At 51.0% G+C, this 272,806-nt stretch overlaps 19 protein-coding genes across 33 annotated transcripts in view; 10 read left to right on the forward strand and 9 right to left on the reverse strand.

Moving 5' to 3' along the window:
- The first annotated feature begins 1,199 nt into the window (after positions 1–1,199).
- Positions 1,200–5,887, forward strand: THY1 (Thy-1 cell surface antigen). The gene is made up of 4 exons (XM_088066930.1): positions 1,200–1,373; positions 3,534–3,615; positions 3,727–4,062; positions 4,595–5,887. The coding sequence occupies exons 2-4, from the start codon at positions 3,579–3,581 to the stop codon at positions 4,705–4,707; spliced, it is 486 nt and encodes a 161-aa protein (XP_087923056.1). The 5' UTR covers positions 1,200–1,373; positions 3,534–3,578; the 3' UTR covers positions 4,708–5,887.
- Positions 5,888–7,800: 1,913 nt separating this feature from the next.
- On the forward strand, positions 7,801–21,519 carry USP2 (ubiquitin specific peptidase 2). Of its 2 annotated transcripts, XM_005531049.3 has the most exons (13): positions 7,801–8,051; positions 11,560–12,305; positions 19,024–19,074; positions 19,252–19,375; positions 19,603–19,714; positions 19,794–19,904; positions 20,055–20,119; positions 20,211–20,314; positions 20,394–20,474; positions 20,580–20,658; positions 20,768–20,875; positions 21,080–21,200; positions 21,291–21,519. In XM_005531049.3, the coding sequence occupies exons 2-13, from the start codon at positions 11,601–11,603 to the stop codon at positions 21,376–21,378; spliced, it is 1,749 nt and encodes a 582-aa protein (XP_005531106.2). In that variant the 5' UTR covers positions 7,801–8,051; positions 11,560–11,600; the 3' UTR covers positions 21,379–21,519. The 2 variants fall into 2 exon arrangements, with proteins under 2 accessions (XP_005531106.2, XP_005531107.2); XM_005531050.3 differs by lacking the exons at positions 7,801–8,051; positions 11,560–12,305 and adding an exon at positions 16,355–16,510.
- A 1,807-nt stretch (positions 21,520–23,326) lies between these two features.
- Positions 23,327–27,433, forward strand: MFRP (membrane frizzled-related protein). Of its 2 annotated transcripts, none has more exons than XM_014259815.2 (13): positions 23,327–23,562; positions 23,634–23,745; positions 23,932–24,060; positions 24,384–24,545; positions 24,623–24,866; positions 24,949–25,079; positions 25,195–25,320; positions 25,451–25,527; positions 25,662–25,810; positions 25,975–26,105; positions 26,500–26,634; positions 26,731–26,858; positions 26,938–27,433. In XM_014259815.2, the coding sequence occupies exons 1-13, from the start codon at positions 23,509–23,511 to the stop codon at positions 27,160–27,162; spliced, it is 1,803 nt and encodes a 600-aa protein (XP_014115290.2). In that variant the 5' UTR covers positions 23,327–23,508; the 3' UTR covers positions 27,163–27,433. The 2 variants fall into 2 exon arrangements, with proteins under 2 accessions (XP_014115290.2, XP_087922967.1); XM_088066841.1 differs by having other exon boundaries at positions 23,661–23,745.
- A 1,717-nt stretch (positions 27,434–29,150) lies between these two features.
- Positions 29,151–31,352, forward strand: C1QTNF5 (C1q and TNF related 5). 2 transcript variants are annotated; one of them, XM_005531052.3, is made up of 3 exons: positions 29,151–29,218; positions 29,977–30,205; positions 30,696–31,352. In XM_005531052.3, exons 2-3 carry the CDS (start codon positions 29,992–29,994, stop codon positions 31,211–31,213), a joined length of 732 nt encoding a protein of 243 aa, XP_005531109.1. In that variant the 5' UTR covers positions 29,151–29,218; positions 29,977–29,991; the 3' UTR covers positions 31,214–31,352. The 2 variants fall into 2 exon arrangements, with proteins under 2 accessions (XP_005531109.1, XP_087922958.1); XM_088066832.1 differs by lacking the exon at positions 29,151–29,218 and adding an exon at positions 29,474–29,857.
- A 3,944-nt stretch (positions 31,353–35,296) lies between these two features.
- RNF26 (ring finger protein 26) lies at positions 35,297–38,834 on the reverse strand. The gene has a single exon (XM_014259783.2). The coding sequence runs from the start codon at positions 38,770–38,772 to the stop codon at positions 37,462–37,464; it is 1,311 nt and encodes a 436-aa protein (XP_014115258.2). The 5' UTR covers positions 38,773–38,834; the 3' UTR covers positions 35,297–37,461.
- An 8,208-nt stretch (positions 38,835–47,042) lies between these two features.
- Positions 47,043–56,619, forward strand: MCAM (melanoma cell adhesion molecule). 2 transcript variants are annotated; one of them, XM_014259784.2, is made up of 15 exons: positions 47,045–47,233; positions 50,947–51,074; positions 51,181–51,394; positions 51,486–51,556; positions 51,638–51,725; positions 51,817–51,996; positions 52,075–52,202; positions 52,325–52,484; positions 52,584–52,705; positions 52,939–53,077; positions 53,164–53,285; positions 53,365–53,500; positions 54,132–54,276; positions 54,666–54,783; positions 55,408–56,619. In XM_014259784.2, exons 1-15 carry the CDS (start codon positions 47,167–47,169, stop codon positions 55,435–55,437), a joined length of 1,848 nt encoding a protein of 615 aa, XP_014115259.2. In that variant the 5' UTR covers positions 47,045–47,166; the 3' UTR covers positions 55,438–56,619. The 2 variants fall into 2 exon arrangements, with proteins under 2 accessions (XP_087922992.1, XP_014115259.2); XM_088066866.1 differs by lacking the exon at positions 54,666–54,783 and having other exon boundaries at positions 47,043–47,233.
- Positions 56,620–58,398: 1,779 nt separating this feature from the next.
- Positions 58,399–92,446, reverse strand: CBL (Cbl proto-oncogene). Its single transcript, XM_005531053.3, has 16 exons — positions 92,219–92,446; positions 85,856–86,103; positions 75,491–75,637; positions 74,086–74,242; positions 72,483–72,604; positions 71,896–72,033; positions 71,387–71,474; positions 70,863–70,994; positions 70,286–70,489; positions 68,794–68,925; positions 67,761–68,138; positions 66,800–66,894; positions 66,216–66,371; positions 65,611–65,714; positions 65,095–65,277; positions 58,399–62,600 (listed from the first exon to the last, which is right to left on the reverse strand). The coding sequence occupies exons 1-16, from the start codon at positions 92,363–92,365 to the stop codon at positions 62,320–62,322; spliced, it is 2,712 nt and encodes a 903-aa protein (XP_005531110.1). The 5' UTR covers positions 92,366–92,446; the 3' UTR covers positions 58,399–62,319.
- Positions 92,447–94,955: 2,509 nt separating this feature from the next.
- Positions 94,956–98,633, reverse strand: NHERF4 (NHERF family PDZ scaffold protein 4). Its single transcript, XM_088066864.1, has 10 exons — positions 98,414–98,633; positions 97,787–97,814; positions 97,522–97,586; positions 97,097–97,308; positions 96,779–96,965; positions 96,560–96,696; positions 96,282–96,486; positions 95,927–96,123; positions 95,637–95,807; positions 94,956–95,465 (listed from the first exon to the last, which is right to left on the reverse strand). The coding sequence occupies exons 1-10, from the start codon at positions 98,427–98,429 to the stop codon at positions 95,421–95,423; spliced, it is 1,263 nt and encodes a 420-aa protein (XP_087922990.1). The 5' UTR covers positions 98,430–98,633; the 3' UTR covers positions 94,956–95,420.
- Positions 98,634–98,812: 179 nt separating this feature from the next.
- Positions 98,813–105,247, reverse strand: NLRX1 (NLR family member X1). Of its 4 annotated transcripts, none has more exons than XM_088066861.1 (10): positions 105,124–105,247; positions 104,267–104,393; positions 104,042–104,169; positions 103,810–103,873; positions 103,350–103,447; positions 102,543–103,159; positions 100,743–102,157; positions 99,859–99,945; positions 99,523–99,774; positions 98,813–99,413 (listed from the first exon to the last, which is right to left on the reverse strand). In XM_088066861.1, exons 3-10 carry the CDS (start codon positions 104,160–104,162, stop codon positions 99,095–99,097), a joined length of 2,973 nt encoding a protein of 990 aa, XP_087922987.1. In that variant the 5' UTR covers positions 104,163–104,169; positions 104,267–104,393; positions 105,124–105,247; the 3' UTR covers positions 98,813–99,094. The 4 variants fall into 4 exon arrangements, with proteins under 4 accessions (XP_087922987.1, XP_087922989.1, XP_014115343.2 ...); XM_088066863.1 differs by lacking the exon at positions 105,124–105,247 and adding an exon at positions 104,822–104,940 and having other exon boundaries at positions 103,810–103,870; XM_014259868.2 differs by lacking the exon at positions 105,124–105,247 and adding an exon at positions 104,822–104,940.
- A 4,075-nt stretch (positions 105,248–109,322) lies between these two features.
- On the reverse strand, positions 109,323–117,810 carry ABCG4 (ATP binding cassette subfamily G member 4). 2 transcript variants are annotated; one of them, XM_088066880.1, is made up of 15 exons: positions 117,521–117,810; positions 115,828–116,065; positions 113,630–113,747; positions 113,424–113,556; positions 113,182–113,232; positions 112,900–113,045; positions 112,517–112,640; positions 112,197–112,311; positions 111,902–112,038; positions 111,722–111,820; positions 111,407–111,575; positions 110,688–110,788; positions 110,362–110,520; positions 110,126–110,244; positions 109,323–110,043 (listed from the first exon to the last, which is right to left on the reverse strand). In XM_088066880.1, the coding sequence occupies exons 2-15, from the start codon at positions 116,054–116,056 to the stop codon at positions 109,818–109,820; spliced, it is 1,926 nt and encodes a 641-aa protein (XP_087923006.1). In that variant the 5' UTR covers positions 116,057–116,065; positions 117,521–117,810; the 3' UTR covers positions 109,323–109,817. The 2 variants fall into 2 exon arrangements, with proteins under 2 accessions (XP_087923006.1, XP_014115280.1); XM_014259805.2 differs by lacking the exon at positions 117,521–117,810 and adding an exon at positions 117,321–117,462.
- A 2,277-nt stretch (positions 117,811–120,087) lies between these two features.
- On the reverse strand, positions 120,088–121,473 carry LOC148182595 (complement receptor type 2-like). The gene is made up of 5 exons (XM_088066877.1): positions 121,372–121,473; positions 120,976–121,110; positions 120,650–120,817; positions 120,333–120,536; positions 120,088–120,217 (listed from the first exon to the last, which is right to left on the reverse strand). Exons 1-5 carry the CDS (start codon positions 121,433–121,435, stop codon positions 120,204–120,206), a joined length of 585 nt encoding a protein of 194 aa, XP_087923003.1. The 5' UTR covers positions 121,436–121,473; the 3' UTR covers positions 120,088–120,203.
- A 971-nt stretch (positions 121,474–122,444) lies between these two features.
- Positions 122,445–127,359, reverse strand: HINFP (histone H4 transcription factor). Its single transcript, XM_005531055.3, has 9 exons — positions 127,096–127,359; positions 126,313–126,539; positions 126,045–126,156; positions 125,475–125,627; positions 124,903–124,980; positions 124,691–124,811; positions 124,427–124,565; positions 124,187–124,311; positions 122,445–123,627 (listed from the first exon to the last, which is right to left on the reverse strand). The coding sequence occupies exons 1-9, from the start codon at positions 127,256–127,258 to the stop codon at positions 123,114–123,116; spliced, it is 1,632 nt and encodes a 543-aa protein (XP_005531112.1). The 5' UTR covers positions 127,259–127,359; the 3' UTR covers positions 122,445–123,113.
- A 2,844-nt stretch (positions 127,360–130,203) lies between these two features.
- Positions 130,204–137,976, forward strand: POU2AF2 (POU class 2 homeobox associating factor 2). Its single transcript, XM_014259785.2, has 5 exons — positions 130,204–130,322; positions 132,221–132,330; positions 135,937–135,979; positions 136,638–136,936; positions 137,578–137,976. The coding sequence occupies exons 1-5, from the start codon at positions 130,313–130,315 to the stop codon at positions 137,974–137,976; spliced, it is 861 nt and encodes a 286-aa protein (XP_014115260.1). The 5' UTR covers positions 130,204–130,312.
- A 2,374-nt stretch (positions 137,977–140,350) lies between these two features.
- On the forward strand, positions 140,351–146,719 carry POU2AF3 (POU class 2 homeobox associating factor 3). Its single transcript, XM_088066852.1, has 5 exons — positions 140,351–140,518; positions 142,478–142,572; positions 144,139–144,199; positions 145,570–145,793; positions 146,212–146,719. Exons 1-5 carry the CDS (start codon positions 140,512–140,514, stop codon positions 146,542–146,544), a joined length of 720 nt encoding a protein of 239 aa, XP_087922978.1. The 5' UTR covers positions 140,351–140,511; the 3' UTR covers positions 146,545–146,719.
- A 4,199-nt stretch (positions 146,720–150,918) lies between these two features.
- On the reverse strand, positions 150,919–172,362 carry POU2AF1 (POU class 2 homeobox associating factor 1). Of its 2 annotated transcripts, XM_088066931.1 has the most exons (12): positions 172,267–172,362; positions 164,733–164,860; positions 164,057–164,099; positions 163,706–163,977; positions 162,486–162,757; positions 159,355–159,460; positions 158,137–158,283; positions 156,087–156,138; positions 155,407–155,573; positions 154,954–155,070; positions 152,246–152,410; positions 150,919–152,044 (listed from the first exon to the last, which is right to left on the reverse strand). In XM_088066931.1, the coding sequence occupies exons 1-12, from the start codon at positions 172,280–172,282 to the stop codon at positions 151,973–151,975; spliced, it is 1,557 nt and encodes a 518-aa protein (XP_087923057.1). In that variant the 5' UTR covers positions 172,283–172,362; the 3' UTR covers positions 150,919–151,972. The 2 variants fall into 2 exon arrangements, with proteins under 2 accessions (XP_087923057.1, XP_005531113.1); XM_005531056.3 differs by lacking the exons at positions 150,919–152,044; positions 152,246–152,410; positions 154,954–155,070; ... (2 more) ...; positions 158,137–158,283; positions 159,355–159,460 and having other exon boundaries at positions 160,598–162,757.
- Positions 172,363–194,654: 22,292 nt separating this feature from the next.
- Positions 194,655–203,692, forward strand: LOC148182596 (uncharacterized). Its single transcript, XM_088066848.1, has 13 exons — positions 194,655–195,024; positions 196,986–197,107; positions 197,637–197,685; positions 197,951–197,994; positions 198,134–198,527; positions 198,858–199,128; positions 200,910–201,015; positions 201,270–201,416; positions 201,594–201,654; positions 201,787–201,953; positions 202,033–202,143; positions 202,471–202,582; positions 202,925–203,692. Exons 1-13 carry the CDS (start codon positions 194,781–194,783, stop codon positions 202,933–202,935), a joined length of 1,839 nt encoding a protein of 612 aa, XP_087922974.1. The 5' UTR covers positions 194,655–194,780; the 3' UTR covers positions 202,936–203,692.
- Positions 203,693–228,325: 24,633 nt separating this feature from the next.
- BTG4 (BTG anti-proliferation factor 4) lies at positions 228,326–231,521 on the reverse strand. 2 transcript variants are annotated; one of them, XM_088066831.1, is made up of 5 exons: positions 231,382–231,521; positions 230,832–231,033; positions 230,174–230,311; positions 229,848–230,043; positions 228,326–229,242 (listed from the first exon to the last, which is right to left on the reverse strand). In XM_088066831.1, exons 2-5 carry the CDS (start codon positions 231,002–231,004, stop codon positions 229,066–229,068), a joined length of 684 nt encoding a protein of 227 aa, XP_087922957.1. In that variant the 5' UTR covers positions 231,005–231,033; positions 231,382–231,521; the 3' UTR covers positions 228,326–229,065. The 2 variants fall into 2 exon arrangements, with proteins under 2 accessions (XP_087922957.1, XP_087922956.1); XM_088066830.1 differs by having other exon boundaries at positions 230,832–231,036.
- A 9,681-nt stretch (positions 231,522–241,202) lies between these two features.
- Positions 241,203–248,288, forward strand: LAYN (layilin). 2 transcript variants are annotated; one of them, XM_088066915.1, is made up of 8 exons: positions 241,203–241,400; positions 241,992–242,015; positions 243,344–243,641; positions 245,481–245,638; positions 245,935–245,973; positions 246,308–246,391; positions 246,711–246,813; positions 247,477–248,288. In XM_088066915.1, the coding sequence occupies exons 1-8, from the start codon at positions 241,334–241,336 to the stop codon at positions 247,814–247,816; spliced, it is 1,113 nt and encodes a 370-aa protein (XP_087923041.1). In that variant the 5' UTR covers positions 241,203–241,333; the 3' UTR covers positions 247,817–248,288. The 2 variants fall into 2 exon arrangements, with proteins under 2 accessions (XP_087923041.1, XP_005531169.1); XM_005531112.3 differs by lacking the exon at positions 241,992–242,015 and having other exon boundaries at positions 241,206–241,400.
- Positions 248,289–251,402: 3,114 nt separating this feature from the next.
- Positions 251,403–272,806, forward strand: part of SIK2 (salt inducible kinase 2) — a 31,548-nt gene continuing 10,144 nt past the window's right edge. For 3 of the 4 annotated variants that reach the window (XM_005531113.3, XM_014259859.2, XM_014259860.2), the window contains exons 1-8: positions 251,403–251,585; positions 257,643–257,759; positions 258,540–258,603; positions 261,152–261,313; positions 267,595–267,719; positions 269,463–269,586; positions 269,816–270,036; positions 271,108–271,260. In XM_005531113.3, the coding sequence (XP_005531170.2) occupies positions 251,436–251,585; positions 257,643–257,759; positions 258,540–258,603; positions 261,152–261,313; positions 267,595–267,719; positions 269,463–269,586; positions 269,816–270,036; positions 271,108–271,260 (1,116 nt within the window). In that variant the 5' untranslated portion in view covers positions 251,403–251,435. Of the gene's footprint in view, positions 251,586–255,439; positions 255,593–257,642; positions 257,760–258,539; positions 258,604–261,151; positions 261,314–267,594; positions 267,720–269,462; positions 269,587–269,815; positions 270,037–271,107; positions 271,261–272,806 lie in introns of those variants that run through there. The other variant, XM_014259861.2, reaches the window with a different exon arrangement.

Below are 272,806 nucleotides of genomic sequence, written 5' to 3' on the forward strand. Positions count from 1 at the left end.
CTCCCTGTTTTGCTGTGCCTCTGTTCCCATCCACAGCCAGCCATGCCAGCCTGAGCCAGCGGTGTGGTGTGTCATTGTGCTGCCACAAGGGTCAGGCCTTTGCCCTCCTCATGGCAGCACACTGGCTGCACACCCAGGGCACCACAGGCCCCCTGGCCAGCTTGGGGGGCTGTCCCCATTTGGGCCAGCACACCTGCAGCCAGAGCCAAGCTTCTGTAGAATTAGCAAAACCCCCTGCACAGCCAGCTTGCAAAACCTCAGCACTCGAGTGTCACCTGGTTTCGAGTTCTGCTGGAGCAGAACATGACTTTTATATCAACTTTCCCAGCGTCAGCCCTTTCAGCAGAGCCCAGCCAGGGGTGTGGGAGGAGGTGTGGGCAGGGCAGGCATCCTTTGTGTCTCTGTGCCTTCCTGGGATACCTCTGGACCCAAACTCCCAGGGAAAATAGCACCCTAATGCTGGCCTCCCTCTGCTGTCATGACCTTGCCAAAGAGCAGGGAAGAGGTCTTGTCCCAGGCTGTTTTCTGGATCCAAAGCTATTTTGCCTGTGCAGAAGTAGTTCTGCTTCTCTCCTTCCCAAAGGTGCTGATAGGAGCCTGTGTGGAGCAAAACCTTGGTTTGTCCTCACTGTCACCAGACCTGGGCCTCAAACTGAAGGTCTGTGTCCAGTGACATCACGGACAGAGCCTGGAGATGTGACACTTAGGGCCACGGCTTAGTGGTGGATTTGGCAGTGCTAGGTTAGCAGTTGGGCTCGATGGTCTTAAAGGTCTTTCCTAAATAAAGTGATTGTGTGGTTCTTTGATTCAGCTGAATGTCCTGCCATTCCCACAATGATTTCCCACACATGTCACACAGGCCTTTGGTGACTTGGTGCAGAGTGGCCTCTTCGAGCACCCGAGCTGAACTCATTTGGTGGCAGGGGATGATAGCTGCCCCCATCCTCAGCAAAGCCCACGCCAAGCTCCTTTTCCCCTTCCCAACCATCCTCCTTTCCCAGCAAAACACCTCCCACGCTGCTGGGGAGGATGAGGGCTGGCAGCTCTTCCGCAAAATGATGTTCCCATGGCAATGGGGATGTGTCGCCCTTCCTGGGGAACATAAGGGAGGCGAACGGCACCTTCCGCATCTGTGCGCGCCCCTTGTCCGGGGCGGGGGCGTCCGAGTCCCGCAGAGGCAGGGCCCCCCCGCACCGCCCCCCGCCGCAGGGCCGGGGGCCGAGCCTCAGTGACGCCTCCCGGTCCCCATTCGCTGGGTCCGCCCGCCCAGCCCTGCCCAGACTGCGGGAGCGCCGCGCCCACAGCCCGCCGGGCAGCCCCGGACAGCGCCGGCAGCCCCGCAGGCAGCGGGCAGCACCGGACAGCGCCCGCAGGTAGGCACCGAGCGCCCCGCACGCTGCCGGGCCGGGAGCAGCCGCCGGGCTCGGGGCACCGCGCGGGGCTGCGGGGAGGGTCCGCGGCGGTGGCACCGGGGGCATCTCGCTCCTCGCCCGGGGGATGCTCGGCCGGCCGGAGCGCGCTGGAGGAGGGGACGGGCTCAGCTTCACCCGGTGTCGATGCCCCCCACCCTCGGCTCGGGACTGCGGCATTCCCGGGGGCGCGCACGCCCGCACCGCAGCCGCGCTCCCGCTCCGCGTTGCCGCAGGGGGGGAGCTCGCCCACCCCGAGCCCTCCTGCCCCTCTCGAGGGTCGCCCCGTCGCTGTTCCCTGCGCGTCCCCCTGCACCCCCTTTGCTTGCAGCCACCCCCCGACACAGCCAGGCTCCTGCGGCTCTGCGTTTCCCTCAGCCCACCAGCCTGGCTCTGCACGCCCCCGTCCCCGCAGTTCGTTTGTCACCCTGAGCCTGTCACGCTGGTGGGCACAGGGGGTAGGTACCGCCGTGGGGTGACCCCGAGCAGGCGGGGAACGCACCAGGAACTCTGCCCTGTAAGAGCTGGAGCCCCTCGAATGCCGCCGTCCTCCTGAGCCCTGTCCCTACGCCAAACCCCTGGGATCATGCGGGAGTTACCTGGCTTGCTCTGCTCCCAGCATCGCTGCCAGGAAAAGAGGGGTCCAAGGGCTAACAAGCCAGAGCCTAGAAAATCAGAGAGTTTGGGCACATAGATGGGAGGAAGACCCCCTCTCTGGGAGCTTTTTTGCACTGATTTTCTGGAGGAAAGCCAGGCTATGACCTAGATAGCGTCCCAGGACATTCGAAAAGGAGCAGGTTGGACAAATGACAAAGGAAGGCACAGGGGGACAGTTTCTAGGAATCCAGAGGTTCAAGCATTTACCCCATTTGCAACCTCTTGTTTGTCAAGATCAAACAGAAATGATTTTTTTCCCCCTGGCCAAGGATTAGGGTTCTGGATAAAGATTTTTCAGAGCTTCAGGGTGAGCAAATGGGTTTGGCATTTCCTCTTAGAATATTATATGAAAAACCAAAAAATTGCTGAAGAGAAAAATGCAGCTGGCTGTGGTACAGGCAATTCCTTGCTCTTCCCTGGATGCTTTACCAAGCTCAGAGGGAGCAAACTGAGGGTCTCTTGTCCCCTCTGCCAGCCTGGAGTCACGAAGGGCTGGTTTATCAGCTCCCCCTCTTGGACCTGGCCCCACAAGGCCAGCCTGGAGGGCTGACTGCAGGTTTGGTGTGTCCTTCAGCCGGGCGGTTGCCTCGCTGCTCCCCCACCCTCCATTCCGCATGTCTGTGGCTGGATTCCCCACGAGGCTGCTTGGCCAGGCTGCAAACCCTTAATTGATTCCTTGTGGCTGCTTTGGGCCGATGGGAATCAGCAGCCCTGGTGTTTGGATGGCACATCACGGGCCCCTTACCCACACACACAGCCTGGAGAGAGACAGGCACCGGGCAGGGACCCAGAAAGTGGATGCTGCCACCCAAACCCCTTCCACCCCGTGGCCAGGCAGGCTGAGCTCAGCTCCTGGAGGCTTCATGCCATCCTTTGGCGGTCTTGGCTCCCTGTCCAGCTGCTGTGTCCCTCTTCCTCGCTGCTCTTGGCCCCTTTCCCTCACTGCATCGCAATGACTCATCCTTGCTGAGCTCACCCGCTGGAGCTGCGGGAGGACTGGCAGGGCGGGCGCCCACCGGCCCCAAACGAGGGTCCCTCACCTGGCAGCCCCCTCACTGTGAGGCACAGACCTCTGGTCAAGGTGTGCAGGCACTGGGGGGCAGCCTGGCTTCACCTGTCCGAACCTTGGCTGGCCATGGGGAAAAAGGGGGAGGAGGCAGGATGTGCAGATCTTGCTGCAGGTCTGGCCACGCTCATTTAATGTCTGCTGGGGGGATCTGCACCGGGAAAACCAAGTGTGGATGGGGCATTGCCTGGGGATGTGCAAAGGTGATGCTGGGCAGACACACAGTGCCTGATTCCCCAGCTGGGTGCAGTGCCAGCCAGGCTCTGTGCAGTGAATCAGACCCTGGTGAGCAGGAGCAGACTCTAGAGCATCATTTGTGCAAGAAGGGCAGCCTGCACCACCGAGTGCCCACATCCATGGGGCAGTGGCCCGGCTAACTGCCTCTCTCTCCCCCTGCCCAGGTTCCCCTCTCAGAGACAGCCCCCACCGGGCACCTCAGCAGCGAGATGAACCCCACCGTGGGCATCGCTGTCATCCTGACAGGTACAACCCTCCCTGCTCCCTGCTCCCTGCTGGGCCCAGAGCAGCCTGGAGGCTGCACGGGCATCCCCAGAGCTCGCTGTTCCCTGTCCAACCCCCTCCTGCCTCTCCCAGTCCTCCAGGCCGCCCACTGCCAGATGATCAAGGACCTGAGTGCCTGCTTGCTGGGCCAGAACCTGCGCGTGGACTGTCGCTATGAGAACAAAACCGACAACCCCCTGACCTACGAGTTCAGCATCACCAAGGACAACAGGAAGCACGTCATCCACAGCACCATCAGCGTCTCCGAGAACATCTACCGGAGCCGAGCCAACGTCACCATGCACAAGAACCTGGTGTGCCTCCACCTGCAGAGCTTCACCACCAGCGATGAGGGCATCTACATGTGCGAGCTGAAGGCCACCAACGACTACACCGGCAACCAGATAAAGAACATCACTGTTATCAAAGGTGAGACCTGGCCTCAGCCCTTCCCACCTGCTCCTTGGCTTGGCAGGGCCAGCAGAGAACACCACAACTCTCTGGTGTCCCCAGATCCTCCCTGATCTCCATAAATGTGTTCCAAGCCTTACACACCCTTCAGGTGGGCTTCATCCCCCAGATGGGCTCATTCTACCCCATCTCACACTGCTTCTTCTGCCTCTCTTGGGTCCCACCTCAGGCACATTGCCTAGATATCCTCCCATAGAGAGGACAGTGGGCATTCTCCACACCTACATCCCACAGGAGCCCTTTGTCTCACCTGGTGTCACCACTTGTCACTTCAGTCAGGCACAGGCAGGGTTATGCTGCTCAAGAGTCCTAAAAAATCTTTGCTACTACACGTTGGGAGGGAAGCAGGCCAGGATGGGATGTGCTGCACTTCTTTGACAGAGGAAAAGCAAGAAACTGTGCGCCAGTACCATTAGGACACCCAGCCTGAGCCCCGTTCCCGAGGGATTTCATTGCCTCTTCTCTCCCTCCCCATTCCTTCTCTTCACAGACAAACTGGAGAAATGCGCTGGCTTCAGCCTCTTGATCCAGAACACCTCGTGGCTCCTGCTGCTGCTCCTTTCCCTGCCTCTCCTGCAAGCCGTGGACTTCGTGTCCCTGTGAAAGGCGAAACACACACACAGCGCTCGCACACACTCGCACGCACACACCGAGCACCCCGGCCACCCCGCCTTCCTTGCAGCCCATGGAAAGAGAAGCTGAAGCGTCTGGAAGCCGTGAAACCTCTCTGTGTTATCTCTATTTAGCCGTATATCTAACGCTAACCACCGTCCCGTGCCGAGGCCCACCATCCCACGCACACACGCCCCGCTCCGAAGCATGGTGGCTCTGCTAGGCAGCGTTGTTGCTTCTCCCATCGCGCCTCCCCGCTCCGTAGGCTGGCTGGTTTGCTTGTGCTGGGAGCACTGGAGGCCTCAGCCTCGCTTGTCCCATCCCTTTAACTCTTGGGGTTTGCCTGTTCTCAGCTGGGGAAAGACAGCTGGATTGGCAGGTAAGAGAGAGGGGTGATGTGAGAGGGTGCCCGTGGTGGGCGCTGTGCAGACAGGGCTCTGCCACCCAGGTGACTGATTCCTCACCCTGCTCCTCTCACCCTGAGCTGCCACGGCTGGGAGAGGGCACAAAATGACTCCTGGCTCAGTGAACAAGGGAGCCATGGGATGCTGCTGGGCCTGGCAGGCTGGGAGGAGAGAGGGCAGCAGGTTTAGGAGACACCGTGAACACCCCCTGCCTCCTTAGGGCTCCTCTGGGGCTCTGGGATCGGGCTCAGTGCAAACATGCTTCGGCAACAAGTTTTTCCTAATCTGTTTCTTACAGCTGAGCTGGAAGTGAGACCTCCTCCAGACACCATCTGGTACCTTTGGGCTGCCCGAGCCAGAGACGCCACTCGCTGTCCCCGGGGACCAGCCCTTAGCTGTGACGAGAGAATTGCTGCCAGCACCAGTGGAGGCAAGCAGAGCCTCTCTGAGCTAGCCACAGCCCCCCTACCCTCCCCAGGGCCCTCAGAGCTGCACCCGGGCTGGCTGGTGAGGAGGGGGTTCCCCTCTGGGAGTGTGACCCCAGGGTCTCCGCAGGGACTCCTCTGCACCGGCACCTTGTCTTCCCTAAGGGAACATCTGGGGACACCAGTCCTTCCTTGTGGAGAGGCAAAGCAGTTTTCCTTAAATCCCACCCTGCTCCTGGGAGGAGCCCGTGTGCCCTCTCCCCTCTCCCTCCTCCCTTTCAGCATTTCCCTCTCTCCCTTTAAGAGCAGCAAAGGATCTAAGGGCAGCCCATGACCTCAGTAAGGCCAGGATGGTGCCAGGGGTTGGTGAGAGCAGGGACAGGGATGGCCAGCACAGCTCAGATCTGCCAGCCCAGGGCTGCCCGCAGGACCCTGAGGAGCCTCACCCAGGGGAGGGCACAGGAGAAGGAAGAGGCAGGTAGGAGCACCCAGGTGCATGGGGTGAACCCCAGCTGTGCTACCCGTGCAGCCCGGGCTGTGCCACCACGGCAGAGAGCAATACACAGCAGCTGCTCCCCACTCCTTGCTCTTCTCCAGAGCTGCTTCCTACCCCCGTGCCCGTCCCCTGCCCATCCCTGCCTGCTTGCTTGCTGTCTAGTGCTGCTGAGGCCGTGCCCAGCTGAGGCCTGGCTGTGCCCAGCTCCCTGGGCGTGCTGGTGAGCGCCGGGGCAGGCGCAGAGCCCAGCGGCAGAGCGCGGACGCGGCTCGAGTCTCATTTTTTTGTGAACATTTGTAGTTGTTTCCACAGCTTGTCGTCAAAGAAATTCTGTTAAGGGAAAAGGAAAAAAAATGGGAAGAAAAAAACCCCTATGAAAAGCAACAACAACAACAACAAAAAAAAACAAACCCAAACAATCTTATCATCCAGGAGTGTTCCTCTGTCTGCACAATAAAACCCTACCTAGGTTGTGTGTTGGAGCCATGGGCGCCCGTGTGTGCGGTGGTGGGGACAGGGGCTGTGTGGGGACAGCGGCTCCTGCTGAGGGGTACATCCCCCCTGCACCCCCAGCACCCCAATGCCTGTGAGACAGAAGGAGGCAGAGGGACAACACTTGACTTTCCTGGGCAGGGCCACCCCCTCCTGCCCACCTGGAGCGTGGCCCCCTGCATGGGGACCCTTTGTCTCCATCCCTGTCCCTAAAGCCCCGCTCCATCCCAGAGGACACCCATTGCCCTCGGTGGTGGCAGGGAGGCAGAGCAGGGGACCAGGTCTGGTCCTGGCCTATCCATCCTCTGGGGAGGGAGTTGCCAGGGATGGAAGTGGCCATGGGAGCGGGGCTGGGTGTGCCCGTGTCCCAGAGCTCCTGTGCCTGGCACACCAGGCTCCTGCTGGAGCCCCTGTGCCCACACGCCGGGGTCTGCCAGGGGTTCCCGTGTGCTCCGGAGCAGCCATACCCAGGGTTAAGGTGCCACCCCGGCACCAGGAGCCACCAGCGGGACCCTGCCACCACCCCCTTACACCTTTGGTGACCCTGCGCCACCTCCCTGAGCGACGCCCCGACGCGTCCCTCCCTGTTTAAGGGCTGGAGCCAGGCGGGAGGGAGGGAGGAAGATGCCACCCTAATTACATCCCTCCTCATTATCCTCGGCAGATGCTCGCTGAGTCACGGCCACGCAGGTGCCGTACCCCGGGCGGGTCAGGCGTCCCGGAGCCCGGTGTCCCCATGGATCCACCCGGGGTGGCCACGCCACGCCAGCTGCCCCATGCCCACCTTTGCTGAAGGTTTAGGGGGGGCTCTTCTCCGTACAGCTCACTCCAAGGGGGGCAAAACCCAGTCCAACTCCCCTCACCATGAAGCTCTACTCCAGACCTTGCTGGCAACCACGACCACCCCTTTTTTGTGCCTTCCTGCCCCCCACACATCAATTTGTGTCTCCCCCCCCCCGCCGCTCCCTCCCTTAACCCTTCCTCTATTCTTTCCGTCCTGGACCTCGACTTCCCTCCCCAAATCTCTCCCTTCTTTACGGTCACCCTCAGTTCTCCTTCTCCATTCCCACAGCCCCCGCTGTCCCCGCAGCCTCCCCTCCCGGCACCCCCTTGCCGTGGGCCACCAGCCCCCCCGGCTTCACGTCCCCTTTAAGCCTCCCCAGGCTGGAATGCGAGAGGAGCATTTCAGCGCCCTGTGAGGTCAGATAGAGACACTATATTTATCTGGCTGGTAACCTGAGCCCTGAATTTCTGCGGTGGTGTTTTTACGTGGCCCCACAACCCCCGGGCTCGGCCCCCTCCGGCCACAGCGCTCCGTCCCGGGGTGGAGGGGCTGAGCCGGGGGTGTCCTGTCCCCTGCAAAGGGCTCGGCTGCTGCCCATCTCCACATCGCCCATCTCCGGTGCCAGGGGAAGCTCCCCACGGAGGCAGGATCAGCCCCGAGGGCATCCCCAAATGCCTGGCTGGTGGTCCCTCGCCGTGCCCTGAGCAGCCATCGGCCACCCGCGCCACATGCAGGTGAGTGCCGTGGGGACACCGCCCCGGGGAGGGGGACACGGGCACAGACAACGCTGCCCCTCCCTTCCTTCAGCTGGATAAGGGGGAGAGGTTTCTCTCCAGAGTTCAAGCACAAAATTCTGGCTTTGAGCCGCCCTCCCCAGCACCCTCCTCGTCCCCCGGCGCGGGCAGAGCCGCCTGCCCGAGGGTCCCTTCTTTTTTTGGCCACCCACAGACCTCAGAGCAGTAACTCATGCCCTGGCTCTTACGTCAGGGTCCCCCGTGGGTTTGGGGGTTGCTGCCTGGGGGCAGCAGGGTGGGGATGTGTCAGCAGCACGCAGCGAGGCCGGGGCGATGACTCCCGGCCATGTGCTGTGGGCTTGGAGGGTTCTCAGCCCCAGGGCTGGCAGGGGAAGGGCTGGTCCCGGCTGGATGAGTGACCTTGGGCATGGCCTGGCACTTTGGGGGGTGGGAGTGGTGGGGGGCTGTGGCAGAGGCACTGCAGTCCCCATCTGTCGACAAGGGTGACTCCAGTCCCTTCCAGGGAACAAACGTTTTGTGGCACATTCCCCCCGGGGCTGCTTGGGGTCACCCTTCCCGGAGGGAAATGGATACCTGGAGGGATTCTGTGCCTTGTTTCCCTTGGGGAATGGAGGGCAGGAGGCTGTCCCACCCTGCTGGCACGCTCAGCCGGACACAGAGCCCCTCAGCCCCAAACCACTCGTACTCTGGAGCATGCAAAGTGCCTCCCACAGGGTCCCCTCTCTGCCTCCGCCACTGCAGAGTCCTGAGAGCTCCCACGTAACCTCCAGGCTGGGACATTGTGTCTCAGGGGACAGGGGACACAGCTCCGAGCCTGCGTAAGCGAGAAGCAGCTGTGCTGTGACACCTTGGATGGAGCCAGCGCTGTGTAAGCTGAGCTGAGCCCGCTCTGGGGCTCCGTGGCCACCGAGGGGGACAGCTGCCACCGGGCACGGGCAGGACAGAGGGGACACCTGCCACTGGACACGGGCAGGACAACAGCTGGGGACAGAGCAGGGGCTCTGCTTCTCTGCCTCCAGAGTGAGGGTTCTGCCTCCTCACTTTGAGCTGAGCTTCCCACTGGGGAGGCTGCCGGTGCTGGAGGCCAGGGCAGGACTCCCCAGCACCCTGAGCAGCTCCAAAGTGTCCCTCTCCCATGTCGTGGCACTGCTCCTGCCTGGCCGCGTGAACTCAGACCGGACATTCCTGTGCCTCAGCTTCCCCTGACACCCCGCGAGGATGATGAGGGTGCAGGAGGCCCTGACTCAGCCGTGCTGGCCCCAAGGCTTTGCCAGGCAGGAGGAAAGCTCAGCACAATGACGGGTAGGGAGGGGCCAGGCAGCCCAGGAAGCGCTGGGAGGAACCGGGGTTTTCTCACACCCCCTCAGCTCCTCTGGCTCCTGCCACGCTCCGCTCTCCCGCCGCCCTGGGGTCTGCTCGGATGTGACATGGGGACTTGGAAGCACAGGCAAGCCTGGCAGATGTGACATTCCTGCATGGTAAGGCCTCTCTTCCCAAGGAATGGGGTAGCTCCCGTGTCCGGGGCCAGTGTCTGCTCCTGACCCTGCATCCCTCCATCGGCTCCTCCGCATCCCCAGGGCAGGTGCTGCCCTGTGGAGACCTGTCCTGCTGCCAGGAGCACCTGCTGCCCTCCTGTTCCCGAGCTGCTGCTCTCCTGCTGCTGCTGGTGCCAGGACAAACCGTGGGCACCTGGCAGGGGATGATGGCGTGGGACTGTCCTGGCACTGTCCCAAGCCAAGATCATCTCTGCTGGCAAGGTGGGGAGCAGGGGCAGTCCGTGTGCCAGGCTGCCCCGTGCCCCAGCAGGGCAGGCAGCCAGGCATGTGCTCCCTGGGAGCCCAGGGGCTCTGTCATTCTCATCCTGGCACTCGAGTGCCAGTCCCTTGGCTGGGGTCCCACTCCCTCTGAGCGAAATTCCCCACTGCCTATGTCAAATCCTGACTGGCAGAGCCACGCTCCTGGTGAGGGCAGCCACAGCCAGGCTGGGAAGAGCCGGCTGTTTTGTGGAGCCCTTGCCTGGGAGCAGATTATTCACCCTTCAGCCTCCGTCCCCAAACAGGTCTGTGCGCTCCACCTCGCTGCTGCTTGTAAATATTTCCCTCTCTGCTGTGGGATGCTGCTCCCTGGGCAAGAACAGCAGAGCCAGGCTGCCAGGCAGGAGCCCACGGGGACTGGCTGCTGTCTCTCCTCACCCTCTCCTAAAGCATTCCCGGGTGTTTGCACGCTAACCCTGAGGGGCTCTGAGCAGGAGGAGGTGTCCCCCCAGGGCCAGGCAGGGAGTGACTCCCGGGGTCTCCTCTTGCCGGGATCCAGCTCCCGTCCCCAAGCCCGGCTGTGCCCTTGGTGCCGCTGGGGCCGTGCAAGGGACGGGGCAGGAGCAGGCTCCGGCACCTCCTGGCTTGGAGCCGGGCCAGAGCCCGCCCTGGCTGGGCTGGGAAAAGCCTTTGAATCAGGGTCATCTCCCGGGTGACTGGAGACTCTCAGAGCCACATGAGCCACTGTCCTGCCAGGGACGGGACACCAGTCACCCTGGGAGCTGAGCACCAGCAGCCAGGGCAGAGGAGCTCGGCTGGGGTCCTGCCTGCCCCAGAGCCACCCACATCCCAGGACAGGTAGGGATCCAGCCAGTGTGGGTGCTGAGGGTAAACTCTCCTCCAGCTCCTGGACAGTCTGTGTCTGGGGACTGCCGGCTGCCACGCTGCCCTGTCCCTGCTCTGGGTTGGCTCTGTGTGTGCTCTGGGGGCCTCCGTCCCTGTCTCTGTGTGTTCCTCTCCTGCCCTGTGCGGGAGCCACCAGCTCTCTGTGGGGACCGAGGGCTGGCTCTGCCCGGCTGGCAGGGGCATGGCTGCCACCTCACCAGGACGACTCTCGGCTTGAATTACTGATGGAGGCTCGTGGGGCACAGCCATGGCAGGGAGACAGAAAAGCTGCTCAGATGCTGACCTTGCCTCAGTTTCCCTCTCACTGAAATGTCAGCCTCATTGCCAAGCCCCAGCGCTCCCTGTTAGTAACCAGGGGAAAGTGCTGGGCTGGCTGGATCAGTCCATCCCACCTGCCTGTCTCAGCCAGAGCTGGGCCTGAGCACCATCCTGTGACCAGGCCTCCTGGAGGAGGCACTGGAGAGTGCCTCACTCCAGCCCCAAGAGTGGGACAGCCACGGGATGGTGTAGCAGGGATGCCAGGGCTGGGGCAGAGGTGACTGCTGCAGTTCCTTGGTGTCTGTGGAGATGTTGGGTGCATCTGGCTGTGCCCTGGGGCTCCCTTCTGTGGTATGAGGTGTCTGGGAGCATGGGGTGGCAGTGCCAGCCGGGTCCTGCTGTCCCAGGCTCTCCAGGAAGGCTGGTAGGTGGCAGGAGCCATGGCCACACTGTGACCAACAGCCCCTGGATCCCCTTCTGTCTCCCAGGATCGCCAGGCGAGGCAGGAGCTGCTGGGTGGGAGCTGGTGGGTGCCCTGCTGTGCTGATCCCTAGGCTCTTCCCTTGCAGCCAATGCCTCCAGGACACCCTGCTGACCCCCAGCCTCCAGCATGTCCCAGCTCTCCTCCACGCTGAAGCGATACGTGGACTCCTCCCGCTACGCCGAGACCACCTACAGCAAAGTGCCCAGCGGCTACAGCTCCTACAGCTCCTATGGATCCACCCTGTCCCCCACCTACGCAGACAGCGACAAAATCGGCTTCAAAGCCAGCTACCTGCCGTCCCCCCGCTACCACCACGCTGGGGGGCTGTCCCCCACCGGCGGCTATGACAGCAGCCGGCTGTACCCCGACCCCGGCATCCGCCTGAGCCCCTCGTACATCCGCACGCAGCCGCGGCCGCCCGGCGCCGGGCTCAGCGGTGGTGCCTGCTACACCTTCAGCAGCAGCCCCACGGGCTACCTGCCCTCCACAGCGCCCCTGAGCCGCCACAAATCCATCAGCCACTCGGACCTGGCGCGGGAGTTCTCGGGGCTGCACACCTCAGACAGTGCCTACCTGCCCGCGGCCGGCGCGCTCAGCACCCGCGGCCGGCCGGAGCTCGGCAACCTGCAGGGTCTCTACCAGGCTGCCACTCACTCTGACTACGTGCGTGGCTACCTGGAGAGCTACGGGAGGAAAAGCCACCACGGCAGCCTCTCCACCGGCCACCTCAGCCCCTCTCAGGCCACCCTGCCACCCTCGGGCACCCGCTGCGCCAGCCAGCCCTGCGAGAGGAGCGATGAGCACTGCGACGTGTCCGCCCAGGACCCCACGGTACGCGGGGCTGGCTGGGGGTGGGGGTCGGAGCTGTGCTGGGGAGGGGATGTGGGCCGTGCTTGTGGTGAGCTGAGGAGCCTGAGGCACCCGCGCTCTGCCTGGGAACCTGAGTGTGCTGCTCCGTGCCTCAGTTTCTGCGTGTGACCCTCCGAGATGCCCTTGCTGGCGCAGCAGTCCCGGCTGGAGCTGCTGAGGCAGCCGTGTGCGGGCGGGTGTCCTCCGAGGGGCTGTGCTCGCAGGGGACGCTCCCCAAGGAGGCAGGAGCAGCCTGTGCCCAGGATTGTGCCCGCTGCACTTTCTGCATGCATGTGACAGCAGGTGATGGCTCTGGCCCCATGTGGGGCTGACGAGGATTTCCTGCTGCCTCATCCCAGACAGGGAAGGTGACATGAGCAGGCTGGGCACTCATCGTGCTGGGACAGCTGGTTTGTCTGGTGCTGGCTCTGCCACAGTGACTCGATGCCCAGCGATGCCAGCTCCCTGGCACCATGCACTGCTGGCACTTTGGGGCCCTGTGCCCCAGCCTGTGCCCAGAGCAGGGGGTTCCCCATGGCAGCACTGCTCTGGGCAGCACCACATGTGTTGGCAGGTACTCGGTACCTCACGTCCCCATCGGTGCTGCAGCGTCCCCAGAGCCCCAGCCCGGGCCGGGAGCAGACACCGCACACGCAGCCCGTGCAGGGGAGCAGCCTGGTAATTTTCCACTCAGGTTTCCTTCCAAGATCTGGCCAGGCTCTGCCTGCATTGTCTCCCGCTGTCTTTCCAGTCACCCTCCATTCACCCATGGTCTGACCTGCCCTTTGCTTCCCTGCGTCTCTGTCCCACCGCTATCTGCCAAACCACGAGGAGAAGTCCTGTCCTGCTCATAGGAAAGCAGAAAAATATCCCCCAGCAATGTTTCCCTTTGAAGCCAGTGCCCCCACATCCCTCCCTGTGCCTTCCCCAGGACCTTCCCCCACAGAACCACCTTCAGCAGTGCCCTGCCATGGTGTGGGACCCACTGCCTCATGCCTGGCCCCAGTCCTGGGATGAGGGAACGGGCTGGGGAGTCAGGGCAGTGGAGGATCAGTGCTGTGGAAGGGAATTCCTGCCTCCCCCTCCCACACCAGGCCCTGGTGGGGGGGACCAAGGGGGGACCCAGCAGCTGCTGGAGCCTCTGGCTCTCACAGAAGCCCACACTGCCACTGCAGGGTCCCCACCCCATGTGCCCACACACTGTGGTGGGGTGCCAGGCTGCTCCTGTGGGATGTCTGGGGGCAGCAGGGGCTGTGCAAGTCCCGAACCACAGCGCTGTGGTCTGCACGTGAACAAGCCTGGGCTGATAGGTGGCAAAGGTGGCTCAGGGCGCTGGGACAGACACCCATGCCAGGACAGGCAGGGTCAGTGACACTGGCTTAGGTTTCCTTGGTGCTTTGATGGGCACACCTGCTATTTTCCACTGCTGTGCTTTATTCCCTCCCTTTCCCAAGCCGGGAAGCAAATGTCCCGATCGTAAACCAGACTTGGGTGCCTGCGGCCGTGCCAGGTGCCGGAAACAAGCGCAGGCTGCAGCCCCGGAGCTGCCATCGGTTCTGCCCCATTGCCCAGCCCCGAGGGCAGTGTCAGCAGCACCCGCTCCTGACGCAGCCAGGCGACAGCGGGGCTGGCCCCTGCCTCCTCCCATCCCGTTTTCCACCTCTACCTCCTGCCTCTGTGCCACAGAAACCGCCGTCCCCAGGGGTTCGCAGCCAGGAGTGAGGGTGTCTCTGTGTGTCCTTACCCTCACCATCACTTCGTGCCTCAGTTTACCACCCCGTGGGCAAAGGGAGGTGTGTGAAGGTGTGGTTTCAGCGAGAGGCTGTGCCTGCGGAGCTGCAGGGCGGTGCTGGCTCCCGGGAAGGGCAGTCTGGCAGGGGGCAGGACTGGAGCTGTGCCGGCCCATTAACCACCCCGGGTGTACATAGGGTCAGAAGGCCAGGGCCACCCACGGAACCGCCGGCAGCTCTCCGCAGTCCCATCCTGAGCAGCTGACATCGCTGGCCCGCAGCCAGGGCTGGCTGGCCCTGCCTGTCACCGCGGTGCCAACCGGGCCCGTGGCAACCTCTGCCCGCGGCAGAAGGTCACCGCTGCAGAGGGGCCAGCTGAGGGCAAGGGCCTGGCTCTGCGTGATGCCATCCCACCGGGTGTCCCCTTCTCTCTCCCGCTCCAGCCTCGCCCTCAGAGCCTGCACGCCGCTCTCCGGCTGGAGGAGAATTCGGTCTGGGGCGCTTGGCGTCACCGGGGCACGAGGTTCAACACGGGATGTGGCTGAACCGCCCTCCTGCCATGGAACCGGCTGGGCCAGCACCGTGCATCCCCGCAGGGAGAGCTGCCCCAGCTCCCTGCACAGCGCTCGGGGCTGGCTGTGCACCGGTGCCCATCCTGCAGGGTGGCAGGAGCCCTGGATTTTGGGGAGCTGTGCCCCAGGCCGTGCCCCTGGGCATGGCAGGGCAGGCTGACAGGCTGCAGGAGGGCAGTGGGGTGTGTGCCCCGGCGTGCACACCGTGTCCCCGTGTGTGTGTACGCCATACACAGCGCGGGGTGTGTACATGTACACACGTGTGAGCGCAGGCCCCGATTACGACAGGCCTCCTGTTGTGATGCAAAAGAGCCCTGGCCCTGCAGATGAATAACGCTGCAAGATGCCTCCTCAGATATTTTTGCTGGTGCCAAAAATAGTCTCCCTCCTTTCCTCCTTCCTCCCCCCCCGTCCCCAGCCAGCCCCTCGGCTGGCTGTGCCCAGCTCCGCTCAACAGGGAGGCTGCATCTGCAGCCATCAGGATTCAGCAGCCCCTGCCTCTGGATTGGGGGTGTTTTGGGGGCTCCAGAGGAGGAAAGGAGGCTCTTCTTAGAGCCCTCTCGGTGAGGTTGGAGGCTGTGGCTCTGTCAGAGCAGCCCACCCGCACTCCCTGCCCTGCTTGCCCATGGAAATTTCCCTGAGCAGGCAGAGGAACACCTGGGCACGCACAGTCGGCGCAGGGCTCCGGCGCTCGTCCTGCCGCGGTCAGAGGGGTGAAGCAGCGGGAGACGCAGGACGAGGACGCAGGACACCCGGGCTCCCTGCCAGTCTCCGCATCTGCCCTTGCTGCAGAAGAAGAGCTGGAGCCCTGCCCGTGCCGTGCCTCAGTTTACCGACGCGAGACACCAGGTGGGGTCTTTGCTCCACGTAGGAAGTGCGGGGAGTTTTCCCCAGCGCAGGGCGCTGAAATATCCTCTGAGCTCAGCGCCAATGCATCCCCCAAAGAGGGGGGTTCCCCCAAAATATCACTGTCTGGGAACCTGGCATTGGCACTGCAGGAAAGGCACATGCCCGGGAGCCCCACAACCCTGTCAGGCAGCCCGCAGCCCCTCTCTGAGCACAGGCAACCCTTGCACCCACATGCTGTGGGACCGTCCCACTTTTACCACGGCAATTTTGGCGAGTAACCCCCAGCTGGGGAGCCCCTCTCCGTGCCCAGCGCCTGCCCGGAGCACAGCGTTCCCGGGGCCGGACAGCCGGTGCCACCGGCCCTGGGCACGCCGGGCTGGGAGCACGGGGGGAGCGCTGGGGGGGCAGGCGCTCCTCCGGCTGCCGCCCCGCTCCCCGCTGCCCCCACGGTGCCGGTGTTGGGGTACGGGAGCCGTTCTGAGAGAGATGCCGAGGGGGCACCGCGGCCCCCCGCAGCCCCCCGGAGCCGGGGCGGTGTCGCCGCCCCGTTCCGGAGCGTGTCCCCGGGGCAGAGCCGCCCCTCGCGGGCCCCCCTGGCTCCCGGCGCGCTGTACCACGCGGTGCGCGGGGGCTGGCCGTCACCGAGCCGTCACCGAGCCGTCACCGAGCCCGGCTGCCGCCTCTCCACCCATTTGATGTCAGAGCCGCTCAGGTGCCGTCAGCCCCGCAGCCGGCACCGGCTCCGGCCCCGCACGCCCAGCACGGGGGGCTCCGCGCCCGGCCCCGCGCCCCCGGCTGCAGCCGGCCCTGGGCGAGGGCGGCCCGGCCGGTGGTCCCTGGCACCCCGCTGCCCGCGGCTGCTCCCCGCCGTCCTGCGGTGCCCGCCGGGGCCACCATGAGGGACTCCTACACCGTGACGCTGCCCGAGGAGCCCCCCGCGCTCCCCGACCTTCACAAGGACCTGCGGCCCCGCACCTCCATGCCAGGGTCCCTGCTGGTCTCCACCTTCGTTGGGCTCGTCCTCAACAAGACCAAGGTACGAGATGCCCGCAGCCCCCCGTCCCCCGGCTTGGGGGCGGAGAAGGGGACACCCCCTGCCCTCCCTGGGGAGCTCGGGGTGCCCTGTGCCATGCCCCGTGCCCGAGGATGGGTGCCTGGGACTGGGTGTCCTCCCAGTTGCCCGTGGGGACGGCGTGTCCCGGTGTCCCAGGGTGGCAGGGAGCAGGTGAACTGCACGTGTCAGGACACCTGGGTTCCTCTCCCAGCCCTGTCCTTGCGGTGACCTTGGCCAGGTCCCCGTGTCCCACCGTAAGGTAGGGTCTGCTGGCCACACTGAGCCCCTTGGCAGTGTCATCGGAGTGAACTCGGCTGTCCCCAGAGCCACAGTGCCGGGACAGATCTCTCCTGCAGCGATGGCAGAGCAAGGGGCAAGGAGGGCAGGGGCTGGGCACTTATGTAAGTCTGGCTGCTCTGCTTGTCTTGCTGCCCCAACAGGCTCCTGGCATGCGGACCTGGATGGGGCAGGACGGTCAGGATCTTGTCCCTTGTCCCCATCGCCTGTCCCTTGTCCCCGTCCTGCGGTGCAGCCTCGGGGAGTCCCCAGCCGCGCCGCGTGAGCCAGCTCTCCTTCACTGCCTCTGAGCATGTCATGTCCTAGATAAAGCCCTGTACGGGAGAGGGGGATTAGCTGGAGTTGAGTCACCCAGGGGAGGGAAATCCAGGGGGGGAAATAACACCTCGGTGCACACAGGGTTTGTGCCACGCTAGGGGAGCACCTGACACCCCCTCCTCAGGTCCAGCCTTCCCCTGGGGTTGTTCCAGGCTCTGTGAGGACAGCTGGGACCTGGCTGTGGGGGAATGCAGGATCTGTGGGGAGGTTTGCACCCACAGGGGCAGGACTGGCCGGTCCCTCCTGGCACACGGTGGGAGCTGCCCAACCAGGGCAACTGGACCAGCATGTCCTGGTGGGGATGGCTGGGGCACACTGGGGCAGCTCCCGGGGGTTGCTGCTCACCCCTGGCACCGTGACCTTCCCTGGGGTCGGTGTGGGGACACGAGCAGGGCCTTGGGGTTCAGATCCTCCGAGGGATGGATGTAGGTTGTTGGGACACAGGCCCTCCTCTCCTGTGGCCATCTGCTCAGAGACCAGAGCCAGGCCAGCTCCTCCAGCCGTGGTGTGGCACTGACCTGTCACATCCTGCTGGCACCCTGTGCCCAGCTGAACCTGCCCCAAGCCCAGGAAGGCACCGGGAAGCTGCGTGGCACTTTTGGACAGCAACCCCCTGGCACTGACGGCCATGAGCAGCCACATCTGGGGACACCCCTGCGCTCTGGGCACTGCAGGGGCACTCGATGGCGCAGAGGGCAGCCGGTCAGTCCGGCAGAGCCGTGTGTGCCCACACAGGGCAGCCAGGTCCCCGCTGGTGCCGGTCCCTGCCGCGGTGGGTGATGCCTGCGCCGTCGCTAAGGAGCACGTGTAACTGGATCTGGGTTATTTTGGGCTGCTGTCAGGGCTGGGTGCTCAGCACCTCCCACACACACACCAGCTGCTGCTATTTCGGAGCTGCTGGGCCCCCTCCCCTCCTCTTGCCTCCTCTCCTCCTCCTCAAGCCTGAGGTGGGCAGCTGGGCCGTTTGCCTAAGGATCCTTAAATCCTGGGCATCTGGGGGAGCACCATCAGCAGTGTGACCCCGCGGGCCCTGTCAGACCCCCACCCTGCTCCAGGGAGGTTCATCCTGCTTCCTATGCAGGGCTGGGAGCAGGACCCCTGGCCTCCCACCAGTGCCCCCCAGCAGCATCCTTGTCCTGCATGCTGGCACCCCTAGAACCCTCTGTGCTCTCGTCTCTCCAGCAAAGAGTGATGATGCTTCCTAGCCGCAGCGTCCAGCTGCCCATGCCCATCTTTTCCCAGCTCAGGGAGCATCTGGAGCACCTGGAATTGCCAGCCCACGGCACAGGTGCAGCACAGCCAGGGCTGTGCACAGCAAGTGGCTGGGAAGGCACCGCTGGGCACGCAGCCCTGTTCTCTGGGCTGGCTGTCACAAGGGCTGGGCTTGCACTTTCCCAGGTGGACTTTATCCTGCAAAAACGGCTGTGTCAAAATCTGGGCTGCGCTTGTGCGGGGTGTCCTGGAGGGGATGGACGGCTGGCATGGACCAGACAGGCAGTGACAGGGCACTGTGCTCCTCCTGCAGCGAGGGGCAGGCCCAGGGCACTGCCATGAGCCAGTGTCCCCAGGGGAGGCAGCCTGGGCTGCCAGCCTGACCTGCAATCCTGGGCATGGGGCAAAAATGTTGCCAGTCAGGGAGAACTTTGAGCCCTGTGCGTTGTCCTGGGCCAGCAGGACAGGGCAGGGCAGCCATGGTTTGTGACCAGGCCCTTGGCCCCGAGAGCGGCTCGGTGCTGCCCATGATGTCACAGCGGGATGGGGCCTCCGCTGGCACCTGAGGGTCCGCTCCACGGGCAGCTCTGTGGCACCATGGCCTCGCTGGGCTGCCCACAGGCATGGCCAGCCCGCCACCCTTCCAGCCCTGTTCCCTCTCTCTGCAGAGCTCCAAGGCCGTGCAGGGGCTGACCGGCCTGCGGAACCTCGGCAACACGGTGAGTGTGTCCCCAGGCCTCCTGCTCACACTGGGAACATCTGTGGGGCAGGGGGAGCTTCCCCTGCTCCGCATGGCTTCATCCCTGTCCTGTGCCCACCCGCCCCAGCTGTCCCCCTGCCATGGCCTGCCTCCCTCTGCTCCCCGTTGCCATGGTTTTCTCTTCTGCCTCCCCCAGTGCTTCATGAACTCCATCCTGCAGTGCCTGAGCAACACCAAGGAGCTGCGGGATTACTGCCTGCAGAACCAGTACCTGCGGGACCTCAACAACAACAGCCGCATGCGCACGGCGCTCATGTCAGGTAACTGCCCATCCCCGGCCCCTGGTGGCTGCGGGGGCTTCCCTGCAGCAATTCCTGCAGCACATCCCTGCAGCACATCCCTGGGACACCCCACAGCCTGCGGGACCCCCACTCAGAGCTTGACGCTCCTCCTTGGGCTGCCTGGCCCTGGCGGATCAGGGCCCTGAGCTGTCCCTTTGCGGCCATGGCCGTGCCACCCTGCTGCTGACCTGCCTCTCTACCTGCAGAGTTTGCAAAGCTGATTCAGCTGCTCTGGACCTCGTCCCCCAACGAGAGCGTGAGCCCCTCCGAGTTCAAGACGCAGATCCAGAGATACGCCCCACGCTTTGTCGGCTACAAGTGAGGGGGGTGGGTGCAGGGTGGTGGGGGGAGCCGAGCCCCCCACAGCCTCTCACTGGCCATGCCCCCTGTCTTGCAGCCAGCAGGATGCACAGGAATTCCTGCGGTTCCTGCTGGACGGGCTGCACAGCGAGGTGAACCGTGTGCTGGTGCGGCCCCGGGCCAGCACCGACACCCTGGATCACCTCCCGTAAGTGCTGGCACTGCACAGCCCCGCAAGAGTTCACTTGCCCGCAAGGCCAGCCCAGGGACAGTGAGCACACGGGTCCCTCCGGGCTGGGTGGCGGGGCTGGTGTCCCTCAGGCCATGCTCAGTGCCCTGCTTGTCCCCATCCTTGCAGTGACGATGAGAAGAGCCGGCAGATGTGGAGGAGGTACCAGGAGAGGGAGGACAGCCGCATCAGCGGTGAGCAGGGCTGGGGGAAGGGAGGACAGGGCTGGGCTGGGAGCAGGGTGGGGAACCAGGGGTCTCACCCTGCTCTGTCCCACCCCACCAGACCTCTTCGTTGGGCAGCTGAAGAGTTCTCTGACCTGCAGTGAGTGCGGCTATTGCTCCACAGCCTTCGACCCCTTCTGGGACTTGTCCCTGCCCATCCCCAAGGTGAAGGAGCCCCAGGGATCCCTGTCCCATGCTCCCTGTCCCACACTCCCTGTCCCTAACCATCACTGTACTGCCACAGAAAGGCTACGGGGAGGTGACGCTCATGGATTGCCTCCGGCTCTTCACCAAAGAGGACGTGCTGGATGGGGACGAGAAACCGGTACGGGGCAGGGGGGCTCCCTGGGGCCCCTTCCCCTCTGTGCTTGTGTTGCCAGGATGTGGGCAGTGCCCTCACCCTCCTGCTTGTGCTGCTTGCCTCCCACAGACATGTTGTCGCTGCAAAGCCAGGACAAGGTGCACCAAAAAATTCAGCATCCAGAAGTTCCCCAAGATCCTGGTACTTCGTATCCTTCAGGCAGAGGGACGGGGACAGGGGCTGTTTGGGGCGGAGGGGAGAGATGGATTATTGCAGGTTCCCCTTTGTCCCTTTGGCTCCTTGACGTGACCCTCCAGACCTGAAACGCTTCTCTGAGGCCAGGATACGAAGCAGCAAACTCACCACCTTCGTCAACTTCCCACTGAAGGACCTGGACCTCCGGGAATTCGCCTCGCAGAGCTGCAGTGAGTCCCAGCCCCTCCATGCCCCTAATCCCAGCCCTGAGCTCCTGGTGACTCCTGGGCTCCTGGTGTCCCCAGCTGGCGGGGGGCAGAGGCGTGAGGGGTGGGAGGAACAGAACCCACTGCGGGAGCTGCTGGCAGTGTGGGGGGCTCAGCGCTGGCACTTTGTGGGGCAGCAGGGCTGAGCAGCCCCCCTGCTCCCCACAGACCACGCCGTTTACAACCTCTACGCCGTCTCCAACCACTCGGGCACCACCATGGGGGGACACTACACAGCCTACTGCAAGAGCCCTGTGTCCAGCGAGTGGCACAGCTACAACGACTCCCGGTGAGCCAGGGGTGGGACAGCGAGCAGGGACCCCCTGCTCAGGGCATCCCGTCCCCGCTGCTCACAGCTCTCCTCTCCCCCTCTCTGCAGCGTCACCCCCATGTCCTCGAGCCACGTGCGCAGCAGCGATGCCTACCTGCTCTTCTACGAGCTGGCCAGCCCGTCCTCCCGCATGTAGCCAGCCCTGCCTCCCTGGAGACCCCCCGTGCCACCCCTCAGAGCCGGCTCCGCCAGAGCAAGAGGGAGGCAAAGAGGAGACAGCCCCGAGGCGGCTGCAGAGGGAGGCTGGGGACAGCCAGGATCAGAGCCCGGGCAAGGACATCCCAGCTGAGGAGGGACTCGTGACAGGACAGGACTCAGGCAGCTCAGGCGCCTTCTGATTGCTGGCATTTGGTTTTTAACTCGGGGTTTTAGTTTCTTTTTTTTTCTTTTTTTTTTCCTTTTTTCTTTTTTCTTTCTTTTTTCTTTTATTTTTTTCTTTTTTTTTCTTTTTTTTTTTTTTTTTTTTTTTTTGTGTGTGTAATAAAAATCCTGAGCAACGGACTCTACAAGAATGGGGCCACCCGTCCCATTGACTCAACCAGGACCTCTGCTCCCCTGGGACAGCACCCAGAGCTGGGGACCCAGGAGAGCCTCACACATCCCTCGTGGCCTCTTGCCACTCCTGTATCTGCTTGGCCATCCCAGAGGATTCATGAACTGGTCCCGACCTTCTCCTGGCACTTCCAAACCTCCTGGCAAAGGACTCCAGCCCTCCGGCGGCCTCCGTCCCGTCTCAGGCAGCACATCCCCTGCAGCTGCCCCACACACACTCCTCAAAGCAGCCTGAGCCCAGGCCCAGACTCACGGACAGGAGCAGGAAAACATTTTGTGGAATTTATATGTATTTATAGTGGACTTCGCTTCAGCCTGGAGCCCCCCGCCGCTTCCTGCCTCTCCAGGGACTTGTGCCGGGGGCTGCTCCGGGTAGGTTTTTACCTGCCTCCTCATACGACGGTGCCTTAAACCATTTAGGGGAGCGGGGGCCGTGGGGGTCGCACAGGAACCTGTGCGGGAGAGGGAGGGGAGGACGGTGGCTTTCCGGGACCATCTGCAATCGGGGCTTTTTTTCTCCCTGTGATCAGGAGCCCCCCTGGGTACCCGGGGATCCGCCCTGCTGCTCTGTCCTCCAGCTAGCAAATGCCAGTGGCCTTTTTAGCCTTTAATTTATTCTCCTCCCCGTCCTGCCCTGCCTGAGGTGCAGCGGGAGGAGACACGGGCACCATCCCAGCCCTCGAGGCAGCTCCATCCAACCCACACCCGGCCGGCTTCGCCCTCGCTGCCCTGCGGGCACGGGCTGAGCGCTTCCACCAGCATCCTGCCCAGCCTGGGGCATCCCAGCGGGGTTCAGGGGGGGCAGGATGGGAAAGGGGGGCTGCCCGCGGCAGTAGCTGGGCTGGGGCAGCGATGCTGCTTGGCAGGTGGCTTGTTTACTGTGTAAGCAAGGTGGGTGGGAAGTGTCTCATACAAGGGAGACTCGTGCAGGAATAAATTTGAGCTTGAACAGGGCGTTGAGTGCGTGTGTTTTGTCTCTGGGAAGACACCGGTGGTGACCCAGGAGTGCCCACGGACCGGGAACAGTCGGGGCTCGCCTGGAGCGAGGGAGATGCGGGTGCAGGTGGCAGTGCTTGGAGGGAGAAGGAGCCTTTCCAGCCCCACGGAGCTCCCCGGTGCCCACGCTCTTCCCTCAAAACCCCTGAACAATGGCCCCTTTCTCCCCTGCTTAGGGACGGAGACGGGCATTAAGGGGCAGCGGGAATGCAGGTGGCAGGGCCCAGGCACCCAGCGAGGGCAGGAGGGACACGCTTTGCCCAAGGTCCCCAACACAGCCCCGTCAGCGCTGCCCTGAGCAGTGAGGAGCCTGGAGGCAGCTCCAAAACCCAGGTCCCTTGTGGGGACCCCACCAGAAGGGTCCCTTGGGGACGGGCTCCCAGCGGGATGGGCGCGAGAACTCATTCCCCTTTAAGACGCCGGTTCTCTGTGCCAGAGCCTGACCTCGGCATCCTCAGCTGAGCTGGATTAACGGGGCGAGGGGGAAGGGGCCTGCACAGGGGACTGGGGCTGCAGCGTCCCGGGGCTCCCCGCACTCCCGGCACGGCGGGCATGGCTCTTGGGTGCGCTCCGGGCTGCCACGTGTAGAGCTGGCACTGCCACCACCCCCGGCCCCGGGGCCCATGGGGGCAGCTGGGGAGGAGCGGGCGGTGGGGCTGGGGGGCACAGAGCACCGGGCACGATTCTAGCCAGGCTGCGCCGGGAACCGCTTGATGCCATGAAGGACTTCACCGAAATCACGCTTTGCCCCGAGGCTCTGGACGGCAGCAAGGTAGGGCAGGGGGTGTGGGGACTGCTGACCCACGGGTCCCCAGGGTGCCACCCGCGCACGCTGTCCTACAGACCGAGTTCTGCAACCCCGTGTTTGAGGGCGAGGAGCCACGGGCGGAACCGAGTGTGGAGCACCCGCCGGACAAGGATGGGACCGGCCCCGCACCACGCCGGGACGGCCTCGGTACCAACCTGGGGGTTTGTACACACACCAGGAGCGGGGTGGTGGGCTCTGGGGCTGCTTGGGGACACATTAGCACCACGGGGACAAGCGGTGGGCACGTGCCCAGCGAGGGCTGAGCCAGCCGTGCAGGGAGGTGCGGGTACGGCTCAGCAGCACCCCGGCTCTGCCCGCTGTCCTCGCATCCAGGCCAGCAGCTCTGGGCACAGGTGGGCTGGAGGTACCGCGCCGACTGCAAGTTCACTTGGCTCTGCGTGGCTCTGATGAGCACTATCCTGCTCTTCCTCATCGCCCTCCTGCTCGGCATCGTCATCCACCGTGAGTGCCGAGCCGGGGGCTGCTGTGGCCGGGTGGGGGACACAGAACCGGCTCAGAGTGGGAGAGGGGCAGCAGAGGACATCACGGGGTCTGCCCGCTGTGGAGAGAGGGTGACACAGGGGAGCAAGGGGGATTTCCATGTCCGTGGGATGTGGCAGTATCACCGTCCCTGGGAGAGCCGTGTGGGATCCCCTAGGAGCTGCACACCTGTGGGTAGGGTGGGAGCACAGGGCTGGCTGGGTGGGCTTCCTGAGCCCCTTCCCTGCTCCACAGCCATCCCTCCCCGCTGGGGCTGAGCAATCCCTGCTCTTCCCTGGGCACAGAGCTGACATCCCCACATCCCCCCGGCGCTCCGGCCACTGCCCTACCTGCCCGTGGCACTGTCACCACCACCACAACGCCCATCCGAAGGGACCCCCCGGTCCCCAAAACAGCCGCCACCCCAACCGAGAGCTGGCTGCCCACGGCCCGCACAGCAGCACCGGGTAAGTCCCGAGTGGGGCAGTGTTTTGGGATGGGGGTGCCCCTCTCCAGCTCATGCCCACGCTGTTGCCTCGTTCAGCCTGCGGAGGGACCCTCCGGGGCCCCGAAGGCTCCTTCAGCTCCCCCAACTACCCCGGTCCCTACCCCCCAAACGCCCTCTGCATCTGGCGCATCGAGGTGGGCGCCGGCCTCGCCATCCAGCTGAGGATGGAGACCTTCAGCGTGGAGGGCACGGCCTCCTGCCTCTTCGACCGCCTGGAGCTCTTCGAAGAGCTTGGCACCGGCGGCACAGCCCCCGCCCCAGCTCGGGGGAGCCCGACCAGGTAGGGCTCCTCACACCTGGGGAGCGTGGCGGTGCAGCGGGGCGGGGGCAGCGAGCGGTGCCAGCCCTCGCTGTGCCCCCAGGTTTTGTGGCAACGTGCCCCCCCCGACCTTCAACACCGACTCCAATCGCCTGCGGGTCACCTTCGTGTCCGACAGCAGCGTGGGCGCCCAGGGCTTCAGCGCCCGCTACCGCGCCGTGGCCCCCGCCGAGAGTGAGTCCCCGGCGCAGGGCACTGCCAGGGCCCCTCGCTATGGGGAGAGCCCGCGGGGAGGGCGGGGTGCCCGGCGGAACCCCCCACCAGCCTGGCTCTCTGTGGCTGCGTGCAGAGAGCTGCGCCTGGGACGAGCACCTGTGTGACCAGGGGCTCTGCCTCCAGCTGGGCTTCGTGTGCGACGGCTTCCACGACTGCACGGACAGGAGCGATGAGGCCAACTGCAGCCTGAAACACAAAGGTGGGCGGGAGAGAGCCCCACCTGCAGCGGGAGAGATCGCCACGGGCACCCCGGGATGGGCGGGGAGAGGGGACAGGGAGGGCAGGGAGAGGGGCAGGGTAAATCTGCCTGTGTTCGTGTGTCCCTCCAGAATGCGGGGGGCCGCTGACCGCCTTGGAGGGGCACTTGTCCACCCCGAACCACCCCCAGCCATACCCACACCAGCAGGTGAGAGAAGGGGTCCCGTGGGAGCGCGGTGAGGATGAGGGCGGGCGGGGAGGAAGGCAACCCCTGTCCCGGGGAGAGCTGGGGGTGCCCCTGCCCAGCTTCACGGGTGTCGCCGGCTGCCCCCCGCCCCGCAGCTGTGCCTCTGGCAGATCTCCGTGCCCCTGGGCCACGTCATCGACCTGCACTTCCACAACTTCAGCCTGGAGTCACACGAGGACTGCAGCTTCGACTTCGTGGAGGTGCACGACAGCGCGGGCACGGGGACCGCCAGCCTCATGGGCAGGTACCCGACACCCTGCTGCGCCACCCTGGTGCCACAGGGGCCGTGGCTCACCTGGGGAAACTGAGGCACGGGGCTGGCTGATGGGGAGGAGCCACCAGAAGGCAGGGTTTGGGGAGGTGCTGCTCAGCACCCTGACTCCATCCCTCGACCCATGACCTCGGCAGGTTCTGTGGCCACCAGCTGCCACCCACCCTGACCTCCTCACGGCATGTCATGACCATCCTCTTCGTGGCAGACGAGGGAGTTGCAGATGATGGGTTCTTTGCCACCTACCAAGCCCGCAATGCCACAGAGAGTAGGTAGCCAAGCGGAGGAACAGGCTGCCCAGGGTGGGTTGTGCCACCTCCATCCTTGGGGGGCTTCAAGGTCAGGCTGGATAAAAACTTGGGAAAAACAACTTTTGTTCCACAACTGACCCTGCTTGGAGCAAGAGACCCCCAGGACCCCTTCTCACCTGATTTACCCTATAAATTTATAGCCATGGGGATGTGACCTGGAAGGGCTCACCGGCACAGAGGCATGATCCATGATCTGAGGGCTGCCCCCAAATAACACAAAATAAGGGAATTTGGGATGTCCCAAAGCTGGATCTGCCAGATCCCCTGGCTAGTGACCCAGAAGAGTAGCCAGGGGTGGTCAGCATGGCAACATGATGACTCCTAGCCATGCCCTGCCCTCTCCCCTTCCAGAGACCTGCAGCCCCGCGGAGTTTTCCTGTGGGAATGGCGAGTGCCGGGCGCTGGAGTCTGTGTGTGACGGCTGGCACGACTGCCCTGACGGCACCGACGAGCTGAACTGCACCGGGGTGTCCTACCCTGCCTTTGGTGAGTGCCACCCCGGGTGTCCCCCTGGGCACAGGCTGGCACAGCCGGTGGGCAGTGCTGCCGCTGGCACAAGTGAATCCCCTCTCCCTGTGGCAGGGTCTGTCTGCGAGCCCGTGGAAGTGGAGATGTGCCTGGGGCTGGGCTACAACGCCACCTCCTTCCCCAACATCTGGCTGGCCATCCCGGACCAGGAGGGAGCTGCAGAGGTGCTGCAGGACTACCAGGTGAGCTGCCTGGGGCTGCCCGTGGGGCTGCCCTCAGCACACCCCGCTGGCTCACGCCGCTGTCCCCGCTGTCCCGCAGACGCTGATGGAGCTGGCGTGTTACCAGCACCTCCGCCTGCTCATCTGCAGCCTCTTCGTGCCCAAATGCACCCCGGACGGGGGGGTGCTGCAGCCCTGCCGGGCTGTGTGCCTGGCGGCGGAGCTGCGCTGCCAGCAGTCCCTCGGCCTCCTCGGCATCCTCTGGCCCATCAACTGCAACATCCTGCCCGATTCCAATGACCCCGTAGAGTGCTTCCAGCCCTGAGCCAGCCAGAGGAGAGGAGCAGGGGCTGAAGCCACCCTCCCCACCCCAAATGTCCCTCCCGTGCTCTCCCTGTTGTAACTACCCTGCTGTTGGGGTGCCCCTTGCCTGCCCTGGGGTCAGCCCCTGTGCCCAGGCTTGGTGCCTGGATACCATGGGCTTGCCCACAGCTCCATTTCCCTAGAGAGCAGGTGACATATCCCACAGGGAAAGGTTTGTGGTGGAAGGGCTGCGCTGGGGCACGAGGGAAAGGGCTGATGCTCCCCAAACGGAGCCAGGCTGGGCAGAGGTGAGCCAGGCTGCAGGCATGAGAGCCCAGGGCTGCCCTGTTCCACAGCCCCAAAGCCAGCAGAATAAACAGTGTGAGCAGCTGACAAACCCAATGGAGCAGGTGACTCATCTGGGGTCTGTGTGGGGGTGCTGCTAGGGGAAACTGAGGAATGGGTGGAGGGAGGGAAGCCAGGGATGGGGTGGAGGATCTGAGCAGGGATGGACAGTGGCACAGGAGGAATCCTGCTCCGTTTGTAATTTTCACAGGCAGAAGCCCACTCCTGGCCATGGGCCCTTGGACACAAACAGTGGTCATTTTCCATGGGAAACAAAATTCACCCCCCCAGGTTCCTGATGTCACTTTGTCAGAGGCATTTGGCACTCCAAGGGCAGCCCGAGTTCTAGGTGGGGACAGCTTGAGTCCAGGGGAAGATTGCAGGGGATAATGGGGAGCTGGCTGTGCCCTCACTGGGCTGAGGGCTTGCAGGGTCCCAGGGAGATGGATGGGTCTCAGAGGGGGTCCAGTTGGTGGCCCCATGGTGCAGGGAAGGGATCCTGCCCCACCAAGAGCAGTGGCCCTGCTGGCTGAGCTGGCTGTGCTGGCTGAAGGCCACACTGGTAGCCACAGGCCTGGCAACACCCATGGCCACAAACCAGGGTCCAGCTGGCCAAAAACAACAGTCCCTTCACACCTTGGGAGAGAGGAGACAGGCGGCTTCCTGCCACCACCCAGCCTGGCTGTGGGTATCCAGGTCTGGAAGGAACATTTGGCAATGTCACCGGCTCCACTGCAGGCTCTGGCACGGGGAGGAGAGAGCCAGCAGTGCCATCGTGTTTCCCACTGCCCTGAGCGTGTAGAGAAATCCCCGGTCTGGCTGGGGTCACTGGGATCAGGACCCACTCGTGCCAGCACCGCTCTGTCCCTGTACCCAGCGTGGCACTGCCACTCCCAGCCGGCTCAGGGGCTTTGAGCCCACCCAGCTCCTTCTCTCCCTGCTCGTCCCAGCTGCTGCCGGGCACGGGGACACCCCCCAGCCACAGGCCCGCCCGCTGGCCAGCGTGTGACCGTGTCCCTTGGACGCACTCGGCTCTGGAACAAGTTGAAGGCAAGCTGGGAGCGCCTCGAAAGCTTCGCCGCGTGCTCCGCGGTCCCTGGGGCCAGCGCTGCCTCCTGGCACGGGCACAGCGCTGCTCTGCCTGCGCTTCCACCTGCCCTGCACGCTCAGCCCAACGTGCTGGGACCGCCCAGATGGATCCTGCGGCTTCCCCTGGATGCTCCCAGGGCTGGCACTGCCAGGCAGTGTGTGTTCTGCCATCCCCTTTGCCTCAGCTCTGCTGCCAGTGAGAGCTCCCACTTCTTCCTGCCTCTCTATCTCTTTCTGTCTTGCTGGATTTCTCCCCCTCCGCCTCTATCTTGTTTCCTTTCCTTCTGCTGCCTGTTTTCCCTGCCTTTCTCCCCTCCATCCTGCTGCCTGGGTGCCCAGCTGTGCCCAGCTGAGGTGGTTCACAGCCTGCACCTCTTCTCGGCTGTTTGCAGCGCTCTCCCTTCCCCCTGCTTACAGCACTTCCGACATCATGAGATTATTTTTCTTTTTCCCCTTGTCTTGTAGCTTTTGGCTCCCAAGGCCCTTGATTTCCTTTGGAGTTTGGGAGGAGAGACGTGGGGAGGAGGGGGGGTGGAGAGGCTGCCTCTCTTAGGGCCTTCGTCAGAGCCAAGGGGCCAGGAAGAGCCTCAGCCCTTGCAGAGCGGCGAGCAGCGAACTCCCGGGACGGGAACGGTGGGATCGCAGTGAGTGGGGATACCCAGCCGGGGGCAGCTGGGACTCCCTGGCTTCCTGCCTCCGGCGCCTGGGCGGAGGAGAGACACTTTTCTCCTCCTTTTCCTCTTTGTTGCCGTCGTGGAGGGGGAAGAGAGCAGCTTTGCTGGGTCAAGGCCAGGGGGAGGGGGCCAGCGCTGGCCCTGGGGCTCAGCCCCCGCTGCGCTGCTGTGGGAAGGGCCGGGGGCAGCCTGGGCGGGGCGGTGGTCCCGGCAGAGGGGTGGTCCGGCACGGCCGGGGATGCTGCAGCCGCGGGCAGCCGTGCCCAGGGGAGCCGGCCGGGGCGGAGCGGAGCCAGGATGCTGCCAAGGGCAGGGCCAGCGCGCAGCCCCGCGTTCTCCGAGCTGCCGCCCAACCACGCACCCCCCAGAGGCAACAATCCCACCCCAGGCACGCTCACAGCTCACCAGCTGACAGCCCTAAATCCCCCTGCCCGTTCCCCCATAACTGGGCACGATGGGGCAGTGCCCACCCCAAAGAAGACCGAGCCCCTGGCCCTGTATCCACACCCATCCTGAGCTGTCCCGGGGTTGGTGTGATGGCGCACAGACCATGGGGATGCTGTGGCAGGTGCAGGCAGCACCAGGGAGCTGAGGGGAGCAGCCCAAAAGGTAAAGGGAAAATAAGTGGGGGAAATGTCCCCTGCTGACCCCCCACGCTCCCTGCTGAGCACCCCCGACCCTCTTCACTGTGATCCCCAGAGCTGTGATCCTTCTCTTCCTCCTTCCAGCCTCTCTAGGACAAGATGAAGCAGCTTTTTCTTCTCTTCCTCCTCGGGCTCATCACCAGGTCCTTGCAGATCGAAGACAACAAGATCCCTGGGCTGTGCTCGGGGCAGCCGGGCATCCCGGGGACCCCGGGCCTGCACGGGGGCCAGGGTTTGCCAGGCAGAGATGGACGAGATGGCCGGGATGGAGCCAGGGGGATGCCAGGGGAGAAGGGCGAGATGGGCCCTCCTGGTAAGAAAGGAGAGATCCCAGCTGGGGAGGGGGATTTGCCACTCGCTGCATGTGGGGAACACCCTCACGGCAGGGGGCGAGTCCTGCATGCTGGCACAAGATGCCAAACGGAGAATGAATCCTGCAGAAGCGCCCCTCCCATGCCACCCCTGCCTGTGTCCCTGCAAAAGGCAGCAACTCCCTGTCACTGGTAAAGCTGCGTTTGTCCCCATCCCCGATGCCACACCTCTCTCTTCCAGCCCTGCTTTAGGAGGGACCACCAGGAATTGCATCATCCCTGCCCTGGCTCCTGGGCTGGGCTTTCTCCCAGCCTGTAAGGGTTTCTCCAGCGATTTCTTGATGCTGTGCTAAATTACACACCCAGCCCTCCCCACTAGTGCTGCTTCCCCACGCGGTGCCCTGGCTGTGGCAGGGAATCCCCGGTGGAACCGGGCAGGAGGAGCAGTGTTGGTGACTCAGAGGTGACCCTGTCCCCTCCTGCCTGCCCCAGGAGTGCCCGGTCCCCGCGGCGAGGTGGGCAGCCCCGGCGTGGACGGGCTGCACGGTGAGAAGGGAGCTCAGGGCGAGTGCGCCGTGGCTCCTCGCTCAGCCTTCAGCGCCAAGCGCTCCGAGTCCCGCAGCCCTCCCCTGGCCGACCAGCCCATCCTCTTCGACGTGGTGCTCATCAACGAGCAGGGCCACTACGACCCTGCCACGGGCAAGTTCACCTGCGAGGTGCCCGGCCTGTACTACTTCGCCGTGCACGCCACCGTGTACCGCACCAGCCTGCAGTTCGACATCATGAAGAACGGCCACTCCATCGCCTCCTTCTTCCAGTACTACGGCAACTGGCCCAAGCCCACCTCGCTCTCGGGGGGCTCCCTGGTCCGCCTGGAGCCCGAGGATGAGGTGTGGGTGCAGGTGGGCGTGGGGGACTACATCGGCTTCTACGCCAGCGTCAAGACGGACAGCACCTTCACCGGCTTCCTCGTCTACTCCTACTGGCAAAACTCCGCCGTGTTCGCCTGAGCCCGCCCTGAGCTGTGGCTGGGGCCGGGCAGGTGCCCCATCCCAGCCAGCAGCGTGGTGGGAGCCGGGACAGCGGGACCCCTGCCCGGCCCAGGGCAGAGAAACGTGCCCGGTGCCGTGGCGGGGCAGGGCAAACCGGGCCGGGGGGCAGCAGCCCGTGCCGCGGGTCCTGTCCCATCCCTCCTCTCAATAAAGGGCTGCTCAGCTACGCGTGTGCCGCCTGCCTCCGCGCCCCTGCCCGAGCCGTGCGAGCCCGGGGCTGCGGGACCCCCGACGGCGGAGCCCTGCCTGGGGGTTCCGGGCCGGGCCCGCCGTGTCGGGATGTCCCCGCAGGGCCGGCGAGAGCCACTAGATGGTGGCATCGGCGTCCTTGAGCCATGAGCGCAGCGCTGCGCCAGCCCCCGGCACCTCCCCGAGGCTCGGGAGCACCCCCGGGGTCCCCCCGAGGACCGAGTGTCGCCGGATGGGAGGGTCCCGATGTTGCCAGGGCCACCCCGGAGGGAGCGGATTGCCCGGGGCGAGCAGAGCCAGGGGTGCGGGGGGTGGCCCGTCAGTCCCCGAACGGGGCTTGCGGAGCCCCCCGCGCCCGCCCCCGCCCCAGTGTGAAAGCGGTGGCCCGCCGCTGGGAAAGGTCGCTATTTTTAGCAGGGGAATGAAGAGCTTCCTCATTCCTTGCCCAAAATAGGTCCCTGAGGGGACCAGCAGGGGAGGGGGCTCTTGGCCAGCGGCCGAATCCCTTAATGAGCTTGGGACGCTGCCCTGCCCGGCTGTAGGGTGCCAGCGGGACCTTGCAGCGCTCCCCAGCCCAGGAACCCCGTACACAGCCGGACAGCCACCCCTGCCCTGCCCCGGACCCCCCTCTGCCCCCCGTGTGTGCCGGATGGACCCCCAGGAATACAGCTGTGCCCGTGGGAATGAGCAAAGCCCGTGTCCCTGCCCAGCAGCCGTGGGGACACCCGTGTGCCCCTGTACAGTGCCACCCCCAAGGGGAGCCCCCACTCGGGGCCTGAGGACCATGGGCACATCGCTGCAACCTGCACCGGCCATCCGCAGCCCGTGGGGACCTGTGGAGGTGCTGGGAGCAGGGGTGACACCTCGTGCCCCTTTGGGGACCAGGGGGTTCTGCTGGAGCCGCTCCGCAGCTCCCTCAGCCAGCGCCGGGATCGGGTTGCAGCAGGAGCCTCTGTTTGGGTTGGAGATGGCTTCTTCTGTAAGCAGAACTGCTCAGGGGGCAAACAACGCCGCAGAGCAGATCGATGGCTATTCTGGGAGGAGGAAAGGGAATTTTCTGGACGAGGTGTGTGGGGGCTGGGAGCATTCCCTGGTCCCTGTCACGATTTGGGGAAGCACGGTCAGCACAGGCAGCCACAGTGCGTGGCACAGCAGTTTCTGGGCTCTGCTTCCTTTGGGATGCTCTTGGTTGTGTGGACCCCCTGTGGGAACGTGAGGGCGTCTGCTGCTGCCTGGGGAGGATGAGGAAGAGGGCAAGGAAAGGAAAAGGGAAAGAGAGACAAGTTCCTAGTAAGCTCCAGCTGCTTTTCATGAGCTCTGCCAGCTTCCCCCTGAGTTAGGAGAGCTTGGAGACCCTGTTCCAGCTGAGCCCAGGTTAGGGAGGGTTAGCATCCCTCAGCCAGAAGCCATATAAGAGCCAGGCTGAGCCCACAGGTGCTGCAGTACAGCTGACAGAGGCAGCAGTCGGGTTGCTTTGTTGTTTCTTTTGAGTTTTTTGTGGTTGCTTTGTGGGTTTTTAGAAACAAAAATAAACGTCAGCACCGCTTTTCAGAGAGCAGCACTCGTGTCCTTGGCACTCCAAGGTCACCTGAGGAGGTCGGCAGGCACCAAAGATTAAAGAGATCAACTGGGTCGTCTCTGAGACCCTACAGCTGCACAGTGCTTATGGTGTCCGAGCGTGGAAATGCCCCCGGTGGTGAAGGGTGGCCTGGTGACTCCTGGCAGCAGCAGGATGGCTCCTGCTCCACCCAAAAGTTTGGTTATGGCCCAGGGTCAGAGGCCTCATCGCTGACGAGGTGCAGGGAACACTCCCAGCCATCTTCAGGACTGGTAAGGAGACCTTTAATCTGGGAATGGCAGGGGAGGGGACAGTCCTTGCTCACGTGAGGGTGGGGTGGGCAAGAAAGGGACCACAAGCCTGGATTTTAGGAAATCAGACACTGGCTCCTTCAGGGATATCCTGGGGAGGATCCCATGTCCTGGAGAGGTGTCCAAGAGGACGAAGGATCATTTCCTCCCGACGAGCAGGGATGAGAGGTGTCAGCATCTCTGTGCTGACCAAAGCCTGGCATGGGCTGCTCCGAGGGGCAGCAGAGTCTCCCCTCATGGAGATATTGGCAACCCCACTGTCCCCAGAACCCTGCAAGCTGCTCTAGGCTGGGTGACCTCCATGTCCCTGCCATCCTCAGCCCCTCCGTGTCCCTGAGGCTGCGAGGCAGTGGGATCGCTGCTGTGTCCGTGGGGTCAGTGAGGCTCCCTGTGCTGGCTCACTAATGAGAGCCAAGCTGGTGCCGGCAGCAGCCCAAAGGCCCCCCGTGGTTCAGCTGCTGATCCTCACCTGCTCCCTCCCTCCGGCCGGGTATCGTTCCTCGCTCCTGCTGTGCCACATCTGCGCTCCCGGCTGGCAGGCAGACCGTGTCTCTTGTCCCCAGGCTGTGACGAGCAGCTCATTAGGGAGGGGAATTGCAGCTGGGCTGACAAAGGGATTTTTCCCAGCGCCTGGGGGCTCCTGCTTTCGTCCGGCTGCCAGAGCCGACCACCCCAGCTCTCCTAAATTGGGGTCACCCGGCAGCATCACGCTCCTCCCTCCTCGGGGAAGGGTCTTGGCACTTTGATGAGCTGAGCAGCCCGCTTGGCTCATGTGGGAGCCTCCCAAACACGTTCTGGAGCAGGGAATACCCCGAGGATTCCGAATCTTCTGCCCTGGAGTGCTCTGTGAGCGTTGCCGCTTCCCAGGCTGTGCAGCCCTGCACCAAAAACCAAAGTGCCAGGGCAGGCAGGGCTCACGGAGCTTGTCCATTAGCAGGGAGGTGGTTGCATTTTCCTCCTGCAATTGCTGGCTGCTTGAGCAGAGATTGAGCTAAGTGTGTGCAGGATGGCTCCCGGGGGAGGGCTGTGTCCTGCACATCCTGTCCTCTCTGGGAAAGCTCGGCTGCACTGGCCTGAGGTGGCCGAACACCCTCCCCCATCCCCTGCTGGGGGTGCTGGGCTGGGAGCATCCTGCCTGTGCAGGGCATGGCAGACATTCCCCTGCCCATCCCACCCTCCTGCCCTCTCTGCAGCCTCCCCAAGTGCCCAGCCAGCCTCGGGTCACACTCTGGGAGCAAGAGAAGTGCCTCAGTTTTCCCAGTTATCACCCACCTGCCAGCACTGCCCTCCTCCCTGCGCCTGAGCAGGTATCTGCCTCTTTCTGGCCTCCCAGCAGCTCCCATCTCCCCTCTCTTGGTTTTTCATCCTGATTAAAATGAGCCACTTGGCTGGCATGGCCCTGTCAGGAGCCAGAACTCCTGGAGTCTCTGTCCATCACAGTCCTGAGCCATTTTTCCAAATAATTTATGAGGATGCCCTGAGCCTGCCACAGCCTTTCTGCAAGGCAGGACCCGGCCCTGTGCTGCCTCCATCCCAGGGACAGTGTGGCACAGGACGTTGAGGCATCAGATATGTGCAGGACCAGCAATGAACACGTCCCAGCATGTTCCTGCCAGCCTGGAACACGCTGGGAAACCCCAGCCCCTCCTCCCTGTGCCCTGGTGTGGTATATCCACAGCCATCTCCTCTTGCCGTGGGTTGGCAAAGCAGGAGTTTGGGGGCTGCCAGCTCTGAAAAGCCCACCCAGAGTGAGTTTGGGTGTAAATTCATCTCCTGGGTGCTGGATTTCCCCTGTGCAGCAGCCTGGCTCCAGGGCATCCCACAGCACTGCTTTTCTGGGGGAAAACATCCCTGAGCCTGCAGGTGATGTTGACCCTTTGTGGGGAGTGATGGGTTTTCCCTGGTGTCCAGGGGTGGATAAAGGAGACACAAACACACGTTCCCCCCCAAGAAAACCTTCTCAAGAATGAGGCAGCACCCAGCTTTTGGTAAAGACTTTAATCTGCTCAGTATCTAGTCCATAGTGCAAAGAGTTAAACTTAAGGCAAAGCCTTCTTTTACAAACAGCAAACAGGCCCTAAACAAACAAGCGCGACTACTATAATAATAATAATAATAAAAATAAAAAAAAGGGGTTAAGGGAACAAACTGCAGTTTTAGGGAGGTGTCCTTTCCCCCCCCACCCTGTAACTCATGTAGGGAATGTTGCATCCCCTGATCCATGAGCTGGTCCCAAGGGAATGCTGCTGCCTGTGGTCAGCAGGGCCACAATCCCACACCTGAGTGACTCCAGCTGCAGCTCCCTGACTCTTCTGCAAGTGCCTGGGACAAGCCAGAGCCTGGACTTAGTTCTCTGGTGAGGGTTTGGCTGCTCCCAAGTGTTGGTGGCTGGAGAGAGCCAACATCAACAAGGGAGGTGTGTGGGGAGGCACAGGGACAAAAGTTTGAGCAATGGGGAGCTTTGCATCTCTTTGAAGCAGCTGAGAGCCCTTCTAACACCCTTAAGTGCTCAGGAGCCTGGCTTGGCCCAGGGAATCCTTCCAGCTCCCAAGAAATGTGGGAGCAACCAGCCCTGGCAGTGCTTTTCCAAGCAAAGCCACTCAACAATAAGACAGTTCCCTTGCTAGAGCTCAGCTTTACAGCTCAAAGGTATCTCCCAGCACAGCCTGGCCTCTCCACTGCCTCTGTTTTGGCTTAAATTGCTAATCAAGAAGGAAAATAGAAGGAAAACCATGCCAGCTGTCCTCAGGCTCTTGGCTTGCAGTCCAGAGTCAAGACTCTCTCCGCTCTGCTCCAGCCAAAATTGTGTGTGGTGTGTGGCTGACCCCAGGCAAGCAGCTGGAAAAGGAAAAGCTTTTTAGTGCAAGGTCCTCTCGCAGCCCAGCAACTTCTCGGAATGGTGCTGGTTGCCCAAGCTGGGATGAGCCATCCCAGGGTGGGATCCCTTCGTTGGACTTCAGGGGACACTTCTGAAGGGAAGTAGCTACATTGGTGACAGACAACAGGACAAAACAACAGTACAGCCCTGCCCTAATCCAAGATATCCGTGGTCCTGTGCTCCGTGCGCACAACTGCAGATCCACAGCACGGATGTGCAGAAACTGCGCCCTGGAGCCGGAATGTCTGTGAGCTCCCAGGAACTTTGGGGTGCTCCCTCTCCTCCCAAAGAGTTCCTCCCTAAGCCAGCCCAGCTTGGGAAGGAGCCAGCAAGCTCTGGAGTGACCCTCCCTGTTCCATGGCACTCTTAGCCTGCAAATGTGCGGGTTTTGGAGAGGATTCTCCAGCCTTGGCTCAAATCTGGACTGCTGCTGCTGCCAGGGCTGGGAGCACTGGCTGGGGGACCACTCCTCAGGCTCCCCAAGCAGCACCACCAGCCTGCAGAAGGAGTGACTCCCTCCAGCCCCCCAGTGCAGGTAACCTGCCTTGTGCTCGCTAGTCTTGCATAGGTGATGCGTGGAAGCAGCAGCAACACTGAGCTCTGCAGGGAGCCTGAGTAAATCACAGCTCCATGCTGTTCTGGCAAGTGAGATCCCTCAAAAAAGCATCACTGGGGTGATGAAGTGCCCTAGAAACCCTGTTCTCCAGCTGAGAGCCAGGTTCAGCAAACACTGAAAAACTCAAGTGTGCTCCTTTCACTCCCTGGGCCTTGCAAACAGGGCACTCTTCCCTTTTCCCACGGAGCTCCTCAACTTTGATGGTGGGAGGAGGAACAGGCCTGGACGCACCCTGCCAGGTAATTTCTGGTGAGACCCTGGGAAAAAAACCTCCCTTGCCTTGCACCAGCCCCTGTGATTGCCAGGAGGGCACAGCCTTTAACCTTTCCTTCAGCTTTGGCTAGGAGGGACCAGAGCATTTTTCTGTGCTCTGCTTTGGATCTCAGGCTGCAGACTAGAGGCAGCAGGCCCTGAAACAGCAAAAGTTGTCAACAAAAAACCAGGTAACTCTTCCAGCCCGCTGCAGAGATCAGTATTGTGCTTGCTAGCAAGAGCTACAACCTAGTTAGGCAGCAAATGTGACCAGCAGACACCTCACAGCGTTCTGCCCTTCCAGCACCATCCACAGTTCTTTGGAAGCTGCTCAAGGCAGCCGTGGGAAGTGCACACAGGGGTGTCCTCGACCTCCTGGGAAAACGAGCCCATGCCACGGGCTCACAGGTACACGTTGAGAGTCTGCAGGATCACCTGGCGGCACAGGGGACAGTTGCGCTGGTAGATGTCCTGCTGTAGGAGCACCTCTGTGCACTCCTGGCACAGGCACAGGTGCCTGCAGGGCAGCAGCAGGACTGTCTTGGTCTGGTCCTGGCAGATGACGCATTTCTTACGCTCCTCTTGCTCTTTCAGCAGCACCCAGGGGTCGTCGTCGGGGGTTCCCTCAGCATTCCCGGCTGTCGCGTTCAGCTGCCGCTTCCTCGGGGCTTTCCACCAGGATGTGCCTGGCTCCTCCCTGGATGTCTGGGGACGCTGCCCTGCCCCAGCACGGCTCAGAGCAGGACGTGGCTGTGGCCCCTGCTCTGCATCCAGCTGCTCCTCCAGCTCGGCCAGCAACTGGCCCAGGGTCACCCTGCCGGTGGCCGGGGCTCTGGGGCCAGCCACAGGCCGTCGCTGGTCACTGCCCTGGTTCACCATCCTCCCTCCCTGGCTCCAGTTGGTCACCTGCAGGATCCAGTCCATCAGCCTGCGCCAGGGCTGGGAGGTCATGGCCACTCCCAGGGTCAGCACGGCCACCTGGTGGAGCCGCCACACGTCCTGCTGCAGGCGGCGGAAGGAGGGCAGCGTGTGGAAGTAGCCCAGCAGGTATCCCGTCAGCGTCCACAGCAGCCCGGGGTTGAACACGAAGGCGCTGACCACCACGATGAGCAGGAGCAAGACCAGGCCGTAAACGTTGACGAAGAAGACGCTGATGAAGAGGTCGGTGGCGGAGAAGAGCAGCTCGAAGGCCATCTGGCAGGGCGACCACAGCAGGATGGACACGGCGATGGCACCGCTGGACACGTGCGCCAGGAACGCGGCCAGCAGCTCAGCCACCCTAATGACGGGTCCGGCCAGCGAGTCCCAGAGGGCGGCGAGCAGCGTGAAGAGGTTCTGGGTGCCGATGAGACACACGTTGACCAGGCTGTTGACCAGGTACATCAGCAGGCTGGTGCCGATGGCCAGCGCCTCGCACAGCTGCCGGCCCAGCGCCTGCCCGCAGCCCAGCACGGCTCCCAGCCCTCGCTGGACCAGCTCCCGGCCCCGCAGCGCCAGGTGAGACACCTCCATGGCCCCGCGCACCAGCACCAGCGCATCCCAGCACGCCACCACCGCCGCGGCCGCGGCCGCGGGCAGGCTGGAGGCCGCGGCCAGCAGCCACAGCAGCGCGGAGACCAGCGAGGACACCAGGAAGAAGTTGAGGTCGAGCACCAGCAGCAGCAGGTCGAACAGCAGGCGCAGCCCGCGGAGCAGAGCGAACAGCACGTCCATGGCCCCCGCGGGGCCCGTACGGCAGCTCAGCCGCGGGGCCCCTCCGCCATGGGCGCAGCCATCTTGGCACCCGCCGCCGTGCGGCGCGCAGCCAATCAGCGGCGGGGGCTCCGGCTGGCCTCGCCTCCCATTGGTCAGTTCGCAGGATGCGGTAGGGGCGCGGTGGGGGCGCGGCGGGGGCGCGGCTTCCAGCAGAGGCACGCGCTTGGCCACGCCCACTTCCGTTCATTTTAAAGGGCCAGTAGCGCCCCTTAGCCCGGACCGTTCTCTTCGCCACGCGAGACGTCGGTTTTTGCAGTTTTTTAATTGCGGAATGAAGGCTATGGAAGTAATTCTATATCTCTTTGTGGAAGTGGATCTGCCTGAACACTACGGTAAGAGGAAAAGCTCATGGTGGAGGGACACCTTCCAATATCCCAAGTGGTTCCAAGCCACATCCGGCCTGGCCTTGGACAAATTCGAGGGATGGGGCAGTCACAGCTTCTCTGGGGACCCTGTGCCGGGGCCTCCCCACTCTCACAGGCAGGAATTTCTTCCCAATATCCCATCTAACCCTGCCCCCATTAGTGGGAAGCCATTGCCCCCAGTCCCACCACTCCCAGAGAAGGGCACAGGGATGCTCAGGGGATGCAGCAGCTCTTCTCTGGACACAGGCTGAGAGAGCTGGGGGTGTCCAGCTTGGAGAAGAGAAGGAGGAGGAGACCTTGGAGCCCCTTCCAGTGCCTCCAGGAGAGCTGCAGAGGAACTTGGGACATGGGATGGAGTGATGGGATGGCGTTCAGGAGCCAGGACAGAGCAGGCACAGTGCACGGGATGCACAGGGCTTGATATCCATCCCCCTCAGCCTGGTTCCAAGCAGCACAGGGGGATCCCAGCACCTGCAGTGTCCATGCATGAGATGAGTTTGTACCAGCCTCAGCCCTGGCACAGGGAGGGTGTGCACTTGCCAGCGGGATCCCCTGGGCCGGTTTGGGACAGTCAGCCCAGGGTTACCCGGCCAAGCAGTTTCCTGCAGGAGGTTTGAACATAAAGCCATGGCCATGGCCCAAACCAAGGTTACAGCCCTGGAGCAGGTCCTGCCCTCCCTGCTGGATCCCAGCCAAAAAAGCCTCTGCTCTGCGGTGCCCCAGGGGATGGTCCAGCCCTGCTGCCTTGAAGGTGATGACAAGTTCAGGAAAATCCAGCCTTGAAGGCTTTTTAAGGAAGGAGAGGGCGAGTGCAGTGCACGATGACCCATGGGAAAGCCATGTGCAGCCCAGGAGGCTCCGGCCAGTGTGGGGCCAAGGAGGGAAGCACCACACCCTGGGCAGCGAGGCACGAGCCCCGAAGGGAGCTGGGGTCACCTTCCTGCAGGTGCCTCCCTGAGCAGGCAGGGCTGGGGCCCAGGGTGGCACATCTGTGTCTGTCTGTCCCCGCCTGGGCTCTGTCCTGCTGTCTGGCTGCCGCCAGCCCTGTCCCTGTGGCTCTGAGGCAGCGGGCGCCTGGATCCCCAGGGAGCGCACGCCAGTGACGGAGTCAGGATGCTTTCAGCATTTATGGTAATGTTTGGATTTCTCATCGCTTTCCCAAACAGGAGAAGGGAAAAGAGAGCCGAGCCAAGGGCTGGGTGTGCTCCGCTCATTCCCTGCCTCCGGCTCTGCACCTGCCTCACCCTCCCTGCTCCTGGTGCCTGCCCATCCCCTGCCGTGCCCGGTGCACCCTGGTGGGCTCCCCACTGCTGGGCCGGGGGTGCGGCGGCTGCAGCGTTCAGAGGTCGTGGCTCCACAGCAGGGCTTCTCCGTGCTCCGTGGGATGGAGGGGAACTCTGTCACTCACATTCTGGTAGGATGTCCAGCTCCAGGGCGTCCAGACCTGCAGGAGAGAAGCACAGGGGCGAGGAGGGGTGCAGGGGGCTGGGAACACCTGGTAGCAGTTGAGGTTGGGACAGTGATTTGGTTGGAGTAGAGTGGGGCTTTGGATGGAAACCCCTCCCGGGGCTCTGCAGGGACACAGAGCTTCCCACAAAGGTGCCTGGCAGCCAGGCTGTGCGTGGGACCCCTCCTTGCAAGGACAGTCCCTCCAGCTGTTCATGCACTTGCTGGAGGTCTGGCTTGATGCCACTGCAGTCCCAGCTGTGCCCGTGGCAGCTGCTGGCAGCAGGACAAGGTGTGCCATGCTTGTGAGCCCCCTCCCCTCATCAGCCTCACTGAACACAGGGCAGACAGAGCTCTGCTGCTCTCTGGGACCACCAGAGCTGACCCTGAGAGTGCAGAGCCTGGCACGTGGGTGACTCCTGCAGCCCTGCCCTGCCTGGACACCCAGGGCTGTGCAGCACCGACCGTGCTGGCACCGAGCCTGGCCACGGGGCTGCTGCATCACTCTGAAGGCTCCGAGCTGCCTTCCCGCTGCTGAGCTCACCCCTCATTCCAGAAAAACAGCGGGCAGAGGATGCCAGCTCCAGGGAGTGCCTCAGCCATCGCTGACGCTGAGTCCTTCTGGATTTATCTGGAAGCAGAGGAAGACAGGGAACAGCTCCAGGGCTCAGTGTGCCAGTGCCTGGGGGGATTGCCCAGCCCCAGCATCTTGCCCTGCCTCCCTTGTTCCTTGGGCACATCCTGCGGGAATTTCTGGAGTGTGGGTCCTGCTGGCATCACTCCAGCGCTCCCAGTGCGCTCCCAGCTGCCCGAGCAGTGGGGACCATCCCCAGGGTACCCTCCCCTGCAGCTGCAGGGCATGTGGCAGCCCCGACAGCCAGGCCAAGGCAGGCAGCACAGTCCTCCTGGGTCCTGCCAGCAGCCTCACCTCGGGTCCCCTCAGGACACCCCTGCCCAGCCCTGGGCAGCCAGAGGCGGGTGCCTGCAGCCTTGTGCTCTCAGCCCAGGCAGGAACAATGGCTCATTTCGCTGCATCCGCTCCGGAAAATCCCCCGGCCCCAGTCGGGCTCCGCTCCAGGACGCTGTGGCTCACTCTTCCTCTGGCCTTGGAGGGGCAGGTGATGGAGTCCCCCACAGCATGCACCCTGCGGGCAGGGAACAGCCTCAGGCTGCTGGGGAGAGCCCTCAGGAAGGATCTGGAGCTGCAGGGAGCCCAGCCCTGTGTCCCCAGCAGCCACAAGCTTCCCTGCCTTGGCTCACCCTGCAGCCCTGTGCAAGAGCAGGAGCATGAGGGCTGCTTGCCGTGTTTGTGGAGGGCTCTGTGTCTCTCCATGATGGGAGCTGGGATATCTATCTCCTCCTGGAGCCTGGCCAGACAGCCCTGGGAAAGGCAAGTTCTCTTCCATGGGAAAGTCCTGCAAGAAGAAATTCCTGCAGCCCCACCGTTCCCCAGGGCCCTGGCGCTCCATTGTGTCCCCAGTGCTGTGGGGATGTGACAAAAGGACTGTGTCCTGCTTGCTGCCTTATCCCAGTCAGTCCTTGGCTGTCCCCACCCCTCTCCACAAGGGACCTTCCCCGAGGACATCCAAAGGGATCCCCTGCAAGAGGGGCTCCCCCAAAACTTGGCCTGCTCTGGGCTAATCTCTCATTAGGCTTTCTCACAGATGATCCTAGTGAGCCGTCCTGGGGGAGCCCTGCAGACAAAGCCGGGAAGAAGAGATCCCTGCAGGCAAGCCCAGGGAGTGATGCTGTGTCCCCATCCTGGCTTCTCCTCCCTTCCTTGGCAGCAGAGCGCCGGAAAAGCCAGGTGCCAGGGAGCGCAGGGCAGGGCCGTTCCTCCTGCCCACTCCTCTGGACAGCTGTGGCGTTGGCAAGTGCTGGATGAGCGTGGCCAGGACCTCTCACTGTCCTCTGGGCAGCCCAAGCCCACAGCCAGACCCATCGTCTGCCCCATTGTGTGGGCGAGTGTCCGGCCCTGTCCCGGCTGGCGCCAGCACAATGGGGCCTTTTTCCGGCTGGCGCTGGGGGAGATGGACTCGGAAGTGCTCCCAAGGAAAAGGATGGTTTATAAATAGCTCCTGGCTTCCCCTGGCCACCCCATCAGCGCCCATCCCCAAATCCTGCCCCTTGCTCCGTGCCCACAGTGCTCCCAGGCTAGGAGAGGAGCTTGGGGCACGGACGTCACCAGCCCTGCTGAACGTGTGTGAGCGAGGGCACGACGTGGCTGTCACACCCTGTCCCAGGGCTGCACCTGCTCCGGCCCGTGGGGCTCCTGTAACCCCAGGATGTCGAGTGGCAGCCCCGAGCAGAGGGCTCCTTGTCCCCGTGCCTTGGCAGTGGCTCTCAGCTGGATAAGGTTCTCCCAGGCATGCTCCAGCTGTCCTTGTCCATCCGCCCCGCACGCAGCTCCCGAGGCAGGGAGCAAGGGAAGGGCTGCACGGCTCCACAACCTTCCCTGCCACCCCTGCTCACCACAAACCAGCCCTCAAAGCCAGTCCTGGAGCCCTGGGGAGCAGCTTCTGTCCTCTGCCAGCAGCACCATCACTAGGGCAGGATGCTGAGCTCTCAACGTTGGGCTGGGTGACCCTTGCCAGCTCAGCTCCTTTTTGGGGCTTTGCCACCGCTCTGCATCCGCTGAGCCCCAGCCATCCCCACACAGCTGCTCCAAAAATCGCAGTCCTCCGTGACAGAGATCCAGATGTCACCTTCCTTTCCCCCCCCACCTTCCTTCCCCCGTTCCGCTCCTGTCCTTCCTTCCTCCACCCTCGCGGTTCCTCGCGGCCCCTCCTGAACAAAGGCCCCGTAGCCATGGTTAATAATCCCCACAGAAAGGCCCTGCACGAGGAGAGGAAGGAGAGGGGAGACACAAAGGAGCCACTGGGAGCCAAGCCGAGGAAGGGGGTTGGAAGGAGGCGTTTTCCTGAGCTGGAAGACACAGGCTTCGAAGAGGGCTCCCAGAGGCGAACCCAGATGGAGCATGGGTACCCCACAGTGACCTCGTGGCACCCAGACAACAGAAAGCCAAAGGCTGCGCAGGGTTCCTGTACTTACCCGGAGTGCAAAGCCTTATGTGAGCCCTAGAGCCCCCAAAATGCAGCAGCAGGGAGCGGCAGAAGGTGAGGGTGAGGGGAGCAGTGGCAGTGGAGCAGCCGGCGGTGTGGGAAAGCTCGGTGCTGGCCCACATCCCGTCCCTTCCCCGGGGAGCGGGGCCCCTCTCGGCCCTGACGGTGTTGTGTGAAGAGGTGCAGGCCCGGGTGGACACAGCCAGAGGTTCTGCCCAGCACGGCTGCACTCCATCCACCCCGGAGAGCTGCAGGGAGCCCAGCCAGCCCCCAGCCCATTGCGGGGTTCAGTGGCACTGAGTACCCCAAGCACCCCCCAGAGCCCACCCCAGCTCCTCTGGGCTTGTTGCAGAGCTTGGGGAAGGCACAGGGCCCCCCGGCCCACCTGGGATGTGTGTCAGGACAGGCACAGGCACAGCCCACGCTGGGCCAGCTCCCTCTGGCAGCATCCCAAGGTCCCCAGATGAGCAGGGATCTGTCTGGGAGTGCAGGAAAAGGTGGAAGGGGCTGCGGTGTGTGCTGGGACGCACAGTGCCAGGCCTGGCTCCGTGCTGGCCATCGCTCCCCTCTGGCTGCAGGGAGCCAGGCCCAGCAGGAGCCAGAGGAGGGAGGCAAATGCAATTACACACTTCCAGATCATTCCTGCAACCTGTGATGCTCAGATAAAGCTGGGAAATCAGCCCTGCCCTGGGCAGGGTCCTGTGGATCCAGCAGCTGTGCCAGGGACTGAAAGCCCCAGCACTGCCAGGGGCAGAACTGCCTGCCCGGGCACAGCCTCATCCAAGAGGTGGCAGGAGGGATGGAGAAGGAGAGTGCTGGGAGCTGTGGGGGCCCAGGCACTGATGTTCCCTCCACTGCCAGGGAGTGAGCGCTGTGGGAGCTGCTCTGTGCCTCAGGTGGAGCCAGAGCTCTGCTCCCTGGCTTTCCCAGCCCAGCTGTGTGCGTGGGACTGCGACACAGGAGCCTCATCCACAGTTTGTGTGCATCGCTGTGAGTGGGGACTGCAGCCAAATCCATTAAGCAAGCAGATAAACAAGAAGGCGTGAGATCAGGCAGCAGGGAGGGAAGATGAAGGTGGCCAGCCCGCCACGCTCCCCACGCAGAGTCCCCGAGCCCGCCGGGTGCCACACACAGCGCAGCGGGGTGATTTCATGCCTTCTGTTCATGCCTTGCTTTCAAATCCTGCCCCTCTTCCCCAGAACCATTTTTTGTTGCGGGGGGAAAAAGCACGAGTTTTCTTCCAAGTTAAGCAGGCTGAAGCCCGACCAACTGGAGCCATGCAGTGAGAGCAGGGGGCTGTCTGAGGGTGGCATGCTCCCCAGCCTGTTTTCCCCAGGGAGTGGCACTGCCCTTTCCAACTGCTGGGAATTTGCTGCAGAGGTTTTCTTAGCAACATACTGCTTTATTTTTAACGTGGAATAAAAGTTATCCCCAGAACAAAATGCTCCAGGGGCGTGTCAGCCGAGTTCTCCTGCTTTGTTTGTTTGACTTTGGTGGATGCTTTCCCGTGGGCCTCCTTCCCTCTTGGGGTGGCATTTGTGGGGTGTTTTGTGCCAAGTGGAACATCCTTTTCCCTGCTCCAAGGAAAGCAGAGCCTGAGGCTCCTCCGGTGCTGTATCCTGCCCTTTGGAGGGAGGGGAAGAGTGAGAACATTGTCAGGGAGTCTCTGAGCCCGGGCACCCACTCAGGGTGAATTTTCCCACCTCAGAAAGGGAGTTCCTGCCATGAGGTGTGAGAGCATCCCAAAACTGCGGCTGTGAGGCCAGAGAGCAGCTCCTGAGCATCCTGTGGATGACAGCACAGCTCCCTTGCACTTGTTCTTCCCAGCAAAGGGAGGAGGCCTCCCCTGCCCAGCGGCAGCACGAGGGCTCTGAGCCTTATCGCTGCCCAGCATTGCCATTTTAAGCAACTGATCTCCTGGGGAAAAAACTTAATCATTTCCGATGAATCACTGAGTGTGTTTGGCTGGGAAAGTCTTGTGTGTGGGGGGGTGCTGGTCAGGCATGCAGAGGAGGAGGAGGAGGAGGAGGAGGAGGAGGGCATGGGAAGGGCCGCTGCATGGCACCAGCCGGGGAGCAGCGCTGGGGCCGGGGGCCAGCACAGGGGGCTGTCGGTGGGAGAGGTGCTTGGGCATTCCCAGGAGGAATGCTGTGGCTCAGGGAAACCCAGCCCAGCCCTTGAGTGGCTCAGGGAGGGTCCGAGGGATGCAGCCCCTGCTGCCGGGGGACAGGAATGCTACAGGGAAATCGAGAGGTTGTGTAAAACTTCGGAGCCTTTGGGCTGAGAGCAGGAGGAGGGCACTGTCACAGCTTCTGGGAGTTTGGGCAGCCCCTGGGTCTGTACTCATGTGCTGAACCTGAATCAGTGAGGTTTGGGTGTCCTGTGAATGGGGAAGCAAAACGCCTTTGAAGGGGAAGAAAACCTTTGTCCTCCAACAGCCCTTCTGGCTCTGATTGACGCGGGGGAAACTGAGGCACGGAGCAGGGACACTGTGACAGGGCAGGGACACTGGGGCCGGCTGTGGGCAACTCGCAGCACCTGGAGGGGTTTGTTGTGCTCCTGCCGGCTCTGCCCCGGGCTGCCGGAGGGGCCGGGCCGTGTTGGGCTGGGTGATTACCCCTGGATAATGGGAGCCTTGTGCAGCCCCGCGAGCCCCCCCGCCCCCGGCCGGGTTGCTGCCCCGGCCACCGCAGGGAGCAGCTTCCCACAGCCGCTCCATTCAACAACAGCTGCGCGGGGGCTCCTCACTGTGATGCCCCGGGGCTCTCCTCGGGGACAGGACGGGGCTCCCAGCGGGGCTGGGGGGACAGCGAGGCTCAGCGGGGCTGGGGTGCCGGCCTGCACACCCCGGTGGCCGGCCTGGGACACTGCCCTGCTCCAGCCCGCAGGTGTTTGTCGGAGCCCAGACAATGACAAACAGCGTTTCGCCTCCCTGTTTTGAGTTTGTCCTTGTTTGGCGCGGGTTCAGAGGTGACCCGGCAGCTGTGGCTGGGCTTTAGGGCGGTGTGAGGCTGGGGCTGAGCAGGGCAGCAGGTCACTTCTGATTATCACCACTGCTACCTGCACGTTGGACTCTCAGGGGAGTGACTGTCGCCCCCAACACTCTGAAAAACACATCCCACGCTGCTCTGGGGCTCTGAGGGATTCCACCTCCCGCGCCCGGCAGTCTGCCTGCCACAGCCCGTGCACGCCCGGACAGGCAGGAGCTGGCAGGTCCGCAGCCCCTCCGGCGCAGCTGGGAACGGCGGGGGCCGTGCTGGGGGCCGGCCCGAGCGCTGCCCGCTGCCGTGCGGGACCGGACACGGCGCTGCGGGGCTGGGCGGGGACGGCGCCCGCCCGGCTGCTGCTGGGGGGGTGATAAGCGGCTGCGGGCGGTGGGCAGGCACCGCGCCTTCTTCCTCCTCCTCCTCCTCCTCCTCTCCTCCTCCGCCTGACGTCAGCCCGCGGCCCCGCTCAGTCTCGGGCGGCCGGCGGCGGGCATGGGTGGGGGGCGGCGGCCGGCGGGGCTCGCCCTGGGCTGGGGCTGCTGCCTCCTGCTCTGCTGCGGTGAGTGGCTGCGGGAAGGGCCGGGCGGTGCGGGACCGGGACCGGGACCGGGAAGGGCCGGGCGGTGCGGGACGGGAGGACGCGCGCACCTGCGGAGCGCCCCGGGGCGCGGCGCGGGGTCCCGCCGAGCCCTGGCAGGGATGTCCTTCGTCCGGGGGGACACCGGGCTGCAGCGGGGCTGGGCTTTGCCCCTGTGCAGCTCCCCGAGGTGGCAGCCGCAGGGAGGGGTGTCCCCGCAGAGCCGCGGCGGGGCCAGCGCGGGCAGCCGGGAGCGCTGCGCCCCTCGGGCGGTGCCTGGCGCGGCGCCGGGAATGCTCGGATCGCGGGGTCGGGGCAGCCCAGGTGGGACCGGCCCTTCCCAGCGTGCGTCCCCGCCCGGATGGCCCCGCGATCCAGGGTGGGTCTGGGTGCCCCGTCCGGCTCTCGGGGCCCCTCCGCAGTCCCCCCAGCGCCGGGCAGGTTGAGGGGTGACCCACGTGCGTTCAGCGCGCACCGGGGTGAGCTGGTTGTTGTTAGGAAGCATCCACCCCTTTCCTTCTAAGGAGTTTTCCCCTGAGCGCTGTGTTTCTCTTGGCTTTTTTTCGCTCTTTCTTTTTTTATCCACTTTCCAGTCCATTATCACCCTCGGGGGGTGGCTGCGCTTCCTGCCCTGCCCCGCTCCCCGCATCCCGCCCTCCCCTCGGCGGGGGCCCGGGAGCGGTCCCGGTGCGCTGGCTGCTCCCTGCTCCGCTGAGCTGCGGAGGTGGCCCCGGCGCTGGGAACCTGCCCAGGCCGAGGTGTTGGAGCCAAAGTCAGGCGCAGACCGGAGTCTAGAGCAGGCTGCTCCCCCCCACGTCCCGTGCCGGGATCCCCTTCCCACAGCACATGTGTCGAGCCAGGAGTCTCTCAATGGTTGGCGGCGTCGGTGTATTTGGAAGCCCAGCCGCGTGAAAGTCTTGATGCTTCCCAGAAGCACAAGGAGCCACGGCCAAGACATTCCCAGGCCAGCCACAGCTGCTGGAACGGGGGCCTGAGCCCACCCCGGGGCTGCCTGAGCCTCCCCATCCCTTTGTGCACCGCGGTCTGGCTGTCACAGAGGTGTCGGGATGTTGCCACCGAGCTGCGGGGTGGGGTTGAGAGCTTTGCCTCTCCAGGTGCACATGACCGGGTCCTGACAGGGTGGTGGAGTTGGTTTGGGGTGCAAAGTGTTGATCCCCGCTGCAGCAGAGCCCTGGCTTCGTCCCTATGCCCGGCAGGGCGCGGGCTGGGTGGAGGTGTTTGGTGTGCAGAGGTGTTGGGCGCTGCTGGTGGTGCTGCTTCTTGCGAGGCTGGGGCTCTGCACCCTCTTTCTTCCCTCTGTGAAGAAGCCAGGGCGCGGGTGATGCTGTTCCGAGCGAGCTGGGGCACCCCGGCTCGGGGAGCTGCTGCTTTCCTAGGGAACAGGAGGGTAGCATGTGTGGCTGTGCCGGGAGCAGGCGGGATCTGGCCGCAGCTGGTTTCCCTGAGAGGGGAACACAACCCCACAACCTCAGGCGTCCCACGTGCGGCTCCAGACCCCTGTGGTGCCCCTCGTCTCGCTCCGGGCCGGGGGCTCGGCGCCGGGGGCTCCGTGCCGCCAACACAGCCGCACTTCTCGCGTCTCCCCGCACACCTCGGCTCTGCAGGAGACTGGCGAGGGACTGTGCTGCTCCCCACCCCCTTCCCCAGCGCTAAAAGCAAATCTTTGTTCTTGTGGAGCTCTGGCTGCCGGCCGGCTGTCCGCCAGCCAGATGGAAAAGGCACGGGGGCTCTCCTTCCTTCCCTGCTCGCTCCCTGCAGACGCCCTCTCCAGATCTCGAGGTCTCCGGCTGGAGCTGTGCCAGGCACTTGGGGCGGATGGAGCTCGGTGCTGCAGCTGGGCTGCTCCACGCGTGGCTGACGGATGTCCCCAGGTTCCATCACCAAACCTGCAGCTGCGCTGGGCACAGGGGAGGATCGCCAAGTCCCTGGAGCCTGCTGTGCCAGGCTGGCTGTGCCCAGTGCCTCTTTAGCCTGCCCACGCACATAGCAAAAGGTCTTGGAGCTGTAGAAGTGAGCCTTGTGTCCCCAGCCTTGTGGGGGATCTTGTGAGTGTCCCCTTGTGTCCCTCTTCCAGCGTGTCCCGGAGGAGTTGGGGAGCAGTGGGCCCTTGTTCCAGGCAGGGAGGGGGCTGCAGCGACCGTGTCAGCCTCCTCAAGGGCAGTGGATGGCTGGGAGATCGCAGTTCTCATGCCAGCCCCGGATGCCAGCCATTCTCCAGCTCTGAGCTCACGGTTTCGGTTGCTCTGCTGCCTGGTTGAGGGCTCTCATGCCGAGCGGGTCAGGGGGAGGGCCAGCTGCTCTCCCAGAGGCTGGCTCTGCCTGGGGCCCTTGCCAAAGGTCTGAAAATGATGGAGAGGGAAAGTCTGGCCTGGCTGCCTGCAATCCAGAGTGCCAGGGATCAGTGGAGGCTTGGTGGGATCAGCAGGGACACACACCAGCCCAAGGCTTGCCCAGTTGTGCAGGTGCCCTCCTGTACCAGGCAGCCAAGTCGTGGCCATGCAGGAGCTGCCTCCTGTGCAAAGTTATCTTTTCCTTTCTATTCTCAGCCAGTTTCCTGTCCCTGCTGCGTGCTTATCTCTGTGACTTTCACCTGTTTTTCCAGCACCTTCTTTGCTGTGCCGTGATTTGCTCATCCCTCTTTGCCTAGTGCCAACTGTAACACGCTGATGGGATGGGCGAGGGCCAAAACCTGTGTGGTGATGAGTTCTGAGGTGGCTGGTCCTGCGTGTCGGGGCCTTTGCTGTGGCAGGAGGGCCCCTGGCTGTGTTTTGGCTTTGTGCCACCGCATGCCCACTGCAAACAAAGAGCATTTTGTGGGCACAGCGCTGCCCTTTGAAGTTGCCTCGGTGGTGGCTGTTGGAGCGGGCGCTATCAAGGGAGATGTTGACACAGCTGCTTCCTCCAAGCCTCTTGTCCCCAGCTCCCATACCTGGCCTGGCTCTGTTGCTTGGGGACAGGCTGTTGTCCCCTCTGCAGGGCTGTGTGCCAGCCCAGGGCTTGCAGAGCCCCCTTTGCTTTGTCAGGGATGGTGGCAGTGACACTCCCATCCTTGCTGTGATGCCAGCCTTGTCTCTGCTCTGCCCGGCTGGGGTTGCTCTGCTCCCAGTCCCTTGGGAAGCTGCTCCGTGCCCTGTCCTGGATCAATAGCCATTACCTTGCCATCCTCTCTGGAGCAGGGCCAGCAGCTCCATTACTGCTGCTGGCTGGGCTGGGAGGGAATGTGGGGTGCAGGGATGGGCCAGCTCCACTCACCGGGGTGCTGTGGTTGGGCAGAGCTGGGCTGGGAGCAGAGCAGCAGCGAGGGGAAGCCTTGGGAATGCTGCAGGGATGGATGCTTTGAGTGCCAGGTTCCTGCTGGGGCGACAGGGTCAGAGCTTGTGGAGGGACCTGTGAGTCCCCTGGTGGTTGGGGACATGCTGCTTCCCAACGGTGTCCTGGGGACACAGCTGGGGGGGACACGACATGCCAGGTCCCCTGGCCTGAGCCCATGGGCTCTGTGGGTGCTGCAGGCAGCGAGTGTGGCTGTCACTGCTGCTGGGCTGGGACACGGTGTGTAGAGCACAAGACACGCTCTGCCCCACAGCTCCTGGGGGATAGAGATGGGGACAGGCTGTGCTTGGGCAGCCCATTGTTCCCTGTTCTTCCTGCCCCTAACAGCGAATTCTGTCCCACAGCTGCAGCCAGCAAGCTGGAGATCTCCATGCCGGACGTGGTGGAAGTGGAAATCGGGGGCACAGCTAGGATTGAGTGCAACTTCTACATCCCTGAAAATGCTTCCTACACCTACATCGACTGGTTCTACGTGAGTGCTGGCCTGGGAGAGCAGCTCTGGCTGGAGGGCTGGGGTGGCAACCAGCCCAGGGCTTCCTGCCGGGCTCCCCAGCCCAGCCTCGCCCTTCTCCTTGCAGGTGGACCGCAGCAACAAGCAGGTGAGGCTGTACCACATCACGGCCAGCGGCATCCTGGAGGATGACACTGACTACAAGAAGCGGCTGTCACTGGATGGGGACAGGGCCCTGTCCATCAGCGCGGTGACAGCGCAGGATGCCAGGACCTTCGTGTGCCAGGTCGGGGCTGGCAGCTACGGCGTGGGCGAGAACAGCACCGAGCTCAGCGTCTACAGTGAGTGATGCAGGAGGGCAGCACAGTCAGGCAGCCGCTCTGCCAGGGATCCCATCCCTCCTAATTCACGGGGGGTGGCTTCTCTTTCCAGAGGTCCCCAACACCCCTAAGATTGAGCCCACCTCAGCAGGCATCTCTGTGCACAGCAGTGAAGTTCCAGAGGTGAGGAGAGGCTGCACACAGGGGAGGGGGAGGCTCCCTGCTAACCCTAACCTGTGCTGATGGCTGTCTCTGCCACCACAGATTGCCAAGTGCACGAGCAAGAACAGCTTCCCACCTCCCAACATCACGTGGCACAAGAACGGGGAGCAGCTGCACGCCCAGGAGAACCGTGAGTTGGGCGGGGATGGGCAACCAGCTGGGGAGAGGAGGGGCTGGGGGCTGGCACCCCAGGAACACCTGCGTGGCCGTGTCCCCCGCAGAGGTGACGATCCAGTCGACGCTGACGCGCGAGTCGAGCGGGCTGTACACGGTGAGCAGCACGCTGTACGCGCCCGTCACGCGCGAGGACCGCCACTCCCGCTACCGCTGCACCGTGCACTACTGGCTGAGGGGACAGAGGCGTGCCCTGGAGTCTCGGGAGGTCCAGGTCAACGTCTTCTGTGAGTCTGGGGCCAGGGGGGCTGCACTGGTGCCCTGCAGTGGGGTTGGGCACTGACTCTGCCCGTCCCTGCTCCCAGACCCCGCCGAGCACTTGAAGCTGCAGGTGGTGTCGTCCTCGGCGCTGGTGAAGGAAGGGGACAATGTGACGCTGGTCTGCGAGGCTGATGGGAACCCACAGCCTGTCTTCAGCTTCTTTAAGAAAAACGTGAGGCTGGAGGGGAGCGGGGCACCTCTCCCTTGGCAAACATCTCCTGATTGCTCCTTGTCCCAGTGGCTGGGTGGGAGGGGGCCTGCGTGAGGCTGAGGACTTTGTGCCACTGTCTGCAGCTGAACGAGTGGCAGGATCTGACGTCGCTGGCAGAGCCCGACAGCGGGGTCCTGAAGCTGCACGAGGTGGACAAGAGCAGCAATGGAACGTACAAGTGCCAGTCCCTGGACCTGGATGATATGTCACAGATAGAGGAGGATGTGGATCTTGTTGTGAACTGTAAGAGAATGGAGACTGGACCCTGTGGACCTCATGGTGGGTGAGGTCCCTCCTTTGTCCCTCCTGCTCACCCTGCCCTGGTCTCCATCCCTCTCCTAGATATTGAAGGGGTCCGTGTGAAGATGGAGCCATCCTCAACCCTTCGTGAAGGGGACAGCGTGACACTGAGCTGTGATGCCTTCAGCCCCGTGGGCCTGAAATACCAGTGGAGGGATGAGAAGGTGAGTACCTGAGCTTTGCAGCAAATTAGGCAGTCAGGACCTTGCTCCATCTCTCCTGAGAAACTGGGGAAAAGATACCCTCTTTCATGGGCCTGCATTGTCCACCCCCATATTGTCACCTCCTGCCACTACTGCAGAGAGCTGCTGTGCTTGCAGGCTCCCTCCTCGTGCTTGGAACCCCCCTGGGACATGGGCACAGAGGGCTCATTGCTGGGGACTTTCCTTCCCAACAGGGCAAGAAGCTGGTGGATGGGAACCAGCTCTACCTGAGCAACCTCACCTTTGAAACCTCCAACACCTTCAGCTGCAGGGTGATGGCCCCGAGCGTGCCAGGGCTAGAGCAGAGCAAGAAGGTGTCCGTGGCTGTAGAGGGTAAGACCTGGCATGGGTGCAGAGACCCCTGCCCGCCCAGCACCCGTTCCCCAGGAGCTGTGGGTGTTGATGTCCCCTGCCCACAGGGAAGCCGCGGATCGTGGCCATCAGCTCCCCGCTGTACGTGCGCCAGGACGAGGTGATCAACCTGACCTGCAAAGCCATCGCCTTCCCCCGGCCCACCGTCCAGTGGAGCATCAACGGCACGGTGAGAGCTGGCAGGGGCCAGGCTGGGGTGTCCGAGGGGCTGCCCAGGCGCTGAATCCTGCTCTGCCTGCCCTGCCCAGACTCACGAGTACATGGACAACCAGCACATCGCCAGCAACCTGACGGTGCGGGTGAGCCACGACCTGCTGCAGGCAGGAGCCATGTGCCGTGTGTCCAACAGGCTGGGTGTCAGTGAGAAGCACATCCAGCTGGTGGGTGAGTGTCAGGCACTGCTTTCTGTCCCAGGAGCCCCCAGCAGTGTCAGTCCCCCTGGCTCGGGCGCCGGCTGGGCGGTGCTGCCGTGGGGTGGCTGAGCTCGGTGTCTTTCCTCCCTTCCTGCTCTTCCAGATGGTTCCATCAGGAAAGGTCAGTCTGCTGATGGTGTCAGGACACCAGTTCTGCTCACCTCTAGCCTGGGGAGGGAGCTTGGCTGCTGGCTCTGCGCTGCTTCTCTTGCAGCCTCTCCCTGCCAAGCCAGCAGGGAGGCAGAGGCTCTGTCCCCAGCGGTGGGAAAGCTGCCTGCTCATCCTCAGCGAGGCCAAGTGCAGCTTCTTGCAGCCCAAACCTGCTGGGCAAGGAAGCAGAGGCATGGCCTGGAATGGCCTGCAGGAATTCCTGTTATCCACCCTCCTGTGGCAGGTGGAGCTTGGCAGCCCAGAGCAGAATTTCTGTGTTCCTACAGAAACTGCCCCAAGGAGCATTTCTGCACTGAAATCTGCATCCTGCTGGCAGCTGGGGAAGCACTGGAGTTTTTTGGGAGAAGGGGCCCTTTCCTAGCACAGAAGTGAAGCTGGAGGGGGTCACAGTGAGACAGGCATTAATTTTTTTCTCTCTCCGCTGTGTTTAGATCAAAAGTCAACAGCAGAGAGCCAAGGGGTGATCATCGTGGCCATCATCGTGGCCATCCTCGTGGTGGCCGTGCTGGGCGCTGTCATCTACTTCCTGCACAAGAAAGGCAAGATCCCGTGTGGCCGTGCCGGGAAGCAGGACATGTAAGCACTGCCACCTGTCCCCCAGGGACCCGTGGGGCTGGGGGTGCTTGATATCACTCATGCTTCCCATCCCATCCCACCCCACCCCATCCCACCTCATGCCACCCCACCGCTCCAGCTGCTCCCTGCCCGGCGCAGAGCGGGAGCACGGCCTCGGGTCACCGCGGCTTTTCCAGCTTCCCACAGGGCACTGCCATGCAGGGAGGAGACAGCAGAGTGGTAGAGCAGCCAAGGGCCCCCTCCCTGGGCAATCCAAAGCTTTCTGTGAGCTGGAGTTTCTCTGGCCCCAGTGCTCTGAGCCCCTGGTCCCAAGCCCCAGGGCTCAGCCGGCCACGTGCCCTGCCGGGTATCGCAAACGTGTCTCAAAAATTGTCACCTCCCTCCCCTAGCACAAAGCCAGAGGCCCGTAAAGACAAGATTGTAGTTGAAGTTAAGTCAGATAAACTTTCCGAAGAGGCGGGGCTCCTGCAGGGCGCCAACGGCGAGAAGAGAGCCGCAGCTGACCAGGTAGGACAGAGCGACGGGCACCGCCCTGCCCGGGCCGCACCAGGTAATGCTCTGCTCCCCTCCTCCGGCACTGCCCACCCTGCACGGGCCTCCATCATCCATCTGCAGCGCTCGGGGGCGCCGTGCCAGGGAGGGCAGGGGACAATTCCGGGAGGGGACAAAGCTCTGCTCCGTGGCAGTGCCCACTGCCTGCTCTGCTTGGCTCTGACTCCTTCCGTGGAGCAGCTGCCAGCTTCCCCGGGGACTTTGGGACAAGGAACTGAAATAGAAAGGTCTCTGGCCAGAAGTCAGAGCAGAGGCTGCAGGAATGGATCCTCTGAGCCAGAGATCTTGGGCTGAGTCTTTTGGGACTTATGCTTTCCCCTCACCTGGGATGGAGCAGCTTTTCACTGTCTGTGCCAGCCACAGGCTGCAGCCCCTGAGCCCACTGTGGTTTTATTTGCCTTGGGCCAGGAGGGAGCCCCTGCCTGGCTCTGCACAACTCCCACTGCCCTCCCTTCAGGGTTTGTGCCTGTCCCCACCCCTGTGTGTGTGTCACCACCACACCTGCAGCAGAGGATTTGCTTGGTGCTCACCCCTAACCGAGTGTTTTCCCTCCCCCTTTCTCTTTTGGCGGAACTGAAGAGCGAGAAATACATCGATCTGAGAAACTAGAGAGGAAACCTACTAAGTGCTTTCTTCCTTCAAACCTTTCCTGCTCTTGGATTGCCTTCTCCCACCCCTGCTCCGGCCCCTGGGGAGCACGGCCAGAGCCCACCCGTGTGTCACCGTGCTGGGGACACCTGCCTGACTCGCCTGGCCATTACCTCAGCCCTGGGCTCGCAGGTGTTGCCTTAGCAGCAAAGCTGGACTCGCTTTACTACTCCAGAGAAGCCACAGCAATATTAGGAAGAATTATATCCCATTAATCCCTACCTGGTGGAAGGATTTGAGGCTCTTTCAGGTAATCTGTTCTGTACATGTTGTGGGAAGGTTTTGATGCATTCTTTGTACCCTGACCTTGCTCAGAGAGGCTGGTGAAATTTGGTTTTTGGGATGTCTGAGGCACCTTAGCTGTAGTGGGTGGAGGTTGGAGGAGAGAGGAGTGGAAGGGGGGGTGTGTTGGAGAGGTGTTTACAGCTTCTGAAAGGTTTTGAGTGCTTTGTTTTGTCTCTGAACCGCTCCTGGGTCAGTTTATCCCAGCGGTGCTGTGATCCCACAGGAGGAGAGGACCTGGCAGAGCAAGGAAGGGGTGCCAAGCTCCAGAAAGGCTTTAGGGTGTGTGGTTTGGAGCTGTGCTGGCCCAAGGGGCAGGGCTCCCCTCTCCCCTCTGAATCTGGTTTATTGTAGGGATGCTGCTCAGCTGCTGCAGCAGCAGGAGCCAGAGCTCCCACAGATTTAAATTCAATATTAGACAGGGCCAGTCAGTGACGTCTCAGGGTTTTTTTGTGCTCAGCCATTGCCAGCCCCAGGTCAAACTCCTCTCTGTGCTTCACTGGCACCTCTGGCCCCACGGTGAGGAGGGGAGATGGGCAAGAACCTGCCACGAGCTTCTGTCCCAGCCCCTCGTGCCTGTAAATCAGCTCCTCTGAGCTCTGCTGGCCACAAGCCTTCGTCCCCCGGCTGTCCCAGCCCTGACCAGAGGGGAGCTGCCCCCACCTGCTACACGTGGTGTCCGAGCAAAAGCTTTGGTTTATATATATATATATTTTTGTTGGATTGTGTGTACATTTCCAGGAGTTTTGTTTCGGGTTTTGTTGTTCTTTGTTTGGTTTTTATTTGGTTTTTTTTTTTGTCTGATAACTTGCAAGGTTTTTTTTTTATATATGTGAAAATAAAGTACGGATTCAAAGCTGAGTGGTGGAGTTTGTTCCCATAGACAGAAGGGGGGAAAGGACATTCCATAATCCCCTGGAGGTTCCAACAGGACCCATTTATGCCCCTGTGGCTGCTAATAATACACTAATCACTACCAATGCTAATAAATCTGTTTATTCTAATAAATAATCCTAGTTTTAGGCTGTAAGAGGTGATTATACCACTGGATCTTCAAAAAAAATAATACTGTAAATAGAATTTGACATTAGAATTTATTGATATTGTATTAGTAGCTAACACCAATACTCTAGATGCTGATGTGTACAGGAGATGATTAATAAACACTAATACACTACTAATTAATAAAAAATATTAATAAAGCTAATAACCAGCACCCTGAGAGGACAGAGGGTGAATGATGGGTGACCCCACAGGCCCCTGGAGCTTTGGGCTGCCCTGGACTGGCCTGGCAGTGTTTGGGCACAAAGTGTCCCTTGTCCTTTGGCCCCAGCTTGTAAGAATGAACTCCTGTGTCCTCATCTGACCCCTGATCAATTATTGGGGCCTGAACAGGACCTCAAATGACCCCAATGACCTGAAATAACCCCGAACAGGACCTCAAATGACCTCACACGACCTCAATGACCTGAAGTAACCCCGGTCAGGGCCTCAAATGACCTCACACAACCCCAATGACCTGAAGTAACCCCGGTCAGGGCCTCAAATGACCTCACACGACCCCAATGACCTGAAGTAACCCCGGTCAGGGCCTCAAATGACCTCGAATGACCCCGATGGGGGCTTCAAATGACCTAAAGTAACCCCGAGGAACTCGGATCAGAGACTCGAATGACCTCAAGTAACCCCTGTGACCTCAAATGACCCCAATGACCTGAAATAACCCCAAACAGGGTCTCAAATGACCTCTCACGACCCCAATGACCTGAAATAACCCCAAACAGGGTTTCAAATGCCCTCAAGTGACTCCCTGTGCCCATTTCACCCCAGAGGGGTTTCTCAGAGAGGATTTTTCCATGTTCAGCTGTCCCCAGGTGGCCTCAGGGACCCCCCCACAGGGTCTGTGGCTTCCCATTTGAGCCCTGGGACCTGAGGGTCTCCCTGTGTCCCCAAGTGGTGTCCCCTGGCCCTCAAATGTCCCAACCCTCCTGGCTCTGGGATGTTGGAGTGTGGCAGAAGCTGGATTTATTCTGTTTGCTATGTACAATATTCATATATTGATATATATGAATAGCTACCAATGACTATTCAATTACTATATTCAAATATATGTAATTGTTTTCCTATCTCTATTAACAATATATTCTAATTATTCTATCCTAGAATGGTGATAAATATAGATGTGATTCTAGAATTGTGTGAGATATTTATTTATTTATGTAATTTCTATGCAGTAACTTTAAATGGCTGCAGAATATTCCCATGGATTCCTCTGGATTCTCCTCCTGGGTGGTAAATTCGTGTCCTTCTTGGTCCTGATGGATTAGAGCCTTTTTTCATTGATTATCTCAGAATATGTTTAATTATTATAATCTTTATATAACTCTTTCCTGACCTCTCAGTGGCCAGGATAGAAATTTGAATTTAACAAATAATTGTGGTAATAATTATAAAATATAATTTATATATATATATATAAATATATAAATACTATAAATATATAATAAATATATATATATAAAAAATATAATTATAAAAATATAAAATAACTCCAAAGTCTGCAAAGGATCCAGGAGATTGAAATCCTAAAATATTCTTTTTCCAGCATTCACAGAAGCACCACAACACACACACACCATCTGCTACAACAAAGGAAATTTTATTTAAAAATAAAACTTTGTTTTGTTTTCTTTCTTACTGACACAGGTGAATGAAATCCCAAACAAAGAAGCTCTTAGTGGGCAGCATACAAGGATGGAAACAATTAATAAATAACATTAGTATAACCTCTAAACATTAACAATGCATCTGCAAACAAAATGAGGACTTTAAACCAAGTGAACCTTAAAGCTCAGCTACTCTCTGTAAGAATATTTACCTTCTGTTTTTCCTTATTCTTTACAGATCTGAAAGGATTAAATACTGCTATTATAATTTTATATTAATGACACTATTATACTTTTTTTTTTTAAAATATCTCGTGAAAATCTCAACATTTTTTTTAACACTGATATTTTACAAATTGGTATTTGTCATCCGTGAGAAAGAACAGTAACAGCAGTTCTTCCTCCACTGGGAATTTCCAACAAAAAAGATTTCTAGGAGGAACTTTAAAAATAAATGTCCTTATTCCCCACTAATCTTTAAAGTGGCACCTTTGAGAAGGTGCCCTGGGAGTTGCATTTTTTCTTGCTCAACTGAAAAAAAAAAAAACAACAACAAAAAACCAACCAGAAATGAACAAAAAACCCAACAAACCAATCAATCAAACCACATTTCCAGGCAGGAGCCCTCCTCAGGATTAGCTACAGTAACGTCCCCAGTCTGCAGGAGCCACATGCGGGGTCCTGAGCCTGCCTGGCCCCCGGGGAGGGCTGGGGCAAGGACATGCACAAAAAAAGGGAAAGATTTGGGATTCCTGCTCACCTCTGGATACAGGAAATCACCTGGATCCTGCTCAGGAGGGCACCTCCCGCTTCCCATAGCTCCTGCTCCTTTTGGGAGTGCTTCCCATTCCTTTTTGGGAGTGTTTCCTGCTCCTTTTGGGGACAGCTGGAGGCCAACTCCAGCATTTGTCACCCCAACCCCACAATCCTGACCTGCCCCGAGCTCGGCACAGCACCAGTCCAGACACGGAAGCTCCACGGCTGAAATGCTACAAAACACAGTGTCAGAGTCCAAACTGAGCATTGCCCACCTCTCCTGCTCCTCCTTCTCATCCCTTCCCAAAGCAGTTTCCTGCTGCTTGTCCAGCTCGTTTTCCCAGAGGGGCGGATTCCCGGATCCAGCCTGGCCACGCAGCATCCCCTTCAGAAAGGCACTAGACATTTGGGTTGTTTTTCCTTTTTAAAGTAGCATCAGAAAGTTAATTTTCTTAAGATTAAAGAAGAGGGAGGTGAAGGGAAAGAAGAGCAATCGATCTTGGGCTTAGAAAGAACAAGAAAAATCCACTGGGCAGTGCCTGGATTGAGCTGGCAGAGCACAGCCACAAGACATGGCCAGGACTCTGCTGCCCTCAGTGGAATCAGCAAAATTCTTAGCTTGTCTAAGGAAGAAAAGGCAAGACTTAAGTTTCTTAAATCAGTTTGAGACATAAACAAGTGCACAGAAAGGACACATGCAGAGAAATCAGTGATACATGCCACAAAGATCGCTCTCTAATCTCTAATACCTGAAACAACACCCACAGGAACATCTCTTGGCACATAGACTCCAAAGACAGGCCTGGAACAGCTCTGCCAAGCAGGATTTCATGGAAATTACAGCCAGCCTGCCCTGAGGGGCTTGCAGGGGACAGGGAATCACTGGTCTGGTCACACACACTGGGCAGGACAAGAGTTAAGGCTTTGGAGCTGCTGGGCTCAGCCCTCGCTCAGCCATGGCAGCAGTCACACACCAAACGCCCCCAGAACAGCCCAGAGCCCAGGGGGAGAGTGAAAAAGAGGGAAATAAACCCCTCACCAAAGGGTTTGCACCTGGTTCTCCAGGACAAGGGACTGTTTTTGGCTGCTCAGGCTCCCTCATGTGAAACAACAGCCACAGCTGTCCCCTGCTCCAGCCTCAGCAGCACCAGTGCTGGCCCTGCTCCTCCCGAGGCTCCCACATGCCCAGCACATCCCACAGGGAGCAGGGCTGGCACCCTGGCAGCTGCACTGGGGCACAGGAGCAAGAGCAGCTCTTCTTCCCCTTCTTCTTCCCCCAAGCACCGAGCCCTGTGCCCCACAGAGCACCCTGCCCACTGCCAGCCCTGACCCCAAAACAGCAAAGACACCCCTCAGCGTGGGGTCTCTGGGCAGGGCACATCTCCTCACGCTGTCTGAGAGCATTTTCCCCACTGCAGAAAGGAGGGGAGAGTAAAGAGAGACAGTTCAGCCTGCCTGGAAGCCACTGCAGCAATTCAGAAAGCTGTAGGTCTAGAGAAAAACCTCTAATTAAAAACCCACTTTCTGCTCTGCTAACACTCCTGAAGGCCTCTCTGCCAGCTGCAGCCATCTGGCCCAGCCTCTGGATTCCTCAAAAGGCCAAACTGCCCCCGGCTGCCAGAACCACTCCAGCAATATTGCAACCTGCAGCCCTTAGCCTGGTGACCTCTGCTGACTTCACGGAGATGCAAATAATGCTGGACATGCTCCAAAGGCCAAGAGCCTCTCAGGCTGTCAGGCTGTGATCTGTCTGTGCCTCCTGGATCTAAATCCTCTCCAAAGGAACCATCCACTCCTCCAGTATGAACAGAGTTAAGTAGCTGAGTAGGCAAGTCAGGTTTTTCCAACCCAACAGCCGAGTTCTGACCTTTAAAACCATGTGATCACTTCACAAATACACATTTTTTCCCTGGGTTTGTTTTATCACCAGACCTGGCAACACCTCAGAGAAATGGAAATGGAAAGGAGAGCTCCTATGTTGTTTGGACAGCCATGCAGAGAAACTGCTGCACTTCTGTGACTGCAAAGCAGGTGAGATTCCAACAAACACATCAGCTGCATCTACCAATTCCACAAAACACCCTGGCACGACGATGGCTCCTGCAAAAGCTCTCTGGAGGAATGTGTGTCTGCAACAGCCACCATGCAATGAAGATAGATAAAACATCCTATTTACCAGGTGCAACATTCCTAGGGAAGAGCAATGGGAGTGTCCAGTGACGGCTGCTCCAGCCCAGCAGGGCCACAAATCAAATTTGAGCACTGAAGCACAAAATGCTCAAGGCTAAGAGAGGAGAAACAGGAGCCCCAGTTCTTTGCTCTTGCTCAAATTCTTTGTCCCCTCTCCCACCCCTCAAAACCACGCCAAGCTCCTGCAGCTGCTGGAATCTGGTGCTGCCAGTTCAAGAGCACACACACACACCAGAGAGAAATCCAACTCCCAGCACTGCCAGGACCAAAATCCCTGACAGAAGCTCATCCTGCTATCAGAAAATAGCAGCTCATCCAGCTATCAAAACTCCAGACAGAAACTCATCCAGGCAGCAAGGGAGGACTGGAATCAGAAGCAATAACTGCTATTATTACAGGCAAGAGGGACACACCACGGCCAACAGGAAGCAATCAAACGATTCTTCCAAGGTCTCCTATAAATTCCCAGCAGAAAGTGACCTCCCAGCTTCTCTAAAAAGCCTGAGCCAGACACACAGCAGTGAACAGATCCAAACCTAGTACCATGAACCACAGGACACACCACACCGACCTCGAGACTTTGTTTCTCTGAGCATCCACTTAAAATTCACAGCACAAAACAATTCCCCCCAGCCTCCAGGGCATGGGCTCGGGGATCCCTTGTCACGACACCTTTGTCTACCAACACCCTGGAAATAAATCTGTTCTCTCAGACAAGAGGTAGGGGTAAAGGACTCCAAGACACACACTGTATAAAACACCGCTCCGTTTCATCCCACTGCTTTGAAATCTGGAACCACGAAAACCTGATAACTGATTCTCCTAAAGAGGCAGGACTGACCTCAGCACGAAGTCTCTAAAGGAACTCCCTTCCCCTTTGGTGCACAGCTGGGCAGCAGCTGCCCAGGCAGTTGGTCCACAGCAGCTCAGGTGTGGAGGTGCTCGTGTGCTATGTGGCCACGTGCGCCGGGGAGGAGATGGACACAAACTCCCGCAGAATATTCTTGGCCATCTCAATATTGTTATGTGCAATGACCAGAGCTTTCTGAATGTCCTGATATGAGTAGCCTTGGCTCATGAGGTTCTCGATCTCGCTGGAGAGGTGCAGGGAGGAGCTGGCCCCACTGCTGGCTCCTCCTGCTTGGCAGCTCCCGGCTTTCCGCTCGGAATTTATCCGCCGGGGCAGCGGCTTTGGCGGCCGTTCGGGGACTTGGGAGCCGTCCGAAAAACCTGCAAGGAGAAACAAGTGCATCACTTTAAGGAAAAGATGTGGAAATTTTGCTTGGAACAAAGCTGAGATGACATCAGGGGGGATAAATGGCACTTCAAAAAGCTATCACTGAGCTCTGCCATTTTCTCCAGCCCTTTTATCCTCATTCCCAACCTGCTCAGCTTCCCCTCATGGGTGCAAAAACAGCTGTGGAGGTTTTTCTTAATTAGCAGGGCTCATCAGGCACATTTATTAAGACAAAAACCATATAAAAAAACGACATAGGATCTATGTGTGTAAGCAGAGCTCAGATATCAGCCTTAGAATGAGAAAAAATGACTCAGTGAATATTCAATTCACCAGACACCCCGTTTCCTTCCAGAATCAGACAGAACCCCCCAGATTAACTGTCCAGAGGCTGCTCCCTCATCTCTGTGTGCACAAACTCAGTCCCAACTCAGCCACCACAATTACTTCAGCAACTGAATTATGCCTTCTGAAGGGTCAGCAACTGAATTATGTTCTCCTCTTCCTCTGCTGAAGCTCTCCCTGTCTAATGGCAGATCGATAAAGCTCAGCCTGTTCTGCTTTTCCCTGAGTCACTCTGATGTGAAACTGCCCTGCAGCCACATCATGCAGTGCTGGGAAGAGGAAATAACAGCCAATAAACCAAACAAGTCACCAAACTCTCCAAGGAAAAACCACATTGTTTAATGTGCTCATCCAGCATCTGACCATTTCTGAGTTTTAACCTCCTGTATCATTTTTTGCCAATCACAGGAAATTTTTCCGCATGGATATTTGACATCACCTTAAAGAAAGATTTATTTGTCTCCTGGAAAAAGTCCTCAGGGCACCCTACAGAGTTTTCTGGCAGCAGAACTGGAGTACAAGAGACAAATCATGTCCACACAATCCCTTTTTAAGAGTGGGCACTGCAGCCTGCTCTGAGAAGCAGCATTGCGGGGCCTTTCTGAAAAACTTGCACCAAAAGCCCTAAGACAGAGAAGGCTCTTCAGGAACCAGATTCCCTGAAGCTTCCTCACTGACCACAGCTCAGTCCAGCTCCCTCATCTTCAGAATTCAAGTTTCTCACACATAAAAAGCTTTTTGTACATGTGAGAAAAAGGTCTGCCCACTCCTCTGCCCCAAACTGCCTTCTGGAATAGCTGTTTCAGCTTGAGCTGGATCAAGTTTCAGAGACCACGGGTCAGTCTAAAAGGACAGCTACTAAGACAGTTATTTTGGTAAATCATTAATTAAAACTGCAGGGTCCAGCTCCTGAGAGAGCATAAATCTGCCAAGATGAATCCCACAGCAGTCAGGCTTGCCTGCACCAGTGCCTTGCTTCCCACAGCACTAACAATCAGCATTTTCCACATTTTCCATTTTCCTACCCCTAAAGCAGGACAACAGCAGTGTTATTTCAGGGCTGTAGAAACAAAGTGTCAATGATTAAGCTCACCACTTCATCTGGGAGAGGGGGGTGAGACTCACTCTGGTCCTTTTTTATCCCCTTCAGCCAAATTCTACAGACACAGGGACAGATTTAAAAAGTTAAACAGGGAGGTGGGGCAAAAATAATGAACTTTTCTGCACTAGGAAACTCTTCTCTGTGCTAAAGAAGGTCAGGGAAGTGGAATGGTGAAACAGGAAAAGAGAAGACTCATTGGGAGAAGGGGTTCTGGGTACAGGAGGTTCTGCGTCCAGAAGGAACAAGAAACTCATTCCTCCTCCTTGGCAAACCACCAGCACATTCAGACTGAAAACCCCCAACAGGAAGAGTTTCAGAGCTCCCTTAAGAGCTGCTGAGCAGGGAATAAGTCAATCATTATTCAGAAAGGCTCTTGGAGACACGAGGCTTTAGTTTTTCCCTCAGAGAATGTGCCTTGCAGCCAGAAGGACACGATGTCCTCTATTCCCCAGGGACAAAAAGCTGACCTTGCTGAGCCTGTCCCTGCTCAGAGGAGCTGAGAGCATCGTGCAGAGCACTTGTGCCATCTGCAGGCACTGGCAGAGCCACAACCCCTGCCAGGCCAGCCCTGCATCTTCCCTTGGAACAGGAGCACAATCCCTGAGTGGTTTGGGTTGGAAGGGACCTCAAAGCTCCTCCTTTTACCCCCCACCACCTTCCACTATCTCAGGGTGCTCCAACCCTAAATCCAACCTGGCCTTGGACATTTCCAGGGATGGAAAATCCTGTCTCACGTCCCGGTACACCCTGGTACAAAACATTCTATGTGCTGTAGGAAACAATGGTTTAAGGAATGTACTTTAAGCTGAAAAAAGCTTTTCGTAACTGTGATTTGCAAGCTCGGGGATTAAATGACCAAGACAGCACATTCCAAGCTATAAATCAAACAAAAGCTAAAATAAATCAAACAAAATACCTAAGAACCAGCGCAATTCTGCCTCATAAACCTGATTTTACACCTTGCATCCAAAACCTTTAGTGAGTGACACAAGTTTCAAAGATGCCACCAGCACCGAGGAGGGACACAAGAGCTCTCTGACCTGTGACAGGGTCGTTTTCCAAGGACATTCGGCTGAAGGCAGGAGTGGCATTGGAGATATCAGACAGTGTGCGACGAGCAATGGCAATGGGGAGTGGTGGCTTGGGGACATCGTAACCGTCTTCTTCATTCTCTGACTCCTCAGGGCCGTTGCTGGCAGTGGCTGCTGCCAGGTTCCCTTCATCTGGAAGAGGAGGCATGTGCTGAGCTCTGGGGCTGAGCTGTCTCTCAAGGCAGGCTCTGCCTCCCCATTTTCCAAACACTGACAGGACACAGAACTAAAGTTTTTCTGCTAAAACCTCACATTTAATGGCAGTTCTTTCCAGAAGGGAAAATAAGGTGAAAAATACTTGACAGATGCAGTGTGCATGCACAGACTCATATTTCCACATACATCCCAGCTATTTTAACAACAAAACCAAATGTTAATTCCTTTAATTCAGCCTAAAGTGCTGTTCCACTGGGAGCAGTTCATTGTACCCCAGCTCCTCAGCTGTTTTTTAGCACACCCACTCACCAGAAGTGTTGACAGCCTCGAAAGCAGAGGATGCTGCTTGGGAGTGAATGTTGTACATTGCTTCATACATGGAGCCCTCGGGCTGCTGGTCACAGTCCAAAACTCTGAGGGAGAGAACACATTCCCCTTCACACAGGTGACAGTGGCCACCACCTCCACTCTGTCTCTGTGACAGAGTTTGTGCACAGCTTCTTGTTCCAAGGTTAAATCACCCCTGCTGCGTGAAGTATTTGTTCTAGAAAATGCTCTGTTAATGTTTATTGCAGTACAGCATCTCAGCTTAAAAGAGTTAAAATGATACTACCAAAACCAATACCACCAAAAAATACATTTTAATAAGAGTTTTGAATTTCAGTTGTTTCTGCTCTCAGAAGGCTCTTGGCAGAGACAGTGGGAAGGAAGGGGATATCTGAGTCCTTTAATACTGTACAAGGACTCTGCACAAGAGCAGTGGTCACATTTCCTTTACTGCTATTTTAGTCAAGATCTGGTGAATATCACTGGGGGAATTCAGAAATCTGAGCGAGCAAAATTCCCACCCTGATGTCCCAAATGTGCTGCCCCAGAGCTGGGAGGAGGAAGTGCAAAACCAGCCAGAATCTCACCGTAAACTCTGAGTCATTTCCAAAGGCATTTTGAGCTCTGGTTTTTGCACAGCAGGACCTGGAGGCACCACAGGCAGAGAGGATGGTGACATGTATTCCGTGTCCTCATCGCTCTCAGACTGCTCCCCAGGAGGCAGTTTTGGTACAGGCAGCGGTCTGGAGGCAGGAGAAACAAGAGATAAAACATTTACACCAAATCTAATTAATACCAAGGTGCCCTTTAGAATCCACAGCCACCTCACAGCAAGCCTGTCTAAAGAAATAATTTGGTTTTTAGGATGCAGCCCACAAGGTGACACCAGCACAAGGTCATGATGAAAAAGGAAGTGACAATACCATGCACATTTACATCACACAAAGGCCCACTCAAAAGTGAATTTATTAAAGAGCTGATGGCAACTGGAGCCTGATTCCAGGGGAACTCCCACAAGCTCTTGGGGATGCTGATTTCAGCTGCTTTCTCTAAATTGTGTTTTGAATCTGTCAGAGTTTAAAACAAAGACTGAAAGAGTTGTGCCAGTTCTGTCCCTGGCACCAGCAGCCTGCAATTCCCACTCTGTAAGGTGTACAAAGTCCCAACAGACCTGGCAGCTAAGGAGTAGATGGCATTTGCAGACGAGGAGGGTTTGATTTTGGGGTGTTCACACTCTGAGGTTGCTGCTGGACCACTGGTGGAGCTCTGGAAGACAAAATCCAGAACCAGGAATCAGAAACAACGCATGTCCCATCGTAGCTGCAAAGCCACTCATTCAACAGCCTCTGTGGGAATGAAGCATCCTCATCTATCCCACAGGATTTACTGACACCTCAGAGATCTAGGAATTCTCTGATAGCTTTCCCTCAGCGAGGACTCTGCAGGGGTTTTCCTGCAGGAAGAACTTCACATGTTTTGAGATTCCAATGGCCTTGGCAAATTCAGCTGAAACAGGCCAAAATGGGAGCCAAGAGGAAAAGGATGCAGACAAGCACACACATTTGGAGGGAGGATAACAACTGTGCACGTGCCATTTTCTTAGAAAATCTGGCTAAAAATGTGCTTGCTTTCAATTTTAGAAAGCTGGAAGTGTTAGAAGAAAAAATTAGGGAAATGGAATCAAGGAAAGCAAAACTGTCTGCAATTTCTTTTGGAGAACAAAATGTTGGACTACTCAGTTCACTGGTAACAGAGTAGGGTGTTCATCTGCAGGTGAACAGACCCAAACTGAACTCAGATTTTACCCAAATTCCTCACAGCTAATGTGTGTAGGTTTCTCAGGGCTGAAAAGCCAGCAGAGTAAATCAGACTTTTTCAGATAACAACACAAAACATTCTCAGCTTTTCAAAAATGAAAGGTAAACAATGAAAGGTGAGCAATTAAAAGTGAACACCGAAAAACGTGAACAATGAGCAGGCAACTGTGGCTCACGACTGCTGAAACTGGGATTTCAACCTCGTTCCCAAGAGGAATGAAACCAGTTTCCTTCCATCTCTCCAATGACAAAATCCCACTCCTCAGTGTGAGATTTTTCTCTCAGATTACCTCCAGCCCCAGCAGACCTACTCACCCCCGGGTTGTCCAGGCTGAGCGTGCTGCCGAGCCGGAGGTTCTCAGCCCTGGACTCCACCTGGGAGGGCAGCGAGAAGGGCAGCGAGTGCCGGTTGGACAGCTCCCTCCCAGCCCAGGGCTCGGCGGCGCTCACAGCCACCGCCGGCGCTTTGGGGATGGGCCTGGCTGGCCACAGGTCGCCCTGGCGGTTGGAGGGCAGCGGGGGTGGCTTGTCCCTGGCGGGACAGTCCCCCGGGGTGCAGGGCAGGGGCCGTCGCTGCGGGCGGCTCTCGGTGCCCAGGGAGTGCGGCCGGTCCGGAGGCGGCGGCGGGGGCAGGTCCCGGAGCGTGGGTGGGATCGGCAGAGGTTTGTCCTTGTGCAGAGCACCGGGTGCGGCCTGCGAGGGCAAAACAGCGTTAACAGAGGCAACCCCGCCAGAAAAAGAGAAACAGGAGGGAGGTGGGGGCAGCAGGGAGAGTTTTAGGGTGGTTTTTATAAGGAATTCTCTCTGAGGATGTGGAGATACCGCCACACCTTCTGCACAGTCTTGAGGAGATAACACAGGAACTACATGCACTCCAGCCTGGCTCTGAACACCCCAGATTCCTCTTCTTGAGGGAAAACATGAGCTTACACCAGCCTTAGGTTGGATTCCAGACAGAGCCTCCCCATTACTTAAAAAAAATGATTCAATTGTGGGTCATTTGTACAAGTTAACATTCATCAATAAGTATTCACAGAAATAGGTATTTCCTCCTGCCTGAACTTTCCTAATTCCATTATTTCATCCAAACCAGATGAAGAACTGCTGCTGCATCTCAAGAACTATTAACTTAATGCCACCAAGATCATCCTACTGCCTTCTGCTGATCAATCAGAAAGCCAGTTCATTTCTCCCAGTCACACACATTGAATTCCTTCCTTCATTTTCTACCTAAAAAATGCTCGATGTTAAAAGGAAGTATTTGGGGATGTCAGAGAGGAAGATGTGAAGGTCACCAGAGTGTTCTGCCCCACCCAAACCACAGCTGAAGGGGAAAGAGGTGTCTGACCTTGGATGTGGTGCCAGGGCTGGAGGCCCCGGGGGGGTTGGCCACTCGCTGCTGCAGCAGGTCCAGGCGGGGTGGCACGGGAGGGAGAGCGGCCTGAGGAGCCACCGAGAAGGGCGAGGGAGGACGTTCCACCTGAGAGAGGAGAGTGGCAACATCAGCACACGGCTCAGCCCACACAAATCCTGTTCTCTGGAGAGCCACTCCAGCTCTACTGGTGACCAATTGCTCTGTGAGTAACAACTGTCCTCCAGGAATGAAACCAGTGCCCAGCCCTGCAGCACTTGGAGCAATCCAAGCTGGGAGACACCATTGGAATGCAATGGAAACACAAACGAAGCTCTTCTGCTGGCGTAACAAACCGGCCTCAGTGGGCCCTGAGCAGGGACAAGCTGCTTCTCAACACCAGAGGGCACGATCTGCTGCAAAACCTCCTGTCCCTGTGCAAACTGCTTTCACTACAGAGCACTGGTGTGCACCAAACCCTCCATTTTTGTCCCTTGAAAGCTGGTTTTCCACTTAACAAAGCAGCACAGTGCCTGTTATTCTCTTTATTTGCTCTTCTTTACAATCAAAGCTAGTGCTGTTTAATTTTGAAACGCTTCACGTATGTTTTGAGCTCACTAAAGCTAAGGAAATACCAACACTGACAGGATGTCACACTGTGAAAATTGCTTTGCTTCCCCAAAATATGTATAAAAAGCCCTCCAGGAATGGTGTTTATTGATTAGTACATTATTTCACAGGATGGAAGATAAAGGGAAATAAGACTCCAGGTAAAGCAGAGGTGAAGATTCTTTCCCTCCAGGAAATGCAGCTTATTTTAGTTGATTCAGCTATTAAAAATTAGCCAAATTCAAATCCACTTCCCTATGCAGTAAAAAAATGCAAGAGCAGCAATCAGATTTTGAAATGAGAAACGAAAAAGCCATGATCCACATAGAATGCCTGCACATAGGGATCCACATAGAATGCCTGCACACGTCTCCTGGAGGGAAGCAGCACTAGTGGCAGAGTTATCACACCTTTATTAGACAGATTTATCAGCCACCATATAAAAAGATGACAGCCAAATTGAGTTCCTCAGCAGAACAGCCTGCCCTCTATTCATCAGGACCTGGGGAAGGCTGTACCTGCCTGGCTGTATCCATCACTGGGGAAAAATTGATGGATTTCTGCTGATCTGGGTGAATTCTGGCTAGGAAATCAAAATCTAACACACAGAGGAGTGTTCCAGATCCAGATCTTCCATTCCAACAGGCCAGGCCAGCTTTTTCACCCTTCTGGGGATTCCTCCAAGACAACACACAGGAGATCAAAGGCTTCAAAGTGTGATCCCAAACTGACAGTGTGAAGTGAGCTCACAAAACTGGACCTAAATCCCTGTTTTCCATAGGGAGCAGGATCTTTACGGTTACACAGGCACAACTCACTAAGAGAACTGCTGGAGAAGAGGCACTGCCACCTTTATCAGCAGCCATTCCAGTGACCTTACTTTGGTACCAGCGAGTTCTTTCATCATGAAGAGGGAATCATCAGCTTTGTCATCGTCATCATCGTCATAATTGGGAGAGGGGGTTCCTTCTGCCCCTTGCCTGGACAATCCTCCTCCTCCTCTGGGATCAAATGGATCCACCACGATTGGCTCCGTGCCTTTGATCTCACAACGGCAGAAGGGACAACCTTGGCCTTCTGATTCCTGCAGGGGACAGAAGAGATCTGTCACAGCAGCCTTTGGGGTGCACAAATTAGCACCTGCTTCATAAACAACCAGCTTTTAACCTGCTTTTTGGCAGGGAGCTTTCAACTGAGAGGAAGACAAAAGCAAACTGGGTTAGAAATATGGAATATTTTCTCCTTGAAGTAGAAAAACAGCACTTTAGGAAGTTTTCATATTTTTTCCTTATTCCATATTAAGAGATCAGGCATCTAAACAGCTTCTGATGCAGTGACATTATGAGACAATGTTTCTGCTACCTTCTCTCCACACCTGAACAGTTCTGAGAAGAGAATATACCTGTAAAAGATGAAGCAGCTGCCATCAGAGAGAAAAAGAAGAGGCCAAGGCTCACCTGCCAGGCTGTGAGACAGGAGGTGCACATCAGGTGCCCACAAGGTTCAATCTTCACGTCCTTGTCGTTCTCAGCACAGATTTTACACAGCTGGAATGTGGAGCCCATCTCACAGTACAGCTCATATTGTTCCTGAGGGAAAGACAGCATAAATCACAGGGAGAACAGAAATCTGCAAAGATTTCACTATCATTTTATGTGCTGGGTGCATCTGTCAAGCTCTGAAAAAAGTGGAATTCAAATTATCTGATAATTTTCATTTAAGCATCCCAAGCAAAGCAGGGTTCAAGACATGCTGAATGGCACAAAAGCATCAATGTGGGCAGAACATTTTAAAAATAAACCCTTAAAATCTGTCTTTGCAATCTCATCTGCCCATCCTTATCATGCAAAGATTTCTGTAATTCCTGGAAAATACTGCAGCCCCACAAACAAATCTTGGGAATACCAAATATGAATGGCTAAGGAGGGTAGAAATCAGGGAGAAAGGCAGAGAGTTGGATGGAATGGAATATTTTACAAACCTGTGTAACTTTAATGTGGTCCTGAGGTGTGGGCTCACACAAGCCAGTCAAGTCAGGATTCTGATTCCGGCCGTCGGGAAATAAATAACTGGAAGAAGTTGGGGGGAAAAAAAATCTCTGTATGTGCCTGTACACACATGTATATACACACACACACATATCTAAGGTTTCTTTTGGAGGTGGGAAAAAAGAATGAAGGTGAGAAGAAGGGTGGGAATTCAAGGTATTCTGAATTCTAAAGTTTTGGAACAATTTGGATCAAAATTAGACACGTTATTCTTAAAAGTATTGCTTCAAATTAAGGGTTTGACCAAAAAAAAAGGGATTTATGAGAAGGGAAACACTGCTGCACATTTATCATCTGCTACTGCACAGCTCTCCAGTGCAAAGACAGCTGTCAGTAATTCCTGAGTGCCAAAATACTTCAGCAATGAGTTATTCCACTGGCAGCAATGGGACTATTCAAAATTTAACTGCTTTGTTGCCCTAATTTTTATCAAGTTACTTACAAGCCTTCCCTGAAGCCGTCAATCAGTGCTTGGAAAAGAGGTTTGTTGTGGGGGATTGTCTGGAGAATGTTCCCATCTGCAGTGACGTAGCCGATGGCCCACTGACCCAGGCGGGTACAGCTCAATCGGAAAATGTAACTAAAAACACACAAAGGAAGAGAAACTTCAGCTTGGAACAGACAGAAAAGATTAAATCACAAGTAGGCAGCCTTTGTCTGGCCATATCAAGACAGCAAATAAAACTAATAGGAACAACTTGATGATTTATAGCAGCTTTCCTCAAGTGACCCCCAGGCAGTTCAAAGGGGAACTTTGCAATATGATACAAAATGAGCAAAGAATCCAAGCACTGGCCTCCAGGTGAAATAAAGCCCAGAATCCAAAGCAAGATAAATTAACATCCTTAAAATCATTTGTTTCAAATCAACTTTCAAACAGCCAGCAAACAAACAGACTAGAGGAGGTTTCTGCCTAGAAGTAAGCACCCCACCTGCAGGAAGGAGCACAGATAATCTGTGTGCCCTGCTGCAGTTGGTGGTGACAGCCAGAGGCTCCCAGCAGGGCCCTGCTGGCTGAGCTCCTCTCACCTGCCAGGTTTGTGAATGAATTTCTGAAGCCGGGCCTTCACCTCGTCATAGGTGAGGAATGCCATATACCCAGGGTGAGTCACTGCCAGGCTGTTCCAGTTCCTCAGCAAAGATGACCAGGGCTGGGAAGAACCAAAGAAACAAATCAACCACACGCTTCTGCAAAGGGTCAATATTCCTGTATCCAGGGGTTCTTCAGTTAGAGAAACATGTTTCTGTTCCACCACAAACCCAACAGAGAAACCAAAATGTTCATTCCCATCCAGCGCTTGGCGTTTGAGTTTCTTGCTTGTTGGGGATAAAATTATCACCTGAGACAGACCTTAATCAAAACTCCTTTAATAAATATAAAAGGAGAAGTCACAGAGGTCACAGCTTAAGAAAAGCCATCAACTGTGCTGCTTCTGCAGAGAAAATGACTCATTCCCCAGACAGGGATAAAGGCAGAAGTTTAATGAGATTATGCACAAGCCCAGGAACCATGACTGGTTGCTCTCCAACACCGACTTCCTGCATGGCCTGGGGACAGTGACCTCCCCTCTGCGCCTCAGTTTCACTGGCTCTAACTTGTGACTATTCCTCACCAACCCAACCTCACTGGGGTGTGGCAAGGACTGTGGCTGGTCTCAGATCTGAGTAAAGAAACCAGCACACGCATCTCAAATATTGCTCAAAATGACGCCCCCAAAGTCATAACAACCATTTTAAATCTCTCGACCCTGAGAAGGGCTTGGGTGTGCAAATCTCACCTGATTTTTCCAAGTTTTTTTAACCCAGCTACAAGAAGGTATCAGCACTCCTTAAGAACTCTGCATCCTCTGGAATTTGCAGCAGCTCTTGACTTGTTCTTTATGTACAACACTTGGAAAAAGTGCTGAATGAGATCAGCTACATTGCAACACCAAACATGGGAATTTTTCATCTAGACATATCTTAATTACAACCCACCCCATCACATGGGAAAAGGCAAATCAGAGCCAAAGAAGTAAGTGATTGTACTTGTAAATACCCAATTGTGCCATCAGAAGCTGTGTTTTTGAATTTAGCACTATTAGAGACTGTGGGGAAGAATTTTTACCTACTATTAATATCCCTTCAGTGATACAGAGATTTCTCACACACACAGACACGTTCACAACATCCTGGCTGGGTCAGTTCAAAAGATAGGAAGCCCAAATTTCCATGCTTGAGCTCCATCCTGAACAACCCCCACTCCATGGAAAATAAATCTGACAATAAAGAAAGGGATGAGGGAAGACAGAGTGATACACTAAGCTTCACATTTCCTGGCTTGCAGAAGCTGTGTCAGAGCTTCAGTCTCAAAGTGACCTTTGAAAGAGAAAACCTGATTCATGGCAGGATGCTGAATGTGCCTGGGAGTTGCAGTGTATATTTAGGGATTTTTTTATTCTACAGCCAGAAATGTCACCCACTTTTACTGCAATATGAAGTCTTAAGTATTACCCTTTAAGGGATGGAGGGCAAGACAAGCAAATCCCAATAATGCGTGTAAAATATTCTGGATAAAAAAATATCTGGATAAAAAAGAATATAAGCCAAAGCACTGAGGCACTTTGAGAGATTCCCATTCCTCAGCTCTTACCTGGAAGAGTCGTGTGAAGATGTCAAACTCAAATACTGAAATGTAGTCATTGCACGTCAGGTCGATGGTCGATTTCAGGGCCATGGCCTCCAGCCCTGAGCTGATGGGATGCACCTCGTGCAGGGCCTGGCGGAAGCTTTTCCAAGGAACAATGGTCCTGGGGAAAAGCAGGGAATGGGAAATGGCTGAGGACCACCAGCACCACGTACACACCTACACATTATCTCTGTGAATATCCACGTCGTGGTAACAGAACAGAGAAAAATCCAAAACAGCCACAAGAGATTTATTCACGTCACACAAGCTCAGATTTCTCAGCACTGCAGGAAATCAGCAGCCAAATGAACTTTAGACAATTTTCTCTGCAAATGTAAAATTTTGGAATTGGGAGTCCCCCTCTGGTTTCTCTTTTCCCTCTTTATGCCCTACCACAGCATCACTTGATAACTATTGATAATAATTTCATGATGTTGCAGCTGGTTGAAGTTAAGTCTAGACGGTTAAAAAAGAAAGCTGCAAACAACTCTCTAAAGAAGGATTAACTGGAGAAGGAAGGGAATCAGAAGCCAAAACACAGGCTCCTGTTTAAAGGAATATTTTCCTTTTTTTAAGATACCAAGTGGCATAGAAACACAGAAAGAAAATGCCTCACTTCAGACAACTGTGCTATTCATGAGTAAATACATTATGGCTTTTTGTTCTGACAGCTACTAATTAAACTCTTTAGGTGAAGTACCTCAGCTCCCCCAGTTTGAAAGCAGTACCCAATCCATTAACTTTAATCCCCAAACATTGCTGTGAACACCTCCACGGTTCATTTAGCCAGTGTTTCACTAGATACTGAAATTAAACCTGACATTTCAGCAGTCTGCACACAAAGACTGTTGCATTTCCCTTTCTCCTTCACTCTCAACAAAGCCATTTTGCAAAAGAGAAATTCAGAGAAGAAGAGAGGTGAGTAAATGATTGCAAAGACTAATTGGGGGGAAGATGAAAAGAATATAATATTATGGCTTAGCTAAAGAACAACCCATGTTGTGGGGCATGGTAACCTTTGGAAGAAGAAAGGATTATTTTGCAAGGCTTGTAGAGCTTACTTGCAAGTTAAAGAATTAAATCAAGGAGAGGAAAATTTAAGCTGAATAATCAAGGGAAACTCTGTGACAATACAAGAGTCTCCTGGGGGAACTGGGAAAAGATTCATTTAAAACCAGACAGGATAAAAACTGGGAAATTTAATGTAGGAATAATTCCTTATCTCACCCCAGAGTTAGACCAAATGACCAGAAGGTCTCTCCCATCATTTATTTTAACCTGACAAAGCCCTTTCTGAAAAGAATTCTTAAAAAACACAGTGTGCAATTTGCTCCCACACCTCTATTTCTAAGCACAGTTAAAAACTTACTTTTCACCAAAAGCCTTTCTCCAAAATTCTGCAGCATCTGCCTTGGTGATCCGGAACGTGTCCCCCTGGAAGAGGCCACTGGGGAAAATCCCTTTGAGTTCTGCCAGCATGTGGCTGAATATCAGGGACAATTTGGTCAGGTTCCTCCTGCAAAGGACCACAAAAATTGTTTCTTTTAGAAAATAAAGACTTTAGCATTCTGAGCAAAGCAGAAGCAGCACTTACTGAAACTCAAGATTGATCCCAGCATGCAAAACTCTTACTTGGGGCTCTCTTTCAAGTGTTTCCCCAGCATACAGAACATCCAAACCATGGGAACTACCAGCAAGGTCTGTGTTTGTCAAGACATTTTCCACAATGACAAACTCTGTAAAATCTCTTTAAGGTGGGCAGGCAAAAGTCCTCCCATGGAAAAACACATTCACAGAAGATGTGCAAAACCAATATTCAGAAATCACCTACTGAAGTCAAAACCTTATCAGCCTTGTGTCTGAAAATTCCTTTTGAGAGCACATAAAACTACTCCTGCCCCAAACAATGGAAGCTGAATGTCTTCCCAGGTCTCCAGAGGCTCCCAACACAATAGGTCTGCTCAGGGAATGTCTAACTGATCATAACAGGTCCAAGCTCCCAAGGGAATGCAAAAACACCTGCAGGTTTTTCCTAAAACGGTAACAATTTACACACAAAAGCTGCATGGCCAGGGCTCTCAAACATACTGTGTTTAATTATCCAATTTGAATTACAGCTGGCACCTCAAGTCCCTGCTCTGCCTGATGACACTGAGATATCAGGAGTGCTCTATCCCATAGGACATGCCTTTTTTAAGCTGGAGTGGGAAATCTGAAGAAGATAATAGATATTTTCTGCTAGTCTATTCACCAGAGGCGCCTCTTTCACTCCTTTATCCAAGTAAAGGATGCCTCTCTTCACCTCCACTCCACTGCTAGGAAAACTTCCTGAAAAGAGAGGGATATTTCTAGGCCAGAGGGGCTTTTTTTCACCCCCACATCACGTGCCTGAAGGTAAAAAGGAACTGGCATCATGTGGGAAAGAACAACTTGTGAGCTGTTCTCAACACACCAGAGCTGGTCAGAAAACTGCATCAGCCACCCAGGCATGGCACAGACTCACCCACAGCACTGATTATTCAAATACTGAACCATAGAGGGAGGGAACATCCCCAGTCTCGTTGGATTTTCTTGTTTTGCCATCTCTCTCCCTGAGTTTGCTGCTGTTGCAGAAGATGCTTGTGTTTGGCAGCAAACTCCACTCCCCCAGGCTCCAGTCTTTCCCCAGTTCCTGGTATTCTGGTTGGATTGGTCCCTATTCACCTCATCTTGGATGTTTTACAGACACCACTCGCTCCAAACATGTTATTCCTACCTGAAGGACTTCTCCTGTTAATGTGCCTGACTGCAGAACTGACCTCCAGCCCCTCCACAAAACTTCCCTGGACATTTGGGACATTTCCCATATTTTCACAAGGTCTAGACTCAATTGAAGTGACCATATTGCTTGACATATATTCTGATATTTACTCAGCTCCTCATGAGCCCTTTCTCCATACCCTGAAAGTCTGGGTAGATCAGAAGGGCCCAAAACTCTAAATTTTCTCAGATATCAGTTCTCTCTTACCCTTCTTAATTCAGCTACATTTAAATTTGTGTGCAGCAATGAAAGCTGCTCAAAGTGTTTATGGAAGGCACCAGCTACACAAGGAATTCTGTTTTTTGTCATTTCATACATGTCCAACAACAGCAGGTGCTTGGGATTAACACAAGGAAAAACCTCCAGCTGCTCTTCCACGAGCTGTCCCATTCCCCAGCTGTCTCTGGATGTGTTACACACTCAGACTGGGTATTTTAAAGTAGTTCTACAGATTGGGTTTGACATGTTAAGTAATTTAAAGCTGTGTATTTCTCTTTCCATTTACAAGGGGAAGGCTCAGATTCAGAGCTTGTGGTACAGGGAAGATGATTTATTTGTAAATACACACCCCAGTTCCCTCCCTCATGGAGATTCCCACCATGTCCCTGCAATGCCTTTGTCTGATAAACACTAAAGAAATTGCAAATCAAAGCCCTCACTTCCATAAAACGCCAAAAAAAATTACAGTTTGTGGTAGTGCAAGAAGAAAACTCAAACACCAGGCTGTTATCAATCATTTAATCCATCTACAACCCCAGCAAAAAAATACAGAGTTTTTTTACTGAGTTTATAAAAATAGAGCTTTAATAAACCTGCTAATCATTTTATACTCTCCAATTACTGCCCAGCAGCATGTGGGGAAATTTGGGTATGACAGACAAGCACTTTGATGCATTTCTGACCCTGAACAAGTGCATGCTTTAAACAAAACATTGCAAGAAGCCAGGGAATATTCCTGTGTCCAGTTGTTTATCTCTTCTGCCTCAGCTGAGCTCCAGGAAGTGCTTGCACTTAGCTGAGCACATCAGTTAATGAGAGAAGTAAGAACTTCCTCAGGCTTAAGGATGGATAAACAAATAGTTTTACGCACACACATTGAAGAACTCGGCTTCCAAAACCATTTTGGATTGCTGAACATTTTAAATTCTCAAGGTTATCACATTTTTTTAATAAATATTCAGCTATATTGCAGGTAAATAACAGGAAAAACCACAGGAAATGAACATAAAGAGCAGTAAATTGCAAAATAGTTTGTGTTACTGGCTCTTACATACAACAGTTACCAATCCTGTGCTAAAAGGACAAACATGGTCTTTATTTTAACAATTTAAATATTTGTAAATTTATACAGACCAAATAAAAACTTGCAATTATAGAGAATATTTTTATTGGCATCAAAGCTTACTGATGATTGTGTTTTATTTTTAGTAACATCAGAACTCTCCTTATTGCTATTGCTTCAACTAAACAGATGTGAATGTACTCCCAGAAAAAGGGGCATATATTCAAAAAACATTTATGGGTCTTAGACTGGAGCTTTCCAAACAGTTTTGGCTACAGACCTCCAGCAATGTCCCATGATGGCCATTTTTCAAAATTTTACCTAAACACTGTAATCCACACCAAAATGTCACCAAGGGTTCCACCAGAAACAAATCCAATTTCCAAGTTCAAGAATTAAATCTTACAAGTTAAAATGAAACCTTACAAGAATTAATTAAAATCAAATCTTACAAGTTAAAGAATTAAACGCCAAGCAGAGTTTGGGAAGAGGTGACTGCAGCACCTAAATGCTGCTGCTGGGGAATTTAAACACCTGTCACCCAAGCACAGCTGGAAACGTTACCCAGGGACCTCAGGCCACATCAGTGAATTGTCCCTGGTGTGTGCAGGCAGCTGCAGGCACCACCTGGGCCAGCCTCAAAGAGCCACAGCCTGCTCTGTTCTGTGCTCACAGCAACAGCTGAGGTGGGATTTCACATCTAGGTGGCAAAGCTTTCAGTTTATTATGGTTAGAAATAGTGAATCAACAAGTGAAAATGTAAAAAGCTAAATATTTTTTTCTGCTGTATACAGTAACCAAGTGTTTCACTTGTGAGGAACACCTGCAGCATGGAGGAATGGGAGCCGAAAATTGTTTCTGTGACAAACCAGCCACAGCTCCAGAGCCTGCCCTGCTGCCAAACCCTCCCAAGACAATTTTGGGGAACCAAAACCAGCATGAAGCAAGAGTGTTTCTTCAGTTACCCCAGGCCCACGGACAGATTCCCCCCTCCTTCCTGCTCTGAGCCCCTCTGCTGCGGTTCTGCTCCTTCCTTCCTGCCCCAGGATGGGTTTGCTCCACACATTTCTGTGGAATTCAGGAGGCTGAGGAGAAATTTCCAGGTGCAGCCCCCCACGGCCAGCTCCAGCTGGGGGTTCTGGTGGTGCTGTCTCTCCCCAGACCCACAGCAGATTTTTCTCTCCCAGTTTCCTGGACAAAAGTGTTTTTCCAGTGTATGAGCTCCATCTTGGAAATCCATTAAAGGCAGAGGATGGTTTAATCAGGGATGTCTCTCTCAGCTACGATGACACAATTAGTTAAATTAATGTGCTTCGTGACTAAATGCCTTTTCCGCTCAAGGCAATGTTAACGTGGCACAACCATCTCTGCCACTGCCAGCTACGATTTTTTCATTTTCTCCCAGTATTTCTCACCTCCTTCAGAGCTACCCAGCTGACACAGGATGATTTAGCTCCTCACACGTAGCAAGGATCAGCTCCACAGGCTGATTTAGTCACAATATTGTGCTCACATGCCACAATTTGACATGCACACGCTGTCGTGTCTGTAAAGCTCGTTCTGCTGAAGGCATGTTACAAACACAGGAATTATGAGCTGTAGCACAAGAAACCAACCTCAAAATGCTTCACTTCTCTGTAATTATAGTCCTTATTTCTTATTCTTACACTCTTACCACCAGATTCTGTTTAGGTGACAGGGTTTGCAACCACTGGAGGTAAGTGCAAGCTCCACTACTTATGAAAACACAAACCACAAACCCACAGTTTTTTTCCTTTAACTACATATTACAATTTTATACTCAAAGAGCTAAAAAAAAAAATTAAAAAACCCCAAACAAATAAAAAACCCAAACAGATCTTTCAACGACTCCAACAAGTAAAATGCACCTTTCAGAAACCACAAAGATGTGAAGGTTCTCATGTCACAGAGGCTTTCAGATGCACCAAGCAGGAGCAATTTGATTTCAGCAAAAAGTTTGATGTGCCTGGCTTCAAAAAGGAGAATTGTCTTAGGCTGCGCTCCCACCCCAGCCAGGAGTTTTGTGTGTGTTCATGTTCACAGAAGCAGTGAGTGGGAATGCTCGAGGTGATCCCAAGCTGTTTTATGTAACCCTGAGGCAGCTCGATTTGGGTTAAAAATAGAAACAGCGGAACTACTTTCAACAAAACTTGCAACACAGGAAGTGAATGAAATTCCACTTAACTATTGCTGGCTCAACAGAAGGCACCTTACAGAGTCAGGCTCTGTAAGATTTACAGGACATCCTCAGAGTAACTAAAAGAACAGATTAACATTAAATTTATTGCTTGTTTTATAGAATTTTTCACCATCAGCTCCTCCTTTTTCAGTGCTTTAGGTATTACAGGGCAGTTTCCTGATGCTCTGCTGAACCCTGGCACTTTTCAGGTCATATAAATATATTTTAACACCTTGAGTTCTGTGAGCAGAGCCTGCCCATCACTTCAGAAGGTAACACAAAACACACTGTGGACCACAAACCACCCAAAAATGTTCAATATTCCATCAGTATGCAAATGGCTGTGACTGATGGGAAGCAGAAAGGACATCAGGCCACTGTGCTGACCACAAGGACCAAACCAACTGACCTTTAAAGGATCTGGACTTATTCTTTTAAGTGCAGGTGTTCGTGTTACAACTTTTTTCACTCTTAAGAAGCTAAAAATCCACTTTTAAAATTTAAATTTTGGAGAAAAGGCTTTAAAGAGAGGAATACATTTGATGTTATTAATGGTCTTTAAGGAGCTCAACAAATATTTAGAGGACTGACAAGGTAAGGGATAAAACTCTCACTTAGGTAACAGATTAATTTATTTTACCAGATTCAAGGGGATTACACAACAAATGTACTGCTCAGGACACTTCTCATTATACATCATTTTGGGCTCTCTGCAATGGGATAAAAATTTGTATTTCAGAGGCTATTTGCAATAGTTAAAGAGAAAAACATAGCACAAAAGCTCTGTCTCTAAATCAAGGAAGATTCCGTATTTTATGATTCATCTTCAGCCACCTCAAAACTGTCTTGGATACCAAGTGGGCATGACAAGGATGACAAGAATGACAGGTTCAGAGTAGATACTAAAAAGTTCTTTATTCTAAGGGTGGGCACAGCTGCCCAGAGAAGCTGGGGCTGCCCCATCCCTGGGAATGCCCAAGGCCAGGTGGGAACACCCTGGGATAGTGGGAGGTGTCCCTGCCCATGGCAGGGGTGGGATGGGCTAAAATCCAACCCCAGAAATCCCAAATGTGGCATCCCAGCCCTGAACACCCCAGCCAAGAGCCCAAGAGACACGAGACAGTTGCCAAGTAGCAGCGGCACATTTTTGCCAGCATGGAGAAATCCATCACATTTCCAATGATAATTACTACAAATGAACCAATGTGCTTGTAATTCCACCCACAAGAGCAAGTCCACAGCCTCCCATAAAACTCTACAATTTTATAGGCTCTGAGAGAAAAGAAGAATAAAAATGTTCCTTCCTTATTACGCAATCATCTGAAATATTGCATTTGTCCACAAATTGATTTTCAAGACATTGGTCCAATTTCAGACTGAAAGAAAACTATAATGAATGCAAGCTTAAGCCAATTATGCTAAGTGTTACTTAAGTTCCAAAACTATCACCTAAACAGCAATTTAAAACCAAATTAGAAAGAAATAATTCACATTCCTCCCCTCCAACAACATTTACATGATAATGAATTTCTTCTTGGGTAATAAGCAGTTAGTTAGTGTTCATATGCTGGAGCCTGGCAAGGAAACCTTTCTTGTGGGCAGCTTTGGAGCCTGTTCTTTTCTTTAAGATGTTCTAATTTAAATGCAGATGTAGACTTCACACTAGTGGGTTTTGTTTAAAAAAAAAAAAAAAAGTGCTGCTGTATTAGAAGGAAGTGACAGAAAGAGGACTCGCACGCACCATTCTGAGTTCCACATTTTGCACTATCTCGTTTTCACTGGGCAGGAATGTGTGCAAGAGGTCTCAAAGATGAGATTAGAGCACCAACCCCCCTCCTCCCAGAGGGTTTTCTGGTTCAGGGTTTAACACAAGTGTTTTCCAACTTTTTCCTCTTTAAATTCCAACCTTTTTCTTTTTTCTTTTTTTTTCTCCAAGTCATTCTTCATGCACTTCCTTCCCCTTCAGAGATATGCATGGTCATTTCCAGGAGACATTAAACACTGGTAGCTTTTTCCTGTGTAAATTAGGGAGTCTTAACATTGGAGCTGGAGAAGAATATGAAATCCTGCTGAGCCAGCATCCCCTAAGCTGTTGTCAGAAGAACAATTAAACACAGACCAGCTTCCCAAAGCTTTTTTTCACCTCCGTGCTCTATGGAAAAAGTTTATTATATTCCCTGCTTAACCCCATTTTCCTCTACAGATATATTTATTTTTAACTGGCTGTGTTAACAGCTTGTTTCCCATGGTTGAACTAGAAAAATAACTTGTGCTATTCCTTAAAACATCCAGCCCACATCCTGAAAAATTATTTCTCCTCACTCATCCTGCAGCTTCCATAGCTGTGTTCTAAAGTGGAAACATTTGCAGTGCTCTGATTTTATTTAGAAAATAACCTCTCTGAATTTTCCCTCGTTACAGACTGGTTTAACACAATTAGTAAATTTGATTCTTTGGTGAAAAATGGACTCTTCAGCCTACTTAATCCTTTCCCAAGGAACAGACAATTCCTCTACCTGTCTCCTGATCAACAAGCTATTTTTCACTTCTGCCACATCAAGTATAATCTATTTACACAACTGCAAAACCACTGCTGCAAGAAGCAATTTATGTAGTGTGGAAAGCTGACAAATTGCAGCTCCTCTGTGCAATTTGGAGGGCTGAGAAGTAAAAGCTTTCTGCAATGGAAACAGAAAAAAAATAGTCCAGCAAAACCACTGAGCCTCTAAATGAAACTGAAATCGAGACCTGAGGCAGGTTCAGCGTGTTCAGAGTAAGAACAGCACTGTCAAGCAATGGAACCATCACATTGCAGGGAAAAATATGTTTGTTTCATCTCTTTTTTGTTAAAAAGGAAACTCAAGAAGTTTACAATAGAGAAGTCACATATTTACCTCTGGATCTATAAAGAAAAGGAAGCAGCACCTCTGGAAATGTGCTCAGCCCCAAGAATTCCTAATTACTGCACACAGCCAACCAATCATTGGATGATTTGCCTTTAACTTATTAAAAGCATACAAGAAAATATCCAAAATTATTAACTCCAGAAATACTATTTGATTCCAAGCCTGCAGATGTTGCTTGTAGCTATCAAAACTCAGAGGAACAAAACAGTATCTCTAATAAAAACCCCAAAGTCACTAAGTTGCATATGGTCTACTCCCCAAAATTCAGTTTTAACCAGTACCCAGAAGTGACTCCTCCTACCTATCAGTCAGGAAGTGCACACAGAGCTTTAAAGGCATCCACAGCAGCATGAATTTTTAAACAGACATGGAACTGAGCTAAAGCAGAATTTAAATAGCATCTTGAAAGCTCTCCTAGCAAAACAAGTGAGCTCTCCTCACAAAAATCACAGTGTGAGTTTAACACAGGAGAGGTACAACCATGGTTAATTTATATATTTATAGTCTGAAGCCCTGGACACCAAAACCACAGATCAGGGCAGTTCTGACCCTACTTCAGCCATTTTTCATGACTGCTCTGCAGGAGCAAACTACAGCTTTCACACCGCTTATGCCAATGCCAAAATTGTGCCTTTTGCTCTATACCAGGAGCCATTTGGGGGAGAAAATAAGGTCATACACAACAGGAAGCAAAATGAATGTCAAGTCTGGAAGAGAGGAGGAACAAAGCTTCAAGAACAACAGGGAAAAATTGACAGAAAAGTCAAAACAACTCATTTATTAAATTTTTAAAGTCCTGTTCTCAAAGCACTGCAGACTAACAGCCACAAACCTGCATGAGATCAAGAACAAACTAGATTATGTATACATATATATATATATATGCACATATACACACGGCCACATTCCCAGTGAATATCAGATTCAGGTTCTATTTGTTTGTTTTACAGACTGCTGACCATCTTCCAGAAGGCTTCTCCCACACTTGGGAGTATTTTAATTAATTAATGTATTGATAAATTATTATGAATTATTATTAAATCGGAACTTATTAATTCTTACTAAAAAATATTTGTATTTTTCTTCATCTCCTAGCAAGGTGAGAAAATTTCAGTTTCTTCACCTTCGATTAGTGTCCATATTTTATATCTATAGGTGCATTTATAGCAGAAAATCATTTAATTTAATTACCAAATAGCACTGAAGTGATTGGGTTCCAAGAGTTCCCACAAACATGGGATGTGGCACTGCCAGTGCAGCATTTACCAGAATCTCCAAAACCAAAATCCTCATTCTTTGTGTAGGTATCTCTTGAACTGGTACACAAATCACATGCACTGACTGCTCTAATCTTGTCCTTTTTTGTGGCAAATTAAAGAATTGAGAATGTTGCCAAGCTCAGCACAAGGAAAAGGCTCTCTGGTGTTACCCCTTTAGGACCAAACTGCTGCTTCCTGGGCTGTGCAGGAGCAGAGGAAGATGCCATCCAGGATGTGATACTGTTTTAATGCTTGTGCTTAACACAAGTCTCCCCACAGTTCCTTCCCTGCTAAAGCTGTTTATTCATAAATGGGACAATTAGCAATTCCCCCAGGAATCCCATGCCTGCTGTGAGAGCAGCAGCCTCTGCTGCAGTCCTGCCATTCACATCTATCAATCTGGATTTCCCCCGCTCCCTCTAGTCAATTAGCTGGATTACAAACCAACTAGGATGATTAACTCTCTGGAATTACTCCTCTTTGCTCCTCTCTGAAAAAGCAAGGCACTGGAGGTGGGATTTTGGATTCATGACTGACACAGCTACCATTCACTCATCAGATGTTCCAGATTTATGACAGATCACAATACACACACAGTTAACAACACTCCAGAAGGAAACTTCCATTTCTTAGTCCATTCTCAACGCAGTCAGTAGCAATCCAAGCAGCACCAGCAATGCCTCCTGGAGCCACTGTCACAGCCTTTGGTTGGAGCTCAGTATAATGGAATATGCTACACAGAGTTCAGTATTAAACCAGAAACATGTGCCAGCACTTTAACCCCCCAAGCAATTCCAAGCTGCTGCCAGGCCGTTAACCACATTCTCCCCAGGGCAATTATGTTCAGCCACTGGGTGATTTTCACTTTTTTTCCCACTTTTTTTTTAAAAAAAATTCAACATCTATTTCAAAAACCTGCAATGAGTTTAGTGTTACAAACATATGCCTTGTACATCTCTGCCTGTTAGACCCTGCACAAATGTGTAAGATTTGTCTTTCCCACAGCTTTACTCTTAAACCACCTTGTCATTCCTTTTCTTAAAGCTGGATGAGGAAACACCTTCTCAGGTACATTAAATTCATACTATTTTGTTCAAGAGAGCCTTATATTCAGCAAGTGCAGTTTCTACTTCCACCTAGCCTTTTTTTAAGTGCTCTTCACTTTGAAGATGTCCCTTGACCTCAGCTAAAATGCAAGACGAGCTCACAACTGATCTACCTCAAATACAAAGCTTCCGACACATTCCATTCCTACAACAAACACTGGAAACCATTTCTTTCCGTTACCTAGGCTGGGAGTTCTCCTCATACATCCGTTCCTTCCCTTCCTTGAAGAGGCTGATGGTCTGCTTGGTTTTCTTCATCAGGTTCTCCATGAAGACGCGGAAATACTCGTTCTCGCCCAGGGTCTCCATCTTGCCCTCGTAGCGGGACAGGATGGTGCGCAGGTGCTGGTAGGTGTCAGGCAGCAGGTCCAGGATGTAGGGAGGGCTGTTCTTCAGGGCCAGTTTGGGGTTTTGACACAGACGCACCACCTGTGGGTAATGGAGAGAGCAGCTCTGTGAAAACTCAAGGAGAGGAGCGCAATCGGGGGCTCAACACAATTCACTGTCGCAAACGCGACGCTCTGAAATGTTTGCTCAACAAATCCCATTTGTTGGTCGAGTCCAGATGGAAACACAGAATCCCAGAGCCACGGAGGCAGGAAAAGACCTCTGAGATTGAGTCCAATGTGGTCCCCACCTTGCCAATCAGACCAGAGCACTGAGTGTCATGTCCAGGCATTCCTTGGACACCTCCACCACCTCCCTTGTCAGCCCCTTCCAAAGCCTGACCATCCTTTCCATGGAGAAATTCCTCCTGATGTCCCTCCAGAACCTTCCCTGGTGCAGCTTGAGGTCACTTCCTTTTGTCCTGTCACTGCTTGCCTGGGAGCAGAGCCCAACCCCCAGCTCACCATAACTTTCTTTCAGGGAGTTTTAGAGTGATAAGGCCTCCCCTGAGCCTCCTTTTCTCCAGGCTATTTTCTCCAGATAGTGAGCCCAGCCACCATAAAAGAATGCAATTTCTGGGCTGAAGTGCATGTGGACTGATGAAACTCATGATAATAAATTTATGTGACAAGGGAGGGGAAAGGAAGCCACTTCACCATCCGCCATAGCCAAATTTTTCCATTATCTAAACGGAGAGAATTAAAGGGAGAGCTGATGGCAAAACAGCCATGTGAAAAATTAGTAGTGAATTTTCAGTTATAGAAAGGGCTGGAATTAAAGAGTTGTGAGGTCAGTTTTGGATCAAGTTTACAAGGTAAGAAGCAGCAGTCTAACACTTCTATATTCTGTGATTTCCAGCAAGCCTGAGCACAAAATGTGGCTACACTTTCCTAAAATTCTTCCCTATAATGAATATTATCTGGGTGCTTGACACCCAGCATATAAATGAAATCTAAACTCACGACACTGCCAGGTATGAGGGAATTACAGATATTAAACAGTGCGGAATACAAAACTTCAGTAAAGTGGATAATAAAAAGCAAAAGAACAATTTAACATCCTTTTCCAGTACCTCATTTCCACAAAACCTTGTGAAACCTTCAAGAGGAATTGAGCAGTTCCCTACAGAGCACACTTAAATACCTACTTCCCTTAAACATGCATGGTAAACAGAGTTATTCCTTCTGAAACAGCACTTCAGCATTTCACTTGGCCAATTAGAGTATGTGCAAAAAGCAACCTTGTGAAGTGACACCTCCAATTTTATCTTAGAGCAGTGCCTGTACCAAGAGCTGACCTGAGAAAGGCTCGATTTCATCCAAGAGAAAGGCACACAGTGTATCAAAACTCAAACCAGAAAAATCAGACTGCCGCTAAAAAAAAATAAACACCTAAAAAAGCCTCTGCAAGAACACATGGGAAAAACAAACTACCAAAATTTTCCCTCCATTTTGAGGAGGCTGCCAAGGTCTTAAGATAAAGAGATGGATGGCCAGACAGCTGACTTAGTCAATTGATGCTGATGCCTCAACTGCTGCTTCCTTGGAGCCTGTGAACATTGTACAATGAACCGTATCAACAAATTGAGTCAACACATTTCTCCCCTGAAAAAAAAAATAGTTTCACTATGAGCATGAATAGGTTCTTAAATATGCTCCTCAGACCCAGCTGAGCTATGCTCTGGGCAGCAAAACCTTTTCTCCAGCAGAAATTGTTTATTATACAGTGGGTTTAAAACCTTAACAAACACAGTCAGCTCTGAGGAGGAAGCCACATTAAGCAAGCAGAGCCTGCACTTCCCTCAGCCATCTGGAAATAGAGAACAATTTTTGGCTGTTACTCTTTGAAAATACCCAGCTATGGGAGCAGCAGACCTGCTGCATTTTAGACTTTGGTATCAATTAGAACAATTCCCTCACAGCAGCAGAGTTCTGCAAACTGCTCATTCTCAGAGCCCCTGTAAAATGCTTCCCAAGAAGAAGATACCTCAAACAGTTAACAGAAAGGTCAAAACTGCTGGTATTTTACTATCAAATCAGCTTCTTTATTTACCAAGCAGACCAAAATTAGCTAAGATGAGCAGTTAAGCAACTGTGCATAACTAGGAACTGCTGCCTCCTGAGCAAACTTGATGCTTTTATAACACAGCAGTGACAAAAGCGGTGGCATTTTCCTTGTTTCTCTAACGTGTGCACATGCAGCATCATGGCAGCATCATGACAACATCCAAAGGAATGTTCCCAGCCCTGGGAACAGCTGTCCCTCAGCAGCTTTCCACAGGGACCAGCAACGTGGAAGGAAACTGAGCAAAAAGGAGGAAAATATTTTTTTTTTTTGTTTAGGTGTGATGGCAACAAATAGAAGGGACCCTTGGTTTTAAATTAACATCCAAAAGTTTGTCTGGTTTATGATGTGTTCTCTGAGGAACAAACCTTTTAGGGAGATATTTTTGGGTTTTTAGACACACCAATAAAGCTTAGCATGAAGAGAGGTGAGCCTGTGAAGAATCTGAACATTGACTTCACTCATTTCCATTTTCCAAGTACAAGAGGAAAAAAATAATCAAAGAACAGTTTCCCCAACCGAGTTGTAAAGAAAGAATCTGTTATCTACTCATTCTAGGAAAAATAATCTCATCTAGATCTTCGAGGCCTGGAATTGAATCTTTCCCCTCAACAATCTGCAGCTTGCCTTGACTGATTTCTGGATTTAAGAGTCCCGGGCCTGACGAGCATCCAGGGGCTACTCCCAAGTAAGATTTTCCCTTCCAGGGCAGTTCTGAAAACTCATTTTTCCTTCCTTTAGCAGCTGAAGAGCCAACTCTCCTGACATCACACCTCATTCCAGCGTAAGCAAACAGCAAAACAAAACCTACTCAAACATCTCTTATCTCTTGCTAAATTTGTGTTTGGCCTTTCTTCTACTCACAATGAAGGTGACCTGCAGTGGCACTTCTCTATATCAGTTCTAGGAACTGAATGGTATCAGGAAAGTCTTCAGAGAAGCTTTATCTCAAAGCTCCTCTTCCTCCTCTGCCTTCCCACATTCATTCTACTCTGCTCCATCCCAAGCAGCTCATGACTAACCCACCTATCCCTCAAATACCACCCACAGCAGTGAACTCCAGGGGGCTGCATTTCATCTCTGTTCTGCAGAGAAATGCATAAATATCACCTCCTTCAGCTGAAGGGGAACATCCAACAGGGATGGAAAGGGCTATTTTATGTCCATGCTCTGTGTGACCACGTGTAGCTGTGGAAGGAATGGTACTGACAAAAAAATTAAGGCTTCAAATGAAAGAATCTGAAAGACATAAATATGTCAGGCAGCTTATGGAGAGCATTACAGGGAAAATATTTGGACAAGAATCAACGTGCATAGGAAATTCATCAGTCACATCCGAAAGCAGAGATGCACAAATGCTTTGACAACACCAGCTAATTATGCAGACTAACAAATGAGGTCGTGAGTGTAGTGTACCCACACAGACACAGCACGCAGCTCTGAGAGGCAAAAACATCATCTATTAAACATGCACACAAGCAGGTTTTTTATCTGCACCTGGAATTTCACGTTCTTGGCCCAGAAATCTAACCCATTCTCAACACCTTCCATTCATTTAGCCCTTCTCATGAGCCATGAGCTTCTCTGGGTTTTTGCTACACTAAAAAGATTTTAATTCAGATGTGTTCTCTTGAGTGTAAGTACAGCTGAAATCTAACAGGCTTTTCAGAGCCAGATCTCTCCTTTTGTACAAATCAGACTGAACAAGACTTCAAGCCTGAGAGCTTCTGGATGCTGCCTGTGAGTAAACCTGGAGTCAAAAGAGGTCGATGCAACTTGTGACAAATACAGCAGCAGCCTTGGCTTTTCTGTCAGTGGAGAGAGAACACATCCAACCTGCTATAAAGACATAAAGCTGTGAAATTTCCCCCCCAAAAAATCCCACTGCATTTTAAAATGCTGTTATAATTAGCTTTTTTCCAGGGTAGCGTTTTCCTTCGAACAGAGCAGGTTATGAGGTCCAACACAAGTTGCCATCTTGCTGTACATATTCTATACATGAAGATGTGCATTCTTACACTTATTTAGGGTCCTGTTTCCATGCCCAAACTGCCTTTCCTACATTAGCACTTGTGCTTGGCCCTCAGTGTCTGTAACAGAGCCAACAGCACTTCTCAAAAGGGTTTTTTCCTTTGCCCCAGTCTCGCTGTAGGTGATCAAAGCTCATCACAGGCACAGCAAGGCACAACTATAAACCGTGGCTTTTGTTGAGCCAGCCAACACAGAGTGATTTCTTGGCAGGAATATAATTTAATACGCCTTTAAAGAAGTCATTTACTCTGCCTGCTTTTAGCACTTACTGCAGGAGGTTCAGACACTGCATGGATAAACAATGCAGGGGAAAGAGAAGGAAAATGCATAAGCCTGAGGGGCAATTGGATGAGGGATGCCCAAAATCCCTGCCTGCTCTGCCCCCAGAGGAGAAGGAGGTGGCCAGGTGACAGTCCCCAAGGCCTGGGGGCAACTTGGGTGATGCTATTACTCTATACTACTTTTAGGGCCTTGAACTCAGTGTCATAAAATGCACTGCACATTTCAGACTGCAACATGTCAAGCCTAGCCTTGATTTCAGCGTTGAACAGTAATTATCAATGAAATCTCCACAAAAGTGTTAGATTTTTATTTTGTGCCTATTTCTGTGTGCCTGCGCTCACCCACTTGATCATTCCCTGACAACTCCCCAGGATTTCTGAAAACACTGGACTGACCAGCACACCTAGCCAGGCCAGTAAATCAAATATCCCATCACACCAACAGGCCAAAAGGTCTGGTGTCCTGCCCCCGGCAAGAGCCATTTCCTGGCATTTTTAAAAGGAGGAGGAGGAGGAGGAGCAGAGAGTCTTAATGACCCCAGAGAGCCGTGCCCCTCCTAAAGGTGTGGGACTGGAAGAAGGCCTTTCCAACTCCCACGCCACAAGTTTTTCTTGTTTTACATCAGTTGATACTTTATCTTTCTGTAGCTACATGTACTTATTGCAAAAGGGTTTATTCAGTTTTTCCTCAGCTCAGCTTTAAGGAAAAGGTTTTGTCCTGAGCGCAGTAACACATTCCTGTTCGTTCCAAAAGGAATAACCTGCCACAAAGCTTCACCATCCACTACCCACACACCAGGCTCTAGCACAGGCCAAGGCACACCTTCCAAGGGGCAAATCCTAAATTTCTCCCTTGTCCTGCTGCTGTCACCACCTGCAAGCTCCCCACCAGCCCCTACCCATTCCCAGCACCACCAGTGCCCACCCCAGCACCTACAGGATTGAAATTAGCTGTACATGAATACAGATACCACAGAATATCCTGGCTTGGAAGGGGCACACAAGGATCCTCCAGTGCAACTCCTGGCCTTGCACAGGACACCCCAACAATCCCACCCTGTGCCTGAGAGTGTGATCCAAATGCTGAGGTCTGGCAGCCTTAGGGCTGTGACCACTGCCTAGGGAAGCATCGCAGATCCTCTGAGGCAGTTCTAAATCCTCCATCCAAACTGTCCCCTCTTCCTGCACCTTGTTCGTGCAGAGTTGCTGATCTCCCTTCATACCTTCCCATGCTGGTATCCCATTGCTATCCTGCCTCTGGCCTCTTGTCCATCACACCAGATCCACGTGGAATCACAGAATGGTTGGGGATCTTAAAGTCCATTCTGTCCCAGTCCCTGGCAGGGACACCTCCCACTATCCCAGGTTGATCCAAACCCTCTCCAACCTGGCCTTGGACACTTCCAGGGATCCACAGATCCTCTAGGCACCCTGTGCCAGGGCCTCACCACCCTCCCAGGGGGAAGTTTCTTCCCCAGATCCCATCCAGCCCTGCCTCCCATCGGTGTGAAGCCATTCCCCCTTGTCCTGTCATTCTATGCTCACTACCTTCCCCCAAAGTGCTGCACCCCATTCTGTGCCCACACACCTCTCAGTCCCCCAAGGATTTCCCCCCGAGCCACAGAGCCCTCTCTCCCAGCCAACCCCACAGCTCCAGGCTCATCCCACATCCCCTGTGATCCCAGAGTCCCAACCTCCCCAGGCCAGCCCTATCCCACAGCCACCCCACCCCACGCCACCCCAGCCCCCCGCGGCCGCTTCCATCCCACCGCCCTCCTCACCTTATCCATGAGCTTCCAGCACTTCTCCACCATCTTCTTGTCCACGGCGCCGGGCTGGTGCGGCCCGAGGTGGTGGTGGTGCGGCTGGAACGCGTCCTTCATCAGCCCGATGAGCCCGCCGGGGCCCTTCTTCAGCGGCGCCGACATGGGGGCGCCCACACCCGGCCCGTGGGGCCCGTCCGGCACCGGGGCCGCGGCCCTGGAGGGGACCGGGCTGAGGGCGCTCCGGGCCGGGCCGGGCCGGGCAGGGCGGCGGCGGCGGCCGTGGGCGGTGGCGGCGGCGGCGGCGCCCGGTTCCAGGGAGGCCCCGCCCTCCTCGCCGGCGCTGGTTGGCCGCCCGCCCCCCCGCGCGCCCGGCCACGCCCCCTCCGCCGGGGAGGAGCCGGCGCTGATTGGTGAAAGTGCGAGGCGCATGCGCAGTACAGCGGAGTGAGGGCTGAGCGGCGGCCATGCTTGGTGCGGGCGGGGCGGGGCGGGGCGCGGTCGCCATGGGGACGGGGGGGCCGCGCTCGCCCCGCCGCCCCCGGGAGGGACCCGCGGCCTTCGCGGCCCTTCCCGTGCCCCTCGCCCAGTTTGCGAAACGGGATCGCTTCCCCTTTCCTGAAGATGCGTTCCCTTTTCTAAGAACGGCCCGGACGCGGGGAAGCGGCGCTGCACCCCACCCCTTCTCCCAGAGAGGCAGGAGCAGCACCGGCATCCCCACGGCAGGGAGGGAATGGGAACGGGAGAGCGTCCAGTGCACCTGGCAGGTACCTGAGGCATCTCCCCGCAAAGGCAGGGACAGGCAGAGCCCACCGGACCCGAGCCCCTGTTCCCGACATCTCCAACGGGAGAAGGAGCAGGAGCAGAGCAGCGAGAGAAAAGAGGACCCGTGGGAGAAAATGGGATCGGGCAGTGAAAAAGGGGGCCAGGAATTAAAAGGGACCAGAGAGTGAAAAGTTGATCGGGGAGAGAAAAGGAAGCAGGGGGAGAAAGGAGAACCAGGGAGTCAAAAGGAGACAAGGGAGAGAAAAGAGAAGCAGGGAGTGAAAAGGGACCAGGGAGAGAAAAGGGGACCAGGGAATCTAAAGGGAACCAAAGTGTGAGTTTGTCAGAGCTGACACCAGCAAACTTTCAAAAAATTAAAACATGTGCTTGAAAGTCAGTTAAGTTCTGTTTCTTTGCTGCCTTCAGATCCTCTTTTCATCTCCTCTCCCAGGCAGAAGGACACATCCTTTTGCAAAAGCCAGCTGTGGCTGGTACGCCACGGCAGTGACAGAAACCAGGCAAAGGAAAACTGTGGGTGCTGCACTTTGGCCACATCGGTCTGGGGAACATGAGCACCCCAAACTCAGGCCTGGAGGTTGGACAGCACAGCCTCAACCTCTGGATCCAACCTCCTCGAGGGAGCTTTGCTCCCCCTCTGGCACCCACTTGCTGAGGAGCCAGATGGACAGCTCAGCAGGAAGCAGCACTAAACAAAACAAGGGAGCCTGGCATGGATTGGTTATAAAACTCCTTGCTTTCATTTTATTGCCTTTGGTAAAGCTTGGTAAATATTTCTGGGACAGGCAACTCCTTGTCTGGCTTTAATTACCTGGGCAAATTTTCCTAAGGATTATATTGACCTCAAATATGTCAAGGTTTATTGAGGCCGTGTTCCTGAGGCTTTTCCCATTAGGTGCTAATGGATTCTGGCTAATAGTCAAGCCGGATTGACCACCAGCGGGTGCCCTGGCCAGCTCCACGCTACCACAAGTACCTGGGGAGAGAACTGAGGAGGGCAACACTGCCTTTGTGAGAGCCAAGTACAAAAATCACCATGGCTCTGATCCAAACAGATCAGGGAACACGCTTGAGTAATTGCATTCCTGACTATCTGCTTCTCTGGGCATTATTCACTCCAAGCTGGGGCTGTAGCTACATGTGAGACTTCAAGCAAAGGCTGATTTTGCTTGGGGCTGTTTTGACTGTCTCACTGGGGCCCCTTGGGAGGGTTTCGCTCGGGGCTATTGGGACAGATGCAGGGACCCCACACCTCAGAGCTGCTGGGGCTCCCAGCCAAGCTTTTCCCACCATTCAGCCCCAAACCAGCCTGCAGCTGGCCAGCCCTGCTCCCTCCCGAGCTGTCAGCTCCCAAAGGCTCCCAAAAGGGCTTCTTGCACTGCAGATGCCTGCACTGAGCTCAGGGGACACAGAGGCAGAGACTTCCCCACCTGACGGGGCACTGCTCCAGTGTCGCATTTCCGTTCGTGCTCGAGAAGGGGCTGAGGTAAAACCTCAGCCAGAGGTTTGCGGTTCTTGGCCCCGTGCAAAACTCTGCTCATTTTCACTCTCCCACGCTCAGCAGAGAGGTGAAACTTCCCCTGCTGGGACCCCCCCGTGCCCCGGAACCCCCCTGTGTCCCTCCCCCAGCATTGTCACAGCCTGGCAGGGCACGAACGGATGCTCCTGATGTGTCACCTGCAAGGGGAACCCTCAGGAACAACCCTTGCCATGGAGCACGAGGGATGCCTACAGGAGTTTGCCCTCAAATTCTTGGAGGTACAGAGGCTCTCAGGATGGCTTTCAGCCCCTACCCTCTCAGCAGCACACCTGGAGAGCTTCCTGCATCCACTGCCCAGCTCCAGGCTTGGGAAGAGAGGATGGATCTGGCCCCGGGATGTGCTGCCAAGACACAGTGCTGTCCATAGCATCACCCACACAAACAGCAGTGTGGATTTGTCCTTTAATCACACCCCAAAAGGGTGGTGCAGGAACAGGGTGGTGGGTGGTGGACACTCACTGCCCACAGCTTCAGGGAGAGGATGAGAGGAGAAGCACAGGAGAGATGTCCATGCATGTGCAGATCTGAGCCAACCCTCGAGTCCCCTGAGTCACGGTGCAGAGGGCAGTGCCTCAGCTCTCCTGGGAACTCCCAGAGCCTGGAGCTGGGCAAGGGCTTCAGTGCAATGTCCTGAGAAATCCCTGGAGGTAGCTGAGCAGGCAAAGACACAGGTTTGTGGTCAGGTTACAAGGAGCTGCCACTGTGGTTGATAAAAGCTCTGAGCCAGCCTCGGTGAGCAGAGACAAGTCCCTGGGAGGGTCATGCTGTGAGCCAGGCATGGAGACACAGGAGCTGCGTGTGCAGGGTCCATGCTGAGCAGTGCTGAGGCTCGAGGGGCTGGATGTGGCCTGGGTGGAGGTGCTGTGTGGGAGAGCCTGTCCAGAGGCTCCTGGGCTGTTAGAATGCCTGGCACAGCTTCGTCTGTTCCTCCTGGCGCTGGCTCTGCGGGGACACAGGTTGGAGGGGTCTTTCTGCCTGGCCCCTGTGGCCAGGGGAGCACACAGCTTCCTCCTGGCAGCACCACAGGTGCCAGGGAAATGTTAGGATGGGCAGAAAGGAGGGTGGCAGCACTCAGAGCACTGCCAGGCTGTGAGCGCTGCCCTGAGGAGTTACCTGTATGATCTCTATACTGTTGGCAGCAGCCATCAGCCAGGACACAGGTCCCTTGGGTCCCACCTCAACGTCACAGAGTGCAGGGGAGCCACTGCGGGAGGGCAGGGAGGGCGTGCAGGAGCCTGAGGCGGGGTCACTGTCCTCAAAGAACTGCAGGGGGGACAGCCCGATCTGGAAGAGCAGAAGAGGGATGGACGCACAGCCCCTGTGGAGGACACCCATCCCACCGTGCAGCCTCACAGCACCCCAGGGCTCCCCAGGCAGAGCAGGACCATGTCCCCAAAACCTACCGAGCGGTAGAACTCATCACCAGCGGGGTCGATGACCAGCAGCGTCACCTGGTCCTCCCGGGCGCGGATCCTGCGCACGGTCTGCTCGTGGTCCAGCCCCTCGATGCTCTCCCCGTTCACTGCCAGCACACGGTCCCCTTCCCTCATCCCTGCCTGCTCGGCCGGCAGCCCCACATCCACATCCCACAGGAACTGGCCTGCCACAGCGGGGAGAGGCTCGCAGAGGGGAACTGGCCCTGCTGACCCCCGTGTGCAGGTGGGGACAGGGTCCCGTTGCAGGCACAGAGCTGTCGGCTCTTCCCAACCCTCAGAAGTGCCTTGCTCAGGTACAAACTGCCCCTCTCAGCCTCCTCACCTACTCCCCCCGAGCTGCAGTCATCCTCCTTGAGCAGGAAGCCGTAGCCAGCGGGACCCTTCACCAGGTGCAGCTCCCGGACCTTGAAGGGGAGCCTGGAGGTGTCTGCCAAAGCAGCCGTGACCCGCAGGCCCCGCAGGCGATAAAACTCCTCCACGGAGCTGGATGCCACCAGCAGTGTCACCTTGTTGCCGCTCTGCTTAAGCTGGATGGGAAGCACGGGGCTCTCAGTGACATTCTCAGCCCCATCCCTCGCCCCCCATGCCAGGACCAGGCACCTTTTTGGTGAGCTGTGTGTGGGAGTAGCTCTTCACGCTGTCCCCGTTCAGCTCCAACAGCCAGGAGCCTGGTGGCACCCCTGCCCTGTCCGCTGGCCCGTCCTGCAGCACCGACAGCTGGAAAGTGCCCTTGGTGCCTGCAGGAGGAGCAGAAGGGGCACTTTGGGGTGAGTGAGGTGCTACAATGGGGTGGCTCATGGTGGCAGCATCCTGCTTTACCTTCTGGACACGACACACTGAAGCCAAAGCCGCTTTTGTCCCTCGTGACGTGGCAGAGGCGCGGGCGGATGTCATCCGGCAGCATCTGGGACAGGTCCCTGCCCAGGGATTTGGCTGCTTCGTAGGAGTCACCGTCCAGGACCGCCAGCAGGACCTGGTTCCCGCTGGCCTTGATCTTCTGCACCACCTGGAAGAACCCAGGCTGTGAACCCTCTGATGGGGAGGGATCAAGGTCCCTGGGGTCAGCAGGGGTCATGCATCCTCCGTTCCCCTGGCTGGGGAGGATCCAGGCGTTCCCATGGGATGCTCCCAGCTTACCCTGAGGTGGTCCATGTGGTCCACGAAGTGGCCATTGACCTGGAGCAGCCGGTCCCCGTCCTGCAGCCCCCTGCGCTGGGCCACCCCCCCCAGCTCAATCTGCCGGATGACGTGGCCCTGGCAGCCCAGCTCCTCGTGCAGGCAGAAGCCGAAGGTCTCCGTGCTGTCCTTGGTCAGGAGGTAGAAGCGGGGCTCCCCCATGCCCTCACCATCTGTGTGGGGGCACAGCCTGTGAGCAGGGCCCTGCAGGGATCCTCACACAAGTTCTCCACCCCATCCTGGGCTGGGGATCTGCTCATCCCTTCTGTGTTCACCTCCCACAGGTCCCCAGTGTGAGTGAGAGAGCTCAGGGCCCCAGCAGTGCCCAGGTGCCACAACCCCGTGCAGACACAAGGACACCCTGGGAGATGAGGGGGTGTATTTACCCGTGTCCTCAGTCAGTGTCAAGGCAGGGTTGTCGATCCCAACTTTGGGGTTAAACTCAAATTTTCTGAAATGACAAAGGGCAGGAGAGGCCATGTTAGTGCAGGATGGCCTTACCCCTGCCTCCCCCAGCCTTGGGGAGCTTGTTCCTCCCAGAAAGGGCCAGCTGGAGCCTGGGAAAGCCAGAGAGGATCTCTGTCTTGGACCATTCTCCACACTTCTCCTGAGCCCCAGAAAGCCCCTGGCCAAGGGGAGATCAGCACTTACATGATGGACATCTTGTCTCCCTCGAGCCCTGCAGAGGGAGAGGAGAGGTCAGCACAGGAGGTGGTGGGCTGGGAGCAGACCCCACGCTCTCGAGCACTCAGGGCTTGTCCACTCACAGGCTGAGCCTGCCATGCCAGGTGAGGGGGTTTGCCAAGCCCACACAGCCCCCAAGCCCCTCTGTCTCTCAGCACAGATTGTTCCTTGGCCCTGTCACCACTGTCCTGCATTCCCAACATCGGGACCTGCTGCTCAGGTCCCATGGGCATTCACTGCTGGGGCAAAGCAGGGCCAAGCAGATGGGGCACAGTCCTGGGGGCTTACAGGGCTCTTCAGTGAGGGATGAGAAGGTTCACCAGGACCTCAGAGAGCTGCTGGAGCCAGGAGAAAGGAATAGAGACTTTCCCTGGCACAAACCCCCCATAAAACCCCTCCACACCTCATTGGGAACAGGAAACCCCAAACCCAGGGAGAGGGGATTCCTCCCCAGCATCCCCATGACGAGACATTTTCCTGCATGCCTCTGGCTCCTTTCCACAGGCTGCCTGGGCTCTGACATTGTCTTGCTCCATCTGGCAGCAGGGTCTGTGTGTGTGGGGAAGGGTCTCCAGAGGATTCCCCAGCACATACCTTTTGTTTGCTTCATGGCTGCAGGGATTGCCAGAGGGAGCAAGGTACAGGGTGAAGTGGCAGGGAGGTGTCCCCGCCTCTTGCAAGACGCCCCAGGTTTAATGGTTAAACAGCCCCGAGTCTCCCCTGCCCTCCCAGCCCCAGGGCACTGCCAGTCGGAGCTGGGAGCAGGGCCAGCACCCCGGGACACCAAGCTTGGGGACAGCTCCTGGTGGCTTCCCGGGGGACACAGGGAGGGGAGAATGACTGGGTCAGCACTGGAGCAGAGGTGGGCTGCTCCATGCCAGCACTGTGAGGCGGGGAAAGGCAGAACCCTCCGCTCCAGCTGCTGGAGGGGCGGCTCCACATTCCTCCCCAGGAAGGGCCCGAAAAGGAGATCAAGTCTTGGTACTAGTGTGCTTCAGTGGAAAGAAAGAGGTGCACTTTAATGCTCCCAAAAGATTCACAGACAAGCCTGAATCCTGCTCCCTGCCACTGCTCTGGCCAGGGTGCAGGGGCTGGCTTTCCACAAGCCTAGAAGAACAAGTCCCATTTACTCCTGGCCTGGTTTCTGTCCTGTTCCCACACTTCAGCCTCGCCTGCAGATGAGGCTGAGCCCCACGCACCCAGCACCATCCACCCAGCATCTCCAGGTGGGCACACACTCCACTGCCCAGTCCTGGCTGGTGGATGGGCAGCAGGTTAGAGGCTCCCATCCTGCAGTTTCCCCAGCATTTTCTTGACCTCGCTCTCGACTCGCAGGAATTTGGCTTTCCTCCAGGGGTTGGCAGTCTGGCTGCGGCTGCTCTCCAGGTCCTGCAGGAGGAGGGCGAGGTGCTGCCGGACCCGCTCTCGGTCCCAGAAGGGCAGGTTCCTCTGCACCACGTTCAGGATGTGGGACCAGTAATCGGAAACGTCGGTGCCTGCCGTGAGGAAAACCAGAGCCCTGACGCCGTCCCGGTCCATGCGCAGGCTGTCGAGTGCCCTCTTGCCATCCTCACTGATGTCGTTGAAGTAGAGACTGGGAAAGCAGCAGGAGACACTGGTGAGGGCTGAGGGGAAGGACAGAGGCAGACAGGACAGGGGACACCGCGTGGGCAAAAGGCAGGGACGTGCCGGAGTGGACTCACTGCACTTTGTCCAGCGTCTCGTGCCTTTTGGCCACCTCCACCACGCGCAGGGCCGCCGTGTCCGTCAGGGAGTTGTAGCCCAGGTTGAGCTCCTGCAGATGCTGGTTCTGGGCCAGGTGCTGGGCGATGGCCTCGGCGCCGGGGTCCCCCAGTGAGGTGTGCAGCAGGGACAGCTGGGTCAGCGAGCGGTTGCCGGCCAGCGCCTCGGCCAGGTAGCGAGCGCCCTGCTCGCCCACGGGGTTATTGGCCAGCCTGTGGACACGGGAGCTCAGGGAGTGCCGGGGCACGTGGTGGGCAGCAGTGGCAGGGTCATGCAGGGGCGGGGGCCGTACTCACCGCAGGCTGCTCACCACACACTTGTCATGCAGGAGCAGGTCACGGATTTCCTTGCAGGCTTCGGAGCCCAGGCTGTTGAGCTGCAAACTGGTGCAAGAGCAAGACACGGGGGTGACAGGAACAAAATGGCTGTTACCTGAGAGCCTGGCAGCCCTGCCCGCTCCATTTTGCCCATCACCATCCTCCCTGGGCTCCCCAAACTAGGCCACTCCAGGTTTCCTCTCCCAAAGGGAGCATAGTGACAGTGCACCGGAGCATGAGCCAGCAGAGCCAGTGCCAGCAAGAGCACGGCAAGGGGAAGGGGATGGCGGAGTCTTCAGGGGGTGGGTGAAGGTCAGAGGAGGGATCAGGGCTCCATCAAGCCCTCCTGAGCATCTGGAGGAAGGAAGTGCGGCACAGCCCAGCTGCACAGCCCGATCCATCTGTGCTGAGCACGTCTCGCCACCACCTGGGCGGCAGGAAGACCTGCAGCTCCACAAACGTTCTGGAACGTTTGTGGGAACATCTGCACAGCCCAGACGCCCACCTTTGGGACAGCAAACTCCTCACAGAGCGAACGACACGGGGATGCCGGGTAACTTCCCGTAGGGACTCGGGTCTGCCAGGACAGCCCGCCCAGCCTGTACCAGCTACAGGGAACTTCCCAAAAATTCCTGCGAGAGGGTGAGCTGGGACTGCAAATCCCAGCATGCAGTGCCCTAGAAAGGCTGCTCCAGGAGCGTTGCATTTTGGAAGCTGTAGTCCTCTAGGTCTGCCCTGAGGATAAACATGCCCTTTCCTAAGTTTTCCATACCTGGCCTCCTAAAGCATCCCCGTGATGGGCAGAGGTGAGAAAGAACCCAATTTTTGAGTAGTGCCCAAGGGCAGGAGGAGGTGGTACTCACTGGAGAGCTTTGCATCGCAGCAGGACAGGGAAGAGGGTCCTCAAGCTGCCGCTGTCCAGGTTGCAGGAGGTCAGGTTCAGCTCCTCCACCTCGTGACACGTGGTGCTCATGACAGATGCCAGCACGGAGCACTTGAGAGGGGTCATCTTGACAGAGGAGAGGTTGACAGCACGGAGGGAGCGGACGGCCTCGGCTGCAAAGCGCTCGTTCTGGAACTCGTGCAGGAAGAACAGGTAGTCCATGAGCTCGGAGGGGGGCAGGCCCTTGCGGCCCTTCCTGATCACCGTCTTCTTCATGGCCTTGGCGATCTCAAAGGCTGCCAGATTCTTGATGGAGCAGCCCAGCTGCTCCAGGATGGCGCGGTTGCGGCGGGACAGGATTCCGCCCATGAAAATAGGGAAGAGCTCAAAGACCTCATCATCCGGGGCCTCGTCGGGGTGGCGCATGGGGCCTTCCACGCCCAGGATGCTGGAGTTGATCTGGTCCAAGACATCGTCGTTGTAGTAGTCCTCCTCTTTGAACAGCTCCTCTGCCATGGTGTGGGCAATGGCATCCTTGTCCTTGCCGCTCACCCGGGAGAAGTAGCGAGGGAAGATCTTGAGCAGGTTGAAGAGCACGGGGAGGAAACGCAGGGGCAGCACTTTGGAAATGATGTTCACAACCACAGCCACATCTTCGCTCACCTTCCCAATGACCTCTGACAGCTCCTTCCCCACTCTCTGGGCCAGGGTTTTCTTCTCGCCCAGCACCACGTACAGGGCTGCCAGGTACTCCTGCATGGCGGGGATGGTGAAGACAAAGGTGTGCTCCTTGCCCGGCTGCACGCACGGGCTGAGGAAGAAGCGGAAGACGTCGCTGCGGAAAACCTCCAGGAGGTTGAGCTCGCTCTCGGTCTTCATCTCCACCTCGAAGCACTGCCGCAGGTCCTCCTCTGAGAAGCAGGTCTTGCGGGACATCACCCCCTCGTAGGCCAGCTTGCCCACTGTCTTGGCCGCGTACTTCATCATGGAGATGTGGGTGGGGTCGGTGCTGTCCAGCACCTCCCCGCTGAAGTTGAGCCGCAGGAAGCTGGTGTAGATGCCAGTCAGGGTCTGGCTGGGAGGAACCGTCCTGGTGAAGTAGAGGAAGTGCAGGGTGGTGCACACCAGCCAGCAGTAGGAGGGCAAGAAGCAGGCAGCTGTTATTTGGTTGTGGCGCTCCAAGTTCCTCGACAACATCTCCACCAGGTTCTCCTGCTCCGCCGAGCTGCGGTGCTGGCTCTCCTCTCCGGAGCAGCCCGGCTGGCTGAGGCGCATCTGGAAGTAGAGCTTCTGCAGGTTGGTGTCGGAGAAGCCGCAGATCTCGGCGTAGCGGCCCACGTACTTGCCGGGGATGCGGCGCACGGCCGAAGGGCGCGTGGTGACGATGATGCTGGCCTGGCGACACAGGGATGAATGAGTTTGGGGCTGCTCAGCAGGGCATAACCCACTGAGAGGTGCACAAGGATCACCCCGTCCACAGGCTGGGGGTCACAAAACTGCTGCACAAAGGGTGCTGGATCAAACCTGGCCCAGGCAGAGGGGACAGAAGAACTTTCCCCATTCCCTCCTAGACATATATAAAGCCTGGAAGATCTCAGCCTTCATTACCTTACCAGGCCTCCCCAAAGAGCCCACCAGTGACATGAGTCCACCTTGGCAAGTCCCTCCAGGAACAGAGGTTGCCAGCCAAGCTGGACTGCAAATAATTATCACAACAGCCCTGTACTGCCTCAGGGCTCACCCCCAACCTTCTCCCAGCACAAAGGAGGGCACCACCGACCTCGGGCAGGAGGTATTTCCGCAGCAGGTTGACCACAATGGCAGAGGGTGGCACGGGCTCGTTGGGGTCACAGCACAGCTCCGTGCCAGCCAGGCGGAAGTCCAGGTTGAGGCGCTCCAGGCCGTTGAGGATGAAGAGCACCCTGAGGTTGGAAGCTTCCAGCACCGGCACCACGTCCCGGAGGTGCTGGTACTTCTTGGTGATGAGGCGCCGCAGGGACACGTGGGCGTGGCTGTGGGACAGGTCCTCGCAGGAGAAGGGGATGACCAGCTCAAAGTGGGGCAGGCGGCCGTGGCACCAGTCCACCACCATCTTCTTGATGAGGGTGCTCTTGCCCGTGCCCACCGTGCCATAGAGCACCACGTTCTTCACCTGCCGCCCACAGGCGTCCACGTCAAAGAGGTTGTGGAGGCTGATAACCTTTCTACAGGGCTGCTGGAGCTGGTTCTGGATGGTTAAATCAGGGGAGGGCTTCAGAATCTCCTCCAGGGAGCTCTCCCGGATCACTGGGTCCACGTGGACGGCATCCAGTGAGAAGGAAGGGCCAAACTGCCTCTCCTCATTGGGCTGGTGGCTGAACCATGCAGACAGGCTCTTCTGGTGCTTCCTAATGGCACCTGGAAGGAGGAAGGTGCTGGACATGACAAGGGCTGCTCACTGGCAGGGGACTGGGGAAGTTGCCTGCCCCAAGCCACTGCAGGGAAGGGACAGTACCCAGTTATGGGGAACCCTCACACTGCCCAGGACAACAGCTGCCCCCACCCCGCTGTGTAGGACCCTCCCTCCAGACCAGAGCTGCAAACTCACCAGAAGAGGCCACGTTCCTCAGCTGGGACTGACCATGGCGAGAGGAGCCGGGCTGAGCAGAGATCTCCCGGGAGTCTCCCTGGTAGCGAACGCAGCCCCTGCAGGAGGAGGGAGAGCATCACGGGGAGCAGCTCCAAACCCGTCCTGGGGCAGCGTGGGCAGATCACAAGCGAGGCTGTGGGAAGTGCTGAGAGGAGCCAGCTCACCCCTTCCTTCCCCCACAGCACGGGCTAGGGTAGGGGCATGGCTGGGAGGTGAAGGCAGGTCAGGAAGCCATGGGCTGTACATTCCCAGAAAACCCATGGCGAGGCAGAGGAGGTGGGCTGCAGTCACAGCAGGCAGGGAGGTGGGTCTGGCTGTTTTTCTAGGTGGAAGCAAAGCAGTGTCCCTGGTGCCAAGGCAGCCAGCTCAGCCACCCAGGTGCTGTGGCAGAGCCCCAGCCGTGTGACACTGACTGTACCTGGGGAGGGAGATGCTGCTTGTGCGAAGGATCTTCCTTAGGAAACACCTGCCTGCAGGACCTGCTGGGGAGGAAGAATGCACATGGTCAGGGACGGCTCTCTCCAGCCCAGCAGGGCTAACCCCACCCAGCCCATTGGCTTCACACCTCGCTGGTGTGCCCCACATCCCCGCACAGCTGGGGAGGGATGTCCAGGAGGGACAGGCTTCCCTGGGGACAGAACCCAGCTCACCTGGCACGGCAGCAGCACACACAGACACGCTGCGGGTCCCCCTGCTCCCTGCCAGGGACCGCGGCAGCTGTGCCCAGCTGCCCCAGGGCAGGCAGCTCTGGCACTGCATGGCCCGGGACATCCTGCTCCTGGAAGACAGGGGAGGGGGCTGAGGGGCTCCGGGGTGCTCAGCAGAGCACCGGGGGCTGTGGGGATGTGGTGCAGCAGAGCCCTGCCCAGCATTACCTGACCCAGCGTGGTCCAGTCCGGCAGAACCGGCTGTGCTGGTGCTGACTCAGGCTCCCAACCCGGCTCAGCAGGGTGATCCTTCAGGAGCCGGGGTGGTGCTCACAGCCCCCGACATCCTGGGAAACTGAGGCACATAGGGAGAAAGATAAAATCAAACCCTAGCAGAGAGGAAGGGACGAGCAGGGTGACAGCTCGCTCACTCACACCTCCCACGAGCCACGCTGTTTACAGTCCCTTTTTATCTGATCCAGATGGAGAAACTGAGGCACAGGGACGGAGTCAGAGGAGCTGACCTTGAATACGGGTGTCCCGACCTCGGTGCCTTGGCAGGAAAGGAACCCCCCTGTGTCCCATGCCCAGATTCCAGCCCGTTCCCAGCCGCGCTGCCGAGCCGAGGGCCCTGCGCTGCCCTCCTGCTGCAGAACCCTTTCAGGGACACCTCTCGGCACCCTGCTGGCACCCGTGGCAGTCGTGGCCTCGCTGCCCGTGCCCTCCCGGCTCCCCGCTCCACGGCGAGCCCGTGCCGGTGCCGCGACCGGAGCCCGGGGTTACCTCGTCCAGCAGTATTCCAGCCGGGAAAGCCGAGCTCCCATTGCCCGAGCTGCCGGGCTCACGGAGCACAGCCCGGAGCTGCCCATCCGCCTCCTGCCCGGCCTGTCCCGGGCACGGCTCCGCTGCGGAGGCGGCTGCTCCGCAGGCAGAACTTCCTGCAACGCCATCCTCCCCTGGCCCGCCCCACGGCCGGCGCTGCCAGCTCCCCGAGCAGGACTGGGAGAGCGGCTGGAGCCTGGAGAAGCACCCGCACCCTCGTGCCCTCCCAAACACGCACAGGACTGGGGGAGCCGCGCTCTTACCAGATGTGCTGCGAGGCGGCGATGTCCCCCGGACACATCTGGCGGCTCTGTATCGCCAGCTGCTGCCCGGCTGTGCAACTGGAGCCTGCAAGGATGAGTTCTGCTCCGGAGAGGATCCTTCCCCTGCGGGAGAAGGAGCTGTGCTGGCAGCGCCTGGGTGTGCCTGTTTAACACACAAACACGCACATCTGGACCTGCCCTCTCGCTGCTGCCTGGTCCGCCCTGGCCAGCCAGCAAGTACAGATGTGGCGCTGGGGACACACGCACTGTTCTCAGCCCCTGGGTGCTGTCCTGGGAAGTGCCAGCCCACCCAGGGCTGCTGGGACTGAGGGGTCACACCTGGGTAAGGCTGCCGGGCCAGATTTGCACCCCAAACTCAACGCCCCCCATCACACGTGTGCCCTCGAGGCTCTCAGGGAAGGGAGACAGCCAGGTAGTACACTATAAATATAAGTTTTATTGATGTGTGAAATCCAACAAGTACAGCTGGCATCTTGGAAACACCGACACAAACCAAACATCTCCTCCTGCCCAGCAGCTCCCGGCACCCTCTGGTGAGCATTGCTGGGCGCCAGCAGCAAGCTGGCACCTGGCACCCCGTCCCTGCGGGGCACTTACCTGCATGTGCAGCCCAGCCTGGAGAGCCCAGGGCCTCACCTCCACCCTGCCTGGTTCCTGCCAGGCTGCAGCTGTGGGCAGCAGTACCCTGGTCCCGCTTCACAGCCTCCTCCCAGCAAGGCAGAAAGACCTGGGCAAATGCCCCCCGGAGCAGCTGTCACAACAGAGCTGTGCCAGCAGACTCCCTCGGCCTTTGAGTTGTTACCTGCATCTTATTTTGGCAAGCTGTCCCAGGGAGAAAGCAGCTGATGCCTCTGGTCTTGTGGAAATGTGAGTTTCAATGCCTGCACTTCTCTGCCTGATGCCCCCCAGATCACACGTGCCCCCCACTGTCCAGCCTCCTCTGCACGTGTGGACACAGTGAAGGCTGGAAAACCACAGGGTCCAGCGTGGCAGGGACACACACAGAGATGCCAGGCAGCCACAGGCTGCCCGTGGCAGAGGGACAGGACAAATGGTGTCCACACACAGTGAGAAGGAAACACTGTTTTATTGCCTGATTTAGGAGAGGGGTGAAACCCTGGGAGAAGCCCCATCCCCTCCCTGTTCTCCCAGTCTCCCCTCCAGCAAACCCCAGCCAGGTGATGAAGCATTTGCTCTTCTTGTGCGTGTGACAAAGGTGGCCTGGACATGCATGGAGGTGAGTGGCCATCCCCCTGCCTGGCTGCCATCACCGCCCCCGTGAGAGGCAGAACCTGACACAGCCTTGGGCCAAAGGGGCTGAAGCAGTTTTTGGTGGGTTGAGGCTCAACCAGTGTTCCCAGGGAGCCAGAGCCACTGCTTGAACCCCACCCTCAAAGTGCATCACAAGGGAAGGGAGGGGCAGGAGAGGAGGTGTGGGGGAAGAAGCCTGCTCTCCTCCATCACACTCCTCGTGATTATCCAGACGCTCTCTCGTGGGATTCCTGCAGCCAGAAGCAACCACGGCTCCGCTTCCCTGCCCTGATAAAGTGCATCCTTGCTGCTTCCCTAAGGGCCCCCTGGAGCAGGATGGCTGCACCCTGTCCCTCTGCCATGCCTGGGCAGAGAAAACCCCTCTTGTCCTGCTCCTGCAGGGCAGGGATCACCCAGGCAATAAATCCCGGGGTGCTCAGCCCACTCAGTGCAAACCTGCTTCTTCTCCTTGCATTTCCCTGCACCTTCCACCACCTCTGGGACTGTCCTTGAAGCGAGGGAAAGCACGGTGGCACCGTGGCTCAGTTCCTCAGGCAGCACCGAGGGTGCCTTTGCCCTGTGCCACATCCCCCACTCCTCAGCCCCCTCCTACCAACACATTCACTTGTGTCCTGCTGCCCTGGGGATGGGTGGCCTGCCCCATCGCCCCCACTCCCCAGAGCCCTTGCCCAGCCATCCTGCAGCTCCAGGGTTTGTCCCGGCCCTCTGCCCCACAGTGGCCACATACCTGCTTGGCTGGGACACTGCAACTCAGGGGTGCAGGAGGCACAGGCTGTGCTGAGCCCTCCTGGACATCCCAGAGGTGCTGCCAGCTGCTCCATCCCAGGCAGGCTGGCACTGCCCTGGCAGTGTTGCTCTGAGCTGGGGAGCAACATTCCACAGGCTTTCTCTGCAAGCAGCAGAGCCTGTTCAACAAAGCCTTCCCTGTGTGTGGGGGACACGGGCAGTGGCAGTTGCTGGTGCCTGCTGGTAGCCCCTTTGCTCCACTCGCTAGTCCATCTTGTCCTGGTCCTCCTGGGAGCGGTGGTGGCCCTGGCTGTGCTGGCACAGGGTGTCCAGGTGTGCTGGGTGCAGGACACAGAGCTGGGGATGGCAGCACCTCCAGGGTGCAGAAAACAGGACCCACCATGAGTGCCCCAAATGCCAGGGAGGAAGCAGGAGCTGTGCAAAGCTGGCCCACTGACACCTCCTGCATCTCGGGATCCATCCAGGGGAAAGCCTCACCCCAACAGAGCACACTCTGTGCTGGGCCAGGCTTAACTAGTCCCAGCCCAAGAGTAGGACAGAAGCAGGACATCAGTCCTATCAGCTCCAGAGACAAGGGGATGGAGAAGGGTGACAGCCCACATGTTCCAGCTCTCTGCCCATCCATGCACCTCGTGACAGAGCAGGCACAGGGACTGTCCCCCGCTCCTCCTTGCCCCTGGGGCTGGCAGCACTGCAGCCCTCCAGCTGACACAGCTCCACTGTGGAAGATCCAGGAGCAGAGGGGAATTTTGTGAGGAATAGTGAAAAGTCAGACAACAGCCCCTGGGGACGACCTCAATGCTCAGCATGGAAAGGGCAGCAGGCTGTGTCCTGCTTCCAGACCCTGTGTGCAGGAGGGCCCCATGGCCAAACATTCCTCGATGCTCTCCAGGCAGGGGAAGCTCAGCTTTGCTGAGTGCTCAGCATCAGTGTCAGCCCAGCCAGACTCTGCTGTGCAGCCCCAACCCAAGCCAGCAAAACCAAAGATCAGTCTCCAGGATTCTGCTGGAATCTGGCACTTGCCCTGCAATCCCTGGCTGCTCAGAGTGCCAGGACAGGATTCCCCAGGCTGACCTGAACCAGGGCCAGCCTGCCAGGGTGGGGCAGGGCTGCCTCCCCCGTGTCCATGTTCGCCAAAAACCTGCGGGTTCCCATGTCTGTGGGTGACAAGTGCAGCCCGCTGCCAGCAGTGCCAGCACACCCACGGAGCCTGTGCAGGTAAGCAGGGTGCTGTGTTCCCAGCACAGCAGCATGTGCAGATGCCCCACCAGCTCTGGGCTCAGCTCAGTTCCTCTGGAGAGCCAGCACGGTGTGGAATTGCCTTCCCTCTGCAAGGTGTGTGACTTTGGAGCAGCCACCAGAGAAATGTGCCAAGAAGGGACCTTATCCTGGCACCAGTCACGACGTGCAAAGACCTTCCCAGCGTCCAAGTCACCCGCTGCAAACAAACCTCTCTGGGATCTCATCTGGTTTCCAGTCCAGGCACTGCTGGGACCCCTTTCTGCAGTGTCACCCTGGGGGGTTGGCACTGTGACACGCCAGGTGTCCTTGGCATCCCCTCCTTGCATGGTGCTGAGCGAGGCTCGTCCGCCCTGTCCTGCTGAGACAGCCCCAGTGGTGCCGGGGGAAGAGAGGTTGCAGGGGAAGGGCTCAGGGCCAGCTCTCCTCCTGCAGCAGAGGCTCCAGTGATGACACAGCTGAGCCCAGCCCTGTTTTTCAGCCTCCTGGCACTGGCAGGGTGTGGGAACCTAAATCCTCCTTGCTCCATGCAAGGGACCAGTCACTTCTCTCTGTGTTGGTTGATTTGGTTCAGACCCTCTTTTCTCAGACCCCAGAGACAACAGGGACTGAATGTGACAGTCCCTAGGGTCTGAGAACACTGTCCTGCTCCCACAGACCCTGGTGTGAAGGTCCTGGCTCTGAGGATGGTGTCCCAGCAGGAGTCTGAGACAGAGCCCCAAGTCCTTCTCTGCCTGCAGGCTCCCTTTCCCCTCCGTGAAGAATGGGATACAGTGGGGTTTGTGGGGAAAAAAACAAAACTAAACTCAAAAAAAGAAAAATAAAAAAGGAAAAAAAGGAGGAGGATTTGCACAGAAAGGAAAGGGGGTGCAGCAATCTCTGTGGCTACGGTGACAGGAAACAATAAAGCCTTGTGCAACTTCACCTATGGCATCTTTGGGCTCTTCTCAGCCCCGACTCACACACTGCTGGCCAGGATGAGGAACGGGGCCACGAGCTGCACTTCCAACTCTGCAGCTCCCTCCTCCCAGCCCAGCTCCAGCCCACTGCTCCCCCTACACTGAGCAGGCTCCTGCCAGGCGTGCTCGGCACAAACCACCTCGGCAGGACTGTCCCTGGTGTCCCCAGGGCAGCGCCAGGCAGAGATAACGAGAGGGGACCCAAGCTCCGTGGGGCTCATCAGTCCTGGGGGGGAAAGGTGGCACATGCCAGGGCTGTACAAAACGTTTTACAATGAAGAGTGTGTGGGAAGGTTAAAACAGTTCCGAGATGTCTCAAAACCCTTCTCGACTGAGCCAGGCCTGGCTGGCACCTCCCAGTGCCTCCGCCACGGTCTGGGACCTGCAGGAGCACCGTGTCCATCTGCAGAACATCTCTCACAGCAGGCCAGGCCCGGGAACGGCACCGGGGCCCCTTTATCTCTCAGATTTCACCTTGTACCTGAGGACCAGGTAAGCCAGGAGCCGCAGGATGACAAAGAAGATGCCCAGGATGAGGAAGTCCAGGTAGAGCTTGGCCTCCTCCACATCCAGCTCCTGCAGGATCTTGATGGGTTTTTGGAAAGGGCAGAAGTCCTCGAGGCACTCCAGGTCCTCGCGCTCCATGGCGTAGATGGTGAGGATGACCCCCTCGAAGCCATACCTAGGGCAGAGCACACCCCGAGGGTCACCAGGGGCCCAGGGGAGCCCAGCACAGGGAGCTCTGCCCAGAGCTGGGGGCCCACCTGACATAGGAGACGTAGGAGCTCCACTGCAGGTAGGTGGGGATGGTCTTGAAGCTGACGAAGAAGCCCGAGAACAGCAGCACAGGGATGGCAGTGACGGGTCCCACAAAGGTGGCCACCTGGGGGGCGGAGGCCACTGGGGGTCACATCTCTGCCCACCTGCGGGCAGCACTTCACCCCAAATTGTCTTGGGGGCCCTTGCAACTCTGCACAGAACAGGCAAAGCCCCGTCAGACCTGCAGGGAAGTGGAAGCAGCTCCGATGAGAAGCCCCAGGGACTGGGCCACCAGGGCCGTGGCGGTGGCCAGGGCGGAGAAGAGCAGGAAGCGCGTGGCCTCGGGGGGCTGGCCCGTCATCCAGTACACGATGCTGCAGTAGGCGATGGGGCAGATCACCTGCACGGGGACAGAGACATCACCCTGCTGGGCCATCCCCACCCCACAGAGCGTCCTGGGGGAGGAGGGACCCCTCCACGGCCAGCCCGGGGCACCGGGTAGGAATTGGCTGTGCCAAGGACGGCACATCAGCGTCAGGGTGGTGACTAAATCCACGGAAAACTCACCTGGAAGGGCACATCAGCCATGGTCTTTGCCAGGTAATAGGCTTTGAGGCTGTACCAGTAGTTCAAGTGCTCCCTCAGGAATACGGTCATCTCCTGGGGGACTGCAGGGAAACAGGGAGTGAGCAGCCAGCAATTCCCTGCCCTGGGGTGCTCCAGCCCCTCTCCCACCCACCCTGGTACAGGTAACCAGGTAACCTGCATGGTGACAGGGAGCTCAAACCTTCATTGGGGAAAAAAAAATAAAAATCAGTGACTGATGTGGGAAATTTCCACGTGGAAAAGTCAGCTTGGGTGGGGCGTTTTAAGCAAAGAAGGGAAGCAGAAAATACAGATTTATTACATTTTTTATGTTTTCTCAGATCAAAAAAATAAAAATATTAAAAATATACAATATAAAAAATAAAAATAAAAAATGTTAAAAATATGTATTTTTAGTTATAAATTAAAAATATATATAATTATAAAACATAAAATCTTAAAATTCCAGCATTCTTCTTTGAGCCAACAAGGGCCAAACAGCCAAACTAAAAGGGCAAAACTGCAATGCAGGCAAACAGAAGATTTTCTCCCATTCTTTAGATTTTTTTCTTTCCTCTCTTATTTTCCCCCTTTTGCCCAATCCCTCTGGGTCCCCAGCACAGCCACACTGCCATGTTGGGGTGCCATGCACCCCACCAGCTGGGAGCAGCGAGGGCATTTTGGGGCGAGGAGCTGCTTACAGGTGAGGATGGTGGGCATGAGGGCAGCGAACATGAGGAAGAGCATGGAGAAGAAGAGGAAGCCGGTGTTGTTGAAGACCTTGCCCGCGTCGTTGCCGATGTGCAGGTAGAGCAGCCCGATGAGCACCCCGATGCAGATGTGGGACATGAACCGCAGGTGGGTCAGCACCTGCAGGCACAGGGGGGCTCAGAAAGGTGGGGCTACAGCCCAAAAACATCTCAAGGGAGAGGCAGGCAGCCCATGTCACTCCTTGTTGCTGCCAGCCCCCAACAGAGCCCAACCCCGAGCCCTGGCCCAGCCTCCCTTGTCCTCACCGTGTCCCTTAGGATGCAGATGAAGGTTCTCTTGAAGAGGATGCAGAACTGAGTTGAGGTGCTGGTGGCAAATGTGTGGCTCTCGATGTGATCCACATCCTGCAAGACCACGGGGACAAGGGTTGGGTTCACAGCACGGGGGCCCTGCTGGCACAGGAGGCTCCCCTGGGCCCCACTCACCGTCCCACATGTTGGGCATGATGAATCTGCCTTGTCAGGGCTGCTCTTCTTCTCAGCCATGGTGCACATCCCGTTCTGGACGGCGCGGAACAGGACGGGGTTGAGGTCCCCGTACTCTCCTGAGGCCACCTCGATGACTGTGGAGGAGGACAGGACCCCTGAGAGGTGCTGAGCCAACAGCACCTAACGGGAAGGGCACAGGCATCTCCCTTGGGCAACCTGGGGGCAACCTGGGCAGCCCCCAGGGCTTGGGCACTGGGTTTGGACCTCGCCACCCTCTGCTGGGGACACTCACTGAAGTCAGCAGGGTTGTGGTATGTGGGACAGTGGAGGCCGAGGCCCTTCAGGTAGGGGATGAGGTTGGTCACGACGCCCTTGAAGATGCACTGGCCCTGGCTGAGGATGTAGAGCTGCAGGAGAAAGCCAGGATGTGGCAGGTGCAGGGCAGCCAGGGCATTGTCACCCTCTCCTGCCCACCTCCCCGTCACAGGGTGACACAGGCCACCCTTGCCAGACCCCGGCCACACAAGCCCCAGGTCAAATGCCTGCAGCCCACCCCTCCCATGGCTTCTCTCCTGGGTCTTGGGGCCAGAGGGATCCTGTCCCAGCCCAAACCTTGTCGAACATCTCAAAGAGCTTGGCGCTGGGCTGGTGGATGGTGCAGATGATGGTGCGCCCGCCCTGAGCCAGGGACCGCATCAGGGACACCACCTGGAAGCAGGAGGCACTGTCCAGGCCGCTGTGGCCACCCAGGATGGGGTGGAGGAGAAAGAGACAGCAGAGAGAGAAGGGGAGAGGTGAGAGAGGGAGAAGAACATCTTAAAGATGTCCCCACTTGCCTCCCCTTGTGGGCACCCTCCCCTCAGATCGAGGCAGAAGAGCATCAGCCCCAGGGGCACAGTCCCACCCCATGCTCAGGTGGGCACCAGAGGGTTCTGGCCACGCCAGCAGGGGCAGCCCAGCTGGGCAGGCAGTGCTGGGAGCCCCTGTGGCCTCACCTGGTGGGCTCATCGAAGAACATGACGGGTGGATTGTTGACCAGCTCCAGGGCGATGGCCAGGCGCTTGCGCTGGCCCCCCGACAGGGAGCTGGTGCGGGTGTACGAGCACTCCAGCAGCCCCAGGGCCGTCAGGATCTCATTCACCTGGGAACCAGCCAAGGGTTTTCATGGACTCTCATCCCATCCCTGCTACCTCCCTTCATCCTTGCCATCCCCTGCTCCCCTTGTCCCCATCCTCGGGAGACATGAGGGGTCTGGGCCCACCCTCCTCAGCACTTACCAGCTCCTTCTTCACCTCCTGCTTCTCGCTCAGCTTCAGGTTAGCAGAGACCTGCAGGGAGTGGATGGCCAGGGAGACACGACTGTCAGATGTGGGGACCAGAACTGGCTGCACCGTGGTTCCACCCCTGTGTGCTCAGGGTAAAGGGAGCACGGGCAGCAGGATTTTGTTCCCGTGTCCCAGAGCCCTTGGAAATGCCTGATGTCAGTGTGGTCTCAGTGCCCACGGGATGCAGAGCTCACCATCATGGCCTCGAGCACGGTGAGGTGTGGCAGGAGCATGTCATCCTGCATGATGTAGCAGGACATCTTGCGGAAGGTGCGCAGGTCCCGCGGCCGCCCGTTCACCAGGATCTGCCCCTTCATCCCAGTCTCCCTGCAGGAAGGAGGAGTGGGGGAATGCAGCACGGCCCTGCACCCCCAGCCCCCCTGGTGCCCCCCAGCCTCACCTGTAGCCAGCCAGGATGTTCATTAGGGTGGATTTCCCAGCTCCCGAGGGGCCCATGATCCCAATGAGCTCCCGTTGGCAGAACTTCCCTGACAGGCATTTGAGGAGAGTCTTGTACCCTGGAGGGAGAGAGCAGCAGGGGTTTGGCTTCCCAGGGCAGCGGTGCTACAGGGATTTCGACACCATCCCAGCACCTGGAGCACCTCAGGACCTCCATGTGCCGTGCCAGGGGCTGTGTGTGCCTGGAGGTGTCTCCATCAGCATCCCCAGGGCTGTCACCACAGCAGCTGTCAACTCCAGCATGATCCCTGCCCCTGGTCCTTGGCTGATCCCACTGATTCCCAGTGCTGAAGAAGCTCCTGACCTGGATCGCAGCAAAGACCAGGGAAATCCCCGGGTCAGGTCTCAGAGCCGCTAAGGAAGATTACCAGGCTGTGACACTTGTCCTGGGCATGTCTTCAGATGCTGATCCCCAAGGCCAGGGGGGAGGGACAGCGCCGAGCAGGGCAGCACGGGGCAGGCAGAATTCCCAATCCGGCTGCTGCCTTCATTGGCATTCACGCTGTGGCACCCGGCAGCAGCCACTCCTAATCAGACCTGGAATTATCTCTGCTTTAAACGCGGCTGATTAGCATTTTCTGGCAGAAGGAACATGATGTGTCGGGAGGAAGGAACAAGCACAGCCTCAGGCTGTCAGGAGCTGCCCCTGAAATGGAGCCCTGGCTGGACAGCAATGGGAGAGGGGGGTGATAACACCACGGACCATCCCCTCTGTGGGGATGTCCCCTCTGTGCCCCGCGGGGACAGCCGCTGTGGGGCAAGGACAACAAACCCCAGCTGGGACAACCCCAGGGACAGACCAGGGTGGCACCTCACCGGGGGCTCCCTGTGGTTTGTCCATCCCCTGGGAATGTCATCCACGAGTGCCCCGTTCCTCCTGTGCCCCTCTCGGGGTCAGGAGCCCCGCAGCAGGAGGGGGTCCCGCGGGCAGAGGGGCGGCCAGGGGAGGGCGGGGGGCTGCTCAGGGTGGCCAGGGGCGAGCAGGGCCGGCAGCCCCCCCCCCGGCAGCACGGCTCCGCTCCGCGCATGCTGCTCACGTCGGCGCCACTGCAGCTTGCGGTGCGGTTACTCACGTTCATTGACTGCCAGTAACCTCCTGCCTCGGCCCGGCGGGCCAGCCGGAGCTGGGGGCTGTGGCCAAAGCCACCGCCACCCCCCGCCAGCTCTGCCTGAACGGGGGGAGAAAAGCGTCCCTCCCACCGCCATCCCACGGACCCCGGGACCCCTCGGTTTGCTCCCATCTGGTCCAGCCGCCCGAGCTTTTCCCCCTCTCTCCCTGCAGGGCATTGGCCCGCTGGCAAGCAGCCGCGTCCCTCCGGGCTGCTCCGGCACGATCCAGCCCTGGCGAACCCGCGGTTGTGCCGTGGACCCTCCTGGGATGCTTCCTCAGCATCCCGGATAAACAGGGAGGCATCATCCCGGCAGATGCCAGGGCTGCTCCCAGCGTGTTTCAGCGCCTGCGTTCCCCGAGCTGCACAGCCTGGGGACAGCAGCAGAGCCCCATCCGCCACTCCTGGCTGGCAGGGCCCCTCACCGAGCAGCCCTGTGACCTCGGTCCCCTCCTGCCTTCGGCTTCTGCAGATCAGCTCACCCTCCATCTTATCGGGCTGCCTGATTGGCATCCCATTAACTGAGAGCGCTAATTAAAGCAGACTGCCACCCACCAGCCGCCATCTGCCTCCCCTCTCCCCTCCCCGAGCACTCGGCCAGAGTCGCACACAGGGAAGGGAGCCTCGGCCTCGGCTGCCCAGGGAGAGGAAATCCCCCACAAACCACACCTTCCCTCTGAGCTGGGGCACCCCTGGGGTCTCCCGCTGCATCCCACACAGCCATCAGCAGTGCCGGGGAAACCCATCCCACCCCTCCTGGCTGCCCCGGGATATCTGCCCTGGCCAGAGGTTTCCCTGGAATGCGCTCTGCCTTCTCCTGGCATTGCACAGCGCAGGCATGCAGCAACTGCTGCGGGACACGAGCCTTCCCTCCTCCTCCCACGGACACCCAGAACAAACAGCCAGCCACAGAGAGCCCCTGGCACTCGGACAGACCGGGGTGAGATCATGGCATGCAGAACGGGAACGGGCTGTGAGAGCCCTGCGGGTCCCATCCCCTCCCTGCCCTTCCCCACCTGCCGGCTCCTACCTCTCTTCCTCCACCAGGATCCCTCCCGCACGGAGTAGGACAGGTCGATGAACTCGATGTTGACAGCCGAGCGCTTCGGGAGGTGGGAAAACCTCTGGGCCTCTGTGATGTGGTTCTCCACCTTCTTCAAGTGGGTGGTGAGCAGCGGAGCATCCGGAGGGCCGGCGTGGCACACCGTGTCCTCCAGGGCGATGGAGACACAAGCGGGATCCATGCCCTTCTCCGCCATCCTTCCGCTCTGTGGGGAGTGCACAGGGATCGGCTCGCAGCGGGCTCCCTCTTCCAGGCACTGCAGGGACCAGCCCACAGCAAGTCCTGTCTCTCCTTCTCCTGCTGGCTCCAGGCCTCGCTGTCCCCTCCGCCCAGCTGCGGCCAGCACCCACATCTGGCTGGAAGGATGGACCCAGCCAGCGATGCCGAGCCTGCGCTGAGGGGCTCAGGGCGAGGAACAGCAGGATTTTGTTCAGCTCCACAGTCAATAATTCATGCACCTCCTGCAGCTTGGTCCAGCTCTGCTGCTGGAGCTGCTCAGCTCTCCCAGCCCCAATCCCATTTGTCCCGGTGGGTGCAGGATGGGAGGTGGCAGAGCTGATGTCCTGCCCTATGCCTGGATGTCCCCAGGGACCCACCAGGAACCAGTCCTGCCCCAGCCTTAGGGAACACAGGTATGAAATCCTAAACAAGCAGATTACTCCAGCTGGTTTATTGGACAAAGCACGCCATGCTCCTGGAGCAGAGCAGTCCTGGATACATCAGACCCTCAGACAGTGCTTGGGTTCCCCCTGAGCTTGCTGGGAGAGCCTTAACAGAACAGGGAGGGGGCTCTGCTGATGCCATTCCTTCTGTGCCTTACTCGGCTCATTATTTCACCTTCAGGCTCTCACAGCACAGCCCCAGAGGCCAGGCCGGCACTGAACTGGGGCCATGACGCTGATGCACCTGCCCCAGCCCTCTCCTGCCTGCAGCGCTCCACAGCCGGCTGCAGCACAGCCCAGCTCCGCTCGGCTCGGGGACTCTGCGGTGCTGGGAGGATGCTGAGCCAAGCAGGGTGGGGAGCACGCTTGTCCCGGCTCTCAGAGGCTGGGAGGGGGTCGGGGATCCCCCCGGCAGCAGGAAAAGGAGCTCGGGCTGTGCCTGAGAGGGCTGTGCCCTGCACCCATCTCGCCTCCCGGTCTGGGGTCCCACCGCCTCGCTAACCTACATTCAGCGGGGCTGCGGGCAGTGGCTCTGCGGCTGCAGCACACACACACGGCCCCTGCGAGGGGCGGCCGGCTGCCGGGAGCTGCGGGAAATGCCCCCAGCCCGCTCCCTGCTGCAGGCAGATCCCGCTCAGGGCTGGAAGGAAGCCAGCCCAGCCCCGGGGAAGGAGGGGTGGGAAGGAGGGGTGGGGGTTCCCAGCCCGCGGGTCCCCTCCCAGCATCCGCGGGGTGCAGGAACGGGGGGCTCGGGGGTGGCGGTGGGGGGCAGCGGGCTCGAAGCGCCCTCGGGCTCACCTTGACTCCTCCGGCTGGGCGTTCACGGAGCGCTAAATCCCGCAAGCGGCTCTCCGCGGCTTAGCCCAGCCCCGAGGCGCGGGGTGGGGACGGGAGGGCTTTGCCCGAGGATGCTCTTCCTTCATCCCTGCTCCCCGCCGGCCCCCTCCATCCCCAGCCCCCCCGGGCCCGACCAGGTCTCGGCTCTCCCGCAGGCTCACCTGGCAGGGTGCGGGGCGGCGGCTCCGCTCCCGCAGCGCCCCCGCCTCGCCTCCTCCGCAGACAAAGGGGCGATGCTCGGGGGGCCCGGCCGGGCGGGGCCCGGCTCCGTTCGGTTCGGTTCGGTTCGGTTCGGTTCGGCTGCGGCGCTCAGCGGAGGGAGCCGGGCTGGGCGCTGCCCCCGCGGGTGCCCGGCCCGGGTCCCCTCCCCATCCCTCCGCGGGGCTGGGTGGGCAGGGCGGGCGGGGGGCGCTCCGGCCCCAGCCCCGCAGTGGCTAGCAGGAGCCCCGCAGTGGCCAGCAGCCCCCCCGGGCCGGGCTGCTCGGGGGCGCCCCTCTCTGCCAGCCCCGCGGCCGGTGCTACCGGGCGGGGAGCAGGATGGGCGGCAGGATGGATGGATGGATGGGCTGCTCGGGCGGGCAGCGCTGCCAGGCAGCGAAAAATCCTCTTAAAGGGACCGTCCCTATTTCCTCTCGCTGCCTGCCAGCAGGCCCGGAGCATCCCCGAGCACACGCCGGGGCTTGGCCAGCCCTGCCTCTGCACCCCCCTGCACTCCAGTGCCGGCTCCCGTTCGCATCTGGGACACAGCCCACGCAGCTCCCCCCACTGCCCCCGCAGCCCAAACCCCCCTGAGTGAGCCCAACACACCCTAAACCCACTCCCATCCTGCACAGACACCCCAACACAGGCACGGGGTGCCACCCGGGCTGCAATGGCTTGGGACAGCCATTGACATGGGTGACAGCTGGTCACAAAGGGTCATGGCAGGGGGCTGGCCCTGCAGGGTTTTACTCCCAGCACACCCTCCCTGGTGCAGCTCATCCTGCAGGACCTGGATCCCCCTGCACCTCCCCAGCACCACGCCTGGCTCCCTCCTCGCTGTTACTCACACCTCTCACCCACCACAGCACTTAAACACGAAAGACATATGGAAATGAGTGGCACCAGCAAAAGTATTAATTAAAAAACCATCTGTTGAGCCAAGGAGAACTTTCCCCGCCCCTCGCCAGCTTAGGGCTGTGTTGCCGCTGAAGATGAATAGATCACACGGACACAGGTCGAGGTGTGGTGAAAAGAAGAGAGAGTTTATTTTTCCTCCTAGGATTTATAGGTTTTTGACCACGGCCAGGGATTGGATGGTCAGGATAACACTTTCTCACTGCACTGGCCATGAGAGATGTCCATCACAAGACATGTAACAGAAAGAATGCACACATATCTATGTTTACAGTTACTGTCCTGGGAAAGTCTTCAGAAAACCATGTTAGCAAGCTCAGAAGCTGAGTTTTCAGGGTGACATCGCTGGGCCAGATCCCAGGGCAGGATCCAGGCAGAAGAGACCAGGGAGCTGGGCCAGGGGAGGGCATCCATGGAGCCAAACTCCTTGTGGAGGTCTAAAGTCATCTTGTCATGGATCAAGAGGCACGTGGGACTCACCCAGTTCTCTCTGTACCCAGCAGAGATGTGGGTGCCTCCCATGCCTGGGGCAGTCCGCAGTAGCAGGTCCCAGCCCAGGCCTGCTCTGTGCGGTGCCAAACAGCCCTTCCTCCCTGCAGGGGGGCAGAAGGAGGGCCTGGGAATGACCTCACCGATGCCAAACCCCATTCTGCTCAGCTGGGCCCAAGCTGGTGGCCATGAAGTCATTTCAAGGTGGAAGGAAGCAGGGATGGAGCCTGGTGCCGTGGACACATTCACATCCCTCTAAACCCCAGCTGGGACCTTCCCAGCCATGTCCCTGTGGTGGCTCACTTGCTCAGGACAGTGACAGAGGGAGCCTGTCCTGGTTCTGTCATCTGTGTTCAGAGCTGCAGGGACAGAGCAGGCAGCAGAACCTCTTTGCATGACAGGAAAATCTGTGTGATTCCCTGCAAATATATTTTTAATGACCCATGGCTGGTCCTCCAGCATCCCCAGCAATGCCATCACGTGCTCCAGACCACCCTCTCCTTCCCTGGGGGAAAAAAGCTGCTTCCATGGCTGCTTCCTAAGGAGCCAGAGATGTCCTCAAGGGGCACAGAGGTGTTCCTGATTGGAGCCAAATCTCTCCCTTTGTGGCCCCAAGCTGCTCTGAGGAGAAGCCCCTTGGGAAAGGGGCTCTTAGGGCAGGACCACAGATCCCCTGGAAGGAGCAGGACCAGTGGATGGAGCAGCCCACAGGAAAGATTTTCCACCTGGGAGATGAGACCTTTCTCCACTCTGCACTCCCAGGGAGGCTGCCGGGAAGTTTGACCCACTGGATCCCTCAGCAGTGGGTGCTGCAGCCCTGGCCAGGCTGCTCTGTCTGTGGCATGGGGACAGGAGGCAGATGTCACACTCCTGCTGGCCTCAGCAAGCTCAGAGGGCAGCTCCACCTCTCAGCTGGAATTACCTGACACGGAGAAATCCCAGCCTGCAGCACTGAAGGACAGGTATTTTGTAACAGGCACAGGTGCTGCCTCACCCCTGAAAGGGATCTGAGGCTTCTGTGGGAAGCAGCCAGAAAAATGGGTGCTGCCACCACTGTCCCCAAACCCAGCTGCAGGAAGCACACACAGATCCCAGCACAGGCTGCTCCCAGAGCATCCCCTGCCCTGGAGAGTCCTGGGACGAGCCAGCCCTGCAAGAGCGAGTGCAGAACTTCTCTTCTTCTCTCGGATGACAGAGCACAGCGATGGAGACACGAGCACAGCCCCGGGTGGCCCAGCTCTACCTGGAGGAACCTGAGGAGAGCAAAGACAAGCAAATTTGGAGCCGTTCGCAGCTCCCACCTCCCAGTGCCAGCCTCCCCCACAGCCCAGCGAGCCTCAGCTGGGCAGTGCCACCTCCAGGACTCACCGCAGGGTACGTGGCAGTCGCACTCGCAGATGTCACAGCGCTGGAACCAGCGGGGCCAGCCCGAGAGTTTGGTGACACAGGCTGAGATCTTGATGCAGCCGCTGTTGAGGAAGGCTCCCAGGTGCTCCTGGCTGCCGCAGGACGAGGAGCACTTGCCGGCGATGTCCCGCTCGTTGATCTCGATGCGGCCGCGCAGGCAGATCCCTGCAGGGGCAGAGCCCATGGCGGGGGGCTCGCCTGGAACCCCGGGGCAAGGAGGGCTCGGGACGTGCCTGCAGCCGCTGGCAGAGGCTCAGCGCGACACCCGGGCTACTCACGGAGGCAGGAGGGCTTGGGGGTCCAGCGGCCATCGGACTGGCAGGCGCTGGCAGGGTCCCCCAGCAGCAGGAAGCCGGGCCGGCAGCTGTAGCGCACCACGGAGCCCACCCACCAGTCGTTCCCGTGCACCACCGAGTTAAAATCCGCCTCGGGCCGCCCGCAGTTCACTGCGGACAGGGATGGAACCGGGGCTGGCAGCCTGGGCAGCCTGCTGGCCACAGACAAAGCTGGGTGCCCCAGGCTGCTGGACACACGCACTCGTGAGTGTGGCACAAAGCTCAGCAGCGTCCGCAAGGGTCCCCCGTCCTTCTCCCTGGGGCTTTACCTCTGCAGAAGGACTTGTAGCCCAGCCAGCAGCAGCTGCCGTTCCCACACTGGCTCCTCTTCAGCTCCTTGTGCCGCCCCTTGCAGCCCCCCACGCAGATGGGCGCCGTGCCAGACCAGTAAGTGTCCAGGTCTCCTGGGGCCAGGGGGGCCAAGGCAGGGCTGAGCTGGGCTGGGGGGCGAGGACACCGTTCCCAGCAGCTCAGAGCCCCACAGGGAGGTGTGGGGCTCATCCCAGCCCACCCCAACCCTTGCTGTGGTGCGGAGTGCAGCCTCTCAGACCTCAGCTCCCATGTCCCCTCTGCCAAGCCTTGGTCTTGCTCCTCACTGGGCAGGACATGTGCCAGCAGCTCTGGGGCACCCCATAAACCCCCTCATCCCCCAAACCCCCTGTTACCTCCTGGGTCCTGGCAGGAGGCGAGCGTGGCCAGCACGGTGAGGAAGAGGAGGCCCAGTGCCATCCTCTGCCCTCCTCCCCTCGCCCCTCCAACCACAGACCCCTCTCTGCTCGCCCAGGAGAAAGTGAACCTGGTTTCCACACACATCCCAGGCCAGGGGATGCTGCAGGACATGGGGGAAGGGAGGAGACATTCCCTTTAATGCCAATCCTCTCCCCAGCAGATAATCTCTGGCAGATTACCCTGCCTGGACCCAGTGTTTAAAGGGACACTCCCAGCACCCAGCACCCGCACCCAAACCCGACAGAACGCAGGCACAGCCATGCTGGAAAGAGGGCCAGGCTGGAAGTGCTGCCAAAGCAAACCTGGCACGGGGCCCTTCTCTCGAAGGCATCCTCAGCCCAGCTCTGCCAAGGCCAGGGAGCAGGGGCCAGGCAGGGATGGGAAGGCTGGGCAAGGCCACACCGAGTGGGCAGGGATGCTCTGCCTGGAGGAAGGAGCATCCTCCAGCAGTGTGTGCTGTGAGCTTCTGCCTCTCCCCTGGAGGTCCTGGGTTTCCCCCAGCAGCTCAGAATTCCAACAGCTTTTGCTCAGCTGCTTGAGCAAGGAACAATGGGGAAAAGTCAGTGTCCAGCCAAGACCAGCAAGGTGCATCTCTGTGTCCCCCTGGGCACATCACCTCCACACACAGGGCAGGGAGGGCCTAAATGGCACTCCAGGGACCCCAAATTCACACTGTCCTTGTCCAATTGCTCAACAGAGGATGAGCTGGCTCTGTTCACAAGCCCAGGCTACTGGGCTGTATTCAAAAAAGGCCTGAGCAGGCAGCACACAGCCCTGGGGGAGGCAGCAAAACCCAGCCCCACAGCAGGAACACGAGTGCCAGAACTAAACCTGGCCTTCCACTGCCACCTCTGGGGAGCAGCACACTCCAGCGCCAGCTGCACAGTGCCAGGAGAGCCTGGCAGCTCCTCAGTGCCCACCTCCCACACTGCAGCTCTCCCAGTGCCCACCTCCCAGCACAGCACGGCTGGCAGGGAAAGGGCTGCACAGAAAACACACCACACACTGCTGGGCCTGGCAGCCCCACGTTTATTTCAATTGCCAAAAGACACTTTGCCCTAGCAGGAGCCCAAACCCCAATGTGGGGAGGACACCCAGGGGATGCCAAAAGCAGCAAGAAGCTCCCAGTGTCCCAGTGCTGCACTGGGACAGCACCTCCAGCACTGTCCTCCCTGAGACCAGTGCTGGCTGTGGGATCAGGGAGGCAAACACCAGCAGCAGCACCAGGTGAGACAGGACATGTGTGCAGGAAGTGCTGATGAAGGCATGATATCCCCTGGAGAAGGCATGGATGGGGCAGGACAGGCCTGCCAAGGGCCACACGTGTTCCCAGGGAAGAGGCTTCAGCACTAGTGTGTACTCCACACACCATCCTGCCTGGGGCACAGGCTCAGGAGGGCACAGCTGGTGACCACTCCACCCTGCCAGGCCTTGGCCAAACCTCCCAGAAGGGTGGGAGAAGCTTGATAGGCCCTAAATCCCAAAAGGAGAAGGCAGACAGCTCTTTCCAGCTCAGCTCACTTGATTCACACCTGGGAGATCTGTCCCTCCCCTATCCCCATGCTGACCAGCACCAGCAGCCAGCGAGGCTGGGCTGAAGACAAGCCCAGCCCTCTCCCCAAGCACTCCTCCTCCACCACCACCAAGGAGGTTTCAGCTCTCCTGCAGAGGCAGCCCCTCACACGATCTGGATTCCCAGCTCCTCAGCTGTTTTCTGCAGCCTGTCCATGACGTTCTCCTCCAGCTCCACAGCCAGGGGTGCCGTGCCCTGCTCCTCCGAGGCCGTGCTGGCCATCACGTAGTAGACAGTCTCGCTCTGGCCCTGCTCGTTGGTCCTGTTCACCACACGGATGATGGGGCTGCTTGTGGTGCCGGCTCCTTGCTCTGAGGAGGAGGAGGAGGCAGCTCCTGGCAAGGGGCTTGGCTGTGCTGGCTCAGGGCTGGGAGCAGAGCACAGGGCTGGGGGCACAGGCAGCTCAGAGATCCTGTTCTCTGCCAGGGCAGGGTTTGCTGGTGGCTCCAGAAGGATGCCCTGCAGGTTTCCCTCGCCCTCAGGCAGCACCACGCACTCGCTGGAGCCATCCAGAGCCTCCCCACGCTTCTCCCTGTCCTTGAGCAGCTGCTCTGTGAGCTCCACGCTCTCGTAGCGCACCAGCTGCAGCCTCATGTAGCCGTCCTCGTGCTCCCTGTACCTGGGCACAGACAGGAGGGGTCAGCCACGCACACTCCCCCTCCCAAGAGATGGGGAACAGCCAAGGAAAGGGCTCAACATCCAAGGTTTCAACCCCTGTGCTGCACAGATGGTATTCCAGCCCTTACTCCCACACCCCATGTGGCAGCTCCTGAGGTTTGTGCCAGGCTCAGTCACCTCCCAGCCCATCTCCCTCCACCACTGTTTCACTGGGAGCATTTCAAGTCCATCCTCTTCCCCTCCCAGCTTTCAGGCTCTGGAAACCCTTTGGAGTTTCCTAGAGAGGGTGCAGCAGAGGTTTCTGTCACAAGATTGATCTCTCTAGAGGGTGACACCTGGACCTGGCCCTTGCCAAGCTCAGAAGTGCCACCAGAGGCAGCAGCGATAGCACCACTGCCCTGGAGCTGCTCAGGTCCCACTGAGTGTTCACTGCCCAGTGCCTCCCAGCCTTGGGCAAAGGGTTTTGAACATATTTACAAACATCAGCACAGGGCAGGATGCAGCTCCAGCAGCGTCCTGCGCTGGAGAGGAGGTACTGAGGAGCTAAAGGTGAGCAGTACCTGAAGCGAGGATGTCCCGAGGGCCATTTGAACTGGTGCTTCTTCCTGAGGTGGACAGTGAGGTTGTTCCCCCGTGTGAAGCACTTGTCACACACGTGGCACTTGTACCGGGGCTCTGAGTCACCCTGAGGGACACAGAGACATCTCAGCACCCCACACGTGCAGGGAAGGAGACACAAAGTTCCCAGAGAAGATTCACATGGGCTATCATGAGCAATGCAAGCCCTGCTGCCTTCTCACCTCATGGACTTTCCTGTAGTGCAGTTTGATGGAGCAGAGGGACCGTGCAGAGAAGCTGCAGGCCTCGAACTCGCAGCGATACGCCGGCTCCTTGCTGTGTGTGTCCAGGTGCTTCCGCAGGTCAATGAGGTTCTTGCAGCTGGAAGCACAGAGTGAGGGGACAAAGCTGCAGCGCACACACACACACACACACACACACACACACACACACACACACAGAGGCCTCTGGGAGGTCTGGGGAGAGGGCCAGGCCCTGGCTCTCACCTGTAGTCACAGTAGTCACACTTGAAGGGGCGCTCCTCGCTGTGCCGGAAGCGGATGTGGTTGCGCAGCGAGGAGGGCAGCGGGCAGGTCATGTCACACAGGGGACACTTGTAGTGGTTCACTGTGCCAAGAACGGGGAGAAACGTCACCCCAGAGCAGGGCAGAGCACACAGCCCGCAGAGGCTGAGCTGGGAGCAGGGGCCTTCACTCACCGTGGTTCCTCATGTGGTCGCGGAGCAGCCTCTCCGTGGCAAACCTCTTGGAGCAGTGGGAGCACTGAAACCTCTGCTCTGCAGCAGCGGGGCAGGGAGGGGACAGGAGAGGTCAGGGCAGGGACAACAGCACAGAGAGAGCAGTGAGGAGGGGTGGCACAGGGGGCTGGAAACCCAGCTGTGCAGCCCTGGGGCCCCACAGGAGGGACAGCCTCTGATCCTGCCTCTGCAAGGAGACACCTCCTGGAGGACACGGCCTCAAGCTGGGCTGGGGGAGGCTCAGGTGGGACATCAGGAGGAATTTCGTCATGGAAAGGGTGACCAGATGCTGGAAGGGAGGTGGGAGAGCCCCGACCCCTGGTCAGCTGGCTGACAAGGTGAGGATCAATCACAGGCTGGACTCAATCCCAAAGGTCTTTTCCAATCTAAATTATTCTAAACACGGAATTCCGTGGCTCCCATCAGCCAGCAGAGAAGCCAGGCTGTTCCAAGCACACCCTGCCTTTGGCAGCTCCAGCAACTCAAATACCCAGCCCAGAACCCCCCAGCCCCTCCCTGCCCCCAGGGCTTACGGTCCAGGGCGCTCTGGCGGCGGATGTGGTCGAAGAACTTGGTGTTGTTGGCAAACATCCCCCCACAGGTGGGACAGGCCACCACCTTCTCCTGCGTGTGGCTGCGCAGGTGCTCCCGCAGCTTGCAGCGGCCCTTGAAACTGCAGTTGCAATCTGGGGAAGGACAGCAGAGCTGAGAGCCCTCCCACGGGACACAGAATAGCAGCTTCTTCGTCCTGTTTTGGCCAGCAAGGCTCCAAAATCGCCACAGAGCGGGGGAGATCTCCCCAGTGCAACCAGTGTGGTCCCCCCAAGCAGACAAGGTAATTAGACAAACACGGGAGAAATTAATTTAAAAAATCCAAATAAAAAATAAATCAGCTGTAGCCTTTTCTCCAAGGTACTGATTACATATAAATAGGAAGTTTTGTACTAAGCACTCAGCTGGATTCCCTGAAGGAAGTTTTGCGGGAATGTTTCACGGTTAAAACCACACACACCTATTTGTGAAGCTCAAGGGGCTCTCTGACTCCTGTTCCCTTGTACCACATTTGCCACCTCTCTGGAGAGGCCCTGCAGGCTCCCACAAACCTTTCCAGCCGCAGAGCACCACGTGGTTCTCCTTCCCTGCTGCCTTGTACTCGGAGCAGAAGCTGTGATCCTCCACGTGCCGGTAGAACCACTCGGGGTTGTCAAACGACCTCTGAGGGGAACAGGGACAGAGTGAAAGAGACCAAAACAAGCCCAGATGCTCCCACACAGCTCCAGGCAGAGCCAGCAGCGGTGCAGCTGTGCAGGAGTGCAGGAGATCTGCAGCACAGCAGCACCTCCTCTTTCCCACTGAGCACCCCGCTCTCACCTCACAGTACTCCCAGAGACACAGGAAGTTCTCCTGGATCTCAGGGATGATATTCCGGCTCTGGAAGTCCAGCTGGCAGTGGCTGACGTCTGCCTGGCTCTGCAGGGCCCTCAGCCCCCACTGCTTGAGCTTGGTGTGGTAGCAGTGGAAGTAGACGTGGCGCACCAGGCTGGCCGAGCTCTCCGGGGAGCAGAAGCCACAGTCCTGCCACAGGCACGTGAATTCCTCTGGAACACAAACAAAGCACTCCTCTGCAACACAGAAACACAGCTCCAAGGCTCTCTCAGGCAATTCTGCTCTCCAAGTCGCTTTACTCTCCAGGTAAAGCTCAAGTGTTGCAGGTGGACAAACACCAGGCGTGCTCTCCTGAGGTCCCAGCCCTGCAGCCCTGCTCTACTCAGGGAGAGGAGAAAAAAGGCCAGAAGCTGTCACTTGTCAGAAAAATCAGTGGTTTAGGTTGGAGAAACCCTCCAAGATCAGTGAGTCCCAGCTGTGCCTGATCCCCACCTTGTCCCCAGCCCAGAGCTCTGAGTGCCACCTCTTGGACTTCCTTGGGCACCTCCAGGGACGGGTACTCCAAACCTCCCTGGGCAGCCCCTGCCAAGGCCTGACCGCCCTTTCCATGAAGAAATGTCCAAGCTGAACGTCCCCCGGCACAACTTGACGATATTTTCCATGTCCTGCGTTGCTCCCTGGGAGCAGAGCCCGACCCTCCCGGGGCTGCCCCTCCTGTCAGGGACTTGTGCAGGGCCCCGCTGAGCCTCCTTTTCCCCAGCGCCTCACCCAGCGGGTCCACCTCGTCGCGGTGCTCGCCAGGGAGGTGCTCCTGCAGGTGCTGCGCCACGTGCCCGCAGAACTCCTCCATCCCCGAGGCCACGAAGGAGCACTGCTGCCACTCGCACTGCAGCACCACGGCTCCCTTACCGCCGGCACGGGCGGGCGGCATGGCCGGCGTTGCGCAGGGCCGCCCAGAGCTCCCGTCGCCGCCCGGAACCGGCCCCGAGCCCGGCGGGACCCGCGCGGTTCGGGGAGAGCGGGGCCGCGACCCCCGCCCCGCCGCCCCTCCGCCCGCCTCTGCCCCGCGGGGGACCCGGAACGCGGCGGACCGGGCCCGGCCGGCCGCCAATCACCGCGCAGGAAGCCGCTGGCTGCGCGCGCCGGCCGCGCCGCCCCGCCGGGAAGCAGCGCTGTGCCACACAGGTTCCCACGTTCTGTAGGGCCTCGGCATGAGTTCCAGATCGACTTCGGGAAAAGCCTCTCCCAGGAGCCGGGAGCGCTCTTCTCTGAAAAGAAGCCGTGGCTGCCCCATCCCTGGAAGTGTCCAAGGTGTTGGGCGGGGATTGGAGCAACCTGAGATAGTAGAAGGCGTCCCTGCCCATGGAGTGTGGAACAGGATGGGCTTTAACCTTCCAACCCAAACCATTCCATGGCTCCAAGTTGTTGGTGCTTCCAGAACAATTCCTTGCTTAACAAACAAGAGTCCTCACACTGAAAATCCATCCTGGCCAACACTGAACCCAGCTGTTCTGCAGCTCTTTGCTGGGAGATAATGCAACAAATTCTCTCTGCTCCTTCATCAGTGGACTCAATTAACACATGCTGACTGTCCCATCTGCTGTCCCAGGCTCTTTGGTACACAAAGCATAATCACAATTCCCAAAGTTTGCTTTGGCACAGATAAATGCCTTTTAAAAAGGGTTTTAAAGGCTTGAAACCCCTTTTTAAAAGGGGCTGTACAGAACGTGCCCAGAGCGTGTCGTGCCAGCACACAATGGCTTCTGCAAATCCCACCACACACTCCAGCTCTGCCCCGATGTGAATGGAAAACATGTGCCCAAATCCACCAAACTATCCAGAAAATCCGGGTGTGATCTGTGGGTTTGATGATTTCTGAAAAGAAAACACCAAGTAAGAGGTTTTCATCTCAAAGAAACCTGGCCGAGCTTTTGTTTTCTCTCTGTTTGGTCGTTTTCAATGTCATTGCTTTGCAGTCAGCACAGAAAACACCTGGATTGAGCAGACACGGAATGAGGCTGGGATTTAACCTGAATATCCTCACCAAAGTACAACAATATCCAGCCCAGGGTGCCAGGAGGCAGCTGGCAAACGCAGCCCAGTGCTGACAGAGCAAAACCAACTCCTTTTTGTGCCACTTTCCATCTGCCCCAGCCCACCTGGTGCTTCCTGCCCCTTCTGGCACCTGCCAGCCAAATCCCAGACACCTGGAAGGGCTGGAAAAGAATGGAAGGGCCAAAAAGAGAGATGTTTTTAGATAGAAATCCATCCACACATTGGGAAAGATTCTGCACACAGGGGTTTGAGTGTTCATGGTGCGGTGTCCTCCCTGTCCTGAGCAGGCAGAGAACCTGAGTGGTTCTCCAGGTTAAAAAAACTGGGAATTACTCGGGATGTTGTTCCAGATCTGCCTTGGCCAGCTGCTGCTGCTGCTCTTGGTACTTTATAGTTTCCTCAGAAGGGAATGAATAATTACACTTAAAAAATAATTACACTTTAAGAAAAAAACAACCCTTCCCCAGGAAGGCAGGCCATGTGAGAGGCCGAATTAATCTCCAGGCCAGCTCTGGGGAGAGCTCATGGAAGGAGCAGGAGGGCAGGATTTTACCTAATGGCCCCGCGAGCTGGCAGCAGACTCCACCAGGAGAGAGATTTAATTAGGAGCAGCATCCCGGCGCCAGGCTGCTCCTGCCCCTGCCAGACGAGCACAGCAACGCTGCACGAGGCCTGCTGCACAGCCCAGAGATCCTCTGTGCCTGCCATGCTGCAGGGAAAAGGCCAACAGCGAATCCAGCCTCAAAGCAGGATTTCAGTGGTTTTAAAGGCTTTAATTCCTTGGTTCAGATTGATGCCTTAGGATTTTAGCTTTTCTGTTTGTCATACATCTGTAATCCTGCCATTCCTCAGTGTGGAACTCCAAACTCCACACACACTGGGAGCTGCTGCTTCCCCACTTTGGGCAGACACAACAATTCCTCTCCAGGCCTGGCAATCAAGGACACCTCACTGCCTCAGGCCTGAGAGATGGAAACAAAAGGGAGTTGGGGGCAGCAAACTTGGGGGAAATTCCTTCATTCCCTGAAGCTGGAATTGGGAGATTAACCCCAATGTGCAAACAGACCAAACTTAGAAAAGTGTCAAAACTTGTGACATGTGGGGGCTTTGTCTGCCCTAAATGTACCTGATGGTCCTTCAATAAATAGATCTGCTTTTTATTCTCTGAATTTTGTCTGGATTCTTTGTTTAAGCATCAGGACATTGCACAATCACGTCTTGCTGCCCACAGAGGAGTGGCCATGGCAGTTCTGGCCACCAGAACCTTAAATCTGGGTCAGGAGCTCCTTTTCTGGCTGCTGTTCCCTCTCCTCAGTTGGTAACAGGGAGCCAAACCCAGGGATGCTCCTGCCCATCCCTCTCATGGATCTGGGACCCCCTCCCAGGTTCCCAAGCACAGTTTGAGTTGTGGAAAGCCCAGAGCAGCCTGTGGGGTCTCAGAAAGGCAGAATTCCTGCCCAAGTGAGGCCTTCAGCAGCTCGTGAGGATCTCACACTCCCACAGGAGAAGATGCTCATCCCAAGGCTTGTTTTTCCTGCCAGATTCCTCACCTGTGAGGAAATGGTTCCTCCCTGCAAGGCTTGCCAGCCTTGCACTTCACCCCGAGGTTTTTCTGTCCACAAACCTCTGGTTTTCATCCATGAAATGCCAGCTCAGACAGGAAGGAGGCTCCTGGGGAAGGACCCACACTGACCATGCAAAGTGGAGTGAAACACAGACCCAGGGATTTGCATTTAAGCAAATCCCAAGCGAGGTATGGTGCTAGAGACATCCCTAAACTCTAGAAAACCCATTTCCTCCAGGCTCAGCTGGAAGTTTCCCAGGGAATTATGAGCATAGGCTTCACTCTGCTCTGGGAAGCTCATGAGGGACAGATCTTCCCCAAATCCCTGCAGGATCCGGGAGCTGGGACTCATCAGCAGCACCAACAATGGAAACAGGTGAGTTCCAGCAGCTCAGATTTTCACAAGTTGAGACATATTCATGGCAATATCAGGGAAGGAACAAACTGTGATGTCCTTGGGCTCCTATTGAAAAAAAAAAAACACAGAAAAATTGTCTAAAATAGACATGTGACATCTTAAATGTCCCAAGAATTTAATAGTATCAATTAGCATGTTCTGCCTTCTCCAGACTGAATTTATATTCCTTCACAGTACAATTTTTTTAAATTTCTTTTTTTTTTTTTCTCAAAAGGCAGTTAGATCAAAGTGATGTGAAATTGGATTCAATTTGCTTGGAAATGATATAAACTCAGGCCTGAATTAGCATTTTCTTCCCCAGTGCTGCCAGTGGCAGAAGTTTTTAGTTGTTTTTTTGGTTTGTTTTTTTTTTTTTTTCTGAAGTTTTGACAGCTCTGCATCAGATGCCTCTGGATAATTCACTGGGAGCAGCAGGCTCAGTGGTGTGATAACTTCAGACCAGGGTTAGAGGGCTGAGAGTTGCTTAATTAAAGCAATTTTGGTGGAGGAATGACTGAGGATGTGAGTGAAGTGATTTCAAGAGCACAGAACAGAGTGTAAAAGCAGAGGGGCATGGAAGTGCTTTCCTAATGCCTTTAGACCACAGGAAAGGTGTCAGGAAAACACCTGCAGAGCATCAGACCTGCTGGAATTGCTCTGCCTGTGAGAGCTGATGTCCATTTCTGGCCACTTCTGTTGCTTTTTGCTACGAGACTCTCATCCTCACCTCATTTTTGGGAATCTCTCCCTTGCTTTGTGTTTGCTTTGTGCCTGGCCTTGGCTGGAGCTCTCTGGTCAGCACTCAAACACCAAAACAAAATTCCACTTGCCCAAATTTGCAGCTGCTATTACTCAAAAAAAAAAACCAAAACACCTATCTGGGGCAAGGCCAAGCCAGCAGTGTGTTGTTTAAACCTCTGTTGTTTAAACCTCTGTTGTTTAAACCCTCTCATCTCCCCTTGTGTGCGCACCTGGGGCCAAAATGCCACCAGAAACGGAGCCAAGGGACACATCCTGAAGAGGAGAAGAGCCAAAATGATAAATCCTAGAGATCAAACACATCATCTGTGCACTGGCAGTTTGTTCTCCCTCAGGAGAGCGTGGCTGTATGTTTTCCAAGGGATTAGCTTCAAAGTTAGGGAGATTTTTTTCCGGGATAATTCAATAAAAGCCCGTGTGGAAACTCCTCCCTGGCTCCACAGGTGCGAGCTCTGTGTTCAGGCCAGGATAAAAGAGTTGTCCCTGTCATTGTCCCTCAGCTCTCCATCTGTGCCAAAACCTCTGTGCTCAGCATCTCCCAGAATTCAGTCCAGGACAGGGAGAGGGCAGATGCCTCCCAGCTGTTTTCCAGGGCAAAAAAACAGGCCCAAACCCTCCAGGTGCCATGGCAGGGACACTTTGTGCCTTCCCAAAAACCGGGATGAAAACAGAGCCCCCAGGCACTTGCCTGTGTTTGCTATGAATTAAAAACAGGCTGAGCAGGCAGCTCCTTTCTCCTATGGAGGTTCAGAGGAGCCACTCCATCCATCCAAGGCATTTCCATGGGATCAGAGCTGTGCTGGGAGAGCCAGCAGCTCCACAAGGGCTGAACCCCTCTGCTGAAATCAGCAGTTAAACAGACATCTGCTGACCCAAAGGGGAAATGTGGGGTTCCCTTTGGAAAAACAAAAGCCCGAAACCACCAGGCAGGGAGGGATCTGCAGGGAAAGGATAGGACACATCAGCCTTTCCTCTGCTCTCACTGTCGGGCTCCTAAGGGATGATTTTCTATTAATAATTGCAGATTTCTATTTTTCCTCCCCGACTCGATGCACAGAGGTGATGAATTTGCTTCTTGCAGCTGCTCTGTGCTTTCCCTGAACTCTGCATTCCCTCAGCCCCTGCAGATTTTGGCAAACGGGTGTACCAAGGAGTGCGAGTGAAACACACGGTCAAGGATCTCCTGGCTGAAAAGCGATCCCGGCAGAGCAGCGGCTCCCGGTTCAGCGTGAGTCCCGTCCCCCCACCCCCTTTTTTAACCCCATCAAGTCACGACATCCCATTCTCTGCTTTAAAGAGCATTCGGGGCACTGCCACTGTTAACAGAACAGCAAAAACATTTGCAACACTAACGCTTGCCCCAAAACATCACTGATGGATCCTCGGTTTTTATATCTGTCAACCTTAAATGCCTCAAATTCCTTTTTAAATCATGGCAGTGATGTTAAATTCCTTTCTCCTTTCACATCCTACGTGTGACACCTTCCCAAGTCAACTTCCTTTTCCAAGCTGCACTTGGACAAGTCAGTGCCCTGAAAATAGCTGCTCTTCCCTGAATGCTGAGCTCCTTCCAGCTCCTCTCGCAGTGCCAGGGGAGCTGCAGGGATGTGATGGGCTGGAAAGAGGCCAAGCATCAGCTTGGAAGAGATGATTTCCTCTTAAAGTGGTTCTATGGCAACAGGAAACCCAAGTCCTACTACACTACATTGTTTTATTTCTCAATTGCCAGCCAGAAAAGCGAGGCTGTCCCCAGAAGGGGACATGATATTGTGATGCTGGGACGTGGTGGCATCCAGTGGCACAACAAATCCTTCCCTGGCTGCTCCTGGCACTCATCTTTGCTGGGCAGCAGCTCCTCCCTTCCAGGCTGGCTGGGAGCTCTGGGACACTGGCAGAGGAGGGGGAGCTGGAACTGTGTCCTGGAAGGAGAGAGAAGGAGCAGAGCCCCACATCACTGGCAGCAGGACACACAAATTGGGAGTTCTGATGCTTTTTTCCCCCAAAACTCATTTGCCTCCGGCTGAAGAGGCCTCACAGGGACTTACTTGCAAGTGTTTTTCTCGCTGTGACTTTCAGGCCCATTGACCCTGTGCAACAAAACAGGCAGGGAAAAAAAAACCAAACCAGGATTGGGAATCACCAAACCCAGCAAAATCCAGCCACAGATCCAACCCCACAGGCTCCAGCTGCTGCAGGAAGGCAGAAGCCCCATGAGCCATGGAGAGTCACTGTGGAGGACACACTCCCGGCAGGCAGACATTTAGGATGAGTTTTTTGGGGAGCAGCGGGAAGCAGCTGAGAAAACAGCTCCTGTTGATGATATCACCATTTACCTGCTCCCTCTCTGGAGGCGGCAGCTTCAACAGCCACAAAGGAAACCCACTGGAACTGTAAAATCCTCCTTGCTTTTATTGCCCTTGGCTTCGTGCTGCAGGGCCCAGCAGTTGTGCGTTTCTGTGTGACGCAAAACCAGCCCTGCTGCTCATTCCCTGCGAGAGACAAAAAATGATTGTGCAGGGCAAACATCCGTATTTGCTCGGACGTATCATGAAAAGAGCAGCTGGAAGCGCAGCTCTGTTTGTCTGGCAGAATATAACCCAGAATCAAAGCCAGGGGCAGATAACTGAACACCCCTCTGGCTGTTGATGATGCAGGGTAATTCAGCTGAATCTTTTGTTTGAGGGTGATCTTTGCTCCAGAAAAACAAAACAAAAAAATCCCTCGGCCCTGTTGTTGGTGCCAGGGGAGGCCTCTGGAGGAGGCCTGTGCTGAGCAGGGAAGGTCAGTGCTCAGCAGAGCAGAGCTTTGGGATGAGGTTTCAACAATTTCAACAATTTCCTGACAGCCAGGCCCTGCAGACATCGAGTGATGGGAAATCAGAGTGTGAGGAAACCCCCACAAAATCGGGCCCTCTGCCCTGGGCTTTAGGGAGGCTCTGGCTTTTCCTTTGCACAGGGATGAACCTGGAGCTGTTCTCTGCAGGGTGAAAGGGTTCCTGTCTTCTCTGAGGTGTGGAAGTGGACACCTGCACAGGTGAAGCACTGCAACGCTGTGGTTTAAAGAGAATCCATTGCTGAGTGAACAGCAGCACTCCCAGACCAGGGACACATTCAGCAGTGCCCAGCCCAGGCTCAGCTTCCCTGGAGAACTTTTATTCCTTCAGCTGCTCCACTACAGGCTGAGCCCAGAGAGGTGATGCCCTGAAGCCAAAGCACTGCCAAAGGGCAGGGCCAGGTCTTGAGCTGGATCCTTAAATTTAGGCAGATTTATAGGTGAATTAAGAGGCAGTGAAGCAGCAGAGCTCTCTGGAGAAATCCCAGCCAGGATCTGTGCCTGGCCATGGGCAGGGCAGGCTGAGGCCAAGCTTATCAACAGCTGGACACACTGTGGGCCCCAGGGAGGCTGAACAGACCTGCAGGAGATCCAGGCTGCCCGTTCCCATGGCAGGGAAAGGAAGGAAATGAACTAATGGGTCTCAATTAAAGCAAATAAGGAGCAAGGAAGGGAATGAACTGCAGGGCTCTGCTCTGATGAGGCCAAGGCTGGGCTGCAGCAGAGACTCCTGCACCCCAATTCGGGCAGGTAAAGCCCTGGCAGCTCCTGGCACCTCTGGGACTCTCCACCACAGGTGTGTACACACAGCCAGGCAGTTCCAGTGGCTGTTGAACAGACAGGATCAAAGATTAAATGCTCTGGTAATTGGAAATGATCCCTGCTGGAGGCTGCCAGCTGTGCCCAGGGACCTTCCAGTCCCTCCAGCAGAGCATCCCAGCTCCCATCACTGCAGCTCCTCGTCCTCTGGGCAGCATCTGGGACCTGGGTGCTGAGAGAGGACCTGGATTTGCATGTGATGGCTCTGACTGGGGACAGGTGCAAGCCCTGCCTGTGTGACACCAACGCTGTCCACAAGCCCAGGGGCTCCTTCCTGACACCTCCTGTCACCTCCTGTCACCTCTGCAGCCCCCGTGGCCTGGGCAGGCTCAGAGCTCATTTCCATGGTGGAGCTCGGAGCAGCTGCAACCCTTCCCTCAGCAGAAGGAAGTCCTCAGAGCTGGCAAATTTAATTCAAATCTAAACCTCTGAATTTGGTTGCCTGCTATGGCAGGAACCTCCTGTTTGCACTATGCAAACTGGACAGAGTGTGCCACCAGCAGTGGCCGGGGGACAGCAGAGCTGACAGCAACACAGCTGGGGGCTCTGCATTCCTGATCTGGGGGCTTGGAGCTCCCAAAACCAGGACTCAGTGGGATCCCAGAGGAGCAGATGCCTTTGCCAGGGTGCTTTGTAAGGAATTAAGCACTGGGAGCATCAGGGTCACTCCAGGGGTAATTCTCCTTTACCTGGGAACCAAGAGGAGAGGATGATGATTAATAACAATGTTATTATTATCATAACCATAGCTGTAGGATCCAAATAGGATCTAGGAACTCTCTTTCCACCCAGCTTGTGCTGCCAGGTAAAGCAGCTCTGGGGCAGCAGACCCAGCACAGCTGAGCTGGAACATGGGCTGGAATCTGCCCATTTTGGCCACTCAGGGGCTCAGATCTCACCTTGCCTGGTTTGTGCCAACACCAGAAGGACTCCTCAGCATCCTGCCTGCTTTGAGGGACCCTGTGGGACAGGAGGAAGAAGCCACTTATCTTGATACTCCTCCTCCTCTTATCAGCTCTGCACAAAACCTTCAAAATCTCTGCTTAGCCTACATCTGTTAATACCTCCGAGGAAATCATGGAGTTAAACCCTTCCCAGGCTCAAACAATGCACGTGAATTACACTCAGAGAGCTGCCTTGCTTTGGAAAGGCATTTTTTCAAACATCTCTTTATCTTTTGCAGGGCAGCACCAGCGCGGCGCAGTCACCCTTTGGCCAAATGCCAGGTGAGGTTTTCCCTCCGCTGATAAACACCTCCCATGTGGGTGGGAGGGCTGGCACAGCCCTGTCTGCTCTCCTGCACAGGATCTGAAACAAGCCCCGGAGCGGGGCCACCCCTCAGAGACAGCCCAGGAGGAAAGTAATTAAAAGAATCCAAAAAAGACATGAATAATTTCATATAAAATCCTCAAAGAGAGTAATTAAAGCAGTTCCCACCTCTTCTAGCAGAGGAGCCATACAGAATCCCTCCTTTTCCTCCTGCGTTTTCCCATTTTCCCTGGAGCTGGAGAGGGAAAGCACAAAATCAGGAGCTGACCTGTTTTATCCCTTGAGCTCTCGGGCAGGGAAAGCGGAGTGAGGCTGGAGCCTCCTCCCCAGGGGCTGTAGCAGAGCAAGGAAGAAGCACAGCCTAGCTGAGCTGACCTCGATCTCCCTGCCCTCCTATTTAAAGCTTCCCAAACACTTTTGGTTTGCTGCAGATGGAGCTCACCAGATGGAACCAAAGGCACCTCTGGGCTCACGCACCTGTGTCCAGGCAGGATGGATTCCTGGGTGATGCTGGAGAGAAAAGGACTCTGCTTTGCACCCCCAGAGGTGCCCATGGTTCTGTGGCAGCTGGTGGAATTTTCTTTACAGTTTCCCACCTTTTTTTCTGGCCCCCAGGCTCACCCACCCCGCCTGGTTTCTACGGCATCCGCAGATCCTTCCCAGCCGAGCTGGATTTCCACAGCACCAAGCAGTTTGTCAGTGATGTCTACTCCTCCCCTCTGGGCTCCAAGCCCTTCTCCTGTGACTCCTCTTCCCCCCAGGGCTACCCAGCACTCCTGGAGCCCTATCTCAGCGAGCAGTTCGGGGATCACCGTGCTCCTCCTCTCCCAGCTGGCACCAGCTCCTTCTTCAACCCTCCGGCTGTGCCTCCTCTCCTGCCATCGTTCCCCAGCGACACGGGGCCCTTCCTGCTCGTGAGTGGCTCATCGTTCTGTGCCCCAGGGCAAGGTCACCCCATTTAAATATGGGTTTCAGTCACGGGGGGAAGGATGTGGCTGTCACAGGAGCAGCCATGGCAGGTGGGCAAGGGCTCTGGGGGAAGATTTTTCTCTTTGGTTCCATCTGATTGTTCCCTCTTCCTGTTGGAGACATCCTTGGAGACAGCCCACTCTGCCCTGAGCTGGACCCTGCTCCCAGGCACAGGGTGGGATTGCTGGGGTGTCCTGTGCAGGGCCAGGATTTAATGATCCTGGTGGGTCCCTCCAACTCGGGTTACTTGTTCCATGATTTTATGAAACTCTCCCTCCCTGAGTTTCTAGAAACAGCCTTTGGTGACTGCAGGCTGTTGTCTGTCCCTATCCCAGGTGCCAGCTCCACTCACAGCCCCACCACAGAGCTCCTGGATCCCGCAGGATCAGGGCTGGTCAGCCCTACTGATGCAGGCCCTGCCCACTGCTGACAGGGTGGATGTTTCCTTGCACAGTTAGAACACCAAACACCGCTCCAGAGCCACAGAAACCCTTTGGGCGTTCCCAGGGGTGGATATTCCATTACCTCCAGGACAGCCTTTTGTTCCTAAGGGTTTTCCTTGCCTTCTCTCCCTGTTTCCCTGCAGAGAGAGCCCTGGGAGCAGACCTCACCCGAGAGCCTCAGCCAGTCTGACAGTGCCTGCTCCGACCCTCTGCAGGCGCTCCCTGCCAGCTCCAGCTGCCTGTCCCTGCCCGAATCCGGAGGTGTTTCCCCATTCCGAGGCTCAAGTTGGAGCCCAGCCATCCCTGGAGCCCAGCCCTACCCTCTGCACCCCCTTGAAGACGTCCACTACTCGCCCAGCTACGCTGCCAGCTCGCCCTACAGCTTGTCCCCGTTCATGGCCGTGGCCAACGAGCCCTCCAGGATGAGCCACCTGTGCCCGGAGCAGCCCTCGGAGCCACCACACCTTCCCGACCACTCTGCATGGGCTAAAGAGGATGGAAGTGCCCTCTGGGAGACTTATGAAGGCAGGAGAACTTATTGAGGAGAGAGAAGAGCTGGAGGAAAGATAAACAGACCATTATTGAAGCAGGTTTTGAATTACTGAATTATTGAAGCTCTTTCCTAAACTGCTCCTTCAAACGTGATGCTTTGTGCTCTGGTTAGAAATGCAATCATTGGACACGCCACAATTAGCTCAGAGTGGTGCCTTGTGAAAGGCATTTCCCCCTGTCCCACCGTGCCACAAGTAAAACACCCAGCCTGAAAAATGTCTGCGCACCGCAGGTTTTTCCTACCAACAAGGGTCCCTTCTCAGAGGGCTTTTTCCAGCCGTAATGGTTCGGAGGTTCTTTAGGGTGCGGGCACTGCCCTGGCTGCTGACCCGAGCCCGAGGTGGCCACCGCGGCCACCTGCAGAGCTCCCAAGCCCCCTCCCCTCCATCCCTTCTGTCCTGCAGGAGCGCGGAGCCCCCTCCCTGCCCGGAGTTCCAGCCCCGGGCACTCTCCGGGGCCCGTGGCCACTAGAGGTAGCTCTGCACACACGAACACACCGATCTGGGGGAGCCCTGACCGAGGCAGCACATCCCGGCTGCTTTGTCCCAGGGAGGAGCTCACCCCCTTTGCCCCAGCTCGCCCCCAAGCCTGGCACCCACAGCACCAGGAACAAGAGGCTCTGGAGCATTCCAGCCCCTGGCAGTGTGGAGGGATGAGACGCCTTAAATCCCTCCTTGCTTTTTCTCCCCAAATCCTGGGGCTGGTGGGGCCTTTGAAGCCTTCCCAGCACCTTCTGCTCCCACGAGTGGCAGGTTTGGAGCCTCCTGGGGTGGCCCCTGCCCATCCAGAGCTGTTCCCCGATCACTTCAGGGTGTGTGCAGCTTTCCCGGCCCCACAGCCAGCCCTGCCGCTCCCAAACCTGAGTCCAGCTCGGCTCCAGAGCTGGCAGCACGGCCAGGCTGAATCCCAGTGACCACCACAGCTATTCCTTCTGCCAGGGGCTGCTGTGAGCAGGGCCACCAGGCTGCTGTGGCTGTGCTGCCATCAGGCTCTCAGGGAGAAGCAGGAACAGGGTTTTGAGCTGCCTTGAAAGTGTTTGACCCACTCAGGCAGGGGTTTTTATCAGCCTGGAAATGCTGTGAAGCCCTGAGCACAGCCAGAACTCAGCTGTCTGGTGTTTCCCAAAGGCATCCAGCTCTTCCAGGGCTGGAGCTGGGCAGCCTGCAGGCTCTGCTCTCTGCTTTCCAGGCTAAACATCATCCCTGCAGCCTGCCCGGGCTGCAGCACCCACAGCAGCTCCAGGAGGGAGCAGCCCAAGTAGGGGCAAGGTCTCAGATCCCAAATTCCTTGGTGAGCCCCCTTTCCCCGCCCAGCACATTCCTTTGTGCTCCGGGCCAGGTGGGCTCCTCTCCTGCTGGGATGTGTCCCTATAAAGCTGTCCCAGACAAGGCTTGGCCTACCAGGAGCTGCAGGGGCACATTTCAGAGCCAGGAATGGCCTCACTCCCCGCAGAAATCAAGTGTTATTTGTTCAACTTAAAGGAAAAGAAAAGATTCGGCCGTGACAACAGCCAGCCTGAGCTGCTGGTAGATGATTAACAGCCTGGCCTGCTCTCTGTCTTGACTCCCTGCCCGTGGCAGAGGCTGTGGTCCCCAGGGAAAAGCTTAAAGGCAGCCTAAAAAACCAGTTACAGCAGTGCTGTGAAGGGATGGTCACCCCAAAAGTCTGAGCCACACACTGAACCCCATGCCTGCAGCTCCCAGGGCAGGCCAGCACTGAGGCTTGTGAGGAAAAGGCTGATTTGTGCAGCATAGACAAACAGCCTGAACTGGGGGAAAACACAAATAAACTCCAGTGTGAGCCCAGCATCCAGGCAGAGGGAGGGAATGCTGTGGGAAGAAGGGGGGTTCAGGTAACTTCAGCCATGTGGGTGCCCAGGGCAGCCTCTTTGTTAGGCCACACCTGCCCGCTGCCATTTTGGCCCCAAACCCTCAGAATTTAGCCTTAAAACGTGAAAAAATGTGCAAAAAGCAAAACAGACCCTTGCAGAGTGCTCAGTGCAGGTAGCAAATGAAATATGAGAGGGCTGGAGCCCAGCCTGTGCATCTGAGGGAAAAACACTGAGCTGGTTTGGAGGCATCTGCTTCATTCAGGGAAAGATGGATAAAACCCTGCAAATGTCCCAAAAGCAAAGGGTGGGGAGGGTGACCCCACCAAATCCTATTCCCCCAGACCCTCTGCTAGATGGGGATGTGCTCAGTTTCACAAAAAGATAGCCCATTTTGTGGAGCCTTTGAATATTCAAATTGAAAGTATCGCGCAATCATTGATTGTCAAATCATTGGTTTCTAGAGGTTTTAAATACTTGGCATTAGGAGAGAAAAACTCAAACTTATACCCGTAGGGATAAAACAATAATATTGTCGGGATCCACCTGCCATTGCCACCAGGCAGGCAGGTCCCTTCCGCCCCAAATTTCGAGCCTGACTCCTCTGGCCCCCTTGGGCAGCTTGTGGGGCCGGGGCCGGGGCCACCTCTGCTGCTGCTCCGGGCACCTGCGGAGGTGCTGCCCGCTCCGGCTCGGGATGTCCGGTAAGCCCCGCTCTGTCCCCCCGCCGGCCCCCGACACCCCGCTCCGGGGCGCTTTCGGGGTTCGCCGGGGACACCTCGCCAGCCGGGCGATCCCGCCTGCCAAGGCAGGAGGGAGCGGGGAGGGCGGGGAGGAGGGAGGGAGGAGGCAGGGAAGGATCGGCTGCTGCCCGGCTCGGCACGGGGCTCCGCGGGCACCGAGCGGCGCTCCCGCCGGGCTGGATGTGCTGCGACCCCCGCCCGGGGGGTGACAGGGGACCCCGCAGCTCCGGGTGCCCTCCCCGCACCTCTGGGTGCCCTCTCTGCATCTCTGGGTGCCCTTCCCACATCTCTGGGTGCCCTTCCCACATCTCTGGGTGCCCTCCCCGCACACTCTGCCCCCGGCCGTGCTGCTCCTGAATCCCAACCCCACTCCCCGACCCCGAGTCCACCCCCTGTCCCTGTCACCCTACTCCCAGCCCACCCTCAGCACCATCACTCTGCCCCTGGATCCCAGCACCCTGCCCTTGCCCCCCAGACCACCCTCACCACCCTGCGCCTTCCACCCCAACCCCAGCCCTGCCTGTCCTTGTCACCCTGCTCCTGATTGCCCACCTGCCCTGGTCACCTTGTGCCCACCCTTGCCAGCCCTGTCACCCTGAGCCCAGAGCCATCCCTGCTCCCTGCCCACCCTCACCATCCCATCCTTGACCCTGCTAGAAGAGGCTGCTACCTCAGAGCCCTCCCTGGCCGCAGGGTCTGGTAACCGGCATGTTCTCCTTAAATCCCACCCTTCCCTCCCCTCATTTTCCCCATCTTTAGTTTATGGAACAGAAACAAAACACCAAAACGTGAGATGAACTCACGTTCATGAGATTAGCTCAGCCCTGTCACCTCTCTGGAGGGACCTGTCACAGCTTGTCCCCACCCAGAGCACCACGGGGGCACAGGGAGGGCTGGCAGAGGTCACAGCAGAAGAGGACAGTGCCTGCAGTGCAGGATTCCCTGGCTGTGTGGGCAGAACCTGCAAAGCCAGTGTTGTTTTTGTGCCAGCATCTCCTGGCACTGTGCAGCCGCCTTGGAGAAGGTGTTCCGTGTCCAGAGGTGGCACTGGAAGGCCGGGTTTTGCTCTGGCACTGCTGTTCCCCTGCTGGGAGTTTATTTTTGGTGCCTCCTTCAGGGCTGTCTGCTCCCTGCTCTGGCACTTTTTGAGTGCAGAGGCCAGTCTGGGTGTGTTTCCTTTTATTGTGTGATTTGGATTAAAACACCAGCAGAAAGTTAGGACAGAAAAAACTGCCAGAGGATCTGAGTGTTTTACCATGAGTTCAACAAGTGAAAGTGGTTTTTCAGAAGAAGTAAATTCTTTATCATTTCCTGTCCTAAAAATCCCTCATCAGGTAGTGACTCATTGGTTTTGGCTAGATTAAACACACCCTAAATTCTTGTTTGAAATAAATAGGGCTTGTACACGAGTAGAATAAAGAGATAATGTAGGCTTTGCAAGAAAGCAGTCGTTTTATTGGTGTTTTGTTTAGTTCTCTGAATAACCACCCACATATTGCCATTGTTTTATTCTTGGGCTTCATCTGCCAGATGAAGCACTTCCCACATTTATTTTCAGGTCCTGAGAGAGGCAAATATGTCAGGAATTTAAATGAATCCAACAGCAGCACCAGATGGAGCTTGGTATTGGGCAGGCTGGAGCTTGGTATTGGGAAAGCTGGAAGGGGGGCAGGGGGAAGAAGGAGATAGAGAAGAATAAAACATGTGGTTATTAAATATTATCAACAGCAAGATTTTCATGAGTGTCTGCTTGTCCCAAGCTGGAATAGAAGGTGTTAAAGGGGGCTGTGGGTGTGATTGGAAACAGAGACCAATTAGTCATGTTAGGTCTAATTGTCCTCTAACTGAAAACCTGCTGGATTTGCTGTCTGCCCCGAGATTCTCCCTCCTTGCAAAGTGTTCTTCCACAAATTCTTCCAGGAAAGCCCAAGGTGTACCAAGGTGTGAGGGTGAAGATCACAGTCAAGGAGTTGCTGCAGCAGAGGAGAGCACGACAAGCAGCCACCAGTTCAGCAGTGAGTAAAAATATTGTGGTGTTTGCTTTGTACCTTCTCTTTTAATGTGTTTTTTTTTTTTTTTTTTTTGCCAAGACTGTAATCTCTGGGCCAAAATCTGAGTGTAACTGGCTGGTGAGGATGGGGGAAAAGAACATTCAGCCAGAGTAGCTGCAGCAGTGTCCTTAAGGAGTGAGAATCTGAGGAATGCAGGGAGAAAACAGAGCTGCTGCTCCAAAAAAGTCACTCCCTCTGGGATGGAAGGTTCACCTGGGCAGCCCCATCCCTTCTGGAGGAGGGGATGGAGCTCTGTGTGCACAAACACATGCACATTCCCCCTCATTCCCTCTTCCAGCCTTTGTAGGATTCCTCCAGCTCCAGCCACTCCAGGGATTTGCATAAAGAGCTTGGCAAATCATTATTTCTTCCTGGTTCATGACTTTGCAGCTCTTGAAGCCTTTCAGATTTCAGCCTCTGCACCTTGTTGCAGCTGATTGCACAAAAATCAGCCAGGGAGCCAGGGGCAGAGAGGTCTGGGTGAAGAGAATTGTCAGGTTTTGGAAACGCTGGGTCACTCCTCCCCACCAGCAGCAGCCTCTTCATCCCAGCCAGGTGTCCCAGGGCTGCGTGGAACCGGTTTTCACTTCCCACAATCACTTGACACAACCCCTGTGGTGCCCACAGAGGAAAAAGTGAAAAGTGGCAGTGAGGGAAGTCACCTCGGTGACCTGCACAAGGTATGGCCTGCCCCAAAACCCCCGAGGCTTCGGGCTGGCAGGATGGGCGCTGGGAAAAGCTCAGCCTGGCGACTCCATCTCTGTCTGCCTTGTCACATCTGCACCAGGGGAAAAAGGCACTCTCAGCCCAGAAGAGCCACTGTTTAAGGAATTAAATGCACGGGATGTGCTAGGAAGTTGTTGCCAGGGAAATGAGCTGCTCACTCGAGAGCATCTTGAATGAAGGAAGGGCTGTATGAACTAAAATGGGGGGAAAAAAATCCAACAGTATTTGTACTTGCAGAGTAAAATCCTGGCCCTCAAGCATCAAAACTCCTGTTGCTTTTGGGGTAGATTTCTCCCTTCCAGCAGGTCAGGTTCCTAGAAGTGGTTGATCTGTCTTGCTTCAGCTTCCAACATTCCTTAAAAAATGAAGCTGTCCCTTTCCAAGGAGCACTGCCAGAGCTGGCTCTCAAACGGCATAAATCCAGTCTGATGGGATACCTGCAGTGGTCTTTAGTTAATTACTCACTCTCAGTAATATCCATCCCTACGAATTCCTTGGGATTCCCTCCACTGTGGAATTCACGCTCCCGAAATTAACACGCATTCGTTTCAGCGTCAGCTCCGTAGAATCGGGAATGCAGCAAAAAGAGCCCCTCAGGTTCAGGGGCTTCACACCAGCTCAGTGCTCTGGTTCCCAGCGCTGTCACCTGGAAAAATGGTGTTACGCACATTAATCTCATGTTCTGTCAGTGCTGGGGAGGTTTCCCCAGCCACAGCTATGAGGGAAATAAGGTTTATTTCAAGAGTTTGTTCGACTCACCTTGCTCTGTGCCACAGCTCCTCTCTTTCCCTTCTCTTCGCTCAGGTTTCCTGGGGCAGCAGCAGCGGCATCCAGTTTGCAGAGTCCGTGTCTCCGCCTCACCCAGGTTGGTACAAATCCCATCCACACGACCCTTCCTGCCCCATTCCCAAATTTTCCCACAGCCCCGAGCCTTCCCAGCCCTTGTTTGAGGCTGGCACCACCCGTGGTGTGGCAAATCAGCACCGCAAGCAGCCCGTGGGATGCAGATGAGGAGCTCAGGAGCGCACTCCTTCCTAGAGGTTATTCTTCCCAAGGAATTGCATCCCCTTCGGGAAGGGGTGCTCATCCCTAGGGAATAACATCACCTTCCCCAGGCTGTGGGTGCCACTGAGGGTCAGAGTGCCCTGGAGCACCTGGCTGAGTTCTGTTCTCTTCCCCCTCTCCTGCCGGCACCCATAGGAGTGAGAGAAATACCAGATTTTCAACACCACCAAGAGTTTCCTCCTCCTGCCTGCGAATATCCAAGGAAAAGGGGGAAGGGGTGAGGGGAGGGGCACTTTGGGCTCACAGATCCTTCAATTATCCCCAGCCAAAGCACAGAGGAAAGGCTGGGCAGGTGTGAGAGCACACATTGCATGGACAAGGAAATTGTTAACTCATCGATAGCTGGGAATCCATTTGCTTATGTTAACAAAGAAACGTGAGACATGCCACAGCTGACATGCCAAAGCCTTTTCAGGCTGGAAAGTCTCCATCAGTTTATGTATTTTGGGTGTTTCTCACTCCCCACAGCCAGCTAAACACTGCCACCTTTGACCCTGCAATGTGCACTTCAGACCTGTGCCCTTCACGTGGACAGGGCTTAAACCATGTTTGAACTCAGTGTGAAAAGATAATAATTCTGAAAAGCCAGATCTGCTGTGAGCTTTCCAGGAACTCACCCTTTGGCCAGTAACAGGACGTGGTCACAGTGCCACATCATCCCTGGCTTGCTCCATTTGTTCTGCTCACAAGTTTGTCTCCTGCCTGGCTGTTTGCAGGAGAGAAAAAGCAAATTATCCTCCTGTTATGCCCTTTTTCCTGCAGGTGTAGCTGCCCTGGGTCTGGGGATGTGCAAAGGCACATCTGCCAGGCTGGGAAGCAGAAATCACTGCCTGGCATCTTCTGGGGCCAGCAGGTCAAGAGTCTGAGGGGAATTTCCAGCTGGATCCCTGTCCAAAATGCCTGGGGCCAGAAGGGTTTCCAGCATTTAAAGATCTTTATAGCTGAGGGGGGCTGGATTCCCTGAGTTATTCATGTGCTTTTGAGCATCTCCCTCCTGGCTTCTGCTTTCCTACAAAATTCACCTTGCCCTTGAAGGGCCTGTTTTAATGTCTAAATTCACAGGGTTACCGAGCACAGGAGAGCACTGAAACCTGGCCTGGGGCAGCACCTGCCCTCTGTGAAGACAGACACTGATTAATTTGCTGCTGGCTGCTTTCCTTTCTCTCCTAGAACCTGTTGAAGCAGAACCCATCCCTCCTGTGCCCAGCTGCTGCCCGTCCTGGCAGTTTTCCAGCTGCCTTTCCTGTGAGGAAAGCCCTGGGTACCTGGAGCAGCTGATAGATTCCTGCCTCCAGGAGCCACCCTCGGAGCCAGCCTTCAGTGCCCTGCAGCCCTCCTCACACTACACCCCAGACACCTTCCAGCCAGTCCAGCTCTGCTTCAGCCAGGGCCTGGTGAGCTTTGGGACCCAGGGGAGCAGCCACAGGTGTCCCCAAAGGGAAAGGGAGTCACATCCTGGGGCAGAACAGAGGCAGTGTGGGAATCTGGCTGCTTTTAGGAACCTGGGATGCTCATGGGCTCTGAATGCTTTCCCATGGGGAGCCCCAAATACACTGGGTGGGGCTGCAGGATGGGGAATGTCTCTTCTAGAGGTCCTGTAGATTTTCTGCAAATAGCAGCACAGTTCCTGCTAGGGATTTAGGGATTTCTGTAGGGATACCTTACAGAAACTGCCTTTGGGTTTAGACCTCCAAGATCTCCCTGGGCAGCCAGACCCCTCTGAGAACGGCTGAGAGATTCTGGCTGCTGGCCACATTTCCCTGAAATCTCATTTTTTTCCCTTTTTCTTTTCCCCTCTCTCTCAAACTCCAGGCTGCCAGCTCTCCCAGCTCAGCCGACCTGCCCAGCCCATGGAACTCCAGCTGCTCTCCCCCTCAGCTCTCCCCCCTGACCCCGCTGCCCCCCAGCCCGCCCTCAGCTCTGGACACCAAACCCCACAGCTGTCCCGTGGAGGAGTGGCCCTGCCACCCCCCCTGCCCCTTCCCCAGCCCAGCCTGCTGCTGCACAGCCTGCGGCCCCCAGACCATGGACAGCAGGGGCCAGCACTGCTTCCCCTGCCCCAGCACGGACTGCCTGGAACTCCTGCCAGCCCTGGCCGAGGACTTCCTCAGGAGGGACAGGAGCTGTGACATTTGCTACAGCTAATGGGACTGTGGTTTCACACATCCACTCTATCCAAAGCAGATTAAATTGCCCATGAACTATGCAAAGTTCTGCTGCCTAACAGAGTCCAGTTTATTCTTCACTACTTACACGTTTTTTTACACGATGCTGTCACTACATTAATCTCGGGTCAGGGGTGTTTTGTTGTTGTTGTGGTGGTTTGGTGGGGTTTTTTCCCTGGTTTTATTTTCGTTGTTGCTGTTTTTTAAATAAATCTGAAGCTGCCTTATCAAACACTTGTCATTAAACCAGCTCTTTTTGATACAAATAAATCACTTGGTGCAAATGCTGAAGCCTGGTCATTTTTCATGTGTTAAAGAGTGTTTTTCTCTCCTGCTGTTGATCCAGGCTGCTGCCCCTGCTCTCACAGAGGTGAGGATGAGATTTTGAGCAGCCTGTTCAAGAAAGGTCTCACTCACCCTTTCCAGCAGATACAAAGCCCATTTTTAATCTAGCTTTTCCCAGAGTGTGTGCACTCTGAACACCAGCTCTGAGCTGGATCTGCAGCTCCCCACCTCTGGCTGCCCTGGTGACATTTCCCAGTGGCTCTGGCAGAAAAGGAAAGCTGCTGTTTGCCACACCAGCCCAGGCTTTAGCCCACATCCCCTCAGAGGTAAAATCCAGAGCCAAACTTCTGTGGCTGCTGCTCAGCACCAGCTTAAATGTGGAGACAGAATTTCACCGAGAGGCTGATGTAGTTTGGCAGCCCTTGGTCGAGTTTGGGCTGTTGATAAAAGGTTTTCAGCATAATCAGCTGAACAGGAGCTAAATGATTTATTTTTTAAAAAAGTAGATAGTAGGGAAATTGTAATACCTGAGGATTTCCTGTTTCTTGCATAAACCCAGGCCTTCCTAAGATTTTGCCTTCTCTTGGTGAGGCAGACTCAGTTTCTCAGCTGAGCACCCAGACAAGAAAGAAAGAAAGAAAGAAAGAAAGAAAGAAAGAAAGAAAGAAAGAAAGGAAGAAAGAAAGAAAGAAAGAAAGAAAGAAAGAAAGAAAGAAAGAAAGAAAGAAAGAAAGAAAGAAAGAAAGAAAGAAAGAAAGAAAGAAAGAAAGAAAGAAAGAAAGAAAGAAAGAAAGAAAGAAAGAAAGAAAGAAAGAAAGAAAGAAAGAAAGAAAGAAAGAAAGAAAGAAAGAAAAAGAAAGAAAGAAAGAAAGAAAGAAAAGAAAGAAAGAAAGAAAGAAAGAAAGAAAGAAAGAAAGAAAGAAAGAAAGAAAGAAAGAAAGAAAGAAAGAAAGAAAGAAAGAAGGAAGAAAGAAAGAAAGAAGAAGAAAGAAAGAAGAAAGAAAGAAAGAAAGAGAAAGAAAGAAAGAAAGAAAGAAAGAAAGAAAGAAAGAAAGAAAGAAAGAAAGAAAGAAAGAAAGAAAGAAGCATCTCTCCATATTAAATTCCACAAAAAAAAAACCCCAAAAAAAAAACAAAAAAGAAAATAACTACACCTGTGGAGAGAAATATGAATTCTCTCCAGCTGTTTTCTCATCTCGTCCAGACACTTCCACACTGAAGTGAAAATCTTTCCAGTAAGGAAAGATAAAAAAATAATAAGAAAAGAAGAAAAGAAAATAATAAGAAAATAAGGTAAGAAAAATAAGGTAGTGAGTTTGGGGGTTTTTTCCAACACATGCTTTAAAAATATTTTGCCACCTTCAAATAACACCTCCCCTTCTCCCCTGATTAATCTCAGCATTGACCCAAGTGATAAATCCATGAGGTCACAGCAAAAAATATATATGTTATTATATAAATTATAAAGAGCTGTAACTTTGCAGCAGTTAAAGGTGTGCACCCCAGTGCAGGGACACCCCACCAAGTTTCATTTTAGTAGTGCTGGCAGCTGCTTCATCCCCTGAGTGAGATTTTTGAGGCACTGAAGGGCTGAAATTCTGCCCCAGAGCTCACCCAGTGCCAGCTGCTGCTGCCTGCACACCTCGAGGCACACGTCAAAGCCCCTTATCAGCAACCAGAAAGAGCCAGGACATAAGGCTGAGGCAAGAAATTTGAGGCTTCTAGAGGAAATGGGGTGCCCACATCCTCCCCATGGTCTGGCAGGGTTGGCCTGAGCTTAGCAGAGCCAGGGAGATGCTGACAGGGAGTAAAAGGGCACCATAAAATGGTAAATAAGGGTTTAAGAGCACTCATTAGCACGTCTTAATGTAGCAGCCTAAGCGTGCACAGCAAGGAGGGCGAGTGTTGGAGTCTGACAAGATATCTCTGACCTCCAGATGAGGCGGATGTGTAATTCTGATAGGTTATTGGCAGATTGCACACTTATCAATAGACTGTGGTGTGGTTCCTCCCCAGCACTGCTCTGTGCAAGGGCTGTGGTTGTGCCCATCCCTGATCCCACTGCTGGGCACAGCCACATAACAATGTCAGCACTGAAACCACCCCAAATCCCATCCTTGATGCCCTGATCCAGGCAAAAACAACCCTCCTCAGTGGAGGACACAAAGATATTTCCAGAAAAATGTTCCTACACTGCAAAATCTCCAGGTTTTATCAACTTCCATCACATAAGCAGCACCGTTTCCATCCCTTGCAGCCTCTTCCTCTTTCCCTGCTGCTCCTTCTCCAGTGGTTTTGCAATCCCCCCGTGCCAGACTGGAAACATGTTGGAGATGCTGTCCCCACCTCCCTGTCAACAGCCCCAAGGGACACACTCAGGACAAGTAAAAGCTTGCTGGATGTTGACACAAGGCCTTGTTGACACAAGAAAGGGAAAAAAAAAACACAACAGAGGAGCCATTCAAAGGTTGATTGTGTGTTTTCTGGCTGTGAGAAATGTATTATTTCCCTCCTTTATCCCTCCCAAAAATAAAAAGGAGTTAAAGGAAATACCTAAAAGAGAGCTGGCTCTACTGAAAGGCTGTCCCTGCCAGGTGAAGCCCTGACTGCCTTTATGAACACAAACCCGAGGATCATCTCGTGCTGACAAAGCCATGAATAACTCCAGAAGTCACCCACAGTTACAGAGAAAAGAAAAGGTTCTTATTTTCAGCTTTTCTTCCAGAGAATTTGATCTAAAAGTTTCCCTTGCCAACCGACTGACAGCTTTTTTATGGTGCCACTTCAGAACGTTTGTTTGGTGATAACGAGCCTTTGTTATTAGCAACTTATCCAAAGCCACAGGTAGGAAGAGATAAACTGTGCAAATAAAGGGATATCACACACAGCCAGCAATGCTGAGCTTAGAGAAGTTACATTGCCCCTGAAAGAGCAATAAAAAATTGAGGGGTGAGCTGTGAACTGCTTAAATCTGTGAAATTCACCCCAGCAGAGAAGACACTCAGGATAGGTTTGAGCTTTAAAAGTGATTTTCTTCACAGCCAGGCCAGGAATTGGGAAAGGGAAAAGGGAAATTGTTTTACACACAGGGGGAAGCAGCAGCTTCCAACAGTCTGGTGGCTCCAGTCCAAAGCCAACAGGAGCAGCTTGTGGATTGTGGCTGCTTTCAGAGCAGGCCTCTGCTGGCTGAGCTTTGGGAAGCTGAGCACAGACAGAAGGAATCCCGGGGCTGTCACGGGCTTTTCCCACTGCAAACCTCATCCATCAGCTCCCAGCAGCACCAGCTGCCAGCCTGAGGCTTTAATGGAGCCACATTCCTCCCCTAAAAGGATCTTTTCCCTGATAATCTGGAGATGGTGATGATTCCAGACTCCCACTGACACTGCTGTGTATGAAACACCCAACAGATGACATAATAAAGAGAAAAGCCACTCCAGGAAAGAAAGCTCCTGTATTTTTTTTTTCAAGTGCTGCCAAAGGACTTCAGTCACCTCACAGACATTTCTAGGTGGCGAAAAGCTTTTTACATTTTCACGTGCCACGTGCTGCTCACAGCATGACAGTTCTGCTGCTGGCAGGTTCCAGAAATAGATATTTTATCCATCATTTTGCCTGACACTCGGTACTAACTCACTGATACAGTTCTCACTCCATTCAGGCCTCCTTGTAACATCTTTCCAAGTGAGACAGCACAGCCTTTTACTGGCCTGTGCTCAGATGCATGAAAATTTATGCAAACACATGCAAATACACGTCTGCTTCTCTGTCAGCAGGACTGAGTGAGAGGCAATGGCCCAACAGCAGAGAGGAGGGCTGGAAAATCGAGATCTCTGCATTTCTTAAGAGTTTTTGTTCCTGTCAGTTGTTTAAACACTCCAGGCCTGTGAGTGCCTCAGGAAATCCCACTGAGTCAGCCAGTGGGTGCTCAAGGAAGTGGCTGCAGTGATTTAAGAGCTCTGCCCTCGATCTCTCTGCTCATCCTGCTGGAGAACAGCACCTGGGCACTCTGAGAAACCATCAAAATACATCTCAGAGTGAGCCCTGAGGACTGGAAAAACATGGCCTTGCATCCCTCCAGGCACCGACCTGCAGTCGCTGCCCTGGCAGAGTCACTGATTGCACAGCAATTCACAAATCATTTCACAGAAACGCTAAAAAGAACCTGTTAAACCCCTCTCAGGTGGGAATGGCAGTAGGAGAGCACTCAGCCCTTGCACCCTGACCACGCTGTGCAGACCAACGGGGCTTTGCTGCCCGAAAAGCTGTCGGAGCCCCAAAGGAATTCTCCGTCTGCCACACAGGTGAGGGCTCAGCTCCACACCTGAGGGGCTTCCAGAGCTGCTCTGTGCCACCAGAGCTGGAGACTCGGATTGGATTGGAGGTGTCCCCTCAGGAGCCACACAAACCTGTCCCATGTCCTTGTTCTTACAGCACCTGGTTCTTCTCTTGGGCTGGGGTGACAGCCTGGCCATGGGGAGCTGCTCCAGAGCCCTCCCAAAGTGCTGAGAATGGGCAGTTCCAGCTTGCAGGACCCTCCCGTGGGGCTCTTGGGTTTGGATGTCCATTCCCTCAGGTGAAATCCAGCCAGGACTGACTCAAGTTCTCCATCCAGGCTTCCCCTCAGGATCCTGCATTCCCAGGGCAGCAGGGTCAGTGGTTGCTGCACATCACAGAGGCTGCAGCATTTCCATCAGTCCCTCTGTACAGGCTCCAGCCAGAGGCACAGTTTGGGGATGCCTCAGAGCAGCATTTCTCAACCTTTTATAGCCAAACTGTCACCTTGTGCTCTGTCACCTCCAAGGGTTTCAGCTGCTACCAAATCAAAGCTCGGCTGTGCTTTGAACTTATTTGGAATATTTACTTATTTATGTAGCAGCCATTTGATTTGCTCACCTCCTTGCTGGAGGTTTATTCACATTCTCTGTTACCTAAATTGAGTTTTCAACCATTTGAAAGCTCATCTTCTGCTGTCTGGTGTGCTGCTCGTGGCCAGAGGTTGAGCAACGCTCTCACCCCAGCCTGGTTTAAGCCTGGAGGAGCAGGGATGTGCTGCAGAACCACCCTCACAGTTTTTATAGGAGGCAGAAGCTGGAGTTGAAGCCATTCCATGAATTGCAGTGAAGTCAGGATCTGGCATTTCTGCGGCAGGAGTTGAATGCAGGTGCGACTTTCCCTTTCTTCAGCAAATGCCTGGCCTGCCAAAAAATGTGGAATTTCAAGAGGCGCCATCTGAGCCACCCAAAAACACTCACAGACGCACACACACAACTATTTATGTGTCCACATGCAACTAAAATAAAAATCCAAATATATCAGGAATATTTTTATACCTGCAAGCATAGCACCCCTGGAGCGTGCAGGTGCGTTAGGGGAGAGCATCAGGGTGGGTCCCATACCTGTTCCCCAGCTTTTCCAGGACGGGCCATGTGGATTGGCTGGTCATTGTCCAAATTCCTGATGCTGGGGTCTGCCCCGTGCTCCAGGAGCAGCTGGATGATTTCCTTCTGGTTCTTGTCACCAGGCAAAGCAGCTGCCATGTGCAGGGCTGTGTTGCCATGGGCCTAAAGCAGGGGGAAGGGGAAAAAAAAGGAGTAAAAAACACAGATAAATCTCCTGGTGAGCTGTGTCATCTCCCCAGAATCATTCTAGAAATGGAGATGTGAAATGAGAGGAGAATCCTCATGGGATTTGTCATCAGGAGGTGAGGGAGGATCTCTGCTCTGTTTCTCCCAGGCAGAAGGTTTGTGGATTCAGATACTTTTTATTTGCTAGAGCACCCCAAACTGGGGGGGCTTTGATGCTTTGGGTGTAGGTGATAAATAGCCCTGAAGCAGAAACTTTCCCTGGTTTCTGAAATCCCCCCTAAATCATAGCCTGATGTAGGATTGCTCTGAAATCTCCCTTAAAACTGCTCTGAAATCACCCCCTAAATCACACCCCAGAGACCTGGGGAGCTACTTGGAAAAGAGAAGGCTGTAACAGCCATGGAAATATTTCACTGGGAAACATTAAACTGCATTTTAGGCACCAAACACATCATGCCCACCACACAAAGCTCCACACCACCAGACCCATTTGTGCTCCACACATCCTCACTGCCCCCTTTTCCAACACTTCCAAGAGCCAGGAAGATGCAGAAATTCCCGAGGTCAAGCATGGATTGGCTCCTGAGACAGGATTTGCACAGGAAGGGCAGAGCTGGCTGTGAAGCCAGGCACGGATGAAAGGTGCTGCAGAAGCTCTGGTGCCACCAGACCGTGTAGAAATCTGTGCCCTGTCTGGTCAGGTATGACTGGTAACGGTTGTAAATGAGAAAAAGCTGATAAACAAACGCACAAGGTGAGGTATTTTTAGTCTGCAAGAGGCTCATTGAGGCAGCTGCTTGTTTTTTTTCTCTCAGAAACAATCATGGGTTTCTCATGACATTGGAATGGTTGGACACAAATTGCAGCCTGTATTAATATTGCAGTTGTTAAAATGTTAAATGAAAAATGTGATTTTTGGGTCCTGTTAACCACTGAGACATCAGAGAGAGCTGAAGCAGAAAATAAAATGGCAGAATTTTAACGTTTTTTCTTAGACAAGACATGTTTTACAAACCCTGAACAAGCAGATCCTTGTCAAATTTATTATCCCAGAAAGTCAAGGGATGGTTACAACCCTTTACAGGATTTCTTGTTAAAATGCAAAGATCTGCACTTGAGAGCTTCCAAATCCAGACATGGGCTAAGATAATGAGGCAATCTGACAAGGCCTGACCTTGAAGCCTCAGGCTGACTTTAATGGGTCTTATTTGAGGCAAAGTGGGCTCCGGGAGGCAGATGAAAAACACCTCCAAGGCTTCAATGTTTTCCTCATTGTGAAAACGCCATGGAAACAGATTTGGATTGAGAGAAGCACAAGCAGTGGGTGAGCCAGGGAAACCTAAACATGGCTGTTTCCTTGTCCTCTTCACACTTCAGAGAGCTAAAAAGCCGGGACTTCTCCTGTCCCAGACAGCTCAGCAACAAGGCTGAAGACTCCAAGTGATCCTATCAAGGGAGGAAGCTCTCCCAGGATTGTGATCAAGAGACAACAGAGACTCCATGGACAGGCTCCCACCTGCCTGAAGGGTCTTTAAAGATACAGAAAGAATGCAGTGAAAAGCCCTTCACTGGGCAGAAAAACACCAGCTCAGCGCCATTACCCACACACACGACCCAAAATATGTTTTCTCCAGTCCAACAGAATTCTGGAGGGGTAAAAATGTGAAGCTTCCCTTTGTCTGTCTTGGTGAGCAACGGAGTTGTCAAATTCAGTTCCTTCCTGAGGGACACAAACTCTGGGGAGCACAAGAAAGGCTGAGGCTGCAGCTGCTGAAATGAAAACCGGGGCCCCTCAGCCTTGTTCCCTTCCTCAAAGAAGGACAGAGTGGGAAAGCACCCAGAATCACCCCCTTAGCCCTGCTGAGAGGGGCAGCCTGTCCAGAGCCAAAGCTCTGGCTGGGGGGACAGTGATGGCTCAGCTGAGGCTCCCAGAAAGTCAGGATTTGGGTTTGGGAGGAAGGGTGGAGCTGCTGCCTGTGTGAGATGATCACCGCTCGGGATCTGCTCCGAGGTGAGGTGTGGGGCAGCACTGGGGAGGTTCCCAGTTTGCTTTACCCAATCTAGGGATGGTTGTGCCAGAAAATCTGCAAATAACATTTAAGGCAGAAAGAATCCCCACGTCCCTTGACAGAAACAGGAACTTTGTCCTTCCTGTGATGCCACATTTGACAGCAGAGATGAATCGATACCTGGCTGCCCTAAAGTGCCACCTCTCAGTGTTATGCTGCTGTCAAACCTTGCATCACTGCAGGGCTGTTTTCCCAATCCTCAGCCTAATCTAAAGTTCATGTTCCTCCTCAAGCAACCACGTCCCATGTTCTCCCCCTTCTCCCTGCTTATCTCCTCATTCTGTCATCTCCTGCTGGGAGAGGGCCCTGCTTTTCATGACAGAGGTTAAGCCAGGTGTTGCTTTCCTGGTGAATTTACTGGAAAATGCAGTGTGAGGTTGAAAAGAAGTTCAGATTCACAACTTTTGCTTATTCTCTCTGTAAAAAAAAACTGTTGTTGACAAAAATTACCTTGTTGTTGACAAAATCCTTGGACTTGAAAGCGTTCAGCTCCAGGAAGTACCTGAGCAGGGAAATGTTCCCATCCTGTACTGTGTAATGAAGAACTGTCTTGTTGCTTTTCACATCCTATTTAAAAACAGAGAAAAAGAATATAAAAAAACCAAGCCAAATAACAAATGTTTTGCAGGACAAGCTGGAGATATCCCATAAACCCATCAGAGGAAACCCAGGCCAGATGTGCAGCTGATGGGGAGCATCTCCCTCCCTCCAGTGACCCTCCGAGTGTCCAGGGTCTGCTTCAGGGACTCCAAAACTGCCGCCTCACCCTGCCAGCAGCCCCTTGGAAGGAGAACAGGCTTGGCCCTTGTGCCAGCAGCTCATTCCTTCCCCAGTTCTGTGTTTTGAGCACCAAATGGGGGAGATTTCCCAGAGAAACCCAGGGATAACTGAGCCCATCCTCACCCGGCTGTAGATGGAGGCTCCGGTCTGCACCAGGAGATGGATGCAGGATTCCAGCTCCCTGCTCTGCTGCTGGAGCTCCCTGTGCTGCTCCTCTGTCAGTGCCTGGCTGCCCTGATCCCTCAGCAGGGTGTTGTGGGCCAGGACAGCGCAGTGGAGAGGGGTATGGCCTGGAAAAGAAATGTGGGATGGAGGTGAGGACAGCGCCAGGAAAATACTGATTTGCAGGGAGGAGGCAGGGCTGGCACAGAGAGCATTCATTCAGTCATTCATTCAATCAATCATTTATTCAATCACTTATTCAATCATTTATTCAATCATTTATTCAATCAGTCATTCAATAATTTATTCAATCGTTTATTCAATCAGTCATTCAATCATTTATTCAATCATTTATTCAATCTGGGCAGGTGTTGTTGAGGCACAAGCCTTTCTCAGGTTTCTTCTCTGGCTCTATGGATGCTTTTTGGGGCATTCCAGCATGTTTTTAGTTCCAACTGGATCCCCCCTGAGCCATCAGCACCTTTGAATTTTGTAGCATTTGAGTGCACAACACAACTCTCTCTCCCCCAGGTATTTTCTGAGCCTGCTCTGGCCTCCCAGCACACCCCCAAAAACCAATGAGCATCAGGCAATGAAATATCCAATACAAACTTTCACACCACTTCTGCTAGAGTATTTACCTTCAAAATCCTTCATTTCCAAATCCAGAGGGAAACCCAGGGACAAGATAACCTGGAGGCAACAGAGAAATGCAGAATTTTAGTTCATAAGAACACTGTGCAAGCCAAAAATCAGCCAAAACTAACAGAATGAAAAATGAAACAGCATCAGATAATGACAATTTAACTACAAATGAAGCCATTATTTGAAACTAGATTCCAGTGCTGTGAATGCTCCCAACAGGAACATTCAAGGTGATCACATTCCTAACTCCCATCTAATCATCCTTTGAGATTCTCAGTTCAGAACAGTAAAATTCAGTCACTGTCCCCAGCTCAGGAGTGCCAAACTCCTCACTTTCACCCTGGATTAGGCGAACACACCAGTAACCAGTAATAACCAGTACATGATTATTCTGAGTGATCCTTGACAAGGAGAAATTAAAATCTTTCCTTGACAGGCCTAAAAGTTTGCCAACACTGACAATTCTCAGGCTGGATTTATTTACTTTTTGTTTTCAGTGCACAGCTGTGTGTGAAGTTAAACCCTCAGCTTGTGGCAATGAGGGTACAGAAACACCAGGAATTGTGATCTGGAGATGAGAATTTCTTGGATTTAGCAGAGAATCAAAACTTTAAAACTCTTTAATACAAGAAAACTACAGATTTAACACAATGGAGTTAAGTAGCTCCTTGTCTATATTATTACAGGGAATTTATTTATTTTGATTGAATAAAGCAAGCTGTTCACATTAATGGCTGAGAATTTTTGCAGTGACTCATCTGTGTCAAGTCAGACAAGGCTCAGGACAGAATCCTCCCACTGAAAGATCACACGGAACGGTTAGGGCTTGACTTACCTTCTTATAAAAAAAATAAATTATGTACAGATTAAATATTGACAGCTAGCTTTGAGGTGCTTAATAGAGATTAGATAGTTAATCCATTAGAAAAAAAAAACCTAATAAAATAAATAAACAAACCATAAAGCCTTTCATGGCATTGACCACATCGAGGAGCGAGTCTCTGCCTGTTTTCCCTTTTTATGTCAAGGAAAAACAAAACAAAACAAAAAACTCACAAAAGAAAAAACCAAACAAAGGAACCCTGCAATCCAAACTACCACAAGGCACTCTGAGAGGCTTTGTTGGCATCATCTGGATTAAACCCCTTTTTATCCTACTTAAGGAAACACCTGTTTTCCAGAGAACTGGCTGTGTTACACATTAACTGCCTGCTCAGGGCTCAGCCCTGGGCACGTGTGGGCACAGCTAACGAATGCTGGACATGGTGCCAGCACCACAGGCACCCCTGGCACCTCAGCCCTGTCCCCAGGGAACTCAGCAGAGCCACCAAACTCTGCCTGTGCTCGGCCCTGACGTGGCTCAAGACGGGTTTTTTTATTAATTTCATTTTCTGGCCAATAGTGAAGCATTTAAGACTCACAGAGTGCTAATCCCTGCTGTGGAATCTCTTCCCAAAATTCCCACAGAGCCTGTTTGAAAGTGTTAATTTGCTGTTCAGGGCTGGCACAGAGCTTAGGTTCAGCCCCTGTCTGCAGAGAAATCCATGAAACAACAGGGAATCATAGATTTGCTCGTGTAAGCCAGGCTTTGAAGGAAAATCTGAAAAATGTGCTTCATTTTGAAGGCTGTCCCTGTCTGCAGGGTCACATCTGATCTCTCTTCTGCTGGCTTGAGTCTGAACACAATTTTTTGTGACAGTTACCTCAGGGAAGGGGTTTCACCCTGGTTTTGGAGCTCCCTCTCCTCACACCTCACGCCCTCCAATGCTGAACCACACTGGGGACTGCCACCAGAACATTTAGAGCTGTGATCTGCAGAAATAATTTCTTTCCCCCCACAGAGCCACTAAAGAATTTCCCTCTGTAACAGCAGGCTGCAAGTACAGTCCTAAAACAGGAATTAAACCCACCCTGGGAAGTCAATTCCTGAACCTTTGCTCAGTCTCCATCTCTCACTGAGATCTTGCCTTGATTTAGAGACACCACCATCAACACTTAATTGTGGTTTTATACTGGCAGCAATTAAAACCATAAAACTTCTCCTACCTGGAGCACTTGGGCATAGCCATAGGTGGCAGCAAGGTGTAAAGCTGACTGCCCTTTGTTGTCCACGGCGTTGACGTCTGCTCCTGCCTGGATCAGGTCGTGGACGATGGCAGCGTGCCTGGCAGTGACAGCCACCAGCAGGGGAGTCTGCAACAGCAGCACAGACAGCTGTGAGAGCCAGCTCAGACAAATCTCAGAGCCTAGGGATGCCCTGGAGCGGCTTCCTGCAACAGAGGCTACACAAGATTAAGAGAATAAAAATGGCTATTTATTAAAGGCCTTTAACAGATACACCTTGGGCAGTCAGAAGCCTCCCAGAGGGTTTTTCAGACAATTTTAAGTGTGGTCCATTTACATATCAGGGGTTAATCCTCCAATTACAGCTTCAGGTAATGAAGTAATTTACCTCCAGTTTGCTCCCCCCCTCACCAAGTCACTTTTGTTTATACTTTTCAGGGCCTGAGACTGTGAGGTGTCCTTCAATTTCAGGCCTGGAGAGAAATTGTTTTGTGTGAATAAAATGGGAGAACAGTAGCTGACAGGCCATGGAGCTTTAGAGTTATACACTAAAGAATTGCAGGATTATAAATATATATTTCTATTAGAAATACAGATTTATATTTTCATAAATATATGAATAATATAAAAGCTAAAATCCTAAGGCATCAGCAGCAGCTGCTGGTGTAAAACAATGAATGGGGAAAGTGCTGGCTGAAATCCCAAGGGCTGTGGTGCCAGGCACGAGCACAGCTCACAGGATGGTTTGGAATCCCACATGGCACCATGAGATGGGGACTTTTCCCAGCTCTTGCTGGACTCCTTCTGGTGTTTCTCAGCCCTTAATTTGGAGGGAAACCCAAACCCAGCATTTTTTAAACCCCGATTGCGTCAGGTACAGAACAAATCAGTTGGCCATAAAACCTTCAGCCTCGGAGACTGCTGCAAACACACAAATAATTTACCAGACCAGTGTTTTCTCACATCACTCCATGAATCATGGGCTGAAAAAAGAATGGCCTCATCCTCATCCCAGTTAATTTATGACCATGCCTCTGGATTTTACAGCCCTGCTCCCAAGTGAGGCCTATCAGTGCCAAACCTTCCTTGCAGGAGCAGAGGGGCAGAGTTGGATTTTTTAGGGTATCTTGCTGTCAGTCACACCAAGCCTGTTCCCATCCCAAACCCCACTGTCTGCAGGAGAAAATAGCCCCTTATTACCTTTCCTCTGTGTTCCTTGGCATCGAGTCTCCTCAGGGGTTTCATGCGCTCTGCAGCTGCCAGCGTGTGGGCCCTCAGGCCTTTAGCTGCATAAATATGCAGAATTCTAAGACAGTAAATAAAGACACCGGTCACTGATGGACCACGGGGCACGCTGGGAGCAAACAGTTTTACAGGGTAGCACTGCCACTTTTGGGGTTTTACACCCAGAGTTCCACAAATCCATGCCATGAGCCCCAAAAGCTCCCATTCCCACGGGAAGGGCTTCCTACCTCAAACAGCTGCAGTGTCCAAGCCCTCAGCACTCCTGAGCTTTGCCATGCTGCCTCCTTCCCACTTCTGCACCTTCTTGCAGCTGAGATTCGCCACTGGGAGGTGTCAAAGTCCTCCACAATTCCCAGTTTGGGGAATTGTATGTATAAATCGCTTTTTGGGGTGATACAGCTCTGGATATGTTAGTGACACCTCACCATCTGGGGTAACAACCATTCCCTAATTGATATATTTCTAATGTATCAACCTGTTAAACTCCCTAATTGATATATTTGTAATGTATCAACCTGTTAAACTCTAATTTTTATCAAAACTCCTGGTGAGTGAGACCCAGTCCTTATATTTTGCATAAGACAAAGAGTTGTCACAGCCCATGGAAGTGGCTGGTGGCCCTTAGAGATGGGGAAAACACTTCTCTGCTTCACTTCGGTCATCTGGCTCTGGCTGGAGCCACTTCCATTCCCCCAGGTCCTACTTGAAGGAAATTCCAACCCCCAAAACCAGGAGGAGACCACCCCACACACAGTCACACCAACCCCTGGCTTCATTCTGCTCCAGACAGAAATACTTGATTCTTTTCAGGCAGGAGGTGGTGGGCAGTTGTTCCTCTCCTCGGGTAGTTTTGTACCCCAGAGCCACCCCTCGCAATTTCAGGAAGTGGAAATACAATTTTCTGGCTAATCTGATTTTCAGTCAAGCTCAGCATTAGCTGTGGCTGCACACCCACACATCCCCAAGGGTGCCAGGAGAGGGTAACAATGATTGAAGCTGAACTGCAGGAGCAAGGACTGCTGCAGGAAATGCCTCCAAGCCACAGCTGGATCATGGAATTCCTTCTTAGTCTGCTTAACGTGTAAAATTAGCACAAAGTCTGACAGCTATCTCTGGTTCTAGCCTGTACATATATTATTGAACTGATTGATTGCTAAACCAACGCTTGTGGATAGGAAATAAAACACTCTAGGCATAGTAAAGTTACTGTAGATCTTTATTGAAAATAAAAAAGAATTTGTCTTTCTTTTTCTAACCAGAACAACCCAGAAAGAAATGATGAAACAGTTTCATCTTTGTTTTATGTTCACACACAGAATTTACATACATTGGAGTGAAAGGAATTGAAAAGCAATCAGAGCAACCACAAGCTTGATTCACAACTGCTTTATCCCAGTTTTACCTAGGGAATATCTCTGAACTTCATAAAACTGGAGGAAGCAGTGGTGAGTTAAGCTCCTTTGAATTAATTTCTTTGCTGGGTTTTTCTGCAAATACAAGCCACTAATTTCAATGCAAACCTCAACTACTGCTCTTTTCCAACAACTCTGTGATCACTTACATGATCTAGTGCTCGTGTCTTCCACATTTGTCAATATTCAATAAAAAAATACTCTTGGAAAGTCTTTAGGACTTTCAACCTGAGTTTTCAAACCTCACCCAAGCATGAACTGTAAGGCCACTTAAAATATTGCCTGGGTGGCAACTGAACTCCAGGTAATAGAGAGTACAATAAATTATTTTGCAGTTAGTCTTGCAAATAATAAAATCATCTAACAATCCTGGGCTTTAGAAAGCAGAAAAACCCAGAGAAATTGTGTTCACCAGCCAAGAGCCTCTTGTTTGTCAAGAAAACAATAAACAGGGTTTGAAGGGGATGTATCTCCTGAAATATATTTGCCTGTGGCATGGCATTCCTGAGCCTCAACCAAAACATTTACAGTTGCATTGGAGGGAAAAGTGAAGCTACTCATTCTCCAGGAAAGGAAATCAGAAAGCCTTAAAGGAATTGTGTGCACCTCTGGGCCAGGGGAACTTTCCAAGGACAGGTCACTAAAGTTCCCTGGCTCAGCACAGCAGCAGCTTCACACTCAAATGCTACAGAAAAGCAAAAATATTGCCAAGTAACAGTAATGCCATGGATTCCTTTTGGGCTGCATTCCAGATTCTGGAAAATCCCTGTCTTAATGATCTCCTGATACAGGGCCATGAATTGCAATCCTGACTAAGCCAAAACTCCCAGAGACTTCAGTGGGACAGGATCTGTCCACTGGCAGCATTACCAGCCAGCCACTAAATCAGCCCCACACCTCAAATTTGGATATTTCAGAGCCCAAACCCCTCTGCAGCTAAAAGCCCACGACCCCAGCCCACTGCTCCACACCTGCAGGGCTGGGCTCCAGGGGTAGACATGGTGAGAGCTCCCAGTTACACCTTGGTGTGAATTCTTGCTCTGCAAACAGGGATCTCTGACTGCTCTGGCATTTCGTTCAGCTTTATTTTCAGACTACTGCACCTACCTGCACCAGCACAGCAAAGCTACACTCGACGTTTTCCTGATTGCCAAAGTAGTAGTAAAATTTAGGGGAGAAAAATATCAGTTTAGGCCCTCAAATGTTTTCTAGTGGCCTAAATCTGGTGGGAGTTTCTCCAATGGACAGGTCACAGACACACAAACAAGGCATTTACACAAAAGCAGCCCTATTGAACTGGGTTTGCCAAAATTGAGAGGTAATTTTACCTTCACCAAATGCTACAGCTGGCCTTGGCTACACTGGGATCTGTCAATTTGAGGCCATGAGGGTGAAAATCCCCTTGTGCCGGTGCTGAGCACAAGTGTGCAGCATCCAAACCTGCCTGGGAGAGGCAGCAGGAGCTGGAACAGCAGAGGAATCTTGTGCTGGGCACCAGAACAAAGCAAATTTCACTCAACACACAAATCACGGCGTGCTAAAATTCCCACCCCACCCGCCTGCTTCTCCTCCCTCCTCAAAATCCAACGAGGTGCTGCGAGCAGCATTGAGCATTGAGGCCCCAGATGTGCAACCTAAAGCCCTTCGACAGAGAGAGCACGGCTTAACACGTACGTATCATTGTCTTCATCTTCCAGGAGCAGCTTCTCGATGGGCAGGGCGCCGATGGCTCTCCGGGCATCCTCCAGCTCCTGCGGGGCTGGCTCGGGGATGGAGATGGGCACAGGCACCAGCTGGGGCCCGGGCAGTGAGGAGGAGGCTGCAGGGTACTGCAGGGTGGAGGCTGGCAGGGCAGACAGGGGCTGTGCCCACGGGAAATATGTCAGGGGCGGCTGCTGCTCCGTCACCTCCAGCGGTGGCACCACGGCCGGGGTGGTGCTGCGGGGCTGGAGAGGGGGACAAAAATATAGCAAAGTGAGGCAATCGGCCAGGTGGGGCAGGGGGAGGATGCAGCACAGGCTGGGGATGCTCATCCCACTTCTAAGATCCTCATCCTTCCCCTCTGGGTGAAGCTCTGCGCTGAGGGTGACGCCTGTGCCCAGGTCACGCTCGCCTCAGGCTCCTTCCAGCTTTCTGTTCCCATTCCCACCCTCCCGTGACCCTGTCACACCCTGTGCTGGCAGTGCCCTCTGGACAGTGCCATCTTTGCTGCCACCAAGGCTGGAGGCAGCTCCTTGTGGCCTCTGGAACAGCCCAGGCAGAGCCACATCCCAAAGCCATCCCACGGCCCTTCCTCGGCACTGAAGGACACAGAAATTTGGGGGCTTTTGAGGGGCATTGCTGGGCCTGCCTGAGCAGCCAAACTGAACCAGGGAAAGGAAAATCAGCTGCCCCAGGTCCACTGGAACCTGAATTCTCTGCCCTTCCCCTCTAAAGGGAATCATCTTGTGTCAGCCAAGCATATTTTGTCTGGCCTGAAGCTAAATATTCTACTAGCTTTACATATTTTGACCTTGCTCTTTTATCCTTTAACAGCAGCTTCTGAGAAATTTATTGCCAAGTCATCCTTCCTGCCTCACCTGATCGATGTGCTTCCTGGAACCTCATTGACATTATTTTTTTTAAATTTTAAACGTGGAAATAAAGAGTGACAATCCCTGCTCAGTCTAAAAGAGTGAAGAGAGCTGGGGAAAAGGTTGTGAATTTTGCCTGATTCCAGTACAACCACAACTTTTTGCCCTGCTCAAACCATATAACTGTCCAGGAAATTACATGGCATGGTTGCAAAGACACACAACATGACAGTAATGAAATAAATTAGACTAACTACACCCCACTGCACTTGCTAGAAGGTGAGAATTAACATCATTCACAGCTTGGTGCCTTTGACTTACTGCAAAATTGGTGATGAGAGGCTGGGACGTGTAGGTGAGGACAGAGGAGGGTCCCACCAGGGTGTAGCTGGGACACACGGGCTGCACGTACATATCTGCTGTGTAGGGACAGCCACCAGCCTCGTGGGACACGTACTCAGGGTAAGGGCTCCACTGAGCCAGGGGCTGCAGGGAGCTGGGAGAGGGCTGGGGGATCCATCCGGAGGCCAGAGCTCCTTCCTCTGGGCCAGGCAGAGCAGGGCCAGCAGCGTCCATGTCAATGCAAGGCTGGCCTGGAATAACAGGACAGGATTAAAGCCCCTCTCAGCACAGTCCTCCCTGGAGAGTCACAGAGAGTCGGGGATACATTACCCATGGGTGAGTAGGAAGGGACTGGCTGATGGGGCAAAGCAACCTGCAAGAGAGAAGAAAAAATAAAAATCAGAGGTGGAGCCCATCATTAAATTCAATCACTTAGAGAGGCACAAAGCATAGCAGGCATTATCAGCTGATTATCAATGTCAGGATCTGAATTCTCCCACTCCACACAAGGGCCAGAAGAACTGAACCTGGCAACCAGGACACACCACCCCAAACACCCACAACGTCCCCTCAGCTCAAGGGAACCTTAAAGTGTGTTTAAATCTCCTGTAGCAGAGAGAATTCTCCTTCAGAGAGGAGCCAGCCAAGCTGCTGCCTGCTGGGAGGGCAAATGCAGGCTGAAAAAACCAGCCAGGGATGGCTCTGGGTGGTCTCTTTTAGACTCCTGAACAAGCTGCCTCCCTTCCAAGCCACTTTCAGTCCTGAGGAATCAGATCCTGCCAAGTGCAAAGCACTTTCCCCTTTCCATTAAGTGATGCAAGGTGCTCAGCACACTAAAAGCACCCCACCTGAAGAGATATTTTAATGGCATTGCCAGCATCAGGCTACAGGGCCTTCAAAACACTTTAGAGATGCAAAGGTTTCTTTCACTGGCACAGTATTGCTGGGGCTGGGCAATCACTGAGCTCCTGAGGGAGGATTTTCCCCATGTTTGTTTTTTCCCTACCGTTGTAGCTGCAGTTGCAGCAGAATTATGGATGTTCCCCCTTTTCCTCTTCAGCAACTCCTTCACTGGCTCCTTCACTCTGACACCTTGGTAGGGGCGAGGCTGTGGCTGCTGCTCTGAGGCAGAAGCTGAGAAAAAATAAAATAAAATTTTATTGCAACATTTATTTTCCTTCCAGGGACCCCAGATCCCCACAGCAGCCTGGTGGCTGTACCAGGAACACGTTCGTTTTATTCTTCCTTTTCTTTGTGTCCTTCAGTGCCACTGACCTGCAGGGCAGATTTACACATTCCCAAAAGGAAAACCAGACCAAATATACATAAAAAAGTAGAGATTAGATATTTAAAATAAATATATTCACTGTTTAGGCAGAAGGTATAAAAGCAACACAAATCAGGAAAACATCTTCACTTGGAAAACCATTTAAACATCATTAGTTGGACTTAAATATCTCATTTTGAGATCAGGCAGGTGCTGAAGTCCCAACCTAGACCAGAGCTGTATTTCAGTTCCGAACAGATTTTGCTCATAGCCTGGTCAGGAGGTTGATAAACAGCTGACGACACATCACAGATCTTCCACCCAAAAGCCTCCCAGCTCACACCCATAAATTCTGCTCCATTTTGAAGAATGAAGTTTACAGCCAGCTCCAGAAGCCTCTCCCAGGGCCATGTGAGCAGTGAAAGCAGGGGAAGCACAGTTCTGCCAGAGCCAGAATTAACAACTCATATTTTACAGGGAGTGTTTGGAGGGAATTGATAGCAGAAGGAAACCAGGGGATATCAAAGCCTGGTGTTTGTAAAGGCACCGATAGCCTGCCCCTTTCACTGCACTTTGATGTGTAAATACATCAATTGATAAGTTTTCCATTTTTAAATATTGCAACTGGCCTTTGGTTTTGAGGTACAGGTGGGTATCCAGCTCCAATTGCAGTTTTAAACTCTTATTCCACCCCAGGAGCATTTATTTTGATTCATATCCCACAAGAATGAATCATTTCACCTCAGATCATCTCTCCCAGTCGAATTTAATTCTGTGCACACTGAGATGTTTGTGTTGCACCTTCCTGGGAGGAGAAGAGTGGAGTTCTAAATACAGAGATCATAAATCCACATCAGAAATTACTTAACAGAATAAATGTTTCTGCTCTAATTTCTTTTAAAAAATACTTTTCTCCCTTCAGCTTGGCTCTTTTATTAACTCATTATAAATAATTTAATTATGAAATGTTGATTGGCCACTAGAAATCCTTTTAGGACCAGCCAGAACTCCATTTATGCTCTGAACTGTTGCCTTTGTTATGCACATCAAGGAAATACTTTACTTTTAAATGGTAGTTGAAACAAAGATGATTTTCCAGCCTTTGCCTGATCTACCTTTGCTTTCTGTGGACATCCTTTGTGGCTCTTTAAATCAGGTTTCTTGCATTCCCGTGAATCCTGTGGCTTTCCAAATGCAATTTTAAAAGAGAATAAAGGTTCTTTAAGTCTCCATACAAACATCCATAAGGGCTTTTAATACAATTCACATTTTGCTTTTTAAATTTAATGGGCATTAATTTATTTGAGTGCAAATAATAAAGAGTTCTGGCGCTCTTGGTGCTGCGTGAAAGCATCAACTCCACAAATCTGAGCTCTGCCAGAGCTGCCTCAGTGGCAGAAATGAACATTTTGGGGAGTATCTCATCCCCAACTCATCAAAGGGCCTCCCTGCAGAATTGGGGTGAGGAAGGATGGTGGTTTCTGGCTCCAGGTTTGGGGGGATGGGAAAGAAGAAATTTACTGTAAAAGCTGACAAATATACCTATTCAGAGTTTCCGGTGTAAGCAGAGTAACCCCCCCAAAAAAATAAAAAGAAAAAAAAAATTAAAAACCAAAGTCTGCAGATCATATTTCGGTTCCCCCAAGCTGACCTCCAGAAATAAAAATAATGTGAGCACAGCTGCTTTTCCACTGCTCAGGGGTGTGTGGGGTCTGAGAAGCACAGACAGACCACAGCAAAATGGCTTTGGGGCTTCAGGGTGCAATTCCTCATCGAGCTAAAGATACGTGGTCATTTATCAATATCAGCATTTGGAGGAATAATGACAATTAAAATACCTTGGTAAAGGAAGAGCCTGGATTTAGTCATCCTTATATAAAGGTTTTGACAAACTATGAAGCAGCCTTGGACCAAGATTCTGTTATATTTTGATTTTAGCCTTGAGAGCCCAAGTTCCATTCAATAAAATTAAAGGAATAGCAGCAGTGTCCTGGCTTGTCTCCTGCAATTCCAGCACCCCACATTCTGCTGCTCCTCAGTAGGCACGTTTTGATTTGCACCTACTCTGGGAAGCTGGGGCACTTTGAGACATCTCCAGTCAAGAAAGAAGAGAAGGACTCCAAATCCAAGCACTGGGAAGCTTTGCAGTGGATTCCACATTTTATTGGGGCTCATTTCGACGCCTGGGCCAGGCTGCCTCCCCAGCCCCCAGCTCCCTTCATCAATGTTATCACCTGATGTGTTTGCTGAAAGTCCACAAAAGCCTGGAAGGATTGTGAGCAATCTTTAAAAGAGTCTGCTGAACACCAGAGCTGCTGGAAAGGCACCAAAGGGCTCCGAACGTCGAGTGACAACAGCAAGAAGATTCCAGACCATGCCACAACTCAGCCTGGAAGCCCCCAAAGTGCACAAAAAAGGGATCAACTTATGCAGATACACACCCCTGATTCTCAAAAAACATTGATCTGAGTGCATCAGGCAGAGAAAGCTCGTCAAGACATCGCCAGAAATTCAAAGTCTTTGCTCCCCTCCTTTTTGGTTTAACCATTGCTGAAACCGGAGGGAAGAGAGTGGCAAAACAGCTGCTGGAAGGGTGCAGGCAGCGAAGCGTGGCGAGTTTCAGATCACTAAACTTCACCCCAGCAGCTCTGGCCTTCACACACACACGAGCTGCAGCTCGGTTTCAGCCTTCCAGACAAGGCAGGGCGATTTCCCAGCAGGCAGATTTCAGTTTGAAATACCCTGCCTGCAGCAAGTGTCACACGGGTCCCTCCTGCAGAAGATTTCTGTGCTCACAACTCGTGATAAGCTTATCAATTGATCAGTGTTAACACTGCAAATGGTTTTCCCTTTTTTATTTTTATTTTTTTTTCTCCTTTCACCCTCCACTGTAATAAATAATTGAAAAGAAACACAATGGTTTCTCCTGTTTGCAGTAGCACCAAAAAGCAATCGCTGACTGCAAATAGCAAGAAAAATTGTGATTTCAATTAGCAAACCCCTGAGTTAATGGCCTGGATATTGGAGACCAAATCATGTTTTTATCAGACACAGTGAACTTTGGCTAATTAAAAGAAGAAAGAGGTTTCATTTCATAGGCTTGTCTGCTTAGAGTCAAATCAAAACTTTTTTACTTCCATGCCAATTGCAAGGGTCAAAACATTGGTCATGATCCTGTCTTTATTACCTGGTTAATTACAGAGTTTCCCCTAAAAAACCCAAGGTGATCTTTCTCTGTGCTTTGTGGTCAGTCCAGGACAGGGGAGCAAAGCACTGAAATGCATTTAATTGCCCCAAATCCCAGCCAGTGACATGACACGGAGTGACTCAGAAATCTTCATTTCAACTCCATCCCTATCCCTCAGCAGCCTTCAGGGTATGTCCTGCTTTTAATTAATATTTTAATTGATCCAGCCTACAGTTAAAGGTGAAACACAGCCACGACCCACTTGCAGCTCCAACCCCTGGAAACAAAAATCCAGTTATTTCTGCCAAGATCTGTGTTGGTGGCCACAGGCTGGGGTGGCTGGTGAGCACCAGGTCCCTGGTACCTGATCTAAATTAATTAATACACACCTGACTGATAATTCTCTGGCTGGGCCTGAGAATAAATATCCTCATCAGAGCCAAATAAATCATGAAAACGGAGAAAATGTTTATCTGAGTTCCGTTTGGCCATTTCTTGCTTCATGATCTTTTCATTCCCAAAGGATACATCCCAAAATCCCAGGTTTGCACATCCAGGCCCATTTGAAGGGCTGGACTCGCAGCTTTTTTTCTGTGCTTTTGACACAACCCAAATTTCCCTTGAAGTTATAGAGAACACAAGGAAAATTGGGCTGGAGAGGATTATAATTTATCCTGTTCAACACACTGTGGGTGGATAACTCAATAAAGATTTTGCCAATGCAAAGCACCCACCAAACATCAGGGCAAAAAATCTGCTTTAAGACAAACCCAGCTGGGAGCAGGGGCAAAAAGGGCTGAGTGATGGTTCTCAGCACAAGGAAATGAACTCAGCAAGGTCCTGGGCATAATTCAACATCCTCAATATTTCACCTGCTTATCAACACCTCAGAATCATGTTTGGCTGGGTTTCCTACACTGCATTATAACCACCAAAGTCAGTGAAATATTAATTTGACAGAAGAATATTTTAGATTTATGCCCAAATATCTTCATTTTCAGGTGTTGGAAGATTTTCCAGGAATCAAACCAGCTTTGGATTCAGGCAAATCCATGTGCCTCATGCTGTTCTTGGGGAATGCTTTTGAGAACTGTCCTTTAAAAACTATTTCCTTCATGCCTAAAAGGATCTAAATGAGTGGAGAGCACTGTGCAGAGCCTACATTTTGCTCCCACACAAGGAAGGTATTGCAGATGAACAAATACAGAGCGGATTTTCAATTTTTCCACTTGGATAGAAACCAAAATCAAGAGGAGACACAAAATGCTGGCTAATCCCTGCTGCTCTGGTTATTTTAATAAAATAATATAAACGCTTTCAAGTGCCAAATGAGAGCTGGGAGCCTTGTAGTGGTGAGGGCCACTAAAAATTCTCTGTTTCAGAATAAGAGAAGCCCTGGTGCAAAGGGGAAGCTGAGATAGACAGAAAGTGTCTTTAAACACAAATCTCACCCTCAGGACCTAATTCCTCTCAGCCCATAATACTCTTTCCATTTTAGTAATGCAAGCTTTCCATTTAATTGCTGCTGTGGTCATTTGTAGAGTTTGACACCTGCTTTGCAAAGCATGGATGGGCTCAAACTTTCATGTTATCCCTCTTTCCCGGTGGGGTTTTACCAAAATTATCACTCACAAGGTGCAGAATGTTGCAGTTTCGCTCTCAGTCTCATTAGCTGATACTTTCAGAGTGCCTCTGTGCAGCCCCACATCTGTTGTGGGCAGAAAAGCTTTTCTCTTCACTTTAAAAGGGTTTGGGAAGGGATTTGCAGAGGTGTGAATTCACATCTCTCAGTGGCAAAGGGAATCTGAGCGGCTGAATCTCTGCAGGTGACAGCAACGGGAGCTGAGCACCCAAAAAACTTGGACACGGGCAAAACCAGCCCCTAAAGAGGAGATTCCTGCAGAATTAGCACGAACTAGGCTGGAAAAGACCTTTTTGATGATGAGATCATCAAACCCAAGCTGCTTCCACGCCTCTCAGAACACAAACCATTTGCATGGAAGGGTTATCTTAAAAAATTCACAAGGGAGGTAACAATAAAAACAAATGAGGAGGAAATAGCTGGTGCTGCCCATGAATTTCCCATCCCTGAGGGGCTGCTGGGGCTGCTCCTGTTCAGCAGAATCCTGGGGAGCCCCGACCAGTCACTTCTCGTGGGCCGTGGGAGGGGAGGCTTTCGGGCTGAGCCACCCTCGGGGTTTTGTGTGCAGAGGAGTCACTGTGCCGTGACCTGGGGAACATTCCCAGCCAGGCCAGGCTCCCCAAGCTACGGCAGCAAAGTGTCCCAGCTTTCCTGGTGTTCCTGCAGAAACGTCCCTGAAGGAGCAGGAAGGCAGCCACCCCTGAGAGGTGCCCTGAGAAATGCCCTCAGGTGAGGTCACGGCTGCCGCTCGAGGGAGTTCCTGTGTCACTTGTGGGTTTTCACAGAATATTCTGAGCTGGGAAGGCCCCACCAGGATCATCCACTCTGAAGCGAGTGGCCCGTACAAGGATCGAACCCAAAATCTTGGTGTCATCAGCACCAAATGAGTCAAATCTCAGGGTTTCACTTTGGAAAGTTCCCAGGTCACCTGAGCTGCCTCTGCATCAATTTCTGTTCCAGGGCAAGGCCGCGGGTCCCACGTGGAGCATCCGTGGGGTCACAGGTGGGGCAGGAACGTGAGGTCCCAGCCGCTCACACTGCCAGGAAACAGAGGTGACACCGACTGGGGACTCACTGAGCTGCTGGGAGCTCCAAATTCCCCTGAAACCCGCGGGATCCGGCACCTGGATACCTGCCCTGACCCCAGGGGTCACACAGGGGTCTCCAGGACAATCCCCCAGTCTGCCTTCAAAGCCAACATGGCTTGGAAAACAAGCAGCATTAATCAGATTTCCAACAGTTCCACGCTGGAAAAAGGAATTCTGACAAAAGGAGGGAGATTTGAGGATTAACAAGCTCAGGGGACACTGGCCAGGAGTTGTCTACAAATTATTATCAGCAAATGATTGACATAATTTGACTTGTCATTCCTGCAAAGGAAAATAGTAAAATAAAACCACCAGTTCAGTTCCCAATTTCCTCCTACCCAAAGCAATGTTGTTAGCATTGCTTTGTCAATGCAGGAATAAAAAACCCAACCCAAATAAACCATTCAGGGACTTCAGAGATGGAAGATTAGAATCAGGATTTGGATGTGATCATCCTGCAGTTTTTTCCATGTCTTCTCCTGAAAACTGCTCAAGGTGAAGGAGGAAATACAAATAAAACTTCCCAAATACACATTTGAGCTGCCAAAATGTTCAGCTGAAAAGAAATAAAGCAGGAAAAAACCAAAGGGAATGGATTTCAAAGCTCACAAAGGCACACATTTGGTTTACTACAGGTACTAAAACAAGCTACAAGTGTGATAAAAAGATGAGCAATGTCAGATAAGTCACTGGCAAGGGTTTAAGAAATTAATTTTTCCACTCAGGTGTGTTGTACCATTCTGTGTTAGTGGAACAGCAGGGTGAGAGGCAAAGGGTGGCCAAAATAAGCATCACCTACTGATGACAAATGAGATATGATGGTGATAAGAGTGAGAATGAAAACCTTGCAAGAAACAAACACCTACCTGGAGCAGGATCAGTAAACTACTCCAGCAAAGGTGGGCCCAAAGGAGTGAAATTATCTTGAAAACAAGAAAACTGATTTCCTGTAAAGTCATAACTGTATTGCCCTCAACTGCTTTGTTCCTTATCTTTTTTAATTAGCTGAAAGAAGTACATATAAAAAAAAAAAAAAAGGCACAGAAATAAGATTTCTCACAGGTTTCACTTTTCAAAAGGAAAATTTTCTGCTATGTAACCACGTAACCTTTGATATAATACCTGCATCCTGTTATTGTTTTTATGAATCATAGTCTTCCACTTGATTCATAGTGATGAAAGCCAACAAAGCAGCCCTGAGCTCATATCCCTGCTGGAAAATGAGCATCACACCTCAGCTCTGGCCTCTCTTGAGTCATTCCTGAGCATCCCCTCCGCTGCCACTCTCTGCTGACTTTTCCTTCCCAACCCTCAGCTGTCGCCAGAGGTAGGAAAAGCAAATCAGAGCTCACTTACATTTTTGCCAGTGCATTCTGTGGTGGGATGGAGCTTTTTTTCCCCCCTTCTTGGCTGAGGATAACTCGGCTCTGTGCGTGTGTGTGTGGCTCCTGGGTGGGGATGTGACAAGTGAGGGTCAGGATGTTTCTTTCGGCTTTTTAAAAGCGCCGTGTTCCCGCTGAGCCCGGTGACATCATCACCCCTCCAACCACAGCCACTTCTACATTTTCCCTTTGCTCTCTGCTTCTTCTTCTTCTCCTTCTCCTTCCCCATGCTCAGCAGCCCCTGGGAGATGTTCTGCACTTAAAGCTGTCACTGAGATGGGTTTGAGCAATCAAAGGTGGAACCTGCCTCTCCTGGGATTTTCACCTCAAGTTTGCAAAATCAGGGCACGAGGTTGGACAGCAGAAAAAAGTCTTTCAGGAAGATTTTGACCTCTTGTGGCACTAAGGATGATTTTTTTTCCTGACATTCTGCTGCTCTGGATGGCACAACCTTTGTCTTCCCACAGCCAAAGCAGCCCCCAGGCCATGCCTGCCTGGCCCTTTAAATGTGCAACCCTTCTAAAACCCAAAATTTGAGTGTTTGCTCCTGCCTTATGAGAATCTCAACTCCCTGGGGCCACTAAATTTGAACTTGTGAGGAAACACCTGTAAACACTTCAAGCCCCATTAAGCCAGGACGTCCTTCATTTAAAAAAGAAACCCCTTTTTTTTTTTTTTCTGTTTTGTTTTTATCAAAATACAACACTTCCTACCCAGGGAGAAGCTGCCCTTCCAAAAGAGCCTGCAAAGCTGAAGGAAGGTCACAGGAACCTGGAGAAGTTCCTGGCATTAATGACAGCACCAGTACCATCCACACAGTGAGCACAACCCTCTTCCCTCTAAAAATCAGACCTCTGGGATCAATTTTCACAATTAACACTGACTTTGGAGCCTCATTCCCAGAGAAATATTTGTTGGAGCTGCACAGTGAGGTCAAGATTTCATCATTCCCATGGTGCTGTTCAGATTTAATCATTGAACTGCCCCAAAAATTTGCTCTCTCAAATGTATCTTCCCATAAAAATGATCAAAGCATGGATCTGGTGAGGTTTTTGGCCAGAATTCTACTAAAGGAATTTTATGCTTTCAGGTGTTTCAGGCACCTCTTGGGAACAGATCCATTCTGTGAACCATTCCACGACACACCAAACAGCATTTGGTGGGAAAACACAGATTAATCAGATGAATACTTAATTGTACTCACTCTACTTCAAAGACTTGTCCAAAAACCAAAAAGGAAGCAAACCCCAGAGCAAGCAGAGTGGAAAGAATTAAGGGATGTGAGTGTCTGCCTTCCAAAATAGCCCCGACCTCCTCTGTTCTCAGGCACGAGGGCATTGTTCAGCCACATTTTGCATATCTGAATTACTGCTGAGTACCAGCCCCACGCTGGGACATCCTCCCTGCTGCTGAAGTGCTTCGTAACAGCTGATACTGCAAAACCAGACAGGTGGGCTGGGGTTGAACTCCCAGTGAGGCCAGGAAAAGCACTGAGGCTGGTTTCACTGGAATTTCAGCCACTCCAGGGCACAGAGGAACCCTGGACTCTCCTAGCTGTGAGATATCCGTGCTGGGCTTCTCCCTAAACTAATGAAACTCCATTTCAGAACCCCCTACATGTGTAGAATTAAGAAAATGTGCAGCAAATCTCTTCCTGAGAAATTCAACTGGAAAGCCAGAGCTTGAGCACACAGGGAACACTGGGAGAAGTTCTGGAGTTTGGTTGGAGCAAAAGCAGTGCCAGAAGAGGTTGGAAGTGTTCTCTGCTGAAATTTCCTTGTGGAAAGTCTGGATTCTGACAGCACAGAGCTCCTGGGGCAGAGCAAAGCCCAGGATGGAAACCTGGCCACAGATGCAAGAATATCTTTGTCCCTGTTTCCTTTTGCTTTCCTTGTTTCCCACTCCAGTGCTGCATTACACGTTTTTGGTGAAACCCTTTGTGCTTCACCGTCTCGCTTGTTGGAGAGGTTGTGTGGGGAGAAGAATCTCATTGCCATTGATTGCCAGCCTCGAGCTTTCTGTTCCTGGAATATTCACTGCTAGGCAGCCCAGTGAAATCATCATTTAGTAGGATCTGACCGAGTCTGACAAGACAGAGTTGATCATTCTCAGATAAGGGAATTTATTGCTTTTGCTGTTTACCAGATCACTTTATTTTCTTCCTAGCTAGCCAGAGCCTGAACTCAAGGGTTCAGGCAGACCCTGGGCTGTTTTTTCTCTCTGAGAAAACCCTCTGTGCACATTTGGGCTCTGCAGAGCAGCAGCAGCACAGGCTGAGATTTGTGTACAGCGGCTCTGGGTGCAGCTGAAGGCAGATTGTTTCACAGCCCAGAGTAAATATACAGCCCCATATTAAAAGAATCGATATGTGCTTATCACCCTGCCCTTAACTGTGCTTTAATTGAGCTCAGAAAACCTCTGGGTAACATTAAATAACTCAGGATTAAACCGGTTTTGAGGTCTTTACATCGATACTTTAAAAATACGAAGCCAGGCAGATAAGGTCTTATTGTAATAAACATTTAAAATGAGGAAGTTGCAGAAAAGGGGCACATTTTCCTCAGATAAAACTGTTTTGGTGGCTGATAATCTTCCATTTCCATATTTTACACGTGGTTTCTAGATTACCTTTTGATGTTTTTAACAAAGAATCACTCTCCAAAAGTAACTTCAATTGTACATTAAGATAGGAAGGGCCACATCACCCCACACCAAGCAAAATAAAAATATGAGTTTTTCCTCATTTAATGCATTTTATAAATGCAATTTAGTTAAGGACCATTTATTTATGAGGTGCAAATTAAGAGACAAAAGTAGAAAGAAAGATCAAAAACACCATATTTGCCTCTTCCTCTGAAAACTCTCATTCATTATTCAGGTTTATAAATGTGAACGTGAATGATCATAAACTTTAGGTCTATGAATAAGTCTGGAACCCCAAAATTGCTGCAGACCATCCATCCTTCCCTTTTTTTCCGGCAAATCCTTTCTCCATATCCCCCATCCCTCCTGCCACTGCTTCTCCTCAGCAGAGCAGTGCAGATGAGTAGGGTGAAGGCATGGGGAGAAAGCAGATTTTTGGTGATCTTGCAGCTAAGCTCTCTGCAAAAAACATGTTTGTACTCAAAGCTGATGCTGCTCTTAAGGGGAACTAAAACCAAGAGCTGGCCCTGCTCGGCCTGGTCTGGCCCTGCAAGAATTTTGAGTGGCAAATAGAAATATCCAAAGATTTTATATCAATCTGAACTTGAGTTTTGTTCACTCCCTCATCTCTTTGGTGTTGTTTTGCCAGCCCAGCTCCTGGGAATCAGTGATTTTCTCCCCAAAGTGGATTAATGCTGTTGACAGAGGTGCTGGCTGCTGGGTTTTGTTGTTGCTGTGGGGTTTATTTTCCTTTGTTTTTAAACAAGTCAATATTAGCATTTCAGTGCTGCCATACAGCACCAGAGGTAGCAGTATATAAGGAGCAGTTTGATATTTCAGAAAGCTTTGTGCTCTGAAAACACTAACTTTTACCTTTGAGAACACAAAACCTAAATTAATCAGTGGATCTTTGGATGAGTTTAGGAAGAGCCAAACTTAGAAAAGATTCTCATACTCCTTTCATAATCAACCAAGAGAAAGAATGGGTGAAATGAAAAGCTGAGTCTCATTTAAGGCAACAAAATCTGACACAAGACCGAGAAAGATTTGTTATTTCAGATCACAAATTCTAAAATCTGTGTCTTTACTTTGCAGCTTGATATTGAATATGAAAATATTGCAGGAAACCACCCAGAAGCAGAGCTCAGAGAGCCTGGATGAGTTCCAGCCAGCTGATGGGAATCCCATCCCCTGCTTTAGGAACATCACAGGGTGCCCTGGTGAACTCCCTGCGCACAGCCAGAGCTCTGGGCCACCCAAAGCCTCCACCCTCAGCTCCCCTGGAAGGACTCAGAGCAAGGAATTTGTTCTGGAATTGATGAGGTGATTCGACAGCAAAATTGCTTTGCTCCAAATCACATAAGACTAAGAGATAGGAAATTTTTTGTATTTTTTTTGGAGCAGAGGCCAAATTTTGGGGCCAGCCTTGTGGACAAGGTCCTGCTGATCCTGTGCTTCCCAAAAAGTGCATCACCCTTTTTTTTTCACTACCATAATTAACAGTGAAACGAGCGTGGTGCACCGAGCTCCGTTTTGTTGGGTTTTTTTCTTCTTCTTTCGTTTTTTAATACCCATGTCAGCCTCACACCTCCCACTGCACCCTCTGAAACGAGTTCTGATTCATTCCTCAGCTTTGATAAGGAACAAATGATGCAGCCCTGGTGTGTGCTCAGCACTGGAGACGAAGTCCTTGGGCAGAATAAAGCACCAGAGCCCTCTCAGGCAGCCAGGACCCGATCCTGGCACGTTGCTCCAGGGTCATTACGTGGATCTTTTGACACAATAAATTATCCCCTACATCAGGCACAAAGGAAAGTGGGAAACCCTTCAAAACTCTGCCCAAGTGAAGATATTTCTAAACACCCTCAAGAAAACTCGGAGTTCTGGAGTAAAGAGAAAATTAAAAAAAAAAAAAAAAATCCAACTCAACCATATTTGTCTGCACTTAGAGAGGTGAGAATTTCCCATCAGCAAGTACTTGTGGGTTTTTTAGCACAAACCAAGTACCAGGAGAGCTTTTTCCAAGATTTTTTATGCTTAGGAGATGACCTGGTCCATTCCTAAACTCCAAGATGCAACTGATTCACCCCCTTCAAAAAAACCCAGACCGACACAGAACAACTTCTTCAAGATTTATGAATATACAAATATTTAAGAATATATCAATATTTATGAACACTGTTTCTAGCGATCACCTCCCTCCTCTCAGCTCTGCCCTGCTCTCCTGCTGCTCACACAGCCCATGCCCAGCAGGGCCTCGGGGATTTATTTCAGTGAATTCTGTGATTCCCTGAGAGGCTCCTAAAGCCCCTGGGCTGAAAGGAGAAGGGGCAGCATCTCTGTAACATCCCCACCTACAGCAGCCCGGTGCTTTCCTGGCTTCCAGAGCCTGTGCTCACCAACCAACACGGGGCAAAGCACCCAGATCCACATGGATGTGTTGGGAAATCCGCAGAGCCGCCCCCAAAACAAACCCAGCGCTGACAGGAATAACAGGATTAAGGTATCAGCTGGCTCTGGGAGCTGCCAGGTGACACCTCAGGGGAGCCTGAGCAGCTGGGAAATAAATGCAGCACAAAGTTCCACCTTCCCTCCTGAGTCCAGGCTTTGCCCATCCTGCACGGAAGGATTTTTTGCCCCCCAAAAATTTTGCTCCCTCTCTGCCGAGTCTGCCGAAGCACAGCAGAAAAATCGAAGCAAAAAGCACTTTTTGAGGAGTATTTAATGGCCTCTTTCTGCTCCCAGGGGCAGGACTGCAGAGCAGGGAAGGTGTGTAACACGAGCTCAGAGCTGCTTCTCACGTCCTACATTCACCATTCGCAGAAGAGGCTTTCATTCCAAATTCCTGTTACTGCTGACACGAATTTAGGTTCTGAGAACGGCACTTTTGACTGGATGCACACTAAGGCAAGTCCTAGGAAGGCGTTTTGGAGCTCTGAGTGCTCTGTTCCCACCGTGGAACAAACCCATCTCAAAACTTTTTAGAAAAGCCACATTCAGCCCTGTGCCCAACTCAGCAGAGCAATCCAGGGGCTCCAACACCTCCTTTCACACTCAGATATTGGCCCAGGCTTGCCAAAACCTGACACCCAGCATTTCTTCAAGCCAAGGGTCCTTGATATTCTATTATCAGGTCAGAAAATCAGGCTGCTTCCACCTGATGGATTTAACACACAAACCTTGACTCTGAGGCTAAAGTTCAACCCCAAATCGAGTCACAAAGAAAGTCAAGTCCCTTTTGCCTGGAACCTTCTGGAAAACAGGTGGTGAGAGCACTCTCTGAGCACGTTTGGAGTTTGGAGGAGGAAGGAGATCCAGCAGCTTTGGCAGCATCTCCTGCCTGCCTTCCCCATAATCTGTGCCGAGGAGTGGGCAGAGAGTGCCGAGAACAATAGCGAGCTCTGAGTGTACACAGCAGCTCCCGTTGCTTCATTTACTTTTCTGTGGTCTCCTCCAAACCTCTGGGAAAGCCCCCTGAGGGTGCAGCTGCTTCTGAAAGCTCGGCACGTTTACTTTTCCCAGGACATGAGGAGTGTGAGGGCTTGGACAGCTCTGACCCCAGAGCTCGGCTCATCTCTGCCCTCAGATTAATTCTCTGCTCAGTCTGGGGGAAAAGGCTCCATGAAGAAGTTGGGGGAGAGGGGAGATAGGAAATGTTTTGTATTTTACTCACTCCAAGCGTGTTCCCTCCCATTTTTGCTGTTACTGTGGCAGTGTTTGATCAAAACAGCAAATTCTTGGCATCAAAAAGAAGCCACACCAAGTTCAGTCACTGATTTCTGTGCCCCGGAATAGGTAGAGGGAGAAGGGCTTCATGGCACGAAGGAAACTGGAACTTTGGTGTTGAAAACAGCTCCTGCTCTGAGGGGAGAAGGTCGCAGCTCCCTTTCAGGGCTCGGTGAAATGGGATCCAGGGCAGAGATTGCAGCTGAGCATCATCCGAAACACCCGCCTCGATTTTCTGCCACAAACCATCCCTGTCACACCAAACCCGCAAAGCAGAGCATCAGCAGTGACCCCACTCCCTCCTCCTGACCCCAAACCCAAATTAACAATAAAGCACAGGCAAAAAAACTTATTTACCCAAACCCCAAAGTTTTTCAGTCAGCGTTTATACAGAAATTTTAGTTTAACAGATGTGCATTCGTTGGGTGAAGCTGCCACCTGCTGGTCCCCGCCCTGCTGCTGCGAATTAAGCCGTAAAATCAGGGGAAATGCTCAAAAAAATAAATCAGAAACAATCTCGTTTCCCCTCATTCCATCCAGTAAATAGTGATTTTAAAAAGGGAGAGCGCAGTAGCGGGGAAAATGTGATGTAAGAGCGGCATCCTGGGGCAAACTGAGAATTCTGCTCTGATTTTTGTTCAGGCAGATTTATGACACATTATATAAAATACCCCCCATAAAGCAGAAATTCTGTTTGCAGACATGAATCTTCTGTTAGCCTGCAAACTTATTCTTTAACCCAGTTTTTTTTTTTTAAAGGGAGATACAAAATACAGCAGATGTTTAAAAGTTCCATCATCAAGGCAGTAACATCAGCAGCAAAGAATGTATTTGAGAAAAATGTTCAAAGCAGACATTCCCATTTAAAATTCTGATTGCTCCCTAACCATCTTTTCTACAGATTTTTGGATTATCTCCCTCCTCTCCTGCAGTGCAAAGAGAGATAAGGGTATTTTCTTGTATTCCAAATGCACCAAAAATGATAAAAATAAAGGGAAATAAATAAGGGCTTTCCCTCTGGAGGACTCAGCTGTGAAAATTCCCCACTCTCAGTGTCTGGAGCTCTCACTGGGTGACTTTTAATTGTGTTTAATCGAGGTAGAGAAACCAGCTAGAACTGAACTCGATGATTCTGGTGCAAGAACCAATGAAGGCATTTAATTTTCCATTTAATTCTCCCCTTTGTTCACCTGTCAGCAGCTCTGCACACTCTGCAGTTATTTATTTTCCACACAATTTCACCTCTGAAGGTGTTTTGAGCCAGGGAAAGACTGATGAGGGAGGTTTACCCTGCCAGGGAGTCTGGCCTCAGGAATCCTCACCTGCACCGTGAGCTGGGGCTGCCAGAATTCATTCAGCTCCTGATCTCCTCTGCATCTCCAGTCCTGCAACCCTGGGTGACCCAAATCTCCAAAAATTTGGATTAAATTCAATGATTGCGCTCAGTGGGAGGTACAGAAACCTCAAGGGTTGTGGCTAGCACAGTTAAATGCTCGTTTTCACTCTCAGGTGGATTTTTTGTTGGAATACACAAGTTCTGCAGGGAGAATTTGGGGGTTTCCCCTCACACAAAATGCTGAGTAAATAATAAACCAAATAAAACAAGACTGGGACAAACCTGGTTTAAATTATTTCTCTTTTTTCCCCCACTAGAAAACATCACTTCTAGCAATAAACCACAAATTGCAGGATGTCTCTTCTTCTGTCTTTCCATGCTCTACATCGTGTCAGATTTACAGGGGTACCAGAAAATGAGGGGAAATTACAATGCACGTGGGCAAAAATGGAAATAAATTCTGCAGGCATTAAAAATGAGGGGGATTTCCCTTGTAATTCCATCCTCTGGTGTCACTGAGAAGTATCAACATCCAATTAAAATCCCACTGGAATCCAGATTCTCTTTGGATGATGCTGTGACCTTTCCACTTTTACACCAGCGCTGGTTGAAACTGCAAATGCCACATTTTGGGAGACCTAAACCCAAATATTAAGACACATTCGTGGTTGTTTTTAGGAGTATTTTTGTTTTCCTATTGGACAAGGCCAGGAGACTTCCAAAAAAAGGATTTCAAATTGTTTTTTTCTTTACAGTAGGGCAGAATTTTCCTACAGGGTCAGAGCTCCCTGTGGTTTGGATCACACCTTAAACAATGTTAAAATCATTTATTCCCTCCCAATTGCAGGCAGTGAGTTCAAGTGCATCACAAGTGCAGGCAGGCCGTGGCCAGGTGAATAAATTCAGGGAAAAAAAATCAGTTTTTTGGGGAAGAATTTGCCAAGTATGGGAAACACTTGGCTGTAGAACACCAATTTTCCATGCCTGTCATCCCCTGCACTCCTGGGAAAAGCAGCAGCTCGTGCTCACCTGCAGAGAGGATGGAGCAGAGCAGCCTTTCCTCACATCCTGCCATGGAAAAGAGGAAAATTCCCTGAACCTTGACAGGCAGCAAAAGAAACTTTGCGTGTTTTCAGCAATAATGAATTTATCTGCAGCCTCTGGAAGGCAGGAGGTCAGGGCACAGATATCAGCGTTCTGCTGAAGGCTCTCCAAAATTTGCATGGACTTTTCTGTTCTGATAACATCAGAGGAAAAAAAAAAACACAACAAAAACCAACAACAAAAAAACCACCAAAACAAATCAGATTGTGCTGTCTCAACCATCAGTTGCTGCAAGCGAGGTAAACGTGGACTTTCCCAGCTAAAACTCTCGATATTGTAAAAATATTGTGACTCATTTATTCTGATGTTTCCTCTGGCTTTGTAACTTATAAATGAAACATTAGGAGTGAATACACAAATGAGCTGAGGTGCTGAATATTTTCATGTAAGGAAAAATGTTGTTTTCAGTTTCCCTTCCAAGCTTTGTCGATACTCGATGGATTTTCTCAGCAGCCGCAGCAAATGGAACATTTCAGCCTTTTCAGTGAGGCAAAAAGAGACAAAACACAGCAATAAATCCCATCCTGCCATTAAACCACTGAATACTCCCAAAATGAATGAGCTTTTTGATTTTTCTGTATGGAAAAAAAAAGACAAAAACAACAAAAAGCAACTCAAATAAACCAAATAAAGCCAACCAAAGCCAAATTCAAAGGTCAAGGTTCAGGGATGAAAGGTCCCTGCTGTTCCCACCCTTGGTGAAAAATGCTTTTTGTAATATTGCTAAATATGTGCACATTTTTAAAATTCCGTCATAGATTTTAACATCTCTCCAAAAATCTCAGGACTTGGGAAACAAAAATTCTGCTTTTTGTGAAAATCAGTCCCTTGGGAGATATCAGAAAATGGCACCAAGTGAAATGATTTACTCACATAACAACACTACCCAATAAAACACCTTCAGTTTTAAAATCAGTTTGTGACAGAGACAATTCCTTTCCATGCAGACCTCAATCAGATTTCTTTCTTTTGTGCATTTCAACCCAACAAATTCCATCTTTCAGCCCTTCAGGAGCTGGAAGAGCCAGTGCTGCAAACCCTGGCACAAAGCTCCTCCTTGTTTGCTAATTAAAATTAGCTCCAAAATCTTCAAAGTCCTGGTCCCCATTCTCTGTAACCAACAGAGATTTCTGGATGATGCCCTGCTTTTGCTGCTCTGGGAGAAAACTTAAAGGAATTCTATAAGATTTGGGAAAAGAGAGAGCCAAGCATGGCTGGACCCTAGGAATCTGTTCAGGAGGAAGTTAATTTATTAATTAAACTTCCTTTCAAAGCTCTGCCATGCTCCTCCTACCTGGAATTCCTTTCCAGCATCAGCTCCCAAATAAGAGGAGACTTTGACTCTTCCTGGTATTTTCTGAGGAAGAGCAGAGAGTTAAACCTCCAATAACATTAACACAGCTCCCAGAACCACACAAAATAATCCAATTTTAGAGCTTTTGCACAAGCATTGGCCCTGTTAACAGAAGAGAACCCTGCAGGTAATTAACTCAGCCTAACAAGGCTCAGCCAGGCAGGACACAACGTGTTTTATGGGGATTTTTCTGCCTGGGCCCTGTTTTATGGGGACCATTCCTTTTCTCTGACCCTTTGGATGTGGCTCGAGGCAGGAGCAGCTCCTGACTCACCCTAAAATCCACCACTCGTCCTGCAGGAAAAGTAGGATTTGCTCAATCCCTCAGGAGCAAATAAACAACTCTCTGAGAGAAGTGGGGGAAAAACTGAAATATCTCTGTGCTGCCAGGTCTGAGGTGCCAAGATTTTTCTATTTATTTTCATTTTTTTTTCTCCCTCCCTTTCCAACTGTTCTGGTTTATTTTCAAATTTTTGACATTTAACATTTCTCTTCAAGAAGCAGCACCTGCATTTGAGTGGGTGAGAGTATTTCTGTAATTAATGTTAAAAAAGGCAAATCCAGGGACTTCAGCTGCAGGGAAGGACTTGCAAACATGAGCTTGAGTGTGTTTGAGATTTAACAACAGACTACAAATATGAAAAACACTGAGGTTTATTTAATCCTGCTAATCTCAAGCCAATCCTTGAGGATCAGATTGGGGATTTTTAAATATTTAAGATAATGGTATGCAGAATAGCTGGGCACACTCCTAAAAATCAAAAATCACATGGATTCTTGTCATTAACAGGCTCTAGCTCTCCCTGGCTATTTCAGCTGGAATAATATCATTATCCTGACATCCAAAAAAAACCCGACCACCAAAAACCACCCCAAAACAAACCCAAAAACCCCAATCCTGTCCATTTCTAGCCCGTATAAACACAGGTAGTTCATGAGTTAATCCTCTGAGTTAAGGTGAATCCCCCAGGATTCCTCTTTTTTGAGTGTAAATGGAATTGTCTGACCTGAGAATTCTGCCTAAATGATATCTATTCTATGTACACAGGTTAAATTCAGCAATGGGGAGCACAGTGGTGATATCAGAGCTGTGAATCCCAGGGCAGGCAAACCCAGAGCAGGTTTTACACACAAGGAAAAACCTCCCTGTGTTCTGTGCCAGGCAGGACTGAGACTCCTCTGGCACCAAGCACCAGCTCTCATAGCAGGGAGGATTAATTGAGGATTAATTGCACATCCCCAGCCCTTCCCAAGCACCAGCAGAAAAATGGAAAACATCCATGGACATCATTCCTTGGCCAAGGGTAGAGCTCATTCAACACAAAATTTGAGCATCCACCGCTCACTGGAGCTCCCATTGAATACTGGAAAAAACCATTCGGTTTTGGCGGTTCTTGGGCATAAATCCCACATAAAACTTGATCTGTAGTCCCTGGACCAGGGAAAATTGGGGTGGGAAGGGATGGAAAGGGACTGGGAAGTGATTCCAGGGGTCACTGCCCTCCAGGTGGGCAAGTCCCTTCTCGCTTTGCACAGGTGGAAAAGCTTGTCCCAGGTATTTGCTCCTCCTTCAGCTCTGATTTTTTGTCCTGGAATCATAGGAATGATAACAAAGAACCTGCATATTTAATCTGGCAATCGGCATTTCTCTCACTGGGTAAATATTTAATTATTTTCCTTTTTTTTTTAATGTTTTTTAGCCAAGGTCCCCCTTGTGTGAGCCGTGTTTTCCATTAGCCTCTTAACCCTGGATAAAGAGGAGCAAATTCCAAGCAACACCTGTATTTTTGCATTTTTCTCATTTCCCCACCCAAACTCACCCTCAGCTGGTTGCATGTCCTAGGAAACTGCATCATCTTTCACCTTAGCTAAATGATAAATGTCATTTTTTGGGAACAAGATGCTGCTTCCTGCAGGAATTCAGCATTCCATGTATTCCAGGTATTGGCTCAGTTAGCAAAGCCCTGCTGGAATCAGTGATTCCTTAATTTTAACAGCTCAGTCTGTGGTTTGAAGTGAGAGTTATGAACCCTTTTTATGGGAATTAAACTTCTTTGTGGGAGTATTTCCATCCTCTGGAAATCTCAGGTTCTGGGGAGTGTGTTCCCATTTTTCTGTGCCTCAGGTAAAATAATTTTGCTAAGAAAATAAAAAAAGTTAAATTCTCTGATGTTAAATATTTCAGGGGCAGGAATTTTAGGGACAGCAGCTCCAGCAGAAGGAAGTGGTGCTGAATTTCCCCAGCAAGGAAGGATGAGGTGCAGGTTTGTAGCCATGGAGAAATTAGGTCAGACTCCAGAAGACACAAAATGATTTATGCTAATGAAATATTAACTCCCAACGAGGAGGGGGGGGGGGGAAGATGTTGGCACTTTCATGGGAACTGAGTGCTTGAGAATAATAACAAAAAAGAAAACAAACACGTGGCAAGAAACCAACCCAAACAATGCCCAGGTTGGACTGGTTTGGGCAGAGAGGCTGATCCTCAAAAGCTGACAGAGCAATCATTTATTTCTTCATGGTTCAAACAAATGCAAGCAAGAATAATCCCAAGGAAATCTCTCCTGGAGCAAATAAACACATTTCTGTGAGATACATCTATTTAAGAGCAGCAATCTGGCTTTGCTGAGATGTTTCTCCTTAAATTTTGTGCCTCAGCTCAATGAAACAAAGCCCTGGCTTCTAAAATTCTGCCACAGCTGAGCTGGGCACACACAACCCTTGGGGATTAATTTATCCCCCTACAAAGGAATTTAATGCCTCTGAATACATTTCTCAGCCTTGCTGATTAACAGGATGTACTTCCTTATTTTGAGGTAAATACCAGCTGTCACCAAGAAAACCAAAAAGGCAATAAAATACCCAACATTTAACAAATAAAATAGCTCAGCAAGCTCAGAAGTTTTACAGGGTTGTTTTGCAGGGTTCTGCTCTTATTCGGAGTTATAACGCAGAGTCCAGCAAAGATCAAATTTCAGAACTAAGAGTTAATTTTGGGTATCATTAATTTGAATATTGACCATAAAAGCAGGGATGTTTTAAAATTTTTTTTACTGCATCCTCTCAGACCAGCCAGAATCCCACTAAATTCAACTTCTACAGGTTTTTTTTAGGGGGGTTTGCTTTGTGTTTTTCTTGAAATCAAAATAATTTACCCATTCCAAACGACATCTCGAGATCTAGGATAAAGAATAACAATATTTTTACTCCTTTTTCAGGCAAAGTGAAATAATTCCCCCAGCACTGACAAAAATCCTGACCTTTCCCATCCCTGCAGGAGCAGATCTGGGGAACCCTCACCTGATTGACACAGATCTACAAATCCTTATTTTCTGTGGCTTTTTTCTGCCCCCACGTCCAAGCCCACACGAAATAAACAGCATTTTTATGCCTCAATAAAATAATTTCTCCCCATTTTTCTGCAGCCACGGTAGGGCTGAATTAAATGACCTCAGTGGGAGTCGTTTCCCTGATGCTGAAGGCATTTGGATGGAGGCCACTGGCAGTGAAATATAATCTGGGTGTATGGGAAAAGGGCTCCGAAACCTGACCCCAGATTAAACCCCATTGTTGTTTGTGACTTCCAGAGGAATAAAATGCATTTAAGGCCTTCATTTTCTTCTCCCCACTTGTGTATGGCTTTAATTATTAACCCCAAATAAGCAAATTTTCACGCTGCCCACCTGCAGTTGATACAGAGCAGTTGAAATTTGGCAAAAATCTTTATTCTGGTTTTATTCAGCTGCCCTGGCTGAACAACAGGCTCCAGACTCCCTGACATGCAGGGATTTAGGAACATTGCTTAGGTGGATTTTGGCTTTGGGATGGGAGGGTTTGGCTGTAGAAATATAAAATTTCTGGCAAATACCATCAGGGATTATTACAAGTGCTCCAAATCCCATTCAAAGAAGAAAGTCAGCACCAAGGGGCTGAATTATACAGAAATAAAATTGTGATTAATTGAAATATCTCCCTCACAGCCCACTGTGGAAATCCTGCTTTAATCCAGGCACCTTGGAGCTTATATAGAATCGAAATAATTTGCATTTCAGTGTTTTCTCCCCTCTCTGGGCAGAGATGATTTGGAGAATCTTGGAGATTCCTGGAAAATCACCAATTTTTTTTGTTCCTGCCAGAGCAGGGTCCCTGTTGAGTGCTCAGAATTTCAGGCACCACATCTCTCTGGAGAGCAAACTCGAAACCAGCTCGATTCCCAAGGAATTCCAGGGAATATTGGACTCCCAGGAACAAAAAGGTGTGAGGCCCCCAGCTCAGACTGCACAAGCTCCTGGTTAATGTCAGGCCAGCCCCGAAATTCCTGATTTAAGTGCTTCCCTGAATCCCTGCCAGGCCAGAGACAGCCAGGAGATAAAATCCAGCAGGGAGGAACCTTCTGTCCTGACGTGACATTCTCCACCTCATCACCAGCAGCTCTGGGCAGAAAATGAAAGAAAACAGATTTAAAAACGCTGTTCAACCACCTCAACCCAGGCAGGACACGAATGGAGGGGACTTGCACAAAAAAATAAATAAAATAAAGTTAAATTCAGGGGTTTGGGGCCCAAATTCCCCTTTTTGTCCACATGCAAAAAGTCACTTAAGAAAGAAAAACTCTTTGAGCCCCTGAAGAGAAGAGCAGATCCTGAGTGCTGGAGTCTGTCAGGGCAGGAATTCAAAGGTGAGGGAGACATTTATTGTGCAAGAGTTGGAAGGAGCCCGTGTTTGGCCTGGCTGCTGGCCACGTCATTGTATTTCAATAACAAAGCAGATAAATGATCCTTAAAAACACCCAACTGTAAATGCAGAAACTCAAGCACCCAGAATCCAAAAAATATGTGTTTTTGTGGCTCTGGCTCTTAAAACATTAACCCTGAGCATCCTAAAGCTGAGTTTATCCTCTGCTGAACCAGGAGTTGGCCTCAGCTTTGCTGAAACCTGATTTTGGTGTGGACAGATCTAAATGAAATTCACATTTAATTTAGATCCAGCGAGCTGCAGGGACACAAAAAGGGGGGCAGTTCTTGTGCCACGTGGGCCTGGTGTGTTCTACAATTGTCTCATTTAAATCCCACCTTCTGTGAGTCCTTTGAGACGAACAATTCCACCTGAGCTCTCACCTGAGCTTTGCTAAATCCAGCCCCATTTTCTGCCCTGTCCCTTCCACCCCTTCTTTTCCCCAGCTCCCAGCAGAGCCATCAGAAACACAAATGCTTGAGACATCAACTCTGCAAGGAGGGAAAAGCATTAAAAATGGTATTTCTGCCATCTTCTGCACATTTTAAACCACGGGGAAGTCCTCACACATCATCCTCACACATCAGATTTGTTCCAACCTTACATTTCCACACCCTCTCCTCTTATTTCCCTTTTTGCTGAGCTTGTTTGGAACCTGATGTGGGTTTTTTGCTGCTGAGGGTTCCCCTTGGTCTGATTCCCAGCACCATCTAGTGACACAACCTGGGATATAAAACCAGCATTTTATCTTCCTCTCGATTTTCCTGACCTGGTTTTCTCGTCGCTGGTCACAAATTAAAACTCAGTTTCATTTTTACAAAAATATTTTACAACGTGCCTCAAAAGCCAAACCTAATTATTGCCATTTCTCCCTGTGCTTCCTGCTCCAATCTCCTTCAACCCAAATAACAGCAAAGAAATTCCCAAAACACTCCAGGCAGCCTAAAAAAAAAAAATAAATCTGCATTTCAGAAGGAATGGAAAGTGCTGAGCTTGGAGATCCCTTCACCCCGATGCCCTGGAGCTGCAGTTGATGCTAGCACTCCCCAGCTGAAGGTTATTTGTTTGAAAGATGAACCATCAATGCCTTCCAGAGTTTGCAAATATAATATCAACATTTATTTCTTTTCAGTGCACACACAAATGGATGTGGCCAATTTTTCTGCACAAATGTCTGGTTTTCATCTCAAGAGAAAAACCCCCAGAAGCTCCATGGGTTTAATTCCCATTTTTTTTTCTGTCTTTCTCCATGCACCCAGTCCAGCCTGAGGGAAAATAACCATTGTTCCTCCATCACCACTCATTTCTGGACTCAGGAGCTGAATGCACTTTGTTCCTAGAGTCATCAGGATGAAAAATAATGCCAGGAACAAACATCCCCGAGCCCTGTTCTGGGGAGGTGAAACCCTGAGCACTCCCATTAAAATTTAACAGGCCCCAGGACTCGGCAGAATGAAACATCTTAAACCACTCTGTTCCCTCCCTTGGCTGCTAAAAATAATTGTCACTAAAAATAAAAATATTCAGATTTCCAAGGGGCAGTGAGGACACGTGTGGAGAGGCAGGCTCTGCAATTTCCAGCACGGGAGGAAGGGCAGTTTGATCATGGAATAATCATCCCTGTCCCTGCAGGAAGGAGGAAATCTCCCCCTCTACAGCCAGGGGAAGGATGAGGAGCTCAAGAAAAATGGGAGAGGATTCTGTGATCACTGAAAACACATCCAACCCAGCCATCCTCTGACGTGAGTCCACAACGCTGCGAATGCAGAGCCATTTCTGTAACTCACAACGTCACAAAGTGGAAATTATCCCTCGCAGAGCTCAGCAAACTCCTCACTGCAGCCACCAGCAGGCTGGACTTCATCAGCTGCATCCAACAGCAGCCTGGGATGGATTTTCCTCCCCATCTCACATTTTGGGTGCTCTGGGAGAACAGCCATGCTCTGCTAAGAGCCCAGCACTGATCAGATGAGGAACCACAGACAGGCTGCCTTTGAAACCACAGCAGGTGATTCCTAAATGTTTGCTTTGGCAAAGAAATCAGGAGAAAAGAAAACCCAAAACAAGGGAAACTTCTGACATTTTTTTTCTTGCCTGAATAAAAAATTTTCTTAGTGAAAAATGCATTAAAGTGAGGAGCACCCAAAGGAAGAGCCATCAAAATGCTCCACTAATAATAAGATTTATCCCTTTTATCTTTCCATGCCTATCAGGCCTCTAAACTTAAACTTTTATCTGGATATTTGTGCAGTACAGACCGGTGAAAAACTGTCAGAAAAGTGATGAATAAAAAGGTTGATCCTAAATTATTTGGAAAGCTGGGAAGTGTTGCTTGTTTTTTGGGATTGGGTGATGGGTTCGATTTGGGATTGGGTGATGGGTTCTATTTGGGATTGGGTGATCAATTCCATTTGGGATTGGGTGATCAGTTCCATTTGGGATTGGGTGATCAGTTCCATTTGGGATCTGTGGGTCAATGGAACGGGAACACCCAGCCCTGGCAGCTGCTCCTGCCCAGGGGAGGTCACTGTTGCTGCACAGAACGGCTCAGATGGAGCAGTTTTAGGTTTAAGGGCACGGTTTAAATGTGGAACACCAGCAAACCCCTCCTACAGCAGCTCAGGGTTCCTTTCCTTCCTCATCTTTCCAGAAATCCCCCCAAAAATCAAGCCCACAGCCGCATCATTCCGAGTGGAGACTGATAATTCTCAGGGCTGCACCAAGGGCAAACCAAATCCCATCCCCAGATGCCTCAAGGCATCAAAAACGGGCAGATTAAAATAATTTCTTGGCCTTTAATCACCCGCAGTTCAGGACCACACAGCTGAACAATTAACTGCGTCTGATCGCTGCATAAAAATTAGGAAATGATGTCCTGGGGGAGAAGAGCTTTGCTTGCCCTGGTCTGAAGGGGTGAAAACTCTGGGAAATGTCTTGATTCCCCTCTGAGGGGGTCAGAGCCAACCCAGCAGCCCCACACAAGAGGAATTTCCTCACACTGGAAGATTTCAGGGAGGTAAAAACAGTCTGAACATGCCACCCGTGCCCTGGCCAGGGAGCTCTGGATCCCAGGAAAACATTTGCAGGTAACCATGGAGCACCAGGAGGGATGAGTCAGGGACAGGTAATTTCCAGGCAATTCTTGGAAACGGAACAATGGGGATCAAGCAGGGAGGGACGGTGACATTGTCAGCATCACCTTTGGGGTGGAGGGGCTGGAGATGTCCTGGGGGAGCTGAGAAGGGGCTCAGCCTGGAGAAAAGGAGGCTCAGGCGGGACCTCCTGGCTCTGCACAGCTCCCTGCCAGGGGATTTGGGATCTTATCCCAGGGAACAGGGGCAGGAGGAGAGGGAGCAGCCCCGAATTGCACCAGGGAGGCTCAGGTGGGACACCAGGAGGAATTTCCCCATGGAAAGGGCGGCCAGGCGCTGGAAGGAGCTGCCCAGGGAGGTTTGGAGTGCCCATCCCTGGAGGTGTCCTGGGAAGGGCTGGAGGTGGCACTGGGCTGGGGACAAGGTGGGGACAGGGTTGGACTCGCTGATCTTGGAGCTTTTCCAGCCTCAGCGATCCTGGGGTTCATCACAGCCGTGCCCCACTGTGACCTCCTGCCTTCAGCAGGGATTTTCCGCTCCCCGGGGGAAGGTTTTGTTTCTTTGGGAAGCATCACCCGGCACAGGACACTGTCCCCAGCCACCCCAGGTGACCCCAGGCCAGTCCTGGCCCAGGTAATGAATCAGGTGGATGGTTACTCCGTGTGACAAACCCAGCGGCGATGTCACAACAGCGCCGGAATTGTCACATCTCAATTGCAGCGCTTCCCATGCAAATGGAGCCTCCACAGCCCTGCTCTGCCTCCCAGGGGAAAATCCACCCGTATCCCACTCTGGTTCTTAATTATAAATAACTTCATTATTCAGCCTTTTAAATGCTCCTCATCCATTCAGCTCAAGATATATTTACACAGGATTATGTTCACCTTTAGTTAGATACGGACAATTCTCCTTAAAGATGAGCTTTAAAATCTCTCCTGGTATCTTGTTTGTCACCTCAGCAGTGGCTGAAAAGCTTCCTCCTGGCTTTCTCCATCAGTGCAAATCAAACCCATCCCCTCCCAATATGCAAAAAGAGGATTTTAATAAAGGAAACCTTTTGCAACAAAGGGTTTTCAGTCAGGTGGGTTCAGAGCCGGCATCCAAAGGGAGAGACAGACAAACAGCTACCCCAGCAAACGCTGTTAAAGTGGGTGTGTGCTCGGGAGAGTGGAGGAACAAGGGAGGAGGGGAGAGAGACAGGATTCACCCTCCATCCATCCAAAGATAGAAAAGGAGCTCAACCCATGGGCAGCACAGCCTGATGGTTCACACCGAGGGAGGTTTTGCAGAGCTGCCCATCACAAATCAGTTCTTTGCAGGTTTTTTTTTTTCACTAAGAACTTCAGAGGGTGGTGGCTATTTCTGCTGAAAATAATACAGCAGGAATCAGAATTCCTGCATTGGGATATCAGGAATTAATCAGGATATCAGGAATTAATCGGGATATCAGGAATGCACAAAGCAGGAAAAAAAAAATAAAAATCGCCCGGCATGAAAGATCTGGCATGTGATTTTTCCTACAGTGCAAACCTGTCTTTCCTAAAAGCTCAGCTCTGTTTATGCCCAAACCTGGCTTGACCCTCACCCCTTGCCCCAGAAGATTGCCACTGAGACCCTCACCCAATCATATCCTCCTTTCTTGCTCCTTCAACGCTTGAAATGTTCTCCCTTTTATGAAATAGAAGCCCAGGGTGTGTTAAAAATGCAGAAATCTTCCATACTCTTGGGTAAAAAACTATTTTCCCCAGCTCAGGTTTCACTGGGTAACAAATTAAACAGTTCTGTCTGTAGGGAACTTCCAGTGGGAATCAGGAGGCAGTGACTGAAGCAGCATCTACAAATCCTAGAAAGTGATTTTTGGGATCTCCCTCTGCTTGCTGTGCAAGCTGGAACCTGCCCTGCCTCGGTGGATAAAAGAGGACTCGGTGCAGCATTATTATTAGAGGGTCCAAAGTGAAAATTGCTATTGAACAGGGATGGAGCTGGAGGTGGACAGCTCACAGCCAGCAGTGCCTGTTCACAGAACAAGACTCATGAGAGCTGTTTGAAATTAGAGCAACAAAGGATTCTTTTAAAATGCCAGCTACCTCTTGAGGTTGGAAGCAGAACCACAAAATTCCCAGTTAAACAAATACAAAGCCTTGGAGACCTTGTAGTGTCCACATTCCAAGGGGTTTTGCTGCTAGATTTGAAAATCCACTTCTTTTCTCGTGGCTGAAGATTGCATTTTGGTCCTTTCTGTGCCACAGCAAGGTCAATTCCTCACCAATACCTGTGCCAAACCCAGGCCAATTCCTGCTTTACTGTGAATGTAATCACAGGTTATAAAGAAGAAGATAAAACTGCCCAGCAATCAGGCTGGAGTTTGGAGGGGAATAGAGAGAGGAGCAATCTCTGATGTGATTTACTGCCCAATAAAGGCAGTGAGTCACTGCAGTAATTTCCTGTTTGCAGGAGGCCAAATTCTCCCACCTCGGTGAGCATGGAGGAGTTCCTGAACTGGTGCCTCGTGCTAGAGATTTGCAGAGGATATTTACAGGGTAACACAGACATTCAGGACACTGAGGGGCTGGATCCTGACTCCATGCAATCAGAGAGGGAAAGCAGGTGAAATGGAAGGAAAATATTTACCCAAAGGGAGCAGAGGGTGTCCTTAGAGGAAGCAGACACCCTTTGTGGCTGTCTCTGTGTCAGACAAGGCACAGTTTGAAAGTGAAAAGGTTGTCTAACAAATCCCTTCCCCTGAACAAACTGGGGAATAAACTGGGATGTTGGATCACTGTGGTTTTCATCCCTGACCTGCAGAGCCCTGGGATTTCCCAGGGACAAGAGAGGAAGGTGAAGCCTGGCTCCAGTCATCCTCCCTCATCCATTCATTAATCATCCAGCTCCATTAATTGGCAGCAATAATCTGTGGGGCAGGGAGCCAGGGAAGAGCCACTGCAATGCAGATCAGCTCCTGATTCCCTGCTTGTTCTACAAGCATCAAATCTCCTTTGATCAATACCTGAATAATCCTTTCAACATCCCTGAGCCTGGAGTTGTTGCTGCCAGTGCAGAGAAAGGAGGAGATGGGATTGCTCAGGTCAGGGAGGGGAGTCACTGCCCAGTTTAAATTATAACACAAATGTGATGTTGTTCTTTGAAATCTGCCCCAGAAAGTCTGGCTGTCCTCTGATGCCAAAGTTGATATTGCTCTGGATTAAATCTGGAGTGCTTTCCAGGACACAGCCAGGGAAGGAGATGCAGCTGATAACATCGTAATCCTTTTTTCAATCTAGGTACTTAAGAGAAATATCTTCTTGTTCAGTTGAAATGGCACAGCCCACAAGGTGAAATACATTTCCCAGGGACGTGGGAATGGAGTTTAGATCTGACACTGAGATCTGGTGACCAGGAAATAGATTTCCTATCAGAAGTGTCCCCATTTGTCATGGTTTAACCCCTGTGGCACCAAATACCCCACAGTCACCAGCTCACCCCCTCTCCCTGGCAGGATGGGGAGAGAGCTGTGAGAAGGTAGAAAAATCATGGATAAGAACAATTTAATAAATGAAATAATTGAATGAAATGAGAGTGGTGGGAGAGAAAGATAAATAAACCCCAATTAAACAACAAACACAAGGGGGTCTCCCACCAGCTGCTGCCCTGAAATTGGTGCCTCAATCCCCCAATTCCAATATTTAATTATTTAAATAACCAGACAAGACCTTCTGCAGTGTGGGCTGTGCCTTTGGCCATGGTCAGCTGTCCTGGCCGTGCTCCCTCATGGCTTCTTCTGCACCTCTTGCCTGGGAAAATTCCTTGATTTGGGGGAAGCACAGCTGAGCAAGAACTGCAGCATCAGTTTGGTACCCAAAGTATTCTCCTGCTAAATCCAAACCACAGCACTGCACCAGCTACTGGGAACAAAGCTCACCCTTATCCCAGCTGAGAATCACTTTGGAGAAAATTCCCAAAACATTTAATTAAGGATCTCCTACTACTTCACTCACTTGCACAGCCCTAAGTCAGAGGCTGCTTTTCCCTCCCCAGTAAATCAGAATTTAATTTTTTTTCTGTTTCACACAGAAGGGAAAAAAAATATTTTATTTTTTTTTTAAACTCGCAATTAAAGCTTTTTCTTGGGAAAATTCATTTCTTCATCAGCTGCTCAGGATTGTCAGGAAGGAGGGTGGAGCCTTCCCAGGCTGCCGTCCTCCAAAGCGTACCTGAGTATAAAGAGCAGAGCAGAACTGCAGCCAAGAAACTCTCAAAAGCTGCTTCCAGTGCCTGCTGGGACTCCAAGGCTGCTTTTATTCTTCCCCTGCTGGAACTTGCTGCTCCAAAGACGAGAGGGAAGCTGGACTCAGCTAATTACATCGGAGGATTAATTACATTGCCATGGTCTCCATGTGATACTGGATTGATTTTTAATTTTTTTTTTTCTTTTTGAAACACAACTGAACAGGGTTTTTTCCCTCCTCTCTCTCATCTTTTTCTGCACTCACACAGTGGAGATGTTGCAAACAGTCTGCATGAGTTCTGAGCTCCTGGTGAACCAAAACATGAGTGAAAGTGAAATCTGTGGCTACAGCCCAGGCCAGGGATCCCCACTGCCTGCAGAAACTGCCAGCCCCAAGAGCTGCTTCCAGCACAGCCCATCTCTGCCAGATTCTGGATTAACTGAGCTGAACGTTGCGAGTCCCAAGATCCACCACCCTCCTCCTCCATGCAAACCTCCAGGGATGCCTGCTCCTGCTGGTAAGAGAAAAATCTTTATTCCCATTTCCTATCTCGTGCTGATGAAGCCCAGTGACCCGGGGCTCTGAGCAGCACAAGCCAAGCTCAGAAATATCAGAGATGTTCAGCACATTCCCCTACTCAGGCTTGGCTGGATTTTGTTGTGTTCTGCTGCTGAGGTCAGAAATTGCTCCAGTTTCCAAAGGATGCCCAATATTCCATCATTTCTGTCTGTCTCCAGCGTTCTGCTGCTCGTTTGCATTCTGAATTGCAAGTTTGGTTCTGAACTAACAGCAAGGTGGTAGATGTGACCTTCTGAGTTATTAACATTTCAAAGTCACTGGAAAGTGTGTTTGGGGAATCATTGCCTTTGCAGAGTCCTTCAATTTCTAGGATATATCTGATCCATCACTGGAAACTCTTCCCAGATAACATTAGCAATCCTACTGGCTTGTTAAAAAGATTCTCAAAGAAACCTTTAAAATCTTCTACAAACAGTAAATAATTCATTGTCAAAACACCAATCTATGAGAAAAGGGAATCATTTCTAGAACAGCCTGAGAAACAAACTCTGCTTTTCGAGGTCTCAGTGTTTTGATTATTCAGTGATAGGTTAAACACTGAGAAGTGCCAGAAATCTCAGCACAAAACAACAACCCCATCTCCATTCCAAAGGCACCATTTGCTGCTCGGGATTCGCCTCCCTCCTGCTGGAGGGGTGTCAGCTCTCGTTGCCTGGAGCAGGGAAGGGAAACAAAATCACGCAACAAGAAACCACATCTTGTGGGGCTGGTTCCCCTGCCAGGATTGCCTCCTCTCAGACATCCCAGGAGCTGCACCATTCCCATCTGCCCAGCTCCCCTGGTTCCCCTCCACAGGCTCCAGACAGATCCCAGCAGAGCACACGCAGATTTTGGTCAGGAATATTGGTTCAGGTGCCTCATGTTTTATTTAACAGCACCAGGAGCTGCTGGTCCAATGCACATTTTTTCATTTCAGGCTGTTGTGTTGTTTAATCCTGAACTGTGTTTGATCACAAGAGCTGTTTTTATTGCTCTTGCCACGAGCTGCAGTGGGAACAGAAAGCTTCTCCCTGCTCCAGCATTGCTGCTGGATGACTCCCTGCTCTCAGGATCCCACGCTCTGGTTCCCAAATCCCGGGCTTTCCTTGGAGCTGGGCCTTTCTCTGTGGTGTATTTTATTGGGAAAACCCTGATTCATGAAATTCATAATTTTTGAGTGGTAATTTCTGTTGCTGAATGCATTTTAAATAAAGGTTATTCCAAGCAGGGGGACACACAAGGCAAGGATGTGAATGCCAGTGTTACATAAGAGGTATTTCAAAAGCCAATGGATTTAAGCTCCTAATCTGGGCAAGTCTTTCAAGTTTGGGGATGCAGGGCCCAGATGCAAGGAGACCTAACACAAACAATCACAGAGCAGCTTGTTTTGACAAAGAGAGAGCCTGTTTGGACAATGAGGTATATTCTCAAATAACTGTTTCATTTCGGTGCAGAAAATCATTGTTTGGCTTTGAATCACACAAAAACTTCCAAACACACTGAGAGCCGTGGGGGAAAGCCACTGGACAGAGCATCCCTATCTTAACTCTGAACAAATTCTGCTCCTTGTTGTTGCACTGATAACAATTTAACAAAGCACAGGACAGGAAACTGCAAAGGCAGACTTAACACAACACAGGAAAATCACAATGTGAGAGGGGCAGAGACCTAAACACTGCTGACACATTCCCCAAAAGCAAATCCACCCTCTGTGGCACGCAGGAAAACTGAGGAGGGATTCATTAAAGGAAAATTATTGAGCAGAGCCAAGGAACATGTAGGGAGATGTGGAAATTTCCCACAACTGGTGATGAACACCAGAATCAAGAGCCCGTTCCCCAGGCTGACCTCATCCTCCCACCCTTCTCCAACAGCTCAGACAATTGTGTTACTTTCAGCATCGTGTTGTGACTTTTCCAGACTCTGAACTTAGCTCTGATCCCCCTCAGAAGCGCTACATGGGTGTGAGAGTGAAGATGCCGGTGCGGGAATTGCTGAGGAAAATCCGACTTTCCAAAGGCTTGGACCCTGCTCCCGGCAAGGTGAGAAATGCTGGAGGTTGGGAAGGTTCCTCCCAGGGCTGCAGCATCCTGGTGCACACAGTCACACCCCACGGGGTGTTCTGCAGGGCTCACACCTGCAGCTGCTGCCTCCTCCAGCCACCAAATCAATGCTTTTGGTAAAAGTGGAGAATAAAGCAAATTTCAAACAGAATGAGGGCTGGGCTAGGAACAGTCCCAAGGCAGTGATGGCAGGAACCCATCCATGCCGTGGATGCTGCACATCAATTCCATCAAGGCAAAGATGGCCAAATCAACAGTAAAAATATTGCTCCACAACCTGCAAAATCAGCCCAAGGAGCTGAAAAACTCCCAGGCTGCAGTAAAGATCTTTATAAAGCTGCCATGAATTACCCACTCATGGAAATCTCCCCACCTGCAACCCCTGCTGAGCAAAACCCATAGCACAGGAGGCAATTTCACCCTGTTCATGTTACAATATTTGCCACTGTTTCATCTTCTCCTCCGTGTAAGCATCTCACATTGAAGCTGGGTGGTTTTGTCTCCTCAGGAAGCCTCATCAGTGAAGATGGTAACCAAAGGATCCTCAGGAAAAACAGGTTTGGAAACGCCTCACTTGGTAACAGAGCCTCCTTTTCTAGTAGGATCATCACTGTGAGGTACCCAAAGAGCCAGAGCACTCCTGTCCCATGGTCAGTGATCCCTGCTGGGTCCCTTCAGTTCCAGGAGGCCGGCCAGCTGTGCATCACCGCCCTGTCCGGGTTATCTGGCTCTTATCTGGGGCTGGACTGATGGGAATCTCTGCTCTGTCTGTGCCTCCCCGCAGCTCTGAACGCTTTCTTCCTTTTTTTTTTTTTCCAGCAGAGAAGAGGAGAGCTCACCCTTATACAGAGAAGCAGCTTAGACAGGTATGCAGAACACCCTGAACCCCGCAGTGCCAGGCTCCTGGGGCAGAATTCCTGTTCTAGCACCGAGGGAGAACAGGACACTTCATGTCTGCTTCCCTCCCCTTTCTTCCACCCTGCCCGGCTTCTGTTGCTGTTTCAGAGCAAGCAGAGCGCTGGGCAAACCCCCAAAGGCTTGGAGGACCTCGACATCCTGGTGGAGGTGCTGCAGGAGGATCTGAACGAGAGCCAGCTCAGGGAGGAGCCTCGGCAGCCCGTGCCAGACGGGTTTTGGCAGGGATTCTCCACGGATCTGCAGAGCTGCCGGTGGGAAAGCGTGGGGAGCGAGGAGGCAGCTGGTGACCCGCAGGGGAGGCAGCTTCACCCGGGGTCCTGCTCGGGAGATTTCCACCCCATCCTGCGGGGACAGGCAGAGCCTTCCTTCCACGGGGAGCAGGGAAGCACCCAAATGTCCGGCTCGCCGGGAATGACCTCCAGGACGGGCGAGAAAGGGAGCGGCTGGTGGATGCAGGATGCTCTCCCGAGCTCCCGGGAAGGTTTCCCGAGGAATTCTCCACTCCAGGAGGGTTTTCTGAGGAATTCTCCATCCCAGGAAGGTTTCCCGAGGAATTCTCCACCCCAGGAAGGTTTCCCGAGGAACTCTGCACCCCAGGAAGGTTTCCCGAGGAATTCTCCATCCCAGGAAGGTTTCCTGAGAAATTCTCCACCCCAGGAAGGTTTCCTGAGGAATTCTCCACCCCAGGAAGGTTTCCCGAGGAACTCTGCACCCCAGGAAGGTTTCCTGAGGAATTCTCCATCCCAGGAAGGTTTCCCGAGGAATTCTCCATCCCAGGAAGGTTTCCTGAGGAATTCTCCATCCCAGGAAGGTTTCCTGAGGAATTCTCCGTCCCAGGAAGGTTTCCCAAGGAATTCTCCATCCCAGGACACGCCTGCACTCCCCAGCCTGGCACAGATGTTGCTGGGAGCTCCCAGGGGCTCTCCAGATGTTCAGGGACATCTGAGGCCAACCCAAATTTCCTTCACCAGGCAGGACCTCTCTGCCCTCTCCTTCTTCCAGTTCCAGCTGCACAGGGAGGAAAATTTGCTGAGGAACATCCCAGAGGAAAAATTGCTGGCTCCTGATGAAAATGGCAACAGGTCAATTTTTCTGTTGAAATACATTGATTTCTGTTCCCTGGGGACATCACTTCGCTCTGACCTCTGATCAAAAGCTTCTCTGCTCCAGGGGAAGCTCCAACTTGAATCAATACACAGAATTTTAGGCAGACATTGAAAACAGAAATACTCCTTATTTGCAGTAATATCCTGGTATCAGGATAAATTCAGGGTGTTGAAATATTTCAGGTATGTGTAGGGATTCACAAGAAAATTAAAATCAAGCGAAGTAAGTGCTGGGGGAAAAAAACCCAACAAGATATGCAAAAAAGATCTTTTCCATGCTGCAGACACTCTCAGGGTAATTATTTGTATTATTATCTGCTAATAACAATGGATGGGAGGATTACCCAAAAACACAAACTGGAGCACAGATCCAAAGAACTGGGAGTGGCTGTTCTGCTGGGAATGAAAACAAAGCTTTTCCTGATCCCAGTAAAACCCAGTATCACCCTGGAATGGGGTTCTTGTGGAGAAAAAAGCTATTTATAAGAAAAAAATTAAAATGTCTGATTAGGTTCCATGCAGTTTAGGTAGATTGGGATAGCTGCTATCAAATCAGATTGACAGAAAACCTGGCATAATTTATGAATTATCTGAGTCTTGGGGAAAAAGAGATAAATTCCTGTCCCAAATTTAAAATACTGATAACCCCACACAGTGAAAACCAAGCACAGCTCTGGTCTCTTCCTTAAAGTACCATTCCATTCAGAATATTCCAGTATTCCATTCAGAACATTCCATTATTCCATTCAGAATAATGATTTCCAGTGCAACAATAAAACCAAACTTCACTTTTCAGCAATTATGTAACTCAGTAAACAATGATTGGGTCACCTATTTACATATGTCCTCCCATTTTAAAAATGATACACAAAAATTTCTCATGCATGAACGAAATTCATCACAATTAAGAAATGAGATCCCTACTGTTAATGAATAATTCACAAGCAAAAGTTTCCTCACTCCTAAACTCACTTTTATAAAGATTCTACACTCAAAAGGCAGGATTTCAAACTAAATAAGATCATTCTGAATTCTACTGAATGGTGAACAATAGGATCAAAAAATCCATTTAAAATAAACCCAAAACCAAACCAAACCAACAAAAAAACACCCCAAAAAACCCCAAACACAGCAAGAAGTGTCAGAGTTGTTCAGCTGTATTTAAGGATATTTTTCTACCAGATTGGGGAAGAACAAATAAATACACACAATCAACACCTGCATTAATTTTTCCTTCATGAGGAAAGGAAGACATGCCCAAATTTATGACAAAAAAAAAATAAAAATAGAAGAGTCTTTTTGAAATTCAGTAGAAGCTGAATTTTCCAAATGGCACTACATTTTTGAAAATAATTCAGTAGTTGAGACTGAACAGACAGAAAATTGAACTTTCCTCCTCCACAGGACTCAATTCCAGGTGGGAAATTTTTCTTTTAAGAGCGAGCCTTTCCCTTCTGTTGCTTTTCAGGGATCTTGCACCCTTTTCCCTGCACAAACAGGGATTGTGGGCAGCAAGGAATCGTGGCTTAGCTCCTGGAGAGGAAGCAAGAAATCCTGGCAGACAAAACCAGCAACTGCAATTTTATTGTAGAGAGTAATAAACCCTTGAATATCCCAAAATTTCAGTGTTTACAGCATTAGTATTTTATGCTTTAAAATTCACTCTGCCTGGTACTTCGAGGGGTTTTAACCACCTTTTTTGGGGGTTTTAACCACTCCTTTCTCTTCCAATTGTTCCCAACTGAGCTCTCTTCCAGGCTGCTGCACAAGGCTGTTGCCCAGGGAAGGAGGGCTCTGACTTTTGCTCTGGCCCAGAGATTTGCATCCCTCAACAAGATCGATGAGAAGAATGCAGAGAAAAGGGTAGGAGGCTGATTTACCAAGAAAAAAAGGTCATTTTTTATCACGTGCAACCCCTCCTGCAAACCCCAGCCAAGCATCAAGCATCCTTCTGCTGTCCTGGAAAAGAAGGGAAAATGGGAATGGAGAGGGGATGATGGAGCACAAGTGGGAACAGAGCCCCAAAATCCCATCTCCCCACTTCATTATCTAAAATATGTTGTTTTTAAACTAATTTTGCCTTTCACTGCAACTTTCTGCCCTTCTTCCCTTCTCAGACTGCTTTACATCTTGCTGCAGAAAAGAACCAGCACCTGATGGTGAGTGACCTGATCTCCCTGGGAGCCAACGTCAACCAGCAGGACAGCTCTGGGAAAACTCCCCTCCACCTGTGTGCAGAGAATGGATATCTGAGAGTTCTGGAGGTAAATTGGGTGTTTATGTTGGGCAAAAGCAGATTAAAAGCAACTCATGCACGTTCTGGTGTTTAAAGTAACCTGGGGCTTTCCATAGAGCTCTGTGGTTACAGAGGGATTTGGGGGAGGAAAGGGTATTTTGGCAGTGCCAAAGGTCAGGAACCACCTGGATATTCTTCATTTCAGGTCCTGAAAAACTGCAAGAACAACGGGGTGTGTGTGGAAGTGGATCTGCCTGACCACTGTGGTGAGAGGGAGGGTGAACTGCACAGGGGCTTGGCTTAGATCCCAAAGCGATAAATCCAGATAAATAAATCCAGATCGCCTCCAGGCAGGGGGCCAGGGGCTGGATTTGAGTTTTCCACGGTGTTCCCTGCAGGTTTAACACCCCTGCACTGTGCTGCTCTTGCCCACACCGTGCTGGTGACAGAATCCCACTGCACTGCCAGGGACCCCGGCTCGGGGAGGTTCCTCAGACTCCGCAGAGACCAAATCCTGGAGGGAATTCTCTGCCTGCTCCAGATGGGAGCAAAGCCCCAGCTGCAGGTGAGGATCGCAGCAGGATCTCTGCCTGGCTTAAGTGTTCCCATCCTTGTGCAACCACAGGATTTGCTGTCACCTGCAGGTGCTGAATTCATGTCAAACCTCCACCGCCTGCCTAAGACTCGAGGAGAACACAGAGCTCATGTGTTTGCTCCAGACCCAAAAACCCCAGGCACAGGATGTTCTTCAAGAGGTAACTATGGCTGCTCTACACAGGCAATGTCTAATTCCAGGGTTATTTTCCAGGATTAAACAAATATTCAGTGCTTTAAAAAAAAAAAAAAAAAAAAAGTTACAGCTTTTTTGTCTTTTTTGCCTCTGTCAGATAAAAGTTCCCACCAGAGTACATGGAATAAATGTAATAATATAACAAGATTTCAATTAGAAATACAGACTGGAGGCCCCATTGCACATCACTGAGGTTCTCCCAACAGGAGAGAAAACACAGCAGAAAAAAAAAAACAACATTTCAGTCCAGTTCAGCTGGAAACTGACTGTTCTGGTCTCTTCACCTGTACAGAGCTGCAGCCTGCTGGATGCTCCCAGAGGAATCCCCGCTCCCCCAGCGGCAGAAAACTTACCTGAACTCTGCCCCTTGTCATCCTCAGACCTCCTTGATGTCCTTCTCAAAGGTATTTTGTGGTGGGAAGTTGAGTTCAGGTAGTTGGAGTGGCTCAATCCAGTCCCTTCCCTGCTCTGCCACTCCACAGAACCATTTGGGGTGGAAAAAAAACCCCAAAATCACTGAGTTCAAACCTCCACAGCGTGGAGCTGATGGAAAAGATGCTCAGCACCTCACCCCAACCTCTGGATTTACACCCAGAATTCATTTTCCTTGCAAACCTCCTTCCTCACCTGAAGGCAGCCAGAAAATGGGGGAATAAATCCAGAAAATGGGGGAATAAATCCATGGCTTTAGCAGGAACACCCGGCCTGAGGACTGAGCTGAAATTTGCTGCTTTGTTTCCTTCCAGGGAAATGCTGAGAACTCTCATCACCTGCATCTGGTGGGTCACCTGCTGCCAGAGAATAACCACAGCACAGACAGCAAAATATAGAATGTATTATAATATATCTGCTGGAAAGGTCTCACCTGGAGCCAGAATTAAAGAGAAAACTGATAAATGAGGGAAATCCTCAGTGCAGCTTTCACCAGGAATTCAGTGTTAGGTGCTCCAGGAAGGATAAGATTTTAATTTTCTCACAAATTTGTGCTTCTCTGCTCAGGTCTGAGGTGGAGCTGCCCTGCAGTCTGAAGCTCTGATGAGGTGTTTAGTTCAAGAAAAACATTTTAACCATCCAGGGCCTAATATTGAGGATTTCAGTCTAAAATCAGTCTCTACACTCCAAATTCAACGTTCAGATTGACTGAAAATCTCATTTTAAACACAAGCCTTGGGGATTCAGAGCCTGATGGGTTATATATAATATTTTCTGCAGTCTGGCTCTGAATTTGGCCAAGGCTGGACACTTTAAGGCAGTTTCATGGTGAAGTTCCAAAATAAAAAATTGTGCTGAGCATGTTTTTTCAACAAAAATCAAGCTTTTTATTTATGCAATCAGAATTCTTCACCGATAGTGGATTGTAGATGAAGTCTGGGACAAAGTGTTTCGAGTCAGCTCCTTTCTAAAATATCTGTCAGAGGATTTTACCTTTATAAAATTCAAATATATAACAACAGCTTTTGAAAGATCATTTTTATGGGAGTATAACATGGAGCTGAAATGATCCTGCACTGCCAGAAAACCAAGTTATTGAGCAGAATTACTACAAACTAGATAATTTTTATTTTGAATTATTTCTTCCCAGACTTACTCTCATTTAATTTGAACTTCTGGTTGCGAGTTCGCTGGTTTCTATGAAACTTCCCTGTTTGCTACATAGGGAGCAATTCTATTTTTACAGAACCTAAACCCCATAAATGACTGATCCAGGAGCCCCTCACGTGTCTCCTGTTGAGGAAAATGGGAGATTTCCCACGTGAAGCCACTGCAGGACCCAGTGTTGAGTACTCAGCATTTTGGGGACTGTTTTTAATGGACCCTTTGCATTTGCTTCTTGTGAAAAAAAAAAAAAAAGGTTATTTTTGTGTTATGGGGTTTCCTCAAGTGTTAAGCTCCAAGAGCTACATTGCACAAGGTGAATGAACTTTGAGAAGTGACAGTGTTGAAGTGAATTCCAATGGGATTTGGATAATATCCTGTGATTCTGATGCCCTGAACAGCTAAAGAGTTCTCTTTTGTATCTGCTTTAGTCTGAGACATAATAATCTTTCAGTATTTCATTAAATATATATATATATATATATATAATATGTTATTCTCATGATGAGTTGCAAAACTCATCCACCTCCTTCCAAAGCTTTCCCTCATGTTTTAATAACCTTGAGTCTTTTATTTTTTCCCTTTTTGTCCCAGGTTTTCTTGATATTTTTCCTTTCTGGTTATTTCTCTCTGTCCCCCCATCACTTCTCATCCTTCTTTCTGTTTGCATTTTCACTCCCATCTGTTCTCACTCAGCTTTTGATTCATTTGAAGACAATTAAGGATAAATAATTCTGGGTTAGCTCAGCTTCCATTTGTGGGATCGAAGGGTCAGATCTAACTCCTTATTTTCATTAAAAACCGACCAAGAAATCCCACATCACGAGGATGAAGCAGAGGGTTGAACAAAGAACATCCATGAGCATTTGCAGGGGGAAAAAACCCCTGAATCTTCTCACAGGATTTCTTTAAAAAGCATAGAAAACTCTCATTTAATAATACAGCATTAACTTTTTAGTCATGGGAAGCATTCAGGTGAAAGGACAGGAGTATTAAACTATTCATATAGATAACATTTATTCAATATACTCAGAGATGAACTTGCTTCTACAGTATATTCTACCACAGTTATCCATTAATTGCATTGTTAGTAGGTCGCTTTATGTTGTTTCACTTCTCCTTCCTGTCAATAAATAGATTTATTTCATGCAGTAACTTGGTTTTTTCTGTACTTTTCTGTCCATACTAAGCTCAAAACAGACGGGGACATCATGGAAAAAGCAAATTAAGCAGTTTCAAAGCTGAGAAGTGTGTGAAGGTTTTGTTGTTGGTTTGGTTTTTAAGGTGGCAGAAATCCTCCAGCATCCCCCTTTTCCACCACTAATTCCAAAGGGGATTACAGGACCCAGATTCCTGGCAGAAGGGGCTGGAGGGATCCAGCTGCTTCCCAGCCTCACCCACAGCAGAAACCCAAGCCCTGCTTGGTTTTCAGCCTCCAAAATATTTCATGGAGACCCTGATTTGCTGCACAGTCACGATGATTGCACCAAAGACTCTCCCCCCCAAGGCTGCTGGATTTTGCTCAATTTCTCACCTCCCAGAGCCCAAAATCCTCAGCTGAGGAGCCCAGGGACTGCTGCCCACTAAAACAGATAATGCCAGGCAGAGAACAATGCCATGATTGTAACTAAACCACGGGCAGGCAAAGAAAATAAATTATATTTAAAAGCAAAATTAATTCCCTCTAGCAGACAAACAAAACAGATCCAGTCTTTTAAGATGAGGAGCCAAGAAAAGAGCCAGAAGTGGCGGGGGGGAGTTGGACACAGAAGAAAATAATCCACAACCCTTTTATACTTGGAGAGCACGGATCAACAGCTGCCCCTCAGGAGGAAATATTGCCATTTCCTCTGCTCTGCATTTCCCATCCCTCCACTCCTCTCCCCACGTGCTGACAGCCAGGCTGGAGAAGCCAAGTTCCCGAGCCAGGGAAGAGGGAGAGGCTGAGCCCTTGGCACACTCGGGTTCTTTCAGAGCAGTCTCGCCCATCGAGTTTCATTTTTCCTGCCTGCTTTGTGGCTGGGGGAAGTTGGAAGGAGAAGGATCCAGTTGAAAGGCAGGCGTGTTTCTGCAGCTGTGGGGAGGAGAGCTTTTGGAAGGGATTTGGGAGTCCCACGAACTGAAAACTGAATCTCAGGCACTTCCAAGAGGGAGAGCAGTGGGGAGAGGCAGGGAAAAGGAAAAGGAGGGCAGGACTGGGTCTCACTGGACATGGACAGCAGAGCTCTCATGGCACTGTGGAGCCTCATCCTCCTCGTTTCATCAATGTTTACCCCAAAATTTTGCTCATCCCAAGGACAAACATCCATTTGACCACCTGTGAGTTGCAGGATGTGCCAAAAAAAATTCCTTCTGTCTTGCCAACAAGAGGGCTGTCACTCCAGGCATCCCTACATATTTATATCCTCCTTGAGAGGCCCAGCTATGGGGCTCACTTGGCTCAGCAGCAAGATTTTAGTGGATAAAACATCACTTCCCAGGTTTAAAACCCCAAGAAAATGTTCCCCAGTTGGCATCAGGAGGGCCCCAGGCCCTGCTCTGCTCCGTGCTTGGTCGAAGAAGCTGCTACACCCATGAGAATCCTGTCTGGGTAGGTCCCAGCTCTTAATTATCTCTGTTTGTTATCTCTATCCATCAGCAGCCCCAGAAGTTTACAGAAGTCTTGTTTTATCTGAGCAGAAGGAGATCTTCCAGCACAGGCCCTGGGAGGTGTGAGGGGTGAGAAGCAGAGGCAGAAATCCCCACACCAGGCCTGCAGAACCCAGGATAAACAGCCAGGGTCTGATCTGGGTTCTCACCCAGCTCAGGGAATCACCCAGCAGGAGCTAACACAAAACCTAGCAGCAGGTTTAAAATTCTCCCTTTGGCCCGGGTTTCCTTTGTTTTAAATGAAAGCCCCTGGGTCCCTTTGCTGCTGCTGAGTTTGTGAATCCTCCACAATTATTTCTAGAAAGGCATTTGCAGCTAATTGGGTGCTAGAGGCAGAGGAACACACACCGACCTGCCTTCAAAGCTCTACTCTGAGGCCAAAAATATTTTCACCCTCACAAACCCCGAGACCTGAAGCATTTTAGAGCAGAGCCTGCTGCAAATCTCAGTTTTAACTTCCTTCAGCAGCTCTCCCTGCTCCTTACCCAGTAAGGGTTACTCTGCACCCTTACCCAGAGGTTCTGTAGGACTAAAAGTTGGGTTTTTCACAGCTCTGCCGAGGCTGTGGCAAAATCATTGAAATGATTTAATTAAGGGAATGAATCTCCCTGCTGGGGAGGCTGTAGGAAACACCAGTGAGCACAAACGAGGCTTTTAGTTTGGCCGGTCTCTGATCCCATCCCCGCTGCTCCCAGGTGTGCACGTTGTGACTCCCAGCCCACAGGACCTTTCCTTTTCTCTGGAATCTCTGCTCCCACAGCCAGGCAAGCCCTGCTCCGATAGCTGGGGCTGATAAACTTCCCCAGAACGCTCGAGTTCCTCGAGCTCGGAGCCAAGCGCTGTTTGCTGAGCTTCAGAGCTGTGAAAGCCCATCCTGGTGACATTTACACTGTGACACAGTTCCAGCAGTGCAGCTTATTTTCTTTCCTTGCAGCGTGCTATTTATCCCCCTCTCCTCTGTTAAAACCCAAAAAAACCTCAGCTGCATTCCCACACCGATTAAATAAACTTTGGGGTTTAACTTCTCGCATCTCCTCCTCCCCCAGAGTCAGGGCTGCAGAGATAAAATTTATGTTTTAATCCATCTATCTACAAAACATTCCCGCTGCAAAAATACAACTGCAAAGCCTAGGTGAAAATAAACCACTTCCAGTCTGTGGGATTTGAATAAATTCTGAGCTCTCTTTGGCCTCCATCCTCATTTGTTTAAATTTAAATTGAGATTCAGCTGGCTTTTCAGGATTATCTCAGAATAATTATCTTCAGGGCTGTTTTTTTTTTTAATTTTTAACACAGAAATCCAATCCCAAGTGCCAGAGGTGCTGTGCCAATTAAAAAACAATATTATGGTTGTGATTCCCCAAAAAGGATAAAAAAGAAGAGCAATAAACAGCGGTGAAAAAATAGAAATAAACCAAAGAAAGAGGCAGGAAAACAGAAAGAGAATCTGCCACTTTCACAGCCCCAGCTCATGGGTGGGTGCTGCTCTGGAGGTGCCAAATGACCCCAAAAAAAGCCACGGGTTGTGCTGGGTTTTATGTGGCAAGGTTCAAAATAAATTGCATTTTTCAAGGCCCTGAGTCCTCTGAGAGTTCATTGAGGGCAAAGTCCCTTGGCTTTGTCCCAAAAGCCACTGCCCAGCCTTTCCCCAGAACTCTTCAAAAATTACTTCAGCATTTATACAATTCCTCTTCAGGTGGTTGTAAACCGAGGGTTGGCTAAATAAACTCTCCTTCAGCAGAGCCAAAACCTGCTGGAAATAATAGCTGGAGACTAAAGTAGGGGGAAATAATAGCTTGGGAAAAGTAGATATTTGTCAAATATTTGCTTGTCAACATATTCCACTTGTGGCTCCTTTTGCTGAGAAATTTCCATGAAATTTTACAGAGAAATAAGGCCAATATTTGGTTTATCTGACTTGCTAACTGTGGGTTTTAGGGATAAATCAGTAGCTGCTTGTTCAGATGCCACGGAATTTAAATAAATCAGTTCAAAGCCCAATGATCAGGAAGAAAAATAGTTAAAAATAGCTAAAATTAGCTTTAAAACAGTTAAAATAGCTTGAAAGTAGCCAAAAAATAGATTAAAAACAACTAAAAATCACGTGAATCTTGTGGAATAGAGACTGAAAACACCTGTGATTCATTCAGCAAGGGGAAAAACAACAGAATTCCAAGCCAAAATAATTCTGTGAGTATAAAAATTCTCTGTGTGTGCATCAGGGATGATTTCACAGTCCCAGAGCTGGTTTTGTTTGCTCTTTTCAGGAGCTCAGTGTGAAATGCTCAATAATTTGGCGGATTTAGGTGCTATTAACCAATAGCTACTCATTTCCCCATTTTCTTTGAAAACTGGATTTTTTAAAAAAAAAATTTGAAAATTAAAAATTTGAAATTTAAGAATTAAAACCGGATTTTTATAAAGAAATAAATATCGGACTTTTAAAATTTAAAAATAAAAATAAAACCAGATTTTTTTTTTTTAGTCTTCCCCTTTTTTTTCCTGCCCCTTTGCCAGCCTGAAAAGTGAAGGTAGGCGATGATTGAAGTCAGCCAAGGCTGGGAGAGTGAGTCAGGCATTAATTCTTGGGTTTGATTATTCACCAAACCTTTTATGGGGCTGATAAATCCCCGTCCCTGCCAGGAAAATGCCAGCCTGGCACACGAGGATCAGTTCTGTGGAAAAGGGAAGCAAATGCTCATCAGAGCCAGAAATCACCAGCCCAGGACTCAGATTTTATCACAGGCTTTTATTTATTTATTCATTCACTGATTTGTGTGGCCAACAGCAGAATAAGGACTCTAAAATATTTCCTAGGGGAAGGAAAGCTGCTAATTGCATTTGGTATTCAATTCCTCAGGGAATCTCTGGGGTCATCATTCCCAAAAGCTGAGCTCTGCCAGGCCCAGGGTTGGGAGGTTTGTCCAAACTCTTCAGTGGATAAAAAAGAAAATTAAAAAAAAAAATTCAAAAATAATACTAAAAAATTAAAAAGAAATGAAAATAAAAATTAATAACAATATTAAAAATAATAACATATTAAAAATCATTATAATAATAACAATAATAAAAATAATAAAGATAATAAAAATAAAAATGGAAATAAAAATTAAAATTAAAATAAAGATAAAAATAAAGATAAAAATAAAAATTACAATTAAAATAAAATATTAAGAAATTCCAGCACCAGAACCTCTGGACAAGCTGTGGAATCCTCAGCAGCTGGGTGAAATCCAAATGGGCAGAATTCACCCTGAGGCAAAGCAGAGCCCTGCAGGGATGGGCGGGATCCTGCATTCCAGGCTGCTCCAGGATTCCTCCAAAGGAGGCAGTTCCAGGCACGCCCAGGGAATGCGGAGTTGGGCACCTCCAGCAGCCTCGGAGCGGGGATGCTTCGGCTGCAGCTTCCCACGGATGGAAGCAAATCCTGCTTTAAAACCCAAATTTTAGTGGATATTCTGCTGCACTCACTGTGACATCAGAGATTTGTCCGAGGAGCAATAATTTCTGGCAATTTCTGCACATTCCCGGTTAAATCACAGTCCTAACTTGGGCAAACACATAAATAAATATTTCTTCTCTTGAGAAACTCCTCTCCTCTGTTCTTCTCCCAGGCTGCCACTCAAAATCAATCAAAATATGCAAACCCCTCTATATATGAAATCTATAATATATAATATATAATATATCATTTATAATGTATAATGTATAACGAATATATCATATCATATTATACAATCACATTTATTATATATAGAATATATATAAAAATATATATAATATATAATATATAATATATAATATATAATAGATAATAGATAATATATAATAGATAATAGGTAATAGATAATAGATAATAGATAATAGATAGTATATATAATATACAATGTATCATTTATAATATATCATGTATCATTTATAATATATCATGTATAATGAATATATCATATAATCACATTTATTATATATATATATATAAGATTATATAAATATATATATATATTTATAAACTCCACCCAGCTGCAGGTCCTTGACCAAGCAGTTTTGTGAAGGAACTTTAAGGAAAAACGTTGCATTTGTTATGAGAAGATGGGAAAAGCCACCCAGAAATGCTCTGGAGTATTTGATTATAAATTTCTCCATGAGGAAACAGAAACCTCTGCTGGATGTGGAACATCTCCAGCATGGCACAGGCGGGGCTGGGATTTCTGCTCTGGATTACGAGGGTGAGGTCTCATCTAAAATATATAAAATATATTTTATATAAAATATAAACATATAAAATATTAAATGTGGCATCAATTCCCTCTTCCTCATCCTGCAGGGAGCCAGGCTGCCCTCTGCTGTGGGAATATCCCTGCAGGAGCCCTGCTGGGGTTTGGCACCTCCAAAAATCCCAGAAATCCTTCAGAACCAGGTCCCTGAATCGCTACTGAAAACCAGAGGGGACAACCCAGCTGGGGATGGTTAATTTTCATAGCAAAATCCCAAAATTCACCGATTTCCCAACAGCTTTTTGCTTTAGGCTGCACAGTTTATGTTGAGGATATCCCAGAACCGCAGCTGATCCCACATTAACTGATGATCCCTTGTGGAAAATGAGGATTTATGGACTTTCCAAAGCCAGGGATGCTGTAGGGACCTTTGAAACTTCATCTCGCCCAGGAGCAAACTCTAAAATGACAAATCAGCGCTTCCCTGGCCTCATTCCATGTGAATATTCCTTGGATTGGGCAGAGAACAGCTCTGCTCTGTGACCTACGGGGCTCAAATAACTCCCATAAATATTTCACACCAATCTTTTAACTCTCCCTGACCATGAAATATTCAGCAGGAAAGGAAAGCTCTCCTCACCCCTCTGTTACTCACCCACTTTTGGCTGTTCAAGCTGCTCAGGGCAACAAATCCATGGCCCTTTTCCTCTTCTTTTTCTCTCTTTTTCCAGCCTTGCCTGGCACCAGCGGGGAAATTCAAAAAGATGAGGAATGCCGGAGTGGGATTCACTGCAAAAGAAGAGAACAGAGCCTGCCACTTTGTCCAGCAGGTAATTGTGGATAATTCATCAGAGATTATTTGCTTCTCAGTCACATATTCCTCAATAAAAACGCAGTCAGGCCTGAATTTTGTTACAATTATTCTCAGATAATCGATTGGGCTTGCTGAAATTCACATTGCAGAAAATTATTCTTGGTAAGGAATTGACCTTAAGCAACAAGTAAAAAACAGTTAAAAAAGCTTAGAGAACAAATGCAGAGTGCTGCATTTTATTGGCATAACATTCACATCCCAGAAGAGTTCCTTTCTGCATCACGAAATGAAATAATATTGAAATTAGGGAATGTTTTGGGTGAAGCAGGATGCATTTAACAGATTCATGACCTAAAACACGCTGCAATATTTAAACTGGAAGCACAGCCATTCACCTGCACCACAAACCTCTTTGCAGAGGGAAAACTGACAGGGTTTTTTTTTGCTTTTCCAAGGGTTTTTCTGCCCTGGAGGGAACAGCTCGGTGCCGTGTCCACCGGGAACGTTCCGCTCGGATGGGGCAGCGCTGCCCTCCCACAGCTGCCTGCCCTGCCCTGTGGATTTCTTCAACCCCAGGCCTGGCCAAAAATCCTGTTTTCCCTGTGGCTCTGAGGCAGAGCAGCCTGCAGAAGGGCAGAGCACCTGTGTGTGCCTCGGGAAAGGGCAGGTGTTCCAGGTACGGGAGAAAATCCCATTGATCCGCCAGCAAAAAATTCACTTTTTGCTCATTCTCGCTTTTCCTTTCTCTCTTTATCCGCAGGGGAGGGAGTGGGGATAGCAGGTTTAGAAATATTCTGGATTCCTCAGGGTTACAGCAATCCTGGGAGGTTTGGACACCAAACAAAGCTGTGTTTGAATTCCCAGCCTCGTGATGCCCTCTGCACCTGCCCCCCCGGATTTAGGAGGTCTGGGATGGATGGAAAACTCTGCACCAGACAAAGGTACCCCGTGTGCCGGGAGCCAGCCTCCCGAAACCAGGAGGGACAGTGCCTGACCAAGAGAGGATGGGCTCGCTACTGCTCCCAGAAGGTATTTGTGCATTAATTAAATCCCAAATCCGGGCAGAAAACACCCCAAAAAGCAAAATTCCCCACGTCTTCCTTCACGGGGCACTCCCAGCATGGCACTGCAGGGTTATTTGTTGTTTGCACAGGAGGTTTTGTCTCTATTTCAGCTTTAGGAAGGCCTGGATGTTCCAGCACAGTTCTTCCCTCTCCTCCTGCAGGTCTGTGCTGTGCCCAGGGATTTCCAAGGCTATGACAAATTCCTTGGGCTCTGCATTTGTCACTCTGGCAGCCTGGAGGGGGTGTGTGACTCTCAGTGCAGGAGGCAACAAAAAACCACCCTGCAGCTCTCCTGTGCGGGGAAAACAGCTCAGCTTCTCATCACCCACACCAATGGCAGCAAGGTGAAATAAAACTCTTCATTTCCACCATCTCCCTGCTTCTCCCCTCATTCCTTTTGCTCAGAAAATTCTAGAATCCAACAACAACAGCAAATCCCCAAACCTTATTCTGTTACCCACATAAAGTACTTTTTAATTATATTTTGACCATGGGAAAAAAAAAAAGAATAAAATTAAGCTTAAAAAAGAAGAAAAATCTGAATTATTTTTCTCCTAGACTGCTGTTCTCTTGGAAGGCTTAAGGAAAGTTCTACCAAGACCAAATTTCTCTTTGGAAGATGTCTGTGCTGCAGGACAACAAACCCATCCTGCACACCTGGTGGAGATGAGCGGTGAGGAAAAGAAATTTTCGGGGTATTGAATGGGGTTGGCACACAAAAAGCCTTTCCATGGGGTTTAAAACATAAATAATGAGAAATCTTGATGTTTAATGCTGAGAAGGGCAATGTAAGTTTAGCACTCCACACCAAATTTATCCTGCTCAATCGCAGAATATTAATTTGAAATTTATTTTCCAAGGGAAATTTGAGTATTTCCAAAGGAAATCTGTGTATTTCCGAGGGAATTTTATGCATTTCCAAAGGAAATTTGTGTATTTCCAGTGGTACAGAAAAGGACAAGTATTCAGGGGTTTCCTTCCTAAATTACAGCAAACAGCTGGAATCCCTTCTCAGCTCCTTTACCTGCACAGATTTTTTTTCTTGGCATTGAGATTTTAATGTCAATTAAAATTGATAATGCTTTTTCCTAGCAAAATTCGAAAGAGCTGAAAAATTTCCCTTCAGAATTCCAGATCCAGGCTTAAAAGCAGAATTTGCACAGAAAATTTCATACAGACAATAGGAAAGAATTATTTGCCCCAGCACAGGTTCATTGACTTCAACCAAGTTCAAGCAGTTGCTGCATCAAAAAATCCCTAAAAGCTTTGGGCAAGGCCAAAATGTTTTTAAAAAGTGCCCCAGAATGAGCAGAATGTGCTAAAAATGATCCCATTTGGGTTTCGAGGTTGCAGGTGATGTCTGGGGGCTTTGCTGAGCAGATGTTCTACAAGGAAAAGCTAAATTCAGAGCAGAATTCATAGTGAGAAGCAGAAATGACCGAGTTTTGGGTTTTGTACCACTCCAGGGAAAGGATTTTTAGGGGTTTATAATCCTGACCCCCAACAATTTCACGACCTCGTGGTGCTGGATGAGGCTTCACCGCTTCACCGAACGAATTCTCCCTCAGCAGCAGCTGCAGGTGAGTTCTGCAGAGCTCCCGAATTTGTATTTCATTGAGATATTCTGAAAATTAATTGTGCTTTTGTCACGTGCACACAGCCCCTGCAGCACCCACACACAGGGAACACCTGTAATTCCCTCAGAAAATGCCAAAATATGCAGAATTCCAGGGATTCCTGCAGCTCCCCAGGCTCTGCCAGGGCTCCTTCTGTTCCCATTCCTCACTCTGGGCAGAGCTGGGATTCTTCTGGAATTCTCTGTTTCATTGTCTTGAAAATTGTCTAATTCTAGAAACTAAATCTACATATATAAATATATATATTTGTATCTATATATACTTATATTTTAATACCATCTACATATCTATATTCTATATTTATATATAATATATATCTCTAATTTTAATTTTTATATATTTATCTTTTTATTTCTAGATATTTATATAGTTTTAGACTCATAGATTTACTTTATTTTGTTTCTATTTATACTATATGTTTATATATATCTATATATATATATTTATACATTGATTTTTATTATTTATTTCTATTTATCTTATAAAAATATATTTATAGTATAAAGATAAATATATTTAAATATAAATATTTATAAATATATTTAAATATAAATATTATATGTATTTATACTATAACAAATATTAATAATATTATATATGAAATTAAATTAGAATAAGTAAAAAAATTCTAATGAATTAAATTAAATTGTATTATTAATGTTATATATGAAATTAAATTAAAATAAGTAAAAAATTCTAATGAATGATATTAAATTAAATTGTATTTAATTAAATAAAATGTTACATATACTCTATAAATATACAGTACATGTTATACATAATAATGAAATTATATTTTATTATCTATTTAAGCATCTATTTATGAATATAAAAAGGAATTTCCATTTCCTGAGGCTGTTTTGTGCTCTCACAGATCACCCTGGCCCCGAGGAGTGCAGGGATCCCCTGAGCCCCCCAAATTCCACATCCCAACCCAAATTCTTTGGCATCCTCAACCCCACCACCTGCATCAGTGGCAACGTGACCCTGCTGTTCCTCGTCTCCAGGGAGCATTTCCCGGTTTATGATGTGTAAGTACAACCAAGAACAGAAAAGAACACCTCTCAGACATTTTCACTTCAGCAAAGAGAAATTCTTCACCTTCTTTCCAACACAAAATTGAAAGAAGTGACAAGGAACGGTAAAATTCTCTTTATTAACCATAATTCAATGTATTTTTCACAGAGAGGGCTGTGCTGTAGGAAACAGTGTTTAAGTCATTAAGAAATTCAAGTTTACTTATTAAAATAGGCAAAATTAAATCTGTACTAACTTAAGTACAGATTAACTTAAGACTTAAGTTAACTTAAGACTTAACTAACTTAAGACTTGCTCTTCAAGTCTTGGCGATGCCATTCCTGACCTAGAAGGGCTCCCAGGAACTATTTTTGCACAGGTAAATAAAAATTCCTGTTCCTTGGGGTTAATTGCTGTATTTTGGGGGGAAAATGCTGGAGCTGTGGGGACATTTCCGTGCCTGAAATCCCCCTGATGCTCCTCAATTTCCTGCTGGGATCAACAACCCCCAATTCATAAACCTCCACCCTAGTTATGAGCCTAGAAATAAAAATAATTCAATTTAAAAAAGGGCAACCACAAGGAATTTTTATGTTTTCCCTCCTAGAAACAACCTGTACAACACAAACGCTGAATTTGACTGGGGAGATTTCCGGAGCCTCAGGGAGGAAATCAGGGAGATTTCCAGAAATTCCCAGAAATTCCTCCTGTTCCTTTTCCAGTTCCAGGCCCCCGGCACTTACGTGCTCCGGCTGAGCAGCAACAAGCACAAGAAAATGGTTTGTACCTAAAAAAAAACCCCTTTTTTATTTATCATTTCCCTCCTGGAAAAGCATTTTGTGCTGCAGGTGAAGGTTTGGAAGCCGCCAGAACCCGTGAGTGCCTTTTTGTAGCGCAGAAATAACCCGGGTTTGTTTCTGCCAGCGCGCGATTCCTGCTCAGTTCGTAAATGCGGGAAAAACGGATTTAACGCAATAAATTTGAGTTTGTGTTGTCGTGCAGTACCTCAGGGTGATGCCAGCGGGGGGACACTGCTATGAGGATGGTCCCTTCTTCCCCAGCATTCCCAGATTTGCTGTCCAGGTGGGAATTGCCGGGAGAAGGGAACTGCTGCTCAGCCCTGACTGGGCAGCGATCGCTGCAGGGAGCTCTGGGCTCCTCCTGCTGCTGGCGGCCTCCCTGGCGTTGGCAGTAAGTAAAATTAATCTGAATTTCTCACAGAATATGATGGGGGTTTACAAAATGAACCCACAATTCCTTGGTTTTTTGTTGGTTTTAGTCAATATTAGACGATTTTAAACAAGAACTCGTAATTTGGCTGCTCTCCCCAAGTTGAAAATCAGAATAAATTGTAACCCAAGCCCATTTTATGGTTTATAGATGGGGTAAAATTCATCCCCATGAACTGATCCCATCAAAACCCCAATATATATATATACACACACACACATATATATTTATATTATATATATTTTTATATTCTATATATTGTAATATATAACTTTATTATATTATATATAACATATTTATATATTATATAAATTTTATATATTACATACATTTTATATATTATATACATTATACATATTATGTATATTTTACATATTATGTATATTTTACATATTATATATATTTTACGTATTATGTATACTTTACATATTATGTATACTTTACATATTATATATTTATATTTTTAATATATATTTATATAATTATACATATTATATATTATTTTATCATTTATTATTAACCTATTAAGAATTGATTACTAATAATTTGGTTAATAATTAGATTGTTATGTTTACAATTAATAATTAGAAGTATTAATTAGAATATGCATAATATATATTATTACATATATGATAATATATAGAGTAATTAGAAATATTAATTTCTAATTGTTGATTATGGTTATTAATAATTAGAAATCCAGCTCTGGGGTAGGTGCTGGGTGAGGGTTGGTGAGTGAATCACATCAGTGGGAGGTGGAAGAAGAAGAAAAGAGGATAATTGAAGAAGAAAAGGGGATTATTTGGTGATTTTTGGTGAATTTTGGTGTTTTGCAGCTGCTGTGCCGGGGCCAGGGCTGGGCACAGAGGGGCAGCCCCAGCCCCCGGTTCCGCAGGCAGCAGCTGAAGCACAACCTGCAGGGATATTCCTCCAAAATTCCAGCTGTGTTTTCCATGGAAAAGCCTCACCCCTCGCTGCAGCCCCAGGCTGGGCACTCCCACAGCACTGCTGGCACAGGTCAGGCAACAAAAAAACCCAAAAAACTAAAAATCAGCGGGGTTCTGCACAGAATGGGAGCCAAATTCTGTGTTCGGGTTGCTGGGTTGAGCATTTGTGTGCAGAACCAACCTAAAAGTAATGAAATAAGAGTTAAAATTTATAAAAGAAAGAAAAGAAAAAATAAAAAAAAAATTAAAAATAAGTAAAAGAAAATAAAGAAATAAATGAAAAATAAAAAAAAAATGAAAAATTCATTAGAAAGATAAGTAAAAGAAAATAAAAAATAAATTGAAAATTGAATAAATAAAAGGAAATTTTAAAATAAATATAACCCCCCCAGCATTACTAAATGAAAATTCCTCTTTCCAGCCTGTTTCCTGAGGAGGGGGAATGCCTGGGAGCCTGAAGGACAAATAGACCTCGACTCTTTTAACACCAAAGTTTTCTTTGAGCTGCTGCTGAGGCAGTCCCAGTCTGTCACCACCACCCTGGGGCACTTCAAAGAAGAGGTAAAAATCAAGATTTGGGGCTGCTTTCCATGTGAAAAGCCCAAACCTGAATAAGTTTGTCTGTTCCCATTGTTTCATCAACCCTTGACCATGAGGTCGATGCTTTATTTCAACTTTCATCTCTTTAGGGCACAAGAAATAAATCAATCTGTCCTCATTTTATTTCCAAAAAGTGGGAAGAGCAATGGCCTTAAGGCAAAATATTTTGGTTTTCTTCGAATTCTTTTCTGTTCTGAACTGACAGTTTTTGGAAGGCAACTTCAGCTTCCAGCTTCAAGTTTTCATCTAGAAAATGAAAATAAATATGGATTTTCTACACTGGAGAGCTGCATGTCAAACTGAGGAGAGATGAATAAATGACTAGATGAGTGTGTAATTTGAATTTTATGGCAAATATATTAATTAAATCAATAGGAGAGCATTTCCCAGCCCAAATCTGACCCCACCTGTGGCACTCTGGTAACTCCAGGTGAGGTTTTTAAAGACAGCAGAGGGAGCTGGATCACAGCAAACATTTAACAGATAAATAAAAATCATCATTCCTCAAAAAATTGACCCAGCTCGGGGTTCAGTACATAAAGGGAAATTTCACCAGCTCCCTTCAGCTTTTTGTTTTATTTATTTCTTCATTTTTATTTATTTGCTTTTTATTTTGGACCTCAGGTAAAAGTTCTGTATCACAGGGTAATGAGTGAAATATCCTTGCTGAAAAACCTCTGGATAAAGGCTCTGAGCAGCCCAGGAAAGGAGGAGGATGAAGAGAGCACGGTGGCAAAACAGCAGGTAGAGCTCAGCTCTGCAAGAGTTAAAAATGGAATAAATTAAATTCAAACATGGAGTAACAAGCTGAATTTATACATGGAATTATAAATTTAAACGTGGAATAACAAGATGAATTTATACCTGGAATAACAAGTTGAATTTATATGTGGATTAACAAGTTAAAGTTATATGTGGATTAACAAATTGAATTCCCTTCTAGAAATTTTAGGCACAGTCATATAAAATGTCACTTTTAGTGCAGCAGACATTTAATATTTTACAGGCTGCAAAACAATTTGTGTATAAACAAGAGGTGACACCCCAAACCTGCAATAACAAAAAATTTACACGAGAAAAGCATTAAATATAAGTCAAAGTTCAAATTTGCAACATTTCTGTCAGGGTGGAGGATGTGAAAAGATCTGAGAGTTTGGGACAATAAACACTGGAAAAGGCTTTTAAGTTGTTGTAGCATTTATTGAGTTATTATAATTATCTGTTATTAATCTATCATTTAAGTGTCTATAATTATGTATATAAAATATATAAAATAAAAATATTACAATCATAATTTTATATAATATATATATTTTATATAATAGATAAAATGTATATAATTTAGTAAGGAAAGGCAGTGAATTCCAGGAGGTTTAATTTGATAAAGATGATATTTTTGACAAACAAACAGCCTCTGTCTGCTCTGTGCTGTTCCAGGTGCCTTTCTCGGGGTCACCACAGAGCTTGGAAAAGCCTCAGAGCAGCAGATTTTATGGTCTCAGTGGGATCTCCAGTAATCCAAGCGAGTTCATCCCAAAAAAACTGATCCCACTGCTCCAGTCTGTGGTTCAGGTGCTGGAGGAAAACAGAAAAAACAATTTATCACCAGGTAAGAGAGAAGAGAAAGGCACTGCCACTTCCCTTATTTTATTCTTGCATTATTTCAACTTTAAACCCAGAAGATTTTCCATCTGACAGCTGCAAATCAGATTTTGTTGAACAAATTAAATTAAATTGCTGCAAACTTGCCCCAGGGTGGGATGAGCCCTGAAATCACCTGTAAGACTCAGTTTACCTTAACTTTGGTGAGGGCTGGCAAGGAAAAGTTTGAAAAATAATTAATTTCTTGCAGGAAAACGTGTTTCCCTCTTGTTCCTTGTCCAGGCTACTCCTCGAGGAGCACTTTAAAAGCCTCTGCTGCTCACACAGAGACATTAAAAAGCAAAGAAAATCATGAAACCACTCCAGCTTCCATAACATCCCCTGCCCTGCTCCCCTCACCTGCAGAAAGGATCACCCACATGCAGCAAGAAATGCAGACAAGGTGAGAAACCCTTGGGATTCCCTCAGTTTTGGTGAGAAAAATACATTATTTGCAAGTTTTCCCCTCAGGGGAAAAACTCCTGGGGTGGTGTGTGGCTCCAAAGGAGATCCCCCATCTCCAGGTGTGTGTGGATGAGGCAATAATTTCGGAAAAGCAGATGTTTCCAGGCTGTTTGTGCACATCTGGCTGCAGGTTCCTCTGGGAGAAGCACAGCTGGGAGCGGGCACATCTGGAAATGGCCCTGCTGGCGCAGGAGATGGGCACTGTCTGCTCCTTCTACCAATCATCCAAGGAGTGTCACCAAGGAAATTGGGTAAGGTTGGAGCTGTGTCATCTCAGATGTCTCAGCTGACACACAGGAGAAGAGTTTTTCCCTTTCCCATCTCAATTCCTTTCAGTTTTCCCACATTGCTTTGAAAAATTGGAGCAAGGAGTCTTTTATTAAAAGACAACCCCAAACCTGCTTATGGCAAAGTAAAACGGAACCTATTTCAGTTTTCCTCTCAGTGTTAAGGCACAAGCAGTGGCCTCATTTTCAGTAACTCCTGGGTATTTAAGATAGAACTTAAACAAACCAGGATTTTTAAAATCCCACTGCTGGCGCTCAAATGAGCAAGGATTGTTAATTTCTGCCGGAGCATTTTACACCTCAGGCTCAATTCTCCTTCACCTGGCGCTCCTGACCGTGCAGGTGGGGTGTCCATAATTTCAGGGGCTGGAGAGCAGGGCTGGCATGCTGGATTCACTCCTGGAAGAGCTCTCAGAACACCACGGCCAGGCTGGACAAGCCCTGCTCCAGCGACACCTGGATGAATTCAAACACTGCAGCCTCAGCCCCGAGCTGGCAGTGCCCAAACAGCCCCAACATTTCCTGGAAGAGCTTCCCCATCAGTTGTCCTTTTGTCTGCTTGGTTTGCAGAGCCCAAGTTGTGAGTTCAGCGAGCAGCAGGTGAGTTTGAGGCATTTTCTGGGGGTTTTTGTCACCTGGCACAAACACACAGCCCCATTCCACAATTATCAAACCACCTTCAGCATTACCAGAAATTCCAGTGTTCCAGGTTTGCCTTGGGAATTGGACCTGCTCTGCTGCCCACAGAGCTCTTGGTTGGTGTGGAAAATCCCACTTTTTAAAAATCCTTTTAACAGAAACATCCCCGGGAAGTTGAGCCCTCCCCAGACTCTGTGGCCTGGAGGCTCCAGGTCTCAGGGATGAAGATTGTAAAGCTGGAAGCTCTGAGGCACAAGTGTCTGTACAGAGTCCTGGATCTCTACAGCCACCTCCAGGTAGAGGATTTTGTGATTTTCATGCCTCCCCACTGCCTGCTTGAGCCTCAAAGCATCTCAAAAACTCCAAATGGACAATCAAAAATCTACAGAAACCTCCTGTGCAGAATCCTGCTCTCCAAACCCACCATTACGCCCAGTGCTAGAAAAAACCAGGTTATTCCTATGAATAATAAAATATTTTCTCACTATGCTTACCTGCTCCAGGCCAGGGCTTGCCCAGAAGGTGTGAGCAGCATCCTGAGCAGGTTCAGCTGCCAAAATGCAGGTGAAGAAGTGGCCCGAGAGGTTGCTGAGAGCAGAGAGCAGCAGCAAGCAGCCAGAGCAGTGGATTTCCTCCAGGAGCACCATCGGGAGGGGAATTTGCTGAAGGGGTTAAACGCAGAGGCTGAGGCTGAGCTGAGGAAAATGCAGGCACAGTTCAGGCTGGAGCTTCAAAGCCAGACAGAGGAAAAGGTATCTCAGCTAAAACAGAGGGATTGGGGTTTCTGAATGGCCACACAGAGGTTGGGAGCTCAGTAAAAACCCCTGCCTTTGTTATTTTGGGAATATTTGATGGGATTCACAATTATTTCAATTGTGCTGTCCAGGGAAAAACTTTCAAAGTCTTTTTGGAAGCTGATTCCATTATTTTCATGGTGGTTTATTTTCATCCCCTCTGGATTTGTAACTTGTAAATTGATTTACCAATGTAAATTGTAACATTTCCACAATTCCTCAAGCCAGTAAATCTTTGTTTTCTCCCCAGCTAAAAGACAAAGAAACAAAAGTGATCCAGGAGACCAAAGGACAGAAATTTGGGGATCTTGTGGTTTATTCCCTCCTCTCACAGAGGCAGCTCAGGCAAAGGGTGACTTTGCTCCAGGATTGCCACAGGCTCAGGAGTGCTGCCCTGAAATCCCTAAAGGAGGGCACAGACCTGGAACACCTCGTGGTGGAAGTAAAATTCTCTTTTTATTTTGCTTTAAAATTCTCCAAGTTTGGTTTAGAGCCTGGAGTGTGCTGCTGCAAAGATTTACAAACTCTCAGGAATTGTGTCTGTTTAGAGAAATGTGTCTAGAAATGAAGCTAAGTTCAGAATTAAATTAAATTATTATGTATTATATATTATTATATTTGTATTATCATTTATAATATAATGAATAATAATTACACATTATACATTATATAATAATATTATCTATTATATTATATATTTTATCTATACTATATTAATATATATATTAATATATATTATACTATACTAATATATACTATAGTATACATTATATATAAAATATATAGATATATATTATCTGTATACCATATAGATATATAGTATATATATTATATATAATTATATATGATACATTATTATATATGATATTATATTTTCTATTATATATTATTTAATCTCATATATAATATTATGTAATAATTATAATTAATTTATATTATACATATTATATTAAATGATACTGCTTTTTAATGGCAAAAATTATTGAAACCATCCTGAGATTTTCTACTAAAAATCAGACACTTCACATCCACTTTCAACATAAGTTTATGTAAGGCTCCTACAAGAATCCTAAATTTATTGTCAGCAGTTGTGGGTTTGTTATTTGGGTGTTTATACACAACAAAAATAAAGAATTGCAAGATACTTTTACCAAATTTCCACTGCTTTTTAAAAAACTTTTGTATTTTCAAAACTCTGGGTTTTAAATCTGTCCTCAGCACATTGTGTAGAAATTGAATTAACCAAAGGAGATTTTGATATTCCAGGTGATAATTCAATTTACCTTTCAGGATTTATCAGTGGATGATGCCAGCAGGGACATTTTGCACCTCCTGGAGGACAACACCGAATATTTGTTTTTAGTGCTGGAATTTATACAAGCTGTAAGGTTATTACAGCTGAGAGAAACTCACTTTAAGGAAATAATCAGAAGTTTAAAAGGCTGTAACCAGAAGGTAAAACTCAAAACATATTATTTTGCTTTCCTATTCAGAAAATAATAAATAGTTGCTATTCTCACTGTGGAAAGGAATTTGTTCTCTGAGTATCAAAATTCCCAAAACAATACCAGGATCTTTTTTGGATTTTTTTTTCATTTACAGTTTGTGGATGATGCAAACATCATAACCAACGAAGTGAAAAAATTCAGAGAGCAGAAAACCAGCAAGCTGAAGGAACACCTGAAGCACTTCCTGGAAAAGAAAAAAACTGAGAATATTTTGAGTAGTTTTGATCCATTTCAGGTTAGAAAAGAGCAAATCCCAAATGTTTTTTTAATTGAATATACAGCATATGCATAGGACATGAAATTAATGGTATAATGTTAATAAGACCATGACTGCAGCTGTCCTGAATGATGAAATTCACAATTTAAATGTGAATATATATATAGGACTATTATATAGGACTATTATATTTCTTATATAAATTATATCTAATATTATGCTTCTAATGTATATATGACTATATAGGAAGATTATATTTCTAAGATATATAATATTATATATTGTATTTCTAATATAATAGAAATATTATATATATATACATACATACATATATATATACATACATACATATACATACATACATATACATACATATATATATATATGGATAAAAAAGGCTAAAAGCAGAGACCAGGAATGCAATACTTGAGGAAATTGGAAAGGCACAGCAGAAGAACATTCCTTAAAAAGGAGGTTATGCCCAAAATGGTGATTTTAGGGGGTTTTGAGGGGTTTTTTTACTGATTGTGAGCTCTGGACCTGCCTTATCTACCACAGAAACTCATCCTCAGAGAGCCTGAGAAATTCCCCAGCTTTTTCCAGGCACTTCATCCCTTCCTTTTCCTTGCAGAGTTTGATGAAGGATGGTGCTGAGAGAAAATCTTCCCTAGGAAAGGATTTCCAGCTGGATCGGCAGCAATTGAGATTGGGAGCTAAAAAAGGGAAAATGCAGCAGGACAGCAAATCCCCATCCCACAGCAGCCAGAATTCCCAGGCTCCAGGGACACATCCCAGGGCACAGGATCAGCTCCTCCTGTTCCTCACTAAGAGTAAGCCAAGGAATTTCTGTGAGCTGGGATGAGTTTTTGGTATTGATTACCTGGGGGTCCCTGATGGAAATGAGCAGGGGAGAGATTCCAACACATTTCTACGTTGTTAAACCTCTTCCAAAAATTAGATATTTAGTACAAAAATCACAGCTTTTAATCTTAACAGCTCGGTCTTAAACAAGGCCTGGATGCTGTGCAGGAGAGTCAAAACTGGATAATGGAAAAAGGAATTTTATAATATTATATACCATATATTTTATTCTATTCTACAGTCCATATACCATTCCCTATTCTATTTGCTATTCTAGTCCCAATTCCCTATTCCATTCCCCATTCCATTCTAATAAATCCCTCTGGAATTATGCCAGAAAACACCTGGAATTTTCTCTTCTCCCAGGTACCAAGGTGCTGAAGCAGGCAGAGCACCTGATGGCATCCAGGGTCACGCTGCTGAACCCCCAGCTCACAGCACCTCCCCTGCAGGGTAAAAAAAACCATAAAAATTGAAATAACTTTGACTTTTCCTTCTTTTTCCTGCCACTGTTCCCACCTTGCCTACAAAATTCCCCACGTTTGCTCAAAAACCACGGTGAGAAATGGATTGTTTAGGAAAACAACTTTGTTGTGTTCCTGTACCCAGGGCAGGAAATGAAGAGTGAAATCCCCTCTTTTCTCCTCGGCCTCCTGAAGGAGGTGAACGACGAGCTCCAAATTCATGTGCTGGCAGCTGGGCTGGGACAGAGCCAAAAGCTGGAGAAAAGTAAATTTTACCACTTTTCTTTCTCATAAAACAGCCAGAATTGGTTTAATTGGAAGATTTCTGCTTCATCCTTGAGGGAGCTGTTGATTTTGGTCACATTTTGCTACACAAACACCTCATTTATTCTCTCTACCAGTGAAAGAGAAAGACTCAGCATCCAAATCACCTGAATTTGGTGCTGACCAGCTCTAATTCCACTTTTCCATACCTTGATTATGAGGAGTTTCTCTAGGAAAAGTAAATTTCAGCCATTTCCTTCATTATCCGTATAATAATTCACAATGCATCAACAGGGATTCATTTTGCTTTGAAAAATATTAAAAGACGAGAAATGCAGTGTTTTATCCACTGGTATTGCAGTGTTACCTTTTGGACAAAAAAAAAAATGCAAATAGAGATGAATTAATCAAATTAATTCTGTTTTTGCAGCAGGAATTACTGCTCAGGAAGGAGAGCTGAGAGCAGTGGACCCTGCAGCCCTTTCTCCCAGGGAGTTTGTGGTGTTCCAGTACGGCCTCTCCATCCTACAGTTCCTCACATTTCACATTCAAGTAAGAAATGAGCTTAGATCTGGTTCATCCCTGATTTGCACCAAGTTCTTACAGGAGCGTTTTCCCTTCTCTCTGCAGGCTCCAGGAATCACCCTGGCTGTTGCCTCCAGCCTCCCCCAGAGCCATGCCCCAGGCAATGCCTTCAGGAATTCTTTCTTTTATCAGGTTTGTGCCCTCCACATCCGTGCAATTTTGTTCTATCCATCAAGTTCCAGCACTGGGAAGCAGAATGAAAAGCATTAAATATTTTCTTCAGTAGTTGGATGTTGGATACTTTCCTGCAGAAATAAAAATAAATATAAGAAATGATCAAATGTTAATGACCTCCAGATATATCTGAGCACAAACCTAAGACAGCAATGTTTAAATTCACGTTTAATGAGAGGGTCATACCCAAAACACATTTAATAAATAAGCTCTGGTTTTCCAGTTTCTCACATCCAAGTTTTACCACTTTTCATCTCTGCCAAATTCTTCCCAGGTCAGCTCCACAGGCATCAGTGGCCCAGCATTTTTCTTACCATATTTAAATTACAAACTGCTGTAATTAAATTATAAAATCTGGCTATTTGGTCTTACTTTTTCTAAGTTTTTTAAATACAAACCTTCCTGGAGAGGACAGGAATGCTTTAAATTCACAGATTATTGAACAAAGTCTTGTGCATGTGGACATTCCCCAGCACTGATTTGAATCCTCACACTCACCTAAAATTGAGACAAACCACTGGAAGATTTCCATCAGCTGAGCCAATTCCTGCTGTCCCAGCTGGGGATTTTCGTTTTTTTGCCAGAATTCCAAGAAGAAACTCTTCATCCTGAGGGATTGCCTGGGCTCTGGGGGAGGTTTCCTGCTGGTCCTGGTGCACTGCTTGGCTCACATCACTGCTGGGGACCTCGGCCACGACACCAACCCCCTCTTCCTGAACCTTTTCCACCAGGTACAGCAGGATTTTCTCAAGAGAAACACATTCAACTCATTTCTGTTAAAATTCCTTCTTTTAAAAGAGAAGGGTTAATGCTGGCCAGAACTGAGAAAATAAAAAGGCAACTCCACCCTAACCCCAGCTAGGCAGTAAAGCGGAAAACCCAAGAGAAAAGCACTTTTATCAGCACAGTTCTGGCTCAGAACGCAGAGAAATTCATTGGGAATTAAAGCAGGAATTGGAATTTTCCCCCCCAACCCCGTGATGTGATGCAGGTTCTCAAAACCTTTCATAAAGTTTTTTTTTTTGTTGTTGTTTATTTTTTGATTTCTCTAGGCTCTAAAGGCCTGTCTCAGTGAGATGTTCTCCCTCAGGCTGCAGCTCTCAGCAGCTCCCCAGGGGGATAAATCCCAGGGGATAAAGCAGATGCTGCTCAAGGAGGAGCCATTCTCCACAGAGGAAATAAACCTCATCTCCCAACTCTTTGAAGTGAGAGTGAAAAGCCAAACAGACATGGAAGCCTTTGAGAAGGTAACAAGAACAAAATAGAACGAGACCTGGCTGAAATTATCCACTATCCCTAATTTTTTTTAGTTTGGCAACTAAATAGTTTATGAAACCCAGCTGGTTCCAGATTACTCTGCTGAAGCAGGAAGGTTAAAATAAATTAAATTTCATGTAAACCATTAGGGTCAGCATAAACAGCAATATAATGAAAATATATTTTAAATATCTACAAAAAGGCTTTTATAATTAACATTTATCTGTTCTCTCCACTTCTGTGTTTACAAAGAACCTCTTGCTCCATGTGAAGTCTGAGGAATCGCTCAACAACAAGTGGCTGGAGAAGAAAAAAGAGAATTTCCTTCATCCCCTGAGCAGCAGTGGAAGGGACAGCCTCCAACAGAGGGCACAGTGAGCATTATCTTCTACTTACTACTTAAATTTATTATTTCACTACCTTGTACAGTGAACTTTTTCTGGTTTGCTCCTGTGAAGGTAAAATTTTAACTCTATTAAATGAAATGGCATTTCTTCTCTCTCAATTTCAACATTTCCCTCTTTTTAGCCTTGAAGGGGAAGCCGTCAATTCCTCGTTCCCTTCGGCACTGGAGGATAAAGTGGATGCATTAACTGAGGAGCTGCTGCAGATCATGGAGGATGAAGAGCAGTTTTTAAGCAGTAAAGGCAATGAAGATCTGCTCTCTTACTACCTTGAAATAACCAGTTTGGAGAAGGAGAGTTTGGTAAAACAAATAAATGCATTAGAAGAGGAAATAGCCCAGGGCACAAAGTTGTGATGCTCAGAACTTTGTGGTTTGGTTCCTGCCCCTCTGCTCTGGGCATTAGGCTTCAATCCAAAGTAAATCCTCTGTTTTTGCTTTAATTCCAGTGCATTTTTCCTCTCCATCCCAAAGGCTCATTAAATCAAGAGGGAAAGCAGTGAAGTAATTTAAGTGACAAGACTTTGGCTGGAGGAACTGACATTTCTGGCCACATCCAAGAGCTGAGAAGAAATATTGCTGCAAAAGCCCAGACTCAGTTTCCAGGAACTGAAACAGAATACAGAATCACTCAATTCCTAGTGTTAAATAAATTATTCTTTAAACCAATGCATCACTCCAGGAGGTGTTCTGAGGCCTCTGCAGCTGAGACTTGCAGTTTTATGATTTTATGACACAGCAAAAACTGCAGATACGGTTACTTGGGTTAATTATATCCGTGCAATTCCACTTAAAGTGCAAGAAATATTATTTTCCACCATTGAAGCAACTTCTAAATCACTTTATTTCAGCTCTGTGCTGCCACCCACCCAGGAATGCACTGTCCAAGACAATTCCTGCTCTTAAACCTGGGGAATCAGCCTCTCCTCCTCCCCAGTTCTAGAGCCAAAACATGAAATAGTCAATATTTCCCCATCAGTGAAACATCAGCCCAGCCTCCAGTGTAGATAAAAAGCAAGTGGAGGAAGAACAAAGTCACTCAAAACTCTTTTTTTTTCCCCCCCATCAGTACAAAACTCATGGGGGCACAGCACAATTTAAATATTTTTGTGAGTCACTAAATACTGCAGACATTTCTGCTGGTGATATTTAGGTCTTGGCTCTTTCCACCTTTGCCAGAAGGAAGCAAAGTGTCTTTCAAAGCAGCTTGGGGGGCGTTTTTATCTTCCTTTATGTGCCGATGTTCTCACTAAGAAGCTCCTGAACACCCTTCAAGGCATCACCAGCAGCTGGCTTTGATAAAAAAAATCATAGCATATTTATTGATTTATGCATTTCCTTTTTAACTTACAAGAAGAATCTCACAATACATCTTCAATCTTATGTTAACATCAATTAAAAACAATCTCAGCTAAACCCCCCCCCCCCCCCCAAAAATATCCATAAATAACAGTCAGAGACAGGGATTGGACAGGAAGTGCTGTGTTTATGAGGTTTTGTGGTGCCAGCCTTCACCCCATCACAAAATCGGGGCTCCAAGATCCTGGAGGAACCTTGGCTCTACCTCTTGTTGTTGACCCAGTGGTACCTGTCCACACGCGGGCCAGCGAAAGCGGCCGTGGGCCTGTAGGTCCTGGAGGCCCTGTGCTGGCCAAAATGGAATCCCTCGGCCACGTGGGGCCTCCTGTGCAGGTACAGCCACCAGGCCTGTGGGGCAGCCTTGTAGAAGTCACCAAACTGAGCAGCAAAAAGGGAAACAACGTTAAAATGTGCTGGGGAAAGAGGAGGGAGCGGCCAGGCCATCCCAGTCCTGCCACGTTCCTTCCTGTGGGAGCTGAGCTGCCGCTGCTCCCTCCTCCCAAAGCTCCATCCCAGCCACAGCATCGCTGAGGGTGGGGAAAAAGCTTTTAAGAACAAATCCAGCTGTTCCCTAAGCCTTGTCCCCAAGTGCCAATCTTTTAAACCCTCCTGGGACCGTGACTCTGTCAGGGGTGGTCACTGTGGAAACAATTGCTGGGGTCTTCAAATAGTTACTGGTGTTAAAACAAATGGAGTGGTATGGTGAGAATTAGGAAGAAATGGGTCCACAGGTTTTTAACTTTTGATTCACAGAACATGGGAAAGCTTGGTGTTTAAGAACAGGCTGTACACACTTCCATGGGACAGTGACACCACGTGCCAGGGCTGGAAAACTCTTCCAGGGAAGAGATCAAACCTGAACCTCCCCTGGAGCAGCTTGAGGCTGTTTCCTCTCCTCCTGTCACTGGGGGAACAGCCTGACCCCCACCTGCCAGAGCCTCTTTTGTGGGATTTTGGAGCGAGAAGAGCCCCCAGAGCCTCACCTGGTAGACGCTGTTGGGGTTGCTGACGGTGGGGATGGCTTTGGGCTGCTTGCTGAAGCTCTCCTCATCCGAGGAGCTGCCCGACTGATAGTCCAGGGCCGCCCTGCCCACGGCCAGGCTGATCTGCTGGGGCAGCTCAGGGTTCTCCTCCCCATCAAAGCGTGCCACGGTGAAGGGCCGGTTCCTCTCTCCGTACCTGCAACACCTGTGGGTGGGTGCTGCTGCTCTGGGCACCCCAAAAGCTGCCAAACCCAGGGTGTGAAGGCTGGCAGAAGGTTTAGACCGATAGAGCAGCCAGCAGCTGCTGTTGCAGGCTCTGAGCTCACCTGCAGCACACCTCGAAGGGATCCACCCACAGTGTCATCTCCTTGGGCAAGCCCAGCAGGCTGAAGTCCACGTCGCTCTCCACACAAGCCTGCTCCAGCAGGGGATCCCGTGCCTGTTGTTTGTTGATCCTGATACACCTGGGGGAGCAGCAAAGTGCAGCTGGAGTTGGGGTTTCACTGCAGCTTTGCAGGCTCTGCTCGTGCAGAGCACAGCCCAAATCTCTGCTCATTGCCCCAGCACTTTTAAGGTGCAGGTTCTCACTTAGAGCCCCCAGCAGCACCTCAGCCTCACGAGCTGATTTATCAGCTCAAACAGGACTCTGCTTTTAATCCTCATCAATAGCTGATGAAGCAAGTTACTGCTTTAAGTGTTTAAAGCAGAGCCATCCCAAAAGTCACTTTAAGACCACCTGAATTCTGCATCCTGGGAGTCAGAGGCTAATTGAGACACTCATCTTAAGACTTCCACCTCTCTAATAACACATTTACAGGTAAAAAAATTAAAAATTTACTTTTCACCAATTAATAATTCTTCCTTCAAGCTGAAGGGGTATCCTGATGGCTCCATTTGTATAATTTATTTCACTTTAAGGCCTCCAGGAGCTGCTTCTTGAATGTCAACCCAGGGCTCCACGTTCTTCTCCTGAGCCCCTCTCACCTGAAGGCTTGGCCTCGGGATGGATTGTCCAGGTACCAGTGATTTCTGTACTTTTCAAACAGGACCGTGGTCAGCTGTGCTGCAAACTTATCAATTTCATGCTTGCTCAGCTTTTCTTCCTTCTTCACCAACTTTGTGATGAAGAAAACCGTGGCAGCAATTTCATCTCTCATCTTAAATTGTAGCACAGGAGGTGCTTGAGCTGCTGAAGCAGAGATGGAACACCACACCAGAGAGATTTAATAACATTAAGGCATTATCAGGTTCCAAGAATTGATGCTACAAAACCTGCACAAGCCAGGACAGGCAGAGCCTGGATAACCCTGACTGCCAAAGAGCAAATCAGATTTAGTTTCTGGTATTAAAACCAGTTTAATGTATTACTAGAAGGCACCTGCACTAAGCAAGTTAAGAGAGAATATTAAAAAAAAGCAAGTTTAAAATATAATAGTTATTTATCACATGTATTACAAGCAGCAGACCTTGTATATATATAGCTATACATATATAATACATAGCTTTTTATGTAAAAAAAGACAAAAAATATCACCTTTTCACAGTAGAGACAGTAAAAACTTGAGATAAACTTCACAAACAGCTTAAAGAGCCACTAAAAAAAGCACATAAAATACTATAAGGCTCTGTATCATGTACACATTTACCCTGTATCATTTACCCCAACACCCAAAGGCTCCCTCCTGCTTTCCCTGGTGGAGTTTGGTCAGGCTTTTTATAGAACGGGAATGATGTGGCACTGAGGAATGTAAGAATATTCAGGTGTGCAGGAGCTGCAGGTGTGTGTTAGAATAATTAACCTATCCCAAAAATATTCCCTTGGCTTAATTCCAACATCAGCTCCTTCTTTTAGGGTGGTTTAATTGATTCCATTCTGAATTCTGTTGTGTCCATCAGTCTACCCCATAAATACCCATGGAAAATTTAATATTCACTACAAGCTAAACAGCACCAGGCTTATTAATTAATGATTAGAATTGTGCTGGACTTCTTCTAGAATGATTAACCTGATTATTTTCCATGTGAAACCTTCCCATTTGGCATTCCTTCATTAGAAAACTGCTTGATTCTGGATTTATCACATCACTGATCTTCCTCATTCACATTATCAGCATAGATTTATATAGGTTTTCAGGTGTTTAAAACTCAGAAAACGTCTCAGTTGCTCAAATGTTGTGCTCCTGGTTCAAAACCCCAAGCTGTAATTCTCAGAGCACAGAGAACAGCTGATTGTTTCCTTTTTTAGTTGGGTTTTTTTTCCCCTTTTGCTGCCTCTGGAGGTTGTGTCTGCAGTGTCAGGTCCCAGGAAGTGCCAAGCCAAGAGAACAAAAGGAGCTGAGTGTTCCAAACTGGTTTTACTGGGGTTGGGGATGGTGCAGCCCCACAGTTCCAGGGCTCACATCTCAGCCCGGGGTGATACCAGGCAGGGGATGAGAAATACACAGCCTGAAGGCACAAAATTTCTCCCTAAACCACAAATTTCTGCCTATTTCTGGATTTTGTTTCTCTCCACTCACACAGCTCCTTCCTTGCTCTTTAATTTCTTTCTGCATCAGAGAAAAAAAATAAAAAATAAAAAGGAATAGAAGACCGAGACTTTCAGTAGAAATTCTGCTTTTAAGGAATGAGAATAAACCACAAACCAGCCCCATTTTCCTTCTCTTCCCTTGTCTCACATATCAAAACACCTCCTCAGCAAGTGGGGACCTTTCCCTTTCCATGACCACTCAAAAGAAACAGAAATCAGAGTCTGAGACAGAGCAGGGAATCCTCAGAAAAACAAAAAAAGTTTTGTTTTTTTCCCTCTGACATGGAACCCCCAGTGCTGTGACCACAAGGGTTCCCTCACCACCCTGCTGGGATGACACACCAGGATTTTGTTCCCTGCAAAACCCTGAGTCATTCCTTCCTTTTTCACGGAGAAAAGGAGGCAGGGGCCGCCTGCTCTGGGAATTTTGGGGAATGCTGGAGGACAACAGGAAACCGCTGCTGGCAGGAATTTCCACCCAACATTTTCTGGCCTCTGTGCAGTCTGTGAAGATTCTGACTCTGTCTGAGTCCAGAATTAGCTCTGGAGCATTCCTGGACAGCCAAGCTGGCTCTTCATGCCTGAGGCCTGAGTTTTATTTTAGAGATTAAACTTCCTTTAAAAATGTCATTTTCTGAGCTGACTGGATTCCCTTGCAAACACTGCAGCCACATCAGTTTTTCTGTTTTTAAAATCTGTTCCATGATGACACGTCAAGAAAAAAAAACAAACCCAAAATAAAAGTTTTCCAGTGACTTTAAAGTTGTGATTGCATTGATGTTACTGCAGTGAGGATGAACTGCAGGAGAAGCCGGTGTTACCAAAAAACTCAGAGCAACCACCACAGATCTGTGGGCTTCTAACTGAGCTGGCAAAATTGGTGTCCAGGGAGATATCAAAGAGCAAGATTTGCCATTTAAAAACAATGGGTAATGCACATAATTATAATTTTTTAAGTTCTTCTCAGTAAATTTAGTCCACTCTGGGTTTCCTGGCTAATCCTAGACACACAGATTTGGATTCCTCTAGGGAAGATGTTGAATTCCTGACCAAAGTCTGGATATTAAGTCTGACTTCTTTGATTTCGTGTAATTTTTCCTCAATATCAGATTGTAACCTAATAAAAGACATGACCTCTTCCTCTCAACTTTGATTTCCTTTTATTTTTGAGCTCCCCAAGCTAAAGCAGAATTCCCACTGCAAAACAGCAGCAGGCACGGTGGGGACTCCATCCCCTGCCCTGGGCTGGGTAATTTGATCATCATTTCTGACCCTGCCACATTTCAGCCTCAGGAATTCTCCAGGGACCGTCCTGTCCCAAATTCCAGGGTGGTTTGGGTCAGACAGAGACACAGGACGGGGTTTTGAGGGATTTTTTTGCTTAATCCAGCAAGTCCAGGCAGGCCCTGGGAGTGGGGAAATTCCGTGACAAAGGAAGGAAGGGCTGGAATCCACAAGGGACATCAGAGGGAAGCGTGGATCCCTCTTCCACCTCCTTGTTGGGTTCCTTGTTCCCGTAGCTAACACAGAAACTGCAGGTGAGCAGCAAACAAAGCCCTCACCTGAGAAACCAGCCCTGCAGTGAGGTGATATTTCTTGCATGGTGAGAGGCAGAAGGTCAAATTCTACACATTTGCAACAGCAAACACGGGAAAATTTAGGCAAAGTTCTCAGCAATTCACCCATTTGGCTCTGATTATTCAAATTGTGGTTGATGCAGAAGTTCTGAGAACTTTTTAACTGGGTATTTTTAATGTCATGCAGGAGTTCAAGCATTTTTTCCGGTTAATGTGACAGAAAGCAGAACAGCAGAGGGTGATTCTGGCACCCCATTGCAGGGACATGAAAAACTGGCTCCTTTAATTAGGGAGATTCATCAAGCTTGAATCCTTCCCAGCGCTGTCAGTTGTCACTGACTGGAGGAAAACACAGCCCTGGGTGCCCTGTTTGGGGAATAACTGCTGAGGAGGAAAATGTCTGAACCAAAACTGGCACAGCCCATGCCAAGGAGAGAGAGATCCATTAAACAGCAGCCAACAAATTGTGCTCCCACTCATTCCCAGCTGCATCCAAACAGAAACTGTTTTCATCCCAGCAGATTTAGCAAAACCCAGGATGGACAGCCAAGTGTTCTGACTGAGAGGAGGCAGGAGATAAATGAGGAGGTATTTGTGCCTTTTGTAAAATGATGCTGTTTTAATCCTTATGAGGAACAGAAAAAAAAAGCTAAACCACTAAAAATCAGTGCCTGGATATCCATGGGACTGATCCAGAGCTCGCTGAAACCAGGGGAAATGTGTCCAAAGCCTTCAGTGGGACTGAAATCAGGCCCCCAGCTCGGCAGGAGCATTCTTAACCAGATTAAATGAGGTGTCCCCCGGGTCAGCAGGCAAGCCCAGGCTTGAGCCATGAAGGGACAGACTCAGGCACAGTTTCTGTAGAAACTGCAGCCCAAAGCAGGAGCAAACACAGCTCCCCAAACACACTCTGGCAGGAGCCACCCCTGCAGGACTTTCTTTGCAGTTGTGCTGTTTTGAAGGACTGAGCACATGGAAATAAAGAAACCGAGTGCAGCTTGCCAGTGGCAATCTCCCCTCTGCAATTTGATTTTTGTGGGTGATGGATGGCAGGCAGTTCCTCCAGGTAAGCAGCTGCAGTTCGTAGATATTGATATAAAAATCAGACAGCCTGGGTGATTTCCATATGGAAAAGCATCCTCAGTGACAATCTCCTGAGGGAAAAGCAGCCTGCATTTGTTTGGTCACTGTCCTGGTCACATTCAGCAGCACCAATTCCATTGTCCATTAAGTCAGAGGGCAGAAGAAACCTCATACCTGGAGGTTAGAAATTTAGACACCTGTACTTCAACAATGCAATCTCTGTAAAATTAATTATTTTGGACTGGAGTGAACCAGAAGCTGATTCTGGATCACCACCACAAAAATGTTAAGGGTTTGAGTACTCCACATTGCTAGAATTTAAGTTTTTGAGATTTAAGTAACAAAGTAAACTTAAAAAACCCAGTGGTGTTGATCCAGGATGTTCTAAAATGAAATGACAAAGGGAAGACTGCAAAGCTGCCTGGGTTTATCTTACAGAGTCTGAGAGCTGTTCCCATAACTCTTGATTTTCTGGGTTTTCTTCCTCTGTGTGCCATGACTTTCCGAGCTGAAGAGGTCAAGGGCAAGCAAAGAGAAATGGCTGGGCAGCCCCCCAAAAACCAGGGGGAGAGGAGCAGGAAGGTGAAGCTGGGCACAGCACAGGGCACTCATCCCTCCAAGCCATTCCTCTGGAGCATTCCTGGTGGGACACGAGCTGGGACAGCCACCAGCGCCACCCCAGCCCTCCCTGGAGCCATTGGGGTGGGAATTCCACGCTCGGGGTGTGTTTCCCATGTTGACTTTGCCCATGGAAACCTCCCATGGCTGTGCCCAGGTCCCCCTGGCAGGGTGGCCATGGTGACAGGGAGTACACAAAGCTCCCAGGCTGGCCTGGGGACACTCCGAGCCAGGAGCCCCAGGGGAAAAGATGGGAGCATCCCCAAAGGAATTCTGCTCCATGGACAACCTGGAAAAGGGAAGAGGGAAGAATCCACCCATTTTTTCCCATCCCAAGAAATCATTTTTGTCTAAATTTTGTCTTGGGATTACTCCAGGGTAAGCTGCTTGGGGGTAAGTCTTGAATTCTTTAATGGAGGGAAACTGGGAAAATTGTTTCATTTGCAGAAAAACTTCTCCTTGCAAGCTCACAGATTGTGTCTCATTCCTGTTTTAGCTTGATAATCTATATAAAACAGCTTTATCACGTTATTAATTGCGTGCACGTCTATCAGACACAAGACATAATTGATGAGAACTCCTGACACGCACTCAGAACAGATCTGTTCCGTTTTTTAGCTGCCTCAAATGAGTGTAAAAATTGGAGCATTCTGACACCTGACTGACAGCACGATCTGTGCTCCTGCATTTTTTTAGGGAGGAAAAAAAAAAAAGCTTTTTGAAATTCAGGGAAATGGTGAAATTCCACCATCTCTGCTGTGCTTCATTCTGGAAAACTCCACATGGAAATGGCACAAAATCCAGGGAGCCAAGCAGGGAACGGGGACAGGTGGGATGAGCACGAACCTGAGATGCTGCAAACCAGGCTTGACAATATTCCCATGGGATATTTTGTCTTGGCCAAAATTTGCCCAAAATTTGCAGCTCCCACCTCTGGATACAGCAAGGACTCCATGCCAAAGATTTCTTTATTTCCCTTTCCTGTTGTGGTGCTGCATAATAATTTATATTTTAGTGTTTAATTGCTTTACCTCTGCACTCTTGAAATGATCTTTGTGCTGTGTTCATTGCAGTTTTTGTTAGTAAGAACTCCTAAAATGTGGTGTAAAGGCTAAATAAAGATATAAATATTACAGACAAATATATTAAAAGTATATCAATATGAATATGAGCATAAATATAATCATATAGTTATAAATACATATAGATATAGATATAGATATAGATATAGATATAGATATAGATATAGATATAGATATAGATATAGATATAGATATAGACATAGATATAAGTATAAATATAAGTATAAGTATAAATATAATATAAATATAAATATAAATATAAATATAAATATAAATATAAATATAAATATAAATATAAATATAAATATAAATATAAATATAAACAAATTTTATAAATATTTTCCATTCTTGCCAATTCCTTATTATGTTAAGAGTGTTTGAGGAGATGGAGAATATGAATATAATTATTGGAAGTTCTTTCCTTCTTTCCAGGTTTGAATTCCATTACTCCAGGAGAAGTTCTTGGTTTGCAGGCAGTGTAGTTAGCTGATTGTATCCATAATTCCACAATCACTAACTTCACTGCCATCAAAACAAGGCACACCATTCCCTGCTCCAACCTCGGCCTGGAAACTCCCAAATTCCTTATTCCTACTGCAAAATCATTAATAGTGTGATTTATTTGCAGCTTTGTTTCCAGAATTTTACCTGCCCACAGCAGTGTGTGGTACCCATTGGGAATATGAAGTGAAATCTTGGATTTCTTGAAGCTGGTGCTAAAATCCTCAGGAATTTTCCTGGACCAAGAATCCTGTCTGTTATTTAAATGATTAATTTACTGTATACTTAATTTTTAACACACACAGACTGGACTGTGATTTTTTTTATGTTGCATCCTTCAGCTTATCTGCCAGATATCAATAATTGTCATTTGTTTATCATGTTTTATTAAGGAAGGTAAGTGAAGGGAGTTTTGAGTGATGATTAAATATTAAACTCACTGTAGGTATAAACTGTATTTTTTTTTTTCTCTGACCACTTAGCTTAACTAAGAATTTTAACTGGAGACAATAATGAATAATGCCAGGACTTGCTGTAGGAGAGGCTTTTTGAAAGGAAAAGTTGGGGTGAAAGGCTCTGCCATCAGCCTGGTTGCCAGGCAGTGTAGTTAGCTGATTGCCCAAAGCAACAATCACTAGCCACACAGCCAGGCAAAAAGGTCTGGAATACTGGGATCAGGAATTTGGAATCAGGAATTTGGAATCAGGAATCAGACCCACAGGAATTCTGAGGACACAAGACAGAAGCATCAACAGACAGGACAGTGAAATAAAACAAGTGCTGCACTCCTGCCAAGCCAATTTTCCTGGTGATCCTCCTCATTTCCATCTCATTTCCACTAAAAAACTCGAGGATAAAATGGATTTTTGGGTTTTAACTTCTCCAAATTTGCAGGCTTTGACTTCCCATTCTGACTGAGCTGGTCTCAGCTGTACTGAGACCTCTGTTCCACACTTCCCTCCATTTATTCTCGTTGAATAAATGAAATCAAGGCCTGTGGTGGCAGCTCTTTCCCATCCAAGGAGAAGCTGGACTGGGGTGGAAATGGCCTGAAGGAAGATGGGAATTGCTGCTGGAGCCCCAATTATTAATTAGTTAATAGTTAATGGTTAATTAGTGTGCCCCACCATCAACAGATCACAAAGCAAACCCAGGCAAACCATCCAAGGCAGAAATTGCATTTTCAGCCTGAGTCTGCAGTTATCCTTTTTCTTTTCTAATTTTAGCAAAGCACTCCCCATTTTTAGTGGAAAGCTGGCTTTGGGAGCCAGGCCAGGCAGAGCAATCTGCAGGAGGTGCTGAGCTCTGCAAGCCTTTCCTGCGAGTCAGCAATCCCCCTTTCCCCATCAATAATCCCAAAAGGAATCTCATCCATCACCATCCATTAGGCTGCTCTCAATTCTGGCTGGAGCCAGCAACACTTCACCGAGGCTCCCACTCTTTTTATTTTTTACATTTTTTTCATTCAGTGCAAGGTTGGATTTGATGGGTTTGGAGGGGTTTTCCAAGCCAGGATTTGCAGCTTTGGGCAGCAGGTAGCCATAAAGATTCATTTCAAGGGATAAATGGCTTTACACAAATATAGGACATCCTAAAAGCATCCAATAAGTCTAAGAAAATTCAAATTAATGCAGTGGATAGAATAAGAATAATGATCAGGTTATTATCAGTCACAGATATTGCTTAGTGTTCAAATCCAGATTTCAGATTTGATTCAGAACAAATCTGAAGGAGCAAACACTGGAAATTAATAAATTTAATGTATTATGGTATAAATAAATTATAAATAAATTTATAATGGTATAAATCTGGGAAGAGAATGTGGGTTTATCCAACAAATTCCTCAAGCAAAGGGGATCCTGCAGGCTGGGGAACTCTGAAATTCCAGGCAAGGAACAGGAGGTAAAAGAAGTTTAGGTGAGCTAAAAAAGGTTATTAAGGACAATTTTCTATCCCAGTACCACAAGAAATAAGGCAGTGAGTCTAATTTTCTCAGTTTAATATGAAAGGAATCTTTACAGTCTGGACATTATAATTTGTTCTTATTTTTTTAATTTTTTCCATTGCTGTCTCCAAGTTTTTTCATCCACTGAAACACAAAAGCTCAGTTTATAACCAAGTTATCAAACCATCTGGTCTGCTCCTTAAAAAGCTCCCAGAAACTGGATTTGAGCAATAAAGGAAGAATTCCATTTGGGAATTTTTATTATTATCAGCAGTGAACTGCAGATTTACTGATTTATAATGGTTTGGCCGGATGTTTATCAGGAGAATAAAATCCAGGAATAAGATGTCTGGATTCTATTAAGGCTTTTCTTTCCTTCTGCTGCAATTCCCAGGATACACAGCAGAGATAAATGAGTTGAAGGCTAAGAACCACAAATCTGAATTAATACAATTGAATTCCTCAATTGCAAGGAGCAGCACTGAAATATTAAAGTTGATAAGTGCAGAGATTGGAGAAATAACCTGGAAAACAAGATTTCAAAAGGTACTTTCAGGACTGACGTCTTCATTTTAGACATAAAAGCCTCCTTTTTTCCTTCCTCCTTCTTTAAGCTTTTAAGTTGGTTCCTGTTAAGCACTTCCTCTCCTCAAAGTTTATTAAAATGCTGAACCAAGTCTGTCTGATTGGCCCAAATTCTGGTTTTTATTTCCCTTGGTCTAAATATTCAGATTCTATTTAAGGGGGAAAGATGTCCTGGATACTATTTATTATTATTATTATTATTATTATTATTATTATTATTATTATTATTACTACAACTACTACTACAATAATGACTCAGTTTTATCCCGTTCTAATACATAATATTACAAGATACAGAAATTAAAAGGCTGCTGCTATTTTTCTACACTTTTCTCCTTTATTTTCTGTGTGTTTCCCATTTATTTCTCAATAGTGGTAGCTACGGAAGCTTCGCCATTTTCCAGAAGTTACGAAGATTTTAATTTTGCTTTAATTCTGGCTGGGATTCAGAAAGTCAAGGAACAGAGTGGTTGTAGAAGTATTTTTATTTTTCTGAAAAAGCCAGGAAACATCAGAGCCTGTTCCTGTTTCACAGACATGACACAAGTTCAAAGCCAGCAGCTTTCCAACAATTCCCTCTGGAATTCCTGACTTCTGCCGGCCTGGAGTGAGCTGTTTTCATGGCATTTTAAAGGATTTTCCTCCCCTTAAAATATCAATTTCAGAACCAGCTTCTCCACTTGACCTCAAGAGTGGCTCAACGTTTTAAATCTTCTATAAAATCATCGACCTCCTGTTTTAAAGCATCAATGCCGGTTATTTTCTGCCTGGACAGATTCAATTCCACCACCTGGGAAAATCTCTTGGAGCCTGAGCCATAAAACCCCGGGCTGGATGGAGAGACGGAGCTCCAGGAAACAGGTGCGGAGCAGCTTCCCAGCCACCGGAATTCCATGTGGGAAACAGAACTCCCGTGCTGTGTTCTCCCTTCCTCAGGAATTTTAGCATCATGTGCTGAAAACGCTGAGATTTTGGAATCAGTCCCGGGATTTCTCAGAGTTGGATTTGGTGATCCCTTCCAGAATATGACTTATATATTCTGGAATATATGAATAGAAGAGAGAATATATAATATAAATATAATAAATAATATGAATATGTAGATGATATATTCTGGAATAATGAATATTTAGATTTAGAAAATTGGGATTGGGATGGATAAAAGAGGTCAGAGTTTGGCTTGACCTGCAGGGAACAACAAAGCTCATCCCGCTCCTCCACAGAGAATCCAAATCCGGGAAAGCGAATGAAGAACCTCTCCAAAAAAAGATCCAAACTCTCCAGCGCGGGGATGGATCCGCCCGTGGGTGGCTCCGGGTGGGCGGGGATGGGTTTGGGATATAAACGGGGATGGGGGATGCGGGCGGAGGGATGCGGGGCTCGGAGCGCGCTCCGGGGAGCAGCGGCCGGGGAGAAGCGCTCGGCCCCGGGGCTCTGCCGGCTCCGCCGTGCCGGGGCTGAGAGAACCCGCGGCCCGAGGAGGAGGAGGAGGCAGGGAAGGAAGGAGGGAAGGAAGGAGGGAAGGAAGGAGGGAAGGAAGGAGGAGCTGTCCCGGGCCCGGAGGAGCGATGCTGGCGGCAGCAGCGCTGTGCGCGGCCGCGCTGGGCTGCGCGGCGGGGGCGCGGCTGCTCAGCGGTAAGAGGGGCTCGGGATCGCCGGGGATCGCTTGGGATCGCTGAGAGATCGTGTGGGGATCCTCCCTATCCCGGAGAGATCCCTCCGGCCCCGCCGGAGTCGGTGGGAGGGTCGGGATGCGCGGGCGGCTGTCGCGACATGGGCAGGGATGCTCTCGCTTGGCGGTAGTGCCGGGGGAAGGCTGGGTTCCATCGTTCTGGAGGTCTTTTCCAACTTTTCCGGCTGATTTTCCCCGCCGCCCCGCCCTGGGGAGCTGGCTGGGCTCTGGGGCAGATCCCGAGTGAGGATGAGGCAGAAACACAAGGAATCCTTTCAGCCTTGCTCAGAGCCGCACATTCAGTGTCCTAAACTGAGCTCGGGACACGAACGAGCGGTGAAGTCCGGCCAGGAATCAATTCCAGCTTTTCCTTAGCTGAAAGTAATGGCAAGTTTGGCTGATAAGGCAGAGACTTTCTTCCTCTTTTTGTAAATGAGGAAAAAATGTTTTTGTGTATCAGCAAAGGCTGCAGTTTTTGTGGCACTGTTTCTAGAGAGTTGCAGATTTTTAATGAAACTCTGCTGTCTGTGTTTTCCTTTTGCCTCTCCCAACAGCAGTGGACATTTCCCTCAGAAGAGGTAAGGGGCTTTGTCTTTTTCTCTGAATGTCAAATTCCCAAGAGAAACACAGGCTATGGTAGAAATGTATGTTTTAATAGTGCTGTTGTAGTAAAAATCCTGCTCCTATTGTAATCCCTGTGCAAAATATTAGCAAACTCCACTTCTGGCTATTTAACTGCTGAAAAATTCCAATGTGAAAGGTGTTTAAAGTCCCACTCCTACAGTGACCAATACAAAGGGATAAAGCAAAGCCAGCAAATATCCCATGGCAGGGTTTATAATGACCTGGCCTTGTGTTATCCCATTTGTTCCAAGCACACCACAAATGCTGCTGAATGTTTTCCTTCTGTAAAAAACATGTAGGTTAGCAGATTGTGCCTGCAAAGAAATATTTACTGAGCAAAACAAAACTGTTTGTTTCCACAGTCTAAATATTGGGACTGCTCTGCTGAAAAAAACACACAAGTGCATCATTTTGGATGATGTGTCTTTTCACTTTGATCTTCCCTCGGAACCAAAATAAGCTCGGCTGCTTCTGCATGAGACAGTCCTTGGCTTGTGACAGCCTGAAAACAGACATTGTTTACTCCCTGGGCAGGCAGAGCACAGAGCAGAGCTGGAAATTGGGCTGTGGGAACTCATCTTGTGATCCTCAGTCCAGACACCGGAAAATGAAAGAGTTTGAGGCTGGGTGTAAATGAGAAGTTGTTCCCTGCGAGGGTGGTGAGGTCCTGCTTGGCCAGAGAAGTTGTGGATGTCCCATCCCTGGAAGTGTCCAGGGCCAGGCTGGACAGGGCTCGGAGCAGCCTGGGACAGTGGGAAGTGTCCCCATGGCAGGGGGTGGAATGAGATGGTTTTAAGGTCCTTTCCAACCCAAAATATTCTATGGCACTGCAGTATCCATTAAACTATTGCATGTAACACACAAGAGAAATTCTTGCTATCTCTGCTTATATCAAATCTAATTTTGACCATTTAACTCCTTAAAAATAATCAACATTTTAAAAAGCCTCTTTGAACCCTTGCAAGGGAGCTTTGTTTTTTAAAATGTTGCATGTATCAGCTTGCTCTGAGCTGTTTTTTGGGAAGAACTCTCAGGATCTGCAAATCCCAGAAAAATCACGAGGGAGCTGAGAAGAGCAGGTCATGAAAGGACCAACCTCAATTGTGAGATGCAGCGAGAAAATTTTGGAGATGCCATTTGCCAGCCCAGTACCACAAGAGACTTTTACCTGTGTTGTGTTTTCCATAGAAACAGCACAAAACTCATCCAAATTGATGTTTTAGCCTTAATTTTGGTCCCGTTTAGCACCGTTCCTGTAAGAGTTTCCTCTCCCTCCCTGCAGGACAGACGGTTTGCAGGCGTGGCACGCAGAAACCCTGCTACAAAATCGTTTATTTCCATGATGCCTCCCGCAGAACCAGCTATGAAGAAGCTCACCTGGCCTGCAGAGCTGATGGGGGACATTTAGTCAGCATCGAGAGCCCAGCAGAGCAGAGACTGATTGAATCATTTATCAGGAGCCTCCTGGCTTCTGATGGGGACTTCTGGATAGGGCTTAGGAGGAGGAAGGAGGAGGAGGACAACAGCACAGAGTGCCACAGCTTCTATTCCTGGTCAGACGGGAGCTCATCCAAATTTCGGTGGGTACCTGGGAGTGGCTCTGTGGGACTGGCAGTGCCTTTAGGAATAATTTTGTGCAATGAATCCAAGCAGTGATGTTCCTTGTGCTCCCATCCCGGTGCACAAATCACCCTCCTGGCCTTGCTCCATGTTGAGTGCCTGCTTCAGCCTAAATTGATCATTTTTGGGGGCTGAAAAGATGGGAAAGAACAAGTGGTGTGGCCTTAAAAATCTCTGATTAGGCAGCTACCAATGACCTGAAGATGCCTGCGCTGCAGATCCCCTGAAGTTTATACCTGATGTCCTGAAAAATGAAAAATGCTATTCCCTTATTGAAGAAATAACGCTTTTTCCTGTGAGACAGCAAAATATTAGAGCTGCAGGATTTATTGCAGACATGGAAAACTAAAGTCTTCACAGCACTTTTTAGATTTCTGCCTCCTGTCCTTAAGGAACAACAGGATTTGTTTTAATTAAATTATAAAAGCAACAACGTTAAAGCAAATTTGCATCTTTATATCAGCCATGTAAAAACACCTTGGAATTGGTGTAAAAACACCTTGGAACTGTGACCTCTTTGCTCTGGGAGCCCATAAGGCATTTCAGTCACTCAGAAATGAACAAATGAAAACTGATCTTAGTATTATTTGATATCTTAAAGTCTCTGCCGTGGTTCAGATATTGGGGGTGGATGATGGGAAGCTGGAACCACAATCTGCTGCTAAGAAACAGGCCCAGCTTTCCTGCCTTCCATTGGTGAGACACAGTTATTTATGCTGAATGATAAAGCCAAGGAAAACACCAGGGGAGGAAGGAAGTGAGGGAGGAATAAAGCACTGGAATGGTTGGAAAAACACGGCTTGGAATGGGTGTTCTCCCATGCTGAATACCTTGGGATAGCTGGAATTATTTATGTCCTGTGGATCAGCTCGCAGCAAATCCTTGGCAGGCAGAACATTGCTGGTTCCAGAATCCCTGGGGATTGAACAATTGGAAAAATCAGGAGACTTTTAGAGGTGGTTTTCTGAGTAATTTGCATAAAATATCTTCTCATTAACAGTGATATTGCAGCGCTACCTCCTTCCTGTGCACCGCTTGGAAAAGCGGCTCAGGTGTCTGGTGGTAAGGTTTATTCTTAGAAAACAACAGAAAAATTATCTGCAAGACTGTGCTGGTGCATTTCTGACAGAGGAAGCCAGGTTCTGCTTCAGATTTTTCATTTTTTTTTCATTGAATAGGTGCCAAAATTTTGCAGGCACTGAGTCCAAGAGAGCAAAAATGATGATTTTGCACAGGTCTGAAATGGTGTGGAGAAACCCCTCGGCAAGGCTCAGTGAGAGCTCAGAACTTGGACTTTCCCTACACAACTGCAGCTCATTTTGAGCCACTTTAATGTTCATGAAAGAATTTTGTCTACAAGAAAATAGTGAATTCCAAACCCACATTCCTAAAGACGTACCCAGGGACCAGGATGGAATCCTCCTTTCTGGTTTATTCCACCGTCTCCATGTTCATTCCTAACATTGCCACTACATTTAAAAAATAAATTTATTTTAAAAAATAATTATAAAAAATAGTGACAAAAATCTGTTAATTGTGCTAGTTGAGATCTTTTGGTAGTGCTGACTGGGACAGGAAGGAGGGAAGGGTGATTCTGAGGCGCTCAGCCCTTTTCTCATCAATATTTGTTGAACACCTTGCTCGCAGCATTTGAAAAATCTGAATTAAAAGAACAAATAATTGCATTTTATTCCATTTTCCCCACTGAAAGTGTGGACTGTGCCATAACCCTTTTAACTCGGATTTTTTTCCCCTCCAAGCTGCTGGAAAGTGTTTTTTTTTTCCCTGTATTTGCCCAGGAATTGGTACGTGGACGAGCCGTCGTGCGGGGGCGAGGTGTGCGTGGTGCTCTACCACCAACCCTCCGCCCCACCAGGAGTGGGAGGCCCCTACATGTTCCAGTGGAACGATGACAGATGCAACATGAAAAACAACTTCATCTGCAAATATTCCCTGGGTAATGAATCTCTGTGGGATTTAAAACTCAGTCCCCCAGGGGAGGGAATGAGGGGTACAGTGGCTGATGGGGAAACCCTTCCTCAGCTTCGCTGGTGGGACAGGGAGAGCTTTAAATTTATGCTGAAAATGGGGAAAAAAATCCCAGTGTGTCCTCTCTGTAGCTGCTTGTGGTTCACATAAATTCCCTGGGGGTTTTTGTGAAGGGTTTGAGGTCTCAGGTTGAGGAAGAACAGCTCAGGTTGGAAATTGTGAGTTTCACTCATGAGGAAATTCTGCGTTTCTCTTTCCTTTCAGAGAAGCCAACTAAAGCTCCAATAGACAATTCCCGAAGAGGTGAGCTGGATATATTTGTTTGGGATTTTTTTTTTTAATAATTGCTGACTTCCAGTGGAAAATACTCTGACATTCACTGTCAAGGACACCCAAAAACCATCAAAAAACATCCTGAGCAAGAAGCTCCCCTGCAGTTTGCACTTTCCCTGTGCTGCTTCATCCTGCAGGGAAAGAATTTGGTGATGCTGCAGGGATTGAAGTACAAGAGTCCCTCACACCTCACACATCTTTGCAGCTCTCAACTTCTTCAATCTCCTCTCAGCCTTGCTTTTTGTTATTTAAAAAAAAAAAAACAAAAAACATCTGCAGTGTTAGTGAAGCTGCTTCTTTCCAGCTGTGGCAACAGAGCCCTGGAAGCCAGAATTCCCAGAGGAACGCTGGAGGAAAGGTGCCAATGGAACAGCTGTGGGAGCCAAAGGTAAGTTGTGCTCTCAAAACCTCATTTCAAGGGTTTGACTCAAAATGTGGAAGGTTGGATATAGAAAACAGCCTGTGTGGGGGAAAAAAACCCCAAACTTCCCTCAAGTATTTCCCAGGAGAAAATAAAGAGTTTGCTCTGGCGGTAAAAATGTTCAAAATCCAAAGCTGTGCAAAGTATTTTGGGTGTGAAAAAGCAACTTTTATTAAATCACTTCTGAGTGGCTCAGCTGTGAAAGTTTTGTTTGTACATCTGTGATTAACTATGCAAAACTTGCAATTAATTTCTTCTTATGACCCTGATTAATCTTTACCCCCAGAACCTGTTCAGAGCCTTGCCTACATCCTCATTTCCAGCATTCCTGTGCTGCTTCTCCTGGTGGCTGTCACAAGCATCTCCTGCTTTTGGCTGCTGGTGAAGAGGTGAGTGGCATTTTTGTGTCAGAAATAAACAGTGACACCTTGTCCTGTTTACAGCTAATTTCACCATCCTGTAAAAAGCTCTGGGCAGGAGTGTCTGCAGCCAAAGAAATGCTGAAAAAGTGATGTTGATGCTCCAGGCTGTGTTAATTGTGAAGTAAAATTCTAATTAAATCCCATTATATCCTTTTCTTGCATCCACAGACGTAGCTGGCAGGAAATAAAGTCACCAAGATTATGATTTTGATGTGTTAACCCTTTTCTTATTAAAGCTTTGAATTTTCAGAAGCTCCCCTTCCAAAGGGAAAAAATGCAGCAATAGAAATAAAAGGATAACAATTTGGAGCAAATAATGTTTACCATCATCCTCTCCTTGCTTTCCCTGTGTGCACAGCAGCCCTGGGGGGGAGTGCTGGCTGGGGTTTTGGGAGTGTCAGGGGGAGTTTTGCTGCCCCAGCATCTGAGCTGGCAGCCCAGAGTGTCCCTGAGTAGTTCCTGCCATGGGATTTTCCAGGAGAGCAGCCTGGAGTGGCTGGAATAAGGAATGTCCTGAGCCCAGCTTAAAGGCTCACCTCCGAATTACTGCCAGAGTTCTGCTGTTGGTTTGTGTTTTCCTCTGTGCCCAAAGCATTTTATGGCTTTCCCCTTTTGCCCTGCCCTCCCAAGGAGACAGGAGCTGGTGGATGTGACCCCGAAGGGTGACGGGGCCTGGCTGCCACAGCCCAGCAGGGACAGCCCCAAGCTGGACATTTACAGAGTCATCCACAAGCAATCCGAGGCTGACCTGGCTGGGGCCAGACCTGGCACGAAGAATTCATCCTTCCGTGCCCAGGAGGGGCTGGAGAGCCCCTGCAGGGACCCCGAGGACACCTCCAGCAGTGGCCTGGTGACACTGGCCAGCACAGAGAGTGGCTTTGTCACCAACGACATCTACGAGCTCTGCGGGGACCGTGTGGGCAGGAGCAAGGAGTCCACCTGGGTGGACAATGAGATTTATGGATATTGAGGAAATGGACCCAAAATCTCCACTGGAATTTGGATTTTGAGTATCGACACGAGTTTATTTGCCCTCTCTGTGCACTTATTTAATAATGATATGTGTGGTGTTTGTCCTGGTTTTGCATTGTCCCCTTATTCTTCTATTTTCTGCAAGAATAGGGGTTTTTAAAGATCCCAAACTGAAAGGAATGTACAGATTTTGCTTTGTACCAAGCCCCCTTTGCACCAGGAATGGCTTGTTAATACCCTCAATTCCTTTTTGTACCAAAGATACGCCCTGAAACTGAAGGACAATCCAAAATCCTTATTTATTTATAGACCTCCTCCTCCTCAAAGGTGCTAAAAGTTACCTGTAATGTGTGATGGAGCCCTGCTTTCCTGGAGATGCTCAACAGTGGGAAGTGGGAAATGAATCCCTCGGTTTGCTTTGCTTCTGTGTGCAATCTTCACCGTGCCTATATTAAATTTCTTTATCTCAACCCATGAGTTTTCTCATTTTTACTCCTGCAATTCTCTCCCTCTCTCTGCTGGAAGGGACAGGGACCAAGCAGTGGAGGGGGAATGACCAAGCAACCAAAGAGTGCCAGGCAGGAGCACAAATATTTCACACCTTTTGTTCTGCAGGTGATTTTCTGGCTGCAGAAACAAGGCTATGAAACACCTAAAATGTGTTTTAGTTGCCTGAAAGTCTGCTGTTCTCCGTTGCATGTAAATAAATAAATAGGAAAATGAAAAGAAAACAATTCATAAGCTGGGAGGAAACAAAGGTTTGGCAAAAAAGGTGTTTTAAATGTGGCTGAAACAATTAGAGTGCAGGCATAGCCATGAATCTATTCTGCCACAACAGGCAGGAAGAAGTTTTTAAATCTCTGAGCTGTTGCTGACTGCTGCAAACACTGAAATATTTCAGTTGTCACAGCTGCTTCTCACTTCCTAAATGTCCCAGGTGCTGTGGCTCTGGCTCTGCAGTGGCACAGTGGCTGTTCCTCCACCAGGACGTGGTGCAAATAAAACCCTGAAAGGAGAAATCCCTTTAAAAAAGAAATAATCTTCTGATTGTTTTGAAAACAGCATCGATTGGGCAACAGTTTCTCCTGAAAAGCAAAATCCTGTTACAGGAGAGTGGTCAGGGCTGAGCACTCGCAATATCTGGAATTTCTAATACAATAATCAATGCAAATCAAGGAAAAGTCTGTCCACTTTTAATCTTTTATTCTTGGTCTCCTTAATTTTTTTTTTTCTTTTTGGCAGCTATTGAGCATCTTTTAGGCACTGAAAAACAGGAAAATGAGGGGGAAAACTCATCAGATGCTGGAGTTTAGGTGTGTAAAGCCACATTTTGGCAGCCAAGTGCGTGGTCCGACCTCTGGAGCTGCCCGTTGGACTCAGGCAGTGACCTGAATGTGCTGGGAATTCTTGAGGAGAGGAAAATTTATAAATTCCTCCCTCTGACAGCTCCTTTGGGGCATCCCAGCTGCGGGAGGATGTGCGGGAGCAGCGACCACACGAGGGCATGTGCGCTCCACGTTGGTGCCCTGGAAAAAGCTGCTCAGCCCCGGGATTTGGGAGGAGTTTGAATCCCTTTCCTTGGAGCAGAGCAAAAACCATCAAAAGGCTCTGAAAGCTGCCCGGCAAATGATGTTTTTTTGCGGGTGCAGTTCCTCTCTCAGCCTTTCTAAGCCGTGGTTTTTTTTGTGAGCTGAACTTTCCGGCTTTGTGGTGGCTCTTCTGTAGAAGTTTTCTCTTCCGAGCACCAAAATCTGACTTAATAATTCATTTTGCACCGGGCTGAGGCTTGAAGCAGGGCAGGAAGCAAATGAGTTTTAAGGCTAAAAACTTCCTTTAGAATGACGTGACTGAGAAGGAGTGTTAGGTAACATTCTGTAGGGAAAAAGTAACTTTTGACACTCCGAGTTTGGATGCGAAGAAAAGGTGAAAGAGGAGTGAAATTTGGCAAGTGGCAGCTCGGGATGACACCATTTGCTATTCAAAGAGGATTCTGGAAGGCTCGCTCACGTACCCATCAATCACTGAAAGGGTGGATGTCTGACTAACCCGAGCCATCAGTTACTCACTGCCAGAACTTCTGCAGGGGATAAATAGAGCAGCAACAGCTCCCTTATTCTCCATGGCAGCCCGAGCCAGCAGCGTCATCCCAAAATGTCACTCCTTGGAGGAATCTCATCAGCAGTGAAGGACAAGCATTCATTTCTGCACAGAGATCTTCAGCTCCCTCTGCAGAACAGTCATCGCCGCTTGACACCGAACAAAAGTAACTTTTCACAAGGATGAGGCAGCTTTACGTGTAAAACCTGTCTAAAAAGGGAAAGAACAGCACAACTTTGTTCCTTGCATTCTTCCACTCTTCTTTTTTTTTTTTGGGTTGTTTTGTTTTTTTGGTTTGCCTTTTTTTTTGTCCAGGCTCTGTTTCGAGCTGTTTGTGTCCACTCTGTGTGTTCAGAAAGCTCTGTGGCTGTTGCTGATTCAACAGGCTCGTGCTTTGGGACAGGCCTTGTTTGGTCAGGGGAATTCAGCAAAGATCCCAGGGTTGATTCCTGGTTCCCAAATGTCAGAAAGGTACCAGTCCTCCAGCCTGAGGAGGAGGGACAGGCATGAGCTGGGAGAGCAAAGATTGCTGAAACAAACGTGGAATTTTAAAATGTTAAGCACACACCTAAAGCAGAATCAGTGAACTTAGCACTGAAAAGGAAATTCAGCAGAAAGGGCCTTAAATTTTTTCACACATTCTCAGCTCTGATGACCCTCAGATCATTTCAAGTCAGAGGGCCCAGCAGAGCTTCCAAAGCTGCCTTTCCAAATGTGCAGGAAATAGAACAACGATTCACTGAGAAAGGACCTGCAAAAATCCCCCTGTCCATCTGCCTGCCCACTTCAGGACATCACAGAAGTTATTTAAGGGCGTTATTCAAATGCCTGGGGCTGGACAGACACCGGGGGCTTCCTCTCCTCTCTATCCAAAAATGAGCTGGGCACGTTTAGCTTAGAGAAGCCTGAGATGTCACCAAGGCATGTAAACATCTCCAAGGTTCTGTTCACTGAGACAGGATGAGGAGCAACAGCCATAAATGAATAAAACCAAACCAGTTCTGCCCTAGGGCGAGCCGGAACTTCTTCCCTTGGAGGGTGACAGCGCTGCCCGGGGCTTGCAGACACCCCAAAGCAGCTGGGCGTGCTCCTGTGCCACCTGCCCCAGGTGACATGCCTCTGCCAGGGGACACTCCGGTGCCTTCCCAGCCGCACCGTGGGGACACAGCGCTGGTCCCGCGGTGTCCCCCGGGGCTGGGGGCACTGTCCCCGCGGGGTCCCCCAGGGTTGGTGGCAGTGGCGCTGTCCCCGCGGGGTGCCGGTGTCCCCCCGGGGTTGCTGGCGCTGTCCCCGCAGGGTCCCGCGGTGTCCCCCCGGGGCTGCTGGCGCTGTCCCCGCGGGGTCCCGGTGTCCCCGCACCGGCGGCGCGCGGGGCGGGCCGTGCCCCGTTGCCATGGCGAGGCCCCGCCCGCGGTGACGCGCGCGGTGACGCCGGTCGGTGGCGGAGGGGGCGGCGCGGCCCCGGGGGCGCCGCGCGGAGCCGAGACCCGGAGCCGCCGCCGCCGCCCCCCGAGCCCAGCATGGTGATGGCCGAGCCCCGGCGGCCCCCGGCGCTGCTGCCCCGCGGGCTCGGGCCCGTCCGCGTCGGCTTCTACGACATCGAGGGCACGCTGGGCAAGGGCAACTTCGCCGTGGTGAAGCTGGCGCGGCACCGCATCACCCGCAGCGAGGTGGGCACGGCGCGGGGGGCGCGCCCGGGGGGCGGCGGGGCCGCGGGGGCCGCGCGGTGCCGGGGCTCCCGAGCGCGCTCCGAGCCGCCTTTGTCCCTTCCGGCACCTCCCGCGGGGACACGGCGGGGCTACGGACCGCGGGCTCGGAGCGGCGGCAGCCCCGGCCGCTGGCCTGGGGGCTTCTCCCGCTCCATCCTGCTGGGAAGGGCAGGAGAACGCCTCCGAGGCCGCGGGGGGGATGGCCGAGGATGTCACCCGCGGAGTGTCACCGCCAGGATGCCACCCCAAAGATGCCACCTCCAGGATGGCACCCCCGGGATGGTGGCATCGCTGCCGGGGTGGCACCCCCGGGGATGGTGGCATTGCTGCCGGGGTGGCATCGCTGCCGGGGTGGCACCCCAAGGATGCTCCGGTGCTGCTCGAGCAGCACTTTCTGCTCCCAGGGAAGGGTCAGACCTTGTGCTGTGCCTGCCGTCATACTCTGGATATTTAAGGGTTCCTGACCTGGGCAATGCTGGGTTATCTGTTTCAGCAGAGGAACTTGTGTGTGTGTGTGTGTGTGTGTGTGTGTGTGCGCTGAATTCTTCAGCACAGCATCCTGCAAGTTCACCAAATCCAACCATTTTTAGCCTCTTTGTTTAACCGCCCCCGTGTATTACCCGGTGATTATTGTTAATACCTGCTGCTTTACCTAAAACAGAAATGATTGTCAGTCTGCCTAGTCGTGTTCACTTTAAAGAAAAAAAAGAAAAAAGAAAAAAAAAAAACCAACAAAAAGGAGGTATCTGATGAGAGTAATGGCTCTGAAGGATCAGCTTCCTCTTCTGTGTTGTTTTAGGTAGTTTTAGTTGCTACACCTAGAGGTGAGCTTTTTGTAAGCCTCTCTTCTGGTCGCTTTCATTGTTGACTTGAAGAAGAGGTTCCTGCGCTGCTCTGTACCTGCCAAAAGTCATTAAAATACTGCCCGAAGTGCAGACTGCACAGGCCCGCAGTTATTCACTGCCGTGGGCTTGTGTGGGAAAATCATTCCTTACAGGAACGGGAAAATGCCCTGAAATCTGGAGCTCAGTTAGGGAGAGCAAACCCCTGGTGCTGACAGGGCTCTGGCCACGCCGTGATTGATGAGCTTTGCATCCCAGAGACTGAAGGAAAGTTCTCCTCTTGCCTTATTTCTCAAGTTCATAATAAACTCGATTCTTTTTGAGCTCTTCCTTGCTCTTGCTGAAGAGCCAAGCAGTGCCAATGTTCCCTTTCCAAGTTTGGTGCCATGTGCCAGAATTGCAAATGCTCCACTTGAAGATACTCGGTTGTCATTCGCTCTTCAGCCCTCATTTCTTTGGCAGGCTTTGTGATGGAGATGAAAACTTTAATCTCCGTTTTTATTGTCGTTTTAGTAAGCGTGTTTGTTCAGCATTGTTCGAAATAACAAAGGTTACAGAAAACACAGAGCTTAAAAGCTCCCTGATTCCTGGATGATTCTTTCATCTGTGTCCTGAGGAATTGCTGAATTCTGTTAGGCTTGATATTTTTTATTATTTTTTTTTTAGCCAGCTTTTCTGTCCAGCCTACAGCCTTTTTATTTTCTGTGGGATTTTTACAGCAAATTTGCCTGTGCTGGAGGTTTTTTGTCAAGGTCTTTGATTTTTTGAGTCAGCTCTGACTTCTGCAGTGGGAGATGCAAGAGTGTTTTTCTGGAAATGAATTGCTGAGTTGATTGCTGGAAGTACTTACACAATCTTTAAGGAAGGGGAACCCTGTTAAGATCACTTCTGGTGATGTCAGAGGAAATTAATTCCAGCCAAATACTCTTTGGAATAAGCACTTCCAGTTTGGAGCAGCTCACCTGATTGTTGGATCCCTGAACACACCAAGTGGAAATCCTGCTGGTTAATGACTCCACACTGAAGGGTTTTCATATTTCAAGTTTGTTCTAAACCGTTGCTTAAGTTCCAGTGGAAGAATATTCAGTTTTTAGGTCCTGGAAAAGCTGTGCTGGTGCACCCTCAGGTCTGTGCTACAGGAGGATGCTGTGATGCTGCTGGGACTTGCTGAAAAAACCTATTTTAAAAGGAATCCTTGTCAAAGTTTCTCCTGAATCTCCTGATCTGGACCCTTTATGTTCAGAACCTGTTGTTGGGCTTTTCTAGCACTGGCATTTGGAAATTGTGTTTTATATAATTTTGACCTTTAAAAATACTTGATTTTTTTTTTTTTTTAACACAGCTCTGCCTAGCCAATAACCATCAAATTAAAAAAAAAAAAAAAGAAGATGGGCTCTTATTACCCGGAATTCAGCACTTATGGATTGTGTACAATCCATCCTTTTTCTGGAAAGACTACAAGGATAAGAAGATAAAATTGTTGCCATAAATTGTGTGCCTGCAAACAAAGTCAGAACTTGAATTAATGCAGCCCTGAAATTCTAACCAACCAAACAGAAGTGTGAAAGTTGGGAAAAAAGGGGGGATTAATAAAGATATGTAGGGCTAGAGGTGCTGCCTGACCCCTTTTTGCTGCCAGTCCACCCAGGGGAGGCTGAAGCCAACTTTACTTGGCTTGTTTGGGTGTTTGGTGCCATTTGAGTGAAAGCCACGTGGCTTTTTCCTGCCACACTCCTTTCTTTATCCAAATCCTGTGATCCCAGGGCAGCTCCTGCTAATGAGGCGTGGAAATGAGCTGAGATTTTCCTGGGGAAGAGGAGGGGAGAGAACAGAAATAATTGGAAGCGTCAAGCTGGAGAAGATGGAGATTTGCTTCCTGTGGAATAGGATGGGGATGTAATAAGGAAAAGGTTTGGGATAGGTGAAGGTGCTTCTTGGAAAAAGCAGGGAATTTAGGAATCCACCCCTGAAATCCTTAATTAAACCCCTCTAAGGATTAATCCCCTGCTGAGGAACTCCGCTGGCTGCTCCCCAGGTGAAAATAAAACCTGGATGTCCCTGTGGATCCCAGATGTGCTTTCACCTGGCTGCTGTTACAGGGAATTTGTATTTTTCTCTTGAAAAAAATGATGGAAAATAACCCTCCAGCCCCTGATTTGATCTGTGGCACCAGTTCAGGTGTGCTCAGGTATTTGCAAAGTGAGTAACTCCAGCAGAGACAGCAGCTCCCTGTGCTACACAACAAAATACCGAGTTTTTCCAGACTGCAGGAAGCTCTATTTGTTAATTTTAATGCACTTTATCTATTTTAAGAATGCACTGGATGAACAAATCTGAATTTCTGTAACCTGCAGGGACAAAGCTCTGTTTGAATGTGAACTTGTAGCGGGAGGTTGTGTTGTGGTTTTGGTTTTGGTGTTTGCTTTTTGCCTTTGTTTTTCCTTTGGAGAATTAAATGAATAAAAGAAAAACAATGAAAAAGGACAGTTGGAGTGGCTAAGGAGCAGAACTTTCATCTTTTCTCGACAAGCTTTTCATCCTCACTCCTTGGCAGCTGCAATTCCCAAATGTCAGGGGAGGATTGAGCAAACTCCCGTTCCCTGGGCCTTGAGTGGAAGAGGGAAGGAAACTTGTGCAGTTCCTTGTGTTTTTAAATGAGAAGAAACCACGAAAGCTGCAAAAATATCTTGGATTGTAACTCCTTAAGCAGCAAAAACTGGTGACAGGGCGAGATCAGGGAAGGCAGAGGATTCCCTTTCGGTTTTCCTTGTCAGATGAAGGATGTGCTGACATTATATATTGAAATTTGGGATTTTTTTTCTTGTTGCTGTTGTTTGCTTCGAGCTGTTGCCAGTAGTTGCTGGCAGGCTGCATGTTTAGGAACAAAACACACTTTTCAGATAGGAAACTGCTCCATGGCTTGAAGGAGCTTCTCCTCCTCTAAGAATTACATCCCTTTTCCTGTCATCAAGACACAGCTGAGCTCATGGACAAAAAGGAGCTGCTGAATTCCCCGTTCCTCCTCACATCCTTGCGAAGACTTTGCTGGATTTTAAGCATTTTCAAGTGGTTCTTCTCTAAAATCTTCCCTGGTCCTGGCAAGATGAAGATGCAGAATGAACTGAGGTATTTAATCTGCATTTGAGTGGAGGAGCAGAGGTGGCAGCTGCTGCCTCTCCTATAGTTTATACAATTTATGGACACATTTCATGCACACTTGAAGTTGTGCAAGGCTTGCAAAGAGCAAGGGGCTTTTTCCTTCGAGTAGGTTTTTATTTTCTGCGCTCAACAGCAACTTTTTAATAGCCCCAAAAACTCCACATCGTAAGACAAAAGCATGGTTTGATGTAATGCAGTGAGGTTTGTGAGCTAAAAAATCTATTTAAACTGGAAAAGCAGCTCGTTCTCCATTAGTTTGCAGCTCAAGATATTCTTGATTAGTGGTGGAGCTGTGCTCAGAACTGTCCCTGTGGTTACAGCATAAATGGTGCAGCTCATCAGTGATTATTTGCATCTTTTATTATCAAGTTTTATACTTGAAATAAAGTGTAAGTTCCATAGAAGGAACAGGAATAAAAGGAAGAGGTAAGAAATAGGAGAAGAGGCAGGTGATCCACGTTGGATTTTCATTGTTTAGAGCAGTCTCTTCATCATTTAAAACACAGAAACTTCCAAAAAATGACCTGGAATTTTTCAGGTTTTGCCACCTTGAGCATCACTGTTCCCTTCTGCTTCTCAGCTCTGTGTTTTGAAGAAAAAAGGCTGTGGAATAACTCAGGATTATTGAAATTGGAAATTCTGAACTTCTTTTGGTTGTTTTTAATGGCTGTATATATCAGAATTACTATAATTTTGTATTGTTTATATTGATAAAACTGTTTTGCTCAAAATTTTGGACGTTTAAAAAAAAAGTCCCACACCTCTCTTTTGGGAAAACAAAAAAAAAAAAAACAAAAAAAACAACTTTTTGTTTGTTTTGGATAACTCAGCTCTGTGAAAGCACATCCTGCACCTTCAAAACAACCCCAAATTTGCACAAATTTTACAGTTTATTCACCCACAACAGAATCTCAATTTCCTGGGAGTTGGGGAAAGACAAGGGACTTTTAAAGAAGGGAAAATCAGAGTGAACCGAAGTCAATAAATAGTTAGTTGTGGATTCAGGTGGGCCCATAATCAGTGTTGGAGCAGATAATGAGGTTCACCTCCCGTGGATTTCTGTCTCCTGTGCAGCAGCTCTCCCATGTTCAATAGTTTGTGAAATTCTGTTATAATTGGAAGCATTTGTGGGGCTTACATTGTTTCCTCCTTTTTCAGCATTACTAAAGTGACATTCAGGGTGAATAAACACCATTTATACATTCAGAGCTCTTTAGCATTTTTACTCTTTGCATGTGCAGGGGCTGTATTTTCACTTTCTTCTTGGTTTCAATTTTAAACCTCTTCTGTTGGAGCTTTTTAGTCCCCCCAGCATCTATAGTTACCTTCCCTCTGCATTTTATTGGCTGAAAACAAGGTCAGCAGGGCCAGGGTGCGTTTTGTGAACTAATTGAGATGTGTTTCCAAGGTTTGACTGATAAATTTATCTGCAGAGTTTTTTTTCTCTGAAGGGATGAGCTGCAGATACCCTTTTATAACAGCACATGAATTAATTAAACACGTCACAGCTGCAGCTACATGGATCCTCTTGTGTTTGCATTATTTGTGTGGAGCCAACAGTTTTTCTCTTAAAATATCATTTCGTGGGACTCAGATTTGTCACCTTGACTCCAGAAATGGGCACCATTGAGATTTTTAGGAAGATTTTGGTCACTGCAAATGCTGATTTAAGAGCACTGGCCTCCCTCGCCTGCTCAGCGTCTTCCATTCCATGGAAAACCTGGTTTTTCTCATGGAAAACCTGGTTTTTCCTCATGGAAAACCTGGTTTTTCTCATGGAAAACCTGGTTTTTCTCACATGTTGATGTGGGTGAGAGCCGTGCAGCCCCTTAGAGGGACCCCTGACACTTTGAATGCTGCCCTGCTGTATTTTTCAGCCTGGAATTTGTGTTTCAGAACTCCCCTCTGAAAGCTTCCAGTTACCTGGGGCTGCGTTGTTCCCTTTCTTATGAGGGTGAACTCACGAGGAGCACGTTGGGGGTGGTTTTTAAACCTCATTTTTGCTGTTGGTCTGCAGGTGGCAATAAAAATCATTGACAAATCTCAGCTGGATGCTGTGAATCTGGAGAAGATCTACAGGGAGGTGCAGATAATGAAGATGCTCGACCACCCACACATCATAAAACTCTACCAGGTAGGCTTAGAGGGGCTTTTCCCCCCCCTTTTTTATCCCTCTCTTAGTTCTGTTAAATAAAGATGAAGATCCCAGTTAAGACCAGTTCAGCTTTAAATTAATTTTACGTAAAAGAAACTGGCACTTGGTCTTTAAAATATTGATGTGCCAGGTAGAGATGGAGCTTGAGGAGTTAAATTTGCAGCTGCCTTGATAATATCTCCCCCGAGTTCCTTTCTGAATGAATGACACCACACAAAAGTGGCAGAGGATGTTTAAATGAAGTCTGAAGATCAGCAAGATCACCTGAAGGGAGAGTGATGGTTGTGTAGTGCTCACTCCTTCATTGACTGGTTAAAAATGCATTTGATAAATGAGTTTATTTTTCAGATGGCCTCCAAATTGTCTCCCCGGTTTGCTTTGATTTGTGAGCGGGTTCTTGGGACTTTCAGGCCTTCATTTAATAAATAAAATGCAAAATCAAATTCACAAAGGTCTTGCCCACGGACAGGTTCAGCTCATGCTGAATTGTTCCTCTGAGGTTATTGAAATAAACCCAAAATACGTTGAATTTGTTGTCCTGAAGTCTTGAGATGACTTTTTGAAGTGGAGGATTGCTCACTCTGAGTGAAACCTTCGATTATTTTGTTTGCACACTTTGGAAGATTGTGGCAACTCCACGTGCGAGGCAGAACTTCCACAGCTTTAGGAGGGAACCAGATAAATAAGGATCTTTTTGGGTGTTTGTTGGCTTTTTTTGCTCTTCCCCCAAGGCCTCACGTGTGATTTGTGCATCCACAGGTGATGGAGACCAAAAGCATGCTGTACCTCGTGACAGAATTTGCCAAAAACGGGGAGATTTTCGGTAAGCAGGCGAATATTTCCACGTTCAACCTTTTAATGCACTCCTGGTCTCCGTGTAAAGAAGGATCTTTAGGGGCTGTTATTAGAGGTTTATTATTTCTGTGCACTTGCAGAGTTAAAAAACCTTTTAGTTTGAAATTGGATTTCCTCTGTTTCACTTGGTTTCCACTGCCTCTTGTCCTTTTGCTGGGGGGAGCCCGGCTTTGTCTTGGGACAAAAATCCTGCTCCTTTGGCTGTGCATGTAAAATCACTTCTGCCTTCTATTCTCTCCTAATAACATGAAAAAAAAAAAAACCCAAAACCTGCTGTAAGAGGGTGCCACCAGGCTGAGATAAATACAAAAAAATTTATCAGGCAGAGGTGGCTTGATAAATTTTAGTGCCCCCATCCCAATCCCTGTTTGCACTCTGGTTAATGTCCAAGCCCTGGTGCTCCAGGAGGGAGAGGGGTGATCCCAGAATAAATGACCTGTTCTGAGCACACTGAAGGGTTTGGAATCTTTAAATAAGTCCTGACAGGCCAGAGCCATAAAAGCAAACGACAGCTTGGCTTCATTAACTTGTTTGCTGCATTGCTAACAAATGATGGATTAACAGCTCAGAGAGCTGGCTGGTGCTCAGGGGTAATTTAGTTTGTGCCTTTGATATCTGACTTCACCTTGATATCATATGATTTGTCAGTCACTCTGTGCCTGAATGATATTTAGCTTGCAAATATTATGATCTCCCCTTACTGCCAGGCTTTTGTTTGTTCTCGTGCTTTGCCAAGTGAAACCAGCTGAGAGTGTGTGAGGTGGGGTGGGAGCAGCTCCCAGAGATCGGCTTTGACCACAGAGAAAACTTTAAATGAAAATATTGCCAAAGTTACAAAGCCCCTAAATGATATCTGAATCAGAAAGCCCCTAAAACACAGGCTAAGAAAGGCCCCTCATTGGTATTTGAATTAAAAATCCCTTAAAACACTGGTTAACAAAGCCCTCTAAATGATATTTTAATCAAAAACCCCCTAAAATACAAAGCCAACAAAGCCCCCATGATATTTGAATTAAAAATCCCCTAAAACCCAGGCTAACAAAGCCAGGTTTGGAGTTGTGTTGGGCAAGATGCTGCTGCTGCTGGGATCACTGCTGTTACACAACTGGGTGAGAAGATAATGTTAATCACTGGCTAGAAAATCTATATGTATTTGCTGCTCCTTGGCCATTAACTGCATCCTTTGTGGGATGTCAAAGGCAGTCCTGAGCCCATCCCAGCAGCTGATTCCCTGATTTTGTGCTCCTGGAGAGAAGCTCTGGAATTGGCTGTGGAAGCTGCTCCTGTCAAGGCTCACACAGCTGCTGCTCCCCTTGTTTTTGTTCCTGAGGATAAATGGAAGTTTTTGGTTTCAGGGCTGACATTGGGTTTTACAGTGTAATCAAATATGGAAACAAAATGTTCTCTCTGCCTGTGACGCAGTGGAGGGAGAGGTCAGGATGGGCACCTTTGGGGTGCTTGTTTTATTTCCAGAAATTAAAAGAAAAAATACTTCCAGCCATCACACAGCCACTGCTGAGGCTTCAGAGGGAGAAGTGGGATGTGAAGCTTAGTGGAATTAAAGCTTGAAGCATCCAGGATGGTGAAGCAAATTATTCCAAGTGTTCCCCATGAATTGTGTTGTGAAAATATTGGCCAGGTAGCTGTAGAAGAAGGACCAGAGAAGTTTCCTCTTTTTTCCCGATTTTTTTTGAGGGTTGAATGGGAGAACAACAAGCTGGAAACTGCTTTGAGTTCCCTTGTGCTAATTACTTGGGAGAAATTAAATTTCAGTGTTGTTGCTTGCTGCCCAGTCCATTTAATCCTGAATTGTGTAATTTGTGCTGATTGGAGCTCCCAGGCTGTGAAATATTGGTCAGGTAAAGGAAGGAGCAGAGAAAAATTTCCTCTTTTCTTTCCATTTTTTCGAAGAGTTGAGTGGGAGAAAAATGAGCTGAAAACTGCTTTGAGTTCCTTTGTGCTAATTATTGGGAAGAAATCATTGAGTTTCAAGTTTGTTGCCTGAGTCCATTTAAACCTGATTTGCTTGATTTCTGCTGCTTTTATTTCCAAGATCACCAAGAGTTCTGTTATGAAAATATTGTGCAAATATTGACCAGGTAGCTATAAAAGAAGCACCAGAGAAAAAATTCCTTATTTTTTTCCCATTTTTTTGATGGCTGGGAGAACAACAAGCTGGAAGCTGATTTGGGTTCCTTTGTGCTAATTATTGGTGAGATATCACTGAGTTTCAGGATTGTTACTTGCTGTCCAACCTGATTTAAAGCTCTTGGTAGAGTTCTGCTGCTTTTATTTCTGTTGAAATGAAATGAAATGACCAGGTAGCTATAAAACACCCAGAGGAAAATTTCCTTATTTTTTTTTGACTTTAACTTCTTTTTTACTCCATTTTTTCAGAGGGTTGGCTGGGAGATTAAGCAGCTGGGAACCTTTTTTGGGGGAAATCATGAAATGTCAGTGCTGTCCAAAATGATCTAAAGGAGATTTTCTTGATTTGTGGTGATTTTGTTTCCCAGATTACCTGGCCAGCCACGGGCGCCTGAGCGAGCCCGAGGCTCGGCGCAAGTTCTGGCAGATCCTGTCGGCAGTGGAATATTGCCACGGCAGGAAAATCGTGCACAGGGACCTCAAGGCTGAGAACCTCCTGCTGGACAACAACATGAACATCAAAATAGCAGGTACTCCATGCAGAAAAAACTTATTTTTATGTGGTGTTTTGGGTTTTTTTTGTTTAATAAAACCCCTCTCAGGAAATTCGCTCTCGCCGCCCGAGATTCCTTTGTGAGATTGTTTCTTTTCCAAGTTTTTTCATGGTGGGTGTCAAAGTCCATCCAAATTTCCAATATTAACTTCCAGAAAAAGAAAGAAATTGGAGTTATTGACATTTATTTTGGGTGTCTTTAAAGCTGCCAGATGTTCAGGTTAAAACAGAGTTAATCAAATAAACTCCTTTCAACATTAAAAAAAATCCCCTCAAAATGGAAGCTTATTGATTTTTTTTTTCCTTTTTGCATGCATGATTTCACTTTAATTATAAATTTAGACACAGCAGATGTTGCTAGCAATAGAAATCATTTTCATTACAATTCCACAGATCCTTCCATGCTGACTTTAGCCCAGAGAGGCTGGAAATGGGTAAAATAAAGAATACCTTGATTTAGGAGACCTCAGTCTTCAATAACAGGGGAGCAGGAGGGGGAGTGAAGGAAGGAGAGGGAATTTCCCTTTCTCAGGCTGAGAAAATTGAAATGATAAAACATTTCTGATCATTCCTGGATTATTTTACCTTTTTATTTCCCTCCTGGCATTTCTGGGGTGGTGAAGGGGTTTTGTTCCCCAGGTGGGGGGTGTTTCTCCTTTTCTCATTTCTGATTTTATACTTGAATTCCCCTCCAGCAGCTCCTGGCACTCAGAGCACCTGGAGAATCATGGCTGAGAGATAATTTATTCACCAGGCCAGTTGATACTGAAAAAATCCTAAATACAGTCTGGGGGCTGCCAGTCACCCCCTTGCTCTGAGGAGTTGAGCTGAAAGAAGGGAATTTCTTCCTGTTGTTCATCTGTGCTTTCTTTCCTGCCTTCACTGCCACATTTTTGCCCCCTGGTCCCTCTCCACATCCGTGTGCAGCTCTGCAGCTCAGCCTGGCAGAGTTTTCCAGAGCTCCTCGGGGGTCTCAGCTCCTGCATCCAGAGGTTTTCCTGCCCTGGGTGCAAATCCCCTGAGAGAAGCTCACAATCCCCTCCCTCCAGAGCATCTCAGGAGAGCCATGAGCTGCTCTGTCACCGGGAATTTCAGCGCTGGAGCTCTCCAGAGACTCCAGTAAAAGCTCTGAAAATGGGAGTGAGGAGATTCCATCAGCTGCTGCTGCCTCTGCCCTGCCTCAGCTGCTCTCCTGCTCCACTTCTCCAGTGCAGAGAGTTAATTACAGGTGGGCTGGGTGCAAATGAACCCATTAAATGGTTCTCCCGTGGATCTCAGGCTTTATCAGGCTGGTAAGAGCTTCACCAGCCTGGCTGATGAAGGAGCTGGAGGAAAGTTCAGGCTGCTGGAAACTTTGTAGTGATTTGTGCCGAGTCAGTTGTTGAGTTTTTTTCACTGTAAAGGAGACGGATTACGAACTCCACAGAGTTTATCTGGGATTTTTGGAGTTATCTGGTGCTGTGCAGATCCCTGGGAACAGCCTCTTCCAGTCGTTCATCTTCTTCATGGCTCATTTATCAGGCTGGGGAAGGACAGAGGCAGCCAGGATCCCAGCTCTGATAACTGGGATTTTCCTCTGATTTCAGTAGGAATTGAAAAGAGCAGCACAAGAACTGATGAATTACTTTGATAAAGCTCTTCTTGACTTCCAGTGGGCCTCTTGGTTCATACTGCTGCTTCCAAGGCTTTTATTGAAGCTTTTTACTCTTCAAGAGTACAACAGTTTTTAGTCAAATACTGAAACATGCACAAAGTTACCTCTGAGGTTTCCACCTTTGATGCTTGAGGCTGGACTGAAATCCAACAGTTTTGTGTTAATATTGCTCTAAAAGGACGGGGACAGGCAGAATTCAAAGGATTTTTTCTCTCTCACTGACCGGACAGCAAACAGAGGATGAGTAAAGAACTCGAGGTGAGAGCTTTGATAGATTTATTTTCTAGAAGATATGAGGTGGTTGGGAGCAAATCCCTCAAATTTTAGTGTAAGTAGGAAAACTGAAGGTGTTAATGAGATAAAATGTCATTGAGAAGGGGGAAGGTGAGGAATTCCATGATGGGTTTAAAGTGGAATTTGAGCTTAGCACTAGCAAGGCAAACCTCCCTGGTTCTTCCCAAAGCCAAGCAGCTGGATTGGCCACGTCTCCTTTGGATTTGCTGCTTTTTCAGGGCATCTTTTGAGCTCATTTCAGCTCCCTGTGCTCTCCCTGAGAGCGTTCCGAGAGTTCTTTGCTGTGCAGCCAGAAATCCGGGCAGTGAAACCCAAACCCAGCTTGGAATCCAAACCCAGCTCCTCTTTTTGTGTCCTCCAGCCCCAGATTCGGGTGCCTGCAGCATCCTGACGTCTGCAGCAGCCCAGGTAGGCAGAGACTGTTATTTTGAAGGAGGCTGGAGCTGCTGCTGGACAGGGAAATGTGCATTGACGTCAGGAGAGGCTGCTCAGCACTCAGCCCCTGAAGTGGGTCAGGTTTGTTGCTGCCACGCTCGTACCTTGCCTTTATCAGCACCTCTGTGCCCATTATCTCCCAGGCTCACATTTCTTCTCCAACAAAAGCTCCCTGTGGCTCTCTGCAAGCCAGGCAGATTGAGTTCTGCTCGTAATTTTAGGAGAATGGATTAATTATAGCTGCGGAGCTCCTTCTTGGAGGGTGCTGGAGGTAGAAATGAGAGGCTCTGCCGTCCTGCTGGATGCTCAGCAGAAGTTGCAGCAGCTCTGGCAGGGAGCTGCCGTTTCTCAGATTGCAAATGGGGCTGAAATCTCAGTCTGTTTCCATTTTTAACGGGAAAACAGATTCCATTGCCGTGATGTGCGCTCAAAAAAATTATACCTTCGAAATTCAAGATTATTCTAAAGGGGGTAATGGGATTGAGAAACCAAATACCACAACTGTGGAGAGCCAATATTTGCAGATTGCACAAACACAGAGTTTATTCAACTGAGCACAACGCTGCAAATGATGGCCTCTTTTTTGGGGTTTTTTTTTGTGTTTTGGTTTTTTTAACGTGCAGATTCAGGGAAATGTTAAGAAGATCACTCCATTATATAATCCCAGTCCTTTGGTAATGAGCCCAATTTTGGTCCTTTTAGAACACTCTGGCTGGCATGTGTTTGTTTTAAGAGGGCTGGCACATTTTTCCCTGGAACATCAGTGATGTTTCCTCTGGAATGAGACATTTTTGGGTTAAAAATGACCACTTTGGGTCCAGAATGGCTGTGGCAGATCAGCAGTGGCAAAAGAGGAGCAAGGTGCAAGGGGGGAGAAGGAGAGACTCACGATTGCTTTGTGCTTAACAGAATCCTGGCCACTCCAAAAAAGTGGGGCAACTCAACTGACAGCACAGTAATTAAAAATTGAGGAAGCCCCATGGACCAAACACTCAGGATCCTGACTAAATCCTCTTTTTTTTTTTTTCCTTTGAAAGGGTTTTCATGGATGCTCTCCATGCTGGAGTCCTTACAAATTGTTTCCCAGCCATTTGTGTGGGAAGAATAATGGGAACAGAAAGGGGTGACCACAAGAAGTTGTGTACCCTAACAAATAGTGCTGATCTCCCCCAGCCAGGGAATTATTTTGTCCGACAACAGAACAGAATTGGATTTTTTAAAGCTAAGAGCCAGTTGCTGACACTCAGAGCACTGGTTTTAATGGTTGTGTTATATGAAAAAGCCCAGTGCCAGTCAGGTGTCTGGCAGTGCTTTGTGCAGGAATTCAGAAGTGAAGGATTCTGGTGTTTCATCCGTCATAAAGAGGGAAGAAATTGAAGTTTTAGAGGTGCAGGCCTAAGGCAGAACGGGGAAATCATTTTCCAGGTGTAGCAGACAAGAAATTCCCACTCGCTGTGGCTCAGCCTCCTTGGCTGCTCCTTCTGGTAGCAATTCACAGCCTCTCATTCATGAATTTGCCTAATAAAGCTCAATCGTCTGTGCTGTCACAAGACCATCAGAGCCAGCCAAGAGCTGCTCTTCCACCCAGTTAAGCACTGCAAGTTCTGCAGTTCTCTTGCTCAGAGAGGCCAGGAGCAGCTCCAGGATGTCCTTGCTCCCAAAGTCCTTTTGGTGCCCAGAAATAAAACTCTGAAATTGATCATCTAAAGATAATAATAGCATAAACCTGAGGCTTCTCTTATATTGGCTCTGTTCTTTTTTGCTGCTCAGGTTTCTTCATGTTTCTTTTTGGTGATTTCTTCAAAGAGGTAACTTTAAATCCCAATCTGGGCAGGCAAAGAATTTCACCTTTTTTTAGGATTTGAAAGCCTTGTGCTCCCAAGCAGGTCACGCTTTCTTTATTAGCTGTGCTTACAAATAAATGTTCTTGTACTTGTGAATCTGATACAAAGATTTATGAGGGTGGCACCCGAGTGAGAGCTGCAGTTCAGAGATAAAAACCTGATGTTTATCTGCAGCACTGTGAGGATGTTGAGAACCTGACAAATCCGAGATAAGTGAGGGGAGAAATCAGATTTAACGACACCTACACGGAGTGGCAGAATGCTTCTGTGGAGAGGAGAAACAGCTCCGTGTCTCCCAAAGCATTGTCACGGTTGCCAAGCCAATTCTGTGTGAAGAAAAGTCTTCTCAAAGAGAATAATGATTAAAAAAAAAAATATTCACAACAGCAGTCTGGCTGTGATAGGGAAAAAAGGGAAAAGGTGACACAGCGATGGGGTAGATTCTGTGGTTCTCCCTGTGTTATTCCACTGAAGGTGTTGCAGAACTGCAGGAGGGTGAGAGGAGGGGCAGCAGGGATGTTCCATCCTGTTCCATCCCGTGGTTCCTGGAGAGGTTTGGAATCTGAGCCGGCCTTGGCCGCTGGCAGCCCTGGGCTCGGTGACGTCCCTGGGCCCCGGTGGCGTCACCGTCCCTGCCCGTCAGGGCTCGGCTGGGACCTGACCTTCACAGCAGCCCTGGCAGCCAGCCCAGCTGGGAGCAGCCAGGGATCAACCCTTTGATGGTGCCCAGGTCCCAAAAGTTCACCCTGCAGGGTATCGGGTGTGCTGACCCTGATCCCGCTGGGACATCGGGGGTTCCGCACGTACCGGGGATTGTGGGGAGGGTGAGATGTTCGTTCTCGCCTCCAAAATCCTCTGCGCTCCTGGTGTTCCCAAAACTGCTTCATTTTGAGTGATCTTGCAGGTAGAATTCCTTTAAAGGGCTGCTGGAGCTCCTGCTGGGAAAGCAGCCCCCGTTCCTTCCCCACAGAGCTCGGTGTCAGCAGGCAGCTGCAGCTCTGCTCTGCTGCTCCAAACCAGCTCCAGGCTGACTTTTTTCCGAGGCTTTGTTAAATCTCTCTCTGTTTGTCTGACTCTGAGGGCTCTCTAGTGGTTTTCTGGCTCCTCTGAGCAGCACAGGCAACACAAACGGGGTGAACGGGGTGGTTCAGCAGAGCCTGTGGTAACCACAGCGTTTATCAGCTCTGCTATCTGCTGGTCAGCATTCCCGACATCGCTGGGAACATCCAGGGCTGGATCAACAGCCTGAGCCCTGTTTGTCACCTCTCACTGCATCCCTGGGGACATCCAGGGCTGGATCAACAGCCTGAGCCCTGTTTGTCACCTCTCACTGCATCCCTGGGGACATCCAGGGCCGGATCACCCTGAGCCCTGTTTGTCACCTCTGTCACAGCAGCACCAGGAGCTGCCCAGCCCGAGGGGAGAAGCACCAGCCTCTGTCTCCAAGCCCGTTGCTTTTGCTTCTCACCCCTGAATTATATGAATTATTATTATAAATATCAGACCACAGCTGGTCCTATTGCCACAAAAAGCAACATTTTGAAGAATTTTTTTGTTTGTGGGCTGGTAATTGCAAGGGCTGCAGACAGTCCCAGTAGCAGTGTCCTTCCCAGCAGAAATCCTCCTGGTTTCCCGTGCCTGTTGCTCTTGGCACAGCTCCTTCCTCCCAGCTCCAAAGCTTGTCAAAATTTGTGTATTCAAGGCTAGAAAGCACCTAAGGAAAAGCCAGGAAATCTCAGATTATCTCTTGGCAAGTCAATAACCTCGTTTATCTGCTGCTTTGTTGAATTTTAATGGTGGCTGTTTACAAGTTTACTCAAAACTCCTCCAGGTTGTGAAGGTTTTCAGGTGTTTTTAACAATTCCACAATATGAAAAAGGCAACAGAGGACACCCAGCATCCCAATATTTTTAGTGGAGGTCCCCACAAAAGGATTTGGGATGGAATCACAGTGGGGCCATGCATATATAATTATTCATTGTGGTGCAGTGGAAGCTTGGAGTGACTTTTCCCTTTATTTTTTTCCCACAGATTTTGGCTTTGGGAATTTCTATAAGAGCGGGGAGCCTCTGACAACGTGGTGTGGGAGCCCCCCTTATGCAGCCCCAGAAGTCTTTGAAGGCCAGCAGTACGAGGGACCCCAGCTGGACATTTGGGTACCTTTATCCTTTATTTTAACTTCATTCCAGTCAACTTCTGGGAAGCTGGAACCAATATTTGGTTTTTCTTAAGGTGCAGATCTGGAATATTTGATTTTTCCGAAGCTGCAGGTCTGGAATCTTTGATTTTCTTTTAAGCTGCAGCCGAGTTGTTCCTGTTCAGGTTTATTTCTTGAGTGCCATAAAAACCTTTCCCACTGCATGGAATTGGGGTTCCCTGTCAAAAAGTGCACAGCAGGTGGATCTCAGAGGGGAGCAAACCCCTCCCAAGGTTCCCTGGCTGAATGAGCAAAATTTGCTTTTTTTCCTGTTCCTTTTGGTGTTTTCTGGGCTAAGTGGGAGTGGAGCCTTGCTGAGGTTAGGGAGGCTCTGAAGCACAGAAACCCACAGAGAGGGAACTGCTCTGCTCTGCTCTTGGAGCTGGAAATGAGCTCGGCTGTGCCCCAAAACCCTCCAGGAGCAGCTGCCTGATGTGGAGTTGGTGTTTCCATGTGGATTATTCCAGTTGAGGAGGGGAGAGAGGGCGATCCCTGCTCTGATTCCTGCAGTGGGGAATGCAGAAATTCTCTGCACCCTCCAGAGCCTGCTTTTCACTCCTGATTTGGGGTTTGATTTTAATGTTCTGATTTTATTTGCATTTTTTGATTCACATCTTAAGGATGATTTGGCAGCCTCAGGTTTGCATGCATCACCCCAGGGTGACTTTTTGGCCAGGGCAGCTCATGAAAAGCCACCTTTGGGCTGCTCAGTTAATTTAAATGAACCCAAATCACCTTCACAAATAAAATCTTCGCCAAGTTTTTAACCAGATAAATTAAAAATGTGCTTTTACAGACATTTATCTGGCTGTGTGCTGGTTCTGTGTACATAAGCACCTAATAAATACTGGTTTTAGAAAGGCTCCAGCCTTCCTGGACCTTTGGGAGTTGGTAAACACAGAGCAGACGTCAGCCAGGTGACGCTCTGAGCGTCAGAAGGGAATCCCTGAACTTTGGTAAATATTCCTTAAATATAAAAGGTCCTAAATCATTAACAGGACCTGACTGCCCACAGAGAAGGTGCTGGAATTTAAAATAAAATCACCTTCACTTCTGAATTAAGGAGTCTGTGAAGGTGCTCAGCTTGCAGCAATCCCCAGTTCAGTTTTTGGCAGGGATTTTTTTTTAAAAAAATCTGTATTTAATTGTAAAAATCTCTGTGTTTTTACAAAGTTTTGAGGTCAACACCTGCTTTTTCCCCCTTGGGAGAGCCAGTGCTGTGCCAGGCTGTTGTGCTGCCCTCATGGAGTGTGGCACTGTTATTTTTTTGGCAAGAACATTCCCACTGGCAGTGCCAATTCACTGCATCCTCCCAGGAATGAGCAATTGGAGCAGAGCTCCTGCCCATAATTTCCCTTTTTCCTCACATTAAATAATCCCCTAAACTGACTGTTCATAGGAACTCCTCCCCACAGGCTTTTGCAGGCTTCAAATGGAAAATATTACAGTTTTTCACTTGGAGTGGCTGCTGTTTGAGGGTTGCTTTTCTTTGGGCAGTGCTGAGATTAATAAAAATATCCTGAATTCTCAGCTGAAGCTGGGGTTCATTCTCAGGTACCCCATGTGCAGCTCCCTCATTTTCACCTGAATTCCCTTTTTCTGCAGGAAATAATGATTTCTGTGGCAGGGCTTGGCTTGCAGCCTCACAGACACTGCTGGGAGCTTTGGAACTGAGCTGAAAATTCCCTTTTTTTCCCCACAGAGCATGGGGGTGGTGCTCTACGTGCTGGTGTGTGGAGCACTGCCCTTTGATGGACCCACCCTGCCCATCCTCAGGCAGAGAGTGCTGGAGGGAAGGTTCAGGATCCCTTATTTCATGTCAGAAGGTAACAGTGGCGTGGTTTTACTCATTTGGTGTGGTTTGAATAAATTCTGGGATAACCAGGATGTGGGCAGGGGGAATGGCGCTGTTTGCCATGAAGAATTTGGGCTTTTCTCTACTGTAATGTGATTTTTTAGTCTTGTTTTGAGAGATTTTGAGCAGCAGTGATGCAGCTCTGGGCTGGTAGGTCACTGAGCAAGTTTCTAATTCTTATTTTTATCCCCTGCCAACAGAGTGTGAGCACCTGATCAGGAGGATGTTGGTCCTGGACCCATCCAAACGTTTGAGCATCGCTCAAATCAAGGAGCACAAGTGGATGCTGGTGGAAGTTCCTGCCCAGAGGCCAATCCTTTACCCACCAGGAGAGGAGAACGAGCCCTCCCTGGGGGAGTACAACGAGCAGGTGCTGAGGCTGATGCACAGCCTGGGCATAGACCAGCAGAAAACGGTGGAGGTAAAACTCAGATGGGGGTAAAATACATTTATATGGGGGTAAAACACATTTAAATGGAGGTAAAATATATTTAAATGGGGGTAAAACACATTTAAATGGGGGAAAACACATTTAAATGGAAGTAAAATACATTTAAATGGAGGTAAAATACATTTAAATGGAGGTAAAATACATTTAAATGGGGGTAAAATATATTTATATGGGGGTAAAACACATTTAAATGGGGGTAAACCACACTCAGATGAGGGTAAATCATATCAATAAATATGGGGGTATAATATAATATATTATACAATTATATATTATATATTATTAGTATATTTTATTATATTATATAATTATATATATTATAATAGCATAAAATACAATAATTTAATATAATCATACAATGCCTTATATATTATATATAATGATATATAAATTATATATAACATATAATGATATATATTGATATAATTTTTATACTTATATAATTTTTATATATTTATATAATTTCTATTTATATAATTTCTATATATTTATATTTTTATATATTTATATAATCATATAAATAAATGGGGGTAAAACACACTCCAGTGGGGGTAAAACACTCCTGAGTGGGGTTGGATAAATCATTAACTTGGCAGCTGGAGAGGGACGAGGGGGAATTAGAAAATAAATTCCTTTTGAGCTTTCAAGAGGGTGGCAAATGAAAATTGAAGTCAACTTTGAGCTTTTAGCAGAGAATCAAGGAGGAGCTGAAGGCAGAGAGCTGTGCCTGCCCTGTCCAGGACATAATGTCAGGATTCCCCGTGGGGTTAACGTGGTCATTCCTTCTGGGATGGGAGCTCGGGGCCCTGTGCGGGTTCAGAACGGGATTTCTGGGTGTCCCATCCCTCTGGGAGCTCAGCACCACCTGGGATTGATGTTTTTCTGTCCCTGCCACTCTGCTTTGAGCCCTTCTCAGCTCAGAACAGCGCTTGCCCTCCCCTCCACCTCCCAACCACCCCAAACCCCCTCTTTTCCTGGCAGAGCACAAAGCCCAGCGCCCATCTGGCTGCTCCCACATTTGCTGTGCTTCTCTTCTTGCAGTCCCTGCAGAACAAGAGCTACAACCACTTTGCTGCCATCTATTACCTGCTGGTGGAGAGGCTGAAGTCTCACCGGAGCAGTTTCCCCGTGGAGCAGCGCGTGGACGCGCGGCAGCGCCGGCCCAGCACCATCGCCGAGCAGACCGTGGCCAAGGTCAGCTCCCTCCTGCAATCCCGGCCTCCTCAGCCTCATCCCCTTCCAGAATTCCTCCCCACCACCTGCAGCCCCTGGCTGGTTGGTGTGGGTTCATCCTGGAGCCTGAAATGCAAATAATGGGTTTGGCTTTAGCGAGGATCTTGTTTGTCACTCCACATCTCCCATTGAAGGGGAAGCCCTGTGCTGCTGCTCCTAACTGGAAGAATTTGGGTTTGGTTTTAGTGGGAATCTCCCTTTTTAACCTCAGCTCCCATTGACAGTCCTGTGCTTTTACCCTAACTGGAAGACTCTCATTTTTGAGAGTTTAAAGCTTTTTGTTGCTGAAAAAATTAGAGAAATGGCAGTTCTGGAGCCTGGGCAGCACTGGGAGTGTCTTTAATGGGATCTTAACTGGAAGGCTTTCATTTTTGAGAGTTTCAAGCTTTTTGTTGGTGAAAAATTTAAAGAAACATCATATCTGGAGCCTGTGCAGCACTGGGAGTGTCTTTAGTGGGATCACCCAAGGAGCTGCTGAGTTTATGGAGGCTGAAATCTTCCAGGCATTCTAAAGGGACCTGTGGAAAATAAAATTGCTTTATCCCCTGCCATTCCCTGTGAAATGGCAAAGAACAGGAAAGAGGTGCCCCAAAAAACCCATTCATGACCAGTTTACCAGGTCAAGGTGTCAATTCCTGGCAGTATTTGGAGTAGCTGATAAAAATGTCATTATCTTGAGCCACTTCATGGCTGAAGTCTCAGAACTTTGCTCCTAACTGATGTCAGTTCTTTCAAGATTTACACCCCTTTTCCCATGGCCCAGTTTCCTGCAGAACCTCTGTGTGCACAGAGCCAGTGGGGTGATTAATTGATCTCAGTCCTAAGGATGTCAGGTTTATTTTATCAAGAGCAGTTCTGGGTGCTCTCTCCATCCTTTCCATGGCATGACTGGACACTTAAAATCCTCTAATTACCTTGATTGATCCAGCACTGAGGCTGCTCAGCTTTTCCCTGCTCATTTTCTCCACAAGAAAATTTCTCCACAGTTTATCCTGTCTTATTCCAATGATTCTGAGATTTTGATTATTATTTTTTTATAAAGATTTTTATTATTTATTTTTTTTATACATATTCTCTTGTTTCATTAAGACACCCAACCATTGTGCAGCTCTTTTGATTTCTATTAATGCATCACTGGAAGCATGAGAGGCTTGGCCTGAGATGACTCAGATTTCTCCTGGTCTCAAGTAAATATTCCCTCAAATTCCATCCTCCTGGGTGCTGTGTGCTGCTCTCTGCCCAAATTCCACCTCCACTTCCAAGAGAAATCACAACCAAGCTGCTCTGCTCTTTTTTTTTTTCCCCTTGCTTCAGGCAGCAAGAGGCTCTTTGGGATGTTTGGATTCTGCTGAGGTGAAACTCAGCTTCAATTATGAAAAGCACAGGTCCAGGAACAGTGTGGCAAAGATTAAACTCAGGTTTAAGCTTGGTTCTAGTAGCAGGAAGTCGCAGGATTGCAGAGAAAATTATCAATTTGAAGATGTAATTAAAGTAGGTGGAGCCAGAT

The sequence above is a fragment of the Pseudopodoces humilis genome, chromosome 25 (assembly GCF_049639895.1).
Source record: "Pseudopodoces humilis isolate 2021_Gansu_Grassland_sample_001 chromosome 25, ASM4963989v1, whole genome shotgun sequence".
Lineage (NCBI taxonomy): Eukaryota > Metazoa > Chordata > Aves > Passeriformes > Paridae > Pseudopodoces > Pseudopodoces humilis.

Coding starts and splice junctions, on each gene's coding strand:
- CBL (XM_005531053.3), bottom strand. CDS start 92,365: ATGTCGGCGCCGCTGAAGAAGGGCCCCGGCGGGCTCATCGGGCTGATG. Junction 68,139..68,793: donor GCCCTGGCACCACATCCAAG/GTCAGACACCTC, acceptor TTGCCCTCGCAG/GCCGCACCCGGTGCTCTGCA. Junction 65,715..66,215: donor GAAATGACTCAGAGTTTACG/GTGAGATTCTGG, acceptor TCTCTCCCTCAG/AGTTTTGGACTGTGACCAGC.
- POU2AF1 (XM_088066931.1), bottom strand. Junction 156,139..158,136: donor GCTATGCCCAAGTGCTCCAG/GTAGGAGAAGTT, acceptor TGTTGCCTCCAG/GTTATCTTGTCCCTGGGTTT. Junction 155,071..155,406: donor GAGCCTCCATCTACAGCCGG/GTGAGGATGGGC, acceptor GTTTTTAAATAG/GATGTGAAAAGCAACAAGAC.
- MCAM (XM_014259784.2), top strand. CDS start 47,167: ATGGGTGGGGGGCGGCGGCCGGCGGGGCTCGCCCTGGGCTGGGGCTGC. Junction 51,726..51,816: donor GCTGCACGCCCAGGAGAACC/GTGAGTTGGGCG, acceptor TGTCCCCCGCAG/AGGTGACGATCCAGTCGACG. Junction 51,997..52,074: donor GGTCCAGGTCAACGTCTTCT/GTGAGTCTGGGG, acceptor CCCTGCTCCCAG/ACCCCGCCGAGCACTTGAAG.
- MFRP (XM_014259815.2), top strand. CDS start 23,509: ATGAAGGACTTCACCGAAATCACGCTTTGCCCCGAGGCTCTGGACGGC. Junction 24,867..24,948: donor GCTCGGGGGAGCCCGACCAG/GTAGGGCTCCTC, acceptor CTGTGCCCCCAG/GTTTTGTGGCAACGTGCCCC. Junction 26,106..26,499: donor AGCCCGCAATGCCACAGAGA/GTAGGTAGCCAA, acceptor CTCCCCTTCCAG/AGACCTGCAGCCCCGCGGAG.
- BTG4 (XM_088066831.1), bottom strand. CDS start 231,004: ATGAGAGATGAAATTGCTGCCACGGTTTTCTTCATCACAAAGTTGGTG. Junction 230,044..230,173: donor CCCTTCGAGGTGTGCTGCAG/GTGAGCTCAGAG, acceptor CAGGTGTTGCAG/GTACGGAGAGAGGAACCGGC. Junction 229,243..229,847: donor ACCCCAACAGCGTCTACCAG/GTGAGGCTCTGG, acceptor TTTGCTGCTCAG/TTTGGTGACTTCTACAAGGC.
- LOC148182595 (XM_088066877.1), bottom strand. CDS start 121,435: ATGGCACTGGGCCTCCTCTTCCTCACCGTGCTGGCCACGCTCGCCTCC. Junction 120,818..120,975: donor CTACAAGTCCTTCTGCAGAG/GTAAAGCCCCAG, acceptor CCCTGTCCGCAG/TGAACTGCGGGCGGCCCGAG. Junction 120,537..120,649: donor CCCCAAGCCCTCCTGCCTCC/GTGAGTAGCCCG, acceptor CTGCCCCTGCAG/GGATCTGCCTGCGCGGCCGC.
- ABCG4 (XM_088066880.1), bottom strand. CDS start 116,056: ATGGCGGAGAAGGGCATGGATCCCGCTTGTGTCTCCATCGCCCTGGAG. Junction 113,748..115,827: donor ATCCTGGTGGAGGAAGAGAG/GTAGGAGCCGGC, acceptor CTCTCCCTCCAG/GGTACAAGACTCTCCTCAAA. Junction 113,557..113,629: donor AACATCCTGGCTGGCTACAG/GTGAGGCTGGGG, acceptor TCCTTCCTGCAG/GGAGACTGGGATGAAGGGGC.
- LAYN (XM_088066915.1), top strand. CDS start 241,334: ATGCTGGCGGCAGCAGCGCTGTGCGCGGCCGCGCTGGGCTGCGCGGCG. Junction 242,016..243,343: donor GGACATTTCCCTCAGAAGAG/GTAAGGGGCTTT, acceptor CCCTCCCTGCAG/GACAGACGGTTTGCAGGCGT. Junction 243,642..245,480: donor GGGAGCTCATCCAAATTTCG/GTGGGTACCTGG, acceptor GTATTTGCCCAG/GAATTGGTACGTGGACGAGC.
- NHERF4 (XM_088066864.1), bottom strand. Junction 95,808..95,926: donor GTGATGAGTTCTACCGCTCG/GTAGGTTTTGGG, acceptor CTGCTCTTCCAG/ATCGGGCTGTCCCCCCTGCA. Junction 95,466..95,636: donor ACAGTATAGAGATCATACAG/GTAACTCCTCAG, acceptor GTGTCCCCGCAG/AGCCAGCGCCAGGAGGAACA.
- LOC148182596 (XM_088066848.1), top strand. CDS start 194,781: ATGTTGCAAACAGTCTGCATGAGTTCTGAGCTCCTGGTGAACCAAAAC. Junction 197,108..197,636: donor TGGACCCTGCTCCCGGCAAG/GTGAGAAATGCT, acceptor TTGTCTCCTCAG/GAAGCCTCATCAGTGAAGAT. Junction 201,954..202,032: donor GAGCAAAGCCCCAGCTGCAG/GTGAGGATCGCA, acceptor TGTCACCTGCAG/GTGCTGAATTCATGTCAAAC.
- NLRX1 (XM_088066861.1), bottom strand. CDS start 104,162: ATGTCCCGGGCCATGCAGTGCCAGAGCTGCCTGCCCTGGGGCAGCTGG. Junction 103,160..103,349: donor GAGGAACGTGGCCTCTTCTG/GTGAGTTTGCAG, acceptor TCCTCCTTCCAG/GTGCCATTAGGAAGCACCAG. Junction 99,946..100,742: donor CTGCGATGCAAAGCTCTCCA/GTGAGTACCACC, acceptor CTCTTGCACCAG/TTTGCAGCTCAACAGCCTGG.
- USP2 (XM_005531049.3), top strand. CDS start 11,601: ATGTCCCAGCTCTCCTCCACGCTGAAGCGATACGTGGACTCCTCCCGC. Junction 19,715..19,793: donor CCACGCTTTGTCGGCTACAA/GTGAGGGGGGTG, acceptor CCTGTCTTGCAG/CCAGCAGGATGCACAGGAAT. Junction 20,876..21,079: donor ATTCGCCTCGCAGAGCTGCA/GTGAGTCCCAGC, acceptor TGCTCCCCACAG/ACCACGCCGTTTACAACCTC.
- C1QTNF5 (XM_005531052.3), top strand. CDS start 29,992: ATGAAGCAGCTTTTTCTTCTCTTCCTCCTCGGGCTCATCACCAGGTCC. Junction 30,206..30,695: donor GGGCGAGATGGGCCCTCCTG/GTAAGAAAGGAG, acceptor TGCCTGCCCCAG/GAGTGCCCGGTCCCCGCGGC.
- THY1 (XM_088066930.1), top strand. CDS start 3,579: ATGAACCCCACCGTGGGCATCGCTGTCATCCTGACAG. Junction 3,616..3,726: donor CATCGCTGTCATCCTGACAG/GTACAACCCTCC, acceptor TGCCTCTCCCAG/TCCTCCAGGCCGCCCACTGC. Junction 4,063..4,594: donor GAACATCACTGTTATCAAAG/GTGAGACCTGGC, acceptor TTCTCTTCACAG/ACAAACTGGAGAAATGCGCT.
- RNF26 (XM_014259783.2), bottom strand. CDS start 38,772: ATGGACGTGCTGTTCGCTCTGCTCCGCGGGCTGCGCCTGCTGTTCGAC.
- POU2AF2 (XM_014259785.2), top strand. Junction 135,980..136,637: donor ACCCTTTGGCCAAATGCCAG/GTGAGGTTTTCC, acceptor TCTGGCCCCCAG/GCTCACCCACCCCGCCTGGT. Junction 136,937..137,577: donor ACACGGGGCCCTTCCTGCTC/GTGAGTGGCTCA, acceptor GTTTCCCTGCAG/AGAGAGCCCTGGGAGCAGAC.
- HINFP (XM_005531055.3), bottom strand. CDS start 127,258: ATGCCGCCCGCCCGTGCCGGCGGTAAGGGAGCCGTGGTGCTGCAGTGC. Junction 126,157..126,312: donor GTCTCTGGGAGTACTGTGAG/GTGAGAGCGGGG, acceptor TGTTCCCCTCAG/AGGTCGTTTGACAACCCCGA. Junction 124,566..124,690: donor TGTGACTACTGTGACTACAG/GTGAGAGCCAGG, acceptor CTGTGCTTCCAG/CTGCAAGAACCTCATTGACC.
- POU2AF3 (XM_088066852.1), top strand. Junction 142,573..144,138: donor AAGCAGCCACCAGTTCAGCA/GTGAGTAAAAAT, acceptor CTCTTCGCTCAG/GTTTCCTGGGGCAGCAGCAG. Junction 145,794..146,211: donor TCTGCTTCAGCCAGGGCCTG/GTGAGCTTTGGG, acceptor CTCAAACTCCAG/GCTGCCAGCTCTCCCAGCTC.